The sequence below is a fragment of the Antennarius striatus genome, chromosome 11, assembly GCF_040054535.1.
Source record: "Antennarius striatus isolate MH-2024 chromosome 11, ASM4005453v1, whole genome shotgun sequence".
NCBI lineage: Eukaryota > Metazoa > Chordata > Actinopteri > Lophiiformes > Antennariidae > Antennarius > Antennarius striatus.
In genome coordinates, this window is record NC_090786.1 from 1,033,790 (window position 1) to 1,253,602 (window position 219,813).

The 219,813-nt window shown below is 41.6% G+C and overlaps 15 protein-coding genes across 16 annotated transcripts; 13 read left to right on the forward strand and 2 right to left on the reverse strand.

Moving 5' to 3' along the window:
* Positions 1-83: 83 nt before the first annotated feature.
* Positions 84-6,227, forward strand: LOC137604034 (high affinity choline transporter 1-like). The gene is made up of 8 exons (XM_068327962.1): positions 84-267; positions 1,102-1,218; positions 1,488-1,643; positions 1,754-1,902; positions 2,022-2,165; positions 2,664-2,817; positions 5,322-5,536; positions 5,709-6,227. Exons 1-8 carry the CDS (start codon positions 84-86, stop codon positions 6,225-6,227), a joined length of 1,638 nt encoding a protein of 545 aa, XP_068184063.1.
* Positions 6,228-18,872: 12,645 nt separating this feature from the next.
* Positions 18,873-20,509, reverse strand: LOC137604035 (uncharacterized). Its single transcript, XM_068327963.1, has 3 exons — positions 20,503-20,509; positions 19,299-19,750; positions 18,873-19,238 (listed from the first exon to the last, which is right to left on the reverse strand). Exons 1-3 carry the CDS (start codon positions 20,507-20,509, stop codon positions 18,873-18,875), a joined length of 825 nt encoding a protein of 274 aa, XP_068184064.1.
* A 459-nt stretch (positions 20,510-20,968) lies between these two features.
* LOC137604036 (high-affinity choline transporter 1-like) lies at positions 20,969-27,593 on the forward strand (the record flags this gene model as incomplete). The annotated part of the gene is made up of 3 exons (XM_068327964.1): positions 20,969-21,026; positions 26,239-26,456; positions 27,255-27,593. Coding segments are annotated over exons 1-3 (615 nt in total), but the record flags the coding sequence as incomplete, so codon positions are not given.
* Positions 27,594-32,071: 4,478 nt separating this feature from the next.
* LOC137604037 (high affinity choline transporter 1-like) lies at positions 32,072-35,123 on the forward strand. The gene is made up of 4 exons (XM_068327965.1): positions 32,072-32,212; positions 32,295-32,438; positions 33,211-33,348; positions 34,521-35,123. Exons 1-4 carry the CDS (start codon positions 32,072-32,074, stop codon positions 35,073-35,075), a joined length of 978 nt encoding a protein of 325 aa, XP_068184066.1. The 3' UTR covers positions 35,076-35,123.
* Positions 35,124-37,374: 2,251 nt separating this feature from the next.
* On the forward strand, positions 37,375-43,571 carry LOC137603894 (high-affinity choline transporter 1-like). Its single transcript, XM_068327733.1, has 8 exons — positions 37,375-37,558; positions 38,397-38,513; positions 38,784-38,939; positions 39,080-39,228; positions 39,348-39,491; positions 39,991-40,144; positions 42,655-42,869; positions 43,042-43,571. Exons 1-8 carry the CDS (start codon positions 37,375-37,377, stop codon positions 43,558-43,560), a joined length of 1,638 nt encoding a protein of 545 aa, XP_068183834.1. The 3' UTR covers positions 43,561-43,571.
* A 13,393-nt stretch (positions 43,572-56,964) lies between these two features.
* On the forward strand, positions 56,965-61,396 carry LOC137604038 (high affinity choline transporter 1-like). The gene is made up of 8 exons (XM_068327966.1): positions 56,965-57,003; positions 57,080-57,132; positions 57,240-57,331; positions 58,797-58,945; positions 59,046-59,189; positions 59,363-59,492; positions 59,973-60,190; positions 60,881-61,396. The coding sequence occupies exons 1-8, from the start codon at positions 56,965-56,967 to the stop codon at positions 61,394-61,396; spliced, it is 1,341 nt and encodes a 446-aa protein (XP_068184067.1).
* Positions 61,397-72,406: 11,010 nt separating this feature from the next.
* Positions 72,407-80,118, reverse strand: LOC137603895 (high-affinity choline transporter 1-like; the record flags this gene model as incomplete). Its single annotated transcript, XM_068327734.1, has 8 exons — positions 79,935-80,118; positions 79,320-79,436; positions 75,090-75,245; positions 74,854-75,006; positions 74,627-74,766; positions 74,269-74,422; positions 73,544-73,761; positions 72,407-72,817 (listed from the first exon to the last, which is right to left on the reverse strand). Coding segments are annotated over exons 1-8 (1,533 nt in total), but the record flags the coding sequence as incomplete, so codon positions are not given.
* Positions 80,119-88,292: 8,174 nt separating this feature from the next.
* Positions 88,293-92,872, forward strand: LOC137604041 (high-affinity choline transporter 1-like). The gene is made up of 8 exons (XM_068327967.1): positions 88,293-88,476; positions 89,115-89,231; positions 89,854-90,009; positions 90,095-90,243; positions 90,317-90,460; positions 90,615-90,768; positions 91,561-91,778; positions 92,348-92,872. Exons 1-8 carry the CDS (start codon positions 88,293-88,295, stop codon positions 92,870-92,872), a joined length of 1,647 nt encoding a protein of 548 aa, XP_068184068.1.
* A 2,323-nt stretch (positions 92,873-95,195) lies between these two features.
* On the forward strand, positions 95,196-100,018 carry LOC137604211 (high-affinity choline transporter 1-like). The gene is made up of 9 exons (XM_068328195.1): positions 95,196-95,256; positions 96,235-96,436; positions 96,697-96,813; positions 97,411-97,566; positions 97,656-97,804; positions 97,878-98,021; positions 98,154-98,307; positions 98,402-98,619; positions 99,040-100,018. Exons 2-9 carry the CDS (start codon positions 96,253-96,255, stop codon positions 99,574-99,576), a joined length of 1,659 nt encoding a protein of 552 aa, XP_068184296.1. The 5' UTR covers positions 95,196-95,256; positions 96,235-96,252; the 3' UTR covers positions 99,577-100,018.
* Positions 100,019-103,593: 3,575 nt separating this feature from the next.
* LOC137604042 (high affinity choline transporter 1-like) lies at positions 103,594-111,046 on the forward strand. Its single transcript, XM_068327968.1, has 7 exons — positions 103,594-103,651; positions 104,913-105,061; positions 105,138-105,281; positions 107,226-107,379; positions 108,721-108,938; positions 109,038-109,157; positions 110,966-111,046. Exons 1-7 carry the CDS (start codon positions 103,594-103,596, stop codon positions 111,044-111,046), a joined length of 924 nt encoding a protein of 307 aa, XP_068184069.1.
* A 2,274-nt stretch (positions 111,047-113,320) lies between these two features.
* On the forward strand, positions 113,321-120,681 carry LOC137604013 (high affinity choline transporter 1-like). The gene is made up of 9 exons (XM_068327926.1): positions 113,321-113,416; positions 114,228-114,456; positions 114,781-114,897; positions 115,332-115,487; positions 115,969-116,117; positions 116,204-116,347; positions 117,793-117,946; positions 118,807-119,024; positions 119,547-120,681. The coding sequence occupies exons 2-9, from the start codon at positions 114,273-114,275 to the stop codon at positions 120,072-120,074; spliced, it is 1,650 nt and encodes a 549-aa protein (XP_068184027.1). The 5' UTR covers positions 113,321-113,416; positions 114,228-114,272; the 3' UTR covers positions 120,075-120,681.
* Positions 120,682-122,454: 1,773 nt separating this feature from the next.
* LOC137604043 (high-affinity choline transporter 1-like) lies at positions 122,455-133,249 on the forward strand. The gene is made up of 8 exons (XM_068327969.1): positions 122,455-122,512; positions 124,288-124,443; positions 124,528-124,676; positions 124,750-124,893; positions 124,988-125,061; positions 125,531-125,670; positions 133,040-133,150; positions 133,224-133,249. The coding sequence occupies exons 1-8, from the start codon at positions 122,455-122,457 to the stop codon at positions 133,247-133,249; spliced, it is 858 nt and encodes a 285-aa protein (XP_068184070.1).
* A 3,000-nt stretch (positions 133,250-136,249) lies between these two features.
* LOC137604044 (high affinity choline transporter 1-like) lies at positions 136,250-143,415 on the forward strand. Its single transcript, XM_068327971.1, has 6 exons — positions 136,250-136,313; positions 137,942-138,090; positions 138,181-138,324; positions 138,445-138,598; positions 140,927-141,144; positions 142,891-143,415. Exons 1-6 carry the CDS (start codon positions 136,250-136,252, stop codon positions 143,413-143,415), a joined length of 1,254 nt encoding a protein of 417 aa, XP_068184072.1.
* Positions 143,416-154,566: 11,151 nt separating this feature from the next.
* LOC137604045 (high-affinity choline transporter 1-like) lies at positions 154,567-159,766 on the forward strand. Its single transcript, XM_068327972.1, has 8 exons — positions 154,567-154,750; positions 155,372-155,488; positions 156,669-156,824; positions 157,031-157,179; positions 157,266-157,409; positions 157,672-157,825; positions 158,739-158,956; positions 159,257-159,766. Exons 1-8 carry the CDS (start codon positions 154,567-154,569, stop codon positions 159,764-159,766), a joined length of 1,632 nt encoding a protein of 543 aa, XP_068184073.1.
* A 1,740-nt stretch (positions 159,767-161,506) lies between these two features.
* LOC137603965 (high-affinity choline transporter 1-like) lies at positions 161,507-166,575 on the forward strand. Of its 2 annotated transcripts, XM_068327852.1 has the most exons (8): positions 161,507-161,637; positions 162,372-162,488; positions 163,783-163,938; positions 164,136-164,284; positions 164,394-164,537; positions 164,654-164,807; positions 165,178-165,395; positions 165,489-166,575. In XM_068327852.1, the coding sequence occupies exons 1-8, from the start codon at positions 161,574-161,576 to the stop codon at positions 166,014-166,016; spliced, it is 1,530 nt and encodes a 509-aa protein (XP_068183953.1). In that variant the 5' UTR covers positions 161,507-161,573; the 3' UTR covers positions 166,017-166,575. The 2 variants fall into 2 exon arrangements, with proteins under 2 accessions (XP_068183953.1, XP_068183954.1); XM_068327853.1 differs by lacking the exon at positions 163,783-163,938.
* Positions 166,576-219,813: the final 53,238 nt, after the last annotated feature.

Consider the following 219,813-nt stretch of genomic DNA (forward strand, 5'->3'; position numbering starts at 1 on the left):
TGATACTCGTCTTGAATACTGTCACACTTTAAATTCAGTCACTAACAAATCAACTGGGGAAGAAGACAGTCGACCAGTCCATCATGTCAGCAAACATCCCAGGAGTGATAGTGATGGTGGTTTTCTACCTGCTGGTTCTTGGGACGGGAATCTGGGCTTCCTTCAAGTCCAAGAGGAAACAGAAGAAAAGTGGAGCCACTGGGATGGAGATGGTCATTCTAGGAAACCGGAGCATCAACTCGGTGGTGGGGGTCTTCACCATGACAGGTGTGTAGAGAACAGCTGACATGAGCAGGCCCAACACTTTTCCATATTGCTGTATATCAGAATTCTAGATGATCGCTGGGAAGGAGGTGGCTTGTGCTACACTGGTGGAGCCAGGGTGTTTAAGATGCAATTGGGATGAGGGGTCTGCTTTGCCCACCATGAGGGTCTCCTGTACTGTTTACTTGTTTGGTTGAATCTTTCTTTAAACTGTCCAGTCTTGTAGTATGTATACGGTTTGTCCTGTATTATCAATGTTTTTTTTTCTCTCTGTGTTTTATTTATCTAGCATTTATTTATGTGCATTTACGTCTGCTGTGCTGTCTGTCCATCTGTATATGTCTACACATCGGACAATTTTAACACTAGATGTACAAACACTATTTAAGTGTAAAAATGTTTTTATGGTTCAATTAAGAAAAATGGAGTTATGTGGGTTTGATCACCTGACAAATTAAAAGGATTTATGTTATAACAGGGCAACAAACAAACATGTTTTCTGTGTAACTGTTTTGTTTAGGGTTATTTAGGGTTAGTTGACATTAAGTTACATTTAGTTACATTTACAAGGGGCATTTGGCCCTTTGAGGACAGCCATTATGCTGGTGTGGCCCTCAGTGAAAATGAGTTTGACACCCCTGATCTACAGGGACTTGGGATAGATTTCATAGTTTGAAATTGAACCACAGGTTCAACAGGCAAATATCTATGAATGTATTTGCTAAAAGTCACCATTGACAAATATATTTCATAATTAAATCGTAGTTATCCAGCGTTGTGTCACCTTAAAACTGGTCTCCATTTACTCACAAGCCAACTGGTGTGTTTCTCTTGCAGCGACGTGGGTTGGTGGAGCCTTCATTACTGGCATTGGAGAGATGATTTACACCCCCTCCATGGGACTCATCTGGACAGTCGTGATATTAATTGCATACAGTTCATCATTTGTTGCTAGTAACTATGTATTTATCTCATGTGTTTATCCCAAAGTGTAACTAAAGTCTGACAATCGCAAAAGCTATTACTGTCATAACTTTATGTAACAATGAAAAAAAAATGGTGTTGACTTTCCAGTCATTATTTACTTAGTTAATTTATTGGACATAGTCCTGCTCTTGTGCTGATGTGTAACTATGATAACTGCTAATCTACCAATTCTCCACCCTTGCATATTAACAAAAAAATAATAATGCTCTTTTTTACCTGTGTTTTTTAAAATAAAGTTGGACTGGTGTTCGTCAAGCCCATGAGAGACAGAAACTGTGTGACGATGCTGGACCCTTTTCATTCCAAGTATGGGAAAGTGATAACAGCTGGACTGAGCCTCTTTTCACTTTTCAATGATTTGACTTGGGTGCCTGCAACACTAGCTGGCTTAGGTAGAGTGTTTTCATATGATTGTACACAACTGTTTCACATTTTACTGTTTAATAGTTTTTTAAAGTAGCAACATTTAAATGTTAAATGTTTGAGTTTTGTTTTTCAACAGGAGGAACCATGAGTGTAATCCTGGATTTGCCGTTCTCTGTTTGCACTTGGATCTCCGCTGCTGTCGCCACGATCTACACCCTGATGGGAGGTCTCTACTCTGTGGCCTACACAGATGTTATACAGCTGGTCCTTATATTTACTGGCTTGGTGAGTTTGCTATAGTGAGTGTGCCATAGCTATGTTTTATGTTGCACTGAATTTTGAACTTCATAATGTTTAAAAAACTATTATATATATACACATACATATATAATTTGTGTCCTCAGTGGATCTGTGTTCCCTTCGTGTTGACGAATCCTTCCACCTTGGACATCAGTCAGACTTTAATGAACAACACCTTACACGCTCCCTGGATTGGTCAACCAGAGCTGAAGAACGTCTGGATCATGATTGATAACTTTTTATTCTTTGTAAGTAAGCTATAGCACCTCATAATTTCAAAAGTCTTCCATTGCAGTTTCTGACATTCTGTTTGATCACACAACTGTGATGAGTATGTTCATTAAGAGATTATGCTGTGTTGATTTAGTTTGGAAGCAGAATCAATTTTTATTGTAGTTAAAAGCCTGGATAACGACTGATAATTTCATATTCTTTTTAAGGAAACCTCAAACTACTTTTTTCATATGTAACTCCATTTGTCAGCTAAATATCCTTTGACTGATTGTGAATAACACAAAACTTTTATTTTGGAATGTTAATTGTTAACCACTGATAGTAACAACCACATTTCACTGACTGGCTAATAACTCAAGCTTTCGATAATGTCACTTTAAAAATTATTTTTATAACCATAGTCAAAGTTTAAAGTTAGCTTCAAATTATCTGAATTTAAGCTTAAGAAAAAAATGCAGTGAGACCTTTAATGTTAGTCCAAGAAGGAACCAACTATTTGTTTCACCCCTAAGGCGCTCGGAAGTCTGGGATTTCAGGCTTTACACCAGAGGATCTTGTCAGCTTCCTCCACTGCCACAGCCAAGATCACGTCCTTTATTTCTGCATTCGTTGTATTTACATTTGGGATACCATCAGTACTTCTTGGGGCAGCTGCTGCATCTACAGGTAATTATTGTGTTTGTATAACTTGCAAACTGAATAAACAAATCAGTGTTTTCTATCAGTTTCAGTTTCAACATTCTGACATTCAAAGTCCAACGTCATCATTATCATCATCCGCATTATCCAGAGTCGGGTCGCGGTGGGCAGCAGCTTCAACAGGGAGCCCCAAACTTCCCTTTCCCTCCACATCCACCAGCTCTGACTGGGGAACCCAAGGCGTTCCCAGGCCAGTGTTGAGATATACAGGTAATCCCTCCACCTGGTCCTGGGTTTGCCCCGAGGTCTCCCAGCTGCCCTAGGGAGGCGTCCCGGAGGCATCCGCACCAGATGCCCAAACCACCTCAACAGACTCCTTAAATGTGAAGGAACTTCGACTCTACTGTGAATCTCTGATTTATCACCTTATCTCTAAGGGACACACCAGCTATCCAGCTGAGAAAACCCATTTCAGTTACTTCTACCTGCGATCTCGTTCTTTCGGTCATGACCCATTGCTCATGACCATAGGTGAGGGTAGGAGCGAAGACTGAACGGTAGATGGAGAGCTTCGCCTCTCGGCTTAGCTCCCTCTTTGTTGCAACAGTGCGCAACAGTGCGGCAAAGCGACTGCAATACCGCTCACAAATCTCCGCCCAATCTCACGTTCCATTGTTCCTTTACTCGTGAACAAGACCCACGGATTCTTGAACTCCTTCACTTGGGGGAGGACTTCATTTCCCACGCAGAGAAGGCAGTCCACTGGCTTCCTGCTAAGAACCATGGCCTCAGATTTGGATGTACTGATCCTCATCCCGCCCGCCTCAGTTTAAGCTGCAAACTGGACCAGTGAGTGTTGCAGGTCAAAGGGTGATGATGCAAACAGGACCACATCATCTGCAAAAAGCAGGGATGCAATCCTCAGGCCACCAAAGTTTGGCCTCTCCTCACCACAACTATGCCCTGATATCCTGTCCATGAAAATCACAAACAGAATTGGTGACAAAGTGCCGCCCTGGCGAACCCTTGGTAGTATGTCTGACTTACAACCAAGAATTCGAACACAGCTCTCACTTTGGGCGTACAGGGATTGAATGGCCTGAGGAGTGATCCCCTCATCCCATGCTCTCGCAGCACCTCTCTAGAGATCTGATTATACACCTTTTCCCAGTCCGCAAAACACATGTAGACTAGATGGGTCCCCCTTTTTATAAAGAGATACCAGCACCCCAGGCTGCTACTTTTTCGGTACTGTCCCAGACTTCCACACAATGCTTAAGAGGTGTTCTATCCATGACACCCATTTTCCCTTCCTGAGGTGTCGGACAATCCTCCAAAACAACTTTGGTGCCGTCTGAAAGTCCGTCTGCTTGTTCTCTCCCACACCCTGTTTTGCTTCCATCACAGCCGAGGCCACAGTCCTTCTGGCCTGTCGTACCTTGCAACTGCCTCAGGAGTCCCCAGGGACAACATGCCCCTGAAGGCCTCCTTTAGTTGAACGGCTTCCCTGACAATCCGAGTCCACCATGGTGTTCCAGCGTTACGGCTTCTTGAAGCACCCAAGATCTTGAGACCACAGCTCTCAGCAGCAGCTTCAGCAATGGGAGATTTGAACATCAACCATTCAGGTTGATGTTCCCATCCTCCAAAGGGATGTAAGAGAAGGCAAACAGGGGAAGGGCCAGGCAAAGAGTGGTTCAAAAGAACCTAAAGGCAAATCAAGGAGGGAATAACTTGACCCTGCCCGGAGGAAGCCCAGGGCCCATGTCAGGCGCCAGGCATGGACGGAGGGCCCGTAAGCGAGTACCTGGTGGCTGGGTCTGCCACGGGGCCCCATGTTAGACATGGTGGACATGTTCCTCTTTGGCTTGAGGAATGATTAGGGTCTTAGCAAGGTAGGTAGACACATTTGTTGAACAGGTCCTTGACAATGTCATTGACCAGGGCCTGGAAGACAGGATTGTCAGATGATACCAGGAGCCAGAAAAACATGGATGACTTTACCAAGACAAGCTATTACTTGTTCCTTGACGAGCAACATAAATGTTTCAAAGACTTGCAATCTGTCCTAACAGTAACCTCACACCACATTGCTTGTTTTAGGCTTTTTGTTTTTTTTAATTTTGTATATTATAGTCCCCGAAGGGAAATTAAGAGCAAACTCTAGTTTCATCAAACACATGCAGTGCTCAGGAGGTGAGCTGACACCTCCCACTGTCCACTCACGCTCCAGGTGGCTGGGCAGGGGCGGGAATCGATCCGCCAATCTTGGAACATTAGACGACCCGCTCTACCGCTGAGCCACTGCGACTCAGGGTTCTTACTTGATATATTTTCTATCATAATCCGTTTATTTGGGAAAATTTGCTAATATTATACATGTGTGCACCAAAAATGTGTCAAAGATGATTGAATACATTTCAGGATATAATTGCACCACTTTTTTGATACTCTACATTGCATTTGAGACCTCTTAAATAGGTCTTTCATTAATTACGTCAATATGTGCTTGTTTTGTGTCAATACTTCAGACTGGAACCAGACCACCTATGGTTCTCCATCTCCATATGAACGTGGAGAAGCGGCCATGATTCTGCCCATCACCCTGCGACTAAGCCCACCCTTCATCTCAATCATTGGTATTGGATGTGTGGCGGCTGCTGCAATGTCATCAGCTGATTCTCTCTTGCTTTCAGCATCTTCCATCTTTACTGCAAACATTTACAAGAATATCCTGAGACCTCAGGTTAAAAACTCACTTGTTTTGTCTTTTTCAAAGTGTAACACAAGCCTTGATGTTTACTTTAATGGAATAAAGTGACATGATTTAGAAGCAAAGACACAAACATAAGACATTGGTGCAAAGCATGTTTGGGACAGCACTGTCTTCTCATCTTTCTCTTCATTTTCATTTTCAGGCATCTGACAGAGAGATTCAGTGGGCGATCCGGTTTTCTGTGGTGGTTATGGGGTTGGTTGGTACATTGCTCACCAGCCTGAAAAACAGCATCCTAGTATTCTGGTTCATTGGCAATGAAGCAATCTTCATCATCATCTTCCCTCAACTCCTCTGTGTCATTTTCTTCAACATCTCCAATGGCTATGGAGCTGTTATGGGCATGTTGACTGGATTAACAATAAGAGGACTCAGTGGAGACCCATTACTAGGATTAAAACCAGTCCTACATTTCCCAGGATGCACTCTGGAGGATGGTGTTTATGTCCAGTACGCTCCAGTTAAGACCATCTCCATGCTGTCTTCCATTGCTGCCATCTTGTTGTTCTCCTACCTGGCTTCTGTCCTCTTCAACAAAGGTGTTCTACCTGAGAGGTGGGATGTGTTCAAAGTGAAAGCCCAGCACTCACCAGTACCACTGACACCAGTAGGTGGCGCTATAGAGGACGAAGAGAATGAGGAAATGAACAGACACAGCTGAGTGAGCTAATGATTAGCATGTTCTTTTCAGATGGATCTGTTCATGAATAATGCTGAACCACACAATTTATTAAAAAACGTTATTACTTATATGTAACAGTTTGAATATTTACTCAATCATGTAATCATTTTATATACATTATGACCATGCCATAAATGTTCATTCACTTAAACTTGTGTGACTCTGAATGTCCTGTTCCTCACACACTCAAATAAAACGTATGTCTCCAGACCAAATAGTAGAAACCATCCAAGGAATAGTCAAAACATACCAGGGTCATTCTGCATTGTCTAAGAGTAAGAAAGATATACGTGAAAAGGACATCCCAGAAACACATGTGTAGACTCTTGGTTCTTTGAAAATAGGAGTTCCTTTAGGTAAGATCTGATGACACTGAATGAACCTTCTTCACAGTTATCTTTCATTTCATTTCGTCTGTTCAATCAACCTTTTGATTTGTGAAATCTGATATCTTGAACTTGTACAATTCTGTTACAAACAGGTGCCTGACATCCCTAACACAACCAAGAAGTTGTTGTTTCATACCATTTCTGATTTTATTTTTGCAGGAAAAAAAGCTGATTTCTATATTTAACGTGTTCAGTGTGAAATCCAAAATCTCACTAGTACCACCGTTACCAGCAGTTGTTGATCGAGACAAGAATCAGAATGAGGGAATGAACAGAACCAACTGTCAGAGCGAGGCGTTACGATGATCATAAACACGTTAATGTTTTCAGTTGAATCTGTTTCCCTTAACAAAGTTGTAAAACAGTACTTTATGTGTAACAGTAATGCTGAATCTTATTCTGGAGATAAGTTTCTTCTTCTTTTCCTTTCGGCTTTTCCCTTCAGGGGTCGCCACAGCGAATCAATTTCCTCCATCTAGCCCTGTCCTTTGAATCCTCTTCTCTCACACCAACTACCTTCATGTCCTCTTTCACTACATCCATAAACCTCCTCTTTGGTCTTCCTCTAGGCCTCCTACCTGGCAGTTCAAAACTCAGCATCCTTCTACCAATATATTCACTATCTCTCCTCTGGACATGTCCAAACCATCTCAGTCTGGCCTCTCTGACTTTATCTCCAAGACCTCTAACATGTGCTGTCCCTCTGATGTACTCATTCCTGATCCTATCCATCCTGGTCACTCCCAGAGAGAACCTCAGCATCTTCATCTCTGCTACCTCCAGCTCTGTCTCCTGTCTTTTCCTCAGTGACACTGTCTCTAGACCAAACAACATCGCTGGTCTCACCACAGTTTTGTACACCTTTCCCTTCATTTTAGCTGAAACTCTTCTATCACACATCACACCTGACACTTTCCTCCACCCGTTCCATCCTGCCTGGACACGCTTCTTCACCTCTTTTCCACACTCTCCATTGCTCTGGACTGTTGAGCCTAAGTACTTAAAGTCCTCCACCTTCTTGATCTCTTCTCCCTCTAACCTCCCTCTTCCACTTGGGTCCCTCTCATTCACACACATGTACTCTGTCTTACTGCGGCTAACCTTCATTCCTCTCCTTTCCAGGACAAACCTCCACTTCTCTAGCTTCTCCTCCACCTGTTCCCTGCTCTCACTACAGATCACAATGTCATCTGCAAACATCATAGTCCATGGAGATTCCTGTCTAACCTCGTCTGTCAGCCTGTCCATCACCATAGCGAACAAGAAGGGGCTCAGAGCTGATCCCTGATGCAGTCCCACCTCCACCTTGAACTCCTCTGTCACACCTACAGCACACCTCACCACTGTCTTACAGTCCTCATACATGTCCTGCACCGTTCTAACATACTTCTCTGCCACTCCAGACTTCCTCATACAATACCACAGTTCCTCTCTGGGCACCCTGTCATCAGCTTTCTCCAGATCTACAAAAACACAATGCAGCTCCCTCTGGCCTTCTCTGTACTTCTCTATCAACATCCTCAAAGCAAATACTGCATCTGTAGTACTCTTTTTTGGCATGAAACCATACTGCTGCTCACAAATGTTCACTTCTGCCCTTAGTCTAGCTTCCACTACTCTCTCCCATAACTTCATTGTATGGCTCATCAGCTTTATTCCTCTGTAGTTGCCACAACTCTGCACATCTCCCTTGTTCTTAAAAATGGGCACCAGCACACTTCTCCTCCATTCCTCAGGCATCTTCTCACTATTTAAGATCCTGTTGAACAACCCAGTCAGAAACTCTACTGCCACCTCTCCTAGACACTTTCAAACGTCTACAGGTATATCATCAGGACCGACTGCCTTTCCACTCTTCATCCTCTTCAATGCCCTCCTCACTTCATCCTGACTAATCTTTGCTACTTCCTGGTCCACAACAGTCACCTCTTCTAGTCTTTGTTCCCTCTCATTTTCCACGTTCATCAACTCTTCAAAGTACTCTTTCCATCTTCCCATCACACTACTGGCACCTGTCAATAGACTTCCATCCCTATCCTTAATCACCCTAACCTGCTGCACATCCTTCCCATCTCTGTCTCTCTGTCTTGCCAACCGGTATAGATCAGTCTCTCCCTCCTTACTGTCCAACCTAGCATACAAGTCATCATAAGCTTCTTGTTTGGCCTTTGCTACCTCTACCTTCACCTTACGCTGCATCTCCCTGTACTCCTGTCTACTCTCCTCAGTCCTCTCAGTGTCCCACTTCCTCTTAGCTAACCTCTTTCTCTGTATACACTCCTGTACCTCCTCATTCCACCACCAAGTCTCCTTATCTACTTTCCTTCCAGATGACACACCAAGTACTCTCCTACCTGTCTCCCTGATCACATTAGCTGTAGTTGTCCAGTCATCTGGAAGCACCTCCTGACCACCCAGAGCTTGTCTTAACTCCTTCCTAAAAGTCATGCAACACTCTTCCTTTTTCAGCTTCCACCATTTCGTCTTCTGCTCTGCCTTAGCCCTCTTCATCTTCCTCACCACCAGAGTCATCCTACACACCACCATCCTATGCTGTTTGGCTACACTCTCACCTACCACTACTTTGCAGTCACTGATCTCTTTCAGGTTACACCGTCTACACAAGATGTAGTCTACCTGTGTGCTCCTACCGCCACTCTTATAAGTCACTCTATGTTCCTGCCTCTTCTGGAAGAAAGTATTCACTACAGCCATTTCCATCCTTTTTGCAAAGTCAACTACCATCTGTCCTTCTGCGTTCCTCTCCTGGATACCAAACCTGCCCATCACCTCCTCATCACCTCTGTTTCCTGCACCAACATGTCCATTGAAGTCTGCTCCAATGACAACTCTCTCACTTCTAGGCATGCTCTGCATCACTTCATCAAAGTCCGACCAGAATTTCTCCTTCTCCTCCAGCTCACATCCTACCTGTGGAGCATACCCGCTAACAACATTGAACATCACACCTTCTATTTCTAGCTTCAGACTCATCACTCTATCTGACACTCTTTTTACCTCCAGGACATTCCTAACAAACTCATCCTTCAAGATAACTCCTACTCCATTTCTCTTCCTATCTACACCATGATAGAACAACTTGAACCCTGCTCCTAAACTTCTAGCCTTGCTACCTTTCCACCTGGTCTCCTGTACACACAGTATGTCTACCTTCCTCCTCTGCATCATGTCAACCAACTCTCTACCTTTTCCTGTCATAGTTCCAACATTCAACGTCCCTACTCTCAGTCCTATACTCTTGGTGTTCCTCTTCTCTTTCTTCGTGCGAACGCACTTTCCTCCTCTCCTTCTTCGACCAACAGTAATCCAATTTCCACCGGCGCCCTGTAGGTCAACAGCGCCGATGGCGGTCGTTGTTAACCCGGGCCTCGACCGATCCGGTATGGAAGTCATAGGTTTGATTCGCATATTTGATTTGGCAAAAGTTTTACGCCGGATGCCCTTCCTGACGCAACCCTCTGTATTTATCCGGGCTTGGGACCGGCACAATAAGACACTGGCTTGTGTCCTCTTGCGGCTACATTATTCTGGAGATAAGTTTAATTAAGTTTTTTTTTTTATATTCAGTGATTGAGGACTCCCTTTAACAGATTCAACAATGATTTGCTATATAACAGCAATGTCAGAGACTTGGTTGAGTTAAGCAAAAAGATCTGTAGGATGAATTATGAAATGTTTTGATAAAATAGGGGCTTTATACAGTACATATGACACAGTTGTCATCCAGCGTGTCTTTAGTAGCCTCACAGTAATTATGTAGCATAAAACATGCATAATTTACACAAGGCAGTTCCTGTAGATTAGTGTTCATAGCTCTCGTCAAAGCTCCAAAACGGGCCTTAAGCCGTCTAAAGGCAAACTATCACACCATAGGAGCTCTGCACAAGGCAAGCCCAAAATACTGCTCCTGAGATGTACTTCCTTCATTAGCATACTCCGTTGGAAAAAAATATGTTTTCAAAAAGACCTGGCTACGTGTGGTCGAGGCCTTAGTGGATTGAACTACTGCTGCCCCTTAATGCCGCCCCATTTTCAGTAATTGTATATAAGTCATTGTTTAACTGTATCTTTACTTTCAATGATTTCTTGACAGCCCATTGTCAGCTCATCTGTTTAGTCTTTGTTCCCTGGTGTTTTTCCCATGTCCTTTTCCTCATGCCTGAGGCTTGATTTCTTTTTGTGTACTTGCTGACTTTTCTCATTTTTGGTTACGCTTTGTGGGTTTATCATGTGGACTATGTTGGATTTCTGCCTCATACCTGTTACTGTAATGAGTTCTGTGTTTGCAAGTATTTGATGAAATATATCACATCATCTATGCTTGCCTGTCGGACGTTGTCTCATCACTCTGTATGTTTAGTGTTTGTTTTCACACAGGGTTAATTTTCTTGCATTGAAACCTCATCATTGAATCATTTTAATTCTAAATTTTGAGTGTCCACGCTTAAAGTGCCCAGGGTTTAATTTATTGTAAATATAAGACATTATCCACCCAAAGGATCTACTTATTTGACCTGTCCGCACCTTATACAGTGGATACGGACAGTATTCAGAACCCCTTATTTTTTCAGTCTTTCATTGCGTCATGTTGGAGCTTTAAACGTTGCTTTGATGTCTTTGACTGAACATATTTGTTCCCAGTTTCCAAACCAATGCTGTGGGTTGGGAAAATTAAATGAACATGCAAAACCAAAATTTCCTGCTCGTTGTAAAGATTTCCCCACAGTTGCCACTGATTCTATCAGAAATGATGGATCAACCAAAGACCCAGAGCCAAACTGGAATGGGAACCAAAACCAAAACAGGAACCAGTGGACATGGAACCCAGATTCTAACACACTGAACCCAAATGCACACAAACACAAAGACAGAGAGACAACTGATGGTGTTGACCCTCCACACACACAACCAAGTGAACAGAGAGGCTCCGCCTCCCTTTGTAACCTCCCAACGAGACTCATCACCTTCAGCTGGGGGCGTGGCACAGGTGAGGCCACTGGCTCTGACGAGCAGGTAGACCGTGACCTGGAGCTGACCTCTGTCCACATCCAGACAGAAGTTTGTCTTTTATTCCTTGTTGTTCTGGACTGGAGCAACATTTACAGACGTTACTACACACTTCAGACCACTAGGGGAATAGAAACACAACCAGGGTTCTCCACTCTGACCCTCAGCCATCATTAAACCCTTCCTCTGAGCACACACCAGCAGTCATTTTAAATAAAGCTCATATTGTCCACAGGTGCAGGGTGCTATGGACCCTCTCCAGTTTGCCTATCAGGCCAAGGTTGGGGTTGACGATGCTGTCATGTACCTCCTCCACCGCACACTCTCCTACCTGGACGCCGGGGGCTGTGCGGTCAGAGTGCTCTTCTTCGACTTTTCGAGTGCCTTCAACACCATCCAGCCCCAGCTCCTGCAGGATAAACTGACCTCCATGGCTGTGGACCCCTACCTCGTGAGCTGGATTACGGACTACCTAACGGACAGACCCCAGTACGTCCGTATGGGGGACTGCTTGTCTTCTATGGTGACCAGCAGCACGGGGGCGCCACAGAGGACCGTTCTATCCCCCATTCTCTTCACCCTCTACACATCAGACTTCAAGCACAACTCGGATACATGCCACATACAGAAGTACTCCGATGACACCGCGATAGTGGCATGTATCCTGGAGGGTGATGAGGGGGGGTACAGGGCATTGGTGGCTGACTTCGTGGAGTGGTGCCAACAGAACCAGCTCCAGCTCAACGTCTCCAAGACAAAGGAGATGGTTCTGCATTTCTGGCGGGCACCTCCCTCTCCACAGCCGGTGATCATCAAAGGCAGTGAGGTGGAGGTGGTAGAAAACTATAAGTACCTGGGACTGCAGCTAGACAGCAGACTGGACTGGTCACTCAACTGGGACTGTGTGTACAAGAAGGGGCAAAGCAGGATGTACTTCCTGAGGAGGCTGGCCTCCTTCATCTGTCCTAAGCTCCTTTTCATGTTCTATCAGTCCGTAGTCTCCAGTGTGCTGTCATACGCCATTGTGTGTTGGGGTGGGGGGGCCAGGAAAAGAGATATGGACCGTCTGAATAGACTCATCCGCAGAGCGGGCTCAGTGGTCGGGCTGAGCCTGGACTCTGTGGATATGCTTCTGGAGAGCAGGACCATGTCTAAAATTAAGGCCATCATGAACAACACCAGGCACCCCCTACACACCACCTTCTCCCAGCAGAGGAGCACCCTCAGCGGCAGACTGCTGTCACACAGCGCCTCCACAGAGAGGCTGAGGTCCTCCTTCGTGCCCCGTGCCATCAGGGGGAACAATGACTCTCTCAGGAGGAGCGGGGGGGAGGTGGTGAGGTCAGCACGGGGTTGAAAATGGATTTAATTTAATTTAATTTAAATTTAATTTTATACTGTTGTATATATATATATATATATATATATATATATATATATATATATAATTTATTTATTTATTTTTAATACTGTTTTATATTTTAATTCAATTTTATACTGTTTAGATTTTATTTTTTACTGTTTATATTTTAATACTGTAATATTTTTAAATTTTATACTGTTTATATTTTAGTTATAGTTTAGTATATAAGTCCTGTTAGTGCTGCATGTGCCTGTCTGTTAGTGTAATGTATGTCTTGTGGTATGTCCTGTGATGTCAGTGTTTCCTTTTCTCCTGGTGTTTATCCAGTATTATTTGTTAAGTAATGCCTGAGCAGTGGATATATGCAATTTCCTCCGGGATTAATAAAGTATCTATCTATCTATTGAATCAAAGATCCTATTGGTGAGGGGTCAGCATACCCTCACAGAATCAAACGGTCATGCTCTCACATCCCAGCAGGTCTTGTGTGCAGGGCTGTGTTCAGTTTCCTTTTTTCTTTGCAAAAGGTAGTTGTTGGGTTTTTTTTTAATGCAATTTGGGGGGAATGCTGACAGTGTGCCTCTCCTTGAAAAGGCTTTTACTCTAATTTTTCTATTTCCCTGGAGATAAACCCATCAGAATCATCAAGGGGGACTTCTCTGGTTGTTGTCTACTATTATACTATCATTTGCTATTATGCTTTTTATGCTTTTATTTCGAACATGTGCGCAGAATAACAACAAAAATGAAGACAACAATAATAACACACAAAACATGGTCGAAAAGGAGTAGAAGGAAGCATAATTATAATATTGTCTTAATGACATTGTGCTGCAACCTCAAACTATGATTTAGTATCTCAATTATTTGTGACATTGTCTGAGTCGCGGCATAATTATGTACTTTCATATTTAGTGTGATACGGCCCTCTTGTGTCTGACACTCACCACCCATCTCTTACAGTACCATTCACACACACACACACACACACACACACACACACACACACACACACACACACACCAAAAACAAAAAATGACAAGGAAAAACAAGGACTTCAGCACACACTTTCTTACTCTTTACAGTACTTTTTAAAAAAAATTATAGTTATTTGACATACCTAATATTTACTCTCCATTCAAGAACAAAACAACTACCATTATGTTGTAAATAGTTAAAGAAAATAATTTGAAGCATTTCACCATTTTTTCCCAGACGATTAGTTTGACAAGTTGTTGTTTTTCACTTTCAGCTGTTTAATGTTTTTTTAAAAAATAATCCACGATATAAACGAGGGGAACTTCTCACACAGAACACCTTTGTTGAAGAGGACAGAAGCCAGGTAGGAGAACAACAAGATGGCAGCAATGGTGGACAGCATGGAGATGGTCTTAACTGGAGAATACTGGACATAAACACCATCCTCCAGAGTGCATCCTGGGAAATGTAGGACTGGTTCTAATCCTAGTGATGGGTCTCCACTCAGCAGCTTTAACATCAATGCCACCAGTACACCCATTATAGCTCCATAACCATTGGCAAGGAACCAAAATAATAAGATGCTGTTATTCAGTGAAGTAAGTGATGTTCCAATGACACCCATGGCCACCACAGAGACCCTGACCACCCACTGACTCCCGGTCCGATGCCTCAGGAAGATAAAAAAGATTTCCCCACATTAATTCTGCTGTTCTTCCTTTCTAATGATGATCATGTTTTTCTCCCCACATTAATTCTGCTGTTCTTCCGTTCTAATGATGATCATGTTTTCTCCATCGTTCCAGTTTTCATATGATCTACTGTGTCCTGTCTTTCATTTCTTCTGTTTTATAATACGTTGCCCCACAGCGGACTGGTCAGTGTTTTGTCAGATGGACAAAAAAGTAGATCCCATTTTATAAATGTCAACCATCTCTGAGTAATGAAGTTACACCACTGGTTACCAATATAAACCCACAGCTCTTTCAGATATCCTCAAGCACCCCATTCAGTTACAGGAAGACTAAATCTCTAATTCTAACCCTAGCTGGATAGCCTAGCCTAGCTTGTCCCATAACCCTGGAGGGTCATTGGGGCACTACAGAGGACCCCTGGTTGTCATCATAAGGTGTGTGTTGGGCAATTGAACCTGGTGGCGCCCATTCTGTTCCAAGTATTACTCATGTGTGGGTGGTGGATATCAACTGAAATCTGTTTTTCATACAAATGCAATGTAGTGTTTCACTCCATTCGGTCACGATTCCCTGAAGTGTTAGTTTTCTGTAATGTGTTTGGTTTGATCTGATGGACAACCTCTAAACATCTGTCAATGTCTTTTGTCACCTGAGGTCTCAGGGTGTTCTTGTAAATTTTAGTAGTGAAGATAGAAGATGCAGAAAGTAAAGCAGAGTCAGCTGATGACATCACAGCTTTTGTTTGTCTCTTCTTCTTCTTCTTCTTTCGGCTTTTCCCTTCAGGGGTCGCCACGGTGAATCAGTGTCCTCCATCTAACCCTGTCTTCTGCATCCTCTCACACCAACTACCTTCATGTCCTCTCACTAGATCCATAAAAAGCATATCAAGGTTCTGGAGTGCTCTAGCCAGTCTCCAGATCTCAACCCAATCAAAAAGCTGTGGAGGGGGTTAAAACTCTGTGTTCCAAGCGACAGTCTTCAAACATCACAGCTCTAGAGAAGATCTGTGCAGAGGACTAAGCAGAAATACCAACTAAAGTGTGTAGACCTGGTCAGGAACTGCAGGAACCATTTGGCCTCTGTCATTGCCAACCAAGGCTACGTTACGCAGCATTAAAAGTAACTGTTTCTGTCCTCCCAATACTTATTGGCCATCCATTTTTACAAATAAATTGTTTAAAAATCATACAATGTGATCTCCTGGATTTAAAAAAACAAACATTCTGTCTCTCATGCTTGATGTGTACCTATGATGAAAATTACAAACCTCTCATCTTTTTAAATGGGTGGATTCAAGTTTTTTAGGTTGCCCAATACTTATTGGCCCTACTGCATCTACTGTATATACCTTATACTTTTCTGACCATCCATGTGTGTGTTTATATATATAATGTGTGTGTGTGTGTGTGTGTGTGTGTGTGTGCGCACATAATCCAATGTCAGTAACTTTTGGTAAACTGTACTATTTGGATTGTAACCCCTCTAGAGGGACATATACAGTAAGTATGACAAACATACTTATACCAATCCTACCTGTCTGAAATCTGCAACAATTATCCCAGTACCCACCAAAAAGACTCCAGCCACCACCCTAAATGGCTATCGTCCTGTAGCCCTCACCCCGGTAGTCACCAAGTGTTTCGAGAGACTGGTCCTCCAGCACATCAAGGACTTTCTCCCCTCTGGCTTCGACCCACACCAGCTTACCAGGCAAACAAATCCACTGAGGACGTCATCGCCATAGCCCTCCATTCAGCACTGTCACACCTTGATAGTTTACACCTTGATAGTTTACACCTTGATAGTTTCACACCTTGATAGGTCGGTCTCATCTCCAGAAGTGACGAGACAGCCTACAGGGAGGAGGTCCGGAAGTTGGTAGCCTGGTGTTCAGAGCATAACCTGGTTCTGAACACCAGCAAAACCAAAGAGATCATCATCGACTTCAGGAGGCTCAGCACTGACCCAGCCCCGCTCTACATCGACGGTGAGTGTGTGGAGAGGATCCAAACCTTCCGGTTCCTCAGTGTCCTCATCTCCTTCGATCTCATTGTTGGCTTTCTATCTGTAAAGCGCTTTGAAATGTCTTCTGATATGATTCAGCGCTATATAAATAAAAGTTGATTGATTGATCTAGTGGTCTGACAACACCACTGCCATCGTCAAGAAGGCACAGCAGCGGCTCCACCTCCTGAGGGTTCTGAAATACAACCTTAACCCCTCGCTGTTGCTGGCCTTCTACTGATTGTCCATCCAAAGCCTGCTGACCTACTGCATCACAGTGTGGTACGGCAGCTGCAGCATGGAGGACAGGAAGAGGCTCCAGAGAGTCGTGGAGGTAGCTGAGAAGATCATTGGCTGCTCTCTGCCCTCCCTGTCGGAGCTCTACTCCTCCCACTGCCTCAGCAGTGAACAACGTAATAATTGTATACAATTGTACTTGTATTTTATTCTTTACTCTTTTTCTACTATTAAATTATTGCACTGCAAGAAGTTTCCCAAAATCTCATTATACTATGTATAATGACAATAAAGGCGTTCTATTGTATTTTATTCTACTCTATCTGGTTAATAGCACCATCTCATTGACGCAGTAATAGTTGCTCCATGTTCAAACCTTCACACCATTCATGCATCAAAGCACAAAACCAGCTTTTCCACTGATATCAATCATGTGTCACGTAAAGGAAGTTATATCTGCTACGTTTATTATGTGATCTGTCTTCTCAATCAACGAGTCATTAACTCAGGCATCAAGAAGTGATGTGGGTGCGGGCTGAACATACCAAACCTGTTTTATTACTTATGTGCAGAGTTTCTCTGAAAAGAAAGACACACATGTGTGACTAACTAGAGTGTGTCACTAATTTCCCTTCAGTATATAAGATATAAAAAATGTAATATCAATGGCAATGAATGAGTTAAGTACAGAAAGGAAATTTACTGGTGAGAGTGGCTTTGTTCCAACCATACCTCTGAAACATGCACCAACGTGCACTTTGCTGTGCTGCAAATGAAAAGCAATAATAAATAACGCACACATACATAGACCCTAACACACCCAAATATAAGCCTCTAAGGATGGTCCTCCACCAGTGATAATATCATTAGCAGCAGAAACGTCAGCTCGCACTGAGTTGTTTTAGATATTTCTGTTGTTTACTACAGAAACTCAATCAATCAATCAAGTTTTATTTATATAGCGCTTAATCATGACAGCAGACATTTCAAAGCGCTTTAACAGACAGAGAAACCCAACTGAACCCTCCAGAGCAAGCATAAGCGACAGTGGCGGGGAAAAACTCCCTCCATGAGGAAGAAACTCCGGGCAGGACCCAGACTCTTTTGGGCGGCCATCTGCCTCGACCGGTTGGGTGGAAAAGAAATCAAAGGAAGACAAGAACAGCATCAGAGAGACAGAGAGAGAGAGACAGAGAGAGAGACAGACAGGCCAGATAGAGACAGTATCAATATGGTTAAGGTTGATAAAGTCAAGGCACAATTACAGCTGTGTGGATGACTGTATGGCGGCACGGAGGAAGAAAGGAAGCAGGACCCCAGCCGATGGATAGTTGAGGGGTGGTACTGGTGGGCTTGGAGGATAAGGTGCACAGCACATGGAGAGATGGGGGTGATACTGGTGGGCTCGGAGGTACAGGTCCACAGAGGAAGGTCCACGGCGGATGGGTGGATGAGGGGTGGAACACTATGATGACACCAAGGAAGAGAGGCAGCAGGACCCCAGTCGATGGATAGGTGGGGGGTGATACTGGTGGATGGGAGGTGCAGGTCCACAGCAGATGGTCCACAGCGGATGGGCGGATGAGGGGTGGAACAGTATGGTGGCGCGGAGGAAAAAGGAAGCCGGACCCCAGCCGATAATTAGGTTAGGGGTGGTACTGGTGGGATGGGAAGAGCAGGTCCATAGCAGATGGGCGTATGAGGGGTGAACCTGAGAAAAACCTGGGAGAACATAGAGCACAGAGACTCCAGGGAAGAAGTTTAGTTAGTAGGGTGTGATTGGAGACTTGGAGAGTGAGATCACAGAGGAGGAGGAGTAACAGAGATGGTTGGAGAGAAGGGGGAGGAGAGAGGAACTCAGTGAGTCTGGATGTTGAGTCTCCAGCAGTGTAGGTCTATATGAAAATAAACGTAGTAACATAAGTTGCCATTAATTGTAAAATTTTTGAAAAAGAAAAGTTTTAAGTCTAGTCTTAAATAGTGAGAGGGTGTCTGCCCCCCGAACTGAGGGAGGGAGGTGGTTCCACAATAGAGGGGCTTGATAGCAAAAGGCTCTAGCCCCTGTCCTACTTTTATAAATTCTAGGAACCACCATTAGGCCAGTATGCTGAGAGCGTAATGCTCTAGATGGATTATAAGGAACTAAAAGTTCCTTCAGGTAGGTCGGTGCCTGGCCACGAAGGGCTTTGTAAGTGAGGAGGAGTATTTTAAAATCTATCCTAGCTTTCACAGGAAGCCAGTGCAGAGAAGCCAGCACAGGAGAAATATGGTCCCTGGCACTGGTCCTGGTCAGAACCTGGTCTCTGGCACTGGTCCTGGTCAGAACCTGGTCTCTGGCACTGGTCCTGGTCAGAACAGGGGCGGCAGCATTCTGAATTATTTGAAGACTCTTCAGCGACTTTTTGGGGCAGCCTGAAAAAAGTGCGTTACAGTAATCTAGTCTGGAAGTGATGAAAGCGTGGATTAATTTCTCTGCATCACTCCGTTTTAAAATATGCCTGATTTTAGCAATGTTTCGGAGATGGAAAAAGGCCGTTCTAGAAACCTGCTTAATGTGTGTGTTAAACGAGAGATCCTGATCAAAGATGACACCTAGGTTCCTCGCAGTGGTTTTGGCCTCAAACGTGATGCCATCCAAGGTAATTACATCACTGGGCACTACATCCCTAACAGTTTTTGGGACGAGCACAACAACCTCAGTTTTATCAGAATTGAGATGCAAAAAGTTATTTGTCATCCAATCTTTAATCCCTTTGATACACTGGGTTCTCCATTCTTGGTTACAAACGTAATAGGTCTCCTTCAGACCTGAACTCCCGGTAAGCTCGATATACTTTTATCTGCATTAAGGGTACACTAGTGCTAGTTTTAGATTTGTGCTGACGTTTGGGTCCTTGATGTTTGTGTATTCTGTAACTCTACCTTCTGTACAAGTGTCTGTCAGACAAGTACCTGTGAGTCAACGGTACTTTTTCCTGGTTAAAGATCGGTAAAATAAAAATACACAAAAATGAAAAAGGAAATGTGTTTAAAAATATTTCAGTCATTCATTTTCACAACCGCTTCATCCGCTGTCGTGGGTCGCGGGAAGCTGGAGCCTATCCCAGCTGACTGAGAGCGTGAGGCGGGGGAAACTCAAGAGTGCGATGCCAGTGCACCGTGGAGCATTACAGAGACTCAGAGAAACGTGCGTGCTCACACTCACCCCTAAGGTCAATTTGAGACCAGCCAAACAACCTGAAGTGCATGTTTTTGGAGGTGGGACAAGTTGTAGAACCGAGAGAGAACCCACAGAGACTCTGGGAAAACATGCAACCTCCGCAGTAAGCAGGGACGCAAGCCCACAACCACCTTGTTGTGGGGAGACAGCACTACCAACTGTGCCCCGTGGTTGAAAATTGTTTGAGTTTAATTTTGGCAAACTTGCATAACATTTCAACCCAGGTAACTGATTGTGACTAGATGGCCGTCATTTTGTGAATCAGTCTCAAATCAGTCCACTCTATAGTTGATTGTTTACACAGTGATTTATGTATCTCATTGCACGTCCTTGTTTATACCGTACATGCTGTATTTGTTTATTGTATATATTTAGCGTCAGTATTGGCTTTGTATATTTGAGTTTTGTCTTTGCTTTTTGCACTCTGCATTTCCATTATTTTATATCAATTATGTCTTTACAATGCTTCTGCTCAATGTGTTCAACTGCCCCTTGTGGACAAAATTTTTTTTTTTAACTGAATTGAATGATAAAATTATAACCAACTTTTCTATCAAGACAATCCGTTGACATTGCATGGATATTTTTTCATCATTTTTCCATGTTAACTGTCATCCCTCTTTTGTCTCACCCAGACTCTTGGTTATCAGCAAGTAGTGTAGACAGTCAACCAATCCAACATGGCTGTTAACATCCCAGGAGTGATAGCGATGGTGGTTTTCTACCTGCTGGTTCTTGGGACTGGAATCTGGGCTTCTTTCAAGTCCAAAAGGAAACAGAAGAGAAGTGGAGCCACTGGAATGGAGATGGCCCTGCTGGGAAACCGGAGCATCAACTTGGTGGTGGGGGTCTTCACCATGACAGGTGAGGAGAACACATCTTAAAGAGAGTGATTTGTCATGCAACTGTCACACCCACATGCAGAATCAGAGCACAGAGGCAGGGATTGAGGTAAAACGAGGTTATAGTATTAAAAAAAATGAAGTTCAGTTTGCTCCAGAGTTCAGTCACTGAATAATCAAATATAGACAAACATACAGAGATGCAACACTGAGGCAAAGTCCAAGAAGACAAACTTGTAAAAGCAGGATATGAAACAGGCAGGAGGTCAAACAACAATCCAACAAAGACAGAGAGAAAACAGGGTGATAAAAATAGTCAGGTGAATCAGAAACAAGCAACACGTGTGTGGCAGAATGAGCAGGCTCATTTTCCTCCGCGCCACCATACTGTTCCACCCCTCATCCACCCATCCGCTGTGGAACATCTGCTGTGGACCTACACCTCCCATCCACCAGTATCACCCCTCACCTAACCATCGACTGGGGTCCTGCTGCCTCTCTTCCTTGGTGTCATCTTACTGTTCCACCCCTCATCCGCCCAGCCGCCGTGGACCTTCCTCTGTGGACCTGCTGTTCTTATCTTCCTTTGACTTCTTTTCCATCCAACCGGTCGAGGCGGATGGCCGTCCAAAAGAGTCTGGGTCCTGCCCAGAGTTTCTTCCTCATGGAGGGAGTTTTTCCCCGCCACTGTCTCTGATGCTCTGGAGGGTTCAGTTGGGTTTCTGTCTGTTAAAGCGCTTTGAAATGTCTGCTGCCATGATTAAGCGCTATATAAATAAAACTTGATTGAACTTGATTGATAACTGATTGGCGGTCAGCCAAGGCTTGAAGGTGTGGCCAAGTTTGAGGATTAATAGGAGCAGGACGCTCCAGTAGTGTCCTACGATTGACATAGACATATTTACAAGAAAGAGGTGATTTCTTAATTTATAACTTTTCAATTTTTTCAACAACACTCAGACACATGGTGTTAGCCCCACAAACGTAATGTTTATTAAATTTGTGGGAAATTAGGTATTACATTTGTGGGAAAGTTATTACATGTAAAGCTGCAATTTTTGTTATGTCTGTGGGGTAGTTACCTTTGTGGGGCTAAGAGGGTCAATATTCTCCAGAATATGAAGGATTCAACGTTTTCATCCAGTCCTGCTACTGTCACAATTGCTTCCTGCTCGTATTCCACAAGGTTTCAATCCAGAGATATGTATTATTTATTCTGTCATTTGTCTGTTCCGTAGCTACCTGGGTTGGAGGAGGCTTCATTAATGGTACAGTTGAGATGATGTGCACACCATCCATGGGACTAACCAGGACAATAGTTCTGTTATTGTCATACAGCTCATCATTTTTATTTGGTAAGAGTTTGAAATGCATCTGAAAGAATATTAAATGAAAAACGATCCTTATTAGCCTAGACATGTTAGAATATTTTTTACCCCCATCAATTAGTCAGTTATAGTGACTTCAGATGGTTGAGGATGTGTTGCTCCAATATTTACTTTTTTAAATGTAACTACAATGTTTTATTTTGGTCTATGGAAGACGACGTGGGCCATAACATTATTTATAAATTTCTTAACATATAATATCACCCAAATCGTCTCTTCGAGATGATTTGGGCTGGGGACTCCAGTACTTTGTAGTTGACTTTTCTGGGGGGACGCGTCACCGACAGCTCTACAACATCCAGAGCTTTGAGGTACTCAGGGCGGATCTCATCTAAACCTGGGGCCATAGCACTATGGAGCTGTTTAACAGCTGAAGCAACTTCAGGCCCAATGATGATGGTGATTATTGGGCCCACTTCCCAGTCTTCTGGCTCTGTTGTGTCAGTGGAGTGCACATCAAACTGCTCCTTCCACGACCCGACTATTCCCTCAGTTGAATTCAGCAGGTCCCAAATCGTCTGGTAATTTGTTTGGAGAAAGGGTCGCCTCCCTCTCAGGAGTTGTTTATCACTTTGCCAGAATCTCTACTGACTGTTTTCTTGAGTGATTTCCTCAATCTTTTCCAGAATATATCTGTCTCCTTGACAGCTAATGCTGGTACTCATGTGTTTCCTCACCCTAACCCTAACTCTCTCACAGGCAAACTATGCCCTTTACGACTCCTTCAGTCTGGAGTCCACCATCAGGTTCATTGATTTCAGCTACAACCTAAGTCAGCAATTTTACAACCACAGCTTTAAGCAGCCTCCTCTGCAATGACTGCAGGAGAAATATACCATTCATATTCAGTATCCCTCACCACTTCCAGAACGTGATCAAGGCTTTGGGAAAGGTGTGAGTTGTAGAACAACTTGACGGGGACCTCAGTCAGACCCTCACTATCTGCTTGGGTCTCCCAGGTCTGTCTGGCACCTTCCCCTTCCTCCTCAGCCAACTCACCACCAGGTGGTCATCAGTTGACAGCTCAGCTCCTTTACCTGAGTGTCTAGAATATATGGCTGCAGACGGGCTAACATGACAACAACTTTGATGATTGATCTATGACCTTGAGTGTCCTGGTAACAGGTGGACTGGTGGATTCTCTTATGCTGGAACATGGCGTTAGTTATGGATCAACTATAGCACAAAAGTCCAACAACTGAAAACCATTCATACTTGATATTGGGCAGGCCATTCCTCCAATTCCATCCTGTTGCTGCCCAAAGGAGCATAGAAACCCCCTTAAAGGTGCTTTCCAGTACCCATACTGAGGACTTCAGCAAGGTTGGGCTCTTTGAACTGCTGTTTGGATCATAACTGCAGACATTAGTCAGAAACTGTCAGCCCACTTGAAAGCAGACAGAAACAACACTTCCATGCACCAGGGTAAACTCAATACATAAACAGAGAGCCAGGGAGGTATGAGTAAGACCTCAGCAGTACATCTCCAGCAAAATATTGAGCTTTTGTTACCAGGAATTCTAAAAAAATTAACACTGCCCCCGTGGTTCCTCTGTTAAGTGGTGGACCCATGGGAAGATGTACCCATATTCCTGTGTCAGGCTGAGCCAATTGGACCCCACGGGTGACGGCCCAGCAACAGGTGCTCAATGCCCCTTTCCCAGGCCTGGTTCCAAGGTTTGGCCCCGTATTCCTCCAGACTCACTGCTTAGTGTACTTGCCATCAGGGATCTTTTAGCTGCTCTTTGTCTGACCCTTCACCTAAACCTCTTTTCCATGGGTGACCCTACCAAGGGCAAATTCCAATTTTAAATTCCCCCAGATAACACAGTTTTCTGCATCATTAAGGTACTCAAATCTCTCCACCACGGTAAGGCAGTGGTTGACTAAGGGAATCACAGAATGTTATGAATTAAATTATTACTGAACAATTTTGTGACAGATATTACCATTAAATCACAGAAATTGATTTTTTCTTTTGTTTCATTGCCTTTGCACGGGATAGTAAAACCCTCAAGTTTTAATTCTGCTACAAAACTGCATGAATCAAAAATCTCCCTGTTCTTTAAATGTCACCAGGCTTTCACCAGATTTTATCTTTACATCTTCACTAAAAAATTTTTTCCCCAGATAATAATTTTGATGTAATTATTTTATTACAAAAAAAGGTCTGATGTTTGTCAAGCCAATGAGGGATGGGAACTATGTGACGATGTTGGACCCATTCCAGTTCAAGCATGGTAAAGTGATTGCAGCTGGAATGAGCTTGATCTCAGTTGGTACTGACCTGGCCTGGATGGCTACAACTCTCGTGGGTTTAGGTACATTTTACACACTTTCATTTGAGATGTTAACAGATAACATTCAATCAAAGACTGATAAGAAAAAAAACTTGTTTTGGCCTTTGAAAGGAGGAACCACGAGTGTGGTTCTGGATTTGCCGTTCTCTCTTTGCATCTGGATCTCTGCTGCTGTTGTCATCACCTACACCCTACTGGGAGGTCTCTACTCTGTGGCCTACACAGATGTTATACAGCTGATCCTCATTTTTGTTAGCTCGGTGAGTTATCAGACAGTTTAAGGGGATTCCAATAAGTTTAAACGATTTCTGAAAAACTTATTTATCATGTTCTTTTAATTATCTTTCAGTTGATCTGTGTTCCCTTTGTCATGACGAGTCCTCACACCCTGGACATCAGTCAGACTCTGATGAACAACACCTTAAACGCTCCCTGGATTGGACAACCAGAGCTGAAGAAGATCTGGATCATGATTGATGACTTTCTCTTCATGGTAAGGAAGTTACAAAATGCCTTGGATCAAATATAATTTATTCTGCGTTTCTGTTCATTGACTGATTAGAAAAATAATTTAGGGGGTTTGGGCCTCTTTTGGAGTTTGTTGGGTGTAGTTGTAAAGTTTAAGGTGGTAACCAGTTACTGTACTTGATTTACTTTGAAGGCATTGGGGAGTTTGGCATACCAGGCTTTCCACCAGAGGACCTTGTCAGCTTTTTCCACTGCCTCAGCAAAGCTGTCCTGTTGGTCTGCTGCTTTCCTCATACTCGTATTTGCAATACCTCCTATACTGATTGGAGCCACTGCTGCATCCACAGGTAATAATGATGAACCTGATGTTTGTGATCCAAACTACATGTGAGAATCTCAGATTAACGATGTCACAATGTGTTACTGTCAGGATAACGATAAATCTAGCATGTAATGTCGTAAAATGAAAATATTCATGGTACAGCTCCGATACCATTATGCTATATTATAGCATGACACCTGTTAATGAATAGAAAAAAAATAATTTATCATCAAATTTTTGATCCTTAAGAGCAGAAAACAATCTTTATACTGTATGTATAAAGGTAACCTTACTGGCATCACATCTTTGGATCTAAACCCAAATCCCAAAACAATTGTGGAACCCAGGTTTTTAATTATCACACAAAACATGTGTGGTGGGTAGCGGTGTCATTTGACAGCAGGAACATGGGTTAAAATACTTTCTGTGCAGGAATTGTATGTTCTCCCCATGTCTGCGGGGGTTTTGCTGTCTGGCTTCCTCCCACCTCCAAAAAGATTCAGATTGACTGGTCAGTTCCAAATAGTCCATTGGGATGCGTGTGTGAATGGGTGTTAGTTTGTCTTTCTTGTGGTACCCCGATGCTGGCAACGTCTGGAGTATCTCCCTGCCTGATGCCCATAAGTCTCCTGGGATAAGCTCCAGCAACCCCTGTGACCCGCAAAAGCAGAGGAAGCGTTACCGAACATAAGCAAATCAATCATTTTAACAGATATTTTGGCTTTTTTAGTTTCCCCTTTTTTGTCCATTCCTCAGACTGGAACCAGACCACCTATGGTTCTCCATCTCCTTATGAACGGGGTGAGGGAGCTCTCACTCTGCCCATCGCCCTGCAGCACCTCACCCCATCCTTTATCTCCATCATCGGGATTGGATGTGTAGCTGCTGCTGTTATGTCATCAGCTGACTCTGCTTTGCTTTCTGCTGCGTCTGTCTTCACCTCCAACATTTACAAGAACATCCTGAGACCAAAGGTAGAAAAAAAAATGTTCTTGCCTATGCTTCCCACAAGTACCAGTCATAGATAAATTCATCATGTACCATTTACAGTCTTCTTCTGCTTTCGACTTTTCCCTTCAGGGGTCGCCACAGCGAATCAATTGCCTCCATCTAACCCTGTCCTTTGAATCCTCTTCTCTCACACCAACTACCTTCATGTCCTCTTTCACTACATCCATAAACCTCCTCTTTGGTCTTCCTCTAGGCCTCCTGCCTGGCAGTTCAGAACTCAGCATCCTTCTACCAATATATTCACTATCTCTCCTCTGGACATGTCCAAACCATCTCAGTCTGGCCTCTCTGACTTTATCTCCAGAACCTCTAACATGTGCTGTCCCTCTGATGGACTCATTCCTGATCCTATCCATCCTGGTCACTCCCAGAGAGAACCTCAGCATCTTCATCTCTGCTACCTCCAGCTCTGTCTCCTGTCTTTTCCTCAGGGTCACTGTCTCTAGACCAAACAACATCGCTACCATTACTGTAAATGTACCATTTACAGTGATGAAGATTTACGTGATCCATTGTACATAAAGTATTGTGCAAAATTGACCTATTAAGGAACTTATTATGAAGATTGTGTTTTTGTCTGCGTAAGTTCAGTTGGTCTATTGTGAAATAGTGCTAAGTGGCATCTCAACTGCCAAAGAACATTGCATTGGCCGAAGGCCACACTTGTAACCCACACCTGCACATAGACAAACATTGGAGTTGATGGTTATAAAAGCAATATTATTTCATTTCTATCTGCTCCTCCTTATTTTCTCCTACAGGCCGCCGACAGAGAGAATCAGTGGGTCGTCCGGATTTCTGTGCTGGTCATGGGTGTCATAGGGACGTCGCTCACCATGCTGAATAACAGCATCATAATGTTCTGGTTCCTCGGTACTGAAGTGGCCTACATTACCGTCTTTCCAGAACTCTTCTGTGTGCTCTTCTTCAACATCTGCAATGGTTATGGGGCTATAATGGGAGTACTGGTGGCACTGATGTTAAAGGTGCTGAGTGGAGACCCATCATTAGGATTAGAACCAGTCCTACATTTCCCAGGATGCACTCTGGAGGATGGTGTTTATGTCCAGTATGCTCCAGTTAAGACCATCTCCATGCTGTCTTCCATTGCTGCCATCTTGTTGTTCTCCTACCTGGCTTCTGTCCTCTTCAACAAAGGTGTTCTACCTGAGAAGTGGGATGTGTTCAAAGTGAAAGCCCAGCACTCACCAGTACCACTGTCACCAGTAGGTGGCGCCACAGAGTTGAACGAAAATGAGGAAATGAACATAAACAACTCTCACAATGACATATCACAGCCAATAATGGAGCCATGCTAATGATTTTATCTACTTCTGTTATGGAGAACAAAGTTGCAACTCACTTTAGTTCAAAACACTTTTGCAATATCAGGATCAGAATCCTTTATTAATCCCTTGAAGGGGAAATTGCTTATTGTTACAGTCACTCCGCAGTAGAACAAAGTAAAAAGTGAGGAATAGATAAATTAGAATTAAAAACATCAGATAAATGACAGATAAAAAGACAGAATTAAATCTCAACATATATACAGATCCATGCAGTAACAGTAACTGCCGCTAAAATAAATTTGTGAAAAATGATATACAAGCTAGACTAAAAGGTTAAAAGTAAAAATAATAAAAATTTAAATAAATCTCTAAAAATATATTTTTAGTTAAAAGCCAAGTTATACAGGTGGGTCTTGAGTTTGCTTTTAAAAATATCCACATTATCTGTTTTCCTCAGGTCCTCAGGCAAACAAACGTGGGCCGTAGTGGTAAACGGAGGCCTCGCTGTGTGTTTTGGTTAAAACTTTTGGAGTAATTAAAAGGGGAGTGTCTGAAGACCTGAGAGATCTAGAGTATTTATATGTTAAAAGCAAATCACATAAATAATTAGGACCAAGACAATTAGGAGCTTTAAAAATGGCCTTGCCCTGGCAATGTTTTTTACATGATAAAAAACACTTTTAACCGTACTTTTAATATGAGCAGTCAGTCAGTCATTTTCATTTAGAATCTACAATAACGCAAGGGCTTTTGTTACCTGCCCAGGTGTCTTAAAAGCCAGGGCTTTGAGTTTTAAATGAAGTTTTTCTCGGTGTGCTTCAGGACCAATAACAAATACTTCTGTTTTGTACTGGTTGAGCTGTAAGAAGTTACCCGCCATCCATAACTTAATATCTAAAATGCATTTTAAAAGGGTATCAGCCCAGTGTCGTCAGGGGACACGGCTATGTACATGTAAAGCTGTGTGTCATCAGCATAACTATGGAAATTGATGCCATGCCTCCTGATGACATCCCCCAGTGGTAACACATAAAGATTAAGAAGAGTTGGACCTAAAATTGAGCCTTGGGGGACACCACACTTCAGTTCATAGCTCTTAGAGTAATATTCATCCATGCTTATAAAATTTTTTCCTCCAGTAAGATATGAGATGCCAGTACCAGAGACGCCAATCAGGGTAGAGAGTCTGTCCACAAGAATAGTATGGTCAACTGTGTTGAACGCTGCACTGAGGTCAAGCAAAACAAGAACGTAGTCTCTTTATGTCCATATTGCACCTTAAATCATTGACAACGTTTGTTAATGCCGTCTCTGTACTGTCTTTGGCCCGAAAAACAGATTGATATTTTTCAAAAATATTACAAGAGTTTAAATAATCATTCAGCTGATCCAAAACAAGTTTTTCAAAAATGTTACTTAAAAATGGGAAATTGGATTCAGGTCTGTAAATTACTGAGGACTGATGGATCCAAATTGTTTCTCTTCAGTCAATGTCATTCGTCCTCAAACGCAATGGAGGACCTTCCCAGTTCCTAATTTGCTGTATCCCCACAGACATAACCAACCGCTTGCTGATTTTAGTTTCTTTCATCTCTTTGAAAAACCTGTGTTCTTAAACTCTGTCCTTGTTTGTACTCCTGTCTGTCTGGGTTTACCTGCCAAACAGGGTTTGTCATTGCTGGAACTCTGCCTGCTGCATAAACACAGTTTATTCAACAGGAAATGATGTGTGACATCTCTGTGTATATTCATCCAGACTGTTAGCAGCAGAAAAAGTGATATATTAATAGACATAACCGGGTGAAAATCATTGACAGGAATGGGTATAAATGTGGTATCAATAGACTGTTGAAACCACATATACAATTCATTCACATAAAATGTTGAATGAATTGTGGCCATCGTGCCAAGTGGTGCCACAACACTGTCATAATAAGTCATGAACTCCATGTTCTGATCTATAGGATTCTGTCCTCTTGTGTAGATGCAGAGGGATACACCCCTCTGGGCCTATTGATTAAAATGTAACTGAACTAACAGTAACGTCCTGTAGTCATTAATACAACTGCCTATGAAAAAACTTGGTGTTCCAAATGTTCAAGTATGCAAAAAGTGTCTGCATGCTCCTGAAACAAAAACAATAACTGGATAAATCTAGTTTTTACTTCAGTGGGCATTGGTTTAGATCAGGGTAATATTCTCTCTTGACTCAGTCTGTCAGACATCAGCAACTGGTGCAAACGCTCAACCAGTCCATCATGGCCGTTAACGTCCCAGGAGTGATAGTGATGGTGGTTTTCTACCTGCTGGTTCTTGGGACCGGAATCTGGGCTTCTTTCAAGTCCAAAAGGAAACAGAAGAGAAGTGGAGCCACTGGAATGGAGATGGTCCTGCTGGGAAACCGGAGCATCAACTGGTTGGTGGGGGTCTTCACCATGACAGGTGAGAAGGGAACAGCTCACAGGAGTAGCAAATAAATTCAACAATTTCGTAAATACAAATCTGAGGAACATGCGTCATGTGAGGTGCGGGGGGGTGGTGCTCAAATTGCTCGTTGTTCACAACATAATATTCCTGTTTGGAAGTACAAACTTGTGCTTGCCTATTAATTTATGCTCATGTTTAATATGTTCTGTAGCCACGTGGATTGGAGGAGCCTCAATCCTGGGTGCAATTGAGTTGATTTGCACACCCTCCAGGGGACTAACTGGGATGTTAGTTCTGTACGTTTCGTACAGCTCAACTTTCATCATTGGTAAGAGTTCAAATTAAATCTGATAGATTGTGTTTGTTTTGGTGTTTGGTGTTGAACAAACACCAGATCCCAGTGCACTTTAAGCTGAGCAACACCCTGAGATAAAGACTGGTCCACCCAAAAGACCCAACACCACTCAGTCAGAACAGCAATCTGGTGTATGCATTTGAATGCAGAGAGGAATGCTCAGATGTCTACATAGGGGAAACCAAACAACCACTCAACAGGATTCTGCAGTCTACCTTCACCTCAAGGAAGAGGACACTCAGTTCAAGATACCAATTTTCAGATCGTGGACAGGAAGGACAGATGGTTTGATAGAGGAGTGAAGGAAGCCATCCTTGTCAAAATGGAGAAGCCATCTCTGAACAGGGGGGTGTTGTGATGTAACCCAGGTGATGTGTCTCAAGCTAATGACCCTCATTAGTAAACAAAGGTTTGGTGAAACTTGAATTTCAGCTACCCTTTTTGACACACCCAGACACCCCCATCAACCATCGTTGAGGAGCCAGACAGGTCTCGAAAATGGTTGTTGGAATACGATTAGCACTGACCACACTTCATAGGGTTAATATACTGGGTCAAGACCAGCCACCACAAGAACTGAAGAAGCCTCTTGGATGAGAATATTCTTCAATAAACTTTCTTAAAGTCCAGTGGATTGATTTAAACACCAATGGATAAACAAGACCTGAATAACTGAGAACCTACACAGGTTCTACTTACGTTGGCACAGTGGAGGGTTTGCAGGTTCCTCCAGCTGCTAATAGCTGTCAATATAAGACAGAGACATTACCCATTCATACCATTTATATTCATGAATGTGATTGGAACATTTACAGACTCATGTCAGGTATTGAGGCTTGTTATACGAAAGGGATCCAGTGTCTGAATCTTAATATACTGTACGTACTGTACATTGTATACTATAGCACATTATAAGTGTGGAGCTTCACAACAGATGTTGGAATTCCAGACAGGAGTTTACCAAGAAATTGTGTCCTGTGATTGGACTGAAACTCCCTCGCTGAATGGTAATACCCAGTTGATGCTGAAGTACATGTCTCTACCTCACCATTTGGCTCTCCTCAAGTTTCTTTAGATTTTCATGTAAATGAGAAGCAATTCACATATTCAATGCTGAATAAAGTTAATCAAAGGTTGCTCCTTATATGATGGATATAATTTTTCTACTTAATGTGTTTTCATTGTAGGAGGTTTGTTCATGACCAAACCAATGAGAGAAAAAAACTATGTGACGATGCTGGACCCAATCCATTTCAAGTATGGGAAAAAAGTATCAGCTATGATTAGCCTGTTTTCAGTTTGTGTGGATATGACCTGGCTGCCTGCAACACTCACTGGTTTAGGTAAGGTTTTGTACATTTCCTCAAGCATATTTGGTATGTAGACACTCATATATACATATTACACACATCTATACATACTTTGCAAGACAGCATGAAAAAAAAAATTGTGACTTCTACATAAGGTATATAATTTTTATGGAAGTCTATAATTTACAGGAGGAACTATGAGTGTGGTCCTGGATTTGCCCTTCACCGTTTGTATCTGGATCTCTGCTACCATCGTCATCACCTACACCCTACTGGGAGGTCTCTACTCTGTGGCCTACACAGATGTTATACAGCTGGTTCTCATATTTTCTGGATTGGTGAGTTATCAGATAGTTGTTAAGGCATTACAAATTAAATTAATTTCTGTAAAACTCATTAAATATTTTCTTTGTCTGTCAGATGATCTGTGTTCCCTTTGTCATGACGAGTCCTCACACCTTGGACATCAGTCAGACTCTGATGAACAACACCTTAAACGCTCCCTGGATTGGTCAACCAGAGCTGAAAAGGATCTGGATCATGATTGATGACTTCCTCTTCTTGGTGAGAAAGTTACAAGTCTTGGATCAAATTAATTCACTGTCTACACAGTTGCTGGACAGTGTAAATGTCAGCTGTAATTGGGCAGTGCGAAGGAGAAACTATCTTCTAACTAAGTTGTATAATTCATATTAGTCACTCTATGACTAGTTAACAATTGACCTGGTTTTGTATTCAGGGAATTGGGGGTTTGGGACACCAAGCCTTCCACCAAAGGATCTTGTCAGCTTCTTCTATAGCTTCAGCCAAGCGCTGTTGTTTCGTTGCTGCTCTCTTCATACTTGTATTTGCTGTGCCTCCTATTTTGCTTGGAGCAGCTGCTGCATCCACAGGTAATGATGAACCTGATGGCTGTGATCAAAACAAAAAGCAATATTCCACAAAGAAAAGGTCTACATATATTCCTATACAGTTGTATATATATACACAAACATAAGCAGTAAATTATCAAGGTTATCACGACCCACCCTCTGTTTCTCTCTCTTTTCTCCACTCCACTCTGTAAGTGACAGCTAACCAAGAGTTGAAGTCAATAATTCCCACAGCTGTCTAACATCTAACTACATTATATTCAAAATGTATTGCCCCAAATAAAGTGAGGAGTAAAAATCTTTAAAACAACTGAAGAGGTTGGGCCTCGCTAAATTAGATCACTTGACCATTTTTAAAGTCCTTCTTCTTGGTTCATTCCTCAGACTGGAACCAGACCACCTATGGATCTCCATCTCCATATGAACGTGGAGAAGCTGCTATGGTTCTGCCCATTACTCTACAGCACCTCACCCCATCCTTCATCTCCATCATCGGTATTGGATGTATAGCTGCTGCTGTGATGTCATCAGCTGACTCTGCTTTACTGTCTGCTGCTTCTGTCTTCACCAATAACATTTACAAGACCATCCTGAGACCTCAGGTAAAAAGTGAAAAAAATAATAAGAAATTGGTGTTCCTACCAAATGATTTGTAGAAATGACACCAGGATCTCTGGAATATTGTCATGGAATACTTATCTTTTGGTTTATATGTTTATTGTAATTCTCACATAGATTTACCAAATTTGGGAGGCCTGAACACTCGCAACAACTAATGGAACTTCCTAGAATGTTCAGGTGGACTGGGAATTCATGTGAGACAGGGCAGACAGAAATAAATGAGAAATTTTAATGCCACCTGAAATGCGTCCCGGGCAATGTTGTAAATGTGCAAGTACAATTTTTTTTAAAACTGTTTTCATTTCGCTGCCTCTTGCCGAGCTCATCATTGTACATGAGAACTGGTTTTCAATGGAATTAACTGGTCACAAAGGAAAATTAATAAAAATCCCTACGTCTGAAATCAGTTCTCTCAGTGCCAGTTGCTGACAAGAACTAATATTTATTTTACTGGATTTTTTTTTGGATATTTTATTTAGCTGCATTATGTTCATGGTTTTATGGCCTGCCTGTTGTGTTTTTTCTAGTGTCTGTACAGCACTTTGGAAACCTTCTGTTAATTTAAATTGTGCTATATAAAGTGGATTGCTTTTTTTTTTTATACCATTAGGACTCCAAACAATGTCAGAAATGTTTTGCAGGTCTCCATAGTGCCTCAGTATGATTGGTGAACCTTAATGCAGCAACATGTTGAAGGTTGGTCTGTCACCAAAAGAAAGGACGTTGTTGTTGCTCCGCTATTAATAGTCTAACCTGGACTGATACAAACCTGGCCAAGCTAAAATGAAAAAAAACAACAACAACCCAAAACAAAACAGACAAACTGACCTTTAAGTTATTTGAAAGAGCTGTGGTGATATGTGTAGACAAAAACATCTATTGGTGTAACATCATCATACTCAGCAGGTCATTCACAGACACATGTACCTGTATATAAAAGACCCCCGTTTGTTGTAATCATGACACTGACCAGACCGGTGTCTGCTGTTGTAAAGGTGTGGCAGTTATTATGAAAAAGAATTGTAGAGCAGGAAAGGGTAAATTAAATAAAAATTGTTGTGATTGAGAAATAATGTAGGAGAAAAGTGAAGTAGAAAATGTATTTACAAAGACTGTCATGTGATTATTCTCTGGTCTTTATTGTCTTTTCCAGGCGTCAGACCAGGAGAATCAGAGGGTGGTCCAGCTTTCTGTTGTGGTCGTGGGTGTGGTTGGAACATCTCTCACCATGCTGGACAGTGGAATCATAATGTTCTTGTTTCTTAGTTCTGAAGTGGGCTACAACATCATATTCCCTGAACTCATCTGTGCCCTCTTCTTCAACATCTCCAATGGTTATGGGGCTATAATGGGTGTACTGGTGGCATTAATGTTAAAGCTGCTGAGTGGAGACCCATCACTAGGATTAGAACCAGTCCTACATTTCCCAGGATGCACTCTGGAGGATGGTGTTTATGTCCAGTATTCTCCAGTTAAGACCATCTCCATGCTGTCCACCATTGCTGCCATCTTGTTGTTCTCCTACCTGGCTTCTGTCCTCTTCAACAAAGGTGTTCTACCTGAGAAGTGGGATGTGTTAAAAGTGAAAGCCCAGCACTCACCAGTACCACTGTCACCAGTAGGTGGCGCAATAGAGGAGGAAAACAATTGGATTACACACATCTCAAAGACTGAGTCATCACAGCCAATGATGAATGTGAAGCATTAGTGTCTCTGTGTGTTGTGTTTGTTTCATGTGTTCGTCGTCAATCCTATTGCTGAGATCAACACTTTTTAGTGGGTAGAAAAAGTCACTAATATAGTCCAATTTTTTTTCTTTCAATCTTTTCAGATCGTAAAGTGGCATCTACAAACTCTTCTACAGATGTAATATACCTGTAAATGTGTAGATTATAAATAGATAATTTATTGATCCCCAACTGGGAAATTTGTATTGCCCATCTTACAGAATACACTTAACCTGTAATAAAATCAGCTAAAAAATGTGAAATATTGCATAATTTTGAATGTATTCAATGTGAAAACCATCATATATATATTTCTTTAAGATGAAATGTTTAATGAACAGGGTGTAGATTCTCATTCATCCAGGTCATGGTGATGCGTAGTTACGTAACTCCATCCATTCAACTGATAAAAATTCAGAAAATTCCATCTGAAAGTAAGAATATGGTCCAGGAAGACGATATTAATGGAGACACAGAGGACGCTGAAGTGTCAAACCAAAGTGATATGATTGGAACAAGCAATAGTAAGGGGTTCTGCAAACATGACACGGTGTTGCCAGTACTTTTGATCATGAGATCTGTGTCAATGTTTGGAGTGTGTGAGTGAATGGTTTAGGCTTTCCTAATGAGACAATTGTCCCAGTTGGAATGTAGGCTAAAAGAAGACAACGGTCAAAAAGTGAAGGGAAACAAGGTAAATAAGTCACCTTAAAGAAGTCGAGAAACATCAGAAGAAGCAGAAAATGGACAAAACAGAAGATCAGTACTGAGAAACAGGAACAGAACACAAATGTGAACTGAGGAATGGTGTCGACAAAGACTCTGACACTGATGGAGTTTCTTCTTCTGTTTCTAGTCTGTGTCCGAGGTCAACTCTGGGTTCAGGACTATCTCCAACACCGTACAACTCCACTACTGCGGCACCTGTTCCTCCTACACCACAGACAAACTGTTTTGATGTGTTATTTAGTATTACATGTTATATTATAGTGACTTCTTGTATTTGTTTATGCACTTTGGCAAAAATAGCAATTGACTAATATACACAATTGACTCATGGTAATAATTTTGACCCTGGTAGTTTTTGGATTTTGTGAAATCATTTCAGTTCATACAAAATCTTATAAGGAACCTAAATAAAACTTGGATGTTTTGAAAAGATACATTAAAATAATTGTTAATCCCACCTGTCTTGATTTTAGTCATTGTCAGTTATTTTACTTCCAGCCTGTTTGCACTTTCCCACAAACACTAAAGACCTCCAGCATGTACATGTGCAAAATAATACTGAAAGTAATCCCAAAACAAATATTACATTTATATTCACATTTTACATTCGTACACAGAGTGGCATGTCAGACTTTCAATGACAAGGAAGAGCATGAACATGTCATTCATACTGATGTGTTAAAGTGCAATATTGTACTCAATGGCTTAAAGCTTGGCTTTCCCTCTATGCCCCAAGGATGAAATTCATTCAGCAGAATTAGAGATGTTAAAGTCACTTCACTGTATTACAGTATTTTATTGTATTGTGTTGTTTTTATGTCCTGTAATTACTTCTGATCAGTCTTAGGGAATAGTACTTTATTATTTAGAGTAGTAATGATATCTAAATGACCTCAAATGGTGATTATCGATTGAAATTTAATAAATAACGACTTACAAACAACCTCCCGAACCCTATTATGTTTTAAATGTTGATGACTACCTATATAATAATATCTTTGATATTCGGGACACTGATTGTGGTCCTGAGTTTACCCAACATTGTATCTGGATCTCAGCTGTTGTGGCCATTATCCCAGCCTGCTGGGGTCATGAGGCAGGGGACACTCTGGGCACGATGCCAGTGCGCCGCGGAGCCACATGTAAACACAGACAAACACACATGCACACATTCACACCCTTCAGGCCATTGGGGACCGGCCAATCCACCTGACGTGCATGTTTCTGGAGGTGGGTGGGAACCAGAGAGACCCCACGCAGACACAGAGAGAACACACAAACTCCACACAGAGTGGGACGCAAACCCGGCAACACCTTTCTGTGACAGCACTGCCCACTGCGCCACCGTGTCGTGGGAACAATCTTCTGAATGTTAATTTTTTACATGAACAAATATACTATTCAATAAAAACAAGTTTTCTACACCCCGGGCAATCATGTTTAAGAGAAGGTAAGTTTGTTATCCCATTGATACTCCTCTTGAATACTGTCACACTTTAAATTCAGTCACTAACAAATCAACTGGGGAAGAAGACAGTCGACCAGTCCATCATGTCAGCAAACATCCCAGGAGTGATAGTGATGGTGTTTTTCTACCTGCTGGTTCTTGGGACCGGAATCTGGGCTTCTTTCAAGTCCAAGAGGAAACAGAAGAAAAGTGGAGCCACTGGAATGGAGATGGTCATTCTGGGAAACCGGAGCATCAACTCGGTGGTGGGGGTCTTCACAATGACAGGTGAGGAGAGAACAGCTGACATGAGCAGGCCCAACACTTTTCCATATTGCTGTATATCAGAATACTAGATGATCGCTGGGGAGGAGATGGCTTGTGCTACACTGGTGGAGCCAGGGTGTTTAAGATGCAATTGGGATGAGGGATCTTCTTTGCCCACCATGGGGGTCTCCTCTACTGTTTACTTGTTTGGTCGAATCTTTCTTTAAACTGTCCAGTCTTGCAGTATGTATACGATTTGTCCTGTATTATCAATGCTTTTTTCTCTCTCTGTGTTTTATTTATCTAGCATTTATTTATGTGCATTTACGTCTGTTTTGCTGTCTGTCCATCTGTATATGTCTACACATCGGACAGTTTTAACACTAGATGTACAAACACTGTTTAAGTGTAAAAAATGTTTTCATGGTTCAATTAAATAAGAAAAATGGAGTTATGTGGGTTTGATCACCTGACAAATTAAAAGGATTTATGTTATAACAGGGCAACAAGCAAACATGTTTTCTGTGTAACTGCTTTGTTTAGGGTTATTTAGGGTTACTTAACATTAAGTTACATTTAGTTACATTTACAAGTGGCATTTGGCCCTTTGAGGACAGCCATTATGCTGGTGTGGCCCTCAGTGAAAATTAGTTTGACACCCCTGATCTACAGGGACTTGGATAGATTCCATAGTTTGAAATTGAACCACAGGTTCAACAGGTAAATATCTATGAAAGTATTTGCTAAAAGTCACCATTGACAAATATATTTCATAATTAAATCGTAGTTATCCAGCGTTGTGTCACCTTAAAACTGGTCTCCATTTACTCACAAGCCAACTGGTGTGTTTCTCTTGCAGCGACGTGGGTTGGTGGAGCCTTCATTACTGGCATTGGAGAGATGATTTACACCCCCTCCATGGGACTCATCTGGACAATCATGATATTAATTGCATACAGTTCATCATTTGTTGCTAGTAACTATGTATTTATCTCATGTGTTTATCCCAAAGTGTAACTAAAGTCTGACAATCGCAAAAGCTATTACTGTCATAACTTAATGTAACAATGAAAAAAAAAAAGGTGTTGACTTTCCTGTCATTATTTAGTTAGTTAATTTAGTGGACATAGTCCTGCTCTTGTGCTGATGTGTAACTATGAGAACTGCTAATCTACCAATTCTCCACCCTTGCATATTAACCAAGAAATAATAATGCTCTTTTTTACCTGTGTTTTTTAAAATAAAGTTGGACTGGTGTTCGTCAAGCCCATGAGAGACAGAAACTGTGTGACGATGCTGGACCCTTTTCATTCCAAGTATGGGAAAGTGATAACAGCTGGACTGAGCCTGTTTTCACTTTTCAATGATTTGACTTGGGTGCCTGCAACACTAGCTGGCTTAGGTACAGTGTTTAAAAAATACTTTACATGTGTTTTCATATGATTGTACACAACTGTTTTACATTTTACTATTTAATAGTTTAATAGTTTTTTAAAGTAGCAACATTTAAATGTTAAATATTTGATTTTTGTTTTTCAACAGGAGGAACCATGAGTGTAATCCTGGATTTGCCGTTCTCTGTTTGCACTTGGATCTCCGCTGCTGTCGCCACGATCTACACCCTGATGGGAGGTCTCTACTCTGTGGCCTACACAGATGTTATACAGCTGGTCCTTATATTTACTGGCTTGGTGAGTTTGCTATAGTGAGTGTGCCATAGCTATGTTTTATGTTGCACTGAATTTTGAACTTCATAATGTTTAAAAAACTATTATATATATACACATACATATATAATTTGTGTCCTCAGTGGATCTGTGTTCCCTTCGTGTTGACGAATCCTTCCACCTTGGACATCAGTCAGACTTTAATGAACAACACCTTACACGCTCCCTGGATTGGTCAACCAGAGCTGAAGAACGTCTGGATCATGATCGATAACTTTTTATTCTTTGTAAGTAAGCTATAGCACCTCATAATTTCAAAAGTCTTCCATTGCAGTTTCTGACATTCTGTTTGATTACACAACTGTGATGAGTATGTTCATTAAGAGATTATGCTGTGTTGATTTAGTTTGGAAGCAGAATCAATTTTTATTGTAGTTAAAAGCCTGGATAACGACTGATAATATCATATTCTTTTTAAGGAAACCTCAAACTGCTTTTTTCATATGTAACTCCATTTGTCAGCTAAATATCCTTTGACTTATTGTGAATAACACAAAACTTTTATTTTGGAATGTTAATTGTTAACCACTGATAGTAACAACCAAATTACACTGACTGGCTAATAACTCAAGCTTTCGATAATGTCACTTTAAAAAATATTTTTATAACCATAGTCAAAGTTTAAAGTTAGCTTCAAATTACCTGAATTTATGCTTAAGAAAAAAAATGCAGTGAGACCTTTAATGTTAGTCCAAGAAAGAACCAACTATTTGTTTCACCCCTAAGGCGCTCGGAAGTCTGGGATTTCAGGCTTTACACCAGAGGATCTTGTCAGCTTCCTCCACTACCACAGCCAAGATCACGTCCTTTATTTCTGCATTTGTTGTATTTACATTTGGGATACCATCAGTACTTCTTGGGGCAGCTGCTGCATCTACAGGTAATTATTGTGTTTGTATAACTTGCAAACTGAATAAACAAATAAGTGTTTTCTATCAGTTTCAGTTAAACATTCTGACATTCAAAGTCCAACGTCATCATTATCATCATCCGCATTATCCGTAGTCGGGTCGCAGGGGCAGCAGCTTCAACAGGGAGCCCCAAACTTCCCTTCCCCCCCACATCCACCAGCTCTGACTGGGGGTCCCAAGGCGTTCCCAGGCCAGTGTTGAGATATATTCCCTCCACCTGGTCCTGGGTTTGCCCCAAGGTCTCCCAGCTGGACGTGTCAGAAACACCTCCCTAGGGAGGCGTCCCGGAGGCATCCGCACCAGATGCCCAAACCACCTCGACAGACTCCTTAAATGTGAAGGAACTTCGACTCTACTCTGAGTCTCTGATTTATCACCTTATCACTAAGGGAGACACCAGCTATCCAGCTGAGAAAACCCATTTCAGTTACTTCTACCTGCAATCTCGTTCTTTCGGTCATGACCCATCGCTCATGACCATAGGTGAGGGTAGGAACGAAGACTGAACGGTAGATGGAGAGCTTCGCCTCTCGGCTTAGCTCCCTCTTAGTTGCAACAGTGCGGCAAAGTGACTGCAATACCGCTCACAACTCTCCGCCCAATCTCACGTTCCATTGTTCCTTTACTCGTGAACAAGACCCAAGGATTCTTAAACTCCTTCACTTGGGGGAGGACTTCATTTCCCACGCAGAGAAGGCAGTCCACTGGCTTCCTGCTAAGAACCGTGGCCTCAGATTTGGATGTACTGATCCTCATCCACCCCGTCTCACTTTAAGCTGCAAACTAGACCAGTGAGTGTTGCAGGTCAAAGGGTGATGATGCAAACAGGACCACATCATCTGCAAAAAGCAGCGATGCAATCCTCAGGCCACCAAACTTTGAACTCTCCTCACCACAACTATGCCCTGATATCCTGTCCATGAAAATCACAAACAGAATTGGTGACAAAGTGCCGCCCTGGCGAGCCCTCGGTAGTATGTCTGACTTACAACCAAGAATTCGAACACAGCTCTCACTTTGGGCGTACAGGGATTGAATGGCCTGAGGAGTGATCCCTTCATCCCATACTCTCGCAGCACCTCTCTAGAGATCCGATTATACGCCTTTTCCCAGTCCGCAAAACACATGTAGACTAGATGGGTCCCCCTTTTTATAAAGAGATACCACCACCCCAGGCTGCTACTTTTTCGGTACTGTCCCAGACTTCCACACAATGCTAAAGAGGTGTTCTATCCATGACACCCATTTCCCCTGCTTGAGGTGTCGGACAATCCTCCAAAACAACTTTGGTGCCGTCTGAAAGTCCGTCTCTGTGTTCTCTCCCACACCCTGTTTTGCTTCCATCACAGCCGAGGCCACAGTCCTTCTGGCCTGTCGTACCTTGCAACTGCCTCAGGAGTCCCCAGGGACAACATGCCCCTGAAGGCCTCCTTTAGTTGAACGGCTTCCCTGACAATCAGAGTCCACCATGGTGTTCGAGCGTTACGGCCTCTTGAAGCACCCAAGATCTTGAGACCACAGCTCTCAGCAGCAGCTTCAGCAATGGAAGCTTTGAACATCAACCATTCAGGTTGATGTTCCCATCCTCCAAAGGGATGTAAGAGAAGGCAAACAGGGGAAGGGCCAGGCAAAGAGTGGTTCAAAAGAACCTATGGCAAATCAAGGAGGGAATAACTTGACCCTGCCCGGAGGAAGCCCAGGGCCCATGTCAGGAGCCAGGCCTGGACGGAGGGCCCGTAAGCGAGTACCTGGTGGCTGGGTCTGCCACGGGGCCCCATGTTAGACATGGTGGACATGTTCCTCTTTGGCTTGAGGAATGATTAGGGTCTTAGCAAGGTAGGTAAACACATTTGTTGAACAGGTCCTTGACAATGTCATTGACCAGGGCCTGGAAGACAGGATTGTCAGATGATACCAGGAGCCAGAAAAACATGGGTGACTTTACCAAGACAAACTATTACTTGTTCCTTGACGAGCAACATAAATGTTTCAAAGACTTGCAATCTGTCCTAACAGTAACCTCACACCACATTGCTTGTTTTAGGCTTTTTGTTTTTTTAATTTTGTATATTATAGTCCCCGAAGGGAAATTAAGAGCAAACTCTAGTTTCATCAAACACATGCAGTGCTCAGGAGGTGAGCTGACACCTCCCACTGTCCACTCACGCTCCAGGTGGCTGGGCAGGAGCGGGAATCGATCCGCCAATCTTGGAACATTAGACGACCCGCTCTACCGCTGAGCCACTGCGACTCAGGGTTCTTACTTGATATGTTTTCTGTTATATTGTTTATTTGGGAAAATTTGCTAATATTATACATGTGTGCACCAAAAATGTGTCAAAGATGATTGAATACATTTTAGGATATCATTGCACCACTTTTTTGATACTCTACATTGCATTTGAGACCTCTAAAACAGGTCTTTCAAGGTCTTTCAATAATTATGTCAATATGTGCTTGTTTTGTGTCAATACTTCAGACTGGAACCAGACCACCTATGGTTCTCCATCTCCATATGAACGTGGAGAAGCAGCCATGATTCTGCCCATCACCCTGCGACTAAGCCCACCCTTCATCTCAATCATTGGAATTGGATGTGTGGCGGCTGCTGCAATGTCATCAGCTGATTCTGCCTTGCTTTCAGCATCTTCTATCTTTACTGCAAACATTTACAAGAATATCCTGAGACCTCAGGTTAAAAACTCACTTGTTTTGTCTTTTTCAAAGTGTAACACAAACCTTTATGTTTACTCAAATGGAATAAAGTGACATGATTTAGAAGCAAAGACACAAACATAAGACATTGGTGCAAAGCATGTTTGGGACGGCACTGTCTTCTCATCTTTCTCTTCATTTTCATCTTCAGGCATCTGACAGAGAGATTCAGTGGGCGATCCGTTTTTCTGTGATGGTTATGGGGTTGGTTGGTACATTGCTCACCAGCCTGAAAAACAGCATCCTAGTATTCTGGTTCATTGGCAATGAAGCAACCTTCATCATCATCTTCCCTCAACTCCTCTGTGTCATTTTCTTCAATATCTCCAATGGCTATGGAGCTGTTATGGGCATGTTGACTGGATTAACAATAAGAGGACTCAGTGGAGACCCATTACTAGGATTAGAACCAGTCCTACATTTCCCAGGATGCACTCTGGAGGATGGTGTTTATGTCCAGTACGCTCCAGTTAAGACCATCTCCATGCTGTCTTCCATTGCCGCCATCTTGTTGTTCTCCTACCTGGCTTCTGTCCTCTTCAACAAAGGTGTTCTACCTGAGAAGTGGGATGTGTTCAAAGTGAAAGCCCAGCACTCACCAGTACCACTGACACCAGTAGGTGGCGCTATAGAGGACGAAGAGAATGAGGAAATGAACAGACACAACTGAGTGAGCTAGTGATTAGCATGTTCTTTTCAGATGGATCTGTCCATGAATAATGCTGAACCACACAATTTAGTAAAAAATGTTATATACTTATATGTAACAGTTAGAATATTTACTCAATCATGTAAATATTTTATATACATTATGACCATGCTATAAAACATTATGACCATGCTATAAATGCTCATTCACTTAAACTTGTGTGACTCTGAATGTCCTGTTCCTCACACACTCAAATAAAATGTATGTCTCCAGACCAAATAGTAGAAACCATCCAAGGAATAGTCAAAACATACCAGGGTCATTCTGCATTGTCTAAGAGTAAGAAAGATATACGTGAAAAGGACATCCCAGAAACACATGTGTAGACTCTTGGTTCTTTGAAAATAGGAGTTCCTTTAGGTAAGATCTGATGACACTGAATGAACCTTCTTCAGTTATCTTTCATTTCATTTGGTCTGTTCAATCAACCTTTTGATTTGTGAAATCTGTTATCTTGAAAATGTACATTTCTGTAACAAACAGGTGCCTGACATCCCTAACACAACCAAGAAGTTGTTGTTTCAGACCATTTCTGATTTTATTTTTGCAGGAAAAAAAGCTGATTTCTAAATTCAACGTGTTCCGTGTGAAATCCAAAATCTCACTATTACCACTGTCACCAGCAGTTGTTGATCGAGACAAGAATCAGAATGAGGGAATGAACAGAACTAACTGTCAGAGCGAGGCGTTACGATGAACATAAACACGTTCATGTTTTCAGTTGAATCTGTTTCCCTTAACAAAGTTGTAAAATAGTACTTTATGCGTAACAGTAATGCTGAATCTTATTCTGGAGATAAGTTTAATTAAGTTTTTATTTTTTTTCTTCAGTGATTGAGGACTCCTTTTAACAGATTCAACAATGATTTGCTATATAACAGCATTGTCAGAGACTTGATTGAGTTAAGCAAAAAGATCTGTAGGATGAACTATGAAATTTTTTGATAAAACAGGGGCTTTATACAGTACATATGACACAGTTGTCATCCAGCGTGTCTTTAGTAGCCTCACAGTAATTATGTAGCATAAAACATGCATAATTTACACAAGGCAGTTCCTGTAGATTAGTGTTCATAGCTCTCGTCAAAGCTCCAAAACGGGCCTTAAGTCGTCTAAAGGCAAACTATCACACCATAGGAGCTCTGCACAAGGCAAGCCCAAAATACTGCTCCTGAGATGTACTTCCTCCATTAGCATACTCCGTAGGATAAAAATGTTTTCAAAAAGACCTGGCTACGTGTGGTCGAGGCCTTAGTGGATTGAAATACTGCTGCCCCTTAATGCCGCTCCATTTTCAGTAATTGTATATAAGTCATTGTTTAACTCTATATTTACTTTCGGTGATCTCTTGACAGCCCATTGTCAGCTCATCTGTTTAGTCTGTTTGTTCGCTGGTGTTTTTCCCACGTCCTTTTTCTCCTGCCTGAGGCTTGATTTCTTTTTGTGTACTTGCTGACTCATGACTGATTTTTGGTTACGCTTTTTGGGTTTATCATGTGGATTATAATGTTGGATTTCTGCCTCATACCTGTTACTGTAATGAGTTCTGTGTTTGCAAATATTTGATGAAATATATCATATCATCTATGCTTGCCTGTCGGGCGTTGTCTCATCACTCTATGTTTAGTGTTTGTTTTCACACAGGGTTAATTTTCTTGCATTGAAACCTCATCATTGAATGATTTTAATTCTAATCTTTGGGTTTCCACGCTTGAAGTGCCCAGAGCTTTATTTATTGTAAATATAAGACATTATTCACCCAAAGGATTTACTTGTTTGACCTGTCCGCACCTTATACAGTGGATACAGAAAGTGTTCAGAACCCCTTATTTTTTCAGTCTTTCATTGCGTCATGTTGGAGCTTTAAATGTCGCTTTGATATCTTTGACTGAACATATTTGTTCCCAGTTTCCAAACCAACGCTGTGGGTTGGGAAAATTAAACGAACATGCAAAACCAAAATGTCCTGCTTGTTGTAAAGATTTCCCCACAGTGACCACTGATTCTATCAGAAATGATGGATCAACCAAAGACCCAGAGCCAAACTGGAATGGGAACCAAAACCAAACTGGAACCAGTGGACATGGAACCCAGATTCTAACACACTGAACCCAAATGCACACAAACACAAAGACAGAGAGACAACTGATGGTGTTGACCCTCCACACACACAACCAAGTGAACAGAGAGGCTCCGCCTCCCTTTGTAACCTCCCAACGAGACTCATCACCTTCAGCTGGGGGCGTGGCACAGGTGAGGCCACTGGCTCTGACGAGCAGGTAGACCGTGACCTGGAGCTGACCTCTGTCCACATCCAGACAGAAGTTTGTCTTTTATTCCTTGTTGTTCTGGACTGGAGCAACATTTACAGACGTTACTACACACTTCAGACCACCAGGGGAACAGAAACACAACCAGGGTTCTCCACTCTGACCCTCAGCCATCATTAAAGCCTTCCTCTGAGCACACACCAGCATTCATTTTAAATAAAATTCATTTTGAATCACTGTCAGGTTGACAAAGATCCCATTGGTGAAGGTTCAGCATTCACTCACAGAATTAAATATTATTGTAAAGCCTTCAGATGTCCTGTCATATCCAGACAGTTGTCTTCATGATCGGTACCGGTTCACGTCACAATCCATCTCACACATCTACAACCACATTTGTCCTCACATCTGCAGTATAACAAATCAGTCATGTTCTCACATCCCAGTAGGTATTGTGTGTAGTTTTCTTTTCTCTTTGCAAAAAGTTGTTTTTATATAATGTAGGAGATGCTCAGCATGTGCCTCCCCTTGGAGTAAAACGGCTTTTACTCCAGTTTGTCTATTTCCCTGGAGGTAAATCCGTCAGAATCATCAAGGAGGAGTTCCACAGGCCTGTAGGCATGATGTAGAAATTGGATGAATTAATTTGAAATTCAATTGTCTTAATGACATTGTGCTGCAACCTCAAACTATGATTTAGTATTACTTTTATTTGTGGCAATGTCTGACTCATAGCATTGCTCATTGCATAATTTTGTACAGCACACCCTGGTGCCTCACGGTTAATGCGTTCTAGGAACCACACACGATGAACGAACTCCGCGATAGAGCAACAAACTGTCTTATTTACAGTAATTTACGTTTGTGAACCCTCCCCATACTGATATTTAACCACCTTCTATCTGTATTACCTTTAAAACACTCTGATAGACTGTTTAAAACACTTTTGTGTCTCACATAAGACCAAGAACGGAGCGAGCGTGCGGATGCCGTCAGCCAATAGAATGCTTGTACGATATCACGTGACTACCTACCAAAAATCCTCGATGAGGTGAAGTCACAAGCGTTGGAGCGTGAATGTGCGAGGCCACACTGTACTTTCTAATTTTGATGCGAGACTGCCCTCTTGTGTCTGTCTTTGTTACGTCATTTCACCCATTTTAACGTCTGTCCACCACAAATAATAGACTCTTAAAATTACCCGAAAGCCATTATAGGCACATATCATGTTACTGTATAATAAATCATAATAATAAAAAAAAAAAAAATCATAATAAAATCCGTACATATAACCCCAAGGGAGCCAAACATGAAACAAATCTTAGCTAAATCTGCTAAAGACAACCTTTAAATCATGATTCCAAAACAAAAAGGCATGAGCAGCTTTTACCCCAGGTCCCAGGAGTAAACCCTGCTCACCCAAGTTAGCAGTCTACAGCCAGTCAGCTTATATCTTTGTAGTTCAAAGTATAAAAGCTGCGTTCAGGCTAGCAGCTAAATTCCCATTTTTAGCCCATTTGGATCGAAAGCGGATACCTCTTTTGTAGTCTGAGCAGTCACATAAAATCTGATTCTTGTAAGATGGATTGAAACCACTGACAGGAAATAGTTTCAAATTGCATTTGGACTGATGCGACTCAACAACTCCAAACACATCATTTGGTTTTGACTGTCTGTGACGTCACTCTACGCGTCTCAAGAGCCAATGCGTGTTACAAGGCATGGAGGAAGCCTACGGTAACCTGTCAGATTGGCCAATTATGTGGCCCGGTCCCAACTAAGAAAGATTGGGACACTTGCTAAAAACAGTGTGAACAGTCAGTCCTAAAAATCAGATATGAAAAGGAATCTGATCCGAATCCGATTTGCCTGCAGTCTGAACGTAGCCTAAGTCAAAGCACAAAGTGTGATTCAGGATGAGGGACATTTATGTCTTTGCTATTTATTTGAAGACTTTGAAGGCTTTGAAGTAAAGTGACAAAGTTTTTGATGTACTCATAATTTATGTGTACCACAAGGTCAAACAGACTTGATTCAGCCAAAAAAAGGTGTTGGTACCTCATTTCAACAGTGATTTTTGTGTTGCAAGTTATCAATCAACCAATCAACCATTATTTACATAGCGAGTAATCACATCAGGAGACATTTCATAGTGCTTTAACAGACAGAGAAACCCAACAGAACCCCCCAGAGTAAGCATTAGTGACAGAAGCAGAGAAAAACTCCCTATGAACTATGTAGCTAGTAGAGACTGGAGGACATTTCAGTGAAGGGCAAATGGAAGTATTATTCCATCCCAGTTTCATATAATAGTTCAGGGTACTGAGTGAAAAGACGGTGAGAAAAATGACAAAAATGAAGAAAAATAAATACAAGAAATAGTAGAATGTTTTCCACCGTTTCTTAAAATGGTTTTCCGTAAGTTCTCCACGTTTACGACTTGTCCGATGAAGTGTTGATTGTGTTCATCATACGTGTTGGTCACTGGTGCCCTCCCTCCAACAGGAACACATTTGGAAATGGAAAAACATTTCCCAGCATTTATTTAGTTGTTTATCTGTATGTTTCACACAGTACTCACACGCTTCACGTCACCCACAATTCCTAGTTGTTTAATGAAGTGTTGATTGTATTCATCATACGTGTTAGTGACTGTTGCTTTCCCTCCAACAGGAACACATGGGGAAATGGAAAAAAAATCTCCAGCGTTTCTTGTATTGTTTGTCTGTAAGTTTCACACGCTACTCATACGCTTCACGTTACCCATAATTACTAGTTGTCTGAAATGCTTATTATATTCGTCTTACTGAATACAACTGTTGTTTTGTACTGACTGGTGCTTTCCCTCCAACAGGAAAGGAACAACGAGAACACAAGTGAAGATCAGGCTGAGGGGAAGATACCCTGGTAACTGAATTGAAGTGTGTGCTGCGAGCTTTACTGTTAACTGATAGAAATAAGGGCATCACAGCAGTACAGTAGGGGGCGCTGTCACCTCAAATTGTCAGTAGTGTGGGTGTGTGCATGACTGGTTGTTCATCTTCCGTGTTGTTCCAAGATGGGTTGGCAACCTGTCTGGAGCGTCTGCCCACCTTTTGCCCGTGTGTCCAGTAACCCCCCTGACCCATGAAAGCGGAGGAAGGGCAATGAACAATTAATGAATGATAGAAATAAGGCATTTAAACAATAATTTTAGTTCTCTTTGTTGGTTTTTCATTTTTCATTTATTTATTTTTTTAGTTTAAGAGTGCTGTCCTACAATGAATGAAATCACATTACCAACAAGAAAATATGAATGAAATAGTGAATAAAACGTAATTCTATACTTCATTACATCCCGCTTCAAAGCGGTGATGTATTGTAATGGTCAGTGTTCGCGTTCGTTCGTGAGTCCACCAAATATCTTCACAACCATGGCAGATAGAAAGATGAAACAAAAAGAACATTACTCACCAGCAAAGGGGATGAAGATGAGATGATGACTTTGAAAAAACTAGTTCAAGGTTAAATTTGAACTTTTGTACACTCAGGAACTGGATAAGATAGAAAGATGAGGGAGTCGGCCAGTGTGAGTAAGACCGTAGATCAATGCTAGTGCTTTGATCTACCTATGCGTTAGCTTTGATCTATGGTCACAGACAACCCGCGGTTGTCGTCATGGTTTGTCTTGGGTAATTGAACTTGGCGGCGCCCATCCCTCTCCCGGTTGGATGCAATTTAACGTCATACTCACGACTAATAGTCACAGAACTATTCTATCACATTCACGTCAAAGTTAAACTGTCAGTAAGAATGAAGCTGGGTATCAAACATCACACTCTTTTTAGTACTTCAAATGTTGGATTAAATGTTATATGCTATGTCTGATCTCACTGATCCAATGAGTTATTTAACAACTTTCTCTTTCCCAATTCCTCTTACAGTTTTTATTACATTGAATTAGCAAACATGAGTTCCAAAAACAGCAACGAAGAGGACAAAATTACAAATCTTCTGTGCACTGGATCCTCTGAAAGGTCAGGCAACTATTCTGTCACATTTATGTTAAACCGTCAGTAAGAATACAGCTGAGTATCAAACATCACATCCTAGTACCTGTAATGTTGGATTAATTGTTGTATGCTTGATACTACCTCACTAATCCAAGGAAATATGCAATAACTTGGTGTTTTTTTCAATTCCTTTTAGTTTTCTTAAAAATGAATTTGTGACTCCTAAAGACAGCTGCAGTGATGAAGATCACAGAATTGCAAATCTTCTGTGCACTGAAAGCTCTGAAAGGTCTGGCAACTGTTCTCTCACATTTACATTATAGTTAAACTGTCACCTGGGTATCAAACATCTCTCTTTCTAGTACTTGTAATGTTGGATTTAATGTTATATGTTATATATTACCTCATCAATCCAATGAGATATAGAATAACTTTGGGTTTCTCAATTCCTCTTTGACAGTTTCCTTAACAGTGAATTAACGATCATGAATTCCAAAGACAGCTGCACCAACGAAGAGGACCACATTACAAATCTACTGTGTACTGGATCCTCTGACAGGTCAGGCAACTATTCTGTCACATTTACATTATAGTTAAAATGCCACCTGGGTAACAAACATTACTCTTTCTAGTATTTGTAATTTTGGACTAAATGCCATATGCTATATACTATTGCCTCACTAATCCAAAAATATATACAATAACTGTGTTTCTCAATTTGTTTTACAGTTTTCATAAAAATGAATTTGCCAATTGTAAAGACAGCTGCAGCGATGAAGATCACAGAATTACAAATCTTCTGTTTACTGGAACCTTTGAACGGTCAGGCAGCTATTCTGTCACATTTAATTTATGTTTATTTATTTTTCTTATACACTGTTTTAATCCCCGAAGGGAAATTAAGAATGCACACTCTAGTTTTGTTTTTTGTTTTTTTGTTAGTCAATCACACGCACGGATATCAGGTCCATGTAATACACATTACCACACACAAGGGGGCCTGTAGACATGCAGTGGGAGGTAGAGTGGTGGGCAGCCCCCTTGTGAAGCGCCCAAATGAGCAGCATCTTGAAGCGTGAATGTGCAAAGGATTACTCTATATAACCTCACTAATCCAACGGGATATAGAATAACTCTGTTTCTCAATTCATTTTACAGTTTTAATCAAAACAAATTTGCAATTTGCAACATAAAGGAAGAGGACAGGATGACAAATTTTCGGTGTACTGGAACCTCAGAAAGGTCAGGCAACTACTCGGTCACATTTCCCCGCAAAAGAGCGGGTATTGAAAAATGAATGATTAAACTGTCAGTAAGAATACAGCTGGATATCACCAATCACACTCTTTCATGTGCCAGTAATGTTGGATTAAATGCTATATGCTACATACCAGTCATTAATCCAATGAAATATAAAACAATTTTGTCTTTCTCAATTCCTTCTACAGTTTTCATAGAAATGAATTCACGAACTCTAAATACAGCTGCATCAAGCAAGAGGACAGGATGACAAATTTTGTGTGGATTGAAAACTCTGAAAGGTCAGGCAACTATTCTGTCACATTTAAGTTATACAGTAGTTAAACTGTCAATTATCAAAAACCACAGCCTTTGTAGTACTTGTAATGTTCAATTACATGTTATATGCTATATATAACCACACTAATCCAATGAGACATGGAGTAATTTTGTGTTTTTATTCCTTTTACAGTTTTTATAACAGTGAATTTGCGAACATAAATTCCAAAGACAGCTGCACCGACGAAGAGGACCGAATTACAAACCTTCTGTGTACTGGATCCCCTGAAGGGTCAGTCAACTATTCTGTCACATTAATGTTATAATGATCTACTGACATCACTACAGCGAGACAGGCTTCATGCATCCAAGATGTCATGAATGTTTAGTTTACAGTTTTTATCTTTTATAATTGAGTTTTTATTGGATATTTCATGTAAAATACGTTTATATTTTTTTCTGTAAAACGTTTCTTACACCCAGTGTAATATGTTAGTCATCGCTGTAGGCTTGATCACATGCAAACTTTTAAAAACTCAAAAACTGTTGTTCCCAAACCGTGCCAGTGGTGAATCTCAATGTGAGTGAATAATCATATAAATCTTAACCAAACTTTGCGTCTGTCACTACAGCAATGGTCTTCGATCATTAGAATATTGTGGGTGAGTAAATTTGCATGTTTTTCCACACATAGACACAAGAATTAAATGGGTAATATTTTTTTTAAGAAAATGGAAACTAGAAAATGTAATTTAATCCAGAGTGGCTTGAATTATTGATTTATTTATTTTTTTATGCAGAATTCTAGTAGAATGAAAAACAACTAATTTGGACGACATGAGTCACTCTTTTTCCTGATTGGTCATTAAAGATCAAATGTGATTCGACTTGTTGTTCCTCCATCAGGTTTGTAAACCCCGGTCAGGACTGCTACATGAACGCCTGCCTCCAAAGTCTGCTCACTCTCTCAGACTTCGTCAACAGAATACAACTGCAGAAGGGGTTGATGAAGAATTCTCCGGAGGCCGACTTGATAACGTACAGTCACTGCCTTTCATCCTTAAACCTATGGAACATGTTGAGATAACCGTTTGTCTCTCTCCCTCTTCAGGTGTTTTTCTGACATTGTCAGTTGTCATAAGTCAGAGTCTGACGAGATTAAGTTGGGGGCCCTTTCCAAATTCAAACAGATTATCTCCATTGCAGCACCAGAATTTGACGACGACGAACAGAAAGTAAGTCCTCCAGCCTTTACTAGGTTACACTTCACCAGCAACTGTGTCAAAGTCAAAGGTCAAAGTTAGCTTTATGGTCAATTTTACCATATATGCACGATATACAGCACAGATGAAATTGCAGTCCCCTCTGACCCACGGTAAACAGGCAGTACAAAAACAGGCAGTAGAACACAGGCAGAACAACAGGAAGTACAACAGGCAGTACGTCTTGTATGTGCTTTAAATCAATTCTGTGTCTTTTTAGGACGCCCACGAGTTTCTAACAGCCTTCCTCTGTCAAGTGATGGACTACAGCAATCTGCTGAAGGAATACACATCCTCCAAGGAGAAGACATACACCTGTCCAGTGGAAGAGAATATGTTGTTCACAATGAACAACACCAGGACATGCAAAATGTAATGCAAGGCAGAAAAAAACACATTGAGAAGATATCTCAAGATCCTTACGAACTTCAAGGAGTTAGCTAATGACATGTCTTTGCTCAGATGTGGCTGTCAGTCAAAAAACCAGGAAACATTCACCAGCCTGTGTCTGAACCTGTCTTGGGGTGGAACCATAGAACGGATGATCCAGGAGTACCACAAGGTAAGATGTTCACATGTTTTATATAGGTCATGCCTGGCCATAGTAGACACGCGTATCTAGCAGCATTCTTTCTGTTCAGGAGAATGAAGTGGATTACAACTGTGAGTGTGGTGGTAACAAATCAGTCATAACGTCCAACTTTCAGACCCTGCCTGAGTAAGTCCGTTTGTCCTGTTGCATGTTTACAGACACATATATTCTGTACACCTGAAACCATTGAGTGGTGACTCTGCTGTGGTTCCAGACCCAGATTATTTTTCCTTTCTACACTTCATTTCTGCAGAATTCTGATTTTACACTTGAAGAGGTTCAAAATCACTGAGTCACAGAGGATGGTGAAGCTACATAACAAAATCAGACTGTCCACAGAGCTTCAAGTGCCCACTGAACTGGTAAAATAATCACCTGTGTGTGTGTGTGTGTGTGTGTGTGTGTGTGTGTGTGTGTGTGTGTGTGTGTGTGTGTGTGTGTGTGTGTGTGTGTGTGTGTGTGTGTGTGTGTGTGTGTGGTGTTCATGCATGTGTATGCGCGTGCATGTGTGTGTGTTTGTGTCTAAAAACAACTTGCTATTATTGTTTTTTCATCAGAACGACCGATATTACAAACTGGTTAGTGTCATCACTCATTCTGGCAAGACTCTACATTCAGGTGAGACAGTCAAGTTTTCACACGTCTAACATAGGTTTGACTTAAATATTGACAAAACAACAACAACAAAACAATTAAATTCATGCCCTACCTGAAAAATTTGATTCAATTATACACTGAATTTAAAATAAAAAGGGCATTTATGTATTGTATTATCTACACTGATTGTCTTTGTTTTAATATTGTCATCTCTCTAGTCAACCCTCATTACAACTTATTCATTGGAAAAACAAGTTGTAATCTAAAGAGTAGTTCTCTGCTTTTAGGTCATTACGTCAGTTACGGACTGCTCCCGGACCAAAATGGGATGGATCAGTGGTTGCGCTATGATGACAAAGTTGTCACAGCCCCAAGTTGTAAAAAAGTCTTTGAAAAACTAAACAGAAAGGCCTACATCCTTTTTTACCAAAAACAGGTAAGATACTACCACTGTTATTTCTAAATCTTTTAAAATTGACCTGGTCTTCAAATGTCAGTGCTTCACTAAATCATTTTTGAGGCATTTTCTTTCCTAGGAAAGATGATCGCACCAGTGTCGTCTCCTTTTTGTCTTTCGTCCACAGAAAAAGGTCTGTCAGAGGACGGCAGGAGGTGCGGCCGAGCCTGTTGGCAGAGCCTCTCCTCCACTCCTGTGCCACATATCCACACATGTGCCTCATCAGGTTGATAAGCCGGAAGCTTTTTAGTGTAGATATTCGCTACGTCCTGTACCACAAGATTCCTTTTGCTTCCTGGCCATGGTTGGTACTTTGAAATTCAAAGTGATAGCCAGATGAAGCCTCATGCATACAGATGACCACATGAGGCCTCATGGGGCTTGGAACCCATTGACACAATTGCGTTGAAAACTAGTTCATTACTTGACACTTCATTCATTGAGAATGTGGGCATCCTCTGCTGGCAGGGTGTCTGTACTGCAGCCACAAGATTGACGACTCTAGAAAGCAGCGCTTTGTGTTGTATAGTTTTCTTGTATTGTATATATTTTCTAAATTAAACTGAATGTAACAAAGTTAAAATGCACCCAACCTGGAGAGGGATGGGCGCCGCCAGGTTCAATTGCCCAAGACACACCCTGTGATGACAACCGAGGGTGGTCTGTGGTGCTCCAACGACCTTCCAGGTTCGAGATGTACATGAGAGGATTAGGACCACAGGAAAAACTCAAGGTCTGTATTGTGAGATAAAAGTTTCATCATGGTGTGATATAACTAGGATGGTGAAGAGGGCACTGAAGTTGCTTGCTTGTGTAACTTGGACAATGCTGTACAGAAAATAATATTTTTCAACTATTTTTGGTTCCAGGCAATTCCTCTTCTCTGACACAACTTCTCCAGCCTTTGAAAATATCCGTTCACATGGAATGGAGGATGCAGACATACACAAAAAAGCTAAAGCCAGCCTGTATAAATTGGGGTGCAATGATTTTTGCCTCTCCCAGTAATCCCAGTACAAAGGATGTTCCAGCCTGCTATCATTGGCTCTGACACGTAGCGCCGGTCCTCCACTAAGGCACCTGCTGTCACGTTTTGGGTGCTCTTTGCTTCATTTACACTGGTGTCAAAACAACGCCACAGGTTGATTCCTAAGAGGAAACCACAATCACGTTAGTAAGTGTTCTGACAGGAGTCATTGATTTCAACATTCAAATCAATAAATTACCTCCTGTGTAATTACAAGAAGTGGAGTCTTGCAGGATTTCCTGTCTGTTTTGTCTGGTCCTAATAATGTTAGGTGATGTAGTTTATTTTTTGGGGGTAGTTTAGTTAGTCTATTCATCTCACCCATTTACACTGTAATCCATGGCCACTGTCTCAGTAATCTTCACTGCAGAGAGAACAAAGAACACCCAGTGTTGACATTACAGGAAGAAAATCCCTCTATGACCGTCACTGACCAATCGCTGTCTTAGCCTGCAGGGTCCAACTAGACTGTATTCCAAATATTTTGACCTAAAGTGATCTGTGCTCCTAAATATCAGCTTTTCAAAATCCCTCATTTTGAGCTCCTCACAAAACGCTTCGTTTCAGGCCTCTGGATGTAGTATGCTAATGAGCTCCGCTGGTCCACGCCTCCTTCACCTGGGCCACGCCTCCTTCACCTGGGCCACGCCTCCTTCACCTGGGCCACGCCCCTCTGAAGTAGCGCGTTAGGCTAACGGGACACTGACCGGCGTTACGTTTGTTAGCATTATGGCGTTTGGAGGACCCGTCGTGTCGCCGTACATTCATGACCCTGAGTCGGACCCAGAAGCTCCTGAAGAAACACCGACGGTGCGGCTGCAGCAGGACGTTTCTGATTGGTTAGTCCGGGTGAACGGTACTTAGTTGGTTCTGTTGTGTTGTTGTGTAACCTACGTCATCACAGGACGTTAGCATCGTCCGGTAGCTACTTTAGCTTCTACTCCCGCCTCTCATCACACAGTAATAATGTCACGTCTTATTATGCATTTTGTATATGTACAGACGTGTTTACTGTTAAAATGTTGCTGTACTTCTGTGATGGTGGTTCTGATAGTTATTACCATGTGGCTAATGCTAGCTTCTGCTCACGGCTAAGTGACTTTATTTTTCCATCACATTGATTTAACCCGTTACTAAGCTGCTAAATGTTTGAGGCAGTCCTCTGTGACGAGACACACGGAGCTGACACCTGCCACCATCACACCAGGTTAATGGTGAAATGTAGCGTTTATCTACTCTATTTTGAGGTGTCTTCACCTGTTGTACAGGTGTTCCTGTGGACACTAAGAATGTATGCCTACAGCAGTAAACGTGCTGTTTGGAGACACCACAGGTAGCTCAAATAGCACAAATAGAATGGGAGGTATCAGGCCCTCCTCTGGAACCTGTCCAGAGAACCTGTTTTTGCCCAGAAGGCAGAAATGCTCTCTACATTTAACGCTAAATTCTCCTTCTTGATACAATAATAGTTCTAATTCTTTGCTTTGCCGCTATTGATATGAACTGCTTGGGGATTTCTCATGATACACTGAGTAACTCTTTCTTCATTGAATTCTCCTTCTCTCCACTTTCATGTCACTAAAAATCATGTCACTTTCTTAAACACTTTCCTGGGGAAATTGGAGTTCTTCCTTTTGCTGGGTGGGCAGCATGGTGGCGCAGTGGGTAGCGCTGTCGCTGCACAACAAGGCAAGTCTGGGTTCAAGTCTCGCTCTGTGCGGAGTTTGCTTGTTCTCTCTGTGTCTGCGTGGGTTCTCTCCTAAAGGTGGTTAATCACACCTTCCCCTGTGATCTGGAATGCAGTGAGCCAAGGAGACGGTAAACCAGTCCATCATGGCTGTTAACGTCCCAGGAGTGATAGTGATGGTGGTTTTCTATCTGCTGGTTCTTGGGACCGGAATCTGGGCTTCTTTCAAGTCCCAAAGGAAACTGAGGAAAAGTGGAGCCACTGGAATGGAGATGGTCCTGCTGGGAAACCGGAGCATCAACTGGGTGGTGGGGATCTTCACTATGACAGGTGAAGAAAGAACAGCCGACAGAACTGCAATAGGAGCTGAGTATTCGACGGGCTTATCTCCCCCATAGAATATATCCACATAAACTGCTAGTGTTCCCGTGCAGAGTCAGAGACAGCTTAACCTTTATCATTGTTGATGCAAATAAAGATCAAAACTTCCACTCAGGAAATCATTAACCTGATGACATGTCAGATACAACAACACAAACACGGTGTGTAATTTGTAAATAAGTAGATTACTTTTGAGTGTTAAGTTGATGAATTTGTTTTGTGGATGGTGAGAAGAGTCAGTTTGTAAAAGAAATCCTATAAATGTCACCCTTTAGAAACATTGACTTAGTTATATATGGAGCTACATGAGTCAGACAGAAGCAGGTTTGTCTGGTAAAGTCATTCTGGTACTTCCTCTGTTGTATTAAATCAGTGTTTGAAAAAATTAAATGGAATTATTTGCTGTGTATTGATTTACCCTGCAGCTACGTGGGTTGGAGGAGCCGTGATTGTCGGCACAGTTGAGATGATGTACACGCCCTCCATGGGACTAACGAGGACAATGATTCTGTTAATTTCAACCAGTTTATGTTTTATTATTGGTAAGAGATTTAAATCACGACTAATGAGATGCTTTTTGTTTGAATGTGTACCAAAACAAATTCACTTTGCAAAAAGTCTTTACAATTTTACATGTGATGAATCTAGTGTTTAGAAGTGTACAAAAGAGATATCCATAAACAGGAAATGTGTATACATAAGTATGGTAAATAATTATCAAAATAATAATAGGAATAAAAATAATAATCGCAGTTACATTAAAAAAAACAACCCAAAAAAACCAAAGAACAGTCACACTCACATTCACACCAATGGAAAATTTGGAACCGACCAATTCCATTGAGAACATATGAGAGATACGAGAGTATTCTCAATGAATCCTAATCCAGAGAGTGATCATTTTTATACATGAGCAAGGTGTACTGAACAAAGCACTCCTTATGGAAGAAACAATATTTAATTATTATATACTTATGGTGGGAAAAGCATGGAAGGAAGTTCCCCATAGGCTGTCACTCGGGGCAGTTTGGTCAAGATAAAAACATACAAAGGAGACAGTAGAGACAGCAGTTGAATTATTTCCATTAATACATTTCCATGTATATTTTGTGAATGTGTTGACTTTTTCATCTTTTTAATCAATCATCATTTTATTGTAATACATATTTTTTTCTGTTCTCAAATGTAGGAGGTCTGGTTTTTGCCAAACCCATGAGAGAAAGAAGGTTTGTGACGATGCTGGACCCTTTCAACATCAAATATGGAAAAGTGATGACAGCTGTGATGAGCTTGGCTTCTCTTTGTAGTGATTTGACTTGGCTCCCATCGACACTCACTGGTTTAGGTACAAAACTCTGCTATTAAAATTAAATCGACTGGTTATAAATGTTCACTGACACAATGTGTCTAACAGGAGGAACCATGAGTGTGGTTCTGGATTTGCCGTTCTCTGTTTGTATCTGGATCTCTGCTGCTGTGGCCATTATCTACACCCTACTGGGAGGTCTCTACTCTGTGGCCTACACAGATGTTATACAGGTTGTCCTGATATTCATTAGCATGGTGAGTGAGTTTGTTGCTGTTATTTCATAGCATGTCTTACCTTTTATTCGAGTATCAAAATGTTCAAGTTTTATTTATGATTTACGTTTTTGTCTTTTAGTTGATCTGTGTTCCCTTTGTTTTGACCAATCCTCACACCTTGGACATCAGTCAGACTCTGATGAACAACACCTTACACGCTCCCTGGATTGGTCAACCAGAGGTGAAAAGGATCTGGATCATGATTGATGACTTCCTGTTCTTTGTAAGGAAACTCGACTTCTACCCAACATTACATTTGAAAGATCTTTAGATCATTTTGTTGTCTGAGACTACAATGTCAAACAGGGTCAAGGTGAGAGTTTGGGTTAGGGTTAATGAGTAAATTAATCTACCAACTGGTTTACTTTTCAGACATTAAACTATTTGGGTTGTCAGTGGCTCCACCAGAGACTCCTGTCATCTTCTTCGACATCCACAGCTAAGGTTGCATGCTTTGTAGCTTCTTTGAACATATTCGTATTTGGGACACCTCTGGTATTGCTCGGTGCAGCTGTTTCATCTACAGGTAATGATCATCTATCCTGTGTTTTGAAAGTAGGACTGGTCCAAATATTGTTGCACACAAGATCAGCTGAAGAGAGAACAAATGAAAAATATTTTTTTTTTGAAAAGGAAATGAATTTTACACCAGGAAGAAAAGTAGAGATTAGCTTGCCATTGCTCCTTTGCATTTGATCCAGAAATGTTAAGTTTGCTGATGATAGAATTATGGGGGAAGGGATGTCATTTTTAGAATATTTTAGAATGTGCTACTTGAAAATATAAAATGTTTATAATGAAAACAAGAACTGACAAACTGTCAAAAATATAAGCTTTTATGTAAATAAATTCCTTTGAGTCCATAAAATATAAACTCGTCAAATGAGAATAAATTAAATTGGTTTGGATTCAAGTATATTTACCTGAATTATCTGTCCTTTGTTTTTGAAACTCTGCTGCACAGATTGTGTGAACATTTTACACCCCTTTCAACTTTATTCTTCAGACTGGAACCAGACCACCTATGGTTCTCCATCTCCATATGAACGTGGACAAGCTGCTATGGTTCTACCCATCGCCCTGGAACACCTCACCCCATCCTTCATCTCCATCATCGGGATTGGATGTATAGCTGCTGCTGTGATGTCATCAGCTGACTCGGCTTTACTTTCAGCATCTTCTATCTTCACCTCTAACATTTACAAGAACATCCTGAGACCTCAGGTATAGAATATAATTACTTTAAATAATGTCTGGAAGTATTATGTCCTTCTGTCCATCCCTGTGTGATGGATCCCCTGTGTCAGCACCTGCTATTTTGGATTGCTATCATGAACCACCTTGGTGACTGTTCATGGTGTTACAAAGCTACAAGCCGTGTGCACATGCAGAAGATGAGTTGTGATACAGACTGAAATTGATTGGTGCCATACGAAAACCATATGAAACATTCCAGTTCTCAAAGGGTGAAAAGAGCCCTTCGTGCTGTTGGATGTCATTGTTTCACCTTGGACAGTCAATTTCTTACTCAGATAGCCAGTTACAATGTTTAGAAAGTCACTTCCTTGTTATGAAGTTTTCTCCAAAGGAAATGCGCATAGAAACAGATCTGGAATGTGACTGGTGGTCATCTGACTGGATCGTGAGGGTAAGGGTTAGCAAAGTGTTGGTCACCCTGAAGTAATACTCATCACTCAAGAGTAGAATACCCGTGTCATTAATTGGTCCTAACTTGGTTTGGATCTAGTGAACAAAGGTTAGTGAATCAGGGTTTGCTGTTGTAAAGATGTGGCCTTCATTTGAGAGGCAACAGAGTGCAGAAAGAATTTGAATGGAATAACAGGATGTGACGGAGGAAAATGAAAGTGTCAGTCATGTCCTGTTAGCCTGATCTATCTCTACTGTCTCCTTCAGGCATCAGACAGAGAGATCCAGTGGGTGATCCGTGCTGCTGTGGTGGTCGTGGGTGTAGTTGGAACATCCCTCACCAGCCTGAAAAACAGCGTTGTAACGTTTTGGTTCCTCAGTTCTGAAGTGGCGTATGTAGTAATATTCCCTCAGCTCGTCTGTGTTCTCTTCCTGAACATCTCCAACAGTTATGGAGCTATTGTGGGTGTAGTGGTAGGACTGGTGTTGAGATTGCTCAGTGGAGAACCATCGTTAGGATTAGAACCAGTCCTACATTTCCCAGGATGCACTCTGGAGGATGGTGTTTATGTCCAGTACGCTCCAGTTAAGACCATCTCTGTGATATCGTGCATGGTCAGCATCTTGTTGTTCTCCTACCTGGCTTCTGTCCTCTTCAACAAAGGTGTTCTACCTGAGAAGTGGGATGTGTTCAAAGTGAAAGCCCAGCACTCACCAGTACCACTGACACCAGTAGATGGCGCCATAGAAGACAAAGAGAATGAAGAAATGAGTAATGAGTAACATGGACAACTAAAGGAACGAGGCATCTCAGCTATTTATTGGACCAGCTTGATAATATTGATGTTTGTTCTTTACATATAACATATATTACTGAAGAGCTTGAAACAAATCACACACATTACTGTTTTAAGCATGGAACCGAGATGTCAAAGCTGTTGAAGTGAAATAATGCATGCTCGGGCCACACTTCAAATAAGAGAAAACACATTTTCAAATTTGGCAGCAAATAACCAATTGTACAAAAACAGGAAGTCAGTTATGGTGGGTTATGGTGACACTGGGTGTTTAGTTAGATTTGGATGTTCGCCTGGAAATCTAATGTTTCCTGTATTCCCAAGAAAAGACATGCACACCTCGATACGCACACACAAATGAAGACCTGTGACTACATAGGGTCAGGAGAAATGTATCCAGTGGCTGTTTCCTGATTGATCTGTACTGATGATCTGAGAATCAATAAAAAAATTCCTGTATTGGCTGTAAACCATCCTCTTTGTACTTTGGTTTTATTTTGGTATTTTGCTGGATAAAACACTCTCACCACATAACCACCTCAGCTGGCCTCACTCTACAACATATGGAGGAGGAGCGGCTCTACTCCGAGTACCTCCTTCCTGACTGAGCTCCTCCTTACATATGCACCCAGCCACTCTATGCAGGAAACTCATTTCAATCCATGGCGTCTGGGATCTTGTCTTTTTGGTCATGACTCAAATATCACGACTATAAGTGAGAACAAACATCCAGTAAATCCAGAGCTTCATCATTCGACTCAGCTCCTTCTTCATCATGATAGATTATACAATAACCGCACCACTGCAGCCGCTGCTCTGACTCATGAACTCCAAGATACTGGAACTCCTCCACTTGGGGCAAAAAGTTCCCACTGACCTGGAGAGGGCAGACTACCTTTCTCCAGTCGAGAAATGTGGCCTTGGATTTGGAGGTGCTAATCCTCATCACAATCCCATCGCACTCAGCTGCAAACCACTCCAGCGTACGCTGGAGATCCAGGCTTGATGTGCCCTGAGACCTCAGTCTCTGTAGTTAGATTGATGAGATCCTCAAAATATTCAATCTACTGCCTGACAATATCCCCAGTCAAGGTCAGCAGCTCCCCGCCTCCACTGTAAACAGTGTTGTAGGTTGACTACTTTCCCCTCCTGACGCACAGGATGGTGTGCTCGAATGCCTTCGAGGCCGAACAACTATCTTCCTCCATGGCCTCAAAACTCTCTTTAACTTTGTCTCCAAAAACATATCAACTTGGCTTTTCCTGTGATGAAGTCACTTATGACCCTATCCAACCTGGTTGTTCCTAGAAAGAACCTTGACATCTTCATTTCATCCACCAACCATCATGGTTGGTTTCTAATACTTTTAATACATTACCAATATATCAATACATTATAAAAGAGATATAACTTTGTTTTTGCCTGTTATAAGGTTGCGTTCCAGAATGAAAGAATACCTCACCGACTGTAAACGACCTGTGAGCCTGTAAACAGTAAAGTGGCGCTTGTGTGTGACTAACCCACATGGCAATCTATAGGACTATCATTAAAAGTTGACAACCTACCAATCGGGTTTACATTTTGTTTCCAGATGGGTGCCAACATTTTTTTGAACGGTTCTTCAAACACTGGAATGTTGTAAAACCAGCATGGAAGCAGAGTCAGAAACAAACAGGTAGTCTTGTTGTCTTGTTTCTGAGTTGAATTGTCTCTTTTTGTTCACTTTCAATCTGTAATTTGAAGGGCGGCAGAAGCTCAGTCCATAGGGTCTTGGGCAGTGGGAGGCACCAGTGGCAGTAAGCGCATTGCCGAGGTGCCCTTGAGTAAGGCACTGTTCCCTTACAAATTGCCCACGGTGTGCCCCACTTGAGAGCTTTCTGCCACTCACACATACACACATGTGTGTGAATATTTTCTGTGGAAAAAAAAAGGAATTTCCCAACGGGAATTATTAAAAGATTTATTTATTATTTATTCATAATCATTTAAGGTCATTTAAATGTCATTACTTTTCTTAAATACTAAATTATGATTCCGTAAAACTGACGAGAAACAATAACAGGATATCAAAACACAACAAAATCAGACACTGTAGTGCTGTAATGGAACTTTTATATCTCCATCTCTCCTGGATGTTTTGCATCCTTGGGGTTTAGAGGTTAAACCAAGCTTTGATCCACTGAGCTGTTCCACTCAATTTCTGTGAATGATGCACTGATGCACTTCCTGTTAATCAAAAGTCCCACATGCCGCTATAGGCTTGATTACTCATTGATTATTCAGAGCTTATCGTTGGCATCAGTTAATACTTCCGGGCAGAAACCAAACCCAAAAACACTGATTCCTTCAAAATTTAATGGACAACCTGGTAGAAGCCATTGGCTTGTAAGATTCCCGTCCCTTAAGTCATCAACAAAACATGTCTCTCATTAGAATATGTAATCAACAAACTCAGACATTAAAAGTTTTCAACCAGTTCATACATTGATTTTTGACAGACGTTCATACCCTTATCCACTTCCAGATATTAGCCTTTTACCCTAGAGTATAACCATGTTTACATTCTTCCTAGGAACACAAGGTTTGTTAACATCATGGATAGTCAAACACGAAGTTGACCTTGCCAGTGTTCTCCACAAGAGTATAATGATCATATTAACCTCCCTCAGCAGACAGTGTTCATACAAGAATTAACCGGTTTGTTGCAGACACTTTAACAGTTATACATGGTATTATATTGTCAAAAGACACCAACATGCTCTTTAAAGTCTCAAAGTTAATGTTATCCCATGTTATCACAAATACATGTTTGTTTTGTTCATTAGTCCATGTTTCTGACATCAATGGTGTAGATTTTTTCGACTAAACACCAGCACAACTCGAGAAAAACAAAACTTGAGACAGGAGGAACAAGCAGTTGTCAGAAAGCAAGAGGAAGAGTCTTAAACTTCCTGGTTTAAGTAGCCAGCTGAAGTCAATGAGCCACAGGTGCGTCTCGTATTTCTGCTGAGCAGGTAAAGAGATGAGTCCAGCCAAAAACACACCTAAACAGACCATCATGTTTTTATGCCACACCTGTCAGATGGGATGGATTATCTCGGCAAAGAAGTGCTCACTGTCACAGATTTACACAGATTTTTGAACAATATTTGAGAGAAATGGTTATGTTTGTGTATGTAGAAAATGTTTTAGATCTTTGAGTTCATCTCGTAAAAAGTGGGAGCAATAACATAAGATGATCCTTTATTTGTCCCACACTGGGGAAATTTGCATGATGCAGCAGCAGAGAAGAGGGGTACATACATACATACATACATACATACATACAAGTGCTGTCTGTAACACAGCTTGTAGCTTTTATCATCACTACCACTGACAAAACCAGTGAAAACAGGATTCTGGTCTTTCAGCTTAAATTTTCAAATATCCTGGAGTCTGAGGAAGTATGGATTGATTACGTGGTAGAACATTTTAGAAACTACGATGATCAGCTGTCATAACCATGGACAAACTGTATCACATTCCCCATTTGCATCCAAGATCTTGATACAAGATGTGGATAAAAAAATACTTTAATATTTCATATTTCACATAGTTACATGTTTGAAACAGTAATATGTATGATTTCCTCCAGAACAAGTAGAAATGCTATCAGAATGATAATACTCGGCTGAGATGCCTCATTCCTTAAGTTCTTCATGTTCTTCATTACTCATTTTCTCGTTCTCTTCCTCCTCTACGGCGCCACCTACTGGTGACAGTGGTACTGGTGAGTGCTGGGCTTTCACTTTGAACACATCCCACTTCTCAGGTAGAACACCTTTGTTGAAGAGGACAGAAGCCAGGTAGGAGAACAACAAGATGGCAGCAATGGTGGACAGCATGGAGATGGTCTTAACTGGAGCGTACTGGACATAAACACCATCCTCCAGAGTGCATCCTGGGAAATGTAGGACTGGTTCTAATCCTATTGTTGGGTCGCCACTGAGCAGTCTTAATGTAAGTCCTACCACTACACCCATAATGGCTCCATAACTGTTGGAGATGTTCAGGAAGAGGACACAGATGAGCTGAGGGAATAATACTACGTACGCCACTTCAGAACTGAGGAACCAAAACGTCAGGATGCTGTTTTTCAGACTGGTGAGGGATGTTCCAACTACACCCACGACCACCACAGCAGCACGGATCACCCACTGGATCTCTCTGTCTGATGCCTGAAGGAGACAGAAGAGATGTCATAACCAGGAAGTGACGTTTTAAACATTGTAACTGGTTACCAGAGTAAGAGAGTAACCGTCCAATGTGAAACTCTGACATTCAACAGGATGAAGGACTCTTTTTACCCTTTCAGAACTAAAATGAGCTCCATCACATAGGGATGGACAGACGTTATTTAAAATAATTATATTCTATACCTGAGGTCTCAGGATGTTCTTGTAAATGTTAGAGGTGAAGATAGAAGATGCTGACAGTAAAGCCGAGTCAGCTGATGACATCACAGCAGCTGCTATACATCCAATACCGATGATAGAGATGAAGGGTGGGGTGAGGTGCTGCAGGGCGATGGGGAGAACCATAGCAGCTTCTCCACGTTCATATGGAGATGGAGAACCATAGGTGGTCTGGTTCCAGTCTGAGGGATGGAAAAGAAGTTGTTGGGTTTTTTTTATGATGGAATTTTTATTATTGCATGTAGTTCATTCCTTACTAACACTTCACTCGTGTTCTAAAAATGACATCCTTTCTGACATAAATGATCAGCAAAATTTAATGCAAGAGAAACTAATTTTAAAATTTGTAATTTTATCATTTGAGTATTGAATGCCAATGACCAATGGTAGCATTCATGTGGCATGGTGTATTACTCATGTCCTTTTCAACATAGTCCAATTCCTCTTCTCCTATTTTAGCTGATCCTGTGTGCAACAACATGGGAGTGGGGCCTGTCCCACCTGACTTTGAACCAGTGTCCAGTTCTCACAAGGCAGACCTTTATATCTTTCTTTCGAAAAAACAGGACAGATGATCATTACCTGTAGATGAAGCAGCTGCACCGAGCAATATCAGAGGTGTCCCAAATAGGAGTATGTTGAAAGAAGCTACAAAGCATGTGATCTTGGCTGTGGTTGTAGAAGATGATGACATGATCCTCTGGTGGACCCACTGATAACCCAATAAGCCCAGTGCCTGAAAAGTTAACCAGTTAGTTAATTTAAACAACTGAAACAACAATTTGAAACTGAAACAAACTACAGTCATACGATAGTTGCTCTAAACCTAACCGCTTGTTCACATTCTAGTCTCTCACCACAGACTCTCTATTTACTGAGTAGTTTTCTTTTATTATTGTTATATCACAATGTGAAGGGATCTATCAAACATTGTGTTGGGGTAAAGGTCATGTTTCCTTACAAAGAACAAGAAGTCATCAATCATGATCCAGATCCTTTTCAGTTCTGGTTGTCCAATCCATGGAGTGTGTAAGGTGTTGTTCATCAGAGTCTGACTGATGTCCAAGGTGTGAGGACTCGTCATGACAAAGGGAACACAGATGGACTGAAAAACAAAAACATTAATTGTAAATAAAACTTCAGAAGATTTTGATACTTGGTATGATTTTTCTTGAATATAAGGTAAGACATGCTATGAAATAAAAGCAACAAACTCACTCACCATGCTAATGAATATCAGGACAACCTGTATAACATCTGTGTAGGCCACAGAGTAGAGACCTCCCAGTAGGGTGTAGATAATGGCCACAGCAGCAGAGATCCAGATACAAACAGAGAACGGCAAATCCAGAACCACACTCATGGTTCCACCTGTTAAACACACTGTGTCAGTGAACATTTATAACCAGTCGTTGTTTGAATATTAACAGTGTGAGTATAGTGTTGTACCTAAACCAGTGAGTGTCGATGGGAGCCAAGTCAAATCACTACAAAGAGAAGCCAAGCTCATCACAGCTGTCATCACTTTTCCATACTTGATGTTGAAAGGGTCCAGCATCGTCACAAACCTTCTTTCTCTCATGGGTTTGGCAAAAAACAAAGCTTCTACATTTGAGAACCAAAAATTGGTTAAACAGGTTCTTAGTTATCAATCCACTGTTTAAATCAATCCACTTGTTTGTGTCAGACTAAGTTGTGAATGTCTACCCAGACTCTCTGCTACCATTGAAAGTCCTTCTGCTTTCATTCCATTGCTTGCTACTGAAGTCTAAATACAGTCTAAATGATTCCTGCCATGTGGTTACAGGTTAATTTGTCATTATTACTTTTGATCATTATAAGCCATACTTAAATAACCACATTTACATGAATACCGTAGTGGCCCACTTCTAAATTATAGCATTATTATATCCCTTTTAGCAAGGTGACTTTGTTTTGGTACACAACATCTAGTCAGACATGATTTAAAACTCTTACCAATAATAAAACAAACGGAGTTTGAAATTAACAGAATCATTGTCCAGGTGAGTCCCATGGAGGGCGTGTACATCATCTCAACTGTGCCAACAATGATGGTTCCTCCGACCCACGTAGCTGCAGGATAGATTAATATACAGCAAATTATTACTGTATATTAAACTTTAAAACTGATTTCCATTCTTCCATCAATCCATCATTCCGTCCATACATCCATCCATCCATCCATCCAACCATCCGTCCTGAGGGGACAGTCTGGTGGAGCTGGTCAGTGAAAATCAGGCTACTAGTCATGGAATTCAGTGAAATGATGACTGATCATGTTAGGGAACAGAGACTGGCAAATATGAAATGTAGAATCTGGGGTGGACTGCATGCTATCGCTGATGCTTTTATGTGTCCAACCCCCCAGTAAAAATGTCATCATCAGTGATTTTTAAGTCTTCCTTGTCTATTTGATCCTTTTTAAAAAAAATTTCCCGATAAGTGTCTGATTATTCCGACACGCACAGAGTGAGAGGGAGAGAGCAAGAGGGAAAAGTAAGAGGGATCAGAGTGACAAAGAGAAGTTGCAGCAGTGTATGATGCAACTAAGTTTGTGTATGTCAAAGCTTACCCACGAGCAAACATAGCGCAGCTTGGAGCGAAACGTCTTGGGACCGGTCAGGAACAGAAACACTGATAAAAGTCAAAGTCAGACTCCTAACTTCTTGCTTTGCTCCTTCCTCTCTCACCGGTCATGTTGAACATTACCCTGACCACCACAATCAGCTAACAGAGACTTTGAAGCCAAGGACACGTCATTGGGAGCAGACCCATCACACTGGCTGGTTTTGGGATGACTCCCTCTCCATAGTACTTTATGGCAAAGTAGACATGAACACTGGTTGCTCTGAAGTTAATGTGTGATAAAACAGTCCAGCTAAGAAACAAAAATGGTACAGATTAAATGTTGGTGCAGCTGGTACTGACTCCAACTTTACTGACATTGTTTCCAATAATAATCCAGAATTGCTTATGTTGTGTGTACTGATTTTTCTTATCCATCCATCCTTTCATCCATCCATATTCTTGAATACCCTGAAATCAACAGCAAATACCTCCAGACTGTAAACATTTGTGCAAAAATCTTCAACCACCTTTTAAACCACGTATTGCATATGTCATTTCAAATGGAAGTTAATGAATTCTTAAGTTTTTATCTTTAATTGCATCAACAATGATGGAAGATGAGCCATCTCTGTGTTTGTACATGAACAAGAGTGGTTTACGTGTAGTTAAGGGGAGTTAAACCCAACAAATGCTCAACTTCAGTTGTAGTTCTGTCAGCTGTTCCCTCCTCACCTGTCATGGTGAAGATCCCCACCACCCAGTTGATGCTCCGGTTTCCCAGCAGGACCATATCCATCCCAGTGGCTCCACTTTTCTTCTGTTTCCTTTTGGACTTGAAGGAAGCCCAGATTCCGGTCCCAAGAACTAGCAGGTAGAAAACCACCATCACTATCACTCCTGGGACGTTAACAGCCATGATGGACTGGTTGACTGTCTTCCTGGATCATTGATGTCTGAATGATTTGGATGTCTGATTACATTCCAGGAGACATCCTTCAAGGCCCTCAGGTCTAAAAACTGGTTGCCATCAACTTCAGAAATGCCAGTTATAGACTTACGAGGTACAATAACAATTGACAGCTCTCTGCTCACATACCATCCATTCCAAAACGGAACAGGCTGTGTCACTCTTTAGTCTAGAGCAGATTTTATTTCAACCTTGATTTGTCCAACAGAGAGAAGTTTTATCAGGAAAACACAGAGGAGCTTAATGAATGAGAAAATCCCTCCAGTTATTGATGCATTTATATGTGTGTCACATGATTATTGAAGCAAGTGAATAAAGCTAGAAATTTGTTTACATTTTGTTCTTATTACTTTCAGCTTGAGTAGTGAGTACTGTTAATGAATAATAGTCTATATTCTATAGTTAAAACAGTAAAGAGAAAAGAACCCATAGAGTTATGTTTCAATTACAAAAGGAACAAAACTGAAACCGCATGAAGGCAGAAATTTTACTGCAGAATATTTAAAGGAAATATGAATGCAAACAGTATACAAAATAAATAAATCCATAAATCACTGAACAGACATGGGTCTGGTGTTTGCGTTAGCCAGAGGGTAGCTGAGTTATAGTGAACACAGTAGGAGGGGCAGAGCTAGGGAATTCAAATGAAATTACAAATCGTAAATACCATAAATAAATGAGTGACAGTAAGACGATATACAGGTGACACAGGAGAAACGTGACAACTCTGTCCAGGTGGGAAAAAATCAGACAGAAAAAATGGTAAAATAAAAAGTGCTTGGCAAAATTATTAGTTACCTGTGTGAAAATAAATGAGATATGTTTGACTTGAATAATAACAACAGCGTCTTAGCTTTAACTCTGAATATGTCATGTTATTACAGGATTGCACTGAATAATGGATATTGATGTCTGTGTAGGTTCTCATTTATCTAGGTCGCGGTTTTCCAAAGCTGTCAATCCATTGGACTTTAAGAAAGTTTCTTCAAGACGTTTCAGCTCTCATTTTTAATTTAATTTTCTTTTAAATTTTATATACTGGTTTGATCCCCGAAGGGAAATTAAGAAGGGAAATTAAGAAGAGACGTCTTGAAGATATTTCTTGAAGAGACTTCTTCAATTCTCGGAATTGAGAAGGTGAAACATCTGCAAAAAAACTTTTTTTATGGTCTATTGGATTGATTACGGGTACTAACGGATATTGGTATGATCTACTTCTGTATTAACTGATTTGGTGACCTAAACATGTATAAATCTGGTATTGTACTATTTTAGTACATTATACAGCGGACTCAATGGAAGACGATGTAGAACCAGATTTTTTTATTAATGTATTTTTAAAACCCTTGTCAGTTCTGTATTTTCTGTACAAATGAAAATGCTGTGTTTTGTCTCAGTTGGTAGCTGGATTCATTAATCTGTATTTGCGATTGTATGTTTTGAGGTAAATTGTTATTGGCGGCTTTATACTTACGTTGTACAGTTTTATAGCTGATGATGTCATGTATTTTCAGTAGTTTAGATTTTATAAATAAGTGGTCTGTGTGAGCTCTATAAAGTTCATTATGAATAATTCTCAAGGCTCTTTTCTGGGTCAGGAATAAAGGTTGCAAGCCACTTTTAAACATGTTTCCCCAGACTTCAGCACAGTAGTTCAGATAGGGCAGGGTTAGTGCACAATATATTATATGGAGTGCCATACATGCAGTAACTGATTTTATATATATATATATATATATATATATATATATATATATATATATATATATATATATATATATATATATATATATATATATATATATATATATACATACACCAGCCCCCTGGGGGTCTGAGGGTTCTGTCAGTATCTTAGCTGTTCCTAGGACTGCGCTCTTCTGGACTGAGGCTTAAGATGTTGTTCCAGGAATCTGCTGGAGCCACTCTTCCAGTTTGGGGGTCACTGCCCCAAGTGCTCCTACTACCACGGGGACCACATTAACCTTGACCTTCCACATCTGTTCCAGCTGTTCTTTCAACCCTTGATACTTCTCAATCTTTTTGTGTTCCTTCTTCCTGATGTTGGCATCAGCTGGAACACCACATCTATCACCACTGCTCTCTTCTGCTCTTTGTCCATCACCATCCATCATCCTTCATCCAGAAATAACTGCATTTTCAATGACAAAATACCTTTTCTTCTTCTTCAATTTTTTGTAGATGGATCATCTTGGCTTCAACTTTCCTCTTTTCATTGTGCTGTTTCTGGAATAAACAAACATGTTGCCAGGATATCTGAAGACCGGAGAGTTCTGGTCTGTCCCACTTTACATTTCAGTTGCGGACCATGGAATATTATTTCTGTCTCTGAACAGAAGATGAGAGTTTGGAGCCACAAATGCATGTTCCACCATAAATTCTGTTCTTCACACATCATCTCAGACTGCCTTACTGTGATCTCTTGTCCCTTTTGCCATAGTACTAATAATGATAAAAAAAAGAAAAGAAAACACTGTTGGACTCATGTCATCACCTTACTTTTTAGTCAGTTATCAAACCCACAACTACTCTATTTTACATAAGGGAAACAGACCATAAACAGACCTACTGGAAGGTGGAAAATCCCAAAGCACAGATAAAATGAACACATACAGAAACATATTGAAAAACAGACAATTAGAAAAGGAACATCACCGACAGCAGTGGTTTTTATGTGGGCGTTACATTGTTTGTCAAAAGCTGGCATTGAACAAAGACACGTCAGCTAGAGCCAACTTGTTTGACGACTTCCTGTCTTGACAACTCACCTACTCTCCCCCCACTTCCTCAGGTCTGTAGAGTCTGCCAACCCAACTGGAGTGTATTACAATGACTAACATCATTAATAGGTGTTCTGAGAGTCTGTGCTAGCCAATCTGTCATCCTCTTTCTCCTCTGTGGCGCCACCTACTGGTGACAGTGGTACTGGTGAGTGCTGGGCTTTCACTTTGAACACATCCCACTTCTCAGGTAGAACACCTTTGTTGAAGAGGACAGAAGCCAGGTAGGAGAACAACAAGATGGCAGCAATGGAAGACAGCATGGAGATGGTCTTAACTGGAGAATACTGGACATAAACGCCATCCTCCAGAGTGCATCCTGGGAAATGTAGGACTGGTTCTAATCCTATTGTTGGGTCTCCACTCAGCAGTCTTAATGCCACTCCCACCAATACCCCACCTAGAGCACCATAACTGTTGGAGATATTAAAATAGAGGACACAGAAGAGTTGTGGGAAGACTATGATGAAGGCTGCTTCAGCTCCAATGAACCAGAACAGGAAGACACTATTTTTCAAGTTGGTGAGTGCTGAACCAACCACACCTACAACCACCACAGACGTGTAGATCACCCACTGAATCTCTCTCTCTGATGCCTAAAGAAGACAGCAAAGAAGAAGAAGTTGAAGTTATCAGTGACCCGGATTTTTTTGAAAATCAGGGTCAGTTTTTCACACAGAACTTTAAAAGAAAACACCATTGATTTGATTCTGGATGTGTGATTTCTTTTAGTTACCTATTTAAGAATATATTTATATCTTTAACTTAGTATCATGAAAGACAGAATAAATGTGAAAAACAGGTGAGTGTTGTGAACTATGAATTATGCAACATATATTTTGCTGTGAAACCCTGTTAAAATTGTATAATATAAAAATAGATGAATAAAAATGTGAACTTGTGAGTTCTTCCATCTGGTTACAGTCTTGATCCTGTTTTCTGTAACATCCAAATGTCCAGATCTCAGTGGGGAGGACAGTTGACTGATTGAACCACATTTAATGTGTGTTAAAGTAGGATTTCTCCGGTTAACAGGCAGTTTATGAAAAAAGTGAGAGAATTGTAGACATTTTTGACACCAAACAATGTGGTGTTCTGTTCAATCTGCAAACTGTGACCATATCTGATTACATTCAGACAAACTGCTGAAGTGAAAACACAGGAGCTCATTATTGCGTAGGACATGTTTATAATAGTAGTCATCTCTCCACTTTTCCACTAACGTGTCTAGCAGACTTTGATTGACTTCCTTTGATAAGTAATGTTTAGAAGAGGAATTGGACGAGTATGGTCAAAATGTTGACAAAATTCTATTTTCATACCTGAGGTCTCAGGAAACTTTTGTAAATGTTGGAGCTGAAGACAGAAGCGGCAGAGAGCAAAGCTGAATCACCCGATGACATTGCAGCAGCAGCTATACATCCAATGCCAATGATGGAGATGAAGGGTGGGGTGAGGTGCTGCAGGGCGATGGGGAGAACTATAGCTGCCTCTCCACGTTCATACGGAGATGGAGAACCATAGGTGGTCTGGTTCCAGTCTGAGACATTGAAATGTAAGAGGAAAGAAAAAAACAAAGAAGTGTTATGTAGCTCTCAGTATTTATGTTGCAAGTTCAGGTTTGTTTCAGGAAATTATTAAACCAATATTTTCTTTCATGAGAGAAACGTCTGACTAAACATCCAATCCTTTGCTCAGATCCAGTAGATGCCAAGGTGCAGCCCACTCAATTGACTGCAGACCGTATTATCAACTCTTCCTAGATGAGCAACGTCTTGAAGTTGTGGACACATTCCATTAACTTTGGAACAACATCTGTGTGAATACTGGATCCCGAGAATGGTCGACATGGCAACGCTTAATTGGATTTCTTTGTCTCGAGCCATTGTACAACCAAATATGTTGCCCTTGTGTCTAAGAACCGGTCAGGTCAACCTTGACAACTGCTCGAAAGGTCTACCAAAGGTCTCCTTACTATTCTCAGGTTAGAGTTTGACTCCAGGCTGTGAAAGGTATGAAAAACAAATACAAGACACATCCAAATTACCTGTGGATGCAGCTGCTGCCCCAATCAGAGCAGGGGGTATGCCAAAGATAAGTATGAAAAATCCAGCAGTAATGCATGAGATCTTGGCCGTAGCTGGGGTTGAGGCTGACAAGATCCTCTGGTGGAAACTCTGATATCCAACACCCCCCAGTGCCTTTAAAATAAACGAGTTAGCTGTTCAGTGGAAATATAGAATCATCCTCGTACAAATACTTCAATTACTTGTTTGAAAAAAAAAGATTCAATTTGAAATAAATTGGAAGATTGTCTGGAAGATAATTTCTACTTTATGTTGACATGAATACTGAATTGTCTACATTTATGTATTGCTGACAAAAGATTAGTGCAGCTACCATACCAAGAAAAGGAAGTCATCAATCATGATCCAGATCTTCTTCATCTCTGGTTGACCAATCCAGGGAGCGTTTAAGGTGTTGTTCATCAGAGTCTGACTGATGTCCAAGGTAGAAGGATTCATCAAAATAAATGGAATACAGACTTTCTGCAGAGACAAATAATATTGTAAATGAAGCCCACACCTCAAAGGTTTAAGGGTTGCCTAAAAAAAATGAAATGATAACAAACTCACTAAACCAACAAATATGAGGACCAGCTGTATAACATCTGTGTAGGCCACAGAGTAGAGACCTCCCATCAGGGTGTAGGTGATGATGACAGCAGCAGAGATCCAGACACAAAGAGTGAAGGACAGATCCAAAACTACACTCATGGTTCCACCTGTCAGATATAATATGTCAGTAAAATTGTATTAACAGTGATTTACAATAAATATCTGTAACTTCACTGTGTGTGTCATGTACCTAAAGAAATTAGTGTTGCGGGTACCCAGGTCAGATCAGTAAAAAGTGAAGCCAGACTCAGTACAGATGTTATTTCTTTCCCATACTTGAAATGGAATGGGTCCAGCATCGTCATGAAGTTCCTTTCTCTCATCTGTTTGGCAAACACCAGACCTCCTTCAATGACGAAAAAACAAATAAACCAAAAAAAAACCCTCAACAAGCCATGGTTAGAAAAATTAGATAGTCACAGAATGAAGGATTACTAGACAATGGCTTTTAAAGTGGTGGTCACAGACAGCTGCCCTCTCCTTTTTTATTCTTGATTGACGGCAGTGGTTCTGTTTGTGGGCATAATGGAGGAGTGTCACCGTTTTCGACTGCAGTCCTGTTAATTTGATGTTTTGGCTCCAATCTTAATCAAGGGGGCCCAGGGACATTACATCCCATGGCAAACCCTCGGCAGCTGGGACCTGAAGGTGGATCACAACTTTTAAGGAAGCTACTGTTGGCAGATTGCTGGCTTTGGGGGACGTGAAGACTGTGCGGGCAAGGACTCTTGGAGTGTCTGCAAAAGAGACCATGTTGAAGGATAATGGGTGTGAATGGATGATAAGTAGCAACGATCTCACTCTCTCTCTATCCGCATCAGACGTCACATGCGGAAGTGCAGCAGCGGTGTAGAAAGTCACGCCAAATATTGCTTAGCGATGTGTATGAATTTAGTGTTGCATATGCTGACAGCTCATAACACAACCTGATATAAATGCACTGACCATGGGACAGCTAAGACCTTGGGTTTTTAAGGAGGTAACTAATTCCATAGTAACTGGACCAAAAGGGGCAGCTATGAATGTAGAGCCAAACTCATTCGTTGCACAATGGTACGATTTACCAGAATTCAGTCCACACATCACCCTATTGATGAATGAGAAATGTGAATCAAAAGATCTGGGACCCATTATGAAAACTGGTAAGATAAATTGGGGGAAAACAGATAATCTGTCTATATACGTCTCAGACGACAAAACCATGTTTAAGTTGAATGGGTCACCAACATGACAGCTGTGCCACAGGTAGTTACAACTCCAATATTGAGCACACCAGAGACACCTGAAACTGACTCTGGCAACACATTGTTAGAAGACACGTTGCGTCAGGTCCCTGAGCAACTGTGGTCTAAACATGATACAGATACGGGTCCATAATTATTTATCTTTAAGTAATTATAGACCAGTTTCTAACCTTCCATTCCTATCTGAAGTACTAGAAAGGGTAGTATCTCAACAGCTCTTAGATTATTTATCATTTAGCAGCCTTTTCAAACCATTCCAATCAGCTTTTTGGGCCGGCCATTCCACTGAAACAGCACTTACCAAAGTTGTAAATGATCCTATTAAATCTGGACTCTGATGCCACTTCTGTTCTCTTACTTTTGGATCTTTGTGCAGCGTTTGACACTATAGATCACTGTATACTCCTTGACCGACTGGAGAGACAGTTTGGTGTCTGTGAGTTAGTTTTTGCTTGGTTAAAATCTTATCTATCTGATAAGACTCAATGTGTCTCCTACAATAATAAAACTTCTGCCTTCTCCGACGTCATATATGGCGTACCTCAGGGGTCTGTACTTGGTCCTCTGTTATTTTCCCTGTATGTTGCACCTCTTGGTCAAATTATATGCAGTTTTGGAATAAGTTTCCATTATTATGCTGATGACACACAACTTTACATGCCCATAAAAGCAGATGATCGATCTGAATTAATTAAACTAGAGGCCTGTCTTTCTGCCGTGAATAGTTGGATGTCCAGTAATTTCTTGCTCCTAAACCCAGACAAAACAGAGATGTTAATCATTGGCCCTGCCCGACATAGAAACCAATTTGAGCAACTAACAATTTCTGTAGATAACTGTTTTATAACCCAAAGTTCAACAGTCAAGAACCTTGGAGTAACGTTAGATTCAACCCTCTCCTTTGACCAGCATATTAAAGAGGTGACAAAGATCGCCTTCTTCATCTACGTAATATTTCCAAAATTAGGTCCTCTCTAACTATGGCTGATGCAGAGATTCTAATTCATGCCTTTTGTGTCCTCTAGACTTGACTATTGTAATGTTCTCGGTCAGTCTGCCCCAGGGCAGCTGTGGCTACGTACGTAGTTTACCACCACCAAGTATGAATGAGGTGTGAATGAATAATGGATCCAATGCAAGCGACTTTGAGTGTCCAGACAAGAAAGCGCTATATAAATCTAATCCATCATTATTATTATTATTATTATTCATTCATTCATCTTCTAACCCGCTTAATCCGCAAACGCAGGTCGCGGGGGAGCCGGTGCCTATCCCGGCAGTCTCAGGGCGTGGGGCGGGGGACACTCCGGGCACGACACCAGTGCACCGTGGAGATTATTATTATTATCATTACTATTATTATTGTTCTGTTACCGGTGTTGCCTCGGTCTTGTCCTAGGGGCCTTCAGATGGTTCAGACCACAGCAGCAAGAACATTAACTAAAACTAGGAAATTTGACCACATCACCCCAGTATTAGCTGCATTACATTGGCTCCCCATTCACGTTGGATCCGATTTTAAGGTACTCTTATTGACGTATAAAACCATGAACGGGCTTGCTCCAACTTATCTGTCTGATCTTGTTAAACCTTACACGCCGACTAGGGCTCTCCGCTCTCAGAATACAGGTCTCTTGTGTGTTCCTAGAGTTAAAAAGAAGTCAGCTGGCCAGAGGGCATTCTCCTGTCGGGCCCCTTTACTATGGAATAATCTCCCTATAGATATTAGACAGTCTGAATCCGTAGATATCTTTAAATCTAGACTCAAAACATATCTGTTCTACCTAACATATAAGTAATATCGGGGGTGGCAGTCTCAGTGTTTAGGTTTAGCCTACTCCTACCGACGAGTCATAGGATTTCTTAGTTAGGCCCCTGCCTCCCATTAATCCTCTGCTATTCTGGTCCCTCTAGCACCACTCTCCCCCTGCTCTCTCCATCTCTCTACCTCCTTCTCCTGTTCTCTCTCTCAGGCCTTTGTGTGGTGGATCATCGGCAGTCGGCTACCTCTGTCTGCTTCCTTGGCTGGTGATATCACAAGTTACATAATGGACCTGTTTCACCATCCACTAGGGGAGTCTGGTTCCATCTCATTGGGTTCAGCTGTGGTTTTTGGGTTTTGGCAGGGGGTAATCATACACTATAACTTTTTTGAGATCAATGACTTAGGCACTGTCTGGTCTGTCCTCAGAGTGGTGGATCCTCTGATCGGTGACCTCTGTGTGCTTCATCGGCTGGTGGTGACTCTCTACTGGATGGATCAGCGTGCCTTTGTCATACATTTATTTTATTTATTTAACCTTTATTTAACCAGGCAAGCAATTAAGAACATGTTCTTATTTATTATTGTTATTGTCATTGTTATTACTGTGTTGTTAATCTGTACATGCGGTATCTATTGCTTCGTCTGTCCACTCCTGGAAGAGGGGTCCCTCCTCTAGTCTTCCTGAGGTTTCTCCCATCCATTTTTTCCTCTGTTAAAAGGGTTTTGGGGGGAGTTGTTCCTTATCCGATGTGAAGGTTGTGCTGCTTGCAGTGCACAAAAGGTCAGAGGGATATCGTCCATGTGCAGATTGTGAAGCCCTTTGAGGCATTCTTTGTGAATCTGGGCTATATAAGAACAAATAAACTTGAAACAAACTTGGTGAAGGCAGCCAACCCAATAAAGATAGATCTGAGACCCAATGTGCAACTGCCAAAAGGGGCACTACATAAATTGGACATAATATGGAAAACTTACCATATTATGTCCAATAAACAACAGCTTCAAACATGAAATTAGTTCAATGCACAGTTAAATTAACATTAGTCAAACACCAACTTAACTGCATAATAAATTGTATTTAGTGCAGAAAAATGTATCTTACACTGAAATATCAAAAGACACACAGCCTACATCACCAGCTTCCAGCCGCATATATTTATAAGGGAGGCAGCGATAGACAGGAAGAATTTCCACCACTTTGTGGAGCGGAGGGGGAATGTAGTCTGTTTTTTTCTAGTTTTGGACAGTAACCATTTGTGCAGCAGTGGTGAGTTGTATTCTGTGAATGTTCGGCTAAAACTAGTGTCACGTCATGAAGTTGTGTAACAAGTATTGCTACTATGGTGTTGATTCTGGTGTCAGACAGTTTTTAAATTCAGACTTCATTTTTTGTGATATTTTAATCTCTTACCAGCAATAAACGATGAGCTATAAGCAAAGACCACCACAGCTGTCCAGGTGAGTCCCATGGAGGGGGTGTACATCATCTCAGCTGTGCCAACAATGAAGGCTCCTCCTACCCACGTAGCTTAAAGATGGATTAGTACACATGATCAGGTTAAAACTTCTATATCCAAAGTTGTTATTGGAATTTATGTCACAGTCTGCTTTCCCCCCACATTAGTCAAGAAATGTCAGATTTTTTTCTCCTGCTCTCACACCTCCTCACCTGTTGCCAAGCTTCTTTTGACCCCCAATCGACCCCGATACTGACCTGCCTGTCCCCATCCTCAATTTTGGTGTGGATTTTTGTCCCTGTCCTTGGACACGGTCTGTCTCCCATTTGTTTTGTGTTTAGTGACTTTTCTATGATATAAAAGTGCGTGTTTGCCTTTGTGTATGTGTTGCTCTGTGGCGCACTGGCATCGCGCCCAGAGCGTCTCCTGCCTCACACCCCCATTCGACTGAGCACCCCCCGACAGCGGATGAAGCGGGCTTAAAGGATGGATGGATGATGGATGGACTATTTCATACATTGTTTACCTTATGTGACTCCGGTCAAAGCCGTCAGCTGTTCCCTCCTCACCTGTCATGGTGAAGACCCCCACCACCATGTTAATGCTCCGGTTTCCCAGCAGGACCATCTCCAATCCAGTGGCTCCACTTGTCTTCTGTTTCCTTTTGGACTTGAATGAAGCCCAGATTCCAGTCCCAAGGACCAGCAGGTAGAAAACCCCCATCACTATCACTCCTGGGACGTTAACAGCCATGACCAGAGTACACAACAGAGAACACTGTCCAATGCTGGATAAGGTTTGACAGTTACCTTATAATTCTGAATACGTCACAAAGGCTTGTCCCTCAAGACAGTAATAGTAATAATTAATGCTAATCATACTGTATTTTAACTAGCATGTTGTTCACATTTGCAAATATCTTGTTTCATAGTTTTGATGTCTTCAGTGAGAACCAACAATGTACAACTGACATGACAACATATGGTAGAGTGTTTATATGTGTATGTAGGAATGAGAACACTTGTTGTCAGCTTAATATAGTTTTTTGGAGTGAATATACTATTCACTAGTACAGTTATTTTTAATTGTGTAAGTAAATAAATGGAAAACTACTGTGGGAAGAGCAGAAAGAAGTCAAACAAGGTCATTAAATCGCCCAACCAAAGCTCTGTGGCATGCAGTTGTGCTTTTGTGTGTCAGCGTTGTCACTACATCTAAAAAAATGTCTGAGGCAGTCACAGAGAGTGAAACTCAGTCCAAACCTTTTTCTGGTATCAAATCTTGTCTGTGTGCGTTCATGGTGTAAATCTGTGGCCACTGAAAAAATCAATCCATCCAAGGAATTCAGTTAGATCTTAAAGTTTCTGTAATCTTGAGTGAGGAATGCTTTATGAGGTAATAGGGATTAGATTCTTTCTGTCCTGTCTGCAGATGAATGACAAACTGATACAGCAGAACAGTTAAACAGAGATTCACGCAAATAAAGGAATCTGGTAGTTAGCCAAGGACAGCAGGGCTGGTTCATGTGGCGGTCCAAACAGACTGACTGCATGTGCCACAGACACTTGTTTTATGGAAAATGATATTTAGTAAAATTCAAACAACTCTCTATCTACTCATTAATGCATGTCTAACTGTTGTAAATGTAATAAAACCATCACGAATTTGGAGTAAAAAGGGACAAAATTATTATGACATGTGCAGATTAGTTATAGAAAGCCCAACTATTCATTGACTAACATGTTAGTATATGTTTCACATCCTTTTTTCAAAAATGATGTTCATCCGAATGATAAAATTTGACATATTGTCTTTAAATCCAGCCATAAATTGAGGTATTTAATGTTCATGGTGTTGTTTGGAGCTACCCTTCCCATCCTGCTGAGTTTACTCTGACAAAGACCATACCATAACTGAAATAGAGACTCAATCTGTAGAAGAAAAAATCCTTTGCAGTTCTTCTGATGTCTATAATCAAGCAAAAAAAAAAAAAGTTTGATAGTATACATAGGTGGTCTATGCTGTGATCTATTTAATTCATTCAAAACTTTATCAATAACTTAAATACATTTTAAATATTTTTCCCATCCTGGTTTTGTCAGCTGATTTATCTTTAGCTGTCATGGTGAAGTCCCCCACCACCAACGTAATGCTGATCCCAGCAGGATCATCTTCATTCCACTGTCTGCTCATACTGTATAGTCTCGAGCAGAAAAACTGGCTTTTTGCTTTGTTGTCAGCATTCAAAAACAGACTGTATGGTTATTTGGTCCCTGGAGGCTTTAACATCATTGAAGACCTACCTGTCAGAAGGTAGCATTTTGATCCAAGATCTCCTCAGGTCCTGCTACAGATGACATTTGACTACTATTTCACACATTTTTTTTACCTTTTTGACCCAGGTCATGGCATTTCCATCCTTGTTCTGAAAGCTGTTCTCTCCTCACCTGTCATGGTGAAGACCCCCACCACCAAATTGATGGTCCGGTTTCCCAGCAGGACCATCTCCATTCCAGGGCCTCCACTTTTCTTCTGTTTCCTTGGACTTGAAAGAAGCCCAGATTCCAGTCCCAAGGACCAGCAGGTAGAAAACCACCATCGCTATCACTCCTGGGATGTTAAACGCCATGACGGAATGACCGGTTGACTTTCTTCCCAACATCTGATAGTAGAATCACTTCCCAGTTGAGAAAACTGGGAGGTGAAAACTAGGAATGCCCTAATGTTTTCAAGAAGATAAGCCGTCTTATGACGTAATTGGGTTGCCAAACCACCAAAGAAAACAGATGAAAGGACTGTTAGACAGCAGAAGCTTAGCGTGGACATTTAAAAACATGATTGATGAGACGATTAGCTTTGCTAAATATGTGTAACAGAGTCAGAGTTTTTCTCTTTTTTTTGTGCCCTTTCTACCAAAGTTGATGTGAAGTACTTGTCCCAATCTTTAAACTCAATGTATGAAAATCATACTTAGAAGATTTTTTTTTAATGCTATATTTTTAAAAAAATATGTTTGGTTTATTTTAAACAGGATGTAAAATAGTTAGATTCACTGTGCAATTGTTGTGGTTTTTTAAATTACAAAACATGCTTAAAAAATATTGTCATGTCACAATATGTCATTTTACCATGTGGGTGGAGCCTGGTTTTAGCCACACATTTAAATTTCTGACCAGGAAGTGACACGGCACCCTTGTCCCTCATGGCTGCATGCTGTCTGTCATCACTTTTAAGTAAATTTGCTACAAAGTTTAAAAATCAGTATATTACTGTATATTAATACTTGTCACAATAGTACACATTATCTACAAATCAATATGGCTCAAAATTAAAATGTTTTTTTTTTTAATCATCTGTGAAGATCTGATTTTCCTGAACTGGATCTGGTTCACCAAAAATACCTTGCAAGAGTTTTCCTAGTCAAAGCAACCTAGAGACTATACGCATGTGTTTGTGTGGGCTCCATGTTCCTGTCCTTTGCATTCATTTTTTGTTCTATGGCAAGGAGTCCTTCAATAGTGTTCCAATGTTGCACAGGAAGTTCTTGTTGTACCAGAGAGCATTGGGAAATCTTGATAAAGTGCATTCAGATGTGACAGCATGACAGATTTTGGAGATTTTTGGCTTAAGTCTTCAGAGAAGTGATGTATTCAGAAGGTAAAAAGTAACTTTCAGGCAGGCACTCATCAGGGGAGCAAAGCATGTTCAATTTTTGTATCACAATCCTCCCCCCTCATACAGTGATATACAGTGATATAGTTTATACCACTGTTAGCATCAGTGTCAAATGGATAAAGGGGAAAATTTTTGAAAAATAAATATTGTGAGAAACAGCTCTGATTCTGGCTCGGGGGAAGGGAGGAGTCAATGTGACAGTCTGTCCATAAACTTGTCACAAGCAGTTTATTGTCACGAAGGCTCTTTGTTTTCAATCTATTTTGCTTTTTGTAAAATGTCACGGGTTCGTGAATGCAGTGGGGAAAACAAAAAAAGAATTGATGTCACGGCCGCAAAAGATCTGTTTGGTGGGGTTTTTATTTTCACCAAACCAGTGAAAAAAACATTTATAGTGAAGATAAAAATTCCCAAAACAAAAACCCAGTGTAACAAAAAGAAGTATATACAGAGAAAACTTACTACTAATAGCCACCATGCACAAAGTTCGATAACTCCAGCTCCAACTCTCCCCCATTAAGCAGAAATGCTTCCCTTATATAACCCCATGCCCCTCCCCTGGCGAACCAACAATAATTAGGGTTGTTTTTACAATATCTGGTATATCGGAAACAGACAAAATTACTGCTAACCTGCTTTACAACTAAACCAGAACAGAATAAAACATGAATGCCCATCATATGGCTGGTTAAATATTAATCAACACCCCACAAAATAGGAAACAATCCAATAATAACCCAAATGGTTCAGTCCAGGTACCGGGCTGCCCTAACACAATACGCTATTTAAGCCACACCCAGGTAGTGCCTAGGTTTGGGCCCTGACCCGGAGGAGGACCAACGCAGCATCCTCATGTGAGCATCTCTCGTACAGTTTTGTGTGGATGTGGGGAAAACGTGTAGGCGCCGAGTGTGGACCCTCGAACACACTACCGACAGTTTGTTTGATACGCAAGTGTGAATGTGTGTGAAACTGTCTGAGCTGGACTGCGCTCCTGCGGTCCTGCCAGGAAACAATGAGCACTGCTGCAGACCTCTATAGACCTCTATCCTCTATCTATCCAGAGTTTCCTTCTTGGGTACAAACTCATGAAAAGAAAGATTGAAAAGATCAGAGTGTCAGGGCTAGAACACAACGGGCATGGGGAACCCAAAACAGAGTAGCGGGCAAGTAAAGTCTTAGAGCAGGTTTAATAATACTGGCAGGGGTCAGGTACCTGGTAATCAGCCCAACAAACCAAACGACAGATGAACAGGCAGAGTCTAAAAACTAGACGAGGTCATACACAGGAAGGCAATTTAAAACCAGGCAGACAAATCCAAAGAAGGGTCAACGAAAGGCAGGGTCCAGAAACAGGCTGGGTCAATAACAGGAATCAGAGTAACAGGCAGGAATCAAAGGCTGGAGAGTCAGGGCGAACACTAAAACAATCTGGCAGAGAGCAGAAGGCTGAGCTGGCATTTGAAGGGTGGGGACAGATTGGGGAGTGGCTGCTGGTGTGTGGAGGAAGGCAGGTGCAGGGAATGAAATGATTGTAGATGAGGCAGAAAACGGAATGAAATGAGATGTTAGGGGGAAAAAAAACAACAAAAAAGCAAAGAAAGCTTAATTGTCCAGAAACATGACGCAGAGATGGCCTCTGTTTCTTCCTCCAGCCCCAACCTTAAATCTCTGCCTGCGAAATGGTCAAATGGCCATCACTCTATTATGTCGGGCAAGTGGACATTCTCAATCATACCCGGAATGTTGCTTGGCAAATAGGAACTGGATGAACTGGATGTTTATGGGCAAATGACAGGATAGACATACCCATCAATTACCCTGCCCATGTCATAGTAACTAGACCAACTCTCTCAATAACCTATTCCTCTACAGACCAAATTTTTTATTTAGGAGTGTAAATATTTTTACCACATCTCAAGGGTCTGAAACACATACAAACTTGTATTCTCCTGTTGACAAAATCCACAAAAACTCTTTTGCAAAAAATAAATCTACAACATTTATGTATCTAAACAAAATTTTCAGCTCATTTTCTTGTTCATTGAGTTGGCATTTGTGGTGTGCAAGAAGGTCTCTGTACTTGTTTTCACAATGTTTACATACTCACATTAAAAAATTTTAGGGATCCGAACTGTTAAAGCTTAAGTTTTGTCCATCAGTGCTATAAAAATGATTCAGTGATTTAATTTACAGTCAAACAAGCCAACTATGACGCAAAATGCACACACCCACAATACGTGATCGAGGTAGACCCTCTGGCAGTCTTTACTTAGCAGCAACTGCAATAACTTGTGTCAGACATCTCTGTCGTTTCTCATGGGAGGTTTTTTGTGTCATCTATCCTTTGCTGCACAGACCCTTTAGGAATATACCTTTCAGGTAAGTTGACTCTTACTACAGACCTGAGCTCCTGGAACAAAATGTGTACGACATATAATAAAGGCTGTCAGAAATATCATTGAAATCAGCATTTTGCAATTTGAGGCCTTTGAAATGCAAACTGAAAAGCTAATTAACTGACAACACATCTTATCTCCTTGTTTCCTACATACAATGAGACTTAGAGAATTATACCCACAACATTTTTTACAAAATCAGGATTCAAAGCATGTTAAACATTTTTATTAATGTTACAGACAGGTTAAAATTTTGAAAATTCTAGTGATAACAATGCATTACCATTGGTGATTACGTGACTTGTACTTTGGAAGCAGTTGATTCTCTTGTGGAGCTCTTCTCCACTGCAGGCTGTGGAGTGGAGGGTTTTGTATCCTGGTCTGATCTCTGAAGAGAAATTAAGAGCACACTCTAGTGTAACTCTTGATCAAGCACATGCATACATGTGATTGGCAACCAATCTACCTTTACACCTGTGACCAATCAGTACAGGTAGTCCTCAACATACGAACATAATTGGTTCCGAGAGGTTGTTTGTAAGTTTAATTGTTCGTAAGTTGTTATTTATTACATTAACATCTATTAACATCTATAATCATCATTTGAGGTGATTATAGATGTGGTTACAAATCACTTTAAAAAACAACAACAAAATAATAGTGTACGCCATTTCACTTGACTTTATCATCTGTCTAACACAAATATTGGACCCTTAAAATCACTAGAAAACTTTTAAAAGCACATAATACCATGTTACCCTATAATAAATAAGAATAAAAACACAACAATGTTATAATACATATGTATAATTCTAAAATCTACTGTTAACGTCACTTGGAATTCATATAATTGCTTTGAATTGAGATTAGTTGACAGTAAACTTTTGCTTATAATAATTTAATCCATGAGGAGAAGAAGAATATGACACTTCAAGGAACTCTCCACCAGTTTAGAAACACAGCAAACAATAGTCAACTCAAGTTTATTTATAAAGTACTGAATCACACCAGTTGTGCAGTGAAATTGGGTTGTGACTGGTAGCAGGGCAAAATATCCAGGGTACTTATTTTTATCATTAATGCTTTCTGTGATACAGATATGTGGATCTCCATTTATTTATTCAATTTATTTTCCTTCTTCCCAGACATGTTATTACAACATATTTCAATTTCATCAACAACATCCGAAAAGAAAAAAAAAGGTTAACGGGTAGAAGCCATTGGCTTGTAAGATTCCCGTCCCCTAAATTATCAGCAAAAAATCTCATTAGAATATGTAATCAAGAAACTCAGACGTTCAGTATCCTCCGATTTTCCTTTTGGTTCAATCATTTTGCAGAGTCAGTGAGAGTCAGTCTGGGTATGAGTTAGAGAGATAGAGACAACAGGAGACAGAAGGAAGACGTCTGCCCCCGTTGAGAGCCGAGAGCAGACGTTGGTTACCTCTTGCGAGTGCAGACACTCTAGGGTACTTTAGCATGTAGCTTACCTTTAGAGTGAAGGAAGAGGAGTAAATAAAATAAATTATTGTAGGTCAGAGGCAGAGTTGTCATCAGGGAGATGGTCACCACTACCGCTATCTTCACTAGCCTTTGCTTTATTATCCATGATGAATAGTAAATTGTCCAAGGTATGAAGCCGGATGCTTACAGAGAGGACGGGAAGAAGGGAGGGAAACGCGTGTAGAGCTACTCCCATGAAGGTTTTGGAAGAAAGCAAGACTGCAGGACACTTGACGGATATGGTGGTGTGCATTTGTTTGTATCTCTGATCAGCTACCTGGAATCAACTCTTCTCTTATTCCCGTCCTAACCCTGGTTCTTTGCCAGTTTCTTTGTAGTTCACAGGTGCCTCCTCTCCTCTTAACTCTGTACGGGTACTGTGTTGGTTATGCAACTCTTCTTTGGAAGGAGTTCATGTTTTCTGCTTTTTGTTGCAGGCTGGGCACGGCTCTGGAGTCGAGAGTTGGCACCCAATCTATCTACACACCTGCAGTCAAGCATTAATCAACTCTAATCTTCTTAGTGTCATCTAATCTCTGGTTCTTCGCCGGTTGACTGCTATGCGTCTCACATGTGCCTCCTCATTGCTTTTCCCTGAAGCAGCGCCCAGACTTGCCTTTTTGTCTTGCTGTAGAACTTCACATATTGCACCTTGGAGTTTGTACTTCCCGAGTTTTTCCTAGAAGTCACCAATCTCAAGCTTCCATTTTTCGTTCATAATAAAATGATTATTGCACCTCTCTTCGGCCTCTACCTCAGGTTTGGGTCTACTTCTTGTGCTTGACAGTTACGCCGTTACACAATCAAAACTCCAAACATGAACTCAGCGAAATACGACTGGATCAACAAAGTTCTCACGCCTCATTTGCCTCAGAAGAATAACTTGACAACAGTGCTGTTGTTAAGTTATTCTGGATGTCATTCATCCCAAGTTTCCAGTTTTTGTTTGTTCTTTTACATCAAATTTATTGTTGCTCATTAGGGTCCACTCCTTTTTGATTTGTTGGTTATGCTACAACACTGACAAGTAACAGAAAAAAATCCCCTTGTTTTGTGTGTCAGTTCTTGATTGGTAAATAAAGGGCCTGATTGGTCACTTTGTAAACACCTGAATACAACATATTACTGTCTACTTTAATATTGTACAGACTTAGAGTTTTAGTTAGAGAGAGCAACAGAAGGAGACAGAAGAAAGACATCTGCTCCCATTGAAAGCTGGAAGTGTATAATGTGGGAATTTTGTTGAACATATTTTACCTTCAAAAACTAGTCAAATTAGTTGGTAAAACTAGTTAGTTTTCAAACAGTTTGTTCTCTTTTCTTGAATGTAAAGACATCCGACTAGGACATCATGGCTGTTAACGTCCCAGGAGTGATAGTGATGGTGGTTTTCTACCTGCTGGTTCTTGGGACCGGAATCTGGGCTTCTTTCAAGTCCAAAAGGAAACAGAAGGAAAGTGGAGCCACTGGAATGGAGATGGTCCTGCTGGGAAACAGGAGCATCAACTGGGTGGTGGGGATCTTCACCATGACAGGTGAGGAGAGATCAAATTTTATAGAACCACCTCAACTGTTTCATTGGCATTTCCTGGAAAAACTGTTTGTGGGTGTTCTCCATTGAACCATTGAACAGTTCACTGCAACAAAACCCCAATGCATAAACGCAAAACCATCACGATAAAGGAAACTATTAAAATACCCCATGGAGACAATATCCTGACTGGCTGTATCTACACGTGGTATGGCAGCTTCATCGCTCTCCACAGTCTGTGTAGCACATCACCAGGTTCAAGTTGTCCGCCATGGAGGACCTTAAGCCCAGGCAATCTAGGAAGAGAACCATCTGAGTCACTCAAGACCAACCTATCTGTATGTCTGTCTGTCCATCTATGTAACATGTCAATAGGTGTTCCATCTACAACGGCTGTCAATGTGCATAAATAGGAAAGCATGTCTTTCTCAAAAGTGACATGTTTTACAAAGAATTGTTGGGGAATCTATAGAGAAGTATTCATGTGTGGACAAAATTAGTGAAAGAAAATCATGTGTTTGATCTGAACTCTCTTGTTTAAGTCCAGTCATGACACAGTCATCCTCCCTAGCTACACCTTTTTCTGTCCACTCTAGTCCATTCTTCATTAATTGACTCCATGTTTGTTGATCCATCCTATAGCTACTTGGGTTGGAGGAAATTTCCTTAATGGTATCGTTGAGATGATGTGTACTCCATCCATGGGGCTGATCCGGGTAATATTTGTGTTCCTGTCATACAGCTCAACTTTTATCATTGGTGAGACTTTTAATTACATATGATTGAATACTGTATGTGTCAAAGTAGAAAATGACAGCAATCTGGATAAAACTGAACTTTTATCCACCTTAAGCTACTCGGTTATATTCACTTCAGAGGATTACATGGCTTTTTTTCTTCCAAAAGTCACTGTTTTTTTACATTTCCACACCACAGCAAGGTCAAATGAGTGAATGTTGAACAGTAACACTTAAAAGATGTGTTTCATAACTTTATTAACATAGATTAATTAAACTGTATACCTGACTCACAGAATTCTGATATAACTAGAAACTTGTGAGCTCTACTGATCCCTGGAGGCTGAAGTTAGTAACAACATTTTTATTGATTTGTAATTATATTAAACCACTTATTGAAAATGTGACTGAGAATATACTGGAATGATTGTGAACAATAGATTTTTGTTAATTTTTTCAAATACGTTTCATTGCATTGCATGTGTAACTGTACATCATTTTAGGAAGTTTAACCTTTTAACCTTCTAATCTTGCAGAAATAAGTTCAATAAAAACATTTCATCTTCACCTTTTCTACTTACAAAGATTTTTTATTCATGTTTGCACCATGAATATCATCTTCAATTTATGTTTTTTTAACTAAGGAGGTCTGATGTTTGTCAAACCAATGAGGGACAGCAACTACATGACAGTTCTGGACCCATTCCATTTCAAGTATGGGAAAGTGATCACAGCTGGAATGAGCTTGATCTCACTCGGTATTGACTTGGCCTGGATAGCGACGACATTTGTTAGTTTAGGTACATTTTTAATATTTTCCTCTGACATTTCAACAGATAACTTTCATAGAAAGACTGATTTTAAACCCACTTTTGCCTTTGACAGGAGGAACCATGAGTGTGGTTCTGGATCTGTCCTTCGCTGTTTGTATCTGGATCTCTGCTGCTGTGGCCGTCACCTACACCCTACTGGGAGGTCTCTACTCTGTGGCCTACACAGACGTTATACAGCTGGTCCTCATACTGCTAGGCATGGTTAGTAACCATGCAGAATGACAGGTGTCAAAAGTCCAGGTGGTTTTTCATATCATTTATTTTTGTCTCTCAGTTGATCTGTGTTCCCTTTGTCATGACGAGTCCTCACACCTTGGACATCAGTCAGACTCTGATGAACAACACCTTAAACGCTCCCTGGATTGGTCAACCAGAGATGAAGAAGATCTGGATCATGATTGATGACTTGTTATTCTTGGTAAGAGGCAAACAAAAATCTCATTTTTTCCCATAATTTTATTTCTAGCACCTTTGTTAAAAAATTCAGGTAATGGAATTGTCAATTATTTCCTAGCTGAAGAATTATTTTGTGGAATCATGATGGACTTAAACAATTCAAGTTTAACTTTAAGGCATTGGCGGGTTTGGCATACCAGGCCTTCCACCAGAGGACCCTATCAGCTTCTTCTACTGCTTCAGCGAAGCTGACATGTTTTGCTGCTGCTTTCCTCATACTCATATTTGCAATACCTCCTGTACTGCTCGGAGCAGCCGTTGCCTCTGCAGGTAATACTAATGAACCTGATAATGAACCTGTGGTCCAAACTGTGTTTGAACTAGTTGGTAGTTGCTGAATCTATTTGTTCAGATATTTAAGAGCCACTGAAAGGTTTACTAAAGATTGAAACATCCAGTCAGAGTTGTTGACTATGGATTATTATTTTGTTAAATTCTTCAAAAGGATTTTTAAAAATTTTTTCATGATGATGCTCCACCATCATCATTATAAGATCTGGATTCACACGAACAAAGTAGAACAGCCTGACGTGTAAATGACAATCAAGATCGTGATGATTGCTTCATTTTTTGCTGATATGTTTGATTGATTGATTGATTGATTGATTGAGATTTAACACTTTCAAACACTCAACCAATTTTCCTGACACATATTTGGTTGTACAGTCCTCCGAGGCTAGCCCCATAATGTATACACTTTTTGTCAGGATGATATTAATTAGGATGTCATTAATTAGAGCAGCAAGATAAATAAGGTAAATAAACATAGTAAAATATGTAAGCACATTTACAGTCGAACATAATGTCAATTTAATTGTTAGTTATCACAGTTTTACAACAATTTTCTTTGGACAAAATGATTTTGAAACCCAATCTTGGCATAACTGGCTGGTATTTCCCAAATACAGCATCTGTCTGACATGATCAATTGTATTTATACTATAGTCCATCACAGGAACATGTACAAACTGGCAGGCACGAGCAAGGGGTATCAAAAATAGTCCCCGCATTCGGGGTGGCATCATGTGACCGTTTTTCACTTTGTTGGTGTTCATTCTCCAGACTGGAACCAGACCACCTATGGTTCTCCATCTCCATACGAACGTGGGGAATCAAGTCTAGTTCTGCCCATTGCCCTGCAGCACCTCACCCCCACCTTCATCTCTATTATCGGTATTGGATGTGTGGCCGCTGCTGTGATGTCATCAGCTGACTCTGCTTTGCTTTCAGCAGCTTCCATTTTCACCTCCAACATTTACAAGACTATCTTAAGATCTCAGGTAAAAGCTTGTCTTTGTCTTTTGGTGCTCAAAGGTCACCATCAATTCAATAAATCTGTTTTTAGCCATTACACAATGACACAAATGCTAAATATGATTCGAGGTTACACAACTAACAAGGTCCAATGAAGATACTGAGAAACAAGACATCTCCCTGATGACTTGACCCTTGTATCTGTGTCACATGCTGCTGGTATTGCATTAGGCAGATCCAGTTATTACCTTGATCAGAATACATCCAAAATAAGCCTTCAGTGTAAGAGGTAAAGAATAAACAATAATTTCATGCAATATATGGGTGGTATTGATCAGTATTGATGAGCAGCAGTTCACAGTATGCTAACCATGAGAACCCAACTGAAGTGGTTTTAAAGATCTGCTCTATAAACCAATGCAACCTCTATGAAACTGAGCTTAAATTGATTGACAGACGTCACCCATCACGAATAAGGTGCTGGAAAAAAGAAAGAAAAGTTTAAAAAAAAAAGTAAAATAAAAAGTAAAAAAGGAAAGTAAAAAAGATTGCTCAACAGAAACTGTTATTCTTTGTTCTTTATTTTCTTCTTCAGGCATCGGACCGAGAGAGTCAGTGGGTGGTCCGGGTTTCTGTGCTGGTCATGGGCGTGGCTGGAACATCGCTCGCCATGTTGAATAACAGCATCATCGTATTTTGGTTCTTTGGTGCTGAAATGGCTTACATCATATTCTTCCCTGAACTCCTCTGTGTTCTCTTCTTTAAAATCTCCAATGGTTATGGGGCTGTGATGGGACTCTGGGTAGGACTGGTGTTAAGACTGCTCAGTGGAGACCCAACATTAGGATTAGAACCAGTCATACATTTCCCAGGATGCACTCTGGAGGATGGTGTTTATGTCCAGTATTCTCCAGTTAAGACCATCTCCATGCTGTCTTCCATTGCTGCCATCTTGTTGTTCTCCTACCTGGCTTCTGTCCTCTTCAACAAAGGTGTTCTACCTGAGAAGTGGGATGTGTTCAAAGTGAAAGCCCAGCACTCACCAGTACCACTGACACCAGGAGGTGGCGCCATAGAGGAGAAAGAGAATGAGGAATTGAACATGAACAATTTACAATGAAATATTATAGCCAATACCAGACACATGCTCATGTTTTTGTCTAATTTCTTTATGTATAACAAAGTAGATAAAACTCACAATTTACGAAGTGTGAACCACAGCTACGTATGTACTTGAGACTAACCCTAAACCCTCTAGGTGGCAGTAATGCTGATTTTGGGTGACATCTATTACCTCAGAATAAGACAGGAAAATATGTCAAAGATGATAACAAGTATTTTATATTCGTGAATTGATTATTTTACTACCTTCTCAGTATTGTTTTCTTTGCTTAGAAGAAGTGAACAAATTTTGGGATGTTTGAGGTGTCACTAAAGCTAAAAATATTAAAATCAAATTATCTGTTGGCAGAGGTTTGAGCAGGGAAGCGAAGACACTCGTCCACCAACTCCTCTTGGAGGATTCCCAGGGGCTCCCAAGCCACCCAAGAGACAGAAACTCATGGGTCTGAACAGAATCACAATAGTGAAGTTTACAGGTCACTGTTCATTGAGGCCATTCGGAACACATCATCTGCAAAAAGCACAGATGAAATCTTCAGGCCATCAAAGTCCATATTCACCGAAACTGGAAACGAGTCAAACTTGCTTTGCCAGCAACGCAATTCAGCGAGCCTCAATGGAATGCTTGTCTGCATGGTTGAGAAGATCTTTGAAATATCCATTCCACCACCCGACTATTTCCCCAGTTGAGTTCAGCAGGTCCCCTTTTATCTCGAGATGCTGAAAAGTTTGCCGAAATTTGTTCAGGGCTGACTAAAAGATTTTCATTGATTGATTTATTTATTTCCCTGCGCTCACAAAACCAATTCCATGCCTATTTTTTGCCCTCTTTGCCTGCCAGCACCCATCTGCTGCCTCAGTACTCCCACAGGCCAACCACACCACATGGGACTCTCTTAGCCTGATAGTTTGCCTTATTCTTGGTGTAACTAGCAGGTTGCGGATTACAGCAATGACCTCAATGGGAACTCCTCCATACAGCTACCTAATGGCAGCATGGAACAAACACCATTCAGACTCTAAGTCCCCTGCCACCCGGACTATGATCAAGGCTGTGCTGAAGATAGGCCTTGTAGACCGACTGGACTATGTCCTCAGCTAGATGTTTCCAGCAGACACTCACTATCATTTCGTGCCTCCCATTTCTGTCCAACGTCTTACCCTTCCATCTCATGCAACTGAGCACCAGGTGGTGATCAGATGGCAGCTTAGCTCGTCTTTTTCTGAGTGTCCAGAACATATGGCCAAAAATCAGACGATCCCATTAAGGTTGATTATTGATAGACAACGAAGGGTTTCCTGTTGCCAAGAGTACTTGCAGACAATTGTATGCTTAATCACAGTGATAATGGATAAACTGTAACAGGCACAAAGTCAAACAAATACTGGTTTTACCAGAAATTTCCTGAGCTTCCTGTGTTCTCACATTTGTCATCGGATGTCATCAATTGGATGAAGAGGGAAAAAGTAGAAAAGGAAATATTGTGACTGACAGATCTGCTTCAGGCTCAGTATAAAGGGAAGAGTCAATGTGAAAGACTTTCCAGAAAACTTGCCTTATGCAGTTTTATGTCAAAAACACTTTGTTTTCAATTATTTTGCTTTTTGGAAAAGGAAACCCAGAGTTATTTTTAAAAAAAAAGCCCACAAAATGATGGAATGGCAATAGTTATTATGATTTCAAGCAAGGGGAAAATTCATAATCTAAACCGGTATATCACGTGGCAAAAAAAGGAAATGGATGAACTGGATGTTTAAGGGGCAAATGACAGGGCACAAATGGCCAACAGTTATCCTGGTCACGCTCTTGAGTAATATTCTCACACATACAATCCATGTACAGACTGGAAAATTATTGAGGAATGTAAATGATGTCACCCCACCCCAAACACGTACAAACATGTACTCCTCTGTTGAGAAGTCACTTAAAAATGACAAAAAACAAAAACAAAACGTACTTGATCAAAAAGTGGAAAAACTCTTCTGGAAAAATAAATCTACAATGTTTTATGTATCAAAACATTTGTCAGCTCATTTTCTTGTTCATTGAGCTGGTATTTATGATTGCAGGAGTGTTTTATGTGCTCTTTTTCAGAATGCTCATATACTAATATTAAAAATTTTAGGGTTATGAACTGTTAGGCTTAAAAGATTTGTTGTTCGGTATTCTAAAATTGATCCAGTGGTTTAATGTAAGGTGAAACGAGCAAACATCGACTCAAAAAACACACACCCATGATGCGTGATCGAGGTAGACCCCCCCCCCCAAGTTTCTACTATGCTCGCAGCACCTGCAGCGAGTTCTTTCAGATTCTTTGTTGTTTCCTATGGGAGCTGCTTTTTGTTCTCATACACAGACCTCTTAGGAATATACGTTTCAAGGTAAGTTGCTTTACTGTGTTTGACTCTTATTTCCCACTTCGAAGTTGCATGGATCTTAATACCCATGTAACAGTGTTATAAATAAATAAATATATATATATATATATATATATATATATATATATATTTTTTTTTTTAATTGCATTTTTTTTTTAACTGAACTTCCCCAAATTTTACATTTACGTTGTTTTTGGTTCCATGTTTTGGTTGTGTTTCGTTGGGGCAATTATTGGGGGTGCACACGCCCAGGCATCCTCGTGCTGGAGGTCTGGAGAGAGGGGCATGCCAGCGTTACCCCAGCTCTCACATGACGTGCCTCACCTTTTGTGTTTCAGAAAAATAAAACACAATAGATCTGCTCCACGTCTCTTCTTCCGCTGTCCACAGTCATAAAGTTTTCACCATCATTATGAGTTCATGCCACAATAAATACTCCACCAATAAATACTGTTTAGAGTGTTTAGAGCTAATAATAGTTAACAAAAATTAAAATAGTCTGAATGTGACAAAAATGACCAGGAAAACACATTCAGAGCTATGATAAACACGCACAACAACTTAATGTTTTACAGCAGAGATGTGGTTAGGGGGGTTTCTGGGATTAGACCCCGAGGGGGGCTCAGCTCTGACTGAGAATGTGACATGCGTTATCTGCTATGGAAAGCGCTCAAATCTCCAGGAACATGACTTGTTTTAGCGGATAAGTTGACAGTGAACGTTTAGTTCTCACACACATTACACTGACAAGTTCAGTCTCCTGTGTTTCAACCTGTTGTTTTTGGGGTTTTTTGTTATCAATTTAATTTTTCTTCTTGATATTTAAAACTTTTATCGTCATTCATTTCATCTGCATTTGGCTTCTGTACCTTGAAATGAATCTGAATTTTAGTCAAAGCAGTTTATACATCACTTAGAAATCTTTGGGCAAACTAGTTGGTTGGTTGTCAGCCAGTTTGTTCTCTTTTCTTGGATGTGAAGAGATTGAACACGGACATCATGGCTGTTAACGTCCCAGGAGTGATAGTGATGGTGGTTTTCTACCTGCTGGTTCTTGGGACCGGAATCTGGGCTTCATTCAAGTCCAAAAGGAAACAGAAGAAAAGTACAGCCACTGGAATGGAGATGGTCCTGCTGGGAAACCGGAGCATTAACTTGGTAGTGGGGGTCTTCACCATGACAGGTGAGGAGGGAATAAAGTTGATAAAATTTACTAATCCATTGCTATTAAGCACAGCCCAACCTAAGCCATGGGTTGTTTCCGTGATTGAACATATCCTGAACGGTACAGTTTGTAAGGCAATTTTATCCACCCATCTGCATTCTCTTGTTTTAGAGAGATTTCCCTAACTGGGAAATTCACAAGCCGAGTCGTGAGCCGTCATCCTATTGACACAACCTCTGTCCACTCCAGTCCATTAATTGACTTTTTTCGTTTTTCAGCTACTTGGATTGGAGGAAATTTCATTAATGGTACTGTTGAGATGATGTGCACGCCATCACTGGGGCTAACTCGGGTAATACTTGTGTTCCTGTCATTCAGTTCAACTTTTATTATTGGTAAGACTTAACTTACTTAACTTCACCAGCCTAATGGCTTCTACCCGTCAGCCGTTTTTTGTCGGATGTTGTTATTGATGTTGTAAATGTGATGAAGATGTGAAGTCTGTTATATTAACATGTCTGAAAGAAAGTAAACTAAATAAATAACTGATGTAACTCTGTATACACAGTATAAATTTTTGGAATCATTAATTAAACTGTATATCTAACTCACAAAGTGAATTTAGTGTTTCTTGACATCACAACATATTTACAGATTTGTAATAATCTTAAATCACTTATTGAGATTGTGAGCGAGAATTTACACCAATGATTATATTCGATAGATTTAAGATAAGAAATTTGTATAAGATTATCCCACCGTGGGGAAATTTGCAGATTTATTCATTGAGTTTTTGGAATGCATGTCGTTGCATTGCATTAGTAACTGTTTTTAAAAGTTGAAAAATCTAATCTTGCAGAATTTAGTTTAATACAAATATACCATCTTCAGCTTTTCTATGTCCAAAAATTATTAATCCTTCATTTAGCGTTTTGTTGTACGTTATCGTTAAAACCCAAATTTCATTTTCTCTTTCACGTCTATTAATAAAGGAGGTCTGGTGTTCGCCAAACCAATGAGAGACAGCAACTACGTGACAGTTCTGGACCCATTCCATATCAAGTATGGAAAAGTAATTACAGCTGGAATGAGCTTGATCTCACTTGGTATTGACTTGGCCTGGGTGACGACAACACTTGTTAGTTTAGGTACATTTTGTAACATTTTCTTTACACACGTCAACAGATAACAATCGTAGAAAGACAGATTTTAAACTTAATTTCTCGATATCTGACAGGAGGAACCATGAGTGTGGTTCTGGATCTGTCCTACTCTGTTTGTATCTGGATCTCTGCTGCTGTTGTCGTCACCTACACCCTACTGGGAGGTCTCTACTCTGTGGCCTACACAGACGTTATACAGCTGGTCCTAATACTGCTAGGCATGGTTAGTAACCATAAAAAATGACAGGTATCAAAGGTCCAGGTGGTTTTTCATATAATTTCTTCTTGTCTCTCAGTTGATCTGTGTTCCCTTTGTCATGACGAGTCCTCACACCTTGGACATCAGTCAGACTCTGATGAACAACACCTTAAACCCTCCCTGGATTGGTCAACCAGAGCTGAAGAAGACCGGTATCATGATTGATGACTTGTTGTTCTTGGTAAAGTTGCAAATATACATCCTGTTTCAGTAATACTCCCTTGAATGTTTGTGAAAATTTACATAACAGAATGGTCAACATATCTTTGTGGAGTCACGATGAACTTAACCAATTTGCTGGTTTAACTTCAAGGCATGTGCGGGTTTGACCTACCAGGCTTTCCAACAGAGGATCTTGTCAGCTTCTTCCACTGCCTCAGCAAAACTGTCATGTTTTGTGGCAGCTTTCCTCATAATCATATTTGCGATACCTTCTGTACTACTTGGAGCTGCCATTGCATCTACAGGTAATAAATGATGAACCTGATGTTTGTGATCCAAACTTCTTAGAATTACACGTGACTGTTTTTCATGTTCACTTCTTTGGTGTTCATTCTCCAGACTGGAACCAGACCACCTATGGTTCTCCATCTCCATACGAACGTGGGGAATCAGGTCTGGTTCTCCCCATTGCCCTGCAGCACCTCACCCCCACCTTCATCTCCATCATTGGTATTGGATGTGTGGCCGCTGCTGTGATGTCATCAGCTGACTCTGGTTTACTTTCTTCTGCTTCTGTTTTCACCTCCAACATCTATAAGACCATCCTGAGACCTCAGGTGAGTCAAAGATGACCTGCTGTCATTTTGGTTCTGAAAGGTCACTATCAATTCAATAAATCTCTTTTTAGCCACAACACAAAACAAATGCTGAATATGATTCAAGGTTATACAACTTTCTGTCAAGGTCCAATGAAGATAATGAGAAACAAGACATCTCCCTGATGACTTGACCCTTGTATCTGTGTCACATGCTGCTGGTCTCCCATTAGGCAGGTCCAGTTATCTCCATCAGGATCTATCGAAAATGTTAAAGTGTCTGTAACAAAAGGTGGGCAGGATGGTATGAGTATGAGAATTTCAAAAGAGAAGTGTAAGGCAGAAGTAAAAACTAAAACTTGGAACGATGGGAAAAAAGGAGGTAAAAAGAAAACATTACTAAACATTCTATTATGTTTTGTTCTTTGTTTTCTTCTTCAGGCATCGGATCGAGAGAGTCAGTGGGTTGTTCGAGTTTCTGTCCTGGTCATGGGTGTGGCTGGAACATCGCTCGCCACGCTGAATAAAAGTGTCATCACATTTTGGTTCTTTGGTGCTGAAATGGCTTACATCATATTCCTCCCTGAACTGCTCTGTGTTCTCTTTGTCGAAATCTCCAATGGTTACGGGGCTGTGATGGGCTCATGGGTGGGACTGGTGTTAAGGCTGCTCAGTGGAACCTCAAAATTAGGATTAGAACCAGTCCTACATTTCCCAGGATGCACTCTGGAGGATGGTGTTTATGTCCAGTATTCTCCAGTTAAGACCATCTCCATGTTGTCCACCATTGCTGCCATCTTGTTGTTCTCCTACCTGGCTTCTGTCCTCTTCAACAAAGGTGTTCTACCTGAGAAGTGGGATGTGTTCAAAGTGAAAGCCCAGCACTCACCAGTACCACTGTCACCAGGAGGTGGCGCCATAGAGGAGAAAGAGAATGAAGAAGTGAACATAAACAACTCTCAATTGGAGATATTATAGGCTATCCTTTTGCCAATATATTCACTATCTCTCCTCTGGACATGTCCAAACCATCTCAGTCTGGCCTCTCTGACTTTATCTCCAGAACCTCTAACCTGTGCTGTCCCTCTGATGGACTCATTCCTGATCCTATCCATCTTCAACTCTGTCCTTGTTTCTTCTCCTGTCTGTCTGGATTTACCTGCCAACCAGATTTGTCATTGCTGTAATTCTCCAAGTTGACTAAACACAGTTTATCCAACGGGAAATAATGGACAACATCTCAGACTGTAATCTCATCCTGTTGGCAGCAGAGAGCGTGATGTGGTTGAATAATGTGTAAATGTTTAAATGATAAAATATATCTTTTAATGTATTGTCATGCAATAGGACCCAAGACCTGAGTCATTGGATTGATATGGTAAATCCTTATAAGGAGTACTGTGAGAGAGAACAGTCACAATAAAACTTTCATTTATCATCTTAATATTTTAAAGTATTATAGTTGTGTCAAACATTTTAATTTGGGGGGGATTACTTTTGAAATAAAAGCGACTGACAACTTGGTCTTTGTTTTCATCACAATCCATTGGTGTAAAATGTGCATGTGACACGTGTTCCTATCCGGGATACATGAAATGGAATGGAATTGAGACCGACTGTTGAATGGCTTTGAGACAGTGGCACTGACAAGAAACATGACGCTGTGGCACACAATAATTAATAATAACGTAGACGACACCAGGAGTGGAGACTGAATGACAGATTATCATGAACACACCTGCAGCCACACATGGAGTGAGTCAGGCTTAGTTTAACCACCAACAAAATCCCGTTAAACACACAAAAACTCAAGAAGTCCAACAGACATGGGCAAAGGCACAGAACAATTTGCCAACACACCAAAGGAGAAGCCGGCTTAAAAAGCTTCAGGCTAATCAACTTGGTCAGGTACAGGTGTGGAGATGAGGAACAGGTGTGGAGGTGAGGCTCCGCCCACCAGATTGCCCCCGCCTCCTCCCACACTCAGGCACAGCGGAGCGACATGAGAATTATACCAAAGCGTGACAGTAGCAACTTGAAATGAAATGATGTCTGTACAGTAAAAAAATAATGAAAATAATGATATCTGGAATTTTAAATTGCCAATTGAGCAATTGATCTACCAACCTACAATTTTAGCAATCTACCAAAAAAATAATAATCAAAAACTACAATTGACCAGTACTGAAAGTTCATGTTTAGAGATTTAGTGGGTGATCCATGCTTGGTTCAGCATTCACCAGTACCACTGACACCAGTAGGTGGCGCCACCTGACACATTCAAAACAAGATTCAGACTCTGGATCTAGACTCTTTCCTGCTAATGCTGTGAGGACAAATATGGACGGGAGACACGTCCTGTTTGGTTACACTGATGAATCTGTTGTATTAAAAAAAAAACAACGAAGTTGGATCCGAAGATCAACATTAGGAACGGTGAACTTTTCGAAGCAGAATATCTAGAAACTATTAAAATGTAAATAAAATGTTTTCATATGATTTGTCAATCTGTGATTTTAGTTTGTTTGTCATCAAGTAAAATACTACAAACCTAAAATGTTGACAAAAAGTCAAAGCAACAGCATCTTGTCCCTGGTCTTGTCATGGTTCTGTATTAGTGTCTCAGACTCAGTTCAACCACCACGGACTTTGGCTGCTGTGTCTCTGTACTTTTAGCATCTGTTCCATGTTCACAGATCCATAGGGATCCCTCACCTGCAGTTCTCCATGAGGTTTCCTTTTTCTTTTTCTTTGTCCTTGTTAGGGTTTTTATGCAGTTTTTCTTGACCTGGTTCAAGAGTCTAAGTCAGTGGTTCTTAACCTGGGTTCGATGGAACCCTAGGGGTTCAGTGAGTCGGTCTCAGAGGTTCGGCGGAGACGAACTGTGACTGTACTGATGAGGTTATTTTTGAAATATAGCGACTTACAATCCGTTTATTCAACACAGTAGAAATACTGATCATTTCAATAAAAGGGTGAACGAGTCAATCAAATTATAACAATTACAATCATGAATTAGTGGATGGGGACCGCTGATCTCGGGGTAACGGAGACAATGACACCTGACGTGTGTTCAGACGTCCGGTCTAGTCCAGTTTGGTTTTCTTTTCAGTCACAGAGACAGGAGGTTGGGAATGGAAGCAGGGATTAAGAGACTTTTAGGGCGATCTCAGGATAATCTGCCTTGACTTTAATCCAGAACACTGGAGCAGTTGTGGGCGCCTAATTGTGTCACATGATAACCTGTCACGTGAGCGAGGCCTGTCAAGCGGGACAGACGCACTCATTCATCTGTGTGTCATTCCACACAGACTTCACTTTTCAAAATAAAACATCTTTCAGACTCTGAAATAAATAAAACTGAAGTAATGTATATTATTTTTTCTTTCTGTGCGGCCCGGTACCAAATGACCCACAGACCGGTACCGGTCCACAGCCCGGGGGTTGGGGACCACTGATAAGAAATAAGATTGGGCCTAAAAAAATCCAGCCCAACCCGACCCGAGCCCACGGGTATTAATGCCTGACCCGACCCGAATGTAATTATTGACATTTTGAATTCGGGCCGGGTCGGGCTTGGACTCAGGCTCGGGATTAAGATCTTACCTTTACTGTCATGATGGTACGTCATCTGATTGCTTCCTTAATATTTTAAAAGTGGTCAAACGAATATGTGTAACCTGAATTTACATGTACTGTATAACGGAACGTGATGGGAGTCAGCGTTCTGCAGGATTTGAATGTCAAGTTGAGCATCTCTAGTCTGGTACTAAAGGAACACTTCCTTAAGCTGATGGAAACCGATGGTACCGACATGACTGAACAGCGTTCTATTAGTTGACTTCTGTGCACTGTGCTCCTGCCATTTCTTCACCCACTCATGTTGTTATGATTACTATTATTCTTCACAAAGCGTGTTAAATACTGTGTGTCTGCAGAGGATTGCATGCAATAGCATGTGGACACTTCTGTGCAAGTTACATAGTTTATTTGCATGTATTACGTTTTAATGGATGTGACAACAGAATAATACCCTTCAGTGTTCAGCCTGGTAAACACGCAGAGATGAATTATCAAACTAGGGAACACGTATCTGTAGAGGTTCAGTAGTGACTGCTGATGGTTCAGGCTCATTCTTCCTTAGACATCAGTTATCCACAAAACAATTTGTGAGAAACCCCAGAGTTTTTCCCTGAGTAGGCGACCCCATCCTCTCAAGTTAAGAGTCTGGGGGTTCTTGTTGCTCTGTTATAACAGATTATGAAACCCTCATAACTCCGTCAATGAAGGATCAAAACTATTCAAGCAAATAAAGAAAAAAGAACATCAAACACAAATTAGCTTTTGCTTTTGACCTATTTATTTTGAGGCACTCTGACATTTTAATGTTTCAATATTCATCCTTGATTTCCTTTCAGTTGTTTTCCTATTCCTTTTTTACACTCTGCTATGTTATGAGTATGTTGTCTGACTGTGTATTATTTCTTCTGTCTGCATCTGGCTCCTTTACCTTAAAATGAACCTGACTTACACATCTTACACAAAACGGTCAGAGATTTTAAGAGAACATCTCCGGTGATCTTCAGTGTTGTCTAAATTATAACAGTAAAAAAGAAAGCAATTTTTACATTTCAAACAATATTGAAGTGACAAATGAAATCTTTTCCAGTGTGTGAATGTTGATGAATATATTTTATAATCAAGGGTAAAAAAAAAAGGCAAAAACTGTTGCTGACCAGGTTAACACTAAACCAGTTTATACATCACATTAAAAGCCTGTCAAGCCTATTGGTTTTCAACCAGTTTGTTCTCTTTTATAATTATATATTCTGACTTCAGCCAGTGGTGAACACACTCAGTCAGGAAGACATGGCTGTTAACGTCCCAGGAGTGATAGTGATGGTGGTTTTCTACCTGCTGGTTCTCGGGACAGGCATTTGGGCTTCATTTAAGTCCAAAAGCAAAAAAATAAAAAGTAAAGCCACAGGAATGGAGATGGTCCTGCTGGGAAACCGGAGCATCAACTTGGTGGTGGGGATCTTCACCATGACAGGTGAGGAGAGCATTCGCTATTCAGACATGTCAGAAACTTGGGTTTTATCCATTCTGGTATTTCTTTCCATTAATTGACTCTGTGTTTGTTAATCTATCCTGTAGCTACATGGATTGGAGGAGGCTTCATTGTTGGCAGTGTTGAGATGATGTGTACTCCATCCATGGGGCTGATCAGGGTAATTTTTGTGTTCCTGTCATACAGCTCAACCTTTATTATTGGTAAGACTTTTATTTAAATCTTGTAGAATAATGTATCTGTGTCAAAAAACAAATACTATCAGAAAACAAGGCAGTCAGAGACTGCAACCCAAGACTTACCCTGACCTACTTTCAGGGTAGGTCAGGGTATACTGAAAGTAGTACCTGACTAGTGCTTATGGAGAGGGCCAGTGTAAGACCATAGATCAAAGCTAGTGCATACGTAGATCAAAGCATTAGCTTTGATCGATGGTGTTACTCACGCTGGCCTTCTCCCTCTTCTTTCTATCTTATCCTATCCTTAATCTCTCATGGATGGATGGATGGATGGATGGATGGATGGATGGATGGATAGATAGATAGATAGATAGATAGATAGATAGATAGATAGATAGATAGATAGATAGATAGATCCATCCATCCATCCATCCATCCATCCATCCATCCATCCATCCCGGGGGCAATTGCACATACCCACCGCGCAGGCATGACATAATGAATAAATACTGGATAAATACCAGGAGGAAAAGAAATACTTACATCACATGACATACCACATGACATACACTACACTAACAGACACATGTAGCATTAACAGGACATATACTAAACTAAAATATAAACAATATAAGATTGAATAAAAAGTGACGGTGAAGTCAGCAGGGGTCCCACATGGTGGGTAAGGTACACCTTTCTTACATCGTAAGGCATGTCACTATCTAATGTCATAACATCACAACACCTATTGACATGTTTAAAATTATTATAAGGTTAGATGTTCCTTACCTTTGATTTTTTTTTTAATGCATTACAATGAAGGAGGTCTGCTGTTTGTCAAACCACTGAGAGAAAGAAACTGTCTGACGATGCTGGACTCTTTCCACATCAAGTATGGAAAAGTAATAACGGCTGGAATGAGTGTCTTTTCACTTTTTATTGACATCACGTGGCTGCCTGGGATACTTTTTGGGTTAGGTATGTTAGTCAACATAGTTTTAAACCAGTCACTCCACATATTTGTAGTGACTGGTTGAAAACTTTAAAATCTCTTTGTCTGACAGGAGGAACCATGAGTGTGGTTCTGGATTTGCCGTTCTCTCTTTGTGTCTGGATCTCTGCTGCTGTCATCATTATATACACCCTGATGGGAGGTCTCTACTCTGTGGCCTACACAGATGTTATACAACTGGTCCTCATTTTCACAGGCTTGGTGAGTTATCAGTTTAACAAGCATAAAAATTAATCTAATATCTTTAAAATCCTGTATTTTCGTGTTTGTCTCTCAGTCCGTATGTCTTCCGTTTGTCATGACGAGTCCTCACACCTTGGACATCAGTCAGACTCTGATGAACAACACCTTAAACGCTCCCTGGATTGGTCAACCAGAGATGAAGAAGATCTGGATCATGATTGATGACTTCTTATTTTTTGTAAGGAAACTAAGACCTTTATGAACCTTTATAAACCTTTATAAACCTTTAGGTTGACCACCGATATTAGATTGTGAAGGAGATATATTATCCACTAATCACCAAATTAAATATTAGGTTCTTCATTTTTATATTAAAAAAATACAGTAAAATATATTTTTTTTAAAAGTAATGACAAAAATTAAAAAAAAACCCCATACATTATGGAAAACAAAGGCGACATTGAATTTATGCAAGACTCATCTTTATTTTCTTTTCAGGCATCGGACCAAGAGAGTCAGTGGGTGGTCCGGGCTTCTGTGGTGGTCGTGGGTGTGGTTGGACCATTGCTCACCATGTTGAATAGCAGCATTCTAGTATTTTGGTTCCTTGGTACTGAAGTGTGTTACATGATTGTCTTCCCTGAACTCCTCTGTGTTCTCTACTTCAACATCTCCAATGGTTATGGGGCTATCATGGGCATACTGGTGCCACTGATGTTAAAGCTGTTGATTGGAGACCCATTACTAGGATTAGAACCAGTCCTACATTTCCCAGGATGCACTCTGGAGGATGGTGTTTATGTCCAGTACGCAGATAAGCCAAGACACTCCTCGTCTTTCCTACTTCTCAAGGCACTCCGAGGCCACCAAAAAATATCATCTTTCCTGCGAGTCCTGGTCACCCCATGACTTAGCTGTGCCGAGAAATTGTGAAAGTCTAGATTTTCCCAGCTAGGTTGCCCAGTTTGACTCCCCTTAAGTTGGACCACACTCTTTGTTTAAGGGTCACTTTCCCCTCCTTAGACATTAAACAGTTTGTCAGAATCTTTTCAGGGCCAGAATGGATGTAATTACATCCACAACATGCAGTGACAGTATTACACTCACAACTCCATACAATCAGCTCAGCAAAGGCAACACGGATCATGAACCATTCAGATTACGTGTCCTCTGCCACCAAGGAAACCATGATCAAGGCTCCCGGCTTCCAACGGGAGCAGACACATTCTTTCTGTCTTCTCTTTACCTCTCCAACTGTATGAAGAGATGAAGGAGTAGACTTCTCTAGGTCACATGTCCTCTTGTATAGATGAGTAAAAGAAGGAATTTAAGGAATTTAAACTGACTTAGGACATTTTGGAAGAAATGAGGCAAGATATAAAGCAAATGCAGAAAGATATGGAGGAAGAACACCCGTACATTGTTTTCTTGGAACAGAAAGTGAACATTTTGAAATGAAGTGCTCATATGAATGATGTGATCATCACTACCATCAAAACCAAGCAAAGTGCTTAAGCACACGCTGCGGCCACGGGAGTGGAGAAACCACCAAGCACAACACTGACGCTGAGACAGTGGAGAAACAGGTGATTTCTAAACTCGGAGATCTGGAGATAACTATAGATCCAGACCAGGTTGAGATGTGTTATCCATTGTGCACCCACAGCTGCCCGGGTGCAGACTGACAGAAAAGTGGAAGCCAATCGGTGCCAACAGCCTTTTGGACCCCCACCAGAACAGTCATGCACATTCACACAGCAGTGAGTTCCTCACTGGAGGCAAGGAGGGTAAAGTGTCTTTCCCAAGGACACAACAACAGATGAGTAGAGGAGCGGGGGTGGAAATCGAACCGCTGATCTTAGGATCATTGGACGTCTACCATCTGAGCCACTGTCACCCTGATATACTGTACGTAAGGCACATGGAATCATGGATATTTTTAGCAACACTGACCTTTAGACCTCTAAGTGTCTGACCTTTCACCCACAACGTCATTGACATGTGTTATTGTAGCAGGGGCAAATTGCAATTTTGCATTCCACCAAAAAACTGCAGCTTATAGGATTATTAGGGAATTCAACCTCCTCCACCACAGATAGGAAGCAGTCGACAGATGGAAATAGAAAAAAAAAGTCAGATATTTGAAGATGTAAATTAATCATGTCTCTGGTTTACATTTCAGGCGCTGGGGGGGTTGGGATTCCAGGCCTTCCACCAGAGGACTCTGTCAGCTTCTTCTACTGCTTCAGCAAAAATCTCATGCTTTATTGCAGGTTTCCTCATACTCATATTTGCAATACCTCCTATACTTATTGGAGCAGCTGCAGCATCCACAGGTAATAAAAGCGAAACTTACATTTCTGGCTCAAACCTCGTTAGAACTAAAAACATTGTCATCATCATCATCATCATCTTCATCATCACTACTTCCAGAATTTATCAACAACAAATTGTTGCCTTTCTGTAGAAAGAAGTCAATTTGCAACTGCTCATCTTGGAAAGTGTCTTGAATTAACTGTGTTGCAATTTGGTTGTGCATAATTAACTTGAATCTATACACTGAACCTACATTCTACATTTCTTGAGTATGAGTGTTGGCTCATTGCAAAAGTAGCTGCATAGAAACTGAAAACACCAAAGGGGGCATTTAATCCAGAAGCTAAATTCAGGAGATGTTGTCATTGTTGTCATCACAACACTCAGCCAGGTGATCCAACTTCCTGTTGGTCAACTCATGAGGTTAATCACCGAGGTGTCATCAGCCTTCTTGAAAACGGTCTGGAGATCATCTCAAGGTCTGCAATGATGGGTGAAGAGGAAATTAAGTATTTCTTAGTGGTGATTTGTTTGTAAGTAAAAAGGTATGGTGGTCTCTATCTTTTTAGGTTTATCCTTTTAGGTTTACCTTTGACACTGAAAGAAAACATATACTTTATGAACTCCATTATACGTCTTTAAGTTGGACCAGTTGTTAATATTTTCTTTTTTGCACTTCTGAGACCTGCTGCCAAGACTTGCAGAGACAATGTGTACATGTCTTGGTTGTTCAGTAATGAATTTCATTGTCTTTGGCTCATCTCTGAGTTGTCACTAAATCACATGGTTGAATCCTTTATCTAGGTCCACTGATTGGTGGGTCTCCTACTGAATTCCTCTTCAATGTGAGGGATATTCAAATGACTCACTGCTGCTCATGAGACAAAATGAAGAACAAGAGCTGATTGTATAAAGTAAATGATGATGATATATTGAACTAAGGATTTGAATACTGGAAAGGGGGTTGGAATTTCATAATGTAGGACTGTTGCTTTGCATAAAGTCAAGCTAAAGTAAGCTCATGGTCTGTAGAGTGTGACCGTTTCAGTGTAATTGTTTAGTCTAATTGTTGTCGATGTGGGAGATGCAGATATTTCTGACTTTGATGGCTGATGACAAGATAGTAAAGTTTGTTCATCTATACCAGACAGACAAACAGACAAATGTCTTACTGAAGTTGACACCAAGGCTGAATCAATACTTTGACAACTAGTAACTACAAACACAAACACACTTGCAACCAAATCTGAATCGAGGTCAGTAGAGCCGGTATCGAGTCGGGGAGGCATGGTTTAACAGAACATGTAAACAGATCATGTGACCATTTTTCAGTCTTTCCTTGTCTTTTGTCTGAACCTCAGACTGGAACCAGACCACCTATGGTTCTCCTTCTCCGTACGAACGTGGAGAAGCTTCTCTCACTCTGCCCATTGCCCTGCAGCACCTCACCCCACCCTTCATCTCCATCATCGGTATTGGATGTGTGGCGGCTGCCATGATGTCATCAGCTGACTCTGCTTTACTTTCTGCATCTTCTGTCTTCACCAATAACATTTACAAGAACATCCTGAGACCTCAGGTGAGAAAACACAGGCATAATTAATATGAAGAAGAAGTATACGTTATTAAGAAAAATTAATTTAGTTTATGCTCAAGCAAACTTTGTCTTCTTCTTCAGGCATCGGACCAAGAGAGTCAGTGGGTGGTCCGGGTGTCTGTGGTGGTCGTGGGTGTGGTTGGACCAATGCTCACCTTGCTGAACAACAGCTTCCTGGTATTTTGGTTCCTTGTCAATGAAGTGTGTTACCTTATTATTTTCCCTGAACTTCTCTGTGTTCTCTACTTCAACATCTCCAATGGTTATGGGGCTATCATGGGTGTACTGGTGGCATTCACATTAAAGCTGCTGAGTGGAGACCCATCATTCGGTTTACAACCAGTCCTACATTTCCCAGGATGCACTTTGGAGGATGGTGTTTATGTCCAGTGTGCTCCAGTTAAGACCATCTCCATGCTGTCTGCCATTGCTGCCATCTTGTTGTTCTCCTACCTGGCTTCTGTCCTCTTCAACAAAGGTGTTCTACCTGAGAAGTGGGATGTGTTCAAAGTGAAAGCCCAGCACTCACCAGTACCACTGACACCAGTAGGTGGCGCCATAGAGGAGAAAGATGATGAGAATGAGGAAATTAACAGGAAGTCTGAGGGTGAAGCATCACAACCAATGGAGAATGGGGCTTGTTAATGTTTTCTGAAGCATCTGTGTCTCTTGTGTTTAACATGGATTTACTGTTTGTTTGGAAATTTAATAGTCCACATGAGGAATAAACTGAAAAAATAAACTGATCAGAAGAGTCTAACTATCGTTGTGTGTTTAATTTATCCTTCAGCATCAAGAACAACAGATCACAGTAGCAGGACAGTGTCAGATGATGTCTGAAGAACAAAAAAAGCAGGGCATGTTTATGGTGGACTGTGTCTGGGATTGTCCAGAGTCTTATCTTCTGTTTAGTGTCATTGGCGCTCTTCCTTGTTAAAACTAAGAGTTGCTAATTCCCTGAAGAATTACAGTCTTGGTGTGATAAGTCTTTCATAAATACCGGCATGGAGACGCAGCACATCGGGTTAGGGTTGACTCCTGTAAAATGTCCACAGCTTTTGTACCCTTTCAAGCCTATCCCAATAACAGACATGCATTTTACAACACACGGATGTTCAACAGCCTGCTTCCATCTGTGAAGGCAATAGGGTGACAATGACAGACCTCCAGAGGTTCGTTGCTGACTCTGCTGAAGAGCCCAGCGCCATATCCTCACCAACTTGTGAACGGCTGAACTTCTTCAGTAAAATTTGTTAGGATTAAAACTTGTCTCATCATTGAAGATGCACCTCAGAACCAAGCTTAAAGAACCGAAAGGGTTTTGTTCAGAGAAAAGCACTAACACAACATACCAAGGTCTGTAAAAGTAGTAACAATCAATATACTACTGAAACCAGCACTTGGCCCTGAGACTCTGACTAAGTGTAGGCCACTGTCCCTTCGTATCAGAAACAATCGAGAAAGTAGCAGCATTAGTGATATATGACTTTATAATAAATAAAAAAAAAATCAAATTTGAAGTTTTCAAAAACATTCCAGGACAGTCTTCAATGGTCAAAAAATTGTACTTGCATCAAACAAGTTTTTTTTTTTTTTGTCTTTGTTTTTTTATTAATATCACCACTCAACAATCTTAGTTTGGCCTTCGACACCATCAACCGTCAGATATTAATAATAATTTTTTAAAAAAATAGATAAAACTATTTACAGCAAAGTTATGACACTGCAGGTGTCAACAGGTGTCTGCTGAAGGGGTGGGGGAATCGTCTTGGCCGCGTCTGCTCTAGAGGAATTTCTTTTCAATCGCTTGCCAACTGATAACATGGAGGGTGCCAGAATGGGGAGAACATGGGATAAATTGCGAGAGGACATAACGCCCCCAAGATGTTATCCGTCTTGTGGTTAAGCCCATTAATCACCACAGTCTGTCCCCACTACACTGCCTATCTCACATAACAAGGTGGTCAGCCTTTGGACTCCTTGATTTCCTACTGTCTTTGCAATTTCAGGGTAATACTCACTCCAAGGAGAAGAAACCCTGCATTGATAAATACAAGCAGATAAAGATATTCATGTCCTCTATGGAATAAACTGCAAGGCACATGACTCTCCACTCCTCCCATGAGTCCTATATATATTATATATATAAAAATGTCCCTCTCACCCTTGTGGGGTGGTATCTGTGTGTCATCCTCAAGCTCGGGTCCTCTACCAGAGGCCTGGGAGTCTGAGGGTTCTGCGCAGTATCTTAGCTGTTCCTAGGACTGCGCTCTTCTGGACTGAGGCTTCAGATGTTGTTCCAGGAATCTGCTGGAGCCACTCTTCCAGTTTGGGGGTCACTGCCCCAAGTGCTCCTACTACCACGGGGACCACATTAACCTTAACCTTCCACATCTGTTCCAGCTGTTCTTTCAACCCTTGATATTTCTCAATCTTTTCGTGTTCCTTCTTCCTGATGTTGGCATCAGCTGGAATCTCCACATCTATCACCACTGCTCTCTTCTGCTCTTTGTCCATCACCACTATGTCCGGTTTGTTAGCCAGTAGCTGTTTGTCGGTCTGGAAGCTGAAGTCCCACAGGATCTTAGCCTTGCTGTTCTCAACCACCTTCGGTGGTATGTCCCATTGGGATTTGGGTACTTCTAGTCCATACCGGGTACAGATGTTCCTGTACACTATCACAGCTACTTGGTTGTGCCTTTCCATGTATGCTGAGCTGGCGAGCATCTTACACCCTGCTACCACATGCTGGACTGACTCTGGGGCTTCTTTACATAGCCTGCACCTTGGGTCAGATCTACTGTGGTAGATATTAGCCTCTATTGCCCTTGTACTTAGGGCCTGTTCTTGTGCTGCCATAATCAGTGCCTCTGTGCTGTCTGTCAGTCCAGCTTTATTCAGCCATTGGTAGGTCTTCTTGATATCAGCCACTTCCTCTATCTGACGGTGGTACATGCCGTGTAGGGGCTTGTCCCTCCATGTTGTCTCCTCCTCCTCCTCCTCTTCCTCCTCAGGTTTCTGCTGTCTAAGGCATTCACTGAGCAGTTCATCTGTTGGGGCCATCTTCCTGATGTACTCTTGGATTTTTGATGTCTCATCCTGGACAGTGGCCCTGATGCTCACTAGTCCTCGGCCTCCCTCTTTCCGCTTAGTGTACAGCCTCAGGATGCTGGACTTGGGGTGAAACCCTCCATGCATGGTGAGGAGCTTTCTAGTCTTGATATCTGTGGCTTCTATCTCCTCCTTTGGCCAGCTTATGATCCCAGCGGGGTATCTGATGACCGGCAGTGCATACATGTTGAAGGCTCGGACCTTGTTCTTGCCATTCAGCTGACTTCTCAGGACTTGCCTTACTCTCTGGAGGTATTTGGCTGTGGATGACTTCCTTGCGGCCTCCTCATGGTTGCCATTAGCCTGTGGGATTCCAAGGTATTTGTAGCTGTCCTTGATGTCTTCTATCCTGCCTCCTGGTAGGTTGACCCCTTCAGTTCTGATCATCTTGCCTCTTCTTGATACCATCCGGCCACATTTGTCTAATCCGAATGACATCCCTATGTCGTCGCTGTAGATCCTGGTGGTGTGGATCAGTGAGTCAATTTCTCGCTCATTCCTGGCATACAGCTTGATGTCATCCATGTAGAGGAGATGGCTGATTCTTGTCCCGCTTCGGAATCGGTATCCGTAGCCACTCTTTGTGATGATGTGACTGAGGGGGTTCAGGCCTATGCAGAACAGCAGTGGTGATAGTGCATCCCCTTGGTATATGCCGCACTTGATGTTAACTTGGGCAATTGGCTTGGAGTTAGTCTCCAGGGTTGTCTTCCACTTCCCCATTGAGTTCTTGATGAAGGCTCTTAGTGTCCTGTTGATCTTATACAGTTCCAGACATTCCAGTATCCACGTGTGTGGCATTGAGTCGTAGGCTTTCTGGTAGTCAATCCAGGCGGTGCACAAGTTGGTCTGCCTGTTCTTACAGTCTCTGTGTGCTGCTCTGTCCACCAGTAGCTGGTGCTTGGCTCCCCTGGTGTTACTACCAACTCCTTTCTGTGTCCCACTCATGTATTGATCCATGTGCCTACTCATCTTAGCGGCCATGATGGCTGACAGGAGCTATATATATATATATATATATATATATATATATATATATATATATATATATATATATATATATATATATATATATATACACTGTATATATGGACAGCCTTTCCCCACCACTGCTCCAGTCTCACCCTTTGCCACTCCCTCAAGCCTTGTTGACCAGCCAATCAGCTCTGAGCCTGCTCATTCAGCCATAGGCCTGTTTCTGATTTAACTGAATATTTTTACCATGCAGTATTCCCTTCTTCTTGCCAGATCATTTTTGGAGTGCCTTCTCCTTTTATATCCTGCGTATTTTGACTTCTTGGATTTTGATCTGTGTCCATTTCCAGGTTTTGCTTCAGCCTTATATCTCTGTATGTCCGCTTTTTTCTGATAATTTGGTATTTAAACTTTGGAACAAACTAAACTTTGATGGTTTGAGACTAAAACCTCTGTTTTGCCTGAATCCTGCATCTTTCCTGTGATTCTGCATGTGGGGCTTATAGTTGCATGACACTGGATGTCTCTCTAGTAGGGAGTGTCCCATGAAGCTAAACTAACTAAATCAGCCACAGCAACCCCTTCCATTTATGAAAGAGCATTTGTTATTAATATTATCATAGTTACTAATATCATTTTTGTACAGTGAGTGAACCAGGTGTTTATGTTCACTGCTTTCTATGCAATCAAGACAAGACTGTGAGGCTCTGGGATGTACTGTCTGGATGAACTGTTTGGATTCCTTTCTTGGACTTTTTCTTTTCTTTTCTTTTCTCTTGTTTAATTTAGTATTTTATTTTAAGTTTTGTCATTTTGTCTGCATTTTGCTTTACCTTGAGATGAACCAGACTTATACATTTTAGAACAAAGGAGATTTTCCCTCAATTAACTGGAGGAACAACTATCTTTTCAATTTGTAATTAAACCTAAAACGTTGGTTTCTCGTACAAGTTTTAAGTCCGTTTTTAATAGAACATATCTAGTCTCATTCAAAGTCTAAGAATTAAAGAAAACACATTTTAAGGTTTGAACATTACTTCTAGTGTGAGTTTTGCTGAATATCTTTGACACTCAAGTGTGAAACAAGACTGAAATTGTCGTTTGTTGACCAAAAGAGTTCAGACACCAATTTATAATGTCAGGTCAAGCTAGTTGGTTTTCAATCAATTTGCTCTTTGCAAGCAGATACTCCAACTTCAGCCAGCAGTGAACGCATTCAACGAGGACAACATGGCTCTCAACGTCCCAGGAGTGATAGTGATGGTGTTTTTCTATCTTCTGGTCCTTGGGACCGGAATCTGGGCTTCTTTCAAGTCCAAAAGGAAACAGAAGAAAAGTGGAGCCACTGGAATGGAGATGGTCCTGCTGGGAAACAGGAGCATCAACTGGGTGGTGGGGGTCTTCACCATGACAGGTGAGGAGAGCATTTTGAAAAATTAGGCATTCAATTCTTCATTGAAAATAAATCTTATATCTAGGAGCTAAATTATGACTCATTAGAAATTAAAATGCTTCTAAATGTTGGTGTTTGGAAATGCCAGAAGCATGTTTTTAATCTAATGTCATGTCTGCAGATGAAAATATTAAAATCTCTGACTGCAGTTGGCACTGAACTGTTGTTGTTTTTCATTGCGGAAGACCATTAACACCTGTTGGATCTACGCTGTACCCATCCCTTTCTGTTTTGAGAAGCTTTGTTTCTATTCTGGCATTTATTTACAATTAATCTATCCTGTAGCTACATGGATTGGAGGAGGCTTCATTGTTGGCATTGTTGAGATGATGTGCACTCCATCCATGGGACTGATCAGGGCAATAATTGTGTTCCTGTCATACAGCTCAACTTTTATTCTCGGTAAGGTTTTTAATTGCATCTTATAGCACTTTGACACTGTTTGTGTCAAAGTGTAAAATAAGACATATACACAATTACAAAAAAAGCTCACATCAGTTTTGACATGTTGTAATATTGTCTGCATTGTTTAGTCAGTTGTATTCACTTGTCTTCAGTTGGTCTAGTTGTTTTTATAGGTCACTTTTTAACATTTCCATGCCCGAGCCACGTGAAATGAAGAAATGTTGAACAGTAACAGTAAAAGTATCTTATTCATAACTTTCTTGAAATCATTAATTAAATGTCACTGTCTTAGATATGCTAGTAAGCATAGTGAATTTGCAGGTCACAAACTGAACCTAAACCTTGCATAATTTTTGACATTTTAGAAATTTTAAATGTTCAGATTTTTCTTCTCCTTGATATATTTATAATTATTATGTGTTTCAATGTAGGAGGTCTGCTGTTTGTCCAACCACTGAGAGAAAGAAACTGTGTGACGATGCTGGACTCTTTCCACATGAAGTATGGAAAAGTTATAACAGCTGGAATGAGTCTCATTTCACTTTTTATTGACGTCACGTGGCTGCCTGCAACACTCACGGGATTAGGTACAGTGTGTGTGTGTGTGTGTGTGTGTGTGTGTGTGTGTGTGTGTGTGTGTGTGTGTGTGTGTGTATACGGTAATCCCTTGTACATTCGTGCATCAACTTGGCAACTTCACCTCGTCCAAATTTTTAGTAGGCAGTCACGTGATACCGTACGCACCTCCTATTGGCTGACGGCATCCGGAAGTGCACTATTATCCGTGAGTCTCAGATTTACGTGAGACAAAAAAGTGCTTTAAACAGTGGATAAGAATGTGGGAAAAGGTAATATCGATATAAGGTGGTTTAATATCAGCATGGGGAGAGTTCATAAATGTTTATTACCGTAGATAATAATACAAATAGTTTGTCATTATATCGCGGAATTCGTTATTCGTGTGTGGTTATGGAATGCAGTAACCGTGAGTAATGAGGGATTACTATATATATATATATTGTATATGTACACACCCTGCTTTTAAAACTTCACTGTTATGTTTGACAGGAGGAACCATCAGTGTAATCCTTGATTTGCCGTTCTCTTTATGCATCTGGATCTCTGCTAGTATTGTCATTATATACACCCTGATGGGAGGTCTCTACTCTGTGGCCTACACTGACGTTATACAACTGGTCCTCATTTTAGTAGGTTTGGTGAGTTATCAGAAAGTTAACAGTCGTATAAATATTAAACTATTTTCTGTAAAACTCATGCGTTGTTTTCTTTATCTGTCTCTCAGTCCATCTGTGTTCCCTTTGTCATGACGAGTCCTCACACCTTGGACATCAGTCAGACTCTGATGAACAACACCTTAAACGCTCCCTGGATTGGTCAACCAGAGATGAAGAAGATCTGGATCATGATTGACGACTTCTTATATTTTGTATGCAATCCACACTCTTTATCAAATGGAAGTTACTCTTGTCTGGGTCTTACATATAAGTGGAATAGCTATGAGCCATCAGCCACTTAGGGTACAGCACTTTGAGTTTGAAAACCCAGACACTCATGTTCCCTGTTACTTCAACCAACTCATCTAGGGGGATCCAAAGGTGCTCCTAGACCATCCAAGAGAGGAAAAAACTGGGCAGTGAGTCCTGGGTCTGACCCAAACCACTGTAAAGCAGTTTGTAGCTTACTGTTTGATCAGGCTAGTAGGAATACATCATCTGCAAAATGATGAAATCCTCAGGCCACCAAACTCAATACTCCCTGCAACTGGAAACAAGTCTGCCTTTTTGCCGGCAATACAATACAAACTTTGACTACAAGAGTACAGAGACATGATGGACAACCCGTAGCAATGAGGCGTCCAATCCATTCGACTGAAACACTCCCCAAACGCTTTCTCAAGAGACAGAGTAGTCAGACTCTCCAGGTCCACATAGTACTTGTTGACTGGTATGTCAATCTTCCACTCTCCCACCAGCACCCTGGTAAGAGATTAGAGCTAGCCAAGTGTTCCACAACGAGGGCTAGAACCACATTGTTTCACCTCTATCCGAGGTGAGCAGTTTGAGACCCCGATGAGGACTACGGCCATGCAGATGAGCTTCCTTGAAAAGTTGTGCAGAAATTCTTTGGTTATGCAAAACCAATTGTTTCAACCGCTGTCTGGGGTTACGGTAGAGGAATAACATTCAATTCATGAGCAACAGCTCCGGTGGACATCCAACTGTCAGAATGCCAATTGCACGTTCCTTCAAAACGTGCGACACCTGTGGTATTGTGCAGTGTGATACAACTGAATGTGGCCTTGTACTGTGACCAGTCTAAGAGATACATGTGCAATAATCATGCTGTCTAATCACCATCTCGATATGCCACACCTGTGTGGTATGATGGGATGCCACGCAATCATTCCAGCATACAAGTGTTGCTTATATATTTTTGTTCAGTATATTTTGGGTACTTGCATTCATGGATACTTTTTCACCACATTTTGACCTTTCAACTGGAACCTTTTTGATCTTAGCAGGATTTAATTGAAAATTCCGATTCCATCATATCATTACGCGTCCTAAGGTCATTAGAGCACTCGGACCTCTCCACCACAGTAAGGTTGACAGACGGAAATAGTGTCAGATATATTTGAAGATGAAAACATTGTTGTCAATTCTAGATCATCAATTGTAAATTGTAAACGGTGACTGTAAATTGTAAATATTTAATATCTGTATGTATGCATGCATGTATGTATGTTTGAGTGTGGTATGAATGTTTGAATCCCCTTCTTCTCTGCTGCCGCAACAGTGAAAATTTCCCCACTATGGGACTATTAAAGGTTATCTTATCTTGACAAAACCATTTGTCTGGATTACTCCTCAGGCACTGGGGGGTTTTGGATACCAGGCCTTCCACCAGAGGACTTTGTCAGCTTCTTCTACTGCTTCAGCAAAAATCTCCTGCTTTGCTGCAGGTTTCCTCATACTCATATTTGCTATACCCCCAACATTATTTGGGGCAGCTGCTGCATCCACAGGTAAGAATTATGAACCTGATGTTTCTTGTCCAAACCTTGTTAGAAGTAATGACACAAAATTGTTTCCATGGAATCTGATTACTACTTTGATCCTGGTTGACATCTCCTGACATTGTTATAACCACTACCATTATAATCAAATGACAACCAACTATCTCCTTTTGTTTCTAAGACCTTCAATGGTTATTTTGGTTGGACATATCAATGTCTCCATCCCTGACTTCAGTTCTCTCCAAACCGATTGACTCTAGTCTCAAAGCAAACAGTCTCCCACCTTGAGTTTTTGATTAACGTGATGTTTCTGCATGCTTCTTTTTCAGTGTCTTGAAATGTCTCCTTTTTTGGGGTTGTAGGCTTTCTGTAGAATTAAGTTAGTTTGGAACAACTCTTCTTTGACAGCGTATTGGAATACCCTTCTGTTGTGATTTGTCACCTGCCACTTGATCCATTGATGGATCGTTGGTCCACCTGTGTGCTTCTACCTTCTCTCTTGTAGGTCACCGAATGTTCCTGCCTCTTCAGGAAGAAGGTTTTCACTATTGTCTTGTCCATCCTTTTATAAAAGTCTCCCAGCATCTGCCACCCTACGTTCCTTTCCTGGATAACAAACTAACTTCTTCATCACCTCTATTTCCTTCTTCAAAGTTTACATAGAGGTTGAATTAATACTTTGACAACCAGCTTCTACGATGCGGTTTTATTGAAAAGGCCACAAACACACCTCATACCAAATCTGAGTCGGGTGAGGCAGAGCAAATGTCATGTACTGCAGACATAGGTTCACTGACAGTACAGCCAATATAAATACTGTTGATCAGGTGTCCATTTTTTTCTTTTCCTGTCTTTTGTATGAACTTCAGACTGGAACCAGACCACCTATGGTTCTCCATCTCCGTATGAACGTGGAGAAGCTGCCTTAGCTCTGCCCATCGCCCTGCAGCACCTCACCCCATCCTTCATCTCCATCATTGGCATTGGGTGTGTAGCTGCTGCTGTGATGTCATCAGCTGACTCTGCTTTACTTTCTGCGTCTTCTGTCTTCACCAATAACATTTACAAGAACATCTTCAGACCACAGGTAAGAAAACACACCTGTGTCCGTGCTTCCTGTCAGAGACAGACATGTTCAGATGTTTAGAGGCTGTTCCATGCCATCCATAATACGAACAGAGGAATAATTTTCTTTATACAATGCGCCCTGTATTGGTTTTGAGCCATAAGTCAAAAATTCGTTACCTAAATATGATTCAATATTGCACTAAAGTATACACTAGATTCAAACTGACAGTCAGAAATGAGGTCTCTCCCTTATGCCCTTTCTTGTATCCGTGTTACCTGCCACTTGTTTCCATTTGGAAGGTCCTGAATATATCCATTAAACTGGGAAAAGTGAGATCAAGTCACCCACTGGTTACCAAACTAGATATTAGACACATTTCAACCCCACATATTTTGTTTTCATTGGGTATGTCCCATTCAAAAAATCAGACAGTAGTGTTTGGTCTTGTGAATAGATATTGGAATGATTGAGAAACAAAGGAGACAAATTTAAAATGAAATAAAGGAATTGAACAAGGGTGATGTTTGTTTTCTTCTTCAGGCATCGGAACAAGAGAATCAGTGGGTGGTCCAGGCTTCTGTGGTGGTTGTGGGTGTGGTTGGAACATCACTCACCATACTCAAAAACAGCGTCCTAATATTTTGGTTCCTTTGTACTGAAGTGAGTTACATCATAATTTTCCCTGAACTCCTCTGCGTGCTCTACTTCAACATCTCAAATGGTTATGGTGCTATAATGGGTATACTGGTACCACTGTTGTTAAAGTTTTTGAGTGGGGATCCATTGCTAGGATTAGAACCAGTCCTACATTTCCCAGGATGCACTCTGGAGGATGGTGTGTACACCCAGTACGCTCCAGTAAGGACCATCTGCATGTTGTCTTCTATTGCTGCCATCTTGTTGTTCTCCTACCTGGCTTCTGTCCTCTTCAACAAAGGTGTTCTACCTGAGAAGTGGGATGTGTTCAAAGTGAAAGCCCAGCACTCGCCAGTTCCACTGACACCAGTAGGTGGCGCCAGAGAAGAAAATGAGGAAATGAACAGAAACTCTCAAAGCGATCCAAAGTAAAACACAACATGCTAAATTTTCAGCCATATCTGTTTCCCTCATGTTCATGTGTGTTGGACATTTCACAATTCAGATCAGGAATAAATCTTCTAGGAAACGGAGCAACTAATCACCGTCACAGGATGGTCTGAGATGTTTGAAGACTGTTCAGCCTCAGCTTCTGTCCAAAGACAGAATTAACATTTCATTGACTAAAGATTCAGGGCACTGAACAAACGAGTGGTTCACGATCACTGGTGAGCAGTAGAGAGAATCAAGCACTTACAGGGTTGTAAGTTGAGCACAGGGTTGTAAGTTGAGCACTGACTTAGGAATCATGTGACTAACATGCAGGACAGTTATGATAACCTCCACCCCCTCATGCATTTTAAATTGTGAGTTTCTCGTCTACAGCCACTTATCTACCTTGCTGGTCATGGGTCTGCTGGAGCTTATCCCAGCCAGCTATGAGGAAAGGCAGGGTACACTCTGGATAAGACACCAGCTCACTATGGGCCAGTTATGATAACAGTGAAAACCCATGGGGATTTATGTGCTGAATGTTTGATGCATTGTCGAGTGTGTCTACCTATAATTAAACAGATGTATGTGTTTTTGTTATTAAAAGTTAAACATCTGTTTGCCTGCTTGTTTATACCTGACTACCAAAAATGAATTGGTAACACTTTATTTTAAGATACACCTATTCACCATTAATTAGTTGCTTATTAACATGCAAATTTGTAACATACTGGCTCTTAATTAGTCATTATTAAGTACTTATTAATGCCTTGTTCTGCATAGTCTTATTAAACAACCAGTAAGCCATTAACTAAGAGTCTTCCCTCAATAACCTCAGAATTCTTGCTTATTAGTATTAAGTAAGGAAGTTGTTTTATATAAATTACGATCTCAAAATGCTTTGCTTAGTATGGACTTAATAAGGTTGTAGTACCCCAGGAATAGTTATTCTCCCTTAATACCACTTAATGAACATAACTAAACACAAAATTACGAATGTTAAGTGTCCAAATAACTCTAAATTAAGTCTTTGTTACTTAGAATATGTTCCCCATACTAAAGTGACATCTTGATCATTACAAATTCACTAATAGTTGAACACTTATTAACCAACACATGTTCCCTAATCTAAAGTTGCCTCCTTTTCACAATTAGTTAATATGTTATAGCACATAACTACTGCAATAAAGAAGTGATGGGTTACATCTTTGAAAAATGGATCTATCTATACAGTAGGTTCCCTCTCATTCAGTGGTAGAATAACAAAGACAGCACAAGTACAAATACCTCATTTATTAAACCGCTTACTGGTTGTTTAATAAGGCCATGCAGAACAAGGCATTAATAAGTACTTAATAATGACTAATTAAGAGCCAATATTTTACTAATTTGCATGTTAATAAGCAACTAATTAATGGTGAATAGGTGTACCTTCAAATAAAGTGTTACCAATGAATGTATTGTTATCCTGATGTAACTATGAACACAAGAGCTTTGCTGTCTTTGCAGGCTGACGTTTTAAAGTTTATTCCTGACAACAAGTCTAAAACAGATATCTGGGCTCTCCAACAGTCGCTGACTGCCGGTACAACACGGGTATTTACATCAGATACAGCTGAATAAGAGCAAATTCTATCAAATTTAAACAATTCAGATTAAGAATATGCATGGGGGATGTGGTGTCTTCTGGACCAATCAGATCGTGACAGGTTTTCGGCCGCATCTTCTCGACGTAGTTTCCATTTCCAGTCTCATCATGTAAACAAACCTGCCTACATCCTGATCACCCCATAAGTGTGAAGACTTCCATAAATGGAACTTTTACCTTGGGTGTGTGTGTGTGTGTGTGTGTGTGTGTGTGTGTGTGTGTGTGTGTGTGTGTGTGTGTGTGTGTGTGTGTGTGTGATTGTTCAAATGTGTACAGACTTAAAGGGTGAGAAAAGATTAGATGAGTCCTGTGAGCTCTGTGTACTGGGATAGGGTTCAACTGTCTGCAAAGATTAAATGAGTGTGTGATTAAAGTTGACTACTGTGAAGCTACAAAAATAGCATATATCATTAGCAAATAGCATGTGCATAATGTCTAAATCTCTTCAATACATACATACATACATATTATACATACAGCACAGGTTTATTACTAACAGGCAAACCTCTGCAGAGGAGGAGGGGCCAGCACTCTTCATTTGTGTTTTCACGCAGCCAGTACTCATTCAGACATAAGCAAGTGGACAGGTGCAACAGCAGGTGTAACATGGCTGTTAACATCCCAGGAGTGATAGTGATGGTGGTTTTCTACCTGCTGGTTCTTGGGACCGGAATCTGGGCTTCTTTCAAGTCCAAAAGGAAACAGAAGGAAAGTGGAGCCACTGGAATGGAGATGGCCCTGCTGGGAAACCGGAGCATCAACTGGGTGGTGGGGGTCTTCACCATGACAGGTGAGGAGGGAACAGCTGAACTCTGACTGAATCCAAAACGTTGAGTATGAAGAACATTTCAATTGTAACATGCAGTATATTACATGTACAAAGTGATCATTCTTACAAATTTCCACAAGAGTTATATTGAAAATGTAAATATGATGGTGACTGTCGCTTGTTGATTTCCTGTTAATTTCCCTGATGGAACCTCCTCAAGGGATCAATAAAGTTATACTCTACTCTTTCTACTCTTGATCACTTTTTGGAATGTCAGTGATTGGAGACCCACGTCCCCCAGTCTACATGATGACGTATTCACACACACTATGAGTAAGTCTGACAAAACCAAGTCACCCAAACTGCGGGTTTTTGGAGGTGGAAGGAAGTTGGAGAACCCACTTAGAACCCATTCAGAAACAGGGAGATGGTACAAACTACACAGGAAGGCAAATTAAGATTGAAATTTAATAAATAACGAGTTACAAAAAATTCCGGTTATGGACATCATCTGGCAAACTATTGTGTTGGTAGGTTGAGATCTACCTCACGTCAAAACAATAGAGAAGATTTAAGTCCACACTGAGTTGTTAAAAAAGATTCAGATATCCTTGTTTGTCTTTAATTCACTCTGTTTGTTAATCCATCCTGTAGCCACGTGGATTGGAGGAAATTTCATCAATGGTCTGGTTGAGATGCTGTGCACTCCATCCATGGGGCTGATCACAGTAATAATTGTGTTCCTGTCATACAGCTCATCTTTTATTATTGGTAAGTTTTATTTACGTCTGGGAGAATAAAACAAAAAAGTGGAAAACAACGAATGTAGACACTCAAAAACTCACATTAGCTTCGACACGCTGTCAGGTTTTCTCCTCCAGCAGTTATTCAGTTACATTAATTCATTCATTTCCCGAACGGATGGTTCACTTTTTACTGTCCACGCTTCAATGAGTTGAAATGAGGGAATGTTGAACAGTAACACTTCAAGGTTTGTTGTTCATTACTTTCTTTTAATTGTTAATTAACATTTATACCTGACTTCCAACATGAAATTATGTAACTACAAACTCAAAAGCTGTACTGGTCTCTGGATGCTGAAGGAAGCCAGAACATATTTAATGGAATGTGTCTTCTTCTTCTTCTCCTTTGGGCTTTTCCCTTCAGGGGTCACCACAGCCAATCAGTGTCCTCCATCTAACCCTGTCTTCTCATCCTCTTCTCTCACACCAACTACCTTCATGTCCTCTTTCACTACATCCATAAACCTCCTCTTTGGTCTTCCTCTAGGCCTCCTGCCTGGCAGTTCAGAACTCAGCATCCTTCTACCAATATATTCACTATCTCTCCTCTGGACATGTCCAAACCATCTCAGTCTGGCCTCTCTGACTTTATCTCCAGAACCTCTAACATGTGCTGTCCCTCTGATGGACTCATTCCTGATCCTATCCATCCTGGTCACTCCCAGAGAGAACCTCAGCATCTTCATCTCTGCTACCTCCAGCTCTGTCTCCTGTCTTTTCCTCAGTGACACTGTCTCTAGACCAAACAACATCGCTGGTCTCACCACAGTTTTGTACACCTTTTTAATAGAATTTGAAATGATATTAAATCACTTATTGAGAATGTAATACAAGGGATTATATATTATAGATTCCTTCATTAGATTTCTGAAGTCTATAGAATACATGTCATAGCATTGCATCAGTAACAGAATATTATTTTCAAAGTTTAAACATCTAATATGGAAGAATTTAGTTTAACTGAAATATTTAATCTTTTGTCTTTTAAAAAAGGAGGTCTGATGTTTGTCAAACCAATGAGAGACAGAAACTATGTGACGATGTTGGACCCATTCCATTTCAAGTATGGAAAAGTAACTACAGCTGGAATGAGCCTGATCTCACTTGGCATTGATGTAACTTGGATCGCCACAACACTCATTAGTTTAGGTACTTTTTTTTTTTTAAATTTCCTTTTGAAATATAAACAGATAACCCTCCTACAAAGTGATTTAAACCTTTTGCCTTTGACAGGAGGAACCATGAGTGTGGTTCTGGATCTGTCCTTCGCTGTTAGTGTCTGGATCTCTGCTGCTGTTGTCGTCACCTACACCCTACTGGGCGGTTTCTACTCTGTGGCCTACACAGATGTTATACAGCTGGTCCTGATACTGCTAGGCATGGTTAGTAACCATGCAAAATGACAGGTATCAAAGGTCCAGGTGGTTTTTCATATCATTTCTTTTTGTCTTTCAGTGGATCTGTGTTCCCTTTGTCATGACGAGTCCTCACACCTTGGACATCAGTCAGACTCTGATGAACAACACCTTAAACGCTCCCTGGATCGGTCAACCAGAGATGAAGAAGACCTGGATCATGATTGATGACTTCTTAACATTTGTAAGACAAGATTAAATATCTTCTAATAATGTGTTCCTCTTTGAACAATTATGTTGTTTTCAAGGTGAATTTAACCAGATGGTTTAACTTTAAGGCCTTTGGCGGTGTGGCATACCAGGCCTTCCACCAGAGGGTCTTGTCAGCTTCTTCCACAGCCTCAGCGAAGCTGTCATGTTTTGCAGCTGCTTTTCTTTTACTCATATTTGCAATACCTCCTGTTCTGCTCGGAGCAGCTGTTGCATCTGCAGGTAATAATGATGAGCCTAATATTTGCGATCCAATCCTAGTTTTAATTACATGTGAGAATCACAGATTTGACAGAATGCTTTACTGTTGGGATAAAAGTACATCACAACAAAACCAATACACAAAACGAAGAAGATGATGGTATAGCATTACACCTGTTAATGAATAGGTAAGATAAATACTTGATTACTCAACATAAAATATCAAAAAAGCAGGAAATAACATAAAATACACTATGTACTTTTGTGTCAAGATAATGCATGTACAAAGATAACCTAACTGACATAAAATCTCTGGATCCAAACCCAAATCCCCAAAGGAATATGTAACCGCATAATGAGACACACCAATTATTCAGGTGTTTTAAACAGATAATGTGACCATTTTTCAGCTTCTCCCTCTTCTATATCCACACCTCAGACTGGAACCAGACCACCTATGGTTCTCCATCTCCAATTGAACGTGGAGAAGCAGGTCTGGTTCTCCCCATCGCCCTGCAGCACCTCACCCCATCCTTCATCTCCATCATTGGTATTGGATGTGTGTCTGCCGCTGTGATGTCATCAGCTGACTCTGCTTTACTTTCTGCATCTTCTGTCTTCACCAATAACATTTACAAGAACATCCTGAGACCTCAGGTAAAAAAATACACTGAAACAAATTCATCCATGTACACATAAAATCAGCTCATAGGACTAGTCCCAGTCTTGCTGACATAAGACTAGTTTGCAAAAATAAAGATGTGAATATTTATTTTAACAAGAAAATAAGGAAGGCAAAGTCAGGTTAAAGATAATTGAAAAAAAAACTGGCATGGGGGGAAAAAACAAACCAAATGATGATTTTTATCTTCAGGCATCGGATGGAGAGTGTCAGTGGGTGATCCGGGTGTCTGTGCTGGTGGTGGGCATGGTTGGAACATCGCTGTCTATCTCAAATAACAGCATCATGATATTATTGTTCCTTGGTAATGAAATGGCCTACGGAATTGTCTTTCCTGGACTGCTCTGTGCCCTCTTCTTCAACATCTCCAACGGTTATGGGGCTATTGCCGGTGTACTGTCGGCTTTAGTGTTGAAGCTGCTGGCTGGAAACCAATCATTTGGATTACAGCCAATCCTACATTTCCCAGGATGCACTCTGGAGGATGGTGTTTATGTCCAGTACGCTCCAGTTAAGACCATCTCCATGCTGTCCACCATTGCTGTCATCTTGTTGTTCTCCTACCTGGCTTCTGTCCTCTTCAACAAAGGTGTTCTACCTGAGAAGTGGGATGTGTTCAAAGTGAAAGCCCAGCACTCACCAGTACCACTGTCACCAGTAGGTGGGGCCATAGAGGAGAAAGACAATGAGGAACTGTCCTCAAATAACTCTTAGAATGAGCCAATCGTGCGCATGTGTTGATTCTTTCAGACATATGTTCCTCTTCACAGAAACCCGGTCACATTCTGTGGTATCAGACTCTACCTGTGAAATCGAGGGTTAGGCTAACCCTGGTGACAACAGACTGAGGCATCAGTTCATCGAAAATCAAGGGCAATGGGATCTACATCGCTGTAAATGATCAGGATGACAGACATACCATTTCTACTCCTGACTTTAAGACCATTCTGTTTGCCTGGGGAGTTGGGATTCATACTGTTTTAATTTGTTAAGGCAAAGCGACAGGAGGTACCGTTGCAGACTGTGTTCACATGCTGAAACAACAACATCCAGAGTCCCCAGCTTTTATTGTTGTAGATATGAATGATTGGGAATTGGACATAACAGCAAGGGTATAAACAATATGTTAAAAGGGCAAACAAGGAGTGCCCTCTTTTGGAAAAATGCATTTTAAACGCGAATGGAACACTTGTGTCTACAGGGTAAGACTCTCAATAGGCAAATCAGATAACATGTTCATCTTGTACCAACTTATGAAACTAAAGAGAAACCAGAAAAAAAATCAGTTATCCCATTTAACCGCATGGAATGACTCAATTAATTAAATATTAACAGTAACAACAGGCTACTTGGACTTTAGTGTTACCAAGTAAGGAGTGTTACCAAGTAAGGAAATGCAAATCCATCCAATGCAAACATGCATGTTAGATATGAGTGACATCATCAGTAGGATTCTCTGCATGAGCAGATGGGAGACAGGGAAGGCATCATCTACAGAAGTAAGAGACACAACCCTCTGGGTACATTGCTTAAAGTGTAACTGTCCTAACTTTAATATCCTGTCAAGGCTCAAACAAGACTGGTGGAGAACCTAAAAGCACGACAGACAAGCAGGCGGGTCAAAAGTCTCAAAGGGTTTAATGAGTCAGGCAGGGTTCTGGTACCGGGTAATCAGTCCAACAGAAAAATCGGGTGAACAGCCATAATCCAGAAACAATCAAAACCAGGCAGACAGATCAAACAAGGGTGGGCAATAGGAAAGGTTTGGGGAAGGGGCAGAGTCAACAGAGGATCAAAAGGACAGGCAGGATACTAAGGATGAAGAGTCAGAGGAAACTCTTAACAATCTGGCAGAGGACAAAGGACTGAGCGGATATATGAAGAGTAACGGCTGATTAGGGGAGTGGCAGCAGGTGAGCAAAGGAAAGGCAGGTGCAGGGAATGAAGTGATTGTAGAGGATCAGAGGAAATTACATAATATGTTACAATAAACAATCACAGCAAAATTAAGTGTAACACTTAATTGCCCGGAAACATGACATACCCTTTAGTCTTTAATCCAACTTCCTGTGAAATAGCTTGATGTAGCAAATGTTCAAGTATGTGTAAAGTTTTCTTCATGCTCCTAAAACAAGTAACTGGATAAAACTAGTCTTTACTTCATAAGCCATTGGTTTAAATCAGTTTAATTATTCTCTTTTCACTCACCCAGTCTCTCAGACATCATTAACCAGTATATGATGTCTGAGAGACATCATAAACTGTCCATCATGGCTGTTAACGTCCCAGGAGTGATAGTGATGGTGGTTTTCTATCTGCTGGTTCTTGGGACCAGAATCTGGGTAACGTCTCTTTTCCAGTAGCTGGAATGGAGATGGTCCTACTGGGAAACTGGAGCATCACCTGGATACTCGGGGTCTTCACCATGACAGGAAAGGAGGGAACAGCCGACAGGAGTTAAAACTGAACTCAATAAAGTCATGAATCTAAACAATTTTTTCTGTAATAGTTTGCTTGTGACAAACCTCAGTAGCATGTTCTAAATAAATGAACACCTGAAGACTGAATTGTGGTACAGAGAACCTTCTTAAAAAGTATATGGACACTTTCCTCCTGTTTCTGCTGGTTGGTCATTTATTCACAATCACAACAAATCATGTTGATCACACTTTGGTGAGAGAGATGGGGCATTGTTTCATAATTATGATTGAGAAGAGCCATTGTTCGGATGATGCAGAAATGCTGTACAACGAAGGCATGCATAGGTGTTACTTTGACAACGGATGCTGACTGAGTTGAATTGAAAATAGGTTCAAACAAGTTAAAGTGAATAAATAGAAAACGTCAAGAGCAGAACCATGACTGAGCACACAGGAACGTGAACAGTGCACGACAGTGTCCGTGATTATTCACTCCCAGCTTTGACATCCTTTCTTCATTCCCATTCACCTCTATGGCACTGCCTACTTGCTTGTCATCTTACCTTGCGTGAATGCAACGTGGAACAGTACCTTTGCCACACTGGAAAGGTTGTTTAAGGAGAGATAGCCACTCTCCTTAATCCTAAACCTAACCCTTACAAGTTGAGTACCAGACCAACAAATCCAATAACAAAAACAGAAGTAAAACAATCTGTAGTCAATCTATTATTTGGGACATTTGTTGTTTCTTGCTTCAACATTAGTGTAATTATCTGGCCTCTACAACTTAGTTTTAACCAAAGAAGCCTCTTGGATGAGACCTGAAATGACTGAAAACAAAAAAATCCTTTTGTGTCCAGAGACCAGGTCTTCTGTCGAAAGTGGGACCACCATAGGATGGCGTACTGTTATAGGATGGCATGAGCAACATCAGCATAGCATGTCATTACCAATAACCATAACAGGTTTCTTTGTGTCCACTTTGTGTTTTCTTTGTGCTCAAAATGTTGATTTAAATGACTCAATGTTTGCTTCTGCAAAGACAGGATCAAAGGAAAGTATCAGTCACAAGAACCTGAAGCAATGTCTTTCAGTCGTAACGATGGAGCTTAGTTTGACTTTCAAATTCTTGATTCCTTAGGCTGTCCTGTTGTGTAGACATGTTCCTATCTGATTATCAGTGATAGCTGCCAGGGGAACTCTATCATCTGAAACTGACTTGTTTTCTAACTACAGTCAAGTCAAAGTCAAACTTTCTTTATTGTCATTATACACATACAGTACAACAGAATTTCAAATGCCAGATGGAGTGTTGGTCCAGAGCCGCTGCACCCTATGTTTTTCCTGATAATGGGAGGAAACCAGAGAACCTAGAGGAAACCCATTCAGACACGGAGAGAACATGCAAACTCTTCACAGAAGGGCCACGTTGGAAATGATGGGGTTTGAACCCCTGACCTTCTTGCTGTGAGGCAGCAGTGCTAACCACTACGCCACCGTGTTTGCCTTTGGAATTTTAACTTGTTCTGCTGGCTTTTGGTTTCTTCGTCACACAATGACGAAAAACTGTACCAACGCTTTTCAGAGGTTTCCTTGAGATACAAGAAAATTTTATTTTCCTTGGCCACGATTATTTCCCATCTCTTTGTTGTGGTATCTATGCTAATTTTTTTTTTTTTTAAATAATTCACAATGGGGACCATTCTCACCATTAAGAATAGAATTGATTTCAACAGATCTCAAAATGATCAACCAGATGAACAACAAACACTGAAAAAAAAATACTGAATCTAAATTTCTGCTGTCAACCAATAGCATGTTTTAATTTCTAAGACAACACCCCCTTCTGCCAACATTAGAGTGTTATCCTCTGTTGACCCAGCTGGTAGTAGTCACTGTCGCATCAGGAAGATAACCCGCCAGTCCATCATGGCAGTTAATGTCCCAGGAGTGATAGTGATGGTGTTTTTCTACCTGCTGGTTCTTGGGACTGGAATCTGGGCTTCTTTCAAGTCCAAAAGGAAACAGAAGAGAAGTGGAGCCACTGGAATGGAGATGGTCCTGCTGGGAAACCGGAGCATTAATGTGGTGGTGGGGGTCTTCACCATGACAGGTGAGGAGGCAAAAGCTGGCAGATCTTTTAGAGAAGTTCTGCATTTGTGGACAATTGCACTCCCAACCAGGTATTAATTATATGAATAGAAAAACCATGGTCTCTGAGACCTCCAAAGGTATTCCAGTTTTGTTTTGGAAATCTCCATATTTTTGTTTGGTAACCTCAAGGATGTTGAGGATGAAGTTAGTAAAAGTCTGATGGATATCTTTGATGCCATCATCCAATCCAATCCAATCCAATCCAACTTTTATTTGTTAAGCACTTTACAACAACCACAGTCGACCAAAGTGCACATTCATCACCAAAAAGGGGAACTAAACGAGGTAGACGATGAGACTGGCATGGCGTGATTCCCTGACTGGTTTTATGGAACATTTTCAGTAAGTTCATCTACATATCACAGCAATAATTGTGTCAATCCATCACTCACACACCAGTGGAACAGTCACTGGGAAGACTTGGGCAGTCAATCTCTTGCCCAAGTGTATTTTGAAATGTTTGACATGTCTCAGCGGAGCTGGGAATTGTCACGCTTTACACTTGCTTTCTAATGACAGGTCTACAAGAACATTGTAATCATATGGCAGATAATTAAATAGCAAACATTTGGACAGAGCTTTTGGAGATAATTACTTGAATTATGATGATTATTGTTTTCGCATTGACATTGAGACTGTCACATAACCATGTTGCAAAATAGCGAAAATACTTCTTTTATGGGAGCCCAGAATCTAACATCAAACTTGAAGTAAATCAGATGAACAGTTTTCAAAACGTTGATTTCACTCACAGATTCTTCAACTTATGATTGTACTCAATAATTTAGTATTATATCATTACCATGATAAATGATTAGACATTATGGCTAATCATCAACATTTTATTTGTCTACATTGTCTACAATGTCCACATTGCCTTCTCTGATAAAGTATTCTTCCATCCTGTAGCTACCTGGGTGGGAGGAGGCTTCATTACAGCTACAGTTGAGATGGTGTACACGCCCTCCATGGGACTGACCTGGACATTGGTGGTGTTAATAGCATACAGTACAACTTTTGTCCTTGGTAAGTTCATACATTCAACAGGACACTGTGTGCCTGCATGTCTGATCAGCAAATATATCGTGACAGTTTCAAAGGAACACAGATCACTGCTCAAAGAGACCTCTGACATCATGTTTTAATGAAGGTGGTCTGGTCTTTGCCAAGCCAATGAGAGACAGGAACTTTGTGACGATGCTGGATCCTTTCCAAATCAAGTATGGAAACGTGATGACGACTGCATTGAGCCTGGTTTCACTTTTTATCGATGGGATCTGGGTGCCAACAACACTAATGAGTTTAGGTACTAAATACATACAAACAATTTACTGAAACAATAACGATTATTTTATTTTACCTCTAAGTTTATTGCATGATTACATACATGGATGGAACATACTGTATATACCAGTGCGGATATAATATGAACTGAATATGAACTTTTACTATTTACACAATGACTTGTTACAGAATTTAACTAATCCAGTGTGTTTAACAGGAGGAGCCATGAGTGTGGTTCTGGATTTGCCGTTCTCTGTTTGTATCTGGATCTCTGCTGCTGTCATCATTATCTACACCCTGATGGGAGGTCTCTACTCTGTGGCCTACACAGATATTATACAGTTGCTCCTCATATTCTGTTCTTTGGTCAGTTTTTTTTCCATCTAACTGTTTAAAGACACTGCTTTGAGGGTTGAGAGTGACTTTTTAAGCCAAGACAATGTTTAATCTTTTACATTTCTTCTCTCAGTGGATCTGTGTTCCCTTTGCTTTGACAAATCCTTCCACCTTGGTCATCAGTGAGACTTTAATGAACAACACCTTACAAGCTCCCTGGATTGGTCAACCAGAGTTGAAGAAGATCTGGATCATGATTGATGACTTCTTAAATTTTGTAAGGAAACAAAATCCTTTATTAAACAGAATTTACTCTCGACCCAGTCTTACACATTTGTAGAATAGTGACAAGTCATCTTGTCATCAGCTGCTTATCCAGATCCACGTTACAGCAGTAGCAGTTTCAGCAGATAAGCCAAGACACTCCTCTTCTTTCCTACTTCTCAAGGCTCTCCCAGCACAAAATATTATCTTGCCAGCGAGTCCTGGTCACCCCTTGACTTGGTTGTGCCGAGAAGTTGTGAAAGTCTAGAGTCTAGGGGAACAATGTAGCATATAGCAGGGGTGACAGTAGCTCTGTCCACAAGGTCTTATAGCAGAGAGATAATGAAAGAGTCAAACATGTCTCTATCCCCCTTGTGAAGTGTCTTACAGCAGAATTTCCTCTAGACTTGATGGATGATTTTAAAATGTTAATCAAAATAATTTACTGATGTGGATTACTGAATTAATTTACTCAATGCTTTACCTTTAAGGCACTAGGGGGTTTGGCCTGTCAGGTTGTTTTCCAGAGGATCTTGTCAGCTTCTTCCTCAACTACAGCCAAGATTTCATGCTTTTCTGCTGCCTTTTTCATTCTTGTATTTGGAGTACCTCTCATACTTCTTGGGGCAGCTGCTTCATCTACAGGTAAAAATAATGAATTCTCAAGATAAGATAAGCTACAAAGATAGCATCATGGTGTTGGTCACAGTTGAAGAGGAATTGCTCCAACATCGATCCATTATTTTTAATTATTTCCTTGTTTTGTGTTCATTCCTCAGACTGGAACCAGACCACCTATGGTTCTCCATCTCCATATGAATGTGGAGAAGCTGCTATGATTCTCCCCATCGCCCTGCAGCACCTCACCCCCACCTTCATCTCCATCATCGGTATTGGATGTATAGCTGCTGCTGCAATGTCATCGGGTGATTCAGCTTTGCTCTCTGCCGCTTCTGTCTTCAGCTCCAACATTTACAAGAACATTCTGAGACCTCAGGTATAAAACTCAACTTGTTTTCTGTAAAATTTCAAAATTCAGTAATGCTTAAGCATGATTGGAACCTTTTTAAAGATGTACTCATCATATTTGTTCTCAAACTATTTCTGACTGTGGCACATCATGAAATACATACTCAACTAGATATTGAACTGAGGGAAGCTAAAGTCATTGCAGACACACATAAAGTTTGACTTGGCAAGTTGGAGTCATGGAATTACATGTATCCTACAACCAAAACAAACAAAAAAAAAAAATCGAACAGATTTCCATCTGAAATTATGAATGAAAAATTTTGGCATACCGTCAGTCGAATAGCATGTCACTTTTCGGCCAAATTGTGATATGTGTCTAACGTTTCTGTTCTACAACTGCTGAATCACTCTGTCTCATTGCCTTTGTCGTCAGAACATCAGGACACTTGTTCATGGGGGCTGAGGGGCTGACATGGTTACCAACAGCGCTGCAATGGCCGACGCTCATTTGTCTACAACTCTCTGTTTCAAACTTGTTCAAAACAGAGTGGCATTTTCTGCTACAATATCAATAATACCAAAGTGCTTGCTGAAAATGTGTTTTTTCTTGCTTTCCAAGAATGTTTAAATACGTCTTCGGGAACTATGCTATTAGGCCAACAATATCTAAAAGCAGAAAAATATCCTTTCATCTTTCTCTTTTCTTTTCTTCAGGCATCACAAACGGAGATTCAGTGGGTGATCAGAGCATCTGTGGTGGTTGTTGGTGTGGTCGGAACGTCACTCACTCACTTCAGAAACAGTGTCATAGTGTTCTGGTTTTTTGGTTCTGAAATGGGCTACATCATAGTCTTCCCGCAACTTTTATGTGTCCTCTTCTTCAACATCTCCAATGGTTATGGGGCTATAATGGGTGTACTGGTGGCATTGATGTTAAAGTTGCTAAGGGGAGACCCATTACTAGGATTAGAACCAGTCCTACATATCCCAGGATGCACTCTGGAGGATGGTGTTTATGTCCAGTGCGCTCCAGTTAAGACCATCTCTATGCTGTCCACCATTGCTGCCATCTTGTTTTTCTCCTACCTGGCTTCTGTCCTCTTCAATAAAGGTGTTCTACCTGAGAAGTGGGATGTGTTCAAAGTGAAAGTCCAGCACTCACCAGTACCACTGTCAACAGTAGGTGGCACCATAGAGGAGGATGAGGGCAAGACAGAGGACCAAAACCTCTGTGAGGCCTCATAGTCAATTATCAGCAGTTGTTACTGTTAAACATGTCTTTGTTTTGTTTTTTGAGAGGTGAGATTGGAACATAAAAATAGAAAAGAAACTGCGTGACATCTCCTGACCTGCCAAGTTGTAATCAGCTGTCTCTTCACCAGCTGGATGTACGTAGGCTGCAGATGCACTAGGTTGTCATGATGTTTGTGTCCCTATCCACTTGTTCAGAAGACAAGCAAAGTAACTCAACAATATAATCGGGCGCATGAGCCGTTCAACACGTCCCAGAGAAGATGAACAAGCTGGTGTCGCTGTAGCGCTGCTCAGATCATCAGTTTGTCCAGCTTCTTGGGCTGCAATTTAACATCCCTAGTGAGGGCGTTGTGACTAACAATTTAACTACCCTGTTATGATTAGATCGTGTAACTGTCTGTACCAGTCTCGGTTTTCTCGGTTTTTAAATAAGACAGTATGTTGGATATATAACATTTAACTATGTTCCTCTTTTTTACAATGTTAAGGTCGTCACAGAACCTCACTTCCCCACCCTTACCTGCTCATTGTTATGTAGCTTAACTGTATAACCCTGTGTACTTTTGAACTTTTAAATAAAGATCTTAGAAGATAACAGACATTCTGTCAGCAAGACTTTCTCCATTCTGTAGCGACGAGAAAACAGCCATAACATCCTGCTCTCCTGCATTCCTGTTTCCCTGCCTGATTACCCAGTATTGATTCTGCGTGATTCTTATATTTTGACTATTACCAATTACCTTTTTTTTTTTGGGATCTGTTTGTGTGTTGGGACTAATTCCTTGAAGTTTGTGTTTGTGTTTTCATTTTCAAATTAAATATAGATTGTGGTTCTACTCCACTGTCATGCTTTTGGGTGTCATCTGTTACTTTTGTCTGACGCATGACACAGAGAGCTGTAAGCTCTCTAACCGTAGTTAAATTTACCAATTCCTCAGATTGTATATATATTTTTCTGACCCACCAATATCATTATTTTTATCATAGTTTATCCATATAAAACTAGGTCCATGTAAAATCTTTCAGTGAGAGGATACCGGGCAACACAGAGAATCCACACAGGTGAACATACAAATTCTAAACAGAAAGGAATCAAACACGGATCATTTTCTTCTGTTGTCTACTGGTAGAGAGAGGGGAGGTGGTGGTGTGTTTCCCACACCAGAGCCTTGCGAGGAACAGCCTTGGGCGGGGACTGACCTTAGGCGGCAGGCAGAATATTGTCCATGCTAATTGATATTGTCCATACCAACCTCACCACCAACCTCACCATTCAACTCATCCTGAGATCTCCACCCCAAATATCATAAAACCTTCACATTATGGTACTAATTTATGACTGGAATCAACCTCACACACACTTTGTTAAACACACCTGTAGTCTGCACTCGCCTGCAGAATGAAGCGATTGACAGTTGTTGCACGCAAAATATGGGAGGAATGAGTTAACGAGGGAGCCACCCTTCACGTGTGCCGTCATGTTGACACAAATGCAGACATAGGGAAGCGCAATCACAGCATTTTCTGTCACTACAAAAATTCATAACAGATATGTTTACGTTATTTCTTCATTTATTTATTTAGTTAGTTGTTGTTTTGTTTTTGTTTGTTTTTATTTACAGAAGACATTCCACCAGTCCATCATGGCTGTTAACGTCCCAGGAGTGATAGTGATGGTGGTTTTCTACCTGCTGGTTCTTGGAACTGGAATCTGGGCTTCTTTCAAGTCCAAAAGGAAACAGAAGAAAAGTGGAGCCACTGGGATGGAGATGGTCCTGCTGGGAAACCGGAGCATCAACTGGGTGGTGGGGGTCTTCACCATGACAGGTGAGGAGAGAACAGCTGACAGAACCAGGATGGAAACTGCAGGATTGGAAATTCCTAAATATAAATACAAGTAAGGTATTTGTAGGAATGCGGAAAATCTGGTGTTCTTTGGAATGAGTGTTGATATATGTTCAACATACGAATAAAAACTGGCTCGGTGAAGGATTGTGCTCCATGAGTGCTATTAATTTTTATTTAATGTCCTATCCTGTGACTATTCAATGCTTGCCATTTTTATCACTATCTATTGTTTTACTCATGCAAAATCTGCAATGTCCAAACGTTACCATAACCCTAGCCCTATGCTACATTATCCCCCTTGGTGGTAACCCCAACCTGCTCCATGAACAGACTCAACGCTGATACTTGAGGGTCAACACCTGTAGTTGGGTAACCAATGGAACGCAGCACATTTCTGAATTGTTTCATCATGACGTTGAAATCTTGAAAGGTTATCGATTTTTTCCCCATTCCAAAACAACCACAATTTTCATTGGTATCAATCAATCAACTTTTATTTATATAGCGCTTAATCAGATCTGCAGATATTTCAAAACGCTTTAACAGACATAAAGCCAACAATGCCCTCCAGACCAAGCATAAGCGACAGGGGTGGGGAAAAACTCCCTCATTGAGGAAGAAACTCTGGGCAGGACCCAGGCCCTGGGGATTGCTTCAGGTTTCGTGATTTAGATTTGCTGATGATGATTAATTTTTTTTTGTCATCTCTTTCTGCTTTATTGTTTTCTGCATGTTCTTCCATCCTGTAGCTACCTGGGTGGGAGGAGGCTTCATTGTTGGTACAGTTGAACTGGTTTATACGCCCTCCAAGGGACTGGCCTCGGCATTGATGTTAATAATAGCAAATAGCTCTACTTTTATTGTTGGTAAGTGATCATTTGTCTGATGGGATGCTGTGCATCAGCATCTGTAACAAAGAAGCATTTATATAAAAAACAACAACAAAAACGACATTCTAAACAAAGGCCAGCTGGACTTTCTCAATCAAAACATTAACAAGACTTTCAGCATTCACATGAATTCACATTCACATAATGAGAGGAGTATCTTTTGATACAAGAAGGAGAGTCGTCTCTAGTTACTGCTTCTTGTTAAGTGACTGTTTCAGCTCAGAAGGATATTTCATATGGCTAGGGTTGGGGTTAGGGCTAGCAGCAGTGAGTGTCAATGCAAGTGTCTATTTTTAGGCAGCTGTCACTTTTACACAACATTAATCCCTCCACTCGATGATTTCTGTCTTTGACGTTGGCCGTCTGTTTTAATGAAGGTGGTCTGGTCTTTGCCAAGCCAATGAGAGACAGAAACTTTGTGACGATGCTGGATCCGTTCCAAATCAAATACGGAAAAGTGATGACGACTGCACTGAGCCTGGTTTCTCTATTGATCGACGTGACATGGGTGCCAACAACACTAATGGGTTTAGGTACAGAGTACATGAAAAACACTTTTTTAGCATGTAGAACCTCCATGATTTCATTTTTTTTCTCCTAAGTACATAACCTACATGAAGAACATACAGAACATACCCTACATGCAGCAGTGTGGATGAGCTCTTAAGGTTTAAGTTTTGATTGTAATTACTGTAACTTTTACATCTTGTTTAACAGGAGGAACCATGAGTGTGGTTCTGGATTTGCCGTTCTCTCTTTGTGTCTGGATCTCTGCTGCTGTTGTCATTATCTACACCCTGATGGGAGGTCTCTACTCTGTGGCTTACACAGATGTTATACAGCTGGTTCTCATATTCATTTTTTTGGTCAGTTTGTTTTATTAATGTTTTAACAAAAAAACAAGCCCCAAACAATTTTAGACAAAATTTCAAGTTCATCTTTTAATTTCTTCTCAGTGGGTCTGTGCTCCTTTTGTTTTGACGAGTCCTCACACCTTGGACATCAGTCAGACTCTGATGAACAATACCTTACACGCTCCATGGATTGGTCAACTACAGCTGAAAAGGAGCTGGATCATGATTGATGACTTCTTGTTCATGGTAGGAAAACAATGCAACATATATCAAGCAGAATTTCTTTTTTCTTGATAGATGTAAAGAATAATTGATTTAATTTGATTGCCACATTTTAATTAACTAAATGACTGGTTTGCTTTGAAGGCAGTGGGTAGTTTGGGATACCAGAGCTACAACCAAAGGGTCCTATCAGCTTCATCCTCAGCCTCAGCCAAGATCTCATGCTTTGTTGCTGCGTTCTTTCTATTTGTATTTGGAATACCTCTTATACTGCTTGGGGCAGCTGCTTCATCTACAGGTAATAATGATGAGCCTTGTCTTTGTGAACTAATGATGTATAATCAGAAAAATAAAAGTAGATGATATTCATCCATCCATCCATCCATCCATCCATCTTCCACCGCTTATCCATAGTCGGGTCGCGGGGGCAGCAGCTTCAACAGGGAGCCCCAAACTTCCCTTTCCCCGGCCACATCCACCAGCTCTGACTGGGGGATCCCAAGGCATTCCCAGGCCAGTGTTGAGATATAATCCCTCCACCTGGTCCTGGGTCTGCCCCGAGGTCTCCTCCCAGCTGAACGTGCCAGAAACACCTCACTAGGGAGGCATCCCGGAGGCATCCACACCAGATGCCCAAACCACCTCAACTGACTCCTTTCTACACGAAGGAGCAGCGGCTCTACTCTGAGCCCCTCGTGAACAGCAGTGTTTCTCACCTTATCTCTAAGGGAGACACCAGCTATCCGTCTGAGAAAGCCCATTTCAGCTGCTTGTATCCACAATCTCGTTCTTTGGGTCATGACCCATCGCTCATGACCATAGGTGAGGGTAGGAACGAAGATTGAACGGTAGATGGAGAGCTTTGCCTCTCGGCTTAGCTCCCTCTTTGTGACAACAGTGCGGTAAATGGACTGCAATACCGCTCCTGCTGCCCCAATTCTCCGTCCAATCTCACATTCCATTGTTCCCTCACTTGTGAACAGGACCCCAAGATACTTAAACTCCTTCACTTGTGGAAGGACCTCATTCTCCACTCGGAGAAGGCAGTCCACCGGTTTCCTGCTGAGGACCATGGCCTCAGATTTAGAGGTGCTAATCCTCATCCCCGCCGCTTCACACTCGGCTGCAAACTGGACCAGTGAGTGCTGAGTCCTCCTCCAAACGTTCTCAGTTCACCCGCACTACTCGTTTGGGCTTACCAGGTCTATCCAAAGGTTTCCTCCGCCAAGAGGAATCAATCATTGACCTCTGACCCAGGGTGCTCTGGCACCAGGTACACTTATGAGCATCCTTGCGTTTGAACATGGTGTTAGTTATGAACCATCCGTGACTAGCACAGAAGTCCAACAACATAACACCGCTCGGGTTCAGATCAGGGAGGCCATTCCTCCCAATCCCGCCCCTCAAAGTGTGTCCATCATTGCCTACGTGTGCATTGAAGTTCTCCAGAAGAACAATGGAGTCCCCTGCAGTGATCCCATCAAGGACCCCATTTAGGGACCTCCAAGAAGAGCTGAATACTCTCAACTGATATTTGGTGCGTATGCACAAATAACAGAGTTTTCTCTCCCACAACCTTAAGGCGTAGGGAAGTGAACCACTCATCCACCAGGGTAAACTCCAACACAGCGGCGCTCAGCCAGGGGCTTGTGAGTATCCCCACATCCACCCTGCGCCTCACGCCTGATGCAACTCCAGAGTAAAACAGGGTCCAACCCCTATCCAGGAGTTTGGATCCAGAACCGAGGCTATGCGTGGAGGTAAGCCCCACCAGATCCAACTGGTAACGCTCCACCTCCAACACAAGCTCCGCCTCCTTCCCCGCCAGTGAGGTGATATTCCACGTCCCCAAAGCCAGCTTTTTCCACCTGGGTCTGGTCCATAATGACCCCCTGTTGTCACTGCCACCCATATGGCAGCACACCTGACCCAGATATTATCCTGCAAAATTATATCACAAAGTTGCTAAAATATAAAGAACAATCCGAGATACATGTCAAGCCAAAGTGGCTAAATTCATTATGGATCATCTTGAAATCAAGCCTATCAATGTCATATTTAAGATCAATTCTTCTGTCAGCCTCCTGCCTTGACCAGTTTGGTCAAATTTGACAATTTGGCTTGTAAAATTCCCATACCCCAGAATCAACAACCACCTCTCTCATTACAATATGTTCCCAACCGACTCAGACATTAAATATTTTCATCCAGTTCAGACATTGAATTTTGACAGGCGTTCATACCTTTCTCCAAATCCAGATATTAGCCTTTGTCCTAGATATAACCTAAAGCATGACCATATCTACATTCTTCCTACGAACAGCGAGGTTTGGTACATTATAGATAGTCAAAATAAGAAGTTGACCATGCTAGTGGTCTTCATCTATAGTTAACACCAGATCTTTGAGGTGACAAATCACCTGTTGCTCCACTGTCTTGGTGACTCCATTCCCTCTCAATTTCACCCTGGCCACTGCATGTACAATGGCCATGGGACAATCTTTGTTGTCCCGGTTCCAAGACAAGAATGTGCCGGCCATCCTTGCAATAACATTCATCCTAAACAGAGAGAGATCACTCAAACAGACAATCCGTCATTTTACAGTCGTTTGTTTTTATTCGTCAGACTGGAACCAGACCACCTATGGTTCTCCATCTCCATATGAACGTGGAGAAGCAGCGATGGTTCTACCAATTGCCCTGCAGCACCTCACCCCCACCTTCATCTCAGTTATTGGTACAGCGTTGGTGGCGGCTGCTGTGATGTCATCAGGTGATTCAGCTTTGCTCTCAGCAGCTTCTGTCTTCACCTCCAACATTTATAAGAACATCCTGAGACCTCAGGTGAGGTGATCCACTTATATTTCACAATTTCCAACAGTTGTCAGTGTTAAAGCATGAATCATAAAGTTTTGTTTTTTGACTCCTTGGATGCCATCTGTTTTCAGAGCAACAATCCCCGCTGCTAGCAATTTAAAGCATTTTGACTGACAGAATATATAGGTGGAGACAGAAACTTCTTTAGTTATGTGTTTTTGGATGGTCTCACCAAGACACATTACTCGGGCAGCAAAGGGGATGAAAGTGAAATGATGACCTTGACCTTTAGAAAAGTAGGACACGGTCAATTTTCAACTGTTGTACTCTTAGGAACCGGATAGGATAGAGAGTTGAGGTAGAAGGCCAGTGTAAGAACTTAGATTAAAGCTAGTGCTTTGATCTACCTATGCACTAGCTTTGATCTATGGTCTTACTCACACTGGCCTTCTCCATATGCACTCTTCTATGCACTAGTCAGGTACAGACAGGGTAACCTGACCTACCCTGAAAGCTGTTCAGGGTAAGTCGTGGGATAATGCAGTCTTTGACTGCCTTGTTTATACTGAACTTGTAGGAGACAGTGTGTCTGTGGGAACAAAAGGTGATAAAGATTGACAACCCAAACAGGATGCCAGGGGTGAAGATCTGAGTGTTGCTACATGTTAATCTGTTGTTGGGAAGAGCTGGAAAAATTAGGAACAATTGGCAACTCTAACTAACCAAAATATTTTTCCTGACAGACTCTGAGCCAATAAATTCTCTAATGACTTGTTTTGTCTTTGTCTACTCTTTGTCATGTTGGCCAGTTCGTACTTGTAACTGAGTTGCAGAAGGCAGATGGGGCTACATTCCAGGGTGTAACATGATTGAGCAAGGCAGGAGCAGGTTTTGTTTGCTGGCATCATTGTTATCTTGTCTGAATTACTGATGATATTCCAGCATGCAGTCTACACATTTGTGTCAGATCATATGGGGTTCACTCGTCCATTCTAAAGTCAACATAAATATGAAGGCTTTCCAGGTTCCTCTCTGATGTGCAACTCGTGTCTCCAGTCTCGCACATGTATGGATTCGTATGTAATCTGTCTGAAGAATAACTTTTTGCTAACAACGTTACAATTAGGATTTACGGATTGTGTTATGGTTAGATTTAAGGTTGGGGTTCGAGTCAGTAATAAATTAATATGTTATTAGCAATTAACCATTATATTTCAAAAACGCTGTTCAGCTTTTCTGTGTTTTTAAATTCTAGCTCTAATTTGCAGGTCGATACAGTCCAGAATTTTATTGTTCCACTTTGAGACAAGCCCGTTTCCTCATTGCTGATGAAAATATGACTGCCATCCTACACAGAAACTCCAGCAGTAAAAACTATGGGCCCGCGTTATCTGTTGCATTCTTAAAGAAGGTGTAGCAAGTCAAGTTAGGCTTCAATCAATAAGCATTTTGAGCCACAATCTGATTGCATTGCTCTGTACTATCAGTGAAATTTCTCTGAGCTCAATGAATTTAATTATTCAGGATCATGAGATTTAGAATATTAATTTGATGCAGATCACAGTTTTGATATGTGTTAGATGTTGTTGATGTCATTATGTCCACTTTTTTTCATCTTTGTTATCTGATTTTTATCAAACAATGAAAGAATCCATGTATCCACATTAAAATGTAATTAAATGTAAAAGAAAAAAATTAGAATATTTTTTTTTTGTTTCATTCCTGCTGATCAACAAACGGAAATTTATTCAAGTCTTTTTTTTTCTTCTTCAGGCATCCGACAAAGAGATTCGGTGGGTCGTCCGAATTTCTGTGGTAGTTGTGGGCCTAATTGGTACATCACTCACTGGCCTGAAAAACAGCGTTACAATGTTCTGGTTCCTTAGTACTGAAATGGCCTACATTATGCTCTTCCCTCAACTCGTCTGTGCCCTCTTCTTCAACATCTCCAATGGATATGGGGCTGTTTTTGGTTTATTAGTGGGAGCGGGTTTGGATCTGCTCAGTGGAAACCAATTAACAGGATTAGAACCAGTCATACATTTCCCAGGATGCACTCTGGAGGATGGTGTTTATGTCCAGTACGCACCAGTCAAGACTATCTCCATGCTGTCTGCCATTGCTGCCATCTTGTTGTTCTCCTACCTGGCTTCTGTCCTCTTCAACAAAGGTGTTCTACCTGAGAAGTGGGATGTGTTCAAAGTGAAAGCCCAGCACTCACCAGTACCACTGATACCAGTAGGTGGCGCTATAGAAGACAATGACAAAGATCCTGAGGAAGTGAGGGAGGTAGACTAAGAGATTCTTGTTTTCCTTTCGGCTTTTCCCTTCAGGGGTCGCCACAGCGAATCAATTTCCTCCATCTAGCCCTGTCCTTTGAATCCTCTTCTCTCACACCAACTACCTTCATGTCTTCCCTCATTACATCCATAAACCTCCTCTTTGGTCTTCCTCTAGGCCTCCTGCCTGGTAGTTCAAAACTCAGCATCCTTCTACCAATATATTCACTATCTCTCCTCTGGACATGTCCAAACCATCTCAGTCTGGCCTCTCTGACTTTATCTCCAAAACCTCTAACATGTGCTGTCCCTCTGATGTACTCATTCCTGATCCTATCCATCCTGGTCACTCCCAGAGAGAACCTCAGCATCTTCATCTCTGCTACCTCCAGCTCTGTCTCCTGTCTTTTCCTCAGTGACACTGTCTCTAGACCAAACAACATCGCTGGTCTCACCACAGTTTTGTACACCTTTCCTTTCATTTTAGCTGAAACTCTTCTATCACACATCACACCTGACACTTTCCTCCACCCGTTCCATCCTGCCTGTACACACTTCTTCACCTCTTTTCCACACTCTCCATTGCTCTGGACTGTTGAGCCTAAGTACTTAAAATCCTCCACCTTCTTGATCTCTTCTCCCTGTAACCTCACTCTTCCACTTGGGTCCCTCTCATTCACACACATGTACTCTGTCTTACTGCGGCTAACCTTCATTCCTCTCCTTTCCAGGACAAACCTCCACTTCTCTAGCTTCTCCTCCACCTGTTCCCTGCTCTCACTACAGATCACAATGTCATCTGCAAACATCATAGTCCATGGAGATTCCTGTCTAACCTCGTCTGTCAGCCTGTCCATCACCATGGCAAACAAGAAGGGGCTCAGAGCTGATCCCTGATGCAGTCCCACCTCCACCTTGAACTCCTCTGTCACACCTACACACACCTCACCACTGTCTTACAGTCCTCATACATGTCCTGCACCGTTCTAACATACTTCTCTGCCACTCCAGACTTCCTCATACAATACCACAGTTCCTCTCTGGGCACCCTGTCATAAGCTTTCTCCAGATCTACACAATCAACACAATGCAGCTCCCTCTGGCCTTCTCTGTACTTCTCTATCAACATCCTCAAAGCAAATACTGCATCTGTAGTACTCTTTTTTGGCATGAAACCATACTGCTGCTCACAAATGTTCACTTCTGCCCTTAGTCTAGCTTCCACTACTCTCTCCCATAACTTCATTGTATGGCTCATCAGCTTTATTCCTCTGTAGTTGCCACAACTCTGCACATCTCCCTTGTTCTTAAAAATGGGCACCAGCACACTTCTCCTCCATTCCTCAGGCATCTTCTCACTATCTAAGATCCTGTTGAACAACCCAGTCAGAAACTCTACTGCCACCTCTCCTAGACACTTCCATACCTCTACAGGTATATCATCAGGGCCGACTGCCTTTCCACTCTTCATCCTCTTCAATGCCCTCCTCACTTCATCCTGACTAATCTTTGCTACATCCTGGTCCACAACAGTCACCTCTTCTAGTCTTTGTTCCCTCTCATTTTCCACGTTCATCAACTCTTCAAAGTACTCTTTCCATCTTCCCATCACACTACTGGCACCTGTCAATAGACTTCCATCCCTATCCTTAATCACCCTAACCTGCTGCACGTCCTTCCCATCTCTATCTCTCTGTCTTGCCAACCGGTATAGATCAGTCTCCCCCTCCTTACTGTCCAACCTAGCATAAAAGTCATCATAAGCTTCTTGTTTGGCCTTTGCTACCTCTACCTTCACCTTACGCTGCATCTCCCTGTACTCCTGTCTACTCTCCTCAGTCCTCTCAGTGTCCCACTTCCTCTTAGCTAACCTCTTTCTCTGTATACACTCCTGTACCTCCTCATTCCACCACCAAGTCTCCTTATCTACTTTCCTTCCAGATGACACACCAAGTACTCTCCTACCTGTCTCCCTGATCACATTAGCTGTAGTTGTCCAGTCATCTGGAAGCACCTCCTGACCACCCAGAGCCTGTCTTAACTCCTTCCTAAAAGTCATGCAACACTCTTCCTTTTTCAGCTTCCACCATTTCGTCTTCTGCTCTGCCTTTGCCCTCTTCATCTTCCTCACCACCAGAGTCATCCTACACACCACCATCCTATGCTGTTTGGCTACACTCTCACCTACCACTACTTTGCAGTCACTGATCTCTTTCAGGTTACACCGTCTACACAAGATATAGTCTACCTGTGTGCTCCGACCTCCACTCTTAAGGGTCACCCTATGTTCCTGCCTCTTCTGGAAGAAAGTATTCACTACAGCCATTTCCATCCTTTTTGCAAAGTCAACTACCATCTGTCCTTCTGCGTTCCTCTCCTGGATACCAAACCTGCCCATCACCTCCTCATCACCTCTGTTTCCTGCACCAACATGTCCATTGAAGTCTGCTCCAATGACAACTCTCTCACTTCTAGGTATGCTCTGCATCACTTCATCAAAGTCCGACCAGAATGTCTCCTTCTCCTCCAGCTCACATCCTACCTGTGGAGCATACCCGCTAACAACATTGAACATCACACCTTCTATTTCTAGCTTCAGACTCATCACTCTATCTGACACTCTTTTTACCTCCAGGACATTCCTAACAAACTCCTCCTTCAAGATAACTCCTCCTCCATTTCTCTTCCCATCTACACCATGATAGAACAACTTGAACCCTGCTCCTAAACTTCTAGCCTTGCTACCTTTCCACCTGGTCTCCTGGACACACAGTATGTCTACCTTCCTCCTCTGCATCATGTCAACCAACTCTCTACCTTTTCCTGTCATAGTTCCAACATTCAACGTCCCTACTCTCAGTCCTATACTCTTGGTGTTCCTCTTCTATTTCTTTGTGCGGACGCACTTTCCTCCTCTCCTTCTTCGACCAACAGTAATCCAATTTCCACCGGCACCCTGTAGGTCAACAGCGCCGATGGCGGTCGTTGTTAACCCGGGCCTCGACCGATCCGGTATGGAAGTCATAGGTTTGATTCGCATCTTTGATTTGGCAAAAGTTTTACGCCGGATGCCCTTCCTGACGCAACCCTCTGTATTAATCCGGGCTTGGGACCGGCACAATGAGACACTAGCTTGTGTCCTCTTGCGGCTACATTTCAGGCTACATTTCCCAGGATGCACTCTGGAGGATGGTGTTTATGTCCAGTACGCTCCAGTTAAGACCATCTCCATGCTGTCCACCATTGCTGCCATCTTGTTGTTCTCCTACCTGGCTTCTGTCCTCTTCAACAAAGGTGTTCTACCTGAGAAGTGGGATGTGTTCAAAGTGAAAGCCCAGCACTCACCAGTACCACTGACACCAGTAGGTGGCGCTATAGAAGACAATGACAAAGATCCTGAGGAAGTGAGGGAGGTAGACTAAGAGTGATGATTGTTAATCATCCAGTGTGTGTGTGTGTGTGTGTGTGTGTGTGTGTGTGTGTGTGTGTGTGTGTGTGTGTGTGTGTTCCCCACAGGGAACATAACTGAGACCAACAAGCTGATCCACAGTACAGCAACAGTAATCCTCGAGATGCTGGGATATAAGATCAACACAGGGCATAACAAACAATACCCTCCATGGAAGAAACGGTTGGAGGCCAAGATAAAGGCGACACAGAGATCAAGATAAGATCAACAGGACACTAAGAGCTTTCATCAAGAACTCAATGGGGAAGTGGAAGACAACCCTGGAGACTAACTCCAAGCCAATTGCCCAAGTTAACATCAAGTGCGGCATATACCAAGGGGATGCACTATCACCACTGCTGTTCTGCAGAGGCCTGAACCCCCTCAGTCACATCATCACAAAGAGTGGCTACGGATACCGATTCCGAAGTGGGACAACAATCAGCCATCTCCTCTACATGGATGACATCAAGGTGTATGCCAGGAATGAGCGAGATAGTAACTCACTGATCCACACCACCAGGATCTACAGCGACGACATAGGGATGTCATTTGGATTAGACAAATGTGGCCGGATGGTATCAAGAAGAGGCAAGATGATCAGAACTGAAGGGGTCAACCTACCAGGGGGCATCAAGGACAGCTACAAATACCTTGGAATCCCACAGGCTAATGGCAACCATGAGGAGGCCGCAAGGAAGTCATCCACAGCCAAATACCTCCAGAGAGTAAGGCAAGAACAAGGTCCGAGCCTTCAACATGTATGCACTGCCGGTCATCAGATACCCCGCTGGGATCATAAACTGGCCAAAGGAGGAGTTAGAAGCCACAGACATCAAGACGAGAAAGCTCCTCACCATGCATGGAGGGTTTCACCCCAAGTCCAGCACCCTGAGGCTGTACACTAAGCGGAAAGAGGGAGGCCGAGGACTAGTGAGCATCAGGGCCACTGTCCAGGATGAGACATCAAAAATCCAAGAGTACATCAGGAAGATGGCCCCAACAGATGAACTGCTCAGTGAATGCCTTAGACAGCAGAAGCCTGAGGAGGAAGAGGAGGAGGAGGAGACAACATGGAGGGACAAGCCCCTACACGGCATGTACCACCATCAGATAGAGGGAGTGGCTGATATCAAGAAGACCTACCAATGGATGAATAAAGCTGGACTGACAGACAGCACAGAGGCACTGATCATGGCAGCACAAGAACAGGCCCTAAGTACAAGAGCAATAGAGGCCAATATCTACCACAGTAGATCTGACCCAAGGTGCAGGCTATGTAAAGAAGCCCCAGAGTCAGTCCAGCATGTGGTAGCAGGGTGTAAGATGCTCCCCAGCTCAGCATACATGGAAAGGCACAACCAAGTAGCTGTGATAGTGTACAGGAACATCTGTACCCAGTGTGGACTAGAAGTACCCAAATCCCAATGGGACATACCAGCGAAGGTGGTTGAGAACGACAAGGCTAAGATCCTGTGGGACTTCAGCTTCCAGACCGACAAACAGCTACTGGCTAACAAACCGGACATAGTGGTGATGGACAAAGAGCAGAAGAGAGCAGTGGTGATAGATGTGGAGATTCCAGCTGACGGCTACATCAGGAAGAAGGAACATGAAAATATTGAGAAGTATCAAGGGTTGAAAGAACAGCTGGAACAGATGTGGAAGGTCAAGGTTAATGTGGTCCCCGTGGTAGTAGGAGCACTTGGGGCAGTGACCCCTAAACTGGAAGAGTGGCTCCAGCAGATTCCTGGAACAACATCTGAAGCCTCAGTCCAGAAGAGAGCAGTCCTAGGAACAGCTAAGATACTGACAGAACCCTCAGACTCCCAGGGGTCTGGTAGAGGACCCGAGCTTGAGGATGACACAGATACCACCCCACAAGGGTGAGAGGGACTTTTTTTTTTTATAACTGTATATAAATTTGTAAACTGTATTATTTGGTTTGTAACTCCTCCTCTAGTGACAAATGGACAAAGAAGATTCCTGTCTGTTCAATAACACCATCTCATTTAAGCAGTAATCAATCAATCAATCAATCAATCAATCAATTTGTATTTAAAAAACCCTTAATGGCATCAGTAGACATTCCAAAGTGCTTTTCGAGACAGAGAAATCCAACAGAACCCTCTATAGCAAACACAAACGACAGTGTTGGGTAAAAACTTCCCAATTGAGGAACAAACTCCAGGTAAGACCCAGACTCTTTAGGGTGGCCATCTGTCTACGGGCTGAGTGGAAAAGAAATACAATGGTGATAGGTGCAGGGCAAGGCAAAGAGAGTGAGATAGAGAGTGGTAGATAACCCAGATGGACTAGCTGTGTGAAGTTAAGAACCGGTTGCTGAAGTGGGGGCAGGATTTTCAGTAATTGTTGAGCCAGGTTCAAACCTGCACACCATTTATGTCTCAACATACAAGACCAGCTTTTCCACTGCTGATTATTATTAGGTGTAACGTAAATGGTATATCCGCCACATTTATTATTTGACCTGTCTTTCTCCTCAATTAGCTAGTCATTAACTGACTGATTGACATGTAGAAGTGATGACGGAAATTTTCTACTCCACGACAGTTTCTCTGCAATGAATAATGACACATTGAGCTGCCACCATCTTGTCAACACAAATCATTTTTACATACAGTTTGGTTTTGATGTGGCCATGGAAAGGGAAGTTTGGGGTTCCCTGCTGCCTCCACGACCCGACAGTGAGGCTGCAAGTTAGGTTTCATGAATCAACTGGATGATAACTGACCCATTATTTTTTATGGAATTATTGCATCAGACACTTTATTTACGTAAAAACAGACACAACTCTCAATATCATTCAAACTTCACTCGTGAGCAAAGGTTGTACTTTCACTTCTATTTGACTTATAATGCACCTTTTCACCTGTGGAAAAGTGCGAAAGAAGCTGTTACGGCCGTAGCTCATCTGTTTGTATTGTGTGTCCCTCTGCGGCCCTGCCTCTGAGCTGCTGGCCCTGCCCTGCTCTGCTCCCAGATGCTCCGCCCTCCGTCAGTGCCAAGTGTGGTATCTCTGGGACTCGTGACTACGCCCCGTCATCATGACATCTTCTGATTGGTGTGCTGTCTTCCTGCCTGTCCCAAGTCCTGCCACGTCACCTGGCAGGGACACTTTAAAAGCTCTGCAAGCCAGTTAGTCAGGGCGCCTGTCCGTGGCAGCTCGCCTTTGACGCCGTCAAATTGTGACCTTGTAACCTTGTGTGTGTATTGAATTTGTGTCCGACCTTTCTTAAGAGCTTGTTAGTATTTCATGTTAAATTTGAGTATTTTTGTTAATGAAGTTTTGGAAGTTTTCATCTTTGAACTGCTCCCATTAGCCGAGATCCTTAGTTTGTCAAGAAATCAATATTAGTTAAACCTTTGTACTTATAGCGAGAATTTGAATACATGTTTTATGTTCCCCCTTTTTATATCATAGTTATGTTATTTCCCCAGTCCTCTAGCTGGGTTGTAACATAAGTGGGGGCTCGTCCGGGAATCGAACACGGGACCTCTCGCACTAGAAGGTTGATTGATCTCTCGTGCAAATTGTGGTTAATTAAGCTTGTTGTCTGTGCAGTGGGTGCAGCTGGTTAACATTGTCGCAGTTTGACTTGGACAACTTCTTAGCTTCCCCCTTGCTCACTCTGATAAATAGTTGTTGTAAAGATTTGTTTAAAATAGCGAGTCTTTTTAGTTTCTCAGTGCCCAAACTAATTTTGAAAAAAGAGCTCAAGGCTCTGGAAACAGGTAAGTTGGTGGAAGTGGGTTTGATTGACGCTCCAGTACAGACCGTGTTAGCCATAGCTGAAGAGGTCCCCCTGGGTGGAGAGGCTGGTAGTCTACCACTTAAAGGTGACTCTTCAGAAAGTGGTGATGTTGATGGAGCCTCACAGGAGGACTCCTGTCTCCCTCCCCTCAGCAGTTCCGGGTCCAAGGAGGCGGCCTGTTTAAAGGTGCGCTTCGTTCACCTTAAACCGGAAGCCCAGGTGAAGGCAGAAACTCGACAGGCTGAGCTGAGATATCAGCTGGAGATAAAACGGCTGGAGCTGGAGACTCTGAGAGTGACTCAGAAGCCGAGTGTGTCTACTGGTTCTGAGACCAGAAACTTATCTTCCACCACTTCCCCCCCCAGCTGCCTTTGATGTACGAATATTGTTTTAGTTCCTGCAATTAGTGAGACTGAAGTAGACTCGTATTTTAGTGCATTCCAGCACCTAGCTAAAGCTCTGCAGTGGCCACCTGACGTGTGGGCCCTTTACAACAATGTAAAATTCAGGGGAAAGCTCAGAAGGCTGTCGCAGCTCTCTGTGTTGAGGATATTTTAACCTATGAATCGGTCATGTCTAGTTATACATTGTTTCTGTCATGACTCGTGGTACTGTGGTACATTTTTGTCATGACTCGTGGTACCGTGGTACATTTTTGTCATGACTCGTGGTACCTTGGTACATTTCTGTCATGACTCGTGGTACTGTGGTACATTTGTCATGATTCGTGGTACCGTGGTACATTTCTGTCATGACTCATGGTACCGTGGTACACAAGTCATGACAGAAGTGTCTCTGCCACGTCACCTGGCAGGGACACTTTAAAAGCTCTGCAAGCCAGTTAGTCAGGGCGCCTGTCCGTGGCAGCTCGCCTTTGACTCCGTCAAATTGCGACCTTGTAACCTTGTGTGTGTATTGAGTTAGTGTCCGATCTTTGTTAAGAGCTTGTTAGTATTTCATGTTAAATTTGAGTATTTTTGTTAATGAATTTTTGGAAGTTTTCATCTTTGAACTGCGCCAATTGGCCTAGATCCTTAGTTTGTCAAGAAATCAATATAAGTTAAACCTTTGTACTTATAGCGAGAATTTGAATAAATGTTTTATATTCCCCCTTTTTATATCAAAGTTATGTTATTTCCCCAGTCCTCTAGCTGGGTCGTAACATAAGCCCACAAACTAAGCTTACTTGAGCTGGAAGGTTATTCAGACAGTAAGGGACAGGTCACTGATCCTGAAAGGATCATTTCTCAAGGGCTGGTCAAGATTGATAAACTCTCCAGAAAGCCAGGGGGTGGAAGATCTGACTGTTGTAAAATGCGATGAGCGTTCTCCTAAGCTGTTTAAGTCAATCAACTGGACTTTTAAAAAAATCTTGAAGACATTACGTCTCTCATCCAGGAGGCTTCTTCAGTTCTGGTGGTGGCTGGTCTTGTTCCAGCTTATTAACCCTGTGGGGTGTGGTCAGTGCTCTTCACTTTCCTATTACCATAGTTGAAACTCCTCCCTGGGTAAGTGTTCCTTGCATATCCAGCTGGGAGTTGACCTCAGGGCAGATGCTCTGGGATCCCCCCAGTCAGAGCAGGTTGATGTGGCCGGGGAAAAGGAAGTTTGGGGTTCCCTGTTGAGGGTGCTGCCCCCACGAGCCGACTCCGGATGAGCTGAGAAAGATGGATAGCTGGAAGTTCTAACGACCATATTGGTGAGTTTCAGGAGTTGGTCCTGAGACAGATAACAAAATATAAATAAATAAATCTTTTAATTTTAACTCTGTCCATTCCTTCACTCATTTTGTTATGGCAAAGGACTGGGGAAGAGACAAGCCACATCTGACAGTGGGAATGTATCAGCCCCACCCAGCGATCTTGCCATAACTCTGTCCAAACTCAACCTCTTCAATTTGTCTCTAAATTTATTTTCAACTCTAATAATGACTAAATGACTAAATCTTTGAAACTACAGAAAGATGGTTAGATAGCTTAAATGCCATTGCTCATGATGCATTTGAAATTTAGCTCCATTAGGATGAAAGACTAAGTCAAACACAGACATCAATCAAGCAACGGGGGTTGTATCGGAACGGTCAGTGGCAGACAATAAGCGGAGGTCAGAGCATGCCCTGTGGTGCCTTTTCAGCCCCTCTGGGAGGACAGGTGTCACTGTCACCCTTCTATAACCCCCCAAAAAGTTAAGAGTAAAACAAAAAAGTCACAATTGATTTTGAACACATCAAGTCAACAGTGTTTGCTTTCATGTCTCAGACTGGAACTAGACCGCCTATGGTTCTCCATCGCCGTATGAATGTGGAGAAGCTGCTATAGTTCTACTCATCACCCTGCAGCATCTCACCCACACCTTCATCTCCATTATTGGTACAGCTTGTGTGGGTGCCGTTGTGATGTCATCAGCTGACTCCCATCAGCGTTGCAGCTGTGATCCTCCTCAGGAACTGACGTGACCTCCAGATGATGTTATCCGATACATTTTCAAGCCAGTTCAGTCAGCCTGAACTTCTTCATTTTGTCTGGGACTCACCTTTACCACTGTCATCAGTAGGTAGTGCCAAAGAGGGGAATGAGAATGAAGAATTGAGGAAGAGAAACTCAGAGATGACAATCACTAATTGTTGGTATTGTCCAGTGTGCTAGTTTTCTTGATTTGTAACGTCAAGAAGAAAATCATACATGTATGAATGTTTTCCAGGATTATGTAACATAATATAAGTTAGTCTTTTGGGTTAACTGTTTTATTTTGTTTATAACCCCTTTTCCAGTGTCAAGCAGACAGAACAATCCTATCTGGTCAATGGCACCATTGTGTTGAACCAGAAAGTGTTGCTACATGTTTAAACAGGCATACCATTCATGCATCAGAGCAGAACCAGTTTGTTTTGCTTGTATAGATAGGTGTCACATAATATATGACCTACGCAACATGTTTTCTGAAGGTAGGTATAGAAGAGTTTGGACTAGAGGGTTATTTAGACATGTCTATCTAATTATTTCAAAGTGTGTTCGAGTGACACTCACAGGAAGTAACTCCTGACATGGTCCAAGGTGGGGCCCAGGAAGCCTTGATCTGGATGAGCTCCTGTTCTTTCTGTCATAAGGGTACCATGAACCATCTTCAATCTGACCTGTCACCTTGAACCAGCTTTGATTTAGTAGACCCTACTGGAGTAATGATGCACAATCTGTCAATCAACATTCCCCTCACCGAAATCAGGAAATCAAGACTGTTGGGTAAAGAGAGAGAAAAAACACTCAGGGAAATTGCAAATTTCATTTTACATTGAAAATAATTTATTTTTACCAGTGAAAACAATGAACTAGATTCTTTGGCGATACAAATTTTAATGGATCTCGACGTGACGACCCAGATTCTTCTCATTTCTGAAATTTGCATGAGGTTCAGAAGCAAGACAACTTCGTTTGGATGATCAGTCATTAGTCCACCACTGATTCCAGAGGGTCAGTCCCACTTCAAATTTAATTATTCAGGAATTTATCAATGAGAACAAAATTGATGAGGAGTCCAACAATGGGATTTTTAGTTATCTTACAGCAAGAACAACAACCACAGTCCCATTTTTTGTTAGGGACTGTGGCTGCACAGGGTGTGGCTGCACTCCACCTTAGAAAGGTTTTGTTTCACTCAGGTTGAATGAATACCTGTCTATCATGGCACTTAACAATAAAGATGATGAAAGGTTGACATTTGAATTGCGACACTTGTCATGGTACAGGTGGCTTAAATAAATATATCATTGTAGATTATCAAACAAAGAGAGTTTGTATCTCGTCAATCCTCCCTTTGTGTCCTGTGACAGTTGTAATGCCCTTCCACGTGTTTCTATAATATTGTGACGCTGGGTGCCAGCGGTAGAATGTTGTTCTGTTTTCTCAGATAGTCCGTCACTCTGACATGCGGTTGTGTCAACCAGTCCGTCATGGCTGTTAACGTCCCAGGAGTGATAGTGATGGTGGTTTTCTACCTGCTGGTTCTTGGGACCGGAATCTGGGCTTCTTTCAAGTCCAAAAGGAAACAGAAGAAAAGTGGAGCCCCTGGAATGGAGATGGTCCTGCTGGGAAACCGGAGCATCAACTGGGTGGTGGGGATCTTCACCATGACAGGTGAGGAGGAGAATAATATGAAAACTCAAAAACAAAAAAGAAAAGACCAACATTTACCGGTTGGGTTATACTTACTGTATGATAGCATTACAGAATACTCAATCTGCAGAGTACTCAGATAAAATTTAATGACATCAATAAGAGTGACCCAATAATCAACCCCTTACATGTAATCATGATCTGGATCATCCTCTTGAACAAAAGGTCATAGTAGAAAAATTGTAATGACTGTGGGACATGTGGGTAGTCAGTTTGTGTCTGTCGCTAGGAGAACAGACATCTGAACTTGTGGGTTGAACCAATGACATCACAGAACAGACACTGGTGAATCAAGAACTCATAAATTATCAAAAATGAATCGAGGACATTCTCAGGATGAGACATGATGTAAGAACTGTGCTTTCAAATACTTTGACCTCTCTGCAGAGAACCTACAATAACCAAACGTTTACTTTCTGTCACAATATTCATTGAGACATTCATTTCAACTGTTGAATTGAATCCAGCACTAAGTTAGAATTTTTTTCTCATTAAATGATACTGCTGAAAGTTGAATTGCGATGAAGAATCATCATCCAACTTTTTGTCTTTCATTTTGATGTGTGTTCATCCACCCTGTAGCTACCTGGGTGGGAGGAGCCTTCATTGCTGGTACAGTTGAGATGGTGTACACACCCTCCATGGGACTCACCTGGGCATTGTTGCTGCTGTTGGCGTACAGCTCATCTTTTATAATTGGTAAGAGTTTGTACTGTGATTCAGACCGGGAATCGATCACAAATCGTGATAATGATTTATTCACACACAGTTCAGCCAGAAAAACAAGAGTCCAGATACAGGCAGGGTTCATGGACTGGCATGCAGGGACTAACACATGGTCATGACTAGAATAAGACTGGCGGAGAACCCAAAAGCACGACAGACTAGCAGGGGGTCAAGTATCAAAAGGGTTGAATCGGACAGGCGGGGTTCAGGTATCGGGTAATCAGCCCAACAGGCAGATGAATCAGACAAACGACAGATGAACAGGCAGAATCCAGAAACAAGGCAGGGTCAGGCACAGAGATATCAAAAACCAGGCAGACAGATCAGACGGGGGGTTGGCAACAGGCAGGATCAGAACAAGGTCAATTACAAGCAGGATACGTAGACTGGAGAGTCAGGGCAAACACCAAGCAGTCTGGCAGAGAACTGAGGACTAAACCGGGTATATGAAGGCTGGGGGCAGATTGGGGAGTGGCTGCAGGTGTGTGGAGAGAATTCAGGTGAAGGGAATGACCTGATTACTTGTGAACCAGCATAAGGCAGGATCTGAAAAGACATGACATGTTAGAATAAACAAAACCAAGCAAAATAAAGTAGAAAGCTTAATAGTCCAGAGACATGACACACATAATTTGTTGGCTGGGATTGGGTGGAGGGTATAGGTTGTTGGTTTATTAGTTTGGATGGGGTGGAGGAGAAAGCTTTCTGGCTTGATAATTGAGATGTGGTGTAGGACACAGGTTTTTGGGTGTTTTTAGATGGGATGGGGCCAAGCAGACGGGTTTTTGGCTTGGGTTAATCGAAGATTGTTGTTAAATGTCAATATGAGTTCATCATTCCTGTGATCCATACAGCTGTGTCTATTATTCCTGTCTGATATTGATATCCTATCTCCTTCCATTTAATAACTGATATCATTTGATGGGAGGAGATTATAAATTTACTTTTGAATGATAAAATTGGATCGTGACCACTGAGGCTTATAAGAATCTGGGCAAAAAAACAACCACAACTCCCTCAGCCTGGCTCCTGAAGACAAACATGAGGCAGCTCTTTTTGTTTTCACTACATTAATATCCAAAGTTGAAATGCTGCTGTTTATTTCCCAAACTGACTTCACGTTAACAAGTGTGTGTTGTTTTATTTTACCAAGGTGGTCTGGTGGTCGCCAAGGCAATGAGAGAAAGAAACTGTGTGACGATGCTGGACCCTTTCCAAATCAAGTATGGAAAAGTGATAACAGCTGGACTGAGCCTGGTTTCACTTTTGCTTGATTTATTGTGGCTACCCTCGACATTAATTGGGTTAGGTACAGAATGTACATAAGCAGTTTACTAACGTGTAAACACATTTTGAATATGTGTTCAAAATACAGCATATAATGTATTTACACATGTAAAAACCCACCTGTGCAATGAGTCTATAAATGTAAAACATTAGAAATATATAATGAAGAAGTTGTTAAGATGTGATCTACCACAAACTGGTTTCATATTTAACTGATATGTTTGACAGGAGGAATCATGAGTGTGGTCCTGGATCTGTCCTTTGCTGTTTGTGTCTGGATCTCTGCTGCTGTTGTCATTATCTACACCCTGATGGGAGGTCTCTACTCTGTGGCCTACACAGATATTATACAGCTGGTCCTCATCTTCAGTTCTTTGGTCCGTTTGTTAAATGTGTATTAACAGAATAACTTGAAAGGACATCCTTTAAAGTATGCATTTCATCATTGCATTTCTCCTTGCAGTGCATCTGTGTTCCCTTTGTATTGATGAATCCTCACACCCTGGACATCAGTCAGACTTTAATGAACAACACCTTACACGCTCCATGGATTGGTCAACCAGAGATGAAAAAGATCTGGATCATGATCGATGACTTTTTGTTCTTGGTAGGAAAACTAATTATATATATATACATATATATATATAATTATATATATATATATATATATATATATATATATATATATATATATATATACACGTTGAGGTAAATCAAAACAGCAAATAAAAACATCCAGCTGATTTAGGCAGGTAATGTAACACAGATGAAAAAGAATTTGCTCTTGGTCCTTGTAGTTGTCTTCAAATTGATGATGAGCAAAATTTAGCCAGTGTGGATGCTAACCTATGTTAACGTGTTATTTTAAGACCCTAGGAAATTTGGCGTATCAGTGCTTCCACCAGAGGATCCTGTCAGCTTCTTCTTTGGCCACAGCCAAGATCACATGCTTTGCTGCAGCTGTCCTCATATTTTTATTTGGGATACCTCTCATATTGTTTGGGGCAGCTGCTGCATCCACAGGTAATGTTGTGTCATCAGATTGGTATTGAGCTGAACAATAGATGGGAATCACATAAATTATGTTGGAAAACTTCATACAGATAGATGACAACAAAGGCAAACCATGATAAACAATACATTATAAAGAAATATGCATTTCAGAAGCACAAAATTTGTGCAATTACTCTGCAGACCATGAAGAGACTAGTTAACAGTCATAGGGGGTAAAACTGCATCAAGGTAGCTCAAGTCCTACAAACTAAACAAATCTGTAAAGGTACTACCAGAAACCTGGCAACCCCTACTCCAACAAAACTCTAGACAAAAAGATAATCCTCCTCAGTGTGGAAAAGAAAGGAGACGTTGTTTAAATAACCGACAATGCAAGCCAAATCAGTTAATCAAATCAATCAAATTTGTGAGTTATTTACTCAGGTCTTTAAACTTACAAATTACTACACAGCACATTTGCCAGATTTTTGGAGAAGGTCTCCTGATGTTATTTTTGAGCCTCAGTACTTGGTCCAGACACAGATTGTCACATGTACAGACCTTTTCAGCAGGTATTCTGCTTGTCTTATTACCATCACTTCCTGAAATCAGATGTAGACTGGGAGAAAGCCCAGTCTATGTCTGGCCCAGGATGCCAAAGAATGCTCCTGGCTGCCTCGGCAAACGTGAGGCTGTTTGAGCTTCTCTGTCATTGTTTGAAATGATTACATAAACAGCTTGAAAAAGATTTATGATTATTATTTTAACATTTATTAATATTTTCAGAGGTAAATACAGTTGAAGAAGGTACAATTCCTTAGATTTTGGTTTTGACCAAGATCTTGACAGGTTCATGGTGAAGTATTTGCTGTCTGCTTCATAGAGATGAGTGAGGTAGAAAAAAAAATCAAAATGTTTAGTGATCTTTGTTTCCATGTCTTAGACTGGAACCAGACCACCTATGGTTCTCCATCTCCATATGAACGTGGAGAAGCTGCTATGGTTCTACCCATCGCTCTACAGCATCTCACCCCGACCTTCATCTCCATCATTGGTACAGCTTGTGTGGCCGCTGCTGTGATGTCATCAGCTGACTCTGTTTTACTTTCTGCAGCTTCTGTCTTCACCAATAACATTTACAAGAACATCCTGAGACCTCAGGTAAAAAACAAAAAACACCTCCAATGCTTTTATTTTCCTCCACTAAGCATCATTTATTAACCAATCCCACACCAGTTGGATTCAGGTGAACATCTTCAAGTTCTGAGAAAGCCCTCAGCTCTCCTGACTGCTGGAGCCTGAGTCTCCTCAACTTTACAGCACTGAAGCTCCTCGGGAACTGACTGACTGATGATGTCATTCTGTAGGATGACAAGCCAGTTCAGTCACAACTGCGAAGAGTTTGTTGGTGCTGGAGTCAGTTGCCGTTAACCTCTTCTTCATCTTCACTTTCTTCTTCAGGCCTCAGACAGAGAAAGTCGCTGGGTGATCTGGGCTTCTGTGGTGGTATCAGGAGTGGTTGGTTCATCACTCACCAACCTGAAAAACAGCATCATTACATTTGTGCTCCTGGGTGTTGAAATGGCCTATGTTATTGTCTTCCCTGAACTCCTCTGTGTCCTCTTCTTCAACATCTCCAATGGTTACGGGGCTGCTATTGGCTGGCTTGTGGGATTTGTGTTAAGACTACTGAGTGGAGAACCATCGCTAGGATTAGAACCAGTTCTTCATTTCCCAGGATGCACTCTGGAGAATGGTGTTTATGTCCAGTACGCTCCAGTTAAGACCATCTCCATGCTGTCTGCAATTGCTGCCATCTTGTGGTTCTCCTACCTGGCTTCTGTCCTCTTCAACAAAGGTGTTCTACCTGAGAAGTGGGATGTGTTCAAAGTGAAAGCCCAGCACTCACCAGTACCACTGACACCAGTAGTTGGCGCCATTGAGAAGAAAGAGAATGAGGAAATAAACTGAAAGAGCTTGACGTAAATACTCACACAATGGTACTAGATGTTCACATACCTGTGTGCTTGGTCATGATTCTGTTCTTGAAATTTTGTGTTAACTAGGAGTGATTTTTTTTTTTTTTTTACTATTGTCAAGTGCCCTGTACTTAATACTCACTCTTTGGTTCTTGTTCCTTTCCTTGATTCTTCATCACAAATCATTCTTGCTCATCTGTTGGAACTGTACACCTTTATAAATCATAATAAATAGAGAATAGATGTGAGAATAAAAATGTATACACATCTATGTGCGGCTTTGAAGTGTCCTAGCTTTCATCCATTCTCCTTTTCACTGAGACAGAGTTAGCGGAGGGAGGTAATATAGGGATAGCCCAAACATAGTTATCTGTGATCATAATCATGTTTCAATGAGGCACATCAGACAATCCTGATATTTTCTTTAACTCTTGACAATTGGTATTAGCTCCTCCATCTTAACAGACAACATTCTTTTTTTGTCCGTGATGACTGTCAGGAGACACTGCCTTTATTTCCGCCTCTTTGTCCTCATCTGTTGTCTGCTGATTTCTTTCCAACTTGGAAAGCACATTGTGTTTCTCCACAATCCTCAGCAATGTCTGTCAGTCTTGAAAAACTGCTGGTTGGCTTCAGTTCAATCAGTGGATGTTGTGTGTACACAATGTGGCCACAGAGTTATTACGCTGAGAGTGAAAACATCTCCATGATTACCATAGAAAGATTAACAGTTGTATAATTAAAAAGAAGAGAGAAAAATAAATAAGTAGTAAAAAAGTTCAAGAAGTAAAAGCGACCAACGCTCAAGCTAACTCATTAGCAGGGGCTTGTAACAGGCATTGACACAGGGAGCTCATTAACATTAATTGGTTAGCCCAGACAAAAGATTGTTCTGTTCGGAATCTCATTTCAGCAAATTTTAACAGTTGAAATTAAGGACCACGGATCAATTCTCCAGATTCTGCACCTCCTGCTTTCTACTCTCATCACAAATCACAATGTCATCTGCAAACATTATAAATCGCGGAAACTCTTGCAATCGATTTCATGTTGGCATCTGTCATCACTGCAAAGTTGGAAAGATTTTCTTTATATACAGGTATATAATCATATCTAGGATGGGCCAATCCCATCACAGAGTATAATTAAAACATTATATATCTTCAGCAAATAAAATAATAAAATACTTGAAACACATTTATGTTCAAGTTCACATGTCATCACGGGACAAACGGAGAACCAAAAAGCCCGAAACTAGAAGTCTAAATCTGAAGTTTAATTCCAAACAGAAGTTCACAAAGCAGGTAATAAATCTGAACAGACATACAAGTTTATGAAAATGACTCATAATAATAATCATGACTAACAATCTGGAAGAGAAATGAGGGCTGAACAGAGGATTAGAGTTGGCTGAGACAAGAACCATCATCATCGATTTAGTGCGGGGATGTGGAGAAACCTCTGAATGACAGGTGGGTTTACAACAATACATTTCTAAAATTAATAGTCAATAATTCTAAACCTTTTAATGAATGTCTGTCAGCAGGAGAGTCTGTTTCAGTTTATAAGTCAAAACCACATCTATGCAAACAGAACAGTGACACACCTTCACTGGAACGCTGTCATCTTTTTTCCCCAGGCAGACAGTCTCTCACTTTGTAGACAAGAACCAGTCCGTCATGGCTGTTAACGTCCCAGGAGTGATAGTGATGGTGGTTTTCTACCTGCTGGTTCTTGGGACCGGAATCTGGGCTTCTTTCAAGTCTAAAAGAAAGCACAAAAAAATTGCAGCCACAGGGATGGAGATGGTCCTGCTGGGAAACCGGAGCATCAACTGGGTGGTGGGGATCTTCACCATGACAGGTGAGGAGAAAACTGCTGACAGTTGCTGCAGAAAACTCTTCTTTGCTTGACATTAATCAAAAAAATGGAAAAAAAGAAAAAAGATAAGAAAAGATCTGTCTTCCTCCAATGGCTATTTCATCTTTCTAATATGTGATTTTATCTCTGGGTCTGGTAGCAAAAAAAATGTTGAAAGAAAACCTGTAAACTGCACGGGGTAGAAGTAAATAAGTCATAACCACAGGAAATGAAATGGTTTTGTAGGATGTTATATCAGTAAGTTTGTCTACAAGTAACAGGATACTTCCATGTTATTAATTCAATAGTGTAGGAGAATAAACAGTTTGTAGTACAATAGATAAGTAACATTCCCATTTTGGTAGATGAAACTTATGATTTAGAATGAATAATAATGATTTAATAATGTTTTCCCCCGGGCAGCATGGTGGTGCAATGGGTAGCGCTACCGCCGCACCAAAAGCCGGTTCTGTGTTTGCGTCCTTCTCTGTTTGCATGTGTTTGCATGTGTGTGATCAACACCTAAGTCTAGAGAATTTCTTCCATGGGCCCCAGAAATACAGTATGTCAACTTCAAATAGGTCAGATGAATAATTTCAATGTTTGGCAAATTTCAGCTAGTCAGAGATTCCTCACGTAATTTTTTGGATGATAAAGCAGGATTATGTTATTGGGATGATGAGGGAATACTCGGGATGGTCACTCAAGCTCAAACCTTTTGCTTTTTCATCCTACAGCTACCTGGGTGGGAGGAGGCTTTATTGCTGGTACAGTTGAGATGGTGTACACGCCCTCCACGGGACTAGCCTGGGCACTGGTAGTGTTAATGGCATTCAGTTCAACTTTCATAATTGGTAAGTGTTCATAAGTCACTGGATGTCTGTAGACATGAATGGCAGGCAGTGAGTTAATGAAGTTTACAAAAATAACATGAAGTTTGACATGATGGATTTCCAGTCAGGAGTCTTTCACTTGGTTTCACGTCTCTAGAGATTAACAAACTTCATGAATGAATGAAGGCATTTTAAAATGTTCTTTTGCTGAGTGAAACAATGTGACGGGAATTATTAGATAGTTAAAGGAACTCTATTTTACCTTTTCCTTGTAAACTTATTCTTGCAGCTCAAAAGTCATGTGTCTGTTTGATTATGGAAATAATTTAATGTCAGGTCTGATGTCAATTACACTGCTTGTGTCTTTGTATAGAGGTTGTTTTCACACCTAGGGCCATAATAGCCTTTCTTGCCATCAATCTATCCCTCATCTACCGCTTATCTGGGGCCGGTTCATGAGGGCAACAGTGTCAAGAGGAATGCCCATACTTCCCTCTCCCTAGACACCTCCTCCAACTCCTTCAGGGGGAGCCCAAAGCATTCCCAGGCCAGCCAAGAGACGTAGTCCCTCCAGTGTGTCCTAGGTCTTCCTCGATGTCTCCTCCTGGTAAGACATGCCTGGAACACCTCCCCAGGAGGCGTCCTGGAGGCATCCAGAACAGCTGGCTCCACTCGAGGGGGAGGAGCAGCGGCTCTACTCCGAGCTCCTCCCTGGTGACAGAGCTCCTCACCCTATCTCTAAGGGTGCGCCCAGCCACTCTAGGGAGGAAACTCATTTCGCCGCTTGTATCTGGGATCTTGTCTTTTCAGTCATGACTCAAAGCCCATGACCATAGGTGAGAGTAGGAACGTAGTTTGACCGTAAAATCGAGATTAAGGTGTAATCAGAGGAAAGTTGTTGTTACCTTTGGGCTTTGTATGTCAAGGGTAGTGGCGTGCCAGTCGTTTCAATCAGGACTCTCCAACTGACTATAGCAACTCTTTTTCATTTCCCTACACCACCTGTGTCAAATTCAAGGCCTGGGGGCCAAATGTGACCCGCTACATCATTTTACTAAAGATAAATACGTCAAAAGTGTGCTTTGCACAAAAAACACATTTTCAACAATGCAGCAATTAAGGCTATTTTGACAAGAAACGAAGTTAATGTCTGAACTCATGTTAGCCTGTCACCCAGGATCAGGTGGGATATGACCCATCCCTAATCATTACAGGAGAAGTAGTAAAGACGTGCCATGAATGAATGTATTGTTTAGTTTCACTTCGCTCGATGATTTCTTTCTAACTGGGATGTTGGCCGTCTGTTTTAATGAAGGTGGTCTGGTCTTTGCCAAGCCAATGAGAGACAGGAACTTTGTGACGATGCTGGATCCTTTCCAAATCAAGTATGGAAAAGTGATGACGACTGCATTGAGCCTGGTTTCACTTTTCATTGATGTGTCCTGGTTGCCAGCAACACTAATGGGTTTAGGTACAGAATACATGCAAAACATTTTATTTACATATAAGAACTTCATGATTTTATTATTCATCTCCTAAGTGCCCAACATGTATACATGGATGGCCATACTGCACATCCCAACAGTGTGGGTAATTGAACGGAATATGAACTTTTAGTACTTGCTAAAGACTGGTGATTGAATGTAACTCAACCAGTGTGTTTAACAGGAGGAACTATGAGTGTGGTTCTGGATTTGCCGTTCTCTGTTTGTATCTGGATCTCTGCTGCTGTTGTCGTCACCTACACCCTGATGGGAGGTCTCTACTCTGTGGCCTACACAGATGTTATACAGCTGGTCCTCATATTCTGTTCTTTGGTCAGTTTGTTTATTTTTGACTGTTTAAAGACACTGCTTTGAGGGTTCAGAGTGACTTTTTTAAGCAAAGACAATGTTTCGTGTTAATCTTTTTAATTTCTTCTCTCAGTGGGTCTGTGTTCCCTTTGCTTTGATGAATCCTTCCACCTTGGACATCAGTCAGACTCTGATGAACAACACCTTAAACGCTCCCTGGATTGGTCAACCAGAGCTGAAGAAGATCTGGATCATGATTGATGACTTCTTGTTCTTGGTAGGGAAAAAGTGCACCATATTTCAAGCAGAATCTCCTCTGGACTTTTCAGAATGTTAATCAGAAGAATTAACTGATGTGAAATCCTGAAATGATCTAAATGATTTACCTTTAAGGCACTAGGAGGCTTGACATGCCAGATCTTTTATCAGAGGATCTTGTCGGCTTCTTCTTCAGCCACAGCCAAGATGTCATGCTTTGTCGCTGCCTTATTCCTACTTATATTTGGGGTACCTCTCATACTTCTTGGGGCAGCTGCTTCATCTACAGGTAACAATGATGAATACTGTGTTTGTGAACTTCAGTTGAAGAACAAACTGCAGAAGTAAAAAAAAAAGGTACAAGTGTTGGATTGATGTTTTGCATTTTGATGCTGTGTATGTTTTGTATTGTATTTTTCACTTGAAATCCAAGGAAATACTAGTCTCATATACTCATCTCAAATATGACAACAGATGCTTTGTATAAAATTTAAGCACGATTTACTTGCCAACTGTAACACCTTACATGACACAGGTACAAAACAAACTCTAGATCAGTTGTTTTGGGACAAACCTTCTGTCAACTTTATGATGAAACACAAGACCTAAGAAGTGACCGGAAATATTCAGTCTCTCTTTCTTTGGTGTCCGAACTTCAGACTGGAACCAGACCACCTATGGTTCTCCATCTCCATATGAACGTGGAGAAGCTGCTATGGTTCTACCCATCGCCCTGCAGCACCTCACCCCACCCTTCATCTCCATCGTCGGCACAGCATGTATAGCTGCTGCTGTGATGTCATCAGGTGATTCAGCTTTGCTCTCAGCAGCTTCTGTGTTCACCAACAACATTTACAAGAACATCCTGAGACCTCAAGTGAGATGATCCACACATTATTCTCTGTTTTCAACATCATGTGTTTTGTATTGTGTTTTTTTATTTTTTATTTAATGTGTGCTTTATTTTCAGGCATCAGACCGAGAAACTCAGTGGGTGATCCGCGCTGCTGTGCTGGTTGTGGGTGTGGTCGGGACATCTCTCACACATTTGAAAAACAGCATCATTGCATTTTTGTTCCTTGGTCCTCAATTGGGTTACATCATCATCTTCCCTCAACTCCTCTGTGTCCTCTTCTTCAAAATCTCGAATTGTTACGGAGCTATCATAGGGTTACCGGTGGGATTGATTGTAAACTTTCTCAGTGGAGATCCCTTACTAGGACTACAACCAGTCCTACATTTCCCAGGATGCACTCTGGAGGATGGTGTTTATGTCCAGTATGCTCCAGTTAAGACCATCTCCATGCTGTCCACCATTGCTGCCATCTTGTTGTTCTCCTACCTGGCTTCTGTCCTCTTCAACAAAGGTGTTCTACCTGAGAAGTGGGATGTGTTCAAAGTGAAAGCCCAGCATTCACCAGTACCACTGACACCAGTAGGGGGCGCCATAGAAGTCAATGAGAATGGGGAAGTTAATAGAACATTAGTCAAACACTAAGATGTTCGTACTTGAGAATGTACAGTCCTGTGTGTTAAAGGTCAGGAATCTCTCAACTACTGGAACAAGGTGGACCCCATCTCCCAGGTGTCTCTGTTACAGTCACAGCTAAGTCATGAATTCCTCTTCCCAAACCAGAGGAAGAAAACAAACAAACAAACAAAAAAACTTTTGGAATTGATGATTCATCAATCGTTTCCCACTTCTTCTTCCTCTTCAACGCCCCATGAGGAACCACGACTCACAGAACCATCGGACTGGTGTCAGTTTTCTACTCAATCAGTGTTAGAATGTATTATGGGGAGCTGATACTGACTACCTATCATCCCTATTCACATAGACACACACACACACAAACACACGTTGAAGGCCAGTAATACTCATCTTGCCACTACTTCCTCCTCCAGCTATCATTGTATCTTTTAACTGGTTCACTGAAATCCTTATAGAATCTGACATATGTTTTCACCCAAATTGAAAGGCTATATACTGTATATGTGCCTAAATATAATGCACATTCTAAATGCAACATGACTGTTCCTGAATAAAGCCCAAAAAAGTCTAAGACATGCTCTACATTTTCTTTTATTTCAATAAATTGCAATTGTACAAATATGTAAATGTCCACATTCTGAGAGCTTTTGATTGTGCTTAAATTCCCAATATTTATTTTAAGGCTCCCTGGAGACTGTTGTGAACCCAAATTAAAGGAGACAGGAAGATCAATATTCAGAAATTTCATTACAAAAGAGTGCAAAAACATACAAAAAAGGCTGTAGGTAGCCTGGTCATGGCAGGAAACAAAAGGCAACGAGGCACCAAACAAACAAGACAGTTATGTGGTACTGCAGTTGGAGTCCAGAGCAGTTTTATAGTGAGGTTGATGAGCTTTGATTGAAACCTGGTGCGCCTCATTGTCACACCTCCTCCACACACCAGCCTTGAAGGTCCTGGAAGGACAAAAAAAAAATGTTGGAGCCAAACCACTGATGCCCTGATTACCTACCAGATTACGTAAGATTTACGTAAAAGCTGTTTGATGTTATGAGAAAGATGGTTTCAGTTTGGATTCAGTCCAAGATTAAATACCATTGAACAAGGTCAGGCTAGCTGTATCAGAAGCATTTGTGCAATAGCCAAAGCTGTGACACATGACATACCGCCACAGGAGGTGATACACACCACTCAGTCACACATCTTCTCACAGCAAAAAAAATGTAATTTTGCAGAACTGATAACAACATCGACATTGACATCGCCTTTTGCAGATGAATCTACATTTTAGAACTACAGACACAAAAATGGAAAAAAAAGGATCAGTGAAGGCAAACCACACACCTGACATAATATACAGTATATACTGTGTGTGTATATATATATATATATATATATATATATATATATATATATATATAAACTTGTTTATTTATTAAGTATAGTTATAATGTATATTAAATAATTATTTGACTGGACAAACACATGTGTGAAATATCAAGAGTGGACAAAATCCCAATAAGCAATCAAACATTTTCTTTATAAATGAGAAAACATCACAAGTATTCAACTAGGTTGATAAATTGATTATATATCCTGACAATTTAAAACATTTAACATGTGGTGTCTTCAGTGCCTCACTCCGACATTTGTTTCAGTTCTTTTCTTTGGTCTTTCTCCTCAGTGGCGCCACCTACTGGTGTCAGTAGTACTGGTGAGTGCTGGGCTTTCACTTTGAACGCATCCCACTTCTGAGGTAGAACACCTTTGTTGAAGAGGACAGAAGCCAGGTAGGAGAACAACAATATGGCAGCAATGGCAGACAGCATGGAGATGGTCTTAACTGGACATAAACACCATCCTCCAGAGTGCATCCTGGGAAATGTAGGACTGGTTCTAATCCTAGTGATGGTTCTCCACTCAGTAGTCTTAACACAAATCCCACAAGCCAGCCAATAGCAGCCCCGTAACCATTGGAGATGTTGAAGAAGAGGACACAGAGGAGTTCAGGGAAGACAATAACATAGGCCATTTCAACACTGAGGAGCACAAATGTAATGATGCTGTTTTTCAGGTTGGTGAGTGGTGAACCAACCACTCCTGATACCACCACAGAAGCCCAGATCACCCAGCGACTCTCTCTGTCTGAGGCCTGAAGAAGAAAGTGAAGATGAAGAAGAGGTTGAGCAAGAGACCTGTTGACTCATTTCTATCTGATCTTTCTTGTGTCTCTGTAGTTTGTGTGTGTGTGTGTGTGTGTGTGTGTGTGTGTGTGTGTGTGTGTGTGTGTGTGTGTGTGTGTGTGTGTGTGTGTGTGTGTGTGTGTGTGTGTGTGTGTGTGTGTGTGTGTGTGTGTCAAGCACCAACAAACTTGATACAGGTGTAACTGAGCTGGCTGGTGGAGGAAAATAAAAGCTTTGGAGGTGTTTTTTGTTTCTTACCTTTGGTCTCAGGATGTTCTTGTAAATGTTATTGGTGAAGACAGAAGATGCAGAAAGCAGAATGAAGTCAGCTGATGACATCACAGCAGCGGCCGCACAAGCTGTACCAACAATGGAGATGAAGGATGGGGTGAGGTGCTGCAGGTCGATGGGGAGAGCCATAGCAGCTTCTTCACGTTCATATGGGGATGGAGAACCATAGGTGGTCTGAAAATGGTCACTTGATCTGTTCTGGCATTCAATTGTGACAGTTTTGTTTCATTTTCTTCCTTACTTAATATGACAAACGGCAGCATCAGGAGAACACAAACCTCTGCCGTAGCAGCTAGATTGACCTCTTCTGCCTACAAATTCATATTGGCACTGGCTAAGCAGACTATTCTTTGCAAAATGTCCCATCGATTAGCGTCCACACTGGCTAAATTTTGGTCATCATCAATTTGAAGACAACTATCGAGACTAAAAATCAACTATTTTTCATCCGTTGCATTCTTCTTCTTTTCCTTTCGGCTTTTCCCTTCAGGGGTCGCCACATCGAATCAATTTCCTCCATCTAGCCCTGTCCTTTGAATCCTCTTCTCTCACACCAACTACTTTCATGTCTTCCCTCATTACATCCATAAACCTCCTCTGTGGTCTTCCTCTAGGCCTCCTGCCTGGTAGTTCAAAACTCAGCATCCTTCTACCAATATATTCACTATCTCTCCTCTGGACATGTCCAAACCATCTCAGTCTGGCCTCTCTGACTTTATCTCCAGAACCTCTAACATGTGCTGTCCCTCTGATGGACTCATTCCTGATCCTATCCTTCCTGGTCACTCCCAGAGAGAACCTCAGCATCTTCATCTCTGCTACCTCCAGCTCTGTCTCCTGTCTTTTCTTCAGTGACACTGTCTCTAGACCAAACAACATGGCTGGTCTCACCACAGTTTTGTACACCTTTCCTTTCCTTTTAGCTGAAACTCTTCTATCACACATCACACCTGACACTTTCCTCCATCCATTCCATCCTGCCTGGACACGCTTCTTCACCTCTTTTCCACACTCTCCATTGCTCTGGACTGTTGACCCTAAGTACTTCAAATCCTCCACCTTCTTGATCTCTTCTCCCTGTAGCCTCACTCTTCCACTTGGGTCCCTCTCATTCACACACATGTACTCTGTCTTACTGCGGCTAACCTTCATTCCTCTCCTTTCCAGGACAAACCTCCACCTCTCTAGCTTCTCCTCCACCTGTTCCCTGCTCTCACTACAGATCACAATGTCATCTGCAAACATCATAGTCCATGAAGATTCCTGTCTAACCTGGTCTGTCAGCCTGTCCATCACCATAGCAACAAGAAGGGGCTCAGAGCTGATCCCTGATGCAGTCCCACCTCCACCTTGAACTCCTCTGTCACACCTACACACACCTCACCACTGTCTTACAGTCCTCATACATGTCCTGCACCATTCTAACATACTTCTCTGCCACTCCAGACTTCCTCATACAATACCACAGTTCCTCTCTGGACACCCTGTCATCAGCTTTCTCCAGATCTACAAAAACACAATGCAGCTCCCTCTGGCCTTCTCTGTACTTCTCTATCAACATCCTCAAAGCAAATACTGCATCTGTAGTACTCTTTTTTGGCATGAAACCATACTGCTGCTCACAAATCCGTCCCTATCCTTAATCACCCTAACCTGCTGCACGTCCTTCCCATCTCTGTCTCTCTGTCTTGCCAACCTGTATAGATCAGTCTCTCCCTCCTTACTGTCCAACCTAGCATACAAGTCATCATAAGCTTCTTGTTTGGCCTTTGCTACCTCTACCTTCACCTTACGCTGCATCTCCCTGTACTCCTGTCTACTCTCCTCAGTCCTCTCAGTGTCCCACTTCCTCTTAGCTAACCTCTTTCTCTGTATACACTCCTGTACCTCCTCATTCCACCACCAAGTCTCCTTACCTACTTTCCTTCCAGATGACACACCAAGTACTCTCCTACCTGTCTCCCTGATCACATTAGCTGTAGTTGTCCAGTCATCTGGAAGCACCTCCTGACCCCCCAGAGCCTGTCTTAACTCCTTCCTAAAAGTCCTGCAACACTCTTCCTTTTTCAGCTTCCGCCATTTCGTCTTCTGCTCTGCCTTTGCCCTCTTCATCTTCCTCACCACCAGAGTCATCCTACACACCACCATCCTATGCTGTTTGGCTACACTCTCACCTACCACTACTTTGCAGTCACTGATCTCTTTCAGGTTACACCGTCTACACCAGATGTAGTCTACCTGTGTGCTCCTACCGCCACTCTTATAGGTCACTCTAAGTTCCTGCCTCTTCTGGAAGAAAGTATTCACTACAGCCATTTCCATCCTTTTTGCAAAGTCAACTACCATCTGTCCTTCTGCGTTCCTCTCCTGGATACCAAACCTGCCCATCACCTCCTCATCACCTCTGTTTCCTGCACCAACATGTCCATTGAAGTCTGCTCCAATGACAACTCTCTCACTTCAGGGCATGCTCTGCATCACTTCATCAAAGTCCGACCAGAATTTCTCCTTCTCCTCCAGCTCACATCCTACCTGTGGAGCATACCCACTAACAACATTGAACATCACACCTTCTATTTCTAGCTTCAGACTCATCACTCTATCTGACACACGTTTTACCTCCAGGACATTCCTAACAAACTCCTCATTCAAGATAACTCCTACTCCATTTCTCTACCCATCTATACCATGATAGAACAACTTGAACCCTGCTCCTAAACTTCTAGCCTTGCTACCTTTCCACCTGGTCTCCTGGACACACAGTATGTCTACCTTCCTCCTCTGCATCATGTCAACAAACTCTCCACTTTTTCTTGTCATAGTTCCAACATTCAACGTCCCTACTCTTATTCCTATACTCTTGGTGTTCCTCTTCTCTTTCTTCGAGCGAACACACTTTCCTCCTCTCCTTCTTCGACCAACAGTAATCCAATTTCCACCGCTACCCTGTAGGTCAACAGCGCCGATGGCGGTCGTTGTTAACCCGGGCCTCGACCGACCCGGTATAGAAGTCATAGGTTTGATTCGCATCTTTGATTTGGCAAAAGTTTTACGCCGGATGCCCTTCCTGACGCAACCCTCTGTATTTATCCGGGCTTGGGACCGGCACAATAAGACACTGGCTTGTGTCCTCTTGCGGCTACATTTGCATTACTTGCCCAAATACATAAGCCACTTCACTTTTTTTTTTCTTTTTCTTTTTTCTCTTGATTGAGAACATTGTTTTCCTACCAAGAACAAGAAGTCATCAATCATGATCCAGATCTTCTTCAGCTCTGGTTGACCAATTCAGGGAGCGTTTAAAGTGTTGTTCATCAGTCTGACTGATGTCCAAGGTGTGAGGACTCATCAGTACAAAGGGAACACATACAGTATGCACTACAAGGAGAAATGTAAAATATGAAACACAATATTTTCAATAGATTAACTTTCAATTCCTAAAACTTCATGTTTTGGTTATGGAAAATATTCATCTGACTGACATCTGACTGATGTCCAAGGTGTGAGGACTCATCATGACAAAGGGAACACAGATTGAGAGGCAAATGACAAATATAATGCATACGTTTTACAGAAGTAATTTGATTTTTTTATGCCTGTTAAAATAACTCACCAAACCTCCTAAAATGAGGACCAGCTGTATAACATCTGTGTAGGTCACAGAGTAGAGACCTGCCAGCAGAATGAATGATTGTGTGGCTCTGCGGTGTACCGGCAATTCACCCAAAATGTTCCCCAACCTTTCGCTCCTTTGCTAGGATGGACTCCAGTGATCCTCAAAAAGAAGAAAATAGATGGATTGATTACTGTAACCTATTATTGCCATTTTTAGGTCATTTCAACGCCATTACTACTCTAAATAAGAAAGTATTATTCTGTGAGACTTACTAGAAAGAAATAATGAAATAAAATACTGTATTACTATAATATAACTCCCTTTAGAGTGAAGGAAGACAAGGAGGAGGGAGGAGTCATTGTTCTTTAGAGGTAGAGCTGTCATCCGAGAGATAATCGCCCGTATAGAGCGGTGCAGATTGGCATGTTTTGCTGCAAAAATATGGATATTGCAGCGTTGGATGTTCATATCTTGAGGACTAGCTGTACTTACAAACAGCAGAAAAGGTGGTGAGTCATCTTTGATGCAACTGTAACAAAGTGGACAGTTGAGTGGTGTAATACAATAGGTGTTTTTATTTATAAATAAAATAGCTTAACAATACCCAACAATTAACACCCTGTAATGACTTGCTTTTATTTATTGACTTTTTTTATACTTTTAAAAAAAATATTATTATTCAGTTTCAACTTCAACCCAATTTGAGATGTTTCTGCTTGACTTAAGGTGGTCTGCAATTGTATAACTACTCATTTTACTGTTGAAGTTGCAGTTTACGAAATACTATCATCTACATAAACACAAGCTTTGCTTTGCTTCAACTCCCAACCTAAATTATTCATATAAATGGGAAAAAAATGGGGCCGAAACTGAAAATTATAGAATATAGAAGTATACAACTCATCTTTACACCTCACTGATAATGGATAGTAACCTATTTAAAATATTAAAATACTTGATCCTGCTTATGATCATAGAAATTTTTAGTTAGAATTCAGAATAATCTTATCACTGAAATGATTCACATTTCATTCCTTTACTTAGGTTGTAGGCCAACTCAAGGCAGCACACACAAAACACGTTATCACAGAATGTTTAAAACAATTTAGTATTAAAGAAAAGTGGGTCTCAGAATGCAGTGCACTCACGGATGCTGTCAGCCAATAGCATGTGCGTACGGTATCATGTGACTACCTACTAAAAATCTGATTTATAGTGAAGCCGCACATTTTGAAGTGCGATTAAGCAAGGGATTACTGTACCACAATATATTAATACACTACTGAACACACAGGAACAAAATGTGTTCATCATTGGCTATAATATTCCAGAGTTGTTTCCCTTCATTTCCTCATTTTCTTTCTCCTCTATGGCGCCACCTACTGGTGTCAGTGGTACTGGTGAGTGCTGGGCTTTCACTTTGAACACATCCCACTTCTCCGGTAGAACACCTTTGTTGAAGAGGACAGAAGCCAGGTAGGAGAACAACAAGATGGCAGCAATGGTGGACAGCATGGAGATGGTCTTAACTGGAGCATACTGGACATAAACACCATCCTCCAGAGTGCATCCTGGGAAATGTAGGACTGGTTGTAATCCTAATATTGGATCTCCAATCAGCAGTATTAATGATGATCCCACCAGGAAACCCATTAAAGCTCCATAACCATTGGAGATGTTGAAGAAGAGGACACAGACGAATTCCGGGAAAATTACAGTGTATGTAATTCCAGTACCAAGATACCAAAATAGTACAATTCCTTTGTTCAGCATAGTGAGTGCTGTTCCAGCCACACCGACAACCACCACAGAAGTCCAGACCACCCACTGACTCTCTCGGTCCGAAGCCTGAAGGAGAAGATAAAGATCATCTAAACATTGAGTGAAATATTGTGTTGACATATCTCACTGGTTTTTTCCTACTTGGGTTCTCCATCTAGCCAGTTCTTATTCAATTTAAGCTATCTTGCTTCATGTTTTGTGTCTTGAATAATAATCACAACTTTACTGTTTTTAATTGTAAGAAATTGCAGCCAGGTTGATTATTCCTACTTGCCATTATCAAAAAATAAATAAATACAGTGATACCTCTGTACTCGACCATAATCCGTTCTGAGGTGGTGGTTGAGCACCAAATTGTTCGACCACCGAAACCAATTTTCCCATAAGAAATAATGGAAAGTATTTTAATCCGTTCTTACCATTTAGAAAAATACCTAAAATATTATAAGAACGTGTATCTAAACAACAATGAATACGTAAATGTGCACAAGCAGTACATGATAAAGATAAAGCATTATAAACCATTTTGTATAATTTACTTATGTTTCGGAGAGTGGTTGATGGCACTAGCGTCATCATGGAAGGGGAATCCCTTCCATGATGACGCTAGGTAACGCGCCTCCAGGGGTTTTCTCCCTTCTCTCTCTCTTCCGTGGAGGTGAATCTGGCTGGGCAGTAGCCTTCCTCTTTTCTTTAAGAAGGAACCTGTCCATTGTCAGGTGCTTCTGCTTCAAGATAGTGGAGATGGTTGACTTTCATTTCGTACTGCGACGCGAGGTCGGACACTCGTACACCACTTTCATATTTTGCTATAATTTCCGTACGTCTTTGCGTACGTAATTTGCGTACGTGTTACTCCGCTGGCGGTCTGAGTCGAACTGACGCTTACCCGCTGGCCGAGGAGCGCAGCCGAGGAGCGCGTTCGGGTCGACTCGGCTCGTCGAGTACCGAAAATCGGTTCGGGGTCCGATACATTTTCTACTCGAATTTTTTGGTCGAGCACCGATTTGGTCGAGTATAGAGGCGGTCGAGTACAGAGGTATCACTGTAAATACATTTTAATATTTGATTTAGATGTAGTGGATCTGGAGAAGGCATTCGATGGTGTCCCTTGTGGCATCTTGTGGGGAGTGCTTCGAGAGTATGGGATCCGGGGGCCTTTGCTGTCAGGTCCCTCTATGACCAAAGCCAGAGCTTGGTTTCTCTTTGCCGGCAGTAAGTCAAACCTGTTCCAGGTGCATGTTGGACTTCAGCAGGGCTGCCCTCTATCACTGGTTCAGTTCATAACCTTTATGGACAGAATTTCTAGGCGCAGCCAGGGAGTGCGGTTTGGGGACCAAAGGATTTCATCTCTGCTTTTTGCAGACGATGTTGTCCTGTTGGCCTCATCAAACCTGGACCTTCAGCTGCACTGGGATGGTTTGCAGCTGAGTGTGACGCAGGTTGGATGAGGTTCAGCCCCTCTAAATCCGAGTCCATGGTTCTCGACCGGAAAAGGGTGGTGTGCCCTCTTCAGGTCGGTGGAGAATCTTTGCCCCAAGTGGAGGTTTAAGCATCTTGGGATCTTGTTCACGAGTGAGGGAAGGATGGAATGTGAGATTGACAGACGGATCAGTGCAGCCTCCGCAGTGATGCAGTCGCTGTATAGGTCTGTGGTGGTGAAGAAGGAGCTGAGTCGTAAAGCGAAGCTCTCAATTTACCGGTCAATCTACGTTCCTATTCTCACCTATGGTCATGAGCTTTGGGTCATGACCGAAAGGAAAAGATCTCAGATACAAGCGGCTGAAATAAGCTTTGTCCGTAGAGTGGCTGGACGCACCCTTAAAAATAGGGTGAGGAGCTCAGTCACCAGGGAGGAGCTCGGAGTAGAGCTGCTGCTCCTCCACCTTGAGCGGAGCCGGCTGAGGTGGCTCGGACATCTGTTCCAGATGCCTTCTGGACGCCTCCCTGAGGAGGTGTTCCGAGCATGTCCTACTGGGAGGACACCTCAGAGAAGACCTAGGACACGTTGGAGAGACTATATCTCCCGGCTGGCCTGGGAACGCCTTCAGCACTCCCCGGAAGAGCTGGGGGAGGTGTCTGGGGAGAAGGAATTATGGACATCCCTCCTGAGACTGTTGCCCCCACGAACCGGCCCCGGATAAGTGGTAGATGATGGATGGATGGATGGATGGATGGAACTTTGAAACATCTAGCCATGTCTATCTCTGACAAGGAGGAATGGAGTCAGGTGTGTTTTCTTACCTGAGGTCTCAGGATGTTCTTGTAAATGTTATTGGTGAAGACAGAAGCGGCAGAAAGCAAAACGGAGTCAGCTGATGACATCACAGCAGCGGCCACACATCCGATACCAACAATGGAGATGAAGGGTGGGGTGAGGTGCTGCAGGGCGATGGGGAGAGCCAAAGCTGCTTCTCCACGTTCATAAGGAGATGGTGAACCATAGGTGGTCTGGTTCCAGTCTGGGATTAGGGTGAAACACAAGGAAAGACTGTGATATGAGGGTTAAGAATGCTAGATAAGGTGTAAAGTGTAAATTGAAAAGTGAACAGCAAAATCTATTGACAATGCAGCAGCTTAAGTATGTAGGTGCTCCATCTATTGCACCTGATGAAGCATCATATTGCACCAGCGTCGTGAGGGTGACTACAGAGCACCACAGGAGTTCAGCTGCCTAACAGCCTCCGGGAAGAAGCTGTTTCTCAGCCTGGTGGTCCTGGTGGTCCTGCTCCGGATGCTCTGTAGTCTCCTGCCTGAGGGGAGGGGTTGGAACAGACAGTGTGCTGTGTGGGTTGGGTTTGTCATGATGTGGGTGACCCTCCTTCTACACCTACTTGTGTAGATTTCTGTGGTGGTAGGTAGGCCACCCCCTACAGTCCTCTGTGCAGCCTTCACAACCCTCTGCAGAGATTTCCTGTCTGCTGCAGAGCAGCTGCCGTGCCACACGGTGATGCTGGTGGTGAGGATGCTCTCCACCGCTCCCCTGTAGAAGGTCTTCAGGACGGGACCCCCCCAGTCCAGCACGCCTGGGAAGTAGAGCCGTTGGTGGGCCTTCCTGAGCAGGTAGGAGGTGTTACAGCTCCAGATGAGGTCCTCAGTGAGTTGAACCCCCAAGTACCTGTAGCTGGAGACCACCTCCACAGCTGCTCCTCCGATGTGCAGGGGAGGGGGGGGGGTGTCTCTTCCTCCTGAAGTCCACCACCAGCTCCTTGGGTTTCCCCACGTTGATGCAGAGGTTGTTGTGTCTGCACCAGTGCACCAGGTGCTCCACCTCCTCTCTGTATCTGGACTCATCGTTGTTCTGGATGCGTCCCACCACTACTGTGTCATCTGTGAACTTTGCGATATGACAGCTCAGGTGTTTTGCTGAGCAATCATACGCCAGTAGGGTGAACAGGAGGGGGCTGAGCACGCAACCCTGTGGGCAGCCAGTGATGAGGGTGATGGGGGATGAGACCGTGTTGTTGATCCTGACAGTCTGTGATCTGTCTGCCAGGAAGTCCAGGACCCAGTTCCCTGTGGTGGCAGACAGTCCCAGCTCTGACAGTTTATGCGCCGGGGTCTGGGGGATGATGGTATTGAACACGGAGGTGAAATCCAGGGACCGGGACGATGGTGGCGGACTTCAGGCAGCTGGGGGCCGCTGCTAGCTGCAGTGAGGTGTTGAAGATGTCTGTTAGCACCTCTGCTAGCTGGTGGGAACAGTCCTTCAGTATGTGTGGACTATTACATAGCATTCAGATGCTGCTTGGTTAATCACTAACCAAATCACAAAAGACTGCACGTCTGCCTAACTGGAGATGATGAATGTGACATTTTGCCCAAAATAACACCAAACTTGTTTCTCCAATGTTTCAAAAGGCACTTGAAAGCAGCATTACTAAGAAAAGTTACTAGTAAAGAAAAGTGTACAGTGAGCGTCAAGTCATTATGGAAGAGCGGACAGTAAAATATTTTTTTTCATTAATATCTAAACCGTGGCTGTATGTCTGATATGCCAGGCCACTGTGTCAAAAAATTACAAAAAATAAAAAATAAGTTGGTCCATTCCTGATCTAGACAATGGTGACTTTTGTATTCAACCTGTGTTGATGGCAATACAGGTTGGATCTGTGTTGGTGACATCTGGTGTGAACGTGAAGGCGGGTCCCATCACTAGTACGATAAATCACTGTTGTTGTAAAAGTATAGAAATCCGACAGACATAACATGAATAACCTGCATGCTGCGGATTCCGTGAAACTAGGTCATTAAATAAAACGTGTGTGTTAAACAAAAAAACAAAAAAACAATTAAAAAAAGTGCAGAAAATGACAGGCTGTTCAGCTAAAATGATATTAAACACTGAAAAATGGCATCCAAAACCAGAAGGGATATTCAAATTACTGTAATCAGAGAATAACCAAAATGGCACAGCCAACAATCAGCTCCAGGAGCATCAAAGAAGATCTAAAGTTGTTCTGAGTACTGTAACAATCAGACAAGATCTGTGTGAATCCAAGCTACCAGCAAGAAACCCCAGCAAAGTCCAATTCAATAAAAAAATCCAATAAAGTCCAATAAAAATAGACATGTACTCAAGCGATTACAGTTTGCCCAAGAACACACTAACTGGCCTCAAAGAGATGGTACACTATTTGTGGACTGATGAAAGTAAGAATGTTCTTCTTAGGTCTAAGGGCCACAGACAACAACAATGACCCCAAACACACCGGCAAGAGCGCAAAATCATGTTCCCAAACAAACACAATTCAAAGAACGGGGTCGCCATCAAATCCCCAGACCTCAGTTCCAAAGAAAACATAAAAATGCTCTTGATTAGGCAAAACCAGGAAATGCAGAGGAATTGTGGATCGTAGTACAACGGTCCTGGGCTGGAGCACCTTTTGACGGGTGCCAGAAGTTGGTTGACTCCATGAACTACAGATGTGAAGCAGTTATCAAAAAATGTGGTTATGCAACTAATTGTTAGTTTAGGATTCTCAGGATCTTCAAGCATTCTTTAGTTCATATAGCCTCCTGACTACCAGCAATGCAAATCTGTCCTGTGTAGAGGATCTTTGTAAACCTGAATATCTCCCACTTACTACATACTACTGAATTGACTCCTTTTGGAGTCAACAAGGAAAATGGCAGCCATCAGTGCCAGCACGTTTTATGGGAAGAAGAAAAGTAAGTGCATAAAACTCTTCATTAAGCAAATTTTGACTTGAAATGCTGTTGGTATTTTTTAGATAAGTCTCTTAAAAACACAATAAAACATAGTATGACATACTTTAATTTTCTAAGTAGTGTCCTCCGTAGTGGACATTTGTAGTTATTGGTGCAACACTAAATACCACTCCTGAAGAGCTGAAGACATTTTTTGGGATTTCTATTTACATGGGCTGTCTAGGGTATCCAAACATTCAATGGGTTTCAAACACCAGAGTTCAAGTTGGGGCAGAATCCATGACCAGAAATCGGTTTTACAAGCTAAGAAATGCCATCAAGATCATCAATGACCTCGAATTTTCAGATGATGAAAAATGAAGTGATCTCTTGTGGAGAATCAGGCCCCTCTTGACCAAAGTAAGGCAAGGATGTCTGAGTCTGCCTAGAACAGGAAAATTGTGCATTGACGAGCAAATGGTCCCATTTACTGGTCACTGCCCAGTGCGCCAGTATCTACCAGGCAAGCCATACCAAACTGGATTGAAGGTGTTTGTCTTGGCCGCACCAACTGGTTTGGTCTTAGACTTTGTGGTCTACCAAGGCAAGACCACCTTCACAGATACAGGAGGAAAGGGAATTGGAGAACAAGCTGTTCTTCATTTGGAAGAATCTGTTCCCCAAGGAACCCACCTGTTTTTTGACAGGTACTTTACAACTGTAAACCTCCTTGACACCCTGATGATAAAAGGACTGACAGGGACTGGAACCCTCATGAATAACAGGGTTCCAAAGGAGTGCAAGATCATTGGGGATAAGCCCTTCAAAAAGAACGACAGAGTGAAGCTCTGAGGCACTATACTGCCATCCATCTTCCAGAGATGGTGAATGAAACACATGCATCAAGGTGTCACAGATCCGGCTGCAAGAGCAAAACATATGTGATGTGCACAAAGTGCGAGGTGTTCCTCTGTGTTTCCAAGAAGGGCAATTGCTTTCTTGAATTATCATTCCAAATACACACAACAAAGCAAAACAAAACAACGTGCTGATGGACAGTTCTGTGGATGTTAAACTCGTTCTGATACTGACATTTCGGTATTTTCTTTTGGACTAACTGTTTGGCATCCAGGTTCAATTTCATGTGTATGGCATTCTGATGTCCACTGCAGTGGACAGATATCTGAAAAAAAACATTTTTTTAAATCCCAAAAAAATCTTTTCAGTCTTCTAATTACCTTATAAAGATTGGGGGATTTTAAAATCAATATGATTGGACAATTTTTTTCCCCCTGGTAGTCGGTAGGGTAGAACATTTTTGGGCATGTGAGGGAAGATGTAGACACTGATATTTTTTTGAGCATTATATTTCTCGATTTTCTGTAAAATATTAACAAATTCAATGACTTTTTCCACTGTTCTAGCTTGTGTCCCCACACACTGGTATCATTGTGAACATAACTGCATGTATCACATTTCAAAAATATAAACGAAGCAATGTATTTGAGTAACGGTTGTGTATGTAATTGGGTAATGTTAGGAGTTCCCGGGATTTGCAAAGATTTGTCTTAATTAATCTTTTGTAATCAAATAAGTGGTGCCATGTAGAGCTGGCGTCTCAACCATACCCAGCAGGGATAGGCCCCAGCAGACGCGTGACTCACAAGGTGGACTAGTGGGTCTAGACGAGATGATTACAATTGTCGGATCTACAGACATTTGTCCATCTTGCAGGACAATGGACTTTGACAAGTGATGAAAGAAGACAGTAGATGGATCATCAAATGATCTTGATTTCAGAAAGGTTTGGACCACAAACATAAGGTTCACATTATTACCTGTGGATGTAGCAGCTGCTCCAATGAGTATAGGAGGAATTGCAAATATGAGCATGAAGAAAGCTGCGGCGAAGCAGGAGATCTTTGCTGAAGCAGTAGAAGTAGCTGACAAGGTCCTCTGGTGGAAGGACTGGTATGCCAAACCCCCCAGGCCCTGAAATTAATGCAGAAAATTGAGTATTTTCCATCTACATTCATTTCAAGTCTAAACAGTTAATAGTTAATTTCACGATGATACTAAAACTGATTCTTCAGGTACCAAACCACAGTTCAGTCTTTCAATATATCTGACACTGATCACTATTCTACAGATATCTATAGAGACAAGAGTGAATTCTATTTGATATAGGTCATACTGTAGTTTCCTTACAAAAATAAAGAAGTTATCAATCATTATCCAGGTCTTCTTCAGCTCTGGTTGACCAATCCAGGGAGCGTTTAAGGTGTTGTTCATCAGAGTCTGACTGATGTCCAAGGTGTGAGGATTGGTCATGACAAAGGGAACACAGATCAACTGAGAGACAAATGAAGAAAAAACATAGTTTTATATAATTTAGTATAATTATTTAATATCACTTTAAAGTATTTATGTCTATAAAACTCATAACTCACCAAACCTACTAAAACGAGGACCAACTGTATAATATCTGTGTAGGCCACAGAGTAGAGACCTCCCATCAGGGTGTAGATAATGATGACAGCAGCAGAGATCCAGACACAAATAGAGAACGGCAAATCCAGAACCACACTCATGGTTCCTCCTGTTTAGATATAACAACAGTGATACTGTGTTTTACTACATACACCGATAGGTAGTGCTGGACATAATGCTATTATAATAGTCTCACTAGACTTTACTACTTGTAAAGCAATTTCCCCCTTGGGGATCAATAAAGTATTCTGATATGTATATAAATATAAGAAAATACACTAGACATACTGTACCTAATCCAGTGAGTGTTGCAGGTATGCAGATGACATCAATAAAAAGTGAAAAGAGACTCATTCCAGTCGTTATTACTTTTCCATACTTGACGTAGAAAGAGTCCAGCATCGTCACACAGTTTAATTCTCTCAGTGGTTTGACAAACAGGAGACCTCCTTCATTGAAAAACATAATAAATGAAAATAAAACATAATGTACATTTTCAATGACAAGTATGTTCCCCAGGATCTGACACAATGTAACTTAATCCCTGCTTTGACTGTTCATTAATCATTCAATGCTGTCAAAAATGTTGCCTCCAGCCTGAGAAACTGGTGATTACATCAGATAACCTGTGACTCAGGTGAGGTAGGAGTCCACTGTCATCCCCTCAAGCTCAAGTTGTCTTCTATTAGGGAAGGGTGGGGCTTCAGGAGCAGGGACATACCATCTGATGACAAACAGGCTGACTCATTGACTTTCTCCACTCCTAAAACCGTCTGACTGTTCTTCTGATCAGAATATCATAACATGATAAAACATCCACTAGCTTCACCTGAGGTAATGTAAAAAAGTGACTGTTGGAGGAAAGCATGCAGCTCAACCACCTGAAGGGAAGACAAAACAACTGACTAATTGATGGAGGGTAAATATTAGTGTGATTCGATGTCACTATCAAACACAGTGGTTAAGTTACACATCCACACAAACACTGTTCTAGCAGAGGTAATAAAACTCTTACCGATTATAAAGGTCGCGCTGTAAGACAGGAACAGAACTATTACCCTGATCAGCCCCATGGATGGTGTGCACATCATCTCAACACTGCCAACAATGACACCTCCTCCAATCCACGTTGCTACAGGATAGATGAATACACACAATTATTCACATTGCATGTCATCATTATAGCACATCTAAAATAAAAGCAGAACAGGCACACATCAGGAAAAATGTCTTTCAATGTTTAAGCTGTTAAACAACAATGTTCTTGAATTAGTTGTGTTTAGGGAGACATTTTTATTTAGGAAAGCCAGTTTTCAACAGTGCTGGGCTAGAGGCGGTTTCTTCTCTTGTTTTGTTTCCACAGGGCACAAATGAAGCTGGGGTCAGCCGCACATTCCTCCTGACCCAGTTCCTCTGGTTTGCAACGCCTTGAATGGCAGCAAATACAAAATCAACTGACTCGACACAGTCCGACACATCACAACCTCTCAATGATTAAATAATCAAGAGGAAGCAATAGGCTTTGAATATACTGACGAGATGAAGATTGCAAGCCAGTCAACCACAGAAAGATGATCATATACAGCAGGTGTCAAACTCAAGGCCCCGGGCCAAATGTGGCCCACCACATCAATTTATGTGGCCCGCGAGGGCATACATGGTCAGAGTATCTAAAAATAAATACAGCGCGCTCTCGTTCTTGCAGTTAATACGTTCCAGGAACCACACATTCCATGAATGAACGAATCTCGCGACATAGTGACAAACTATTTATCTTATTCTTTAGGGTAATTTAAACATTGAATAACAGTATGACCCTCCCCATGCTGATATTAAACTACCTTCTATCTGTATTACCTTTTCCCACACTCTGATAGACTTTTTACATAAGATATGTAATCCTTCATTTTTATAGCAAGGCAAGGCAAGTGGAAAACAAATAAATGGCTGCACTTGACTTGCTGACTGTAGATTGCAGTTTGCTGTCGCTTCTTCTACAGCCGAGGAAGAAGAATCCCTGGGATCACCAGCGCCCCCTACCATGAGGCAGAAGAACTGCGTGCGTCATTTCCTGCATTTTCCCAGTGGTTTCAGGACCGCTCAACTCCAGAAAGACGTTACACAGATGCAGTTGTGTACAAAAAAACACTACATTATATACATTAGCTAAATAATGGAAATTTAGAGATATAGAGAGATAGAATTACGGTCTCACTATAGCATGCCAGTACAGTATTTCAGTGGTATATTTGAAAATTCAGAAACTTTGAGTAAATATAATATAAAATTGGTGACGTTAAACGTAAAATAACTATATATAATACACATCACAGGATAAATATAATCATTTAATTTATTTCTTCCATTTTCCATTTTTGTCTTTTATGACGACAGGTGTGGCCATGCTTCACCAGCCTCCCCTGACCGCACGTCATTGGCGCATACAGTATCACAGGACTGCCTACCAAAAATCTGTGATGAGGTGAAGTCGCGATTGTTGATGTGCAAATGTGCGAGGTTGCACTGGTCAAAAGCGTACTTTGACCAAAACTGCATTTCCTACAATGCAGTAATTAAGCCCATTTTAACTCCGACAAAAAACATTTTGAACAAAGTTAATGTCCTAACTTTGGCTTTTTGTTTGATGTCATTTCTCTTTATGCTCTTGGATATTTTGATTCTTGATTGATGGAGTTCTGTGGGTTTCATAACCTGAGAAATACAACAGAGTGAAACTGTAATGTGAATAAGTAATACATTCAGAGTTATTTAACATTAAAGAGTAGTTACATAAATTTAATTGATAAGTTACATCTGGTCCTTTGAGGACAGCCACTATGCTGATGTGGCCCTCAGTGAAAATGAGTTTGACCCCCCTGATATACAGTAACCAGGAGGATGTCATGATTAGTCTCACATTACTCCACATTGCAAAATGTGATCATACTGATACCCTGGTTGTGTTTGTCACCTCAGGGGCATTTTCATCATCGACATTTTACTTTAATTTTGACATGTTCGAAGAAAAGATTTTGTGGAATTGTGTTGTTTTTAAAAAATCTTCTTTACATTCTGTCTAATGTTATTACACACCCTACAAAGCTGAGATTGTCAGGGGAATTCTTCATGGTTCATGGATCTTCATGCTAATGTGATGAATCAGATCTCTTCAATGCATTACAGTACATTGGGTATGCATCAAAGAGAGTACATACCGGTACCGGTAAGAGTAAATACTGGTACTTTAAGAGTGGGATAAATACAAAATGACCCATTCCAACAACAGATTTATATTTTATAACACTCAGATTTTCCACACCTGGCCTGGGGTGATTGCCTTGCCTCGGACTTGTCTGAAAAACATTCCAGCTCAGGTTGTTGTAACTACCAACTAATTTCCCAGAGGCACACTGTCTCCAACAACTCTAATAAAAACATTTCTCTCACAAGATCGACCTTGGAAATAATTTATAAGGAATGTCACACTTCAGGTAATTTAACAGACTGCTCTTCATCTGGATGAACGAAGTTGAAAATGTAGATGAAAGTTAGCCTGTTCACTTGTGTCTCATTGTAAAAAATTGTATTGGTAGAGATCATTTTCTTCAGATTCATGAGGTGACAAAATTTACAATCATACACTCAAGACAATAGTTCTGTCAGCTGTTCATCCTCACCTGTCATGGTGAAGACCCCCACCACCAGATTGATGTTCCTGTTTCCCAGCAGGGCCATCTCCATTCCAGTGGCTCCACTGTTCCTCTGTTTCCTTTTGGACTTGAAAGAAGCCCAGATTCCAGTCCCAAGAACCAGAAGGTAGAAAACCACGACCACTATCACTCCTGGGACATTAACAGCCATGATGGACTGGTTGACTGTTTGCACTGGTGGCTGATGTCTGAAACACTCAGTGAGTAAAAATGAGAATCATTTACCTGTTCTGCACCAACGACTCCTGAAAAACTAGTTCCGTTGTAAGACGTAAATGGAAATGTTAAGATTACTTGAACATTTGGAACACACAGCTGTCTGCTGCAAAGCTGTAAATACAAGGACAAACAACAACCTTGCTTTTCAAGAGATTTATTTAAGACCCACACAGAAAGTGTTGTCAGTCTGTTATGGTATGTTTAAGTTTGAAAGTTACACTTTAAAATTGATGGTAAGAGTGAAAAAGTTACATTTCCTAATTAACATTAGAAAATTGTTCCCTAAAAATGGCAGAACATTGTACAGTATTAACTTTTTGTCCAAAATGATGTGACATTACTTTTATGATGAGCACAAGTGACTTGATGAGTTGGAGGTTGAGCAATAGTTTTGACAATTTCAATTCTGTTAGGAAAAATGAGCCAAAACATTTGAGAAAAACATACAATATTCACAGATGTAGAAGCAAACAAGTCGTTGTAATCAATGAAAATATTATAACCAAATGTATGGCTGAATGGTGCATTGTTTTTTTAATAAAGATGAACTGGGGTTCATATAAATTGTCATCCTAATCCAACACTGATCAGGCGTTCTGCACTAACCTTATCTTTCCACTTCAGTCCAAAGAACAAACCCAACTGAAGTGAGAAGATCTGAAAATAAAGTCCAAGTCACAGTTTATCATCTAACCAAAACACGTATTTGAAGGACAACCCGCTCTCTATTCAACACCCTGTAATGACACTGGAGAGCGTGAACATGTAAAAAAAAAAAGACCTTCATTTATTGTTAATCTTTTTTTAACAGCAAACATCAGAATGTAACTGTAGAAGGAGATGTTTATGTTAGGCAGTCGAGAAACTTTTCAAAAAACGCATTGTTGTGTTTTTGAAATCTGTTTGATTCGCTTTTAATGATGTATTTATGAATACCACAAAAGATAACCACACTACTCAACACACAGGAACAGTATGTGTTAATTTGTGTTGTTTATGTTCATTTCCTCCTTCTCCTCCTCTATGGCGCCACCTACTGGTGACAGTGGTACTGGTGAGTGCTGGGCTTTCACTTTGAACACATCCCACTTCTCAGGTAGAACACCTTTGTTGAAGAGGACAGAAGCCAGGTAGGAGAACAACAAGATGGCAGCAATGGTGGACAGCATGGAGATGGTCTTAACTGGAGCGTACTGGACATAAACACCATCCTCCAGAGTGCATCCTGGGAAATGTAGGACTGGCTCTAAACCTAGTAATGTGTCTCCACTCAGCAGCTTTAACATCAATCCCACCAGTCCACCCATTATAGCTCCATAACCATTGGAGATGTTGAAGAAGAGGACACAGAGGAGTTCAGGGAAAATTACAGTGTAACAAATTCCATCACCAAGATACCAAAAGACTACAATTCCTTTGTTCAGCATGGTGAGTGATGTTCCAGCCACACCAACAACCACCACAGAAGCCCGGACCACCCACTGGGTCTCTCGATCTGAAGCCTGGAGGAGAAGATAAAGATCATCTAAACATTGAGTGAATTTCTCACAGTTTTCTTTTCTACTGCGTTTCTCTACCTGACCAGTTCTTCTTTGATTTACACTCTCTTGCTTCATGTTTTGTGTCTTCAACAATAATCACAACTTCACAGTTTTCAAGAGGGTCAAATAAAGAATCAACTGGCCTTGCATGAGATGGGTTTCAAATACACATACAGAACAAGAGTGTCAGGATTATTTCCCCAAGAGGGACAATAAAGTGTATTGTTTCTTCTTCTTCTTCTTGAAAACAATAGTGTTCTCCGAAAGCATTGAATCTACTCTGGAAGCATAAGAGGCTTTCAACAGTGAGGAGATCTTTCATTTGCCTCCTTCGGTGGGAGTTTCTGTCTTTCATTCTCAACAAAGCTATGACGTGTGTCGACATGTGTAGATGCAGCTGAGTTATGAAATGCTGAGTTATCGCTAAATATTTGTGAGTGTTGTAGTTGGTACAAACATCAAATTTGTAAAAAAAAATTCCTTATGGTGTTCTGGGGAAATTTGTTTTTGTGAATGAGATGGTCATATGAACAGCCTTGTAATGTCTTGCCATGTCTGTCTCCGACAGGAAGGCATGGAGTCAGGTGAATGTTCTTACCTTTGGTCTCAGGGTGTTCTTGTAAATGTTATTGGTGAAGACAGAAGATGCTGAAAGTAAAGCTGAGTCGGCTGATGACATCACAGCAGCAGCCACACATCCCATGCCAATGATGGAGATGAAGGTGGGGGTGAGGTGCTGCAGAGCGATGGGAAGACATTGTGAAGCTTCTCCACGTTCATATGGAGATGGAGAACCATAGGTGGTCTGGTTCCAGTCTGAAATTTGGATGAAAGATGAGGAAAAACTGGAAGAATCATTACATGGAGTGTTTACATGAGCTGCATTCCAAATATTTTGGCCAGATGAAACAGAAAAGTATGCCATCTCATGTGGATTGAAAGAAATTGGGTTTAAAAATCATTTTGTTTGGAGCAAAGAGCTGTGATGACTATTGACTGAGAAGACTTCAATTACTTTATACACTTTCCTCCAGGATTAATAAAGTGTCTGTCTGTCTGTCCGTCAGTCCGTCCGTCCGTCCGTCCGTCTGTCTAATCAAAAGAACTGCTTTCCTATAATCAATAAACAATAAATAACATCCCCTGCAAAAAATAAATTGGATTATTGCACATCATATAAAGGTCTTTGTTGTGTATTATGATGTAGCCACAAGAGGGCACAAGCCACTGTCTTATTGTGCTGGTCCCAAGCCCGGATAAATACAGAGGGTTGTGTCAGGAAGGGCACCCAACGTAAAACTTTTGCCGAATCAGTATCCGAGTAGAATATATTACTTCCATACCGGGTCGGTCGAGGCCCGGGTTAACAACGGTGCTGTTCACCTACAGGGCGCCGGTGGAAATTTGACTACTGTTGGTCAAAGAGGAAGAGGAGGAAAGTGTGTCCCTAGTACGAGAGAGAAGAGGAGCACCAAGAGTATAGGACTGAGAGTAGGGACGCTGAATGTTGGAACTATGACAGGAAAAGGTCGACAGTGGGTTAATATGATGCAGAGAAGGAAGGTAGACATACTGTGTGTCCAGGAGACCAGGTGGAAAGGTAGCAAGGCTAGAAGTTTAGGAGCAGGGTTCAAGTTGTTCTATCATGGTATAGATGGGAAGAGAAATGGAGTAGGAGTTATCTTGAAGGAGGAGTTTGTTAGGAATGTCCTGGAGGTAAAAAGAGTGTCGGATAGAGTGATGAGTCTGAAGCTAGAAATAGAAGGTGTGATGTTCAATGTTGTTAGTGGGTATGCTCCACAGGTAGGATGTGAGCTGGAGGAGAAGGAGAAATTCTGGTCGGACATAGATGAAGTGACAGCATAAGATGAGTCTGGTGGTGAGGAAGATCAAGAGGACAAAGGCAGAGCAGAGGACGAAATGGTGGAAGCTGAAAAAGGGAGTGTTGCATGACTTTTAGGAAGGAGTTAAGACAGGCTCTGGGTGGTCAGGAGGTGCTTCCAGATGACTGGACAACTACAGCTAATGTGATCAGGGAGACAGGTAGGAGAGTACTTGGTGTGTCATCTGGAAGGAAAGTAGATAAGGAGACTTGGTGGTGGAATGAGGAGGTACAGGAGTGTATACAGAGAAAGAGGTTAGCTAAGAGGAAGTGGGACACTGAGAGGACTGAGGAGAGTAGACAGGAGTACAGGGAGATGCAGCGTAAGGTGAAGGTAGAGGTAGCAAAGGCCAAACAAGAAGCTTATGATGACTTGTATGCTAGGTTGGACAGTAAGAAGGGAGAGACTGATCTATACCGGTTGGCAAGACAGAGAGATAGAGATGGGAAGGATGTGCAGCAGGTTAGGGTGATTAAGGATAGGGATGGAAGTCTATTGACAGGTGCCAGTAGTGTGATGGGAAGATGGAAAGAGTACTTTGAAGAGTTGATGAACGTGGAAAATGAGAGAGAACAAAGACTAGAAGAGGTGACTGTTGTGGACCAGGAAGTAGCAAAGATTAGTCAGGATGAAGTGAGGAGGGCATTGAAGAGGATGAAGAGTGGAAAGGCAGTCGGTCCTGATTATATACCTGTAGAGGTTTGGAAGTGTCTAGGAGAGGTGGCAGTAGAGTTTCTGACTGGGTTGTTCAACAGGATCTTAGATAGTGAGAAGATGCCTGAGGAATGGAGGAGAAGTGTGCTGGTGCCCATTTTTAAGAACAAGGGAGATGTGCAGAGTTGTGGCAACTACAGAGGAATAAAGCTGATGAGCCATACAATGAAGTTATGGGAAAGAGTAGTGGAAGCTAGACTAAGGGCAGAAGTGAACATTTGTGAGCAGCAGTATGGTTTCATGCCAAAAAAGAGTACTACAGATGCAGTATTTGCTTTGAGGATGTTGATAGAGAAGTACAGAGAAGGCCAGAGGGAGCTGCATTGTGTTCTTATAGATCTGGAGAAAGCTTATGACAGGGTGCCCAGAGAGGAACTGTGGTATTGTATGAGGAAGTCTGGAGTGGCAGAGAAGTATGTTAGAGCGGTGCAGGACATGTATGAGGACTGTAAGACAGTGGTGAGGTGTGCTGTAGGTGTGACAGAGGAGTTCAAGGTGGAGGTGGGACTGCATCAGGGATCAGCTCTGAGCCCCTTCTTGTTGCTATGGTGATGGACAGACTGACAGACGAGGGTAGACAGGAATCTCCATGGACTATGATGTTTGCAGATGACATTGTGATCTGTAGTGAGAGCAGGGAACAGGTGGAGGAGAAGCTATAGAGGTGGAGGTTTGTCCTGGAAAGGAGAGGAATGAAGGTTAGCCGCAGTAAGACAGAGTACATGTGTGTGAATGAGAGGGACCCAAGTGGAAGAGTGAGGTTACAGGGAGAAGAGATCAAGAAGGTGGAGGATTTGAAGTACTTAGGCTCAACAGTCCAGAGCAATGGAGAGTGTGGAAAAGAGTCAAAGTCAAAATCAGCTTTATTGTCAAGTGTACCATATATACACAACATACAGCACAGATTAAATTGCAGTCATCTCTGACCCACAGTAAACAGGTAGTACAACACAGGCAGGACAACACAAGCAGTACATCAGACAGTCCAGCACGAAGTATTAGACAAAACACAAGGGATGGTAAACATCTCCATAAACTCTTTAATCCCGTAGGGAAAGTAACGTGTGCGTAGTCCCTGAGTTGATGGGTGGAGAGAGAGATAGGTAGTCAGGTGCTAGAGGGAGGGCAGGGCAGTGTGAGGGTAGAGTTCAAGGCTATGGCATGGGGCAGAGCAGGGAGGGAGTTGAGCCTCCTGACCGCCTGGTGAAAGAAACTGTCGTTCAGCCTGCTGGTTCTGGCCCGCAGACTCTGCAGTCTCCTACCTGATGGCAGCAGGCTGAAAAGGCTGTGAGAGGGGTGGGTTGTTTGTGTCACTGAGGAAAAGACAGGAGACAGCTGGAGGTAGCAGAGATGAAGATGCTGAGGTTCTCTCTGGGAGTGACCAGGAAGGATAGGATCAGGAATGAGTACATCAGAGGGACAGCACATGTTAGAGGTTCTGGAGATAAAGTCAGAGAGGCCAGACTGAGATGGTTTGGACATGTCCAGAGGAGAGATAGTGAATATATTGGTAGAAGGATGCTGAGTTCTGAACTGCCAGGCAGGAGGCCTAGAGGAAGACCAAAGAGGAGGTTTATGGATGTAGTGAAAGAGGACATGAAGGTAGTTGGTGTGAGAGAAGAGGATGAGAAGACAAGGTTAGATGGAGGCAATTGATTCACTGTGGTGACCCCTGAAGGGAAAAGCCCAAAGGAAAAGGATAAGATATAAATGTGTCTTTTTTGATGGATGTCGATCAATGTGGTCACTGCTTATTTACACATGTTCACATAGTTCAAGTATCGGCTAACTACAGCCCGTGGGTCATTTATGATGTCCGTTTTTGCAAGGTTTGATAAGATTCAACATTATTACCTGTGGATGCTGCTGCTGCTCCAATGAGAATTGGAGGTATTGAAAATATAAGCAAGGCAAAAGCTGCAGCGAAGCAGGAGATCTTTGCTGAAGCAGTAGAAGAAGCTGACAAGATCCTTTGGTGGAAGGCCTGGAATCCCAAACCCCCCAGGGCCTGGAAGTAAAGCAGATAATTGGTGAATTTATACCTACATCCATTTGAAATCTAAAATTTTTCAGTTAGTATTTAATTTCACAATGACACTAATCTGATTATTCCCTTACAAACCACAGTATAGTATAACTGACATTGATCACAACTCTACAAATATCTACAGAGACAAGAGTGAATTCTAAATGTTAAAGAATATGACGTAGTTTCCTTACAAAAAGAAAGAAGTCATCAATCATGATCCAGATCTTCTTCAGCTCTGGTTGACCAATCCAGGGAGCGTTTAAGGTGTTGTTCATCAGAGTCTGACTGATGTCCAAGGTGTGAGGACTCGTCATGACAAAGGGAACACAGATGGACTGACAGAGAAATGAATACATCATTTTACAAAAATATTACTACTAATATCAATATCATTGCAAAATATGGACACCTGGAAAACTGTCTGATAACTCACCAAGCCTACTAAAATGAGGACCAGCTGTATAATATCTGTGTAGGCCACAGAGTAGAGACCTCCCATCAGGGTGTAGATAATGATGACAGCAGCAGAGATCCAGACACAAAGAGAGAACGGCAAATCCAGAACCACACTCATGGTTCCTCCTGTAGGATATAATGACAGTGAAGTATTAGTATGTTATATTTAATCAAGCTATTCCCCCCGAGGTAATCAATAAAGTACAGTTAGTCCACAACATATGAACATTATGATTATTTTTATGGGTAATTCTTAGGGAATAGTACTTATGAATATTAAATAGAAATGACATTCAAATGACCTGAAATGACTATTATAGGTTGAAATGTAAAGGGGTCCTACTGACAGCTCATTATCATTTAATGGCCAGCCCAGACTAACAGATAATGTCAACATGAACTTCACTTTATCAATTTTCAATAGAAGATATTTGGACCACAAGTCACTTTGGGCCAATTCATCTCAAATACAGTGTAGTTTGACATCCAGCAGCTGTGTCACATGAATGAAACAATAGTACAATATGATACATTTAACAAACAAAGACTTACAAACAACTCAGCTGACAAACACCAACTCGCGACCAATTGTGTTTGTATGTCAGGACTGCCTGTATTCTCATTCTGATACATATATAAATGTAAACACTGTACCTAATCCAGTGAGTGTTGCAGGCAGCCAGATGACATCAATAAAAATTGAAATGAGACTCATTCCAGCCATTATTACTTTTCCGTACTTGAAGTGAAAAGTGTCTATCATCGTCATACAGTGTAATTCTCTCAGTGGTTTGACAAACAGCAGACCTCCTTCATTGGAACACATTACAGAAAGAAAAAAAAGAAGGGAAAGAGAAAACACAAACAAGAAAAACTGTATTTTCACGTGCAGCAACCAAAGGAACAACTGTCTTCAATGTACACATTGCAAAGTCAAGTATAAATTTAATAACAAAAAATTCTTGTTTGATAAAATTTGTTACATAATTCTTGCTATGACTCCTATTTTATTTTTGGATTTTATCTTATATACGGGTTTGATCCCCGGAGGGAAACTAAGAAAGCACACTCTAGCTAATGATTCAAATGCATGCATACTACTATTAGTGTGTACAGGTCCCTGTAGCACACACACACATATACAAGGGGGCCTGTAGGCATGCACGGGAGGTAGAGTGGCTGGCAGCTCCTTCTTGGTGTGCCACAAATGAGCAATATGTAAAGGGAACGGCACCTTGCTCAAGGGCACCTCGGCAGTGCTCTGGAGGTGAGCTGACACCTCCCACTGTCAGCTCACCTCCGGGTATTTATTTATTTTTTGGGCGGGAGCGGTAATCAAACCGCCAATCTTGAATCATAGGACGACCCGCTCTACCACTGACCCACCGCCGCCCCTTGTTGATTCAATTTTAATTGGAGCAAAACATGGAGCTCAACCGCCTGAAGGAAGATGGAAACTACTGACCAACTGATTGAGGGTAAATATTAGTGTGATTCTCTGTGACTGTCAAAAACACTGGTTATGTTACACATTCACACAAACACTGTTCTAGCAGGTGTGAAACTCTTACCTATAAGAAAAGTTGAGCTGAATGACAGGAAGAGAATTATTACCCGGATCAGCCCCATGGATGGTACGCACATCATCTCAACACTGCCAACAATGACACCTCCTCCAATCCACGTTGCTACAGGATAGATGAACACATGACTATTCACACTGCATGACATCAATATTTCATATCTAAAATAAAAGAAATAAAACAAGCACAAACAACATATGTTAATTGCCAGGCCAGTTGTTTAATTTAGAATATAAAGTCACTGTCTAATGGCTGGTTTCCAGGTTTCAAAGACCATCCATGACCAGTTTTGAACTGAGGCAGATGTTAGGTGGAGACCAAATAGGTAGTTCTTTTCTTCTGTCTGTAAATTCATGACGGACATGCAGTTATAATGAACTGTAGTGTAAAATTGAGCAATACTCTTGGATTAAGTTCCTCAAACATGTAGAAATAATGACAGAGCACCTGGGCCAGGTGCACTGTAATTATTAGAACCCCACCCTCAGGTTTCAGTGGTGCTCTGCTCTCTGCCAATACCATCATACCTGTCCAGTCAAATATTCATGTTGTCCTCACGCTACCTTAATCATTAAATAATCAACAGGCTTTGAATATGTTGAGATGAAGATTGTCAGAGGAAGATGATTATATACAGTAACCAGGAGGAGGCTGCTGTCATGATCAGTCTCACATGCAATCCACATTGTTAAATGTGACCATACTGATGCCCTGGAGAGACATTTTCATCATCTGATGATGACTTGACGTTGGACATGGACCACAAAAAGGCTTTTAATTGGTGTTGTTTCACACAACACCAATTTAATGTAGCCGCAAGAGGGCACAAGCCAGTGTTTTATTGTGCCGGTCCTAAGCCTGGATAAATGCAGAAGGTTGTGTCAGGAAGGGTATCTGACATAAAACTTTTGCCTATTCAATATGCGAATCGAATACATTACTTCCATACCGGATCGGCTGAGGCCCGGGTAAAAGACCCCCTCCATCGGCGCTGTTGACCTACAGGGTGCCGGTGGAAATTGGACCACTGTTGGTCAAAGTATGAGAGGAGGAAAGGGTGTTCATAGGAGGAGAGAGAAGAGGAACACCAAGAGTATAGGACTGAGAGTAGGGACGTTGAATGTTGGAACTATGACAGGAAAAGGTAGAGAGTTGGTTGACATGATGCAGAGGAGGAAGGTAGACATACTGTGTGTCCAGGAGACCAGGTGGAAAGGTAGCAAGGCTAGAAGTTTAGGAGCAGGGTTTTAGTTGTTCTATCATGATGTAGATGGGAAGAGAAATGGAGTAGGAGTTATCTTGAAGGAGGAGTTTGTTAGGAATGTCCTGGAGGTAAAAAGAGTGTCAGATAGAGTGATGAGTCTGAAGCTAGAAATAGAAGGTGTGATGTTCAATTTTGTTAATGGGTATGCTCCACAGGTAGGATGTGAGCTGGAGAAGGAGAAATTCTGGCTGGACTTTGATGAAGTGATGCAGAGCATGCCTAGAAGTGAGAGAGTTGTCATTGGAGCAGACTTCAATGGATATGTTGGTGCAGGAAACAGAGGTGATGAGGAGGTGATGGGCAGGTTTGGTATCCAGGAGAGGAACGCAGAAGGACAGATGGTGGTTGACTTTGCAAAAAGGATGGAAATGGCTGTAGTGAATACTTTCTTCCAGAAGAGGCAGGAACATAGAGTGACCTATAAGAGTGGCGGTAGGAGCACACAGGTAGACTACATCTGGTGTAGACGGTGTAACCTGAAGGAGATCAGTGACTGTAAAGTAGTGGTAGGTGAGAGTGCAGCCAAACAGCATAGGATGGTGGTGTGTAGGATGACTCTGGTGGTGAGGAAGATCAAGAGGGCAAAGGCAGAGCAGAAGACGAAATGGTGGAAGCTGAAAAAGGAAGAGCGTTGCATGACTTTTAGGAAGGAGTTAAGACAGGCTCTGGGTGGTCAGGAGGTGCTTCAGATGACTGGAAAACTACAGCTAATGTGATCAGGGAGACAGGTAGGAGAGTACTTGGTGTGTCATCTGGAAGGAAAGTAGATAAGGAGACTTGGTGGTGGAATGAGGAGGTACAGGAGTGTATACAGAGAAAGAGGTTAGCTTACGATGACTTGTACGCTATGTTGAGTCGCCAAACCCCTGATACCGGCTCACCGAACCCCTAGGGTTCGATCGAACCCAGTTTAAGAACCACTGGTCTAGAGACAGTGACCCTGAGGAAAAGACAAGAGACAGAGCTGGACGTAGCAGAGATGAAGATGCTGAGGTTCTCTCTGGGAGTGACCAGGATGGATAGGATCAGGAATGAGTACATCAGAGGGACAGCACATGTTAGAGGTTCTGGAGATAAAGTCAGAGAGGCCAGACTGAGATGGTTTGGACATGTCCAGAGGAGAGATAGTGAATATATTGGTAGAAGGATGCTGAGTTCTGAACTGCCAGGCAGGAGGCCTAGAGGAAGACCAAAGAGGAGGTTTATGGATGTAGTGAAAGAGGACATGAAGGTAGTTGGTGTGAGAGAAGAGGATGCAGAAGACAGGGTTAGATGGAGGACACTGATTGGCTGTGGCGACCCCTGAAGGGAAAAGCCGAAAGGAAAAGAATTTATTCACAAAAGCCAAATTACAAGATAATCCCGTTGACACAAAATCCAAAAGATTCATGCAAAAAGGAATTCACATTTCAAAAACAAACAAGTGTAGGATTTTGGGACAGTACCGTGTGTTTCCTTGAACAAAGAAAACATCTCACTTTTTAACATTTATCAAACTGAAAACCGAGGCTCTTGTCTTTACGTCCCATGCTCCATTCGCATTCAAATGACCCAGTTTGAAAATGCACATGTTAATAAGGAGTCAGAATTTCGTTGTGACATCATTCTATTCTAAAAAAAGGAAACAAGTACTTAAAACACAGGTTTAAAAAGGCAGACAAAATCCAAAAAAGGGCAAAGCCCAAAGGAGAGGAAGGAGTAGAGGTGTTTTGTTTCCACAAACATCTTTTAACTCTATTGGTTCTCTTATGACACACCCTCACAAACTGTGACATCACAAGTAGCTTTAATAGCACAAGCAGGATTTTCACAAAGCTTAAGAATGTGAGGGAAATTCTTCATGGTTCATGGTTCTTCATGCTAATTCTCTGAAGAAATTTGGATTCAATGTGATAAATCAGATCTCTTCAATGCATACCGGTACAGAGAGACAGCACTTTAAGAGAATGATGAATAGAAAATGATGTTGTCATTTAAACCCATATTTAAGGCCATCCCAAAAAAAAGATTTACATTTTATAGCACTCAGATTTTCCACACCTGGCCTCACCAAAACATTCGTTTTGGGGTGATTGCCTTGCCTCTGACTTGTCTGAAAAACATTCCAACTCAGGTTCTTGTAACTACCTTGTAATTTCCCAGAGGCACACTGTCTCCAACAACTCTAATAAAAACATTTGTCTCCAGGGTTGATCTTGCAAGTAATTTATAAGGAATGTCACACTTCAGATAATTTAACAGACTGCTCTTCATCTGGATGAACAAAATTTAAAATATAGATGAAAGTTAGCCTGTTCACTTGTGTCTCATTGTAAAAATTGTATTGGTAGAGATCATTTTCTTAAGATTCATGAGTTGACAAAATTTACAACCATACACTCAATAGTTCTGTCAGCTGTTCGTCCTCACCTGTCATGGTGAAGACCCCCACCACTACATTAATGCTCCGGTTTCCCAGCAGGACCATCTCCATTCCAGTGGCTCCACTGTTCCTCTGTTTCCTTTTGGACTTGAAAGAAGCCCAGATTCCAGTCCCAAGAACCAGAAGGTAGAAAACCCCCATCACTATCACTCCTGGGACATTAACAGCCATGATGGACTGGTTGACTGTTTGCACTGGTGGCTGATGTCTGAAACACTCAGTGAGTGAAGAGAATCATAAACCTGTTCTGCACCAACGACTCCTGAAAAACTAGTTCCGTTGTAAGACGTAAAGGGAAATGTTAAGATTACTTGAACTTTTGGAACACACAGCTGTCTGCTGCAAATCTGTAAATACAAGGACAAACAACGACCTTGTCCTTCAAGAGAGTTATTTAAGACCCACACAGAAAGTGTTGTCAGTCTGTTAAGGTATGTCTAAGTTTGAAAGTTACACTTTAAAATTGATGGTAAGAGTGAAAAAGTTACATTTCCTAATTAACATCAGAAAATCGTACCCATTAAAAATCATCCCTCTTTGGTGAAGGTAATGCATTTTCTGGAAACTTCAAATTAGCTCAGAAAAAAATAAAGACGTTCAACATTGTTGACTTCAGTGGAATTATTCAAATTTATTCCTTTGATTTATTTTTGATCCTTTTAGTAAAACAGCAAACATCAGAATGTAACTGTAGAAGGAGATGTTTATGTTAGGCAGTTGAGAAACTTTTCAAAAAGCGCATTGTTGTGTTTTTGAAATCTGTTTGATTCGCTTTTAATCATTTAGTATTTATGAATACCACAATAGATAACACTACTCAACACACAGGAACAGTACGTGTTAATTTGTGTTGTTTATGTTCATTTCCTCCTTCTCCTCCTCTATGGCGCCACCTACTGGTGTCAGTGGTACTGGTGAGTGCTGGGCTTTCACTTTGAACACATCCCACTTCTCAGGTAGAACACCTTTGTTGAAGAGGACAGAAGCCAGGTAGGAGAACAACAAGATGGCAGCAATGGTGGACAGCATGGAGATCGTCCTAACTGGAGAATACTGGACATAAACACCATCCTCCAGAGTGCATCCTGGGAAATGTAGGACTGGTTCTAATCCTAATATTGGATCTCCAATCAGCAGTATTAATGTTGATCCCACCAGTATACCCATTAAAGCTCCATAACCATTGGAGATGTTGAAGAAGAGGACACAAAGGAATTCAGGGAAAATTATAGTGTATGTAATTCCATTACCAAGATACCAAAACACAACAATTCCTTTGTTCAGCATAGTGAGTGATGTTCCAGCCACACCGACAACCACCACAGAAGTCCAGACCACCCACTGACTCTCTCGGTCCGAAGCCTGAAGGAGAAGATAAAGATCATCTAAACATTGAGTGAAATAATCTGTTGACATATCTCACTGGTTTCTTCCTACTTGGGTTCTTCAACGAACTAGTTATTATTTAATTTACACTCTCTTGCTTTGAATAATAATCAAAACTTTAGTTTTCAAGTAAATCAAAAAACAATAAACTGGACCTGCTTGAGATTGGTTTCAATCAAGCTTAAGCAATGGGATAATAATCCAAATCCAATCCACATGTACAGCCAATTTGCCATCTTTTGTTTCCATCCACAGGTATGTAACCAACTCCCATTACTGGTTGTGTAACTTGTTTACAGACATGTTATGTTGTTCTGTTTAATGTTATTGGGTATCACTGTTTAGCTCTCAGTACATACAGTAATTACCTTGGCTGGGAGATATGGTCAATGAGATCTGCCATCAGCTTTTACTCTTGTGTAAATATTAACAGAATAAATGTCTGGATGTCAGAGGTTTCATTGGTTTCAAATCATCGATAAAACCTTTCTGCTCTGCGTGTGCCTTCTTCGTCATCCTCAAAAAACCTTTTGGGTTTTGAAGACTAGTGAACACTGAAAATGGCTGAGCACAACTTTTCTGCTGGAGGTTAAGAGGTTCTGCCATAGTTTATTCCAGACCAACAAAAATCTAGGAATCACAAAAAAAATATAAACTATAGATATGGACAGAAGCACAACAACTACCTGACAAAGAACCACGAGACAAACCGACTTAAAACGCCTCAGGCTAATGGACCCGATCAGGCACAGGTGTGAAAACGAGCAACAGGTGTGGAGACAAGGCTCTGCCCATCATGTTCGGCCCCGCCCCCTGCCACACCCCCCAGGGATGCCCCCTGACACCTTCTTGTTCGCTGTGGTGATGGACAGGCTGACAGACGAGGTCAGACAGGAATCTCCATGGACTATGATGTTTGCAGATGACATTGTGATCTGCAGTGAGAGCAGGGAACAGGTGGAGGAGAAGCTAGAAAAGTGGAAGGAAAAGCCAAAAGGAGAAGAAGAAGAAGGAGGAGTTGGTTGGCTTAGGGAGAACTGCTATGTATACTGTATGTAGAGACCTGAAAAAATGTGTTTTTCATAATAGGACCCCTTTAATTTTTGTAAATGGAGTGATCTCGGAAACACCTTTGAAAAATCTAGCCATGTCTGTCGCTAACAAGGAGGAATTAAGTCAGGCATATTTTCTTACCTGAGGTCTCAGGATGTTCTTGTAAATGTTATTGGTGAAGACAGAAGATGCTGAAAGTAAAGCAGAGTCAGCTGATGACATCACAGCAGCAGCCACACACCCAATACCAATGATGGAGATGAAGGGTGGGGTGAGGTGCTGCAGGGCGATGGGGAGAGCCAAAGCTGCTTCTCCACGTTCATAAGGAGATGGAGAACCATTAGTGGTCTGGTTCCAGTCTGAGATTAGGGTGAAACACAAGGAAAGAGTCAAATCACCATGTGATGTTTTTCTGTGATCTGTATTACAAACATTTTGGCCAGATTATAAAAAAATCCCAACCCCTAAACAGTAATATCAAGTTGAAAATAACACTGTGTGGTTTTAAATATCGTGTTGAAAGAAAGGTGTTGTGATGCATGTTTGACAGAAGAAATTAATTAATCAAAATAGCTGCTTCCATATAACAAATTAGCAGTAACTAAAATTCAGTGTAACAAAGAACTTGAACCATTACATATCACAGCATTTCCCTTGGGGTTAATAAAGTATTTATCCATCACATACATGTTTTTAACATGATGGATGTAGATTAATATGGTCACTGGTTATTCAGACATTCTCTAGACAAGACATGTTCTACCTTTGGCCCATTTTTTTCTACCCAAGACCATTTACAGCCCGTTAAACTGAGTATTCCGGCCCATCAAACATGTTCAATCTATATAATTATGGAGTTACTACGAAATATTATTTTAACTTTTCTGCAACTGCTGCATTTCCCCAGTAGATGGCGAACTCTAAACACATTGATCCTTTTCTGAGTGCGGACATTACGTTGCACTCAGATGCTGCTGGGTTAATCACGAATGACAAAAACACTGGGTCTATTTAACGATTTGTGTTGTTAGTGTTGACAGAGAACATTTATAATATAGCTGGATCACTGGTGTAGACGTGCTTATGCAAGTTTTTTTTTTTTCCAATTACAAAAGACCGTTCGTCTGCCTAACTGGAGATGATGAATGTGACATTTTACCGAAGTTAACTCTGAACTTGTTTCTCCGATGTTTCAAAAGGCACTTGAAAGCAGCACTACTAAGAAAAGTTACGAGTAAAGAAAAGTGTAGGGTAGATCAGAAGCTTTGCAAGTATTTAAGTTAATTTATCTCGTGCAATCAAATGAGTGGTGCCATATTGAAGAGAGTAGATGGATCACCCAATGATATTTGTTTCAGAAAGGTTTGAACCAGAAACATAAGGTTCAAATTATTACCTGTGGATGCAGCAGCTGCTCCAATGAGTATAGGAGGAATTGCAAATATGAGCATGAAGAAAGCTGCAGCGAAGCAGGAGATCTTTGCTGAAGCAGTAGAAGAAGCTGACAAGGTCCTCTGGTGGAAGGACTGGTATGCCAAACCCCCCAGGGCCTGGAATTAAAGCAGATAATTGGGTAATCTCCATCTACATTCATTTCAAATTTAAACAGTTAGTAGTTAATTTCAATATGACACTAAAACTGATTCTTCAGTTACAAACCACAGTTCAGTCTTTTAATATATCTGACACTGATCACTATTCTACAGATATCTATGGAAACAAGAGTGAATTCTATTTCCTAAAGGACATACTGTAGTGTCCATACAAAAACAAAGAAGTCATCAATCATGATCCAGATCTTCTTCATCTCTGGTTGACCAATCCAGGGAGCGTTTAAGGTGTTGTTCATCAGAGTCTGACTGATGTCCAAGGTGTGAGGACTCGTCATGACAAAGGGAACACAGATCAACTGAGAGAGAAATGAAGAAAATACATAATTTTACATCAATTATAAATAAATACCATTGTAAAATATGTATGCCTGCAAAACTGTCTGATAACTCACCAGGCCTCCTAAAATGAGGACCAGTTGTATAATATCTGTGTAGGCCACAGAGTAGAGACCTCCCATCAGGGTGTAGATAATGATGACAGCAGCAGAGATCCAGACACAAAGAGAGAACGGCAAATCCAGAACCACACTCATGGTTCCTCCTGTTTAGATGTAACAACAGTGATGCTTTACTGTGTTTTACTACATATGCTGATAGGTAGTGCTAGACATAATGCTATTATAATAGTCTTACTACACATTACTACTCGTAAAGTAATTTCCCCCTTTGGGATTAAAAAAGTATTCTGTCGTGTGTATAAATATAAGAAAATACACTAGACATACTGTACCTAAACTAGTGAGTGTTGCAGGCAGCCAGGTGACATCAATAAAAAGTGAAAAGAGACTCATTCCAGTCGTTATTACTTTTCCATACTTGATGTGGAAAGAGTCCAGCATCGTCACACAGTTTCTTTCTCTCAGTGGTTTGACAAACAGGAGACCTCCTTCATGGAAACACATAATAAATGAAGATAAAACAAACAACTAAAATTTGTTTCAGATGCAGCTCATACCAGCTCAATAAATCATTTTCTTGAACGACTTATTGAGAAGATACACTCGACATACTAAACAAGTATGTCTAGCACATACTGCATGTACTAGATATACTTGTCATTTGTCATTCCAATGACAAATGGCACAATGAGTAATCCCTGCTTTGACTGCTCATTAATAATTTTAATGCTGTCAAAAATTTTGCCTCCAGCCTGACAAACTGGTGATTCCATCAGTTAAACAGTAACTCAGGTGAGGTAGGAGTCCATCCTCATCTCCTCAAGTTGAATTTGTTTTCGAAAAGGGAGGGATGGGGCTCCAGGAGCAGAGAATAACCATCTGATGACAAACAAGTTGACTTATTGACTTTGTCCACACCTAAACTGACTATCAGGATATCATAACATGATAAGATGTTCTCTCGCTTCACCTGAGGAAATGTAAAAAGTGACTGTTGGAGGAAAACAAGCAGCTCAACCACCTGAAGGGAAGACAAAACGACTAACTAACTGATGGAGGGTAAATATTAGTGTGATTACACATCATTGTCAAACCATAATGGTGAAGTTACACATCCACACAAACACTGTTCTAGCAGAGGTAATAAAACTCTTACCAATTACAAACGTTGAGCTGTATGACAGGAACAGAACTATTACCCGGATCAGCCCCATGGATGGTGTGCACATCATCTCAACACTGCCAACAATGACACTTCCTCCAAGCCATGTTGCTAAGGGAGAGATGACCACATAACTATTCACATTGCATGTCATCAATACTGCATGTCTAAAGTAAAAGTACAGCAAGCACACATCACATAAATGGCAGCCAAACTGGCACTTATGTGGAAATCATAATATTTGCAGACTGTTAGGATGACTGTGTCATGTCTGGTCTTCAAAACAAGGAAGTCTGAGGCAGATGTTAGGTTTAGACCAGATCGGTCACATATGTCAAAGTCAAGGTCCGTAGGCCAGATCTGGCCCTTGATGAATTATTTATGGCCCCCAAGATGATTTTAATTTCTATTAGAACCAGCCCACAGCACTCTGCCACTGAAAGAGCTCCTCTGCTGGGCGAAGGTGGTGTGCAGGGGGTGGGTGGTGTTACCCAGGATCGATCTAAACCTGGACATAGTCCTCCTCTCTAGGACAGTCTGTACAGAGTCCAGGTCCTGGCCGATCACAGAACCAGCCCTCCGAATGAGCCTGTCTAGGCGCTTGGTGTCCCGTTTCCTGGCACCACCACCCCAACACACAATGGCATAGGACAGCACACTGGACACTATGGACTGGTAGGACAGCACACTGGACACAATGGACTGGTAGGACAGCACACTGGACACTATGGACTGGTAGGACAGCACACTGGACACTATGGACTGGTAGGACAGCACACTGAACACTATGGACTGGTAGGACAGCACACTGGACGCTATGGACTGGTAGGACAGCACACTGGACACTATGGACTGGTAGGACAGTCTGAGCAGTTCAGAGCTGATGTGGAGGGAGGCCAGCCTCCTCAGGAAGTACATCCTACTCTGACCTTTCTTGTACACACAGTCCTGGTATGTAGACCAGTCCAGTTTGTTGTCAAGCTGCAGCCCCAGGTACTTGTAAGTTACTTATAAGTTACTAATATGTTTAACACCTATTTTCACGTAATCAATGACCTCACTGATTGAACTCAGCACCGCTCAGCACCGCTATTATGTTTCTTGACTTTCTGTAAAATATTTTGTTAGACTTTTTCCGACTTTCCTTCCTTTGAAATAGAATGTGAAGTGTCCCCAAAGCATTTGCGTGCATTGTAATAAAAAAAAATATTTGAAAAATTTTGAGGTTTACTCACATTTTTAGACACACTGCTATCATTATAAACATAACTGTACATCATCAACTCACTCAACACATGCTTCTAAGCCTCAGCACAGTTGGACTAATCACTATTTCTCTATTAAATAATCAAGAGGGAGCAATAGGTTTTGAATATGTTGAGGAGATGAAGAGTGAAGATGATGAACATGTTACAACACTCAGAGGTTCCACACCTGGCCTCACCAAAACATTTGTTTAGGGGTGATTGCCTTGCCTCTGACTTGTCTGAAAAACATTCCAGCCCAGGTTGTTGTAACTACCTTGTCATTTCCCAGAGGCACACTGTCTCCAACAACTCTATGAAAAACCTTTGTCCCGCAAGATCGACCTTACAAGTAATTTATAAGGAATATTACACTTCAGATACTTTAACAGATTACTCTTCATCTGGATGAACAAAGTTGATGATATTGATGAAAGTTAGCCTGTTCACTTGTGTCTCATTGTAAAAACTACATTTGTGTTGGAAGAGATAATTTTCTTAAGGTCCATGAAGTGATGGGATTTACAATCACACAATCATTCGTCCTCACCTGTCATGGTGAAGACCCCCACCACTACATTAATGCTCCGGTTTCCCAGCAGGACCATCTCCATTCCAGTGGCTCCACTGTTCCTCTGTTTCCTTTTGGATTTGAAAGAAGCCCAGATTCCAGTCCCAAGAACCAGAAGGTAGAAAACCACCATCACTATAACTCCTGGGACGTTAACAGCCATGTTGGACTATTTCACTGGTGGCTGATGTCTCAAACACTCAGTGAGTAAACAGGGAATCATAAACCTGTTCTGCACCAACGACTCCTGAAAAACTAGTTCCGTTGTAAGACGTAAAGGGAAATGTTAAGATTACTTGAACATTTGGAACACACAGCTGTCTGCTGCAAATCTGTAAATACAAGGACAAACAACGACCTTGTCCTTCAAGAGATTTATCGAAACCCACACAGAGACCGTGTTGCCAGTCTGTTAAGGAATGTTTAAGTTTGAAAGTTACACTTTAAAATTGATGGTAAGAGTGAAAATTTTACATTTGCTAATTAACATTAGCAATCTCATCTTTTCCTTTGGGCTTTTCCCTTCAGGGGTCTCCACAGAGGATCAATTGCCTCCATCTAACCCTGTCTTCTGTCCTCTGCATCATCTTCTCTCACACCACCACTAATTAACATTAGCAAAGTGTAACCCAACTATAGCAGAAAATTGTACTATGGCAGATATATGTGCCCAAGTATTAACATTTTGTCCAAAATGATGGGAAAAGACTTGATGAGATGGAAGTTGAACAATAATTTTGACAATTTTGAACGTTCGGAAAAATGAACCAAAGCAACTGAGAAAAACTAACATACAATATTTAAAGATGCAAAAACAAAGCTAGTGTTTTTGATAAAATTAACATTATTAATCCCTGCAGGAAAATTATTTGTTCACTCTAGTTAGTCTATGTTAAATCAAACATTGTCAGAATAATCACGTCAGACAAACCAATGCCAGCAAAAATCCTCCCTCTTTGGTGGAGGTAAAGCATTTTCTGGAAACATCAAATTGGCTCAGAAAAATCTGAAGACATGGTTCAACATGGTTGACTTCAGTAGTAAAACAGCAAACATCAGAATGTAACTGTAGAAAGATGTTTATTTTAGGTGTTCGAGCAACTTCTCAGAAAACACATTGTTGCGTTTTTGAAATCTGTTTGATTCGTTTAATGATTTAGTATTTATGAATACCACAACCACACTACTAATCACACAGGAACAGTATGTGTTAATTTGTGTTGTTTATGTTCATTTCCTCATCCTCCTCTATGGCGCCACCTACTGGTGTCAGTGGTACTGGTGAGTGCTGGGCTTTCACTTTGAACACATCCCACTTCTCAGGTAGAACACCTTTGTTGAAGAGGACAGAAGCCAGGTAGGAGAACAACAAGATGGCAGCAATGGCAGACAGCATGGAGATGGTCTTAACTGGAGCGTACTGGACATAAACACCATCCTCCAGAGTGCATCCTGGGAAATGTAGGACTGGTTCTAATCCAAGTAAAGGGTCTCCACTCAGCAGTTTTAACATCAGTGGCACCAGTATACCCATTATAGCCCCATAACCATTGGAGATGTTGAAGTAGCTCACACAGAGGAGTTGAGGGAAGATTATGATGTAACTTATTTCATTACCAAGAAACCAAAATACTACAATTCCTTTGTTCAGCATAGTGAGCGATGTTCCAACCACACCGGCAACCGCCACAGATGTCCGGACCACCCACTGACACTCTCGGTCCGAAGCCTGAAGGAGAAGATAAATATCGTCTAAACACTAAGTAATTAACTTGAAATTTCTCCACTGTGGGACTAAAAAAAGGAATGTCTTATGAGTCTCTTGAAATCTCTCATCATTTTCTTCTTAGTTTCTTTCTCCATTTTGGAAATTCAATACTTCCTTTGGTTAATAATGGTTGACACTCTTGCTTTCATTCCTCTTTGAAAGCAATTTCCTCAGGACCTGCTGAATGGATGACAACTGACATTCTCCAGAACTAGTTTTCATTTTTGTACATGGGACGGTCAGAGGAACAACCTTGAAACAACTGGCCATGTCTGTCACTGACAGGGAGGCATGAAGTCAGGTGAATTATCTGACTTCTTACCTGCGGTCTCAGGATGTTCTTATAGATGTTATTGGTGAATATTGAAGATGAGGAAAGTAAAGCGGAGTCAGCTGATGACATCACAGCGGCGGCCACACATCCAATACCAATGATGGAGATGAAGGGTGGGGTGAGGTGGTTTAGAGCGATGGGCAGACTCAGAACAGCTTCTCCACGTTCGTATGGAGATGGAGAACCGTAGGTGGTCTGGTTCCAGTCTGAGACATGGATACAAAAGAGACAACACTCAGTACTTCCTGTTTTGTATTAAAATAAACTGACTGCAGTAACCGCGGTACACTGGCGTCGTGAACCGGAGTGTCCCCCGCCTCACGCTCTGAGACTGCCAGGATAGGCACTGGCTACCCCGCGTCCTGCGTTAGTGGATTAAGCGGGTTGGAAGATGAATGAATGAATGACTGCAGTAAAACTTTACCGATATTTACCCTCTACTCATTTCCTTTCTCAGACACTGATGTGCTGTTAACATTATGCCCTTTTATTCCTACTCTGCAAATAATCATTCCTTTGATAAAGATTTTGATTTCAGATTTGGACAGACAGACTTGAATGATCCCAAACCTGGAAATTCAGAAATGGCCTCTTGTCCACTTTGTGAGACAATGAACAATTATGAGTGATGAATGACGACAATGTTTTGATCAAATGATATACGTTTCAAAAAGGTCTGGAACATAAAACATAAGGTTCACATTATTACCTGTGGACGCAGCAGCTGCTCCAATGAGTATAGGAGGAATTGCAAATATGAGCATGAAGAAAGCTGCAGCAAAGCAGGAGATCTTTGCTGCAGCAGTAGAAGAAGCTGCCAAGGTCCTCTGATGGAAGCACTGATATCCAAAACCAGCAAATGCCTGAAAGTAAACCAGATAATTGAGTATCTTGCATCTACATCTATTTTGAAAGGTCTCATTATACATTCTTTTCAATCAATTCTACACAACAGATGTTCATCTAGACTGAATTTGAAATGCATTTCCCCCAACAGATCCATTGTTCTGTATTTCACCTGTCCAAAAGAACAGGCTATTTCTGTGCTTCTATCATTAAAGGTTAACGAGCTACATCTGTCATCACCTAATCTTGCCTATTCCACGTTCCTCACAGAGAGGATGTTGCTAACGACAGCATGGACTAATATTAGCAGGCAATGTCCCCCGGATCGTTGTCATTGAAAATGAAACAAACACAGTCTCTTCTGTTCCTCTTTGACTCGGACAGAATAAAACGAGTAATATATAATACTATGCACAACCAAAAACTGAGCAACTTGTGTGTCTAGCTCTCACCAATGACGTTGCGTCACACTGGTAGCTGCTTACCCCTGGACACACAGTACTTCACCTCGGAGATGAACGCCCCCTTATCCGAGGGGAGTGTTCTCATGCTCACAGGTCCAGGCTAAGAAAATCACTCCTTTGGTTTCGTCATGAAAGAAGTTGATTCTGATTGGTGTTTGAACACCAATTCAGCAAAGAGGAGAACAAATGTCATCCCTTTAAAAGTACTCAGTTACTAGTTAACTTCACTGTTAGAGTAAAAGTGATTGTTTTGGTACCAAACTGTAGTTCAATCTTCAAATATATATGACATTGATCACTATTCTACATGTATCTGTGGAAACAAGAGTCAGTTTTACAGAGGACATACTGTAGTTTCCTTACAAAATATAAGAAGTTATCAATCATGATCCAGATCTTCTTCATCTCTGGTTGACCAATCCAGGGAGCGTTTAAGGTGTTGTTCATCAGAGTCTGACTGATGTCCATGGTGTGAGGACTCGTCATGACAAAGGGAACACAGATGGACTGAGAGACAAAAGATGAAAATAATATATGAATTCATATTAATTATTTGTAATATTACTACTATATCAAAATGTGTATGTCTGATAAAATGTCCGATAACTCACCAAACCTGTAAAAATGAGGACCAGCTGTATAACATCTGTGTAGGCCACAGAGTAGAGACCTCCCATCAGGGTGTAGATAATGACAACAGCAGCAGAGATCCAGATACAAACAGAGAACGGCAAATCCAGAACCACACTCATGGTTCCTCCTAAGGACAGTGACATTTGACTGTTTTAGTACACACAGTGATAGATAATGCTGGAAACAGTCTTGTATGTGTGTACATATGTGAAAATGCAATACACACTGTACCTAATCCAGTGAGTGTTCCAGGCAGCCAGATGAGATCAATAAAAAGTGAAAGGAGACTCATTCCAGCCATTATTACTTTTCCATACTTGATGTGGAAAGAGTCCAGCATCGTCACACAGTTTAATTCTCTCATTGGTTTGACAAACAGCAGACCTCCTTCATTGGAACACATACAAAGGGAAACAGAAAATATTTACATGGAAATTTAATTTTAGGATGCATCATATACCAGCCCAATGAATGAATTTATTCAATCTACAAAGTCCAAAGACATCTTTGTCTTCAATAATGAAAAATTCTTCTTTGTTATATATTTCCTGTTCATTCTGCTCATTAATCATAGGGTAATTGCTTTCTAATGTAATTGGAATCATTAGATTTACAGATCATGTGCTGGCTACATGACAGGAATCTGACAGATGTTGAAAGTCAGTTGTCTAGAGGTGAAACAGGAGGGTGCTAAGACTGTCTGTTTCGCCCATGCTACCCACAACCCCCTCCCTCACGCTGCCCCCATCTTAGAAAAACTGGTGATTCCATCAGGTAACCAGTGACTCAGGTGAGGTAGGACTCCACCCTCATCTCATCAAGTTCAAGTTGTTTTCTACAAGGGAGGGGTGGGGCTTCAGGAGCAGGGAAGAACCATCTGATGACAAATAGGTTGGTTTCAATGACATAATCCACATCTACAGCTGTCTGACTGTTCTTCCTATCAGAATGTCATAACATGATGAAACCGTCTCCCGCTTCACCTGAGGAAATGTAAAAGAGTGAAGCGAAACAAGTGAAGTGAAAGCATGCAGCCCAACCACCTGAACAGAGGTGAAAACAACTGACTAACTGATGGAGGGTAAATATTAGTGTGATTATATGTCATTGCCAAACCACACTTGTTATGTTACACACTCACACATTTTTATATAAGGGAGAACAAAACTCTTACCAATAACCAAAGTTGAGCTGTAAGCCAGGTACAGAAGAATCACCCGGATCAGCCCCATGGATGGTGTGCACATCATCTCAACACTCCCAACAATGGCACTTCCTCCAAGCCATGTTGCTAAGGGAGAGAAGACCAAATAGCTATTCACATTGCATGTCATCAATACTGCATGTCTAATATACAAAGGTAATCGTCAGATTTAAATATTTAGCAAGTTTGCGCTGCATTGATTTTCATCTGATTTTTTTGCAGTGTCAAAAAAGCAAATGCTTGACGCTGCATAAGTGGATATGATGTAATGGATGTGCAACCAATTTCCATTGTGGTATAAACATGTTTCAGGGTATGGTGGCTGGTGGTTCTGTTGCATGCAGAGTATCAATGCATGTTTACCTAATGAGCTGTATTTTACTTAATGTCACACTTAGGCCTTTGTTACCCTTTTGAAGCCCGCCTACATAACCTCTAATAGGAAGGCCTTGGGGAATACGGTGGAGGACAAGCACAAGGAATCGAATGAGAAGGCCTTAGCTCTGGGCTTTTGCTGTCAGCCTGACAGTTGACATGTGGACATCCATGAACATGGATATACTTAGTAGTAGTAGTAGTAGTAGTAGTACTAGAGTTGTAACTTTAGAAATCCCTGAGGGAGGTTCCATCAGGGAAATTTGCAATTGACTTGCGCCACCAGATGTTAACTGGGACCTTCAGAGGGGTATTTCTTACTGTCCCATGTGAAAATGTGTGTCATCATGACAAATAAAGATTCTGATTCTGTTTCTGTGTGGCTTCAAGCAGAAAGACTACTGTATGTGAAAGCCCCCTGAGTTGGTACTTCCTTTAAAGGTACACGTATGGGTGGAGTTACCTTGATTTGGAGAACCTGGCCCTGGTGCTGTGTTATTATTTAAACCCCACCTTCAGGTTTCAGTGGTTCTCTGCTCTCTGCCGATGCCATCATCCCTATCCACTCAAATATTAATGTTGTCCTCATGCTTCTCAATAATAAAAAATAATGAAGGGTGAGGAACAGGCTTTAAATATGTTGAGATGAATGATTATCCGCCAATCAACCACAGAACGGTAAGTATACAGTAAACAGGAGGCTGATAATTAGTCTCACATGCAATCCTCCTTGCAAAGTGACCTTTTCATTTAAAAAATAACAAGTTGTTGTGTGGTTTAATAGGAACCTGTTTTAATTCTGTTTGTACTGTTATAAATAACCTTGACAAACCGTGACACCACAAGTCACTTTTGTAGCACATGTTGGATTTTTACAAAGCTGAACACTATAAGTGAGATCCTTCCTGGTCCACTGAGAGTTGCTAATTCGTTGAAGAATATTGATGTGGTGAATCGGATCTCTTCAATACATACCAGTGACTTTGACAATTGTTAAAATCACTTTGTCTTTGGTACCCATTCAAGCCCGTCCCAACAAAAATGTACATGTTACAACAGTCATATGTTCCACACCTGGCTTCCTAGAAAGGATCCTTTTAGGGTAAGTTTACCTGCCCCTGACTTGTTTGATTGACATTCCAGCTAAGATTGTCGTAAATACTTTGTCATGTCCCAGAGGCACGTCTCCGAAAAGAAAAGTATGAATATTTCTCTCACAAGAAGTACATGACAAATAGTTTATATGGAATGTCACACTTCAGATATTTAAACAGATTAGAAAAAAGTGTTGACATTTGCTCATCATCTAGATGAAAAAACTTAAAATGGAAATGAAAGTTTGTCTGTTCACTTGTGTAAAGTTTTAAATTTGTATTGGTAAAGGTATTTTTCTTAAGATTTATGAGTCAGTAGGCTTTACAATCATACACGTCGGGACTTGTCAGCTGTTCTCCCTCCTCACCTGTCATGGTGAAAATTCCCACCACCACATTGATGCTCCGGTTTCCCAGCAGGACCATCTCCATCCCAGTGGCTGCACTTGTCCTCTGTTTCCTTTTGGACTTGAAAGAAGCCCAGATTCCGGTTCCAAGGACCAGCAGGTAGAAAACCACCATCACTATCACTCCTGGGACGTTAACAGCCATGATGGACTATCTGTCGTTGCTGATGTCTGAAACACTCAATGAGTTAATAGAGATTCATAAACCTGCTGTGCACCATAGATTCTTGAAAAACTAGTTCTGTCCATTTTCATTATTTTGACTGTCATGTTAACTGGTTGGACAGGTTGACTATCTGCATTTAATGCTGATGTCTGAGAGACTGGGTGTGTCAAAATTTCCTTATATTTACACATACACCCTCTGATGGAAAAAAAAAAAGTTGCATCAAGTTTCTCATTGTTTTCAGAAGTAAACTGAAATGCCATGATTACTTGAACATTTGGAACATACAGCTGTTATCTGGAAAACTTGACATAGAAGGACAAACAGACTTGTCATATGCTGGAGTTCACCACAGTGAACGAGAGGGTCGCATCACTGCACCTGACAAGTGAGAGGTGTCTCACTCTACTATGGGCCAAACAGCAGTGTTGAATACCTGGCCTTCTTGGAGTCCCTAGAAGGGGCGCTAAATAGTACTCTCACTAGGGACTCCATTGTTCTTCTTGGGGACTTCAACGCTCACGTGGGCAATGACTGTGAGACCTGGAAAGGGGTGATTGGGATGAACGGCCACCCTGATCCAAACACAAGTGGTGTTCTCTTATTTGACTTATGTGCAAGTATAGGCCAGGTGTACTACAGAAAAAACTGCTATTTTTCTTAATTTTTTAAAATTATTTTCCTTCTTTCCAGACATGTTATTACAACAGATTCCACTTTCATCAGTGTTGGACCATCAACAACAACATCCGAAAATACATAAAAAAGGGTTGACTGGTAGAAGCCATTGGCTTGTAAAGTTCCCGTCCCCGGAATCATCAACATCTCTCTCATTGCAGCATTTTGTCAACCAAATTCATACGTTGCATGTCACAAATCAATTGCAATTATTTTATTCTGGTACATTGTTGTTTTAATCCATCCATTCAGTCCAATAGACATGCATTTTTGCACACGTCTTTTTCAGATATTGAGAAGAGTCCAATTTTGTTCATGATCATTTTGTAGCCCATTTCGAGGTTTTCCTTCCCTCTGTTGTAGCAGTCATAAAATCTTGCATGTGCTCAGTTACTGCACAAAGGTTACAGTGACATTTATTTCGCAGCCATGACAACATGAAGTTTGATTGATAAGAGTGCAGTCCTTTAACCATCATTTGGGTCAGAAATATAACCTTGCAAAATCGTGTTTTTAAATGCTTTTTTAAGGCAGTTAGAGTTCCCACACTCCTAATGACTAACATCAGAACACAGATCTTGTTTTGTGATTGAAATCTGTGTGATTCACTTTCAATGATTTAGTAGTTTTATGGATACCACATGAGATAAACACACTACTGAACACATAGGTACACATTTTTTTCATCTTTGGCTATAATGTCTCACTTTGAGAGTTGTTTCTGTTTATTTCCTCATTCTCATTCTCTTCTATGGCGCCACCTACTGGTGCCAGTGGTACTGGTGAGTGCTGGGCTTTCACTTTGAACACATCCCACTTCTCAGGTAGAACACCTTTGTTGAAGAGGACAGAAGCCAGGTAGGAGAACAACAAGATGGCAGCAATGGCGGACAGCATGGAGATGGTCTTAACTAGAGAATACTGGACATAAACACCATCCTCCAGAGTGCATCCTGGGAAATGTAGGACTGGTTCCAATCCTAGTGAGTTTTAACATCAATGCCCCCAGTACACACATGGTAGCCCCAAAGCCATTGGAGATGTTGAAGTAAAGGACACAGAAAAGTTCTGGAAAGACTGTGATGTAGGCCAGTTCAGCTCCAAGGAACCAGAACCAGAAAACCCTCCACCACAGGACTAAATGACTTCCGGACTGTCGCTCTGACATCTGTGGTCATGAAGTCCCTTGAACGCCTCGTGTTGAGCCACCTGAAGGACATCACAGGACCCCTGCTGGACCCCCTGCAGTTTGCCTATCGGGCAAACAGGTCAGTGGATGATGCAGTCAACATGGGACTGCATTTCATCCTGGATCATCTCGACCACCCAGGGACATATGCACGGATCCTGTTCGTTGACTTCAGCCCGGCGTTCAACACCATCATCCCTGAGCTGCTATCCTCCAAACTTCACCAGCTCACAGTCCCCTCTGTCATGTGTCAGTGGATCACCAGCTTCCTGACAGACAGGACACAGCAGGTGAGGCTGGGGGCGATCACCTCAGACACTCAGACAGTCAGCACCGGTGCCCCCCAGGGTTGCATCCTCTCTCCGCTGCTCTTCTCCATCTACACCAACGACTGCACATCCACGCACCCAGCCGTCAAACTCCTGAAGTTTGCAGATGACACAACTGTCATTGGACTCATCCAGGACGGGGATGAGTCTGCATACCGACAGGAGGTGAGACAGCTAGTGGACTGGTGTAGTCGCAACAGCCTGGAGCTGAACACGCTCAAGACTGTGGAGATGACAGTGGACTTTAGGAAGTCACCCTCCCCTCTGCTCCCCCTCACCATTGCAAACAGCCCTGTGGACTCTGTGGAGAGCTTCAAGTTCCTGGGGACTACTGTTTCCCGGGACCTGAAGTGGTCTCTCCACATCAGCTGCATCCTCAAGAAGGCCCAGCAGAGGATGTACTTTCTCAGGCAGCTAAGGAAGCACGGTCTGCCACAGGAGCTGTTGGTCCTGTTCTACACGGCAGTCATTGAATCGGTTCTGTGTTCCTCCATCACAGTCTGGTTCGGTGCTGCCACCCAAAGGGACAGGACAAGACTACAAAGGACAATCAGGTCTGCTGAGAAGATCACTGGGACCTCCCTGCCCTCCCTCCAAAAGCTGTACTCCTCAAGAATTAGGAGTCGGGCAGGGAAGATCATCTCAGACCCAACACACCCTGGACACCGTCTATTTAAAAGGCTACCCTCTGGGAGGCGCTACAGAGCCCTCCTCTAAAAAAAAACCAGACTTAAAAACAGTTTCTTCCCCGAAGCCATAAGACACTTCAACAATAAATGTTAACTATTTGTCTCCAAATCCCTGCAACATGCACTCAGCACCTGTACATCGTGTCCCCCCCCCCCCCCCACCTACGGCATTTTGCATCCTACATTTTGTATTTAGTATAGTTATTTATAATATTTAAGTATTTAGAATAGTTAAGTTATGAATGCACAGTTAGAGACACCACCTGCTGGAAACAAATTCCTCGTCTGCTTTTTACAAACGATGGCCAATAAAGCTGATTCTGATTCTGATTCTGATATTATGATGCTGTTATTCACTATGGTGAGAGAGGTTCTAGCCACGACTATGACCACCACAGAAGCCCAGACCACCCACTAACACTTTTGGTCTGAAGCCTGAAGGAGAAGATAAAGATCATCTGAACATTGAGTGACTTACTCTGCTGACATCTGACTGCTTTCGATCTTTGTTTCTCTGTCACATCATTTATTCATTCATTCATTTTCTGTCTGCTTCATCCGCTTGCACAGGTCACCTGGAGCTGGAGCCTATCCCAGCTGTCATAGGGTGTAAGGCGGGGCAAACTCCGGGCGTGATGCCAGCGCACCGCGATCTGTCACATCAGTTCTGATGTGACAGATCGCCTCATGTTTCATCACTTTTCAAATAATTGTCACACATTCACAATTGCACAGTGGTATTCTGGAAAAACATCATTTATCATTGTGAAGAGTATGGTTGAAGAAATTTTCTTGAAACTCTTACCCATGTCTGTATCTGACAGGGAGGCATGAAGTTATTTGTCTTACCTGAGGTCTCAGGATGTTCTTGTAAATGTTATTGGTGAAGACAGAAGATGCAGAAAGTAAAGCAGAGTCAGCTGATGACATCACAGCAGCAGCCACACATCCAATACCAATGATGGAGATGAATGTGGAGGTGAGGTGCTGCAGGGCGATGGGGAGAGTTTGTGAAGTTTCTCCACGGTCATATGGAGATGGAGAACCATAGGTGGTCTGGTTCCAGTCTGACTCCACGTTGCTTGCATCGGCTTCTGTCTTCACCTCTGACATATACAAGACCATCCTGAGACCTCAGGTGAAAAAGTAAACTTCACGTGGGTGGACTTAATGTGGTACACTAAGTCCAAACTGTGACCAAAATTGTCACATTGTACTAAGTGTTGGTCTCCATAATCTCAATGTCTGGATATGAAATGGTCACATGTTTTACAGTCAGTAGTGATGTTAGTGGTATTTGTGTCCTGTGATTTCACACAGTGGAATGAAGCCATACTTCAAGTTAACAAATAAAAGCATAAACAGAGCCCCATTGCTAATATTTGGAGTCAAATTTGTATGTAACCGTCAAAGAACACATTTACATTTCTATTGTCTCGCATAATCCTACTTAAATAGGTTAATAATTATTATAGCCACCTCATTGGCAGCATTCAATGAGTTGGTTTACCAACTCTTTCAACATAATTTGAATATATTTGATAGAAACACAACAGAGTCTACAATGACTTTAATGAGACTTTTTCTCATTGAGAGCAGGGCAATCAGTTAACCTGACATTTCTGTCTTATTTCTCCTGCAGGCATCAGACAAAGAAAACAAGTATGTGCTGCAGGGTTCAGTGGTGGTTGTGGGAGTGATTTGTACCTCACTCACCCTCCTGAAAAACAGCATTGTGATATTCTGGTTCCTGGGTGCTGACATATCCTACATAAATCTTTTCCCTCAACTTGTCTGTGTCCTCTTCTTCAACATCTCCAATGGTTATGGATCTATTATGGGCTTCCTGGTGGGACTGACGGTCAGACTACTTAGTGGAGACAGATCACTCGGATTGGAACCTTTTCTGATTTCTGATTTCTGATTCTGATCAATGTTAGACAATAATGTAGCGATTTAAGCCCCACCTATTTCCGGTCAAACCACATCCACTTCTGGTTTAAGCCCCGCCCATTCCGAGTACAGATACAGATACAGATGATTTAGTTGGTTGAATAGATACAGATAGTGGTGTACTCGCTCATTCCTTGTGTTTTTGTCCAGTACGCTCGAGTTAAGACCATCTCCATGCTGTCCACCATTGCTGCCATCTTGTTGTTCTCCTACCTGGCTTCTGTCCTCTTCAACAAAGGAGTTCTACCTGAGAAGTGGGATGTGTTCAAAGTGAAAGCCCAGCACTCACCAGTACCACTGACACCAGTAGGTGGGGCCACAGAAGAAAATGAGGATGACACACTGAAAGAACTTTCAAACTGAATCAATATAAAGTTGAAGTCGATCTCTCTAGTTCATAGTTTTAAGAGAAAGCATGCTTCCCCACATATTACCTATTTCTGCACGATGTGGATTTTAGTGAATAGTCACGTGATACTGTACGCGCATTCAATTGCCTGACGGCATTTGGAAGTGCGCTACGTTCCATGAGTGTCGGAAGGCAGCGCACTTCTATGAGACACAGAAGTGCTTTAAACAGTCGATCAGAGTGTGGGAAAAGGTAATACAGATAGAAGGTGGTTTAATATCAGTATGAGGAGGGTTCATAAATGTTTAAAGTACCGTAAATAATAAGATAAATAGTTTGAAGATGTCTCACCTCTCATCCAGGAGGCTTCTTCAGTTCCGAAGTAGCCTCTCGTTTGTAAATAAGTTATTTCACCATCGAAAGTCCTTCTCTGTTGCCTTTGTTGCCTAATAGAGCAAAGCTCTATTGATATAATTGAGGTGTCAGTAAAGCAAACAATATTCTGAGTGATATTAGCCCTTGGCTCCTGGACTGCACCTGTGTAAACCGGTAAACTCCCACACTCAGTTCAACCATATCCAGATGCAAATTGTCATTTGTGAATTTCGGCATTTCTTCTGAACAGTGTGTTCCTTTTTGTCACCTCCAACTAATTACCAATATTATTATTAAGAATTATCATTATTATTAATATTATTAAATATCATGAAGTTATTAATATTATTAAGACATCCTGAATTGTCCCTGTGGCCAAGCGGAGACGCCCCACAGAGCTCAATGACTATCAACCAGTCGCTCTCACCTTGCACGTGATGAAAACCTTGGAGCAACTGGTCCTGGAGCTCATGCGTCCCCAGGTGCAGGGCGCGATGGACCCTTTCCAGTTCGCCTATCGGCCCCAGATTGGGGCTGATGATACTGTCCTGTACCTCCTCCACTGGGCTCTCTCCTACTTGGATGTCGGGTGCTGTGCAGTGAGGGTGCTCTTCTTCGACTTCTCGAGCGCCTTCAACACCATTCAGCCCCGGCTCCTGCGGGAGAATCTTTCCTCGGCTGTGGACCCCTACTTCGTGAGCTGGATCACGGACTATCTAACGGACAGACCCCGGTACGTCCGTATGGGGGACTGTCTGTAATCAGTGGTGTCCAGCAGCACAGGGGCTCCACAGGGAACCGTGCTCTCCCCCCTTCTCTTCACCCTCTACACGATGGACTTCCAACACAACTCGGATACGTGTCACATGCAGAAGTTCTCGGACGACACCGCGATCATGGCATGTTTCAGGGAGGGTGATGAGAGGGAGTACAGGAGGGTGGTGACGGACTTTGTGGGGTGGTGTCAGCAGAATGAGCTTCAGCTACACATCAACAAAACCAACTAGATGATGCGGAATTTCCGGCGGGCACCCCCCTCCCCGCAGCCAGTGGTCATCAGAGGTAATGAAGTGGAGGGAATGGGGACTAATAAGTACCTGGGGCTGCAGCTTGACAACAGACTGGACTGGTCTACATACCTGGACTGTGTGTACAAAAAAGGTCAGAGTAGGATGTACTTCCTGAGGAGGCTGGCCTCCTTCAACATCAGCTCTGAACTGCTTAGACTGTCCTACCAGTCCATAGTGTCCAGTGTGCTGTCCTACCAGTCCATAGCATTGAGTGTGCTGTCCTACCAGTCCATAGCATCGAGTGTGCTGTCCTACCAGTCCATAGTGTCCAGTGTGCTGTCCTACAAGTCCATAGTGTCCAGTGTGCTGTCCTACCAGCCCATAGTGTCCAGTGTGCTGTCCTACTAGTCCATAGTGTCCAGTGTGCTGTCCTACCAGTCCATAGCGTCCAGTGTGCTGTCCTACCAGTCCATAGTGTCCAGTGTGCTGTCCTACCAGTCCATAGTGTCCAGTGTGCTGTCCTACCAGTCCATAGTGTCCAGTGTGCTGTCCTACCAGTCCATAGTGTCCAGTGTAATGTCCTACCAGTCCATAGTGTCCAGTGTGCTGTCCTATGCCATTGTGTGTTGGGGTGGTGGTGCCAGGACGCGGGACACCAAGCGCCTAGACAGGCTCATTCGGAGGGCTGGTTCTGTGATCAGCTAGGACCTGGACTCTGTGAAGACTGTTCTAGACAGGAGAAGTATGTCCAAGTTTAGATCAATCTGAGGGATACTATGTGGGGGTTCCTGGTGTCAGTCTACAGTTTGGTTCATCCACTTATTCTTATATCTTCTTACTGTGCTCCTTCTATGTCTTATCATGCTTATTTAATGTTCTTGTCCTTCCTTTGTGTTATGTGTACTGTTGTTGTAATTAATTATCTAATTATGTTAATTATGTAATTTAGGTCACGTTTCTTTGTCCTTGTCAGTCACTATGTGTATTTATCTTTATCTTTTTTTGTGAGCAGATGTTACTCTGAATTTCCTTCGGGATTATTAAAGTATCTATCTATATATCTATCTAATGTTTTTACAGTTGTAAATCTGCTCATAGGTCTTTACCCATGACATCTGCTTTAAACCTTTCTATTTTTTTTGTTCTGTTACATTTTAATTTTTAATTCTTACAGATATA

What these genes read in the sequence shown, in the direction of transcription:
- LOC137604034 (XM_068327962.1), top strand. Translation starts at nt 84, where the DNA reads ATGTCAGCAAACATCCCAGGAGTGATAGTGATGGTGGTTTTCTACCTG. An exon ending in GGGGGTCTTCACCATGACAG is followed by an intron (nt 268 to 1,101) that starts GTGTGTAGAGAA and finishes TTTCTCTTGCAG; the next exon opens with CGACGTGGGTTGGTGGAGCC. An exon ending in AGAATATCCTGAGACCTCAG is followed by an intron (nt 5,537 to 5,708) that starts GTTAAAAACTCA and finishes TTTCATTTTCAG; the next exon opens with GCATCTGACAGAGAGATTCA.
- LOC137604035 (XM_068327963.1), bottom strand. An exon ending in TTCAGAATGCTGCCGCCCCT is followed by an intron (nt 19,239 to 19,298) that starts GTTCTGACCAGG and finishes GCCAGAGACCAG; the next exon opens with GTTCTGACCAGGACCAGTGC.
- LOC137604037 (XM_068327965.1), top strand. Translation starts at nt 32,072, where the DNA reads ATGAGTGTGGTCCTGGATTTGCCCTTCACCGTTTGTATCTGGATCTCT. An exon ending in TTGATGACTTCCTCTTCTTG is followed by an intron (nt 32,439 to 33,210) that starts GTGAGAAAGTTA and finishes ATTACTCTACAG; the next exon opens with CACCTCACCCCATCCTTCAT. An exon ending in AGACCATCCTGAGACCTCAG is followed by an intron (nt 33,349 to 34,520) that starts GTAAAAAGTGAA and finishes TGTCTTTTCCAG; the next exon opens with GCGTCAGACCAGGAGAATCA.
- LOC137603894 (XM_068327733.1), top strand. Translation starts at nt 37,375, where the DNA reads ATGTCAGCAAACATCCCAGGAGTGATAGTGATGGTGTTTTTCTACCTG. An exon ending in CAGTTCATCATTTGTTGCTA is followed by an intron (nt 38,514 to 38,783) that starts GTAACTATGTAT and finishes TTTAAAATAAAG; the next exon opens with TTGGACTGGTGTTCGTCAAG. An exon ending in GGCAGCTGCTGCATCTACAG is followed by an intron (nt 40,145 to 42,654) that starts GTAATTATTGTG and finishes TCAATACTTCAG; the next exon opens with ACTGGAACCAGACCACCTAT.
- LOC137604038 (XM_068327966.1), top strand. Translation starts at nt 56,965, where the DNA reads ATGGTGGCGCAGTGGGTAGCGCTGTCGCTGCACAACAAG. An exon ending in GGGGATCTTCACTATGACAG is followed by an intron (nt 57,332 to 58,796) that starts GTGAAGAAAGAA and finishes TGTGTCTAACAG; the next exon opens with GAGGAACCATGAGTGTGGTT. An exon ending in TTGATGACTTCCTGTTCTTT is followed by an intron (nt 59,190 to 59,362) that starts GTAAGGAAACTC and finishes TTGGGTTGTCAG; the next exon opens with TGGCTCCACCAGAGACTCCT.
- LOC137604041 (XM_068327967.1), top strand. Translation starts at nt 88,293, where the DNA reads ATGGCTGTTAACGTCCCAGGAGTGATAGTGATGGTGGTTTTCTACCTG. An exon ending in GGGGATCTTCACCATGACAG is followed by an intron (nt 88,477 to 89,114) that starts GTGAGGAGAGAT and finishes TCCATCCTATAG; the next exon opens with CTACTTGGGTTGGAGGAAAT. An exon ending in TCCTCATACTGCTAGGCATG is followed by an intron (nt 90,244 to 90,316) that starts GTTAGTAACCAT and finishes TTTGTCTCTCAG; the next exon opens with TTGATCTGTGTTCCCTTTGT.
- LOC137604211 (XM_068328195.1), top strand. Translation starts at nt 96,253, where the DNA reads ATGGCTGTTAACGTCCCAGGAGTGATAGTGATGGTGGTTTTCTACCTG. An exon ending in GACAACACTTGTTAGTTTAG is followed by an intron (nt 97,567 to 97,655) that starts GTACATTTTGTA and finishes GATATCTGACAG; the next exon opens with GAGGAACCATGAGTGTGGTT. An exon ending in AGCTGCCATTGCATCTACAG is followed by an intron (nt 98,308 to 98,401) that starts GTAATAAATGAT and finishes TTCATTCTCCAG; the next exon opens with ACTGGAACCAGACCACCTAT.
- LOC137604042 (XM_068327968.1), top strand. Translation starts at nt 103,594, where the DNA reads ATGGTCCTGCTGGGAAACCGGAGCATCAACTTGGTGGTGGGGATCTTC. An exon ending in TCCTCATTTTCACAGGCTTG is followed by an intron (nt 105,062 to 105,137) that starts GTGAGTTATCAG and finishes TTTGTCTCTCAG; the next exon opens with TCCGTATGTCTTCCGTTTGT. An exon ending in TTTGGTTCCTTGTCAATGAA is followed by an intron (nt 109,158 to 110,965) that starts GTGTGTTACCTT and finishes TTGCAATTTCAG; the next exon opens with GGTAATACTCACTCCAAGGA.
- LOC137604013 (XM_068327926.1), top strand. Translation starts at nt 114,273, where the DNA reads ATGGCTCTCAACGTCCCAGGAGTGATAGTGATGGTGTTTTTCTATCTT. An exon ending in GGGGGTCTTCACCATGACAG is followed by an intron (nt 114,457 to 114,780) that starts GTGAGGAGAGCA and finishes TCTATCCTGTAG; the next exon opens with CTACATGGATTGGAGGAGGC. An exon ending in CAGCTCAACTTTTATTCTCG is followed by an intron (nt 114,898 to 115,331) that starts GTAAGGTTTTTA and finishes GTTTCAATGTAG; the next exon opens with GAGGTCTGCTGTTTGTCCAA.
- LOC137604043 (XM_068327969.1), top strand. Translation starts at nt 122,455, where the DNA reads ATGGCCCTGCTGGGAAACCGGAGCATCAACTGGGTGGTGGGGGTCTTC. An exon ending in TCCTGATACTGCTAGGCATG is followed by an intron (nt 124,677 to 124,749) that starts GTTAGTAACCAT and finishes TTTGTCTTTCAG; the next exon opens with TGGATCTGTGTTCCCTTTGT. An exon ending in CACCTTCATCTCCATCATCG is followed by an intron (nt 133,151 to 133,223) that starts GTATTGGATGTA and finishes TTCTGTCTTCAG; the next exon opens with CTCCAACATTTACAAGAACA.
- LOC137604044 (XM_068327971.1), top strand. Translation starts at nt 136,250, where the DNA reads ATGGAGATGGTCCTGCTGGGAAACCGGAGCATCAACTGGGTGGTGGGG. An exon ending in TTCTCATATTCATTTTTTTG is followed by an intron (nt 138,091 to 138,180) that starts GTCAGTTTGTTT and finishes ATTTCTTCTCAG; the next exon opens with TGGGTCTGTGCTCCTTTTGT. An exon ending in AGAACATCCTGAGACCTCAG is followed by an intron (nt 141,145 to 142,890) that starts GTGAGGTGATCC and finishes TTTCTTCTTCAG; the next exon opens with GCATCCGACAAAGAGATTCG.
- LOC137604045 (XM_068327972.1), top strand. Translation starts at nt 154,567, where the DNA reads ATGGCTGTTAACGTCCCAGGAGTGATAGTGATGGTGGTTTTCTACCTG. An exon ending in TCCTCATCTTCAGTTCTTTG is followed by an intron (nt 157,180 to 157,265) that starts GTCCGTTTGTTA and finishes TTCTCCTTGCAG; the next exon opens with TGCATCTGTGTTCCCTTTGT. An exon ending in TCGATGACTTTTTGTTCTTG is followed by an intron (nt 157,410 to 157,671) that starts GTAGGAAAACTA and finishes TGTTATTTTAAG; the next exon opens with ACCCTAGGAAATTTGGCGTA.
- LOC137603965 (XM_068327852.1), top strand. Translation starts at nt 161,574, where the DNA reads ATGGAGATGGTCCTGCTGGGAAACCGGAGCATCAACTGGGTGGTGGGG. An exon ending in GGGGATCTTCACCATGACAG is followed by an intron (nt 161,638 to 162,371) that starts GTGAGGAGAAAA and finishes TTCATCCTACAG; the next exon opens with CTACCTGGGTGGGAGGAGGC. An exon ending in AGAACATCCTGAGACCTCAA is followed by an intron (nt 165,396 to 165,488) that starts GTGAGATGATCC and finishes CTTTATTTTCAG; the next exon opens with GCATCAGACCGAGAAACTCA.